General features: G+C 41.6%; 5 protein-coding genes across 8 annotated transcripts; 3 read left to right on the forward strand and 2 right to left on the reverse strand.

The window, feature by feature from the left end:
- Positions 1 to 22,463: 22,463 nt before the first annotated feature.
- On the forward strand, positions 22,464 to 29,646 carry spartb (spartin b). 2 transcript variants are annotated; one of them, XM_047594952.1, is made up of 8 exons: positions 22,464 to 22,712; positions 23,511 to 24,331; positions 25,522 to 25,719; positions 26,980 to 27,121; positions 27,210 to 27,404; positions 27,500 to 27,658; positions 27,742 to 27,832; positions 27,982 to 28,639. In XM_047594952.1, the coding sequence occupies exons 2-8, from the start codon at positions 23,516 to 23,518 to the stop codon at positions 28,040 to 28,042; spliced, it is 1,662 nt and encodes a 553-aa protein (XP_047450908.1). In that variant the 5' UTR covers positions 22,464 to 22,712; positions 23,511 to 23,515; the 3' UTR covers positions 28,043 to 28,639. The 2 variants fall into 2 exon arrangements, with proteins under 2 accessions (XP_047450908.1, XP_047450906.1); XM_047594950.1 differs by having other exon boundaries at positions 22,469 to 22,712; positions 28,487 to 29,646.
- Positions 29,647 to 30,350: 704 nt separating this feature from the next.
- On the reverse strand, positions 30,351 to 32,784 carry LOC125014130. The gene is made up of 5 exons (XM_047595188.1): positions 32,594 to 32,784; positions 31,972 to 32,023; positions 31,758 to 31,862; positions 31,336 to 31,400; positions 30,351 to 31,259 (listed from the first exon to the last, which is right to left on the reverse strand). Exons 1-5 carry the CDS (start codon positions 32,595 to 32,597, stop codon positions 30,457 to 30,459), a joined length of 1,029 nt encoding a protein of 342 aa, XP_047451144.1. The 5' UTR covers positions 32,598 to 32,784; the 3' UTR covers positions 30,351 to 30,456.
- Positions 32,785 to 33,572: 788 nt separating this feature from the next.
- LOC125014128 (serine/threonine-protein kinase DCLK1-like) lies at positions 33,573 to 52,925 on the forward strand. The gene is made up of 16 exons (XM_047595185.1): positions 33,573 to 33,951; positions 34,290 to 34,679; positions 35,613 to 35,959; positions 44,754 to 44,853; positions 45,374 to 45,490; positions 45,904 to 45,998; positions 46,708 to 46,795; positions 46,876 to 47,045; positions 47,269 to 47,388; positions 47,584 to 47,730; positions 47,951 to 48,084; positions 48,233 to 48,310; positions 48,426 to 48,522; positions 48,630 to 48,710; positions 48,801 to 48,914; positions 50,262 to 52,925. Exons 2-16 carry the CDS (start codon positions 34,319 to 34,321, stop codon positions 50,466 to 50,468), a joined length of 2,256 nt encoding a protein of 751 aa, XP_047451141.1. The 5' UTR covers positions 33,573 to 33,951; positions 34,290 to 34,318; the 3' UTR covers positions 50,469 to 52,925.
- Positions 52,804 to 234,206, reverse strand: nbeab (neurobeachin b). Of its 3 annotated transcripts, none has more exons than XM_047595184.1 (56): positions 233,300 to 234,206; positions 189,823 to 190,054; positions 189,047 to 189,147; positions 188,713 to 188,808; positions 187,964 to 188,085; positions 186,331 to 186,457; positions 182,802 to 182,921; positions 181,241 to 181,387; positions 174,565 to 174,762; positions 174,348 to 174,481; positions 172,521 to 172,629; positions 170,961 to 171,113; positions 169,330 to 169,498; positions 162,826 to 162,905; positions 161,753 to 161,815; positions 161,300 to 161,397; positions 160,771 to 160,863; positions 159,119 to 159,227; positions 158,934 to 159,015; positions 158,699 to 158,822; positions 157,316 to 157,508; positions 156,185 to 157,177; positions 155,027 to 155,244; positions 154,681 to 154,834; positions 153,645 to 153,825; positions 152,647 to 152,771; positions 152,220 to 152,285; positions 151,760 to 151,928; positions 149,217 to 149,646; positions 144,857 to 145,020; positions 143,521 to 143,647; positions 141,822 to 141,949; positions 137,432 to 137,493; positions 132,325 to 132,389; positions 130,308 to 130,416; positions 127,712 to 127,878; positions 119,167 to 119,291; positions 110,536 to 110,682; positions 105,562 to 105,698; positions 85,423 to 85,540; positions 85,230 to 85,332; positions 84,474 to 84,589; positions 82,262 to 82,374; positions 73,748 to 73,888; positions 72,635 to 72,754; positions 69,486 to 69,638; positions 66,793 to 66,960; positions 62,257 to 62,346; positions 60,996 to 61,188; positions 60,148 to 60,219; positions 59,845 to 60,000; positions 59,169 to 59,339; positions 56,861 to 56,962; positions 56,453 to 56,649; positions 55,531 to 55,682; positions 52,804 to 54,497 (listed from the first exon to the last, which is right to left on the reverse strand). In XM_047595184.1, the coding sequence occupies exons 1-56, from the start codon at positions 233,588 to 233,590 to the stop codon at positions 54,407 to 54,409; spliced, it is 8,664 nt and encodes a 2,887-aa protein (XP_047451140.1). In that variant the 5' UTR covers positions 233,591 to 234,206; the 3' UTR covers positions 52,804 to 54,406. The 3 variants fall into 3 exon arrangements, with proteins under 3 accessions (XP_047451140.1, XP_047451139.1, XP_047451138.1); XM_047595183.1 differs by having other exon boundaries at positions 60,996 to 61,173; positions 152,220 to 152,327; XM_047595182.1 differs by having other exon boundaries at positions 152,220 to 152,327.
- mab21l1 (mab-21-like 1) lies at positions 102,471 to 104,919 on the forward strand. Its single transcript, XM_047595187.1, has one exon. The coding sequence runs from the start codon at positions 102,939 to 102,941 to the stop codon at positions 104,016 to 104,018; it is 1,080 nt and encodes a 359-aa protein (XP_047451143.1). The 5' UTR covers positions 102,471 to 102,938; the 3' UTR covers positions 104,019 to 104,919.
- Positions 234,207 to 234,650: the final 444 nt, after the last annotated feature.

The raw sequence follows: 234,650 nt of genomic DNA on the forward strand, positions 1-234,650 counted from the left end.
GATAATGAGAAAACCTACCAATGGCTAGACAATGCTGAACTGACATCACAGAGGCACTGATCATGGCAGCACAAGAACAGGCCCTAAATACAAGAGCCACAGAGGCCGAGATCTACCAGACTAGGTCAGACCCAAGGTGCAGACTGTGCAAAGACGCCTCTGAGACGGTCCAGCACATAGTAGCAGGGTGTATAATATGCTAGCCGGGTCAGCGTACATGGAGAGGCATTATCAAATGGCTGGGATAGTGTACAGGCCCAATGGGCCACACCACAGAAGGTGGTTAAGAACAACAGAGCCAAGGTTCTGTTGGGCTGCAGCTTTCAGACTGACAAACAGTTCCTGACTAACCAACTAGACATATTGGTGATGGACAAAGAGCAGAAGAGGGTGGTGGTGATAGATGTGGCGACACACAAAAAGGCTGAGAAGGCAGCTGGAACAGATGTGAAAGGTTAAGGCGAGCATGTTTCCCTTTGGTAGTAGGAGCACTTGGGGCAGTGACCCCTAAACTGGGAGAATGGCTCCAACAGATGCCAGGAACAACACCTGAAGCTTCAGTCCAGAAGAGTGCAGTCCTACTGCGCAGAACCCTCAAACTCCCAGACCTCTGGTAAAGGACCCAAGTATTAGTAAAATCTCATCTCATCTTCCATACCGCTTAATCCTCCACTAGGGTTGCGGGGGGCATCAGACGGTAGACTCTGGACAGGTCGCCAGCCTATCACAGGGCTAAAACATAGACAAACGACCATTCGCACTTACACTCACACCTAAGGTCAATTTAGAGTCACCAACTAGCCTAACAAGCATGTCTTTGGAGGTGGGAGGAAGCCGGAGTACCCGCAGAGAACCCACGCGGACACAGGATAAAACATACAAACCTGGACCTTCTCGCTGGGAAGCATCCGCGCTAACCACCGAGCTACTGTGTGCCACTATAAGTAAAATATTTAAATAAAAGACCACAATAATATACCCTTTATGGAACAAGGAACTCTATCAGTTAACTTCCACGCACATCTTAAATCATTTCACCAGGGTTGAGATGAGGTGGAGAAGCATATGGTTTTCACTCAGCCAATCAGCCAAGATGAAGGCAACATTCTCAGGTCAAATGTGGTCTGCAAGGTACCTCTGCATGAATGCTGAGCGTAGCCACTTTATTACGTAGTATGAAGTGGCCTAATGTTGTCTAATGTGGTAATGTGTATGTTGACAAGTGCCTGAATCAGCAGATATGATCTAATAACCTAAAATGCATGTTTGCATTTGTTTACTTCTTACGGGTAAGGAAGTATTTATGGTAACATCATTGACCTTGATTTTCTATTTTGCTATTCTATTTCGAAAAATGGCACAAAAGTTAAAAAAAAAAAAAAAAATTCTTATGTCCTCAATAACACTAGGTTTGATTTTCCAAGTATTTCAATGAAATTAAAGTTAAGTAACTACAACTTTATTTAATTAAATGGGCCAAAACGAATGTTTTGTTACATGTAATTTGTTAAAAACAAAAAAACAACAATAAAAAAAAACAAATGTGTAAATCTTCTTTAAACTGGTGTCTGTATCCATTCAACCAGATGAGTTACTGATCCCCAGGGATATTATGAGAGCTCTTGTGCAGACGTTTGGGTCAGGCCCAGCTTCTGTGTTATTTGGTTCATGTGAAAAAAATTTTAGTACAGTTTATGACTTGTTGGACAGACTAAATTGGGTACGAACATGAGCAGTTGCCAAGGTGCAAACATGAACTCTTGCAACATGCAAAGCGTGAAACATCTTTTTCTTTGTTTCTTTTTGGTTCATTTGTAATTTCACATTCAAAATAGTTCTTGGGCTCTGAAAACACAATGATGTCCTTATACATTTCCATTTACATGCTTAAGTAAATATATCTTTTCAAGTCAAATAATAACTTGTTGACACATTGTTGACACATTGTATAATGTTTGTGCCCAGCAAAACCAACTAATGCACAGCTATGCGTAACAAAATATGCACGACAGCCCTAAGACCCTGCACCTTGCGGCAAAGGCATGTTCGCATCTGCACTCTGTTGTTGGAACAGTCCACAGCTTACTCACTTTACAACATTTCAGTCAAGTTAACTTGCAAATCTCCAATTTAAATATGGCGAGCTGACCGGCTTCATTACTGGTTGCTTGATGTAACAAAAAACACAGCAAGCTGCTCAACTTTTACATAATTCATCTTGCCTTTTTTATTTTTTCACATAAACACACTAAAAAAAGAAAATTGTTGGTCCATATTAAAAAAAGTACTCCAGTTGGTAACACGCATTTAAAATTAATAATCAATTAAATCAATTGATTTAAGTCAGATACAGTTTATAACTTGAGTGCTTTTCAGTCACAAATTTACATTAATACAACTTAAATTTAAGATGTTTTTAATTTTTTAAGTTATTTGCAAAATACTGTTGCTTAACAACCCAATAGTGTGATTTCAGGAAAGAAGAAAGAAGTTTAATTTATATGCTCCATATGCTTACATAACATGGCACATTGCCATTTGCCATTGCCAATCGCCCAAAGGAGCAATCGTAGTGTGTGTGAAGTGTATTTGAAGATAATGTTCAGTATATTAATCTAATGTGGGAGACATTTCTTCAAACCAACTAAATTTATTTACAAAAAAAGACAACTAGGGGACAAATATCTTTCTGAAAAAATCTGTCATGACATGAGACGCACAAAAAGTGAAACCTTAACTCACACAGTTTGACTTAAAAAAGAAAAGTAAGTTAATCAAACAAAATGTAATTTCAAGTTGATGTAATCCTCAAAAGTATACTGCCATGACTTAAGCAGAAAACTAAACATTAGATTATCTCAACTACTACCTAAATACACTTTTTAGAGTGCATTTTTTAAACCCAGATTTTGTTTCTAATTAAACTTTTGAGTGATCATTACTTATTCTTTTATGTTTTGTAAAAACCTGCTATCATTACTAGAACAACATTAGTTGATTGTACTATTTAGTTGAAAGATTCATTGAACGAATAAGAAAGAGGAGGGGCCTAATTCAAAAATCTGCTTGGTCACGTGACAAGGCCAGCGTAACGGTGCGTCTTCCGCACTCGGCGGAACGAACGCGGGAACCGGCAGTAGACTTCTGTTGGACTCGGTACCCTCACCAGGAAGCAGTTTTACTCCAAGTGTAACGGTTAGTATGTCAAATAAGTAGTCTAGTTATCTTTGTGAGAACTTTTAATACCCAAAAGCTTGGAGATAATTTGTTAACGCAGTTTTTTCTGTCTAGCTAATGTCCACTCAAAACAGTGTCAGCTGAATGTTTAGGTTAGCTTACTGTTAACGTTCTGAGGACGGCATACCGTCGAGTTTGCGCGACTATTATTTTTTATTTCCGTAATTTCACGCGGTAGAAACGCGGTTCCACAGCTGTCGGGGCAAAATGGTGTAGCAGGCGCTGCCACTGTCGAGTTGTTGATGTTGTATACACATAAGCAACTGTGAGCTGAGCCCCACGCACTTGACCGCTCTTTAGCCGCCCTCTTTTTCCCGCTCACTCTCTCACACTCTGCTTGTTTACATGCCGGTTTTATTCTAAGGAGACTCTAAATGATTTGAATGAATGAAATCCTGTTTAATCCCCAAACGACCACAGGGATCCAGACACAGGTGCTGAGAGGGCTTCCCATCATCCTTGGGAACAGTCCCACAAACTTCTTCAAAGCAGGCATTGTAAGTAAGCTTTTCTTTTTTTTCACCATTATTTATTTTTCACCATGACATTCTTACAGTATATTGATGAAAGTTTTTTTTTTTTTTTTCAAATTAGAAATCTAATGTAATGGTTGTGCTCTTCTGTTATTCTTAATCAATCAATCAATCAATCAATCAATCAGTCAATCAAATTTATTTATAAGGCACATTTAAAAACAGCAGAGGTTGACCAAAGTGCTGTACAAAGATTAAGTGAATAAACAAAAACACCAACCAGCAACAAATCCAGCAATATCAGATTAAGGAATCTGTTGATGATGATTCTTTTCGTGACCTTGACATTGGGATACTTCTCACTGAGCGTGGAGGTGCTGTGCCCACATCTGCCCAGCATCTCAGTCCAGCCTCATTGAAAATCATCACTGAGGGAGAAGTTGTGATGGAAAACATTCAAGATCTGCCAAAAGCAACGTGCATTCTGTTTGGACTCACATATGCACTCCATCTTAACTACCCCGAGACTATGAAGCTCACATTTCAGTTCATCCAACAAGTATTGCTCCCTTTAGGCCACACTGACCTCAAGCCGAAGTTGCAGACTTTGAACAACAGACACATTCAACACCCACACACATAATTGTTTCAATGATTTGAAATGGCCTTTATAAGATTAATCATTTTAATTTGGATGTGTTGATGTTGACCGGTTGTGTTTTGACATTTTTCTTAAAAATAAAATGCATTAGAGCATTTAGAGTTGTTTCTTTTTTCCATCCAATGTTTTATACACTATCTAAAAAAATACAGTAATTGTAATAAATAATGAATAGCAATAACAAGTCATAATAGCCAGTTTTCTTTAATGATTTTGAGTACACACTACTAATAAATATAAATACTAAACATAAGGTTCTATGTTAATACAACTGAACATATTTAGTTTCAGCTTGTGTAAAAAGTTAACGTTCCATGCTAATACAACTCAACATGTTAAGTTTCAGCTTGTGTAAAAACTAAAGTGGTATAGGGCAACGGGTTTCCGCGCGATTTGCGAGTAAAGTCATCTAATTCGGGTTAAGAGTGCAGTTTCACTGATGTTTAGTAGTCAAATCATATTCTAGAGGTGTAGCTCATTAATGTTCTTCCAGACTCATATTTAGCGAGTTGTCTGGTGACTAGATAAAGCTAGGCTAGCAGCGTTCAGTTACCTATTATCTCTGAGAGATAACTTATTTTATTTAAAATTATTAAGTGTCAGCTGAGTGTGCTGAGAGTTCTTTTCTTGTGGGGGGAGGGGAGGCCTTTAGGGAACTGAAATTTTTCCATGGCTGTAGTCTAAAGTTGTCAGATCTTGGGTGCCCCCTACTGGCCTGGAGTCCCTAGCAGTTGCCCGCCTTCCTTATGAACAAACTTCGCCGCTGTGTGCAGCTATTTCCTAAAGTGGAACAAAGACAGAGGAAAACCTCCAGCATCAGTAGCATCAGTGCAATGTCCCCGTATCTGTAGATTTAAAGCAGAATTTAAAAAAAAATGTATGTATTGTATTTGTGTTTTTAAAATTCAGTTTCAAAAGTTAAATCCTTGTGGAGTTTTTATAAATGTGCCAGTCTCTGTTATGTGAGCTCAGTTTATCGCCGAAGGTCGAGCACTTAGTAAACCATAGCAGGAAACATTTTATACATTTACAACACTGTCTGAGGATCGAGAAAACATCTGCTGTTGTATCCTGTTGCTTTTCCATTTGGCTTGAGCTTTTCCATGAGGCAGTCATCACCGATATATTAGTCATTTATTAAGAAATTTAAAAGACTTCTGATATCACCAGCTACACTCAAATTTCTCTTGACCTGGAAATTTCCACATCTCATCCCCAAAAGGCAGGTGTCTGCTCACCCGTAAACGAAACCATACACAGGCAGAAAACTTCTTGTTCATGTACAGCCAGGTTTGTGTTGTTTGTCATTTGGTGCACAAACAATTAAATAATTTTTTTTGCATAACATTCACACAGATGTGTTGACTAACACAATGCTCCTGATGAACTTTACCTTATCTGACCTACAAAGACTTGAGGGAAGGTTTCGTCTGTTTTTAATTGGCTCACATCAATCACATTCACATACCAGGAGAACTTTCTGATCCAAGAAATGTGCGTATGGGAGATTGCCTTGGATGCAGCTGTATGTGACTCGTCATCTGAACGCATCACTGGCTCCAAAGAGCTGACATGTTTCTGGCACTGTGGCCGTGTGCTCGCTCTTTGATGAGTTTCCGATGTCGTGCCATCATGTATAGGCACGGCCATAATATAATACAATAAATTGTGAATTCTGAGCTCACATGGCATGCGGAGTACAGGTGAACATCATGTACTCCAGCAGAGCGAAGGTTCCAAGTGCGAGAATCGGTCCTATTCCTGTTATGCCTACAAAACCACCACAGTTCACTAGAATTTACAGGATGACTTTCAAAGCTAATGTGCTCCAGATACTCATTATTTATCAGACACTTTTACTGTTCTATAACATCGAGTGACTGGAGCGCATCTGCAGAGACTTGAGAACGCTTACAAAATTACAAGTGTGTCTCGTGGGAAAAAAAAAGAAAAAATGTTTAGCTTTGCTGTTGCTGTAACTTCGGGCAGCACAGTGGTGGAGAGGTTACCACTGTCGCCTCCTGGCAAGAAGTGTCTGAGTCTGAACCTGTCAGCCAGCTGGGTCCTCTTCGTGCAGAGGTTGGATGTTCTCTCTGTGCCTGCGTGGTTTCTCTCCAGGCTTCGTTCCACATTTCAGAGACACGCACGTTCTGTGTTAATTGGTGATTCGGAATTAGCTGAATGTGTGTGGCAATGGTTGTTTATCGCTCTGTGTTAGCCCTCTTATGGGTTGGCCACCCGTCCAGTTTATTCGGCACATTACATGCCTCTTGGCCAATGACGGCTGTGATGGACTCCAACCTGCAACCTTGTTGTCTGAATTTGCAAATAACCATATTTATCCCTGTATTATTAGCATTATGTTTTGTGAAAACTCAATGAGATCATCAGATTCAGTATATTTCCACGCATTATAATATGAAACCACTATTCCAAATGAGACAATGCTCCATATTTGATACGTGTCACGCATACAGCACATCCCACATGGAAACTCCAAATTAGTCAACTTTTTTGCGAAATTTTCCAAGTATGACTTACGGGATATGTCAATGTTATTTAGGTTTGAGGCCTTCATTTGTAACAGTTTTATCAAGTGAATTCCAAGTTTGTGTCTCAAGTGGGATTTTAAGTGCATTTTGCAACACCGTGCGTCTCGCTTGTTTACAGTTAGGCCAGTGCACTGTGTTGCTAAGCTGGAGTAAAAAAGAAGCATGCATAATAGACAAGATCACATTTCTGGTAGAAGAACCACAGCTGCTGTTGAACATCGTAAAAGGTTTGGATATCCAAAGGCGTTTGGATATGCGCAGACATCACAATGCCAACTTTTTCTAGTGTTTCAACTCTGAAAACGTCCTGCCCGGTGTAAACAGGAAGAAACGCAGCTCTTTTTTCGAAACAAGGGCAAAAACCAGAATATTTTGTGCGTGTAAACGTGGTCAGTGTTAAATAGGTGCAGTTTAGTGAAACAGGTTCCAGATAACGTACCTCTCCAACCTGTAAACCTGCTCCTGTTTCCACTCTCAAATCCACAGTGATGAAGTATCCTATTTAATAGTCATAACTGACACTAGCAAACCTAATAGCAGTTGATATCTGACATAGTTCATAGGGATCTCTAGGGTGCATTGACTTCGTTTTTCCATCCTTGTGGTATGTGTCATGAAGAAAAACAGATTCAAGCGTTACATAATAAAGCTCTTGCTCTGACAGGCGTCCAGGAATAATAGTCAAAGTGACAAGGAGGCCAATAAATAATCTTCTCTGTATTCAAATCAGGCTATTTTACTTTTGCCAGTGGCCATATTTACGGCAACATGGATGAAAGCCTGTCTGTCTGTCTAGAGCGTGTAATTATCTTCTCATGCACTTCCAGGCCCAAATGTCTTTTGTAGGTGCTTTATTTTCCTTTTCATCAAATGTAAATACAACGAGCAAATATACGCAACAGCACAATTAATAATATCAGCTATATCCTAGCCAGGTCTAGTTTTGTGGCTGCGTCCAATTACAAAGGATATTACCTAATATTTGGGCTGCTCCAAAGATGCATGAGAAGAAGAAGATGGATGAATGTGATACAAACAAGCCTTCATGTAGAGATTCTGATAGGCATTCGTAAACTTTTGCCCTCGGTATGGCTGTCAACAATCTGACAATATAAAATCGTTTGTATCGATAAACCTGGAATTAAAACCCATTTGCTCATCACTAAATACAAGTTAGACATGTGTTTATGCTGGTATAGTACATATTTTATAGTTTCTTCTATAGAAGGAGTCAGATAATTAAATCAGGACTGGTAAAGACTAAACGGTCATAAATGCTAAGAAATGACCTCATAAGGTTCAGGTTCCCAATGATTCCAGATGATTGATAGCTCTTTAAATGTATAAAAATGCAGCTGCTTGCTGACAACTATAAAATAATTAGTAATTCTGTATACTGTTATACTTTTATTTCTTGGTGCTCGTTTCCTCGTCCGCAACACTTCATTGCACTGTTAGCCGTGCACATGGCAAATAAACCCGAATCTGCAAATTCGCAACTGAATTACTCAAAATTTAAATGATTTCGACATTTGTGAATGGTCTGACAGACTGAACCTTGGCAGATGATCAGAGAAACAACATTTATAGCACATAAAATCACAGATCACAGTCACAGATCCTGCATAATGTCTCCTCTTTTCATGTCTCCTCTTTTGCACCAAGACATTGTCAAGACTAACCTAGTTAGCTTTTTCCAGGAGAGGCACAGAGACACATAACCCATGACAGAGTGTTTACAACATGCACTACATCAAATCACCAGGACTATTTAATTATTCCTCAAACTTAATTTACTTTTCTTTCCTGTGTTCAGCTCTACCAAAGTATTGATTCTTCACTTTTGTTCAGTGCTTGAGCAAATAACTTTTACCAGCTTTCAGTTAACAGCAACAAGTTAGCTTAGTTGGATTTGTGGAGTTTCTTAAAGACGTTTCACCATCCCAGTAGCTTCTTCAGCTGTAAGGGACTGGTGGGGAGTTGGGATTTAAACGTGGGTGTAGCCCATCAGAAATTTGACTGGAAATTTCACTGGTGCCTGTTACGTGCATTTGAGGTGGGACTGTTTGAATGGTGCTCTAATGACCTGTAATCAGTCAGAGGCTCCAGTCTCAAGGTGTAAATGTTGGTGAAACTTGTTGGACGGAAGTTAAGACTGTATTGTTTAGCATCTTCTTCTTTTAGTCTGCTTTCAAACCATCTGTCTTCTCTGTAAAATGTGAATGTTGTTGTCTTCAGAGGGTGTCCTTTCTCCTTCAGGTGCAGGTGGACCTCTGAGTTGTTCCCTGATGAACTGACTCTCCTGTGTTGGTACATGCATTTGTGGATGTGTTGTTTTGTTCTCACTGCACTGGACAGCATCAACAACACTGCCTTGTTTTTGCCTATTATTTTTGGATATTAATGTTGTGTAATACAGTTTTCATATTTACTATATCAAAAAAATCCATCTATCCTGGAAGCCAGCCTGACTCCTCCTGCCCTCAATTTTATTTTTTGCGCAGAGGGATGGGATGGTGGACATCTCTTTCAAAGATTTGCGGGGCTAATAAAATTGTTTGGGCGGACTGTATGCAATGAAGGACAGAAGAGTAACAACATGTTGCCATTCATTCCTGAGCGTATTACGCACGTCTTTCCATCTCCATCTTGGGGCAAAGTGCAGCGCGTATACTCAGTGGACAGCAGGTGCAGTTCTGCAGGAGTTGAATTTGTTCAGTGTTTCTCATTAACTGTAGGACTATTCAGTTGCTTGCTGAGGGATTATTTTTCTGTTTATCAGTTGAAACCCTAATAATCTGCATATTTCATAATTAATGTTGAATATTCAGTCCATACACCTAAAAGTTGAATTTGAAAATTGCATTTAAGTCTAAGATAAGTAGACTGATAAATATTCAAACCCAGGTTAAACCCAGCTTTATTGTTAACAATAAAACAAACAAACAAAAAAAAAGAAACAGTCTTCTCTGGGCCTTAAACCAAATAAATGATTAGCATGTTATGCTATGCACATAGTTGTTCTTTAAAAAGATCCATATCTCTTTGATTTAAACATGCCTTCAATATTCTTCTCCTGTAATACATTATGTGTTAAATTACTTCATGAAAGTCCAAGATAACAGTTGTCTGGCTCCAGTGTAGATGGTTGCACAAGAACAGAAAAAAATAAATAAAACACAGTTAAAAGCACATGTGGATTACATAATATCTTAGGCTGGCTAATAAATATTATCACTTTGTCCACAAATCTCTCCATATTCCTGTTTAAGGACAACCACCTGCCAAAGCCGGCTTTGAAAAAAATATGGCACAACACAAAACGGGCTACTCTGAGTTGTTTTACCCAACAATCCTCAAATATTCAATGGGGATTCAGTGACGTAATGTTCGTAAGACATTTGCTGGATTCCCACATGGATGCAACAACTCAGCAACAAGTTACTGCAAGCCTTTTTTTTTTGTTTGTTTTTAGTAAAGAATTAAAGTTTTGTCTAAATTCCTTAAGAATGGCGTGCAGGGCTGCTTGACGAAATCTGAGATGTTGTCAGCAGAGGCCTGTTAACATGTATTAGCTGCTTTGATGCTATCAAACTGTGTCAACGTGGCATGGTCTGCTATAAGTTAGATGATGATTGCTGATTTTATGCACTTTATATTTTATGTGCTTTCCTGTTTTATGTGCTTTCATTGTAGCTCACATAACTTCATGGGTGTGATTTAGTGCTGTTGTCGTTCTGAGTATATTTTTTCATTGGCTCTGCTAGTACTACTCATGCCAACCCTTAAGTACCTATTTATTGCACTGATGCATTTATTGTATGGTGACTAACACAACGTGTTGATATGAAAGTATTTGTAATGTTAGTGCACTTTCAGTTCTAAACCCCCAATGGTTTCCCAACGCTTTTGGACGTGTCCTTATGCGCTATTGAAAAAAATAAAAAGATTTGTTTTCCAAAAACTATGCCTTCGATCTTTCTAAATAATTCACTTTTCCCCAAATGAACTTTCAAATGTTTCTTGAAGATTTCACTCTCAGTCAGACATGAATACATTCTCTCAGCGTTGAGTTAGCATGTAGGATCTTAACATAAAAAAAGTTATAGGCAGCTTGACCGCCACCAGCTGCAGACTCATATTTTTTCCCCAAATTCCATAGCTGGCTCGCATCGCATGAGGGATCAGCCGCATGCAACAACTTCCCAGGCAGCATGTCCAACACAGGCAGGTGGATAGAAAGGATTTAGTAATTTTTACGGAAAATACATAAAGCTCTCTGACAGAGAGAAATCCAAGATCCAGTATTTGGATTATTTTCTCTTTGCACATCACCAATACAACAACATAACTGACAGGACATTCATTTTATTTTCTGAACGCTTCTGATGCAGCTGTACATTTGACCTGGTGACTTGTTTTGATTTATAACCTGACAACAGTCAACTCTTGTGAGCTGACAAAAGGACACCTGAGGATATGATATTCACAGACTTCAACACCTTTCATTACCTGGGCCAACCCAAAAACTATGGGATGCCTTACGTGCCATGAGCTGCTGGCTTGGTTGACACACAATGAGGGTTTTGAGAAACCTACTGACAGAGTTATAGCCCACAGCCAATCAATAGTTGTGCGTTTTTATTGTGTTTTTCGGAGTAGAAACAAGTTTGCAGCTGTGAAGTGTTATTCAGAACAACCAAGAATACTGTGGTCACTTCTTCTAAATGAGAGTTCAGAAAGTCCAGCGTGACGTTTGAATGAGCATTCTGCTTTTCTCTGGAGCACCATCCTCTTTATATTGCACATGTATGCTGGTGGATTGTTATAACACACTTTATTTTTACAAGGTATTTCCTTCAGTGCTCTTGGCTTGAGTGACACCTAAGAGAATATTTTATATTATTGGGCGAGTTCAAATTAGGTTTGTATAACAAACAGACCATGCAGAGTTCATAAATGTGCATATACTACCTCAGTATCTTCATGAGTCAGAAACCATAGCAATAACAAGCAATATCCAACCATGTCCAGGCATGGGTTTCACTTTTTAGCGTTTCCTGGAAACAGTGGCTTTCGGTGTGCGACTTTTCCAAACTAATGGGAGGCAAGAACATTAATACTGGGTGTATCTGGAAAAAACCCAGACAGTTTGCAATGGCAATGCTTTCTTTCTGGAACGCTTTCATTCTAAGAATAAAAAAAATAAGCATGACGGTAAAAATGAATCGCTCCATGCAAATAATTTATGATCACAGCACGATTACAAAAGGTTTATGCTCTGGCTTAAGTGCATCTGTGAGATCTGTAGTCGAGCTATCTAACACTGAATAGTTTGTATTGGTCATGTCTGACTAGGGGTTGAGTTATGATCTTGATAACCCAGGACCTAGTTCTTAAAGGACTTGTAGGATTTGTCTTTTGCGCTGTGCCTAATCATATGCTGCCATGGCATGGTTATGTTAATATGTTATTCTTTAAATAGTGTATAATGACAAATGGGTTTCCGTTAGCCTAGAATCAGCTCTTTATATCTGGATAGGGAGCTCTTTAAAATGAGCCTGCCATGTTGAAAACCTACCATGTATCTTCTACAAAGCAAATTGGAAAATGAGTTGAGCAAATAAGTGTGAAAAAGCTAGATTTCTGGAGTTTATTTTTTTAAGTCTGAGTACAATTTATCTTCTGGGTTACTCCCTGACTGAGTTATGCTTTGGAGTTTATTCACTGCTGTTCAGGAACCAGTCTCTTAATAATGTGCACAAGGGTGTGGAAAGAGCAGCACAAGTACTTTAGTACTTTAATGCTCGGTATGCTCTGTATTTTATAGTTGTTGTTACATTGTCTACATATATAGCATTGGTAATAGTTACTGTGGAACATTACCCCTTGTGTTTTCCCCTTTACATGTCCAGAAAGAACAAACCAAACACATGCTCTACGCAGAAGCTTTTTGGGTTTTGATGTGTGAGCCACCTTGTGCACACATGGAAAGGAAGGTTGGAAACAGCTGAGTTGGTGGCAATCTACAACCTCGCTGCTTGACTCTGCTAAGACCACAATGTGGCGGAACAGCCGGGAGGGGGATGGAAGAGGAAAATTCAGAGCGAGAAGGGGACTGTTTTTTAAATTATCTCTCCAGGAGAAGCGTTAATGTTGCTGGATTGGGATAAACACTCTAAAAGTTCCACGAAAGGTTAAGTAACTAATTAACAAGAGCAATAACACTCCTCTTGCTACGTCTTCGTTTCCAGGGGTCACCATTCACAGTGTGAAGTTGGTTTGAATGTTGGATCTTTGACTTTTTGACAAGTTTACTTTCTGCGACCAACAATGCAGTGAGTGTAAAAGTAAATGCCAGATACGTTTGGAACTGGGCCCGACTCTTTCTATAAACATACGTTTATTGTGTTTTGTGGCTTTGCAGGAAGAATTGTGTTTTTTTTTTGTCTGACATAATAACCTGAGTAATGACACCGTGACTGCAATTAAGGGAGGTTCCCAAGATTCAAGATTCAGTTTATATGATGGAAAATGTAGCATGTGTGGAGCTTTCACATGGTTCACAGAATCATCAGTGTTCATTATAGGTAGCATAAACAGTGGGAGCTTTGCTTTTTCTGCAGGACACAGGAGTGGAGAGAGGCAATATTTTACTCTTTGCTTCCATCAGGAGAAGTTAGCTGGTGGCCAAAAACACTCCCCTCTCCCCCTTACCAGCAGTCTCTGGGAGTCAAGAGCCACGTAGATGGGATTCCCTGTGCTTTTCTGGTCCAGATTTCCAGAGTGCTATTTCCCCTCGCAGTGGTAGAGCAATGGTCTGGTTCTTAGCTTTGTGTGTTACCTCACCAGTGCAGGGATTCAAAGTCCACAGTTACATGCGAACAGGATCATATTTTGATCAGCCAACCAAGTGAATCACTAATTATATATTATAAGAAAAACTAAGATGCTTTACGTAAGTTGTTTGCTCTGGATGGAAACTCTTTAGTGACACATGAAATTATTAGTCAAGTTTTTGGTTCAAACCCACAAAGCTGTATTTATTCTAGTTTCCCAAGAACTGGATTCTGTAAGTCAAGCTGGAATTCCAAAAAAAATAAAAAATGTGTCAATAATGTACACACTAGCATATTCCAAAGTTTCCGTAACGTCCCCAATAGCAAAGTCTGTAAAAAGAAAAATGTAGAGCATGCAAGTGGAATCAAATACTGTGATGGATGGGTCCATGCAGAATCAAACATGTTCTGCATACTGCTTATGAAAATACTCCATGAATGATCTTGTGTAGAATTACATTACATAAGTTTTTGGTTGTGGATGTCAAACTGGTTGCGATGTCTTAAAATCATTCTTGTCTTTACATGCATCAATGTAGCAAAACCTCCCTCCTTAAACAGATAAATGCCGAAACAACCTTAAACTTTGCAAAAAAGGTCAAACGCCAAAAGTAAAGTTAACTACGGACAAATTACTTTTTTGACTTGAGGGGGTGACTTGTATGAACTGTTGAAGCTGTCAAGAGTTTAAAAAAGATTAATGGCAAGGTCGGAGATGTTCACAAGAAACTATTATATTCTTCGCACTGGCAAGAGAAAGTGCATTAAAACTTTTGTTATGGGTTTATGAGATAGGTTGTGAATTTAAGGCTGAGGTAACAGCCAGTTGGAGAGAGGAAAAAGACCTGCATTCACTGTCTTGCTTAGTAAAAGTACAAAAGTATTACATTGTAATTTCATACTTCACATTGTATATTTTGCAGTACACCATGTTTTTAAATCCACTGCCTGTGCTGACATATCCACTCTGGCGCACTGTTAGCAATGGGTTTATGTCACTGAGCCTATGGCAGCTACAAGTATGGTGGAGCATACAGGCCGAGGAAAAATGTGGATCCTCTATAGACCCCTTCATGGCCTACGTCACTGTGACATCATAATGTTAGCTGGAGGCAAAACAGAGGAATGCTTGAGGCGAACGCTGTCACTTTCAACCATGAAAATGTTGTCTTGTTGTATTTTTTGGTGCCAAAACCAACATTCAAAAACACTAACTTGAAGTTTTATCACATACCACCGACTACTAGTCATGGACAACTTTGGTTTGGCTTTGGCGATTAAAAGGAAGGATTGGAGTGATACAGTCAACAATGCGCACACTTTATATCAGATAAGACTAATATGTAATGCTTCATTCGTTTCAGCCTGGATAACATTACGAATAAGAATAAATCGTGGATGGATATTCCCCTCTTGTGGCATTCACTTCCAAAGAAGTGGAAATTTTCAGTAATGTTCAATTTCACAAGTTGTGACCAGTGGGTTGTGACGTGTAAAGGCTGGTAAAGGTTGATAAGAGAAACATTTTGTACCAACAGTTGCCTAGCAGGGTTTTCCTCTTATAACCACCAAGCCTTTTATAGTCTATACATGACTTTCCAGGTAAGAACCAAGACCTCTTGAGTTTGAAAGCAGCGGAAAATGGAAAAGTACCTTAAAAGATGCTGAACAGCAGCTGGTAGGCCATAGGTTTGTGGAGTACATAGTGCATTACAGTGCCTTAACATCACACCCAAACATGTTATCGATAGACAATAACACAAAATTTATGACAGTTTTTAATAGCTTGTTTTCAATGCCATGTATAGAAAATGAGTGGTCTAACCTGTCGCCTTGAGAAAAAGACAATATAGCAGAGCCCCACCCTAATGTACCAAATAAATTCCTCTATCTGTGCTGGCATGCAGGACACATCTATGTTTTTCCACACTTGGAAATGTAGCCAAAAGGGCCGTGAGTCATGATGTGTCAAGGCAAGTCTGTGGTTCCGTTACACAAGCAAATAAAATATTTTACTTTGTGTGTTTAAATTTATATCCATGTAATGTTAAAAAAAAAAAGATTCAACCATAATGCAGGTTTATCGTTTTTCTGCCAGCTTTATGCTCACATTTTAGTGTAGTGTGCATCATTATGTAACAAATTACCAAATAATAAATAATTGCATCTAAATATAGTTTATAAATCAAGATGCCTCCATACGTTCCTCATTTTTTTTAGCGCTCACATCAGTTGCTGGCTGTGTGGATGTTTATGTAGCAGGCCTAATATGTTTGGCCTTCCTTCCACTCCTTGCTGCCAGTGATATTTTACCGTCCTGGGAATCAGCCTCACTGATGTTTGCATGTGTTTGTGAATCTTCCATCACTGGCTTTGTCATTAGTATGGCTCATCCACTCAAATACTCTTCCAATATGGTCTGTGTGTTTAGGTTCCCACATGCATGATATTCAACATGCAAATCTCATCCTGTGGGAGCAGAACCTCTGCCATGACGGTAGAAAATGATGCATGTGGAGGAAATTGTAATGACTTCAGACTGGCTGGAAGCAGCACCATTACATGTGTCTATGTTTGTAGACTTCTGTCAAAAACTGTTTATATTATGGACATTTGTGAAGGAGGAAGACAACTTAGTGACTGGCAAGTAAAAGAGTGGACTTGCCTCCGTGGGCTAAAAGTATAAACAGAGTAATACAGCTTTCGTAAATATAATGTAGCTGCAGTTTTGCTTCTGTAAAGACATACTTTGGCCTGGGAATATTTCCTAACCGCATGAATACAGTTCAGTAGTTTAGCCATGTACAGCCAAAACTCAACCTGCCACTCCCTTCAATCTTCTTAATTGGATAATTAAAAAATGGAAGAACACAAGCAAGAAGGAACAGGTTGAGAAATTAAGTTTAATTTACATTTCAAGGATTTTTACAAAGGGTCACAAGTGTTAATCCTGAACTACAATATGACCAGGCTCAACTACGTCCCTGCGCTGACATTTAAATGGCTGCATTCCTCAGTTTTGTGCAAATTACCTCACTTTTTCTACTGCACTTGTTTTTTTACCTCACTCATTTCTCCTGAGGTACTGTGCTCGAGCATGCAGGGCTGGCATTAACTTTTGAAGGGGCTCACTAGCCCCTGGTAAAGCTAATAAATTTTAACAGCTGGGCGATTTATTTATTAACATTTTTCCCACTGTGAGGGAGCTCTTAAAAGGTCACCTTCATGTTATACTCAGTCACTTCTATCATTGCGCTGTTTCAGATTAGCCGGGCGCTATTTAGCACACGTTCAAATCAGTCACAGCGGTTAAACTGGGGCACAGAGTGTCTTTTTCCTTGTTTCACCTCAAAGATGATAGCTCCGCTCTCGCTCTGCAGTTCACTGGAGTCAGAAAAGAACAGGATCTCACTGCTCATAAATCACCGGCTGAGGCAGATTTACTGTGAACAGTGATCCAGTCCCATTTGCTTAAAAAACACACCGGCATCCATGTGGATATCAACTAGGAACACTAAGCGTTTGTTAAAATAGAATGGGCATGGTTCGCGTTAGTGAACCTTCTCCAGACTATTTCAGTGTCCTCGAATTAAATGGATGTGAGGTCAAGATTTGCTGACAGGATTCAAAGCTCATCTGTTGCCGTCTGTGTGTCATGATTAATGCGGACTCTTCAGATTTCAAAGTGGTGTTTTAAAATGAAGTTGTGTCATGAGACTTAAGGATGTTTACTTTGTTCAAGTTCTTGTTCCAAACGCCGGATACTCTCCTTGAGCATTTTCAGTTTTATGACACCAAGAATTATTACATCCCATTCACTGTCCTGACATGTTAGGTGCTAATTATCCAAACAAACCGAAAACTAAAAATGTTCTTTTCATTTAGAACAGGGTTTTTGACAGATTAGGCGTTTCCTGCGACCGGAACATATTTCTGTGACTTATTGCAGCCGGTGTATCCTTCCACTTTGAGGTCTGGTATTTATGGGCCTCTATGGAGGAGTGAGGGGAAAATGTGACTTAAAGTTCTGATGTCTGGTAGAAACATGCATTAATTCATATGGGCATCATTAGTTGTGCACAGGAGGTAAACATTTATTGAAAAATATTAAAATGTGGGACAGCTGTTTTTTCCATCAGCTTTGGGTTGTTGCTTTTTTTTTTTTTTTTGTAGAGATTCAAAAAGGCAACATGTGCTTTGACACCGGTGTTAAATGGAGTCATGTGTTGTCCATCTCCCCCACATTTTTTTTTTTTTTTTTTCCTGGGTGCACACTTTCCATCTGGTGTCATCTGTAGTATTGACGGAGTTCATTTATGGACACTGGGCTGTTTACCGTGATACATTCATGTTATTTTATGGCATATCAGCATCTCTATATGTTTTAAACTAAATAGTTCAGCATGTCTAGGTAACTTAGGCTGAGTCGACAAGTTTCGGCTTGTGGCCCTCTTTGATTTGATGGACGTGATAGGGGCCACGTCGGTCTAATAAAGTTGTTCCATACAATATAAGTGCTGCTAGAGTCTTAAAATTTCTACAGTTACTTTTCCTTCTCCACGCGCCTTGGTTGCAGCTGACAACGCACCAGTAATACAGTCATAGCTGCTTTTTTTATGTTGCCAGCTCATTTAAGGGGTTTGCCCGAGGAGCTATAAATCAGTTTATTCAAATATTAACCTCCTTGGACATGGAGCAGGTCGCGCAAATACTGTAAGAAAACATCAGTAACACTAATACTGATTGCCAGGATTCTTTATCTGTGGTATATAATATTAAAGTTACTTTTAAGTAATTTGAATCCCATCAACAAAACTGATTAGGAAGGCTGGTTCTCTCATTGGCTCAAGCGGAGGTGGAGAGGAGGTGGGGAGGACCGCTAACTGCTATTGCTAACCCTGGATAACCCCGACCATCTCTCAACCGTAACCATAACAGGCAGACGACGCAGCACATTCTCCAAAAGGCTCAGACAACTTTGTCGTCTCACGCTAAAGGGCATTTTTCCTGCCACAAGCCATCAATCTCTACAACTCCTCGTCTGTGTGTGACAGAAAACACTGGATTTATTGTGGCACATTTTGCACACGGTCATTGTTTTCTCTAGGTTAATGTAATTATTTTCACTTCATTGCAATTTAAGTAAATTTTAAACAATTAATACTTTTATTATTTCCTATTATATAGAAAATGCAGTATATAGATTTTCTATTGTTACGTAAGTTATCTATCTATCTATCTATCTATCTATCTATCTATCTATCTATCTTGGTCAATTGGTGCCACCCATGCTATGTTTCACAGATTAAGAAATAAATAAAAGCTGTTACTTTGGTCAAACAAGTAGTCACTGGTTTGCACAGGTGAAATAAATACCTGAGAAAATTGCAGACCCACAGCTTTCTCGCTTCACTCCTCATTTTTTCCTCTGACCCACATCCTACACAAGTTTTAAAGAAATACCAAACACAGAGCCGTATCATTAGCCGCTGCGATCGTAAGTCACTTTTGACCATATAATAATTATTTCCAGATTCAAACACCACAGAAGAAGTTATGGAACAAATTTTAACTACGTCTGAAGTGCAGTATAGAGCGATATATAAAATACAGCAATAAATCCTAAACAGGAATTTATCCATAGCTTGAAATGGTAAAAATAAAAAGCCACGTGGAAAAAGTAGCGCACGAAGACCAAGGAAATTAACAAGAACACGAGTAAAAGTAATGGCATGTTTTGATCTGCAGAGTGATTAAGCTCAAGACCAGCAGTCTTGCAAAACACGAGGTCAGGCAAAGGGAAACTGGAACAAACTGTTTTTTTTTTTTCAAGGAGCAAAATGAACATTATAAAAGCTAATAGTGGTAGAGTAGAAGAGATCCACAGCCTGTAAAAATAAGCAGAGCTGTACATTAATTACAGTTTTCATGTGCCAAATACTTCCATTACAAACATTTCTGGAGGTCTAACTGCATGTTTATCTACAATTTATGCACCAAAACTAGGAGAGAATCCAAATTGAAAAAGTCCATAAAAATACAGCTTACTGAGTTCAAATGACTAGAATAGCTGAGGAGCAGGAAAACCACGTGCATATCATTTGGATGTTGGCTGGGTCTTTCCTGGTCTATCACGGCGTTATCGTCTCTTTTAGTAGCACATGAGTTTTGAAACGTCTCCTCGTACAAAGAATGCAAACAGCCTGTTTCAGGTTAAATTCTGTTTGATGCTGCTTCTTTGCATTTGGATGACTGTTCACGGAGAACAAAAACTGAACAGTAAGAAAAACAAGCGGTTAAAAGTTCATCCTGTGGCATTTATTCTGTGCGGCTAAAGTAATAATTAGTGGTTGTCGGCTCGGCCTACCAAAGTATACATCTCTTCCATTGTTGAGGCTTTTTCGATGTTTTCTGGCGAAGAAAATAAAATAAAATGAACGAAAAAGAAACAACGTTGCTGTGACCAAACCTCATGAATGATTCTATAGGCTAAAACCACCTTCCAAAATCAGTCCTCCAAAACGGTGAAGGGCACATGTGTTCCTCATGTGTTGGACCCGCATGAAAGACAGAAGACATGTATTACCAGCCTGTTTCACGACAGACATTAGCTGTAGTTAAGCTCACCAGGAGTAAATTTACAACTTCCTTATGGAGAATTGTCTAGTAAAATAATCAACAATGTGCAGACACGCAATGTATTTGCTGTATTACAACTCATACGCTGTACTTGACAAGTGGTACAAGTAGATGAAACATTCATTCATCCATTCATTCATTCATTTTCTGTGGCAGCTTGTCCTCTGGGGGGGTCGTGGGGCCTGTACCGGCTGTCATTGGGCAGGGGGACGGGGTAACGCCCCGGACAGATTGCCAGTCTATCAACAACCCAACGAACCCAGACCTTTCTCGCTGTGAGGCATTAGTGCTAATCATCACACCACTGTGCCACCCCACACATGATACAATAACCTGCGAAATAAATCACAACTTGTGCATGCGCTCGCTACATAATGGAGAACAGAAAACTGTCAATTTATTCAAAGGAAAATGATACAATGTTTTATTCACTTTGACTGTTATTGCCAAAACAGAGAACATGAAATCGACTAAAAATATACACGTGTCAGTAATTCCTAAAGTTTGAATTCTTTCATAATCAACGTGTTATGCTTGTGATGAAAACATATAATTGAACATGACAGAGCCAAAAACCGTACGAAAGCCTTTGTGTACTGAATCCACATGTGTGAAGACTGTGTCCAGTCTTGTCCCAGTGCTGTGGTGTCTGTGCACAAAGGAGGCTGGAAATCTGTCAAGCTTGAGTGACAGCGATGTCAATCACAGGTCCTTCAAGCCCACAGCGACCATCACAGAAGAAGCTGGTGGCAGCCAGGCCATAAAACTGGGACATGAAAGAATATGAGCAAACAACTTCTGCGTTAATTATGCATGCTGACTTGCACCGGTGGCTTTTAAGGTCTGCTGCCTTTTCTGTTTGATGGCTTTAAAATAGCCAATTTAATGGTCATTAGTGGCACAATTATATGTAGCTGTAGGCCTAATCATTCCCGGGCTTGAGCGAAATGGTTAAATTATGAGGGCTGTGAAAGGTTTTGATTAACTCAGTAGTATTTTTTTCTTAAAAAAAAGGCTGATTTTTAGTTTAATTGGCTTTGAAATAGGGTTTGGCGCCCTCTGCAGGTTTTAGCCCTTGGTGCAATTTCAAGGTGATTCACATGCAGAATAATAGTAATCAGATGTAAAAATGCATGTCTAGCATGGCATGTTATGATTCCCAGATAATTTTAACATTAATTACCCTTCATGGGGAGATGTCTGTGTGATCCTCAAGCTCGGGTCCTTTACCACAGGTATGGGATCTTAGTGCACGGTATCTTAGTTGTTCCTAGGACTGCACTCCTATGGACTGGCTGATTGATTTGGTGGTGTGTTCATAGCTTTGAGACTTACCAAGAGTTTGCTTCAATGAATCTGAACAAGGATGGTAAGCTTTTTTCTTTTTTTGTTTTATTTGCAAGCGCATCTTGCTAGAACTAGCTTGCTAGCTAGCAGGGAAATGTCATATTCATTGTCCAGAATTTGCTAACCAATGACCAAATAGGAATGTTTTTAAAGCTATATATATATGTCCTATTTAGAAAATATTGAAAAGAGTTTAAACTCCAAACCGACCAACACAAGAAGTTTGTGTGAAAAATATAATATTGCCTGAAATTTACTCAACGTCAAGCCCTTTTATTTTGTTTTTGGTTATTTGTTGTATTTTTGTTTTATTTGTATTATTTTTGTAACTGCATTTTCTCTTGAACATTTTTACATTGTTTTACTTCCTATGTATGTTTTGTCAAAAATAAAACAAAAAATATATTTTTTTATCATGTTGGTTGCAGTTTCTCATCTTGACCAATTGATACAACTAATACCACAGACATAATAAATGCCTGATTCTCGTAAACCTTTATCCTTTATCCTGAAGTCGTTTAAAAAAGGTAAAAGGGTAACTGAAGTCCTGGATCGTCCATGACTGGATGACTTAGAACCTCCACAGACTTTATCCTCAACATTTTAGGATGGGTGTTTACTGACCTCTAGTGGTCGTGGTGGTGAACTGCAAGTGCGGTCAAGCGTAACCATGTCACCGCACTTTCACTTCCGGTCCATTCTTTCGAAATAAAACCGAATACGTAGATATTCGGGAGGCTGAATCCTGATTGTGGCGGACACGTCCTGTCACGATACGTAATGAAGAGTTAGCGTAACATCACAAGATACCGACCGCTGACCATTGAGGGAGTTGTCCAACTAACAGCGGGATCCTATACACCCAGGAAGCCGGGTTCTGGTTTCTACAGCTAACGGGGGACGTTAGCTACAAGTTAGCGAAGTTGCTGATTAAGTTGTTGCTGCTAATCTTTCTTTCGCAGGGGTAAGTGTTGACACATCTAGCTAAGACGGGAGCTAATGCTAACTCACCACTGTCTTCCGTGACATCAGTTATGTTAATGTCACTGTTGGTACAATGGCATCAGTTCATAGTTATATGAACAGTGATGTTAGCCTTTGTTTACTTGTGCTAGCTTCTTTATCCATAAGGTTTGCTTGTTTTAGCTTCTCTTTAGGGACCTGCGTTGCACTAGATAAACCAAGGCAGAGAATGTAATCAATTAGCTGACTTATCGTTGAGTATATGTGTGTCTAGCCCCTAAACTTTGTCCCAGCAACCCTATAACTAAGATTTTGTTTTGTTTTGTTTTGTTTAAATGTTTGTCTACGATAAGATGGCAAAAATAGATCAGCACAATAGTAAAAAGAATGTGGTTTAAACATACTGACCTTCATATCTTTAAGTTTGTTTTGCACATGTTGCTCCTACCTCATGTTCTCATTTAAATGAAATTTCTTTTCTTTATTTTTTAAAACCAAATAATAGCTTTGGGACACAGTAGTTTGACATTAAAACGCCCTTAAAGCTCTGTCCCTAGAATCACCCATTGCTGTTATCAAGAGTGATAACAGCAATTATTTCTGTTTGTAAATAAGATGAGCTTCTGGGCAAAGTTGAGAAGTGTATGTAGAGTAACCTGTGGCTTCAGTGAAATAGGAGGTGTAGCAACTTCTACTTAAGATGACAATGTGCCCACTTGTTCGCTAGTGTTGTTATATACAAATCTGTTATGTAGCATAGCTGTAGTTTCATTAAAACTAATTGTACATCTTGTTTCAGAGGTGATGGAGAAAGCTAAACAAGATGCATTTGATAATGCCAGACTCCAAGTGATCAAAGATGGCTATGAGAGGGCCTTTGAGTGCATCAATAAAGGACTGACAGTGGATGAAGCTGGAGACAAGGCACAGGCCCTGGAGCTCTACAAGCGAGGACGACAGCACCTTCTCAGGGCCATCAGTGTGCCTTCACGGGGAGATGAGTGTGTTGGCAGCTCCTGGGAATCAGCCAGACAGATGCAGCAGAAGATGCAGGAGACGCTGAACAACATAACCACTCGCATGGCCATACTCGAGACCAGCTCAGACCTCCCATCTGCACCCCCTCTGAGCTCCAGCAGTGAGGCTGCGGCTACAGAAGGTCTTTACCCCAAACTGGTTACCAAAGAGAAGCCGGCGCCACAAAACGTGCTCTCTGCTAAAGGCCCAGTGGCTGGGGCTGTGGGAGGCATGCCTGCAAGCTGCGGTGTCAATCTACCTCTCGCACCCACTGGACAGCCTGCGGTCCAAATCGAACAGCCCCCTGCCTACTCTCCTCAGGCGGCCGATGGCCACTTATCCATCTCATACGGGACCGATTCAGGGGAGAGGTCACTGGTTGGGGATGAGTTCTACAGTCGTACGTCGAACTCAACGCCATCTCCCCAGAGCATGGGTGAAGACGGACAGGAGCTGCTGTACATTCCTCACGGTGTACAGATATTTTTTGTCACACCCGAGGGGCAAGTGAGCGCCCCGTCGTACCCGGGCTACCTGCGGCTGGTGAAGTTCACCAGTGATCAGTCTGACAGCATGCCCAATCGACCACCAGCATTTCTGCAGGTGAGAGAAGACAAAATCGCCAATAAGCAGCATGTGTTTATGGTACAGATGTGAAATGTTTTCACTGCAGTGTCGCTGGTTCTCTTCGGTCTGTCTCATGCCCTTTAACCTGATTTTGTAAGATGTTTACTCAGCTCATCAAGATCTTTTAGACAGTGAGTCATCGGGGTGGGAAGATAGGCTTGTTAATGATCAATATCCGTCAGCCTATGGACTTGATCATGTGAGTTGTTTATCTAGTGCCCTAAGCCCAGTGGCTATGAGGTCATCCTCTGGGAAATCAGACATCAAAATAACATCGGGATGAAAGCTAGGGAAAGACGGTGCCTCAGTTAAATAAGTACTAGTTAAAGACTAGTAAAAAAGTATTCATTGCAGGAAATAGAATTTATTATTATTATTTTAGAAATTCTGCATGAAAAATTACATTTTTGTGTCATGTAAATGTTTGATACTATACTCAAAAAATAATTGCACAGATATGGGTCTGTTTTATTGTTAATGGAAAGTTATAACAAACACTAGTTAAAACTCAAGAACATGTTGACCCACATAATCCAGTTATTTTCCCCGTGGTGGTTCTTAGGATTTGTACCACTGAATAAATCTGTAAATGTGTAAGTCATATGCAAACACTACAACCACTGATAAGAAAATAATTGAATTGTGCAAAGTTATCAGCTTAGGTCCACGATAAGAGACTGAATCAATACTTTGTTATATTTCTCCCACATATAAAGTTTTGAGTGCTGCTTTCTCCCTGTATTCTCTGACTCCAGTGGGTCAAGAGGCAGAAATCTGACTCTTCATTGGGGAATTTCCCAGGTGTTGGTGCCAGTGTGTGACATCACAGGGAGTCACATGAGTGCGAATAATTATATAAACCCTGCTTAGACTGTTCAGCCCTGTAATCCTGTTAGACATGCAGCAGTCAGAGGACGACAGTGTCCTCTGGTTTATCTTGGATTGTTTACTGTGTCTGAGTCACCGTTAGACACCTGAGGCTTGTCATGTTGAGGTTACGTTTGAGAATGTATAATTTTGAAAACGGTCTTTCCCCATGTCACCTTTGACTTCCTTGTAAATCCACTGTTGCTTGTATACACTGTACACACTACAAAGAAACCATACATTGACATGTCCCTGATGTTATTTCTTGGTTTTTGTAACTTTGTTTTGCTCCCTGGCAGGTGTGTGACTGGCTGTATCCTCTCATGGCCACGGACTCTCCGGTGTTGCTGTGTAACACTGGGGTGTTTATGTTTCCGGACATGATGGCGCCAGCTCCAGGGTATTATGTCGGGGTGGTGTTGTCCTCTGAGCTTCCTAATGCAGAGAGAGCACTGTTTCAGGACCTGCTGTCCCAGATGACAGATCTCAGGGTTCAGGTCTGTATTTCTAGGTATTCAAAGCAGCAGGCCAGTACATATGAATACTGCTCATCTCTAGCTTAATGTCACATGTGTTTACTCATTTCTTTTCCCGAATGCTTCAAGAAAATGTTCTGTGAAATATATGTCCACAGTGGAGTCACCAAAGAATTGTTACACAATGCTTTTTGGAAAATCCTGTTGTGCCAGTGGGGAGCACAAAGAGCTATTTTGAGTCAATGACACAGCAAAATTACAGAGCTCTGCCAGTGATGGCAGTTACAAGCATGTGAAAGTGGCATCATCATATACATTTTCAAGTATTTAAAATCTTAGATCCTCCTCCATGAGTCAGATTCTTCCAAAATAATTTATGCCTGAGTTTCATTTGCTGAATAAAATAATTTACCAAGACAAAATGTCACCATTTCTGTCTTTACAAGTTCTGTGTCGAAATCCAGAGGAAAGTGCAAAACTGATGTAAATACATGTTCCAAGGTGGTGCAGCTGTTAGTTGGCTTGTGGTTTCACTTCTGTTTTACAGTCCTTCAACCCCCCCCCCCACCCTTCTCCAAGTTGATTATGAAAAAAGGGAATTCAGCAAGTGAGGGAAATACTGCAAAAATTAAATCCGTGCCTCCCGGGTAACACATGGCATGCTCCAAAACTTGGTCCTTTTAAGTGGTTTGGCATGAAAGTGTTGCTGCTGCTTACTTCTGATCTGGCACCTTTCCCCATGTTACCCCTGCCTCAGCACTGTGGAGATTTGACACAGGCAGGTGAGGGGCATTAATCAGATTTAACGCTCTTATCCGCTGCAGTAGAACAACCTCAGGGCTTCAGCTGAAAGACGAGCGCCAGTTCATCCATGATGGAGTTAGAGGCGCTGATGCCAAACGAGGTCGACTTTGATTAATGCAATAAGGCTAGATATCTTCTCTGACGGACGTGATGCCCTGTCGAATTGTAAGCACTTCTGTTTCTCGCAAGTGGAAGATTTGAGTTTGTCAGTCCAAAGCTTTCTGTCCGCTCTGTGACCTTTTAAAATGGCAGTGTGTTCGGGGACAGACAAATGGAGCACTGTGATGACAGGACCAGAATGACAGGAGGTATTGTGTGCGTTGTAGGCTTACTTGGAGACGAGCATCTGAACGGAGATCTGTGCAGCTTGCACAAAGTGACAGGCTGACTTTTAGTGACGAGAAGGTTTTTATTTCAGCCCAGATATTCTGCCTTCCTACTTCCAGTAGACAATAATCAATGTGTCTGTTTAACCAGGCTCCAGATGAGGCAGAAGAAACCGTTAATCTCAGTCAGAAGGTCCCCATTGTTTCACCTGAGGAGGCGGCACCAGCAGAAACCGAGGATGATAAAACTCTGCCCGAATGGAGTGAAAAGGTGGCAAATGGGATCCTGACAGGTGAGGTCATATGTTTCGATTTCTTAGTGATTAGTTTGTTGAACAGATAAAGATCCAGAGTGACTAACCCTGTGTGCGATCCTCTCAGGTGCGTCTTGGTTAAGCTGGGGTCTGGTGAAAGGAGCCGAGTTTACGGGCAAAGCCATTCACAAAGGCGCGACTAAACTCAGGGAACACATCACTCCGGAGGACAAACCGGCCCAGGTCAGCCCCACAGTCACCAAAGGCCTCCACGTCGCAAAGCAGGCGACGGGGGGAGCTGTCAAAGTCAGCCAGTTTCTCGGTGAGTCATCTTTTGTCAGCGTGTTCCCGCCGACCTTGTGCGGTTGTCTGGCCGGGGGACCTCTATCTAATTGAGTTAATGCTGTGATGCCGCAGTGGATGGCGTGTGTACCGTCGCCGGCTGTGTGGGTCGAGAGCTGGCGCCACACGTGAAAAAACACGGCGGGAAGCTGATCCCGGAGTCTATGAAGAAAGACAAGGATGGGCGTTCCAACATAGATGGGGCCATGGTGGTGGCTGCCAGCGGAGTGCAAGGTACAGTGACCCTGACACTTTGCGTTCTCTAAGAGAGCTAAAAATTTTAATGTACTATAAGAGAGTTTTGTGTATTTGCTCAGGATTTGCTACCATGTGGACTGGTTTGGAAACTGCAGCAAAGGACATTACTAAAAGTGTAGCATCAGAGACGGTCACCACCATAAAACATAAGTAAGTCTTCCTTTTGCTCCTCGTGTGAGCGCTGTCGCTTTTTTTTTTTTTTTTTTTGAAAATACACTGTTCAAATTGTTGCTCGACACTGCTTGCTATACCGGTCTTTGATGTGAACTATATGTATTCCTCTTCAATTTGCTTTGCAGATTTAGGGGTCTACAAAACATCTTTGACACACCTAATGAGGAGATGTGTAATTTTTCCTAATTATACATAGCTGTTTACCTCTTTACCCCCACTAATCACAAACACGAGTCTGTCTTCTTTGTAGTGACGTGACTCTTGCACAAAACACTACCGGGTTCTCTGCTGCATCAATTCACTTCCCTTCCCACTTACCGTTACGGTGCTGTTTTCTAAAGGAAATTTCACTTTTGATCCCGACTCTATCCTGCCTGGCCTTAACACACTTCCCATTTTCCATTTATGATCAAATATTTACACAATAGAGTTGATTACAGATTCCTGTTGGGTTGTAAATCATCACAATGACAGAAGTCTGCTGTGCACTGCTCCCTCTAATAAAACAGCATGCCTTCTTTTTTTTTTTTTTTCCTTCGCAATCCTAGTTCTGTATATTAATTTATTCTCCCCAAATCCCCTGTCTTCCAACTCTTGCTGTGACCTCTCACCCAATCTGACTGATCCAAGGTACGGTGCAGCCGCCGGACAAGCCACAGACCACGCAGTCAATTCTGCCATTAACGTCGGTATCACTGCCTTCAACATCGACAACCTGGGGATCAAAGCTGTGGCCAAAAGGACTGGCAAGCAAACGGCGCAGGCCATTTTGGAAGACTACAAGCTCCAGGAGAGACCAGAGAAGGGGAAGCAGGTGGAGAAATTGAATAAGTAGACGCTAGTGTACTGCCTCATTCTCTCAGCAGCGCCTTAAAACAAATCTAGTATTTCCTATTGAATTAATCTATTTTTTATTAACATCTTCTATACTTACAACTGTGACAGCTACAATTAAATGCATATCATATAGTTTGATAATGTTTGTATGCACTCTGATTTTTATGTCATATAAGGTGTAGAATATATATATATATAAATATATATATATATAAAATTAATTTATGCAGTATGCTGCTCATACATTCACATTCAGATATTCTCACTGAGCTTGGAAAGTAACAGTTTGCCACTGCCGTTTATATGAAGCATCTAATGGTAACTAGACAGGATTCTTTCATAATCTCCATAAACGAATATGTGTGTGGGAAAAAAGAAAATATGATTATCTATATTTAATATCTCCATATATAATGTGTTTCAGACACAACGTTGTCAGCTGCAGTTTTTTTTTCTGTGGCGTTTAAAACATAAATTAATTTCTGCTGCTAACTGTGCCTACAGATATAAAACGTTAACCCAAAAATCTCATATTTTGTAAAACTTGTCTATACTCTGTATTTTTGTAAGAGCTTCAAAACATAGCTAAAACTGTAAAATATCTAATTTACGTTCCGCTACAATCTGCAGCGCTGTCTCCCGTATTCCAGGACAGGTGTAGCCATGGTTTCAGTGTTTATAGTGTTTCCTAAAAAGTAAAGCTATATTTCTCCCTTGTAATGTGTGAACATTTAACATTTAATGAAATTTTGAAGTGCGATGTTAACTTTGCAAACCAGCTTTATTTTTTGAGTGATCTGGTTTTGTCTGTTTTTGAAGTCTACTGTAGCTTTAAGCACTCAGCAGGTGATTGTCATTTCCAGATGGCGTTTATGTTACGTCTAGTTGCACATTCAGATTCTTTGCTGCCTGAAATAATTCTCTTAAATAAAGAGAAAGTGAAATTAAGTGTATTGAAATTTGAGTTTTTTTTGTGGCATATGAAGTGCACTTGGCAAACATCAATTTTGCATTTTCATTTCATGGCATTTGATTGAAATAGTTGCGACACTGAACTCTCTAGTCAGCTTATTATCGCCACCTAGTGGCTGATTAAGTAACAGTAAATTTGGACGTTCCTGTCTGCTCAATAGGGAACGATGGAGAAAATAGATTTTAATGCACAAATAATTCAAACACACTTCAAGATGTCTAGCAGGATTCAGTTTGAACCCTCCTGTCGCTATGTGTCCAAGCCACTGAAATCTAATTTACGCCTGGCCAGGCCAGGGCAGCTTTATCTCCATCTTCAGTGTACATGGAAAGAGAGGTGAATTGTAAATGAGTAAAATATTCTCAGCTACATGAAATAAAAGAACACATTTAAATTCAGCTGTAGAATGGAACAAAAATGTCAGTCCTGCAAATGATTCCCATTTATGGAACATAAATAGTCTACTCTTAAATGGTCTAGCAGGAAAAATATGAATTGATCATAATTTTTTATTCACCTTAAAGAGTCAGAAAAACAAAGTTTGTCTTTAATGCAACTTGAAAGCATCTGTAACATTCTGTCAGGAAACTAAACGTCACATTGTTAATCTATAGTAAATAGATTTCCATCACATGTCAAGTAATTGCGTGCAACACATCAATACTGTTAAAGCCTGAGGTGAAAAAAAAAAAAAAAATGCATTGTAGACCATATCCACATGTTCTTCAATTGTTGGCCATTCAAAACTACAAATGTGTTGTATTTGTCATTAAAACGTAAAAACGCGTGATTAGTCGGACCTCGTTTCAGATGACAGAACAAGGTCGACAAGATTGGCGTCAGGAAAGCACAAGTTACTGCTGCTGCTATCTAACAGCAAATCAAGCCAAAAGGGACTCGTCATATCACACTGGCTGTGTGTTAGAGGGCTGCTACTACAGAGGTCACTCTCTTGGGCAAGGCTCAAAGCACATGGAGCCTCAGACACTGAACAAACTCCATTTTCTGGAGTGAGGTCGTTGGAACTTGAAGTTGCACTTTGAAATGTGGACGGAGAAAAGAACAGGTGGTTTGTAAAATCTTCTGCCGAAGCCCTGTCAGACGGGCCGATGAGCGGTGAGCCGATTTGACTTTGTTCTACTGATGAGAGGATGAAATTCGTTACAGTGCTCTGTCCAGGTGAGCTGAAAGCTTGGCCAAAATTAACCGATGGGAAAGCAACAGGATCCATATGGCTAGAAGTGACCTCCATATGGCTGGTAGATGGGTCCGGTCGCATCTGTGGCGCCGAAGCGTGGCTGCTCTTTGGGCGTGTGAAAGCACACGAGGCGGGGTTGAGAAACTCGGAGGCTGGGCTTATCCAGTTATTTTCCACAAAGTGAGATGAGTCAGGGAGAAATTGATCCTGGCACACTGGCAGCATCTGTCCCCGGGGAACAGTTGATTTGTCCAGCAATATTGGTGTGGCATGCACTGTGGTCAAGCTGTCAGTTTGAGGAAGCATTTGATCCATCGTCACGTGGGTTATTGCGATAGAAGGTTGATTTACGCTGTTACATCTCTTCTGCTGAGGGCCTTTTAAAGGAACACGATCTGAAAATAAATTTTATGTTAATGAACTGCATGCATCAACGGACACAACTACAAAAAAATAAATAAATAAAATTACCCTTGTTTGACTTCTTGGCAGCTAGCTTTGCTCTCTTGGCCGTATTCCTCTTCATGCCTGTTTGTCTGTGATAGGAAAATAAATATTTTCCATTCAAGTCTTAAAACCCTGATTTAAAAAGCTAAAATGAACTCCCTAGAAATGGGAGTCTAGTTGCTGTATTCAGCTAAGCATCCACAAAAAAATAAAAAGCTCACACAAGCATTGGCAACATGATTTGATTTGAAGCCTGGGACCACATGCGAATTACGTTAAGTTAATATGTACAATAAATGAGCCGCCAGTTATTGGTGACATCGTCTCACCACTCAACTAATTCATTCCCAATTTTAAGATTACTGTAAAACGCACCCCTTTGTGCTTAGAAGTGCTTACAAGATAACCAGTTTTAGTTAATCTAATGCACAGTTTAGAAGTCCAACCTCTGTTTTGGTTTCTTGCGAGAACGAAGACAGGTCTTGTTCTCACTTTTCTGCAGAGAAGGGCACTTTCCATGAGCAGGTTCATTTGCAAGTTCGTTCTTTAACCTGAAAATAGACACACGTCCTCAAAACACAATGGTATCTCATTTGAAATCAAAACATTTTATTTGCATATTAGGCTATGTTTTAAAAATTAATGTAGCTCTTCTCTTACTGCTCAGGTGCTGAAGTGTCATATGCGTGCAGTGAGCTGTTCCCAGATTTGTCTAAAAAGAAAGAAAGAAAGAGAAGTGCAGTCAAAGCAGTTGATATCCTGTTGTCACCCATCTGATGAGCTTTACTGCTCTAAAGGTTGGTGTTATAGCTTCACTCACGATACTCAATGAAAAACTGCATGAAAGAATCCTGTATCTGTAAACTATACAAGGAAATATAGATCTTCATAATCTCCAGGGCAACCATCAAAAACACAATGAAAGCAGAATGATAATGATGCCATGCCCTAAGAGAAAAAAACTTTAAGGGACCAACACAAGTTTAATCTTAGTCCATTATTTTAGGACATTTTAGTTGTAAAGCTTGATCAGCAAACTAACTTCCTTGCAATTTTCTTAAAGGCTACGTTTGCTGGTTAACAAGGTTATGGCTTCAGTAAGCCAGTTGGACAAAAGCCTGACAATAATGCAACTGTTGGCATGAGGTTCAACAAACTCAAAAATGCTGATAGCCATAAAAGTGAGGCCTGTGTCCTTCTGTCATCCTATGAAGTCACTGGTGAATTAATGACAATCTGCAGTGAAGAACTGATATATATATATATAAAAATTGCAAATTACCCATTAGGTGGTCTTCAGATTTAACTGGTACTTATTAATTTCCACGTGGAACCAGCTGTCCTCCAGGCTCCCCACGCGCTTTTCACGCACAGGAAGTTCGACTGAAGTAATTAATTAAGCTCATCACCTTCACCTGAGCAAGCAGCTCTGAAAACAGGCCCTAAAGTTCCATTATTGGCTCCATCTGTAACCCCTACATGTCTCTACATCTCTTTCTTTAGGTTAGGTTTTTTATTTATTTTTTTAATAGTTTTTCAACAATAATAACAGTTGAACCCGGAAATAAGCACCAATATGGGATGTTAGTTAGCCGTTACATCAGTGAAAATGGTAAGTTAATTGCATTAGCAACGAAAACAACTTGTAAGCGGCTGTTTCTGTGAGTTTCTTTTTTAAAAAAAGTTGGTAATTAATTCACTCTAATCTGTACGTTTTTTTTTTTCCTTTAGCTTCCTAGCTACCTGGTAACGTTTCCATCTTGTTGCCATGGTGAAATATACCTGCCATATAATTGATAACCCCGAGTTAATTCGGCGTTTTTTCCCCCTCCGGATGTAAACTAATTAGTGGGGCAATTACCAAACGGTGTTGTAATTGTTTACCTTTTAGTAGTTTAATACACAGATGTGGGATAACTGAAATAGGTCATAAAAGCGAACGTGCTTAATATGAAAAAGGGGTCCCTTTAAGTGCGCGCTCACACAGCGGCGTGCGCGAGCATAGCTGATGGTGTTGTGTGAGAATCGGTTTCCTTGTTTGGATAAGTTGCCCCACCCCGTATTGTTAAATTGCACGAAAAATAGAAAAAAATATATTATCTCTTCACTAGCTTTAGATATATATTACAGCTGTTATTTTTTTAAATTAATGGTTGGTTGAAATCCGCATAATCCTGCGTCAGTTATGGTTAAAGGTGACGATTCTGACTAAATTCCACATCAACAGAAACTGTCTTCAAAATGATACCACTCCACAGAAATATCGCTGTTTTTGGCTTCGCGTCGGGCTCTCCTTTCTTTTCGTGCACGCGCTTTGCCTCGTTCAGAGGGGGCTGGAACTAGGAACGGGGAACATATCCCGACGAGAAACAGATTTCGACACAAGACCGGTAAATCACCGCAATGGAAGAGGAGTAAGGGAGGGTGGAGGATACCGGCCACACAGCTCTGTCTGCAATCAATCTGCATGTGAGCACCGCACGGCGGAGGAGACACACGGCAGGAAGCCAGGAGGCACCACCATCAGAGGGGCAACAAAGGGACGTATGGTTCATCCAAGGCATCACATAAATAAAAGATAATCTGAGACACACTGCGTTTCTAGACACGCTTTTCACTGCGCCTGTCCTCACCTCAAAGGTAAGCGAGACTGCAACCAAACAAGAAAGGATCCGTTTTCACGTTGTTTGTGTTTTTAATGTTTATCTTGCAATAAGCTTCATGGTAAAGACTCCAATCGGGCTTATACTGCTAATGCTTTATGAGATTAATTTATTTACCTTATTTATGAGATTAATTTGAGATACATCAGAGATCTTAAAATGGGTGTGACATGTTACTTCATGGTGTGTTTATGAGCAGCAGATGCAGCATCAAAGCTTGTATCAGGTGTTTATTAGCAACTAGACACATGTGAATTATATCTATATCTAAAAAAAATAAATAAATAAAATCTCATTCAAGCATTCTCCCTTTAGGATTTAGAGTGTACTAGTACTAAGCAGTCATGGAGCTGGAGCACTTTGATGAACGGGACAAGGCTCAGAGATACACCCGAAGGGGATCAAGAGGCAACGGGCTCCCCAGTCCCACTCATAGCGCTCACTGCAGTCTGTACAGAACCAGGACACTGCAGGCACTCAGCTCAGAAAAGAAGGCCAAGAAGATTCGTTTCTACCGCAATGGGGACCGCTACTTCAAAGGGATTGTGTATGCCATTTCTCAGGAGAGATTTAGGTCTCTTGAAGCACTCCTGGCCGACCTCACAAGGTGTCTGTCAGACAATGTCAACTTGCCCCAAGGTGTGCGGACCATATATACCATCGATGGGTCAACAAGGATCACCAGCATGGACCAGCTGGTGGAAGGTGAGCAGTGTTCTGAATAGAGATCAAAACAAAATACTTTATTTCTCCCAAGGGAAATTCAGTGCCAGTAACTTCACCACATAGGATATAATCATAATAGAACCATTATAGTCCAGTTGGTTATTCACAAGGTGGCACTGTATAGTCTTATGGCCTGAGGGACAAACCACCTCATTAACCTGTCCATGGAGGAGGACAGAGACAGCAGTGTGTCACTGAACAAGCTTCTCTGTTGACTATGGAGTTGGGTAGAGGTTGGTGGGCATTGTTCACGATGAACCGGAGTTTGTTCAAGCTGCTTGCATCTGCCACTGATGTCAGGGACGGCCCCTACCCCAGAGCCTGTCTTCTGTGCCACTTTGTCCAGCTGCAAGGTGTCCTCCTTCTTAGTGCTGCCTCCCCAGCTCACCACACCGTAAAAGAGGGCAGTGGCAATGATAGTCTGGTAGAACATGTCCAGCAATGTCTGGCACATATTAAACTATCTTCGACTCTTAAGGAAATGGAGGCGGCTCTGACCTTTTTCTAAACTGAGTCTATGTTGGGCGACCAGTCCAGTTTGTGATCCCCTTATAGACCCATGTACTTATAGGTCTGAACCATCTCTATCCCTGTTGATGGTTACAGGGTGCAGGTGGGGCCTGCATCTCCAGAAATCCACCACCATCTCTTTGATTTTAGCAATATTGAGCCGAAAGTGGTTCACTTCGCACCATGAGACTAAGTTGTTCACTAGACTCTTGTACTAATGCTCTTGTCCATCCCTGATACACCCCACAATAACGGTGTCATCTGAGAACTTATACATATGACATAACTCTGTGTTGTAGTTGTAGTTGAAGTCTGAGATGTACTATACTGTGTAGTCTTTGCCTTGTATATTTCATGTTTATGAACTGAGAAAAACTGTAAATGTGTTTTGATTATCTGCAGGAGAGAGCTATGTTTGTGCCTCAATAGAGCCCTACAAGAAGGTGGACTACACAAAGAATGTAAATCCCAACTGGTCTGTTGGTGCTAGGACTCCTGTGTCCGTCCGTGATCCCTTTTCCCTTGGTAGCGCCAAGGGTGGATCCCCAGAAGCGAGGGAGAGCAAGGACTTCATTAGGCCCAAACTGGTAACAATTGTCCGCAGTGGAGTAAAGCCTCGCAAGGCCGTACGGATCTTACTCAACAAGAAGACTGCCCACTCCTTTGAGCAAGTCATGACTGACATCACTGATGCCATTAAGCTGGACTCCGGAGTCGTCAAAAGGCTGTATACTGTTGACGGCAAGATGGTAGGTAATCCTCACATATTTTTGCTTCTAATATTATCTCCAAATGGGGAATAAGCAGAAAAAAAATTAAAGTTAGCCAGTGGATTTAGAGTTCCAGACAAAATCTAAAAGCTGTAAATGTAAGAGGATTTCTTCTATGGGAAAAGGGCAACTTTACCTAAACATTTGGCAATTAAAGTTTAAACATGATTCCATATGTTTCTATAAAAAGATGTGATCCCATCGCATAATTGTAAAAATAAGAGAGGAAAGCAAAATGGTGAGGATGAATGTAAGTGCTTTATAGCTGAGAGTGCAGTTACCCTCTCTTCTGCCATTTTTATCCACCACTTGCATGTTGATTGCTCGCAGTGCAGAAGAGGTAATGATGCTTTTAAATAGTTAAAAGAAGACCGGTATCAGAAAGCTCTGATGTGTTTAAAAACACAAAACAGCACATATGTTTGAATGTAGGGGGGAAAAAAAATGTATTTTAATTTTTTTCTTTTTTAAATGGTCTGTCAGTGTTCCCCATTAGCGACATGGTCTTCCAAATCTTTGGTTTTATTCAGCACATTGGGCAGACTTTATACTCATTGGCAGAATTTTTTAAAAGAAATGGAAATCTTCATCTAATATTGGTGGTGGTTTTAACTGTTCTTCATTCATGTCTCTGGGAATTGCTTCTTTACCCAAAGAGGGAGACAACCCAATAGGTTTAAATCATCTGGGGACATTTGCTAAATGTATTACAAGAAATAGGTTTCTAGGACTCCATCTCATATTACCCCCAACTGTAGCACACTATTAAATAGATATTCACTAAATGAGTTAGTGGCAGACAGGCACACTTATTGGTGCCTTGGCAGTCACATAAGAAGTCGATTGGGTTCTTGTTTTCAATATGTATTCATTAAATTAATGAAAAATAGTCAAAATGTACACATGTACTACATTAATGAGGTGATCATGGTCGATGTGGACCTTGTTTTGTGGAATGTTATGAATGAAGATTACTTACTTTAGTTGTAGGTGGCATCTGCTCACATAGAATATCCCTTTGAGAAAAATAGAACTAAACTAAAGCAAAAAAGTTTAAAAACTCTCATCAGGTGCACTTTTTATTAGTGTACCCTTTTTTTTCTTTACTGATATGGTTTCTATGGTGAACTGGTTGCTAAGGAACAGCCTCTGCGACAGAGCAGTGCAGAAGTGATGTCAGAAATGTGAGCGTGCTGCCTTATTACACACATGGCGGCAAGATGGAGCACATGGCTCAAGTATAATCCGCGGATAGGACTCATTGTGCAAACAAATCTGCCTTCATAAATCCTATGAATTATTTTTGGAATCGAGATTGTTTTGCAAACGCAAATAGTCATGAAATTCCCACAGATAAGAGTAAGATGCATACCTTAAACATGTGTCTGTGGTTCTGCTAACGGTCATCATTTCGGTGATTTTAATATCATCCGTGCCTGCCTCATAATTGGCTATTGTTTCATGTGTTCGGCAGCCTAGTTCTGTTCCATTATTTCTCTGCTTTTCATGCTTTTTGCCGTGTTGTGCTTCCAGATGGTCACATAAGCACCCGTTGGCACCAAATGGCCTATTTTCATGGCTGTTTAACCTTTAGTAAATAACCTGCTTATGCCTTTGGTCCATAGAGAGTGTGAGAGATACAGTTATAATTGAAATAATTAATCATTTCTCATTCTGTGAAATCCAGCATCCTTAATTTTCTGCAAAACTAAGAAGGTTTTTGGGGCATTTTTTGTCTCGTGATTCACGATCCTGATGTGCTGTAGCAAGAGGCAGTTTGACGGCTCTGACCCCTCCATGTTGCTGATTCATTGTAATGGTGTTCTGACAGGAAAGCCAGGTTTAACTGGCTTAATGGACACGGCCAAATAAATGTTCTTAGGATGCTCTTTATGAACCACCATGAGTGATTTATCGATTCATCCATTCACAAAGATGGCTATAGACACTCTGACACACCTCACGTGTTTGAATGACTGACTAGGTCAGTGTTGCCTTCATTATAATGGACTTTTTTTATTTTTTATTAATTGTTCCTGTTAAACTGTATTTCAACAGTCAGTCGAGGACAACTCATTCATGTCTTTAAAAATTAGACACATAGCTGGGGGGTTTGAAATAGTTTCAAACTGTAGTTTGAATTTTTATATAAATATATAAAGATAAGATAAGGCAACATATACAAAAAATATACAAACAGGAAAAAGAAGAAAATGTCCTTGTAGGGGTCATTGTCTACCTTTATGTAACCCAAAACCTGTCCCAAGGAGTCACCCCCTCCCCCCGTCATCATTTAATCTACCAAGCATACATTCATAAGATGCTGTTTCAATCATCACACAGACCCATTCTTTCACCTGTGAAATTTCTAATGTCTTAGTTTCTTTATATTGACCTTGGCTCCTTTTCTGGTTTGACCTGCATGCACCCGCAACCATCATTTGGTTTCTGCTCATACCACATGTCTGCAAAATGCATAGTGCTGTTAGTGTGATGACAGTGTAGGGCACCGCACCCCAATTAGCAGCCTGTAGCCCACACCCATCCCGCAGAAGCCAAATGTCTGGCCTGTGTGTTGTGATGTGAAATGATAACCACGACAATGCTGAGCTGACCAGTTTTAATGCCAGCTTCTTCAGGAGGATTGCTTCTTCCTATCGCTATTATTTTCTCACTGATTACTGTGACTCTCACTGCAAAAATACAGATTTCTTTTGCATATAACCCATTTAATGCTTAAGAACAAATAGCTGCAAAGAGAGAATAGAAATGGTGTGGCAGGCGGCACTAAACTTTTAATAAGTGCCTATTCCAGAGGGGAATGTGGTTGTAGAGATGCTGCAGATGGCTGTCTCTGTGGAGTAGCTGTCTCTTAGGACAATTTGCTGATGGGTACATTGTTTAATAATCAGCATTTGTTTTTGATATTAGTGTCACACAGACGTGTTATCTTTGCCTTAGGGTTCTCCTTTTCTGCTGTGTGCCACTTGATGTTGGGCTGTTGTTTGTCGCTGGTCCAGAGCATGATTCACACTGATATTTACATCACGAAAACAGTGGTTATGAACTTGAATATTATATTTTCCTAGTTTGATGCTTAAACAGGTTTTAAACACTAGGCCTAAATTATTGTTGTTTTTGTATTATTATTACAAATAACTTTAGCTGTATACTACTGCTACTGCTGATGATGATAATAATAATGTTAGTAGTAGCAGCAAAAACAGCATTTCCATATAAAACAACTGTTATTTGCACAATGGGGAAAAATACAGACTGCTTTGACCCTTGGCCTGGCATGCCTCACAATATTTGGCCCTTGGGTGAAATTAATTGGGGAACCCTGGTCGAGGGTGATAACAGCAAGACTGATCTCATCGGTTGGCTTTAGCAGAAGATGGACGAGTGCATGAGCCAATCTCCTGCCAACTAAAGGGCAGGATCTTTTTCAAACTCTTTTACTGGATGTTTGATTGGATGGCAAAATATCTAGTGGGTCAAGTTGGCAATATCTGTGTAATGAAAGGATTTTATTATTCCAGCTCAAAGTCCTTTTGTAAAACGCTATTGTGTTTTTTATCTGCTGCTGAAAGGCATTGTTCTTCCTCTGAAGAGCTAAGTATAGAAACTCATGACTGGAAGGTTTCACAAGAAGTGCTGGAAATGTGCGGGTTGGTATGTATTTTAATGAGTAGCTGAGTGGTGGATGCAGTGCTCTGGATGTTCTCATGATGCTGACTTTAACTTAGAAAGGCAGCTATTGCTTATCTGTTATGTCACAAGTTGCTGCAGTAAACATGATCTGATTCTGCTGCAAGAAACTGTACATAACTGGGGCGGGCAGCTCATCAAAATGGTAAAAAAAAAAATTCATTTGAAAGTTACATGACTATGAGTCATCCCTCTTCCTGGCATGCTCAGTGGCTGACTGCTGGGTCCAGTCTTCCTCCTCAAAGGGAGCTTCAGAAACCTGGAGAGCTCCACCTGTCCACAGGTTTATTAGACATTCATGTTCTTCTTAAATAAACTACACTATTTTCCATGGTTTAGATCGATCAGCTTCTATAGCTTGCATACCTTCCACTGCGATTTTTCTGGACTGAATGTCAAAAGCAGCACTTGTGCTTGCAGAAATCATAGATAAAACACCGGGGATCAATATTTGCACAGGATGCTCTAGTACCGCAAGAAGTATTTGTGTGTTAGGCGGATGGTGCACTTAATGGAGCTGCTGTGTCACAAGTAATCAATACGAAGCATCACCACCTTCACAACTGGTGTTCAGTCATCTGTTGAAGGTTTATCATTTCTTAGTGTTTTGGTCAAACGAAATAAGTCGATATTTATTATATATGCGAAGAAATCAGTGAGCAGTTTTCCTTATCCATATTTTTTTTTATCATTATTGTTGATGCTTTTAGTTGTGAACATCCATCTAAATTCTAGTCTGTGAACCTTGATGGTACATTTATATGTTGCATTATTTTAACTTAAAACTTTTGGATGTTTTAGACAATTTTAAGAGTGACCTTGGTTACAGGAGGTGGCAAAGTCAGATATGAGGGTAAAGCATCATGGTGAAGCAGGTGCTCGTATTCCATCTAGACCTAGACTGGCAGCAACGTTGTTTTATTTTCTGCAGTTTAGCTCACTGCCCAGAGGACCAGATAGGATCTGACAGTGGCTCTTAAAGTAGCCGTGTCCCTCTCATTGTCTCAAAATAAGCAGTGATTCTGTCTAGTCTCCTTGGCAACGCCTGAGCAGCTCCTCCCTTTGGGATCACACAGTCGAGAGGAGGAGGAGGAGGAGGAGAAATTGGGGGCAGGGGATGTCAGAGTGGGACATCTGCAGAGAAAAGGACCATATTAAGCCCCCCTCTGTGCTCGATGTTTATTTTAAGATTTCATGGTGGAATGACCTTTATCTGTCTGGAGATGATTTTGTGTTGATTACTGATAAACCAATATATTTGTGCAAATTTATATGATAGAAACTAGAATACTGGTACAGCATAAAAAGATTGATAATAACTAGGACTGTCAAAATGAACACGTTAATGCAGATTAATTCATTAAACATTTCAACCCAATAATCCGTCTGCAGTGCAGCTGACTTTGAGCGTCTCTGACAACACATTTTGGGGAGTTTTTACTGCGCATGCAGATATGGGCAGTTGATCTGGTAGTGACAGGCAGCAGAACTAACCGATAAAGATGAAAGATGCTAAACAGCACGTTGGCCCTCTCCATGGGAAACTGGTGTACAAAAAAACCAAGACGGAACAGTTGACCAACATAAAGTATTATGCTCTCTCTGCAGGAAGAGGTTTTCTTTTAACTGAAGCTCTTCAGGCTTAAAATATCACATTAATGTGAAGCATACGTGTTTCAGAGCCAAACCAAAGCAAATCAAGACAGAGACAAGCTGGCAATCTGGCCACTCTTGCAACCATAGTTCCATGTGAGAGACTATTCTCACTTGCAACATTGTAAATAAGAAGTGGTCAGCTCTTCTCCTGGAAAATATCAACATGTTAGTCACAGTAGCTGCTGAAAGAGAAGGAACAATGCCACGTGTCGATAAATGTTTTTTTTTCTTTTTTTCTTTTTAAAGACAAAGTTGTTTCTTGTTTTATTGAAACGGTATGTGTATTCCCTTCTTTCTTGAGTTTGTTTTCTCACACAAAATTAAACTGGATTAATATAAATTTAAAAATGAATGATCTTTACTTGTGATTAATCAAAATGAATCCACAGCAACCCACTAATAATATGACATATAATACGGTTAGTGCGCAGTACGGTCCACTGGCTCTGCTGCCTTTCTTGTCTGGTTTTCTTTGCTCTACAGGTGCTGGCCAGTAAATTAGAATATCATCAAAAAGTTGAATTATTTCAGTAATTCCATTCAAAAGGTGAAACTTGTATACTGTATACTTTCCTTCCACACATAGTGATATATTTCAAGTGTTTATTCATTTTCATTTTTATTATTACAACTGACAGCTAATGAAAACACCAAATTCAGTATCTCAGAAAATTAGAATATTCTGAAAAGGCCAATGAAAAAAATGTTTTTTTTAGAAATGTTGGCCAACTGAAAAGAATGAACATGAAAAGCATGCGCATGTATAGCACTCAATACTTAGTCGGGGGTCCTTTTGCCTCAATCACTGCATTAATGCGGCGTGGCATGGACTCGATCAGTCTGTGGCACTGCTCAGGTGTTATGAGAGCCCAGGTTGCTCTGATAGTCGTCTTCAGCTCCTCTGCATTGTTGGGTCTAGCGCATTGCATCTTCCGCTTCACAATACCCCATAGATTTTCTATGGGGTTAAGGTCAGGCGAGTTTGCTGGCCAATCAAGGACAGGGATACCATGGTCCTTGAACCAGGTACTGGTGGTTTTGGCACTGTGTGCAGGTGCCAAGTCCTGTTGAAAAGTGAAATCTGCATCTCCATAAAGTTGGTCAGCAGCAGGAAGCATGAAGTGCTCTAAAACTTCCTGGTAGACAGCTGCATCGACCTTGGACCTCAGGAAACAGAGTGGGCCAACACCGGCAGATGACATGGCACCCCACACCATCACTGACGGTGGAAACTTTACACTGGACCTCATGCAACGTGGATTCTGTGCTTCTCCGCTCTTCCTCCAGACTCTGGGTCCTTGATTTCCAAAGGAAATGCAAAATTTGCTTTCATCAGAAAACATAACTTTGGACCACTCAGCAGCAGTCCAGTCCTTGGCCCAGGCGAGACGCTTCTTACGCTGTTTCTTGTTCAAGAGTGGCTTGACACACGGAATGCGACAGCTGAATCCCATGTCTTTCATGCGTCTCTTCGTGGTGGTTCTTGAAGCGCTGACTCCAGCTGCAGTCCACTCTTTGTGGATCTCCCCCACATTTTTGAATGGGTTTGTCGTCACAATTCTCTGCAGGGTGCGGTTATCCCTAGAGCTTGTACACTTTTTTCTACCACATTTTTTCCGTCCCTTCGCCTGTCTGTTAATGTGCTTGGACACAGAGCTCTGCGAACAGCCAGCTTCTTTAGCAATCAACTTTTGTGTCTTGCCCTCCTTGTACAAGGTGTCAATGGTCGTCTTTTGGACAACTGTTAAGTCAGAAGTCTTCCCCATGATTGTGGAGCCTTCAGAACAAGACTGAGGAACCTTTTAAAGGCCTTTGCAGGCGTTTTGAGTTAATCAGCTGATTAGTGTGGCACCAGGTGTCTTCTATATTGAGCCTTTTCAGAATATTCTAATTTTCTGAGATACTGAATTTGGTGTTTTCATTAGCTGTCAGTTGTAATAATAAAAATGAAAATGAATAAACACTTGAAATATATCACTATGTGTGGAAGGAAAGTATACAGTATACAAGTTTCACCTTTTGAATGGAATTACTGAAATAATTCAACTTTTTGATGATATTCTAATTTACTGGCCAGCACCTGTATGTCTCAGCACTTAAGTAATCTAAGTGAGACTCCTGCTGACCTCAGCACAGTTTCCTAATGATGAGTCAATTAATAATGAATAAATACCAACATTCAGCACTTTGTATTATTTATCATGATGAAAAATGATCTAAATCCTCCAGTTAGTGCTCTGTCAGGGTACCACTACTATGGAGAGTCCTCAAGGAGAATCTTCACAAAATGTACTGCAATCTGTTATAGTGTCTGATTTTTTTATTTTTTAAAATACTTTTTAATGATGCAGTACTCCGGAAATATATGGGTGTAATTTGGCACACAGCCACGTTGACACTCCACAGCCTGGCAGAGAAGACCCACTAGAAGCAAACACATTTTGCAGCATCACTTCTTCCACCTGTTAGTCATCACTGTAGGTGTGGCAGCGTGCAGTTACTTACTCATTTGGAGACATTGTGTTAATAAGTAGCTGGCACTTTCAAACAGAAGCTCTGCATTGTTTTGCGAAACTGCAGCCACTGAAATGCACTTTTGTATTAATTAAAGCAGAAGATGCATCTGCCCTCTATATAGTGGGGGGAAAAACTATTCTAGCTTACATTTCTCTATTCTTTTGGATTAAAATGATTAAAATGTAGTACATGGTGAAAACCGCTTCCATCTGAAGAAATGCATGGTCATTGTGTGTTGACACTGCTGGTGTTAAACATTTAGTAATGTGGTTTTATATTGAATAATCCCTGACAATAGAGGGCCATTAAGTACCACCAGGGATGAAACTATTTAATAAGTGGCACTGACTTTGTCACAGACTGCTCTGAATGAAATCCAACAGGATCATAAGGAGCTTTTCTTGCCATTAACAGTTACCCTAAGGACACATTTATCTGCAGACTGTAACAAGCATAGAAAAAAGGTTAATCCTTTTTTTTTCTTTCATTATTAATTTTCTGTACACACTGTAGCATCACCCTTATGATATCTGTGCATGCTTGTGAACTGGCACATTTCATTTAATATATTATGTAGGTGCTCTTGTTGCCTTGGCAATATTGCTATACACTCACACATTGAAATACTGAATTTCTGACTGCTCCATTAAAGTTTGAAAGCCATCCAAGACCAGCTAGAATGTGCTGCAGCAGACTGCATCAGTTTGCAGCTCTGCAATGATTGAAATTTAATACCTACACTGGCAGGCACATCTTTTTTTTTTTTTTTTTTACCCTTTTTTGTTTTTTTTGCGTGGGTTATTTCAAGCTTTGTACCTTTTTTGAAAGTGACACAAACACATCACACTTGTTGGAGTGTAACTAACAACAACATCATTATCTTCACCAGGTCAGCTGCCTTCAGGACTTTTTTGGGGAAGATGATATATTTATTGCTTGTGGCCCAGAAAAGTTCCGCTATCAAGATGACTTCAATATCGATGAAAGTGGTAAGTGTACTTACCCTGGCTTGGATTGCTCAGTGGGGACAGCAACTGGGCCAGATCCCAGGATTTTATGGTGCTTGCTTACTATCCCTGTGCATGACAGTGACTCGTAGTATTATACATTATTATTTTTTTGTTTTATTTAGCCATCTTCCTATGTGGTCCTAATAAATGCTAACACAGAATTGTAATAGCTGCACTTCTTACAAATTAGTATTTATGCACTTAGTATTTTCTACTTCTGTTCAGATTAAATTAAAAGCACTTTTATTATACTGTATAAGTAGTTGCATTTCATTCACTGATCCAGGTTGGTACTTGTGGTGTTTGTAGTGTGTGGTTGTGCTTTGAGTGTGCAGGTTAGGATGCCATTACTCACAGTCTGTGGCCCTGTGGTTTTAGGTTTATGTTCCCAAGAGAAAGAGGTCCCCATCAGTGATATTGTATAGACACGTACTAATGCAGACTTAGTCTATTGCGGGCTCAAAGCCAAACCTTTATTTCTTCATTTCTTTCTTTACAGAATGCAGGGTGTCAAAGTCTGCATCGTATGGACGTCTCCCCTCAATACATGGTCGCTGTTCTCCAAGAGGTGGTGGGATGTCCCGCAGGAGCAAATCGCCCTCTTCTCCTGGTTCAGGTAAATGTGAGCATGTGTGCAATATGTATGTGTTCTGTCTTAATGTAAAGAACCAAATGCATGTTTTTCAAGTTATTTTATTTATACAGATATTTATTTACAACAGAAGTTGACCCAAATTGCTTTCCAGTCAGAGCATACAATACAAGTAAAACCCCAATAATACAGAAAAACACAGTATGTACAGTATAAAACAATAACAATGAAACCAATAAAACCGAACCAACACCACTAAAATAATAAAAGTATAATAAGAGAGTGGGTAAAATACAACCAGAGAATAATAAAAATCAGTTTAAAATGAAAAAATACAGAACAGAACTGTTGTTATATTCTAAAAGTACACTTTGATCCAATGTGCTGAATTTACCAATCAGCCATGCTGATTGTCTCCATTTCTGCTGTACTAACAGCTAATGGCACGGCAGGCAGCCAGCTGTCCACACCTCGTTCTGGAAAGTCTCCAAGTCCCTCTCCAACCAGTCCGGCCAGCCTCCGAAGACGACAGGTAATAAAAACTGACGTGCAGCACACGCTGTGCCTCTACACTCGTTCACTTTCCCTCTCTTTTTTTGCATAAACATTATAAATATCTAACATACAGTCAGATGTAAACTGTCAGTTTCAAATGTGAAGCCTTAACTAACCCTTACACCTTACAGCCACAGCAACAAGAGAAATGAAAACATAACAATGCACTAAATATAGCAATCTACATTTAGTTATCAGCTGAAAACAGTTTATAGGATAATGTATGATGAAAACTTGCAACATCTGTCATAATAAATTAACTAGAGCCGTCTTGAATGAAATTTTGTGTTTATTGCATCAGCTTAATTGTGTTTTTATTAACACAAATCCGTGTAAGAGTGTTGGGTACAGTCGTCTCTGGATTTAAATCCAATTATCACTCATAAAATCTTTAATCATAAATCTGTCTGGGTAGATATTGTCACTGTGTTGGAGGATATTACTTTCTCTCAGTCCCTTTTACTGCCACATGCCAGACTATACGCTGGTGAGAAGGTTAGTAAAATGTTTCACCATGCTCGATTTACTTCTATCTGATCTCAAACCACATGCTCAAGGCTAGCAGAGTGGAACAAATAGGCTTTGTGTAAGCTGGCTGTAATCACATTTTTACAAGCTTTTTCTTTTTTGAAGTTTTGTATTACAAGTGTGTCAGTGTGTCTTTCATACCCGTCTCTTCTTTCTAGGGATCTCAGTACAGCGGTTCTTCACTCTCATTGGCTTCTACTAAGGTATGCAGCTCAATGGATGAAGGAGACGGGCCAGGTAGTGAAGGTAAGATATTGCATAAGACAAAGGATAAAGGCTACAAAAAAAGTGCACCTTGTACATGATTATTTTATTTTGGTCCCCAGTCGAGCTAATGGACGAGCATTCCTCGGTTCCAGCCTCCATATCGGAGCGGTACAAAGTGGGGAGGACTTTAGGGGATGGAAACTTTGCCGTGGTCCGTGAGTGTGTGGAGAGATCCACTGGGAGACAGTATGCTCTCAAGATCATCAGCAAAGACAAATGCAGGGGAAAGGTGAGCCTGTCTATGCATCACATTTTAAAATTAATTAATTATCTGCGCTCATCTATAATATGGATGTTTTTATCTGTTGCAACGTTAGTTTTATTTTCCTCATTGATCAGCAGAGGGTGCTATTTTTTCTAAAATGCTAAATGTTAGGATTCATTGTTTTCTGTCTAAACTATCTTTCATATAATTATCATGGTTGTAAAGTGTAGTGTTTGTTTTTATCCAGGAGCACATGATACAGAGTGAGGTGGCAATCCTTCGCCGTGTGAAACATCCCAACATCGTACTTTTAATTGAAGAAATGGACACCCATAATGAGCTCTACCTTGTAATGGAATTGGTCAAGGTACAATACATTTATACATTTTTTAAGTTTAAGTGTCAAAAAGTCCTTTCTTGTCAAAAACCCTGAAATGGTATAACAATAAACCACAGTTCTATTTCAGTGTAATTCAGACTAATTTAGACTTGATGCTAAAACTGTTCATTTTATCAGCTCGTGCATCAGTTCCCTTTTACATCTCATGTATTCTTTCTGCAGGGAGGAGATCTCTTTGATGCCATTACCTCTTCCAACAAATACACGGAGCGAGATGCCAGCAGTATGCTGTTCAACCTGGCCAGCGCTATCAAGTACTTGCACAGCCTCAATATCGTGCACAGAGACATAAAACCAGAAAATCTGCTGGTAAGTATAACCACGAAGTGTCTGTCCTTGCAGTGAGTGGTTTTACATTGTAAAATATGCTGTCCTCATAGACCTATGTTTCCTACTTTCCTACTTGAATTTAAAAGTAACGCTTATATCAACATAACCATCTGAGATAGATCTAAATATATCTTTATATTTATGCACAAACCTGACGTTCTCACCCTCCATTTCTCACTTTCACTTACATGTTATGCAGGTGTATGAGCACAATGATGGTACTAAATCTCTGAAGTTGGGTGACTTTGGCTTGGCTACCATCGTCAACGGGCCCCTCTATAATGTATGTGGCACGCCCACCTATGTAGCACCAGAGATTGTTGCTGAGACTGGGTGAGTCAGAGCAGTTACATCATCTGAGCCATCTGCGACATGATTACTCAAAGACAAAAGAAGCTGCAAGAATCTTTGTGAATTTCCATTTGGATGTGTTTTGTCCCTCTTATCCCTGATCTGTATTATTTTTTTTTTTTTCATACAGATATGGCCTCAAGGTTGACATTTGGGCAGCGGGGGTCATCACTTACATTCTGCTGTGTGGTTTTCCTCCTTTTCGTGGGTGAGTGTCGCTCTATCAGACGTATGTTTTCACCACGTCATTCTTATTTAATTTGAAAGCTTTAAATGACATGTAGCTTGAGCTTCATGAAGTACGTGCTGTTTAATTTCTACAGAAGCGGTGATGACCAGGAGGCTCTCTTTGAACAGATTTTGAAGGGCCAGTTTGATTTCCCTGCACCGTACTGGGACAATGTGTCTGACACTGCTAAGGTTTGTGTCTGGGCGTTCTCCACTCATCTCCCATGTGAAACAAAACAACCTGTCAGATCTGTTGGAGCTGTTTCAGGCTATGTTATCATACATATGTCCCTCTCCAGGCTCTGATAACAGGGATGCTGCAGGTACAGGTGGATCAAAGATACACAGCTGTACAAGTGCTTGATCACCCTTGGGTCAATGTGAGTTCAATATTTTGAAATAAATCTTTTATATGTATATATGCCACTAAGTAAGAATATGATTGAAGCATTGCTATTTGTATTCTTCAGGACGACGGTTTGTCGGAGAATGATCACCAACTCACTGTGGCTGGAAAAATCAAGAAGCACTTCAATCCTGGACCCAAGGCCAACAACACTACAGCAGGAGTGTCAGTAATTACAGTAAGCACAGATCCACACACTTCCTGCATGTAACTCTACATCAGTACATTACATTTGTGCTCTTTTCTTTATGAACATGCTTTGGCGATGGCGCTTCGACTGTCACTGAAAAGTTTGGATATAGTGAACCACTTCATGCTCCTGCTGCTCTGGTCCTACGTTGGGCAAAAGCTTCTTTAAGATTTGGATGCTGTTTCCTTTTGAAAAATTAAAATGGAAGCTCTTGCCCCTCTTATCTGCAATATCCATCAGCATCCATCGGCCTCATTCATTCATCAGCATCATACACTTCCCATTCTCTTCTCTTAGTTGGACTGTCAGCACTGTTGTTAGAACTTGCAAATAATGTAGTTGACCTACAACGGCCAGTAAGCTTGATTCAATCATTTCAAATATGAGCTTGATTTGTAGTAAAAGATAAATCCTTCATTCTGGAAGTCAGACGCTGCCTATATTTCACCGTCCTCCATCAACCAAGCAGCTGAGAAGGCTATAGTGGGGTTGTGGGGATCAGTTGCTTTCTTTTATTCATTTATAGGTTTTTATAAACAAAGCACCCAGTCATCAGATGTGTCAAAAATGTCAGCCGAGAGCAATATGACATTTTTCTGCAGTTTTCTCCTCCTCATAGCAGTGTAGAGTTATAACGTAATGCTAATCGGATCAGTAATGCTTGGAGTTCAAGGTGTGCGCTCCTCTCTCTGCTCAGCTGAACAAGGACTTTGCCCTCCAGAAGTCAGGGTCTTTGGACCATCAGCATCAAGGACTGTGCTGGATAAGGTATGGCTCAGCATAGTACTCAAGTGCAGCAAGTTCTTCCATGGCAAAGTGCTGGCAGCGTCCATTTATCCATCTCCCAAGGGTTTGACCCATTGCTCAACAATGGAGTCCTTCCCATGCCTCATCAGATCCTCTGCTTTATCATGATACTTAATCTCACTAGTGCTGTGGCTGTTCGTCCTCAGCTGGTTGTGCAGCTTACTGTGCTGTTTGCATACACTGAAACGTCAGTTCTGTATGATAACTGCATCTGTGGCTTCACAGCACAAATGCATTCAGTTTAGTGCTGTCACAGACGCAGATATCACCCAGCACTGATTCTTGTTGCTTTCCTGGTTTTGTTAAGCGCTGTGTGTGCGTACGTGTGCGTGACAATGTGAAGCTACACCTTCTCTGTCATGAAAAAGTTAAACTGAGGAGAAGAGTCAAACGCAGCTTTTCTCATTTAACTGCATGCACACACCGGCTCATCCAGAGTTTGGCCCATGCCTCAGTGAGTGGTGCCGCTCCTCACATCTGTGGTCTTGTGGAGAACCTAACAGTTGCTGCTGTGTCGCCCTCTCTCAGACCACGGCACTTGATAAAGAGAAGCAAGTTCTCAGACGAAGACGCCACCAGGATGTAAAGCCTGCTCCCCACTTCCCACACAGTTTTGGTGCCAGCGCTTCCCACGGTGCCAACCCTGGCCTCTCCCCCTCTGAGTTCACCTCTGAGTCTGAAGACCTTTCCCCGTGTTCGGCCGGCACAGTCCGTTCACCCACTTCTCCGTTCTAACAGCCTTCCCGAGGTCATCGCCCATTATTCTGTGGAGAAAGTGAGATGGTGAAGTGCAAAAAGGAAAACACCCAGTCTGCTGACTTGAACTTTGATGGACTGTATAATTACGATTTTATTTTCTCTTCCAGTCCAACATTTAAGTGTCAAATCCGCTGATCTGATTAAGAGACACATTTGTCTCTAGATGAGGTGCAGTGAAGTTTGAAGGAGCTTATCATGCATTTGCAGATATGTCTCTTTGTTTTGTGCCTATAATGGCACATCTTTGCATGATACTCAAGTTTAGATCTCCTTATTTATTTTGTACCAGCCTCTTATGCAGCCCCTCAGTTCATCTTCTATCCTTTTTACTGCTGTGCTCATTCTTCCCTAGACGGCCCACCTGAAAAGGCTTTTGTTGGTTCCAAAGTACTCAAGTTTTACTAGTTTTCCTCTTCTCTCTAAATGTCACTTAGTAAAATAACATGATAATGTGAGTGGACAAGACCACAACCCACTAAACAACCTTAGCAACAAACACAACAACAGACGTCTGTTTGCAGGCTGTGTGCAAATGAAATCAAAAGAGGGGCTGTAACCACATAAAATATTGAAATGACACAACACAGACCGGATGATAAGTCACATTTTTAACATGGTTTCCTTCCATAAAAGTCTCCAAACTGTTAACACCTCATTTCTAGTCACTGAGTCATTGTAGTACTCTAGAGCCCTCTGCTGGTTTATATTGTACACTGCAGGAAAGACAGCCTGCCTCTCTTTAATGGAATAATACATGCAAAAAAACAAAACAGAAAATTACAGGATGTTATGATGTGATGTGTTAAGCACATATAATGTACTGATTCAAACTCAAATGATTAATGACTCATTACAATAGTAACAGTATCAACTTTGTATTGCCTGAAATCTAGATCACTCTGTGCTGCTACTGGAGGATTCAATTGAGAGGACATGAACAAACATGCTGCTAAATATTATCTGGACTTAAAAGAATGTTTTAATGAGAATGATTGTGATGATGTCCGGCCACGTAGTAGCTTGAGAATATAGGGAACATAATTTTTGATTGTTGATGGTCTAGCTTGAGAATGAAACGGTTGTCACATGTTTGTGAGAGTGGTTGTAACTCGGTGGTGGTGCAGAAGAATGTCAGTGCTGTGTAGTTGAAGTGAGTGCATGTTTCAGACCTCACCTTGGCACATATGGATTTAAGTGCAATCAGGTGTACTGCCCAATGAGCACAGTATCAAATATGTCCGTTGTAATTGCTCGCTCGAATGGGAGTGTATGCCCGTCTTATTGGCAGCCACTGACACACTCCTCTGTCAGATGGGAGTCAACATGGATTCTTTTTTACACGCTGGAAGAAGAAACATGTTAATGTTGGTAAAGACAACAGTGCTTCCAGTCACATTCATTATTTAAATATGCTCATTCAGCCAGTGCTTTTCTTTTTAATGATTGGATCCAACAACATGAATAGGAAGTCTGCCTCTCTAGGCTGTGTGTACTGGGTGTGTCTTCTAAACACTTTGTACTTTGGTTCATCAGAGGCCAAATATCATGAACGTGAAGGTCCTCTTCCCTTCATCAGAGACTTTAATATGCATGTGTACTAATAAGCATCCCAAATTAGTTATTAGTTTAGGTCTCTTACTGTTTGTTTTTCGCCTGTCAGATATGAAACCATTGCTGTTGTCATAGTCTGTGCTGTCCTGATGAATGAATTTCATTTAAAGCTTAAAGGCAGACTGTAGTCAAACCACAACAAACTCCTGTATATACATATTTAAACAGCAATGTAACTCTGATGTAAAAGGGCTTTTATGTTTTCGATTAGAAGGAAGTGAACCAAAAAGCACAAGGGAAGCAAGTTGTGGCTGTTTCTGTTGTCATCTTCTGAAAAACATGCAATGTATACACACACACACCCGTTGACAAAATGCTATTGAGATGGTGTGCTGGGATTCTGTGGAAGCAGATGGAGAACTTTGAATGCTGTATTATAGTCACCCCATATTCCATTAATGTAAGGATGTTAAACAATCTGAATGAGAAGAAAAACTGAAAAAAAGAAAAAAAAGAAAAATCAGTTGTCTTGGTTAATAAGCAAACTTCCAACAATGTACTCTGCAAATAAACCAAACCTGGGAATAAAACAATTTCATTTACGAGTCCATGGGTAACTCTTTTTGGTACGCTCTAGCAAATTCAGACAGCAGATGGCAGTATGACCAAACAACACGAGCTTATGTTTTAAACATCCACCTTCAGTTTCTCATAGCATTTACTACACTATAGTCATACATGAGTAAACTCTCAACAAGAATTCCTCTTTCTTTAGTTTTATTAAAAACAAGGTTTTAATGAAAGAATGGAAGTCACATTGTACTGTCATGTTGCTACCTGTGAAATTGCTTCCAATAAAGTCATTAAAAAAACATGTTTTCACATAGCCTCCAAACACGTCCTTCATCCAAAACAAAAATATGTAAATTAAAACATTCAAGCATATCATTTCCAAAATGTGTTTTTCCCCACTTAAATTTAAAATTACAATGATTTCAAAGGATGGAAATGTAAAGCTACTGCCTTCAGAATCTCTTAGCATGCAAAATTTCCACTTTCAGTAGAGTGGATTCATGTAGTGCCTGTAAAAAAACAAAACAAAAAGAACCATTTATTTGCATATTTTTGTTCATTTAAACGACTCACTGACTTCTCATCTCTGCGATTCAATGCAGACATAATAGCTTTCATATCATACTAAAAATAGTTCATTAAATATATTTTTTTTACCCTCATTGCTGAAAACCTTTCTTAGATCTGTTTAGCAACTGAGTCATAATATTGCTTACCAATGCATGGAGTTAAAGCGTGACCTGGTGTTCACAAATTCACGTATTTTAAAAGGGACAAGCAAACATTTGTTCCAACTCAAGAAAACGATGAGATGCACAAGAAACAGTATTGTTTGCAAAAAAGACTACAAAACATCTGAACCGCTTTACCACAAACTTGTTAATCTTTGCAAATCTGGTTTTAATTCCTCTGTTTTGGGACTAAATCAAAATGGCAAAGCAAAATACCTTTAAATATAAACTGATGTTCCAGATGTTTACAGTCTTATAGTAACTTTTCATTAATAAAGTCTTCAACTTAAATATGGAAATATCACAATTTATTTTTCTTTTTGATGGAAAACATTTTTCACAAGGGACAGAGCTCACACTGAATTAGACTTTTGTTCCATCGAGACACTCAAACACAACAAATCAACTTTGAACATCGCCTTTTCACGTACACACACATGTGACCACTGTAACAATGATGAGCAAACAATGGTCTTATACATGGAACTAACCAACTAATATCTGAAGTGCAGTGAAGACACCTTCAACATTTAGACATGGCTTGCGTGATGGAAATGTTAACATGGCGGCTAGTCTAACAGCATTTAGATCTTTTCCAGCCTTCAGACTCTCCGTATTTACAGTTTGTTTTTTTATTTTCTTAGAAAAGTGTTCCAAGTATCTGCCATACAAATGTTGTATAAATGCTCCCAACAGAGGTTTCATTATGTTTTGCATTTTCACAGTTTCAGGACGGGAACATTATGTATGTTTTATGTATAATTGTTGTCAATTTTAAGTTGATCTCAGTCTCTCCTTATCCAGAACAACAGAGCTGCTCAACTCAGCTGGGGAAATTCTTCAGCTGATGCTCAGGTAAGACATGGAAGAAAAAAAACAGTCCAGATTGTTCAGCAGCAGACAAATAGCTGCACGTTTGGCCCAGACGCAAGGGCATCTAGTCCTGTACCACACGGACGTTCTCTCTCTCTCTAGATCTCCTCCATGCTCTTCGGATCTCCTCCAGCACAGCTCATCACTGGTCGGTAGGCGTTCCTTTTAAACCTCCACACCAGCGTCTCAGTACCTGTTTTGATGCTCGTAGTGCCAGCGGTTGAAATCTATGTTAAATGCCACGATGCTGCCAGAAGCCATGCCTGTGATCAACGTCCTAAAGAGCCACAAAACAGAAGGGGACAAGATTATTTCTCTGCATATGAAAAATTTGTTAAAACGTCCACAGTAGTGAATGAAACCAGCACAGGAGGCCATAAATTACTGGCCTCCTCTGACTGTTAAAGTAGACAATTGAGCCTAAGTATCCTCCTGTAACCGCTGTGTCCACATCCGGCTGGTATGTAGGAAAAGCAGCTGATTTCACAGGGTCATCTTATACTACTACACCCCAAGGGCTTAAATGCTCGAGCACAATGAACAGAGCTGCAGCAGAATGGTCCTCTGTAGATGGAGTTAAGGAGTCCAGCTCACTTGTGTTACCTAAAGTCAACATACGTGAGGCAGGACATCGTAACTGAATGAACGGGTCCTTTAAAATATTTAAGAGATTTGTTAAGTATACATGTTAAATATAACAGGGTGCAGCACATAATGTCGGCATTTCGTGACAAAAATTAATATGATGACTAACTACTAAATTAAAACGTTTTCCTATCCATCAGTCCTTTGTGTGCATAAACAGCTTGAGCAGAGTGTGTTTGCCTAAGAAGCAGGTCTCTGTTGTTGGACAGGACTAAATGTGTGCTGGCTTGTGGCTGTGAAGTGCAGCCTGAATATCTCCCTAACCTCTCTTGACTGCCAGGGTCACATGATGACATCAGGCTTATTGCCCCAAAGCGAACACTGTCGCCTTTGAGCTGCCATCCAAGCACCCACTGTGACTCCTGACCAGTCTTAAAAGATGTTAACTCAGAGAGAGAGTGAGCGGCTGACCTGCCCAAAGACGTTCACGCAGTTTACACATGACCTTAACGTTATCCAAAATGGGGGCATTTAAATATTTAAGCTGCACCTAACTAAAATATGTACTGACACTCGGCAACAAGATAAGATGAAGTAACCAGTATCTTTTGTTATTAACATAGATTAATTACAGGAAGTCAATATGTTTCTCACCTAGATTCACCTGATCACACAGTAAATGTGTATATGGTTCATTGAAGTGTCTCTAAACAGCCATTACTGACCTTTGATCGTGTGATAAGTCCATGGCTCGGACGCCTGCATCACAGCCGGGGTAGATGTAGAGCTGTTTGAAGTCACAAGCCTGCCACACCTCCACCACACCGTTGTCTCCACCCGTCACCAGGTTGTGACCGTCGCTGCTCAGGAGAATTGCCTTTAGGAAGGATAGAGGAGAGCTCAACAAGTCAGCTTAATGTTTAACGACCCTCCTAGGGAAACACTGTTTGCAGCAGCATGTAAAAGGTGTCTTTAAATGAAGAGGATATGTACACAGATCAGTGAGGAACATTTGTGACTTTTCAGAGATGGTAAGGGTATGATAATAACAGATAATATTGCTTTTACATCATTCATAATATTGTGTTTACTGTGGTTCATATACACGTGTTCCCCTATTCACAGTCATGTTCTCAGCTCATAAGCTTCATTCGACGGCAACAGGGAAGTGGTTTGTCACCCTGTTTTAACGGTACCTTTACATTTCTGTCCAACTAGACATCGAAACCGTTCTACGTAGCTTGTGGAGAGCCAAAGTTCAAATGATAACACACACACACACACACACACACATATATACTGATTTGCATCAGTATCTATTGAACTGACAAATGCATAATTTTCAAATTATAACAAAATTGATTTCTTGATGACTATCAATTGTTTAATATTTACAAAATAAGGTGACATAGTGGAATATGTGGAACTGTGCTTCACAAATACTGTTCATTCAAACCCTCACTGTTTCTTTTTATACTACATCATCTGAGCAACTTTCAAACTTCTTACATCATGATAATTTAATCCAAACTTATACCAAGTGTGTGCTGAGTATTTAAATCAAAGCTGGTGTACTTGAAGTTGTGGAGCTATTTAATTCAAGTGTTGAAGGCGTAGATGTACACTGATGTCTCAATGTCAGCTCACCCTGGTGGAATCGTTGACCTCCATCTGTGCCAGCAGTTTTCCATTAATGCTGAAGTTGCAGAAGCGGCCCCTCTCGTAGTAGATGATGCAGTGACCCTCGCTGGACACTGTGATGAGCCGCGGGCTCTGATAGTGGTCTGGTCCTTCCAGAGCCCGCAGCAGGTCCCCTGTGATGGTGTGAACCAGACACGGACCTTCTGCCAAACCAAAACACTCATTTAAGTGTCAGCAAACCAGTGATAGTGCTACACTTTCTGTGACGCGTCTGCACGTTGTTCTGGGTAAACATGCAGATGTCCACGTGGGTCAGTAATAGACTGGTAACCTGCTGTACGTATATTCGAGAGTCCCTGATCCCCCTTTTTTTTCTGATGACACTGACATGGTAACACAAAGTGCAGCACTGACCTTTGGCTCCACTGATCACAAGGCCGAGCTCTGCACAGACTGACACGCACACGACTTCCTGGTCATGACCGGTCAGAATAGCTCGTGGTGCAGGGTAGTCGCCTAAAAGATGACAGATACACAATATCACTTGGTTTCAGTGATTCAAACTATTAGTTGAAAATATCAGACAAATCCAAACCTTCATCTCCCAATAATAATATTAAGCACCATGACTGTGACATACATCTGCTAGTAGGGAGGTCCCTTTGAATTGTTATGTAAATGCTATGATGCCCGGAGATGGCGACCAAGCCACTTGATTTTATCCCATGTGTCACATGATTGATGACGGTGGGGGGAGAGGTTAGTGAGGGGTGTTTCATGGCACCTGGAGCCGACCTCCAGTGTTGTATATAGATCACTGCCTTAATTATGAAAGCTGCAGTCGTTCATAAATACACTGATCACCAATTTAGAAAGTCCTCGTCCTTCTTAAATTCATTATGTTCAACTTGTAATCATCACATTCCAGCCCACTATTAATGACTCTTAAACCTCATGTCAAGCTAACACCACCGGTGTCCACACGACTTAAAGTTCAGCAAATTCACTGAAAGTTTCTCCTCTCACTTAGATGACAGCGACATCCTGATAGATGATGTGGACATGCGTTAGACCCCATCACACCACCACCACCATCTCTTCCTCCAGCTCGACATATTGCCTCCATAGCTACAGCAGTCCAGGCAGTGAGCTGGACTGTGATCGATGCAACGCGGCCCCTTTGAGACTAGGACCTGAGCAGCGCTGTCAGTCCCAGCGCCCGCTGCTGAGGGGGGCTGAATAGGACAAGTGTCAGAAAAAGCCTCAGGGGGGAAAAGGAGCTCACCTACCCGACAAAAGATTCAATCACCCTGCACTGCAAATACCCCCCACCCTGTCTGAGCCCTTGGGACGAGCCGGATTCAGCCACCACAATTAACCTGGTGCAAATATCTGCTCACACTCGCGTGATGGGCTGAGCCTGAGATGCAAGGCCATGATTGAGCTGGAAGTTATTTTAATTATTACACATTTAAAGGACACAAGCAGCCTTTTGGGGCGCGGGTGAAATCAATTTCTTGCGCACGCCACATCTGCAGGATGATGGAGTAGTGATCCGGCACCGCTGCTACATATTCACGCAACCTTCAACCTGCATTATAGAAAATATAATAGGCATGAAATCACTAGAGAACGTTGTTCACTGGAAGAGAGAAGAAGAGGACTCGGATACTTGAGGTGCTTTATGACATTCATTTAAAGGCTCCAGCTGTGAAGATATTAAAATATGGTTTATCCTGTGTGGTAAAAGTCAGCCATCTATCTGTGAACATGTCCATGATTGGCTGATTGCATAGATTTATTATATAAAGCCATGTCAAACACACATTATGTTACTAAGTTTTCAGCTGACTCCAAATCATTTTCCACTCCACTGTCCCTGTTCTCCAGCCATGGAGCTTCCCTTTCTCCTTCCCTTTGTCGTTGAAGATGCATTGTAAGCAGTGGTAAGCTGTGTGAATATCAGGGGAATACTGTTTCCCTGCTGCAGTAACACCGGTACCACTGCCCCTTGCTAATTGGAGGCATCCAAGCTGAAATTCTTAATTAACTGTCGGAGCCTCAGTGAAGTTAATTAGAGAACACTCGCAACTAATCCAGAGCTCCTAGAATATTTGACAATTGGAAACACAAGACCTTCGAACGCACACACACAGACGACGTATTGTTATCGAGAAATAAAATTAAACAACATTTTTATCTTATCGTTTTTTTTTTTTTATTATTATTCCCATTCCACACCATATTGTTTGTGGTGCTCCTCGCTTGTAGTATTGAAACAGTTGCTTCCCCTACCCTGATGGATTGTCTTTAATATAGACACTCAGTGAGAATGAGTAACTAAATGAAGTGAGCAGCAGAAATCACACACTGGGGTCTAGCATTTTGAATGCCAGGACATCTGGAGTCCTCTACTTGAAAGCAGCGCAGCTCAATGCGATGAATCACACTAATATATTACAGCTACAGCGCAGATAAATTATCCTCCCCCTGTCTGTCTGCATTATATGACACACATTATAGGACAGAAAGCCTGTTTTTTCCAGCACTGATCAAAGATTTGTTTCCTATATAACTTTCTTTTTTTTTTTTTATATATAATAATAATAACAGTCTCATGTACCTTTATAATCTTTCACTTCACAGCAATAGGTCGTAAAGTTAAAATACTAAACCGTTCCTAAATAAATTTTGTGCGCTGGGCTCGCACACTTCTACTCACTGTTATTGGGGTTGTCACCAATGATGTGGTGTCGACCACTCCAGTACCACAGCAGCAACGTAGCATCCCTGGACCCGGAGACGATGTAGCAGTCTCCACCGATGTACGACTCCGACCTGGCCAGACATGTCACCACGTCCCAGTGGCCAAAAACTATCTGGGTCAGCTTGCCTAAACAGGATGCAGATAAAAGAAAAAGAAAAGAAAAGAAAAAATGATTAAAGCGTTGCCAATTTCTGAAACCAGCAGTGATTTTCAAATTCAATACAGGAAGAAGAATATTATATCGATTAATTATGCTTTCCAGTTATTTTGTGTTGTTGCCTTATTACATTAAACCCTTTTTAGTTGTGATTACGTCTTATCAAAGATTATATAACAATCATGTGGCACAATTTGTTTGATATTTGAGCCCTCAGATTTATCCTGACATTAAATGTTTAAACAGATGCAGCCATTATCATTTTATTCCTACTAAAACATATCAACATAAATAAAAAAAAGGGTTATTATTAGTAACATATACGAGTGCATTATCGTACATTCATACATTTGTTTCCTACAACGCTTGTCAGGAGACAGCGGCAACAATATTGTATCATTAGCGTCATATCTCTCCGTCCTCCACACATCAGTGCACACCTCTGCAGGAAATGGAGTTTACACTCTAACCTACCTGTCTCAGAGGAGTACACACGGAAGCTCTTGTCCCAGAAGCCACACACCAGGATGTAGCGGTTGTCAGCTGTCACCACAAAACAGTGTGTGGTGATTTGGATGCTTTGGTCCACTAGGTCTGTGATCTGACGCTTGTTGCTTCCAGTATTGTTTGCTGAGGAGAGGAAGAAAAAACGGGAAACAGAACGGATGTAACTACCTGAGACATTACAATGATTTTAAAGTTATGAATCAAGAGCTGTACAGCTTAATCAGATACAGAAAAAGAATTATGCTTTATTTGCCATTCAGGTTTACTCACCAACCAGAGAATCCATCTCTATTGGCAGGTGATGGGCCTGTTCCAGAGAGTAGCCCGGTGCTCCTCGGAGACCTGCATTCAGGTGGGCATATATGAGGCCATTTGTGACCACTGCACACTCTTAAATACACACACACCTGTTCCCCTTTCAGAGCCAAGTTAATTCATAATCTCTTCCAGGCGATGGAAATACTGGAGGTCCATCTGCCTTTGTGGGCATTTTCCTTCTAGTGTGTTAAACTAAATGGAGACATTTCATCCCGTGTGAAAGATTCTGAAACATTAAAATGCCTGGAAATATGGAGGCATTATTATCATCATTATCCTGAGAAGCCAGAGCACATTTCCCTCCTCTCCAGCATGATGGCGACTGTGCTGCAGCTGGGTTCATTAGTGTGGGAGCAGCCAGAGCAGCCACACAGTGCGGCGGACTCTTTGGTGCCGGGCTCCGCGTGTTTCTCCTGTGACAGATGGAGATGTGTGAGGAGAATGTGGTGCAGTTTGAGGCCTAATTTCCTAGTAACCATTGCTTTGGCCCTTTGACCCTGAGGTGAGGCTGATTCTCAGGGAGGGGCTCCGTGGGTAATGTTGTTCACACATGTCTGAAAAGGAACATGTGGAAACACTCACGGTCAGCTTACCTGGGAGGTGCTAGCCTCTCACATAGCCAGCTGGCTACAGCTCTATTATGAGCAGTGTGGAGGTTTTTGTCAGGCGGGGATGAAGTGATTTTACAGGGCGTGCTGTGGTAGGTAAGTATCACATGTGGTGGCACTTTTTTTTTCTTTTTTTTTCCCAAGGACGTATGAGTATGTTTGTCCTGCCAACTTGAGTTGAGCTCCACTCACCGACAGTGTTGTGCCATCGGTTGACGGCAAACACGCGGCTGCAGGTGACGGTGACCACAGCAGGTATGGTCAGATGGGGCAGAGTGTTGGCAGCCACGTGCGTAACGGGCGAATTGGACGGAAACTTCAGCACCATGATGACATCCTGCTGCATCTGGTCCTTGAACATTAGAGGACTCTGTGGAAGGAAACACTATTGAGTAGAAGAGAGAAAAGATGAAGTGTGGAAAAAAAAAAAGGATGATGGGGTTTGATGGTGGGAAAGGAGGAGGAGGAGGAAAGAAGAGCAAGAAAGGAGAGGATGAAGAAGATGAAAAATGAGAGAAGAAGAATGTAAGAGGTAATTAGTGTGAAGGTTGGAGGAAAAACTAGGTTCAGACACAGAGGAGAGAGCTTCATGCACTGTGCCCTCTGGGTAGTAGTCAGACCAGAGACTGGTAAGACCGGGGTAGACGTGGAAAGCAGGGATGAAGTAGACTGTACGTATGAGATGGTGCGTGCATGATACATGTGTATTAGAAAGATCTACAAAGAAGAAGCAATGAAAGAGACTGCATGAGTGTTTCGCTTTTAGATATGTCTTCACTGCACGATTCAACCCAACATTTACAGCCCTGAGTTAATGCAATGAAGGAGATAGTGATACCAGCAATATTCTGATTTCTGAACCAGTTTTAGCCCTGATCTAATCCTTAATGCTGGAGGAAGTGGACAGAAGCAGATGAAAACATTCTCATCTGTTGCAAAAGTAAAAAAGAGAACCGGGCGTCTCAGTTTCTTGTAGGGGCAGAGAAACAGAGAGAGCAGAGTGTGGATAATGAGGGCAGAGCTGGTTATTACATGGGTTGGACAGAGCTTCAAGCAGAAAGAGTGTAGCTGCTACACCAGTAGGGAGCACTCTTCCCTTTAAACTACACCGCTGGTAGGCAGTACCCGCTACGAAACAGTGCAGACTACTGGTACTGAAATTTGTAACATTGAGGGTCTGTGACCTACATGAGGCAAATGTTTATCTGATGTTAGAAAGAGTGGATGGAAGGAAATTTATGAAGCGAGAAAGCAGTGACATCCTTCTCAATCTTATGTCCACCGACGTCAAAACGCGTTCACACTGACTCGGTGTCTAGGATCTGCCAGGTCCACACATCCTTCCTCACACACACACGCACACACACACACACACACACACAGACACGCGCACACACACACGCACACAACCAGAGGTGCAGGGAATTTTTCCCAGCATGCTCGCTGTTCTCACCAGGTGCATGGCGGAGCTGCGTGGAGGATGTGGCTCAATAAGCAACTGAGATGGCGTCTGTCCAAAGCTCTGGATCTGTGCCTCCGTGGCCTGCAGGGGAGAGAGAGAGAGAGCGAGAGGGGAGAAGGAGAGAGAGCGGCTGTCACAATCAATATGCATCAAAGTGATGGGTCAATGCGTTACTTGACAATGCAAGCAAATCCTAACTCAGCCGTGCCTCTGAGGAAGAGGGGGGAGGTAAAGGCAAAGGGGTGCACTCCCAATCCGCCTGGGTGCTCCCCCTTCCCCCCTCAGCCTGCAGAGTCATCCAAGTGTTAGTATGGAAGAGACAAGCCTTTTCCTATTAACATGCTTCAGTTAACCATTCCCATTTCCAGGAGCAGGGGCCCCGACTGCACAAACGTTAACCTGGAGTGACATCCAGCTAGGACCGCAGCAGGCCGGCATGCTTTTAGATGTTATTGTGCTTGAAACAAAGGGGGAAAGCATGTGTGTGCACACATACCTATGAAACAGAAGCACAAAATCACACAAGCGGGTCATGGTGATTTGGGTAAAGGTAGCTCATTGAAGGATGATTTATGTGAGGGGGGGGGCGCAAACTATGAGTCTGGATGCTTGTGACAGAACAGCCAGTGAAAGTGTAGAAGAAAAAAAACAAAACACCAATAGGAGAAGAAATCGTTTCCCGTTATCAGAAAATAACATCCATTTAAATAGACACAAAAAATCTCCTTTGTCTGCAGTGAAAGAGGAAAAAACAAGCAGTAAGAGCTGCTGAGCTTGACTGAAAGTGGGGCACTCCACAGTGGGAGTGATTGATGTGACTGGAGCCACTTCCACCATCAGAGGGGAGCTTGTAGACGTCCGTCAATGCCACTGTGCACAATGGAACATACATCGCTCAGCCTTTCACTCGCCCTTCTGACTGCCTGGGCGACTAGCCCTCATTTTCCTCCGCCTGTACACACCACTCACTATCAAAAGGACCCATTGGGTAGCACATGCCACAGTGGGAGATGTGGCACGGGAAGTTTGGAGGTGATACTGAATTAAGACAGGCCACCTGCAAGGCAAACAGTCACCTCCCCCCCACCCACCCACATCACCCCCTGATCACTTCCCATCTTCCACAGCACCAAAAAAAGGCTCTGTCCACACGGCTGAGTGGTGTCACATAGCAGGGAAAGTTTTAATGCGAGTCGGCGCGCACATTTGGCAACCATTACGTGTTAGGCGGCGTTTCTTTACAACGCAGTCCGTCAAGTAATAAGCCACTGACATTATGGCTATTTAAGGTTAGGTTTGGGGTGAGGGTCACGATGTCGGTTCAAATAAAGAAATTTGATACAAAGATCAGAAAGGCTGAGAGGGCCATGTGGAAAACATCACCATATTTCTTATGATGATTCTATTACCAGGGAAACGGGGCTGCTGCATGTCCCTTTTCAAAAATCGTCTTTATTGCCATTATGAGAACATAATGAAGTTTTGCAGAGACTCCAGACTTAAAAGGCACACACATAATACACACATATTTAAATGAAACACTTGAAAATATGTACAGAGAAATGTAAATACTGTAATAATGTACATTTACAAGTGCATCTTGCAGCAAATCCCAGAGTATAAATCCCAGTCTATGAAATGTTGTGATCACCTTTTTTGTAATCTTGACTGCCACTGAGAATGAATGCAGACTGGGGAACTTGGCTGTGTTTGTGCATGTGTTTGTTTGCGCTGGGGGAAGGATGTTTGACTTGCTGAAGGTTAACTGAAGAACACGTTCCCCCACTCATGACATGATCAAAACATGTCAATATCTCTCAGGTGCTTAAACTCTAATCCTCACTGATTTATGTCAGAAACTTATCTCAATCTCCGTCTGAGATGGAGAGCACTTAACAGGCAGTTCATTAGTTTAAGTCACTTCAGACTCAGCTTTTTGGCTGATAAGTGACACTTATTGCCGGTGCCATCTGGATGATCTCCCCTTCCAGCAAAAGCTGCCTTGCTTGGGCGAACACCAAACATCCATCATAACACACCGTGTCTCTCAGTCTGTCTGTCTGACTTTGTTCACATCCTACTTTGGCAGGAGCTAAAGTCTTCGGTGGCGTGTGTCTCCCGCTCCCCGTTTCTCCCTCTATCTATCTGCTGCACGGCTCCCAGACTGGTGACACCATGGAGCATGATCACCCCAGCAGCGTCCTGCAGTGCACTCATGCAATGCGGCGACGCCCCGGCTCTGTCACACGTCTCGCAGACGTGGCCTTGCGTCGACCCGTTAAGCAGCGTGGGACCATGCTGAGTCACGCCACCTGAGATCATCGGTGGCCACTACAAACATGAAGCTGCTCCACCTTCGTAGATGCCGTAGATTAGAGAGATCATTTTTGCTTTCAAGTGACGCTGACCTTTTCAGATGAAAAATAAAACAAGAAGCATTTATGTAAGTTTTGTGTATCTGTGCAGGTGGTCATTCTTTACATGCCACTGGAAATTTGTCTGAGAGAAGATTATCTGGATTTAAGTCCTTAAGTACTAACAAAGAATTGCCTTGAGGATGTTTCCTGAGTGACAGCTTGGGAACTGACATGAGAAATAGTGTATGTAGAGACAGAAATGTGTCTCTAATGCAGCTATCACTGCACATAATGTACATTAAATCATATAGGCTATGTTAACATGCTTGACATGTTAAGGTCAAGCATTTTAACTCTTGTGTTCCATCTCCATCAGAATAACTAGGTGAGATCAACTTAAACTACATCAGCTGCTTCAAAGTCCCTCATTGACAACTAAGCACACTTTGTTGTTGATTCACTGCAGGGACAGGAGGGGAAGTGGCAGGAGGAGGAATTGAGTTCCACTGATGAATAATTTGTCTTTTTACTTCTGAGTGACACAGTGGGGCCTGAATCCAGGGGTTGCTGTCATGTTTTTCCATAAGAGAAGGCTGTCAGGAGAGGCATCACCGCGGAGGGACCGTTGTTCCGGCAGTGTGCCCAGTAGAGCTGTCACCGCGCCCTCATCCAGAGACCAGAGGTGTCATCATTTTCAACTGACAAGCGGTTGAAAATTATCTCTCAAAACCTCTAATTTCTTGACGTTGCAAACGGCTTAATTGTTGCAACTAACGCCAGATCTGCAGGTTCACCTGTCAGGCTCCCAATGCATCAATACCCAGGAGTCAATCGTCACATTTTCATTTTATAGACATTCACTGGGCGCTGGTCCACGTTCCACCTCACTGACTAATCCAGCCAGATCGTAGAGCCGTGTGGCAATTGAGGAGTTGATAAAAGCCAACAAATCCAGAAGGTATGTAACATTAAGATAGATCATGTCAGATTGGTCATCTTAAATCACCTGTTTTGGAAACACAAAAAGTTAAAGTCTGCGTAGTGTTAATACTGCGTATAAGGTGATACTTTATGTTCCCAGGACAAAAAGAATCCATCTGGAATGAGATTTGTAACTGAGGGTATGATGGCTCATCTTAATTAGTGCTCATCATATCAACATTACATCAAGTGCAATTAGCTGAGCCAATTTTCTTTCTCCAGCACAAATACATTCACATGTCACAATGGCATCTACATCAACCGGGTACAATTAGAGAGTGGATTGCAGGCGTCCTAATGGGCAACTAACTAATGGTTACTGTCATCTCTCGGGGTAACAACAGTCAGGGTGGAAGACAGCTAAAAAAAAAAAAAAACCCTCAATCTGACGCAAAATAAACAAGGCACATCTAAAATCCTCCTCGAAAAATGATGAAAACCAAACCTTTCACAATCCGGTTTCAGTAATTAGATGAGCCAAATCTTCTGCAGGTGATTTGCATAGTGGTCACTTGATAAATAAAGGCGCCCCTGGAAGTGACAGTATATAAATGACTTGTTTTGCAGACAGCAGATGGTGGATATCACAGGGAGAGACGAGCTCACACTGGAAAGTACCACAATGCATGCCAGCTGCTGCTGCAGTCTCTGCTCCCCTTACCCCTCGCAATTATGCTTTTCATGAGACGCGCGGCCGAGGTGATAGTGATTCAATTAATTTGTTAAGAACAAGAGGATTCGCTGCCTCATCTATTGACCGGGTGACCTCTGGGTGATTGATCAAAAAGGCGAAGTCAGATTCATTGATCTGATTACAGGCAGGGACATACAGTAAACTGAACAAAAATACACAAAGAGGCAGAATTGTGACATTAAGAGGACGTTCTGTCCATCTGCGGAGGAGGAAATTAATAACTTAAGTCATTACAAAATGACAGTAATCTGGATGAGTCAGCAGCTCTGCTCGATTCTCTCACGCGTTGCATCTGCATGACACAATAATTGATTGACAGATGCGTGATACGAATGCTCTTGGCACTCCGGCACATGCCAGGACAAATAGAGACAGGAAGTCGTGCCTGTGGTGAATAAGACAGAGAAGGGGGCTTGGTCTCCATGGCAATATGTATGTGTGTGTGTGTGTGTGTGTGTGTGTGTGTGTGTGTGTGTGTGTCTCTATGTGCTTTACCTCTCTGAGCAAAGGGTCAGTGATACTGTCCAGGCTGACGGAGCCCTCGTAAGTCAGGTAGTGAAAGACGTTGAGGGCGCGCACCGCCTCCGGGCCTCGCTGCTTGTAGCCGAAAATAAGGTCAATCCACTGATGCAGCTGACATGACACAAACTCGCTTTCCAAGGCCTGTCAGAGGAGTACAGGGCAATTAGAGGTGAGAGGCATACCAGCAAGCACACGCACGGCACATGGGCCAGAAAGACACCAAAACACAAATCGAACTTCCACAACAAAGCACGGCCTGCGTAAAGTACACAGACGGCCCACTAGAACGGTGCACCACTAAACTGTACGTTACATTCAAATTTAAAAAACTGAACTAGTTAACCTTTATTTAAAGGGCGCGGCAATTAACGTAGAAATACAAGAAGCCAAACGTCTGCCTTTTAATCTAATCGGCTACCTCAGGATTAGCTTCCCATATCACATTGCTGCCCACTTAAAATACAACCCATGCATGGAGACAAAGAACTTGGTTCAATACTAACAGGGTTTAATTTACTATAAACCAATCTACTGGTTTACACTGAGAAATCACCTATTAGAGCGAAAAATAACGTATTTTACTTTATTTAACTGATAATTGACTGAAAATTGTTATAAATACACCTATGGACACGGTGCAGAGGTGGGGGTTGATGCATTGTTCCACAATATGCTACAATATAATTCCCATGCATGCCAGGGGAAGGCTTTTCTGGAGAAATTTACACTCCTCCCCTCGCGTCAGGAATAACAGCCATTACCAACAAAGCCTGCTCAAGCACACAGAGGCAGAGTTTGCCACAGGGCATATCACTACAATTGAAAGTGGCACATGCAAAGATGGGAAGTGGGAGGAAGAGCGAGAGAGAGCGAGAGAGAGAGAGAGAAAGAGGGAGGGAGGGAAGAAAAAAAGAGAGAATGAGAGAGGGGGGAGGCAGACAGAGAGAGTCAGTGACAGAAATGAAATAATAGAGGAAGCAAGAGTGTGGGCTAGCTAGGGAACAGAACAAAAGAAAAAAAAATGGAGGCAGAGGACTATGATTTTCTGGGCGTGTGAATACACTGGTCTGTGAATCTAACAATGCAAGGCAAAATCACACATGTATCCTTCAACACTGAGAAAATATCCACTGTAATCTTTTTTTTTCGCCTCCTTGTTTTGGAGATGCAGACATACCCATAACAACTCCAAGTCTTTCTCTGTTTCTGTCTCCTTTCTCTTTCCCACCTCTGCCTCCCACACTGCCGGTATACAAGCCTGATAGAGCTCAACCTGGCAGTGGTGCGGGCAGAGCACGGGGAAAGGTCACCTGCATAAGACCAGCCAAGCTCTGTCACTCCAGCTGAAAAGGTCAAGAGTGTTCCCACAGCCTCCCTCTACCTCAGGTCCAACCTCAGGATACATAACATGCATGAAACTGTATGTCCTCCTTCATGTTGCTCTGGCTTGAATACTCATTAAATCCAAATTAGATCACAGACACTCCTCTTCTTTCAACGTTTAACGAGCTGGCTTTTATTTTGAAACTTACGCAGCATCTAATTCCGGATGAAACGAGTTTATCTGAAGGTGTCTGTGCCGTCCCTGTTTATGTTCTTAAGGCGTCTATATCGAGGCCCCGGCGCTGCCTCAGTGACGAGGCCTGGCTTTACAGAGGGCAACATGCTACGGGACAAAGTTGCCCTCGGCCTCGTCTTCTGGTGACATTGCTGGGGTCAGGATGTACAGTGTTAGTATTGAGCGATGCGCTTTATTAGACGGTTCATGAATAAGACAAGGAGACACAGACAAAAAGGCAAGGTTAGAGAGGAGATCTGTTTGCTGCTGAGAAGAGTCAAAATATTAAATAATTTACATACCAGCATGTATTTCTGATTAGGAGATAAATACTTAAAGTACTGGAGTAATTTTAGATATCTAGAACTGGCTAGAGGAACTAAACCCTGACATCATGAAAGGAGTAGTCATGAAAATCAAGTGCAAGCTTTCTGATGACTGCCTTTAATTTATATTATTTCATGACTTCGTTGTAGCTACTTTCCCTATTAGCTGTTAGCTAAAGCTAAAGCCGATCCACCTGCATAGATAAATGGTATGACTACTTCTGAACATAAAATAGGCAAACACTCGATATAGTTTTAGGTCCTTATGCTGCTAGTACTTACAGGAGGGAAGCCCTAAGCAGCCATGCGTTCACATATTATTCTGTTCACCATGATAATGAGTTAATTTCCTCCGTTTTCTCGAAATCTTGAGGTATTCATTTTATTTTATCTTGGGAAAACAAGCTATGTTTTCTCAAGATAACGAGTCATTTATCTCTTTATCTTGGGAAAATTGTTACATTTTCATGACATATTTAATTCGAAAGAGTTCTGTCATGCTGAGTCATGGATGCCCTTAACACTACTTTACGCTTTAATGTTTGCTAGATAACGATTAAGTCTCTCGACATCTAGAGACAACAAAGCTTTGTTTTCCCGAGATAATAAGATGAATAACTTGAGAAAACAGAGGAAATAATATGTATGAATGCATGGCTGCTTAGGGTTTCTGTAAGTACTCAGTCTTATTTTGGGATTATTTATTTTCTGGAAAATATTTCAGATTTTTCAACATAATAATAATTGATAATAATCATAAGATTTTAAATCTGAAACCTTACCATCCTGTTTATCCTCACAAGATCTTCAGGCTTCTTGGCCCAGGCTGGCAAGTCCACGTCACAAACCATGTTCCTGTCCTCCCTCATGCCCAAATGGTAGCCGTTGCTGTTGACAAACATCTCCGGGAGGTAGTAGAACTCAGGAATCAGCTCCTGAGGAAGAGAGTCGTTCAAGTGTTTTACAGCCGACTGACAAGAGGCCACGGCGCTTAATAGCACAGAATCTTCAACATATAATCGCCCAACAATTCAGCCAAGTGCAAGAAATAACACATGTGAGGAGAGCCACCAAAAAAAAAAAAAAGAAGAAAACTTGAGAAAAAGGTTCCCTGTATCCCGCCGAGATGGAGTGAGAATTCAAGGGGAAAGGTAACACAAACAAACTAAACAGCGGGCCATGAGAAGGCGGTGAGAGGTGCTAGTCCAGTTATTCCAGGCAGAGGTGTTAGATGTGTTAAATGAAACTAGAACTGAGTTGGGTTTTTCTCCCTGGTCTCTGGGTTCTTGTGATGGGGTCAGGACCTCGCAGTGGAGGGGAAGTCAGCATGGTAAAGGAGCCCCCTGTGTAAAGCCTGGTGTGATTCCATACATGGAAGAAGAGGGCAAATATTTACCCAAGGCCTATGAGACGAGACTCTTTCTAAAAGATTTTCTCTTGTGCTGAAAGACATTGATGATGTTTCTGCATTTATCTTAATTAACTTTGTATCTTGCTGACTATCGTCTACAGGGTGTCGCATGTGTTAATTGGACTTCTTACGTTCCAGATGACCATTTGTTGAAATAAACTATATTTAACAAAGGAAGGTTTATATGTTGGCTGTTGGATTTATTTTAAAAAAGAGAAATGTTTATAATGCAAGTTACTTTCATTTAAAGGACAGCTTCCTGGACTGGATGTCACTCCAGAACATATTGCATTCTCTGCTGTTGTGCAATGCCTGAAAAATTAAAAATAATATTTTTATTTGCAGTCTCCACTAGGATCCCTCGTCCTCCAGATCATGCCAATCAGAACAAGTGAGTCAAGCTTTTGCACAATGAGACAGATGCACACGAGGAATGTAGAACCTCCGCCTAATTAGAAAAAACACACAAGACACCTCTTAGCCTGAGATTAGAAGGATAGGTGCTAGTAGTGGGCTTGTTTTATAAATGCAGTGCTAGATCGAGCGGTATCATGGATTTTTATGCCACCTATGGGATACATAACGTGTGCGAGCTTTTAGGCGCTCGTAAATCACTGTAGGTTTAGAGAGAGCGAGTTAGCATGACACGGTACAGGCCTATAACACCGATGGCCTGCTGTTGGTCACATTTCACCCTCTGCACACGACATGTTAGAGAGAAAAGTAGCCGCTCGCCTTTGTCTCTTGCACACACACACGCATGCACAAGCGCACTTTCCCTCCGCTTTTTTTGGTCTGTAAACTTCCTGCCGTAACTCACCGCCAAGCCGTTAAAACTGCCAGCTCCGTTTTCAAGCCGCCCTCCCATGGCAGCCATTAATTCCGCAACAGCATCGTAATGGGCTAACAAGTCAATCACGCGAGCCTCCACTGCTTTACACTGTGTCACCTTAATGACATGTTCGTCAAAGTCTGTCACCAGAGGAGTGCTGCTGGATTCCTTCAGACAACATGGTGGCAGTTTGTGCGTGTGGCTGTATGAATGAGTTTGTGTGATTTCGCGCCCGCTGCATGCAAGAAAAAGCTGCTTCTGTTTGCCCATAGGCGGCTTAACGGGACTGCACTGCAGGAATAAAGGAGAGGTATGGATGCGCGTTAACATTAATAATGATGGGGTGGCCGAGGAGGCGAGGGCTTTTTTTTTTCCAGTGCAGGGTTGTTTCCATTTGACTCGCTCTTTTAGGAGGTCATCCCCATCAGGGGTTCAGGCTCCCTTGGTCTTGTCGTCATTACTGCTGGAGGAGGCCGGGGTTAATGAAGGAAAGACCCTGGTAAAAAAAAAAAAAAACACTCCCTTAACATCAGAGGCCCTATGGCCTGCTCAGTGTACTGGGCTGAAACTGACCTTAACCCCTGGTATTTGGTGTCTGTCTTTCGGCTGGTGTGCACGGACACCTATGCTTATTATATTTCATTTTGGAAAATGTTATGATGAGAAAAGTCCCTTTAAGGAATTAAAATGTTCAAGATCACAAAAAAACACATCAATAACAAAGACATCAATAATAATAATCATCTCATACTTTACCCTTGTTGCACTATGATATAACCAAAACAAGCTCTTATATCATTTTTTAGAATATTTTCCTTTCTTCTAATGCATTATGAAATATGTGTTATTATTCCTGCTTTGTCCTGCACAGAGCAACACTAATATATCAGTAGCCATCCTATGTATGTAAAAACAAATGCATGCAGACATACAAGTAGTTGAAAGTAGAGCGTGTTTGTTAACAGGGTGGCGTTTGACTATTCAGCTGTTCACTGGCTTGCAGCTCTCTACCTCTGCCTCACACGGGTTGTTGGCTGCTCTCCCCCCTGATCCTGGCAAGTAAAAGCCCTGTCTGTACATAAAAGACTACATTTTAAATAGCTTTTGTCATTAATGCTTTATTAATTGCCTGGGGCAACACTACCCGATGCAGGGTGTGCTAGAAATATATGACACTTTGAGGTCAGCGCATATCCCCGCTGCGTGTTACGCAGTGGGCAAAATGGAGGCAAATCAGCAGGATTCAGCGTTTTCGTTGTGACTGCTCTGTGCATTTGCAGAGAGACCGCTTTGTCTTTCTCTCAGATGCAGGGCTTTATTCCAATCAAGATCAGTCCACCTCGGAGATGGTTTGCTTTCTGCATGTAATAAATCTACATGAGATAAATCATATGTGCAGAGGGCGTCGCTGTCTTTGTGAATCGCTGTTTGGATGAGGCATTTATAATTAATGGTATATATTTTTTGCAGTGGTGTTGAGGCACACTGAGGCGGGGGAGCATAGGAAGAAAAATGTCTGCTAGTGTTGCGTTGCAGATTACTCATGCCTCCAGTATCATTGTTCTCACAATTGGATTTCTGAAAGGTTATCAACTATAACGCAAGCTTGGAACGCATAAGAACTCTACTTATTTAAGGACACTATGTAAAATACTGGTTATACTATTTGCTTTTGTTGTAATTCTCACCTTTACATCAGACGTGTCCCTCTGACAGTTCCTCCAGGAGCGGGTGATGGCTGAAAATGTGCGGTCCGGGTGGTCGAATTTGTTATTATTGGCACTGAGGAAGAAGGTGGTGAAGGGCTCCTATAGAAAGAAAAAACGACAGTCACGTATTTTGATTACATCCATCATAACCAACCGATTATAATTTAAAGTATTTTTTTTTTAAAACCTACAGGATTACAGACTTACTCTAAATACATATAATAGTGTTATTTTTCTCTGGACTCTCCGTCGGGAGCCATTGTTCAGTGTATTCAAGCCTGAGGGAGAATTAATTAGTGCTCTTCCTGAGTACAGTAAGCCATAATGATAATTGGCTCAAATTTGGTTTTCTCAGACTGAAGCACCAACCATTGCCGGTTGGAGCGGATGGATCACTCACCAGAGGAAGAAAGGGATTGTGGGAACAAACCCACTGAGGCCAATCTAACTGCTGTCAAGGGAGCTCCCTCAGTTCATCAGCCCCTTTCTACTAATGATGCTGGAGGAGGAGGAGAAATACAGTACGAACTCCCCATAAAGCTCTTTCAAATTTCTTCAAAATCATATATATGCCAGCTCAAAGGAGCTGCGCAGGTTATAAGGGCCTGTTTTGTAGGGAACAGATTGGAAGTGCGTGTGCCTCCGCGTTCCCCTCCACAGTAAATGAGGACAGTGCTCAGTAACCTTGATGGACATGTCTCCAGCGCTCACTGGGTTGCCTGAAACACATAAACCTGTCACTGCAGCCTCTGTAAATCATTACCCAGCCACTCTTTATTTAGTTCACATATGCTGGTTTACTGGCCTGTGAAATGTGTTTTCTGAGCGCCATTGGTCTAACTTGGGCCTAATCAAATTGAGATGTCGAGCTGCTTCCTGTGCAGAAGCCGACAGACCTCAAAGTAACAGCATCATCAAGTCTGACAAGTGACAATCAACTAATACAGACAAAAAAAAAAATAAAAAAATGAAAAGCTATCTCAAGATCTGGGTTCACACTCATTCCTATTCGCATACTCGACTAATTCTCAACGCGGTGCAATAATAGGAACGCTTGGTTTGAAGGAGGGTTTTCATTTTTTTTTTACTTACTATTCTGACAAGCCAGTGCAGGGTGTTGGCAGCGGTGGAGTAGTGGGAGTTGTAATGACAAGGTGGCATCTGGTCATCCTCCCCTGTCTCGTAGCGTTCAGCATAAAAAGCCGCACGCTTTGGGTTCAGAGCACCGACAGGCTGGAAAAAAAATATGGAAATAAAAGGTTTAGCGTCTTAATGTCCGTGTACAGTAAAAAAAAAGACTCGCAGCAAGTAAATTCTACATGCTTCCCACTGTACGTGTTTGTAACACTTTTTGTCCACTGTGTGTTGATGCTTTCCTTTTAAATAACATTATCTCTTAATAAATAGACACCTATTTGTTAGGGTTAGTAATAATATCCAAAGAAAAGCTCTCATAAAAAAAGACAAACAGATGATAAAGCATGTTTCAATTTTTCAAAGAATAAGCAGGTTAACTAAATTTTAAAGTCTACGTTTGTTTTTTCTGAGACGCGTCCTTGTTACATGTCTTAAGAAAACGCCACAAATACTGAAGCACGCTGGAGCATAATTAATTGCAGGGTATTAGTATTTCTGCATTAGGCCTCGTGTGGTGAGTTCAGGGCAGACACCGAGTTTACTCTGGGATTTGTCTGTCAGCCTCCATTATTCTCCAGATCCCCTAAAAGTTCCTGTTGCACTGTCCTCTGTTTGAAACTTAAAGGCATATGGTGGCAGGGGTGAGCAGCCTGGCGCGCTGGAGGAAGGAGGGAGGAGATACGAGCGTCTCCTGCTAAATGTTGTAGGTAATCCATGTGGATTAACCCCGGCTGACCTGATTTACACCCAACGCACCCAGCGAGCCGAGGGCTGCTACTCCTGTCAGGATATTTCTGTGCTGCTACGGGGGAAGCGCTGATGGAAGTTACCGAGGACTAATATACGATGTAGTGCAATTTAATAGCGTAGATGAACATCACACAACTGAAAAACAACATATTAATTGGCTCGTTTTTATGTGACAACATTATGAAGAGCTGTTAACCCAGAATCAGTTAATGCTGTCCAACATAGATGAACCACTTTTTTTTTTTTTTTTTTTGGTAAATACCAGACTCTGAAATACTCCTAAATGCCAAAGGTGGAGATGAGGGACCAGGGAAAAATGGCAGACACCATAAAAAAAACTTTCACATTCATCCGAAGAACTGATCACGGCGAGGATATGAAAACATTACATTTATTACATTGTTATATTTATTTGACGTCCATCCAGTGACTTCGTAGTTAGGCCAAGCCTTGGGTGGCTCATTATTTAACCGCAGCGTCAGTAATAACTTCAACATCGTACTGACACCATCGCTGGGTTTTTGCCCTCTGGCAGCCGTTTCATTTCCATGCGTTCTTAAGGCAACACAATTACCCCCATTAAACATACGTTTAGTGGGGAATAAATTGCCTTCTCTGCCTTTTCAATCACCCCATTCAATATAAGAGCCTCAGAGGCATATTGGTAGTCAATATTAATATACTCAGTACCACTGAATCAGTTACACAGGAGGAGGGGGGAGGGGCTGGTAATGTAATCAATGGCAGCTTTTCTACCTGGAAGCTACAGCTAAGAGGTCATAAGAAATAAAATGAGAAGCCTCTATAAAGTGAAGCCGTTTATTCTGACGTTAAAACTATTATTTCTGCGCTGTATTATTTCTGTTTTCCATCATAACTGGGCGTGGCACATTCTTGAAGGTCTAAGCTGAAATTAAATGGATTTTTCTTTTTCTATTTTTCCTTGAAATTTTAATGGCAGTCCACATCAGCGTTAGCACAATTGGATAGACTGAAAGAGAAGTTTATTGAGATCTGCATAGATTTATGGGGTGATAATAGCCTTGCTTGTGACGTCTCGGTCCAGCTGGAGCGGGGTGCAAGCCGCAAGACGTCTCACACTCCGTAAAAAAAAAAAAAAAAAAAAAGTACTGCTAGGGTGACTAACGCAGGTTAGAGCTGCACCAAACATCCAGGTAACACAAGCAACAGAGGGAGAAAACTGATGCAGGTAACACTAAAAAAAAGAAAGAAAGAAGAAAGAAAACAAAAGCTGATAAAACAACAAACTTCCAAAATGGCTGACTGGTAAGTTTTGGTTTTACTTGGAAAATGAACTAAAACATGTCATTACAGTCAGTCACATAATTGGACTACGATGTGTTTATATAAGAATCTGTGCTCACTCCAACCAGCATCTCCAACAAACAAAAAAATAAATAAATACTCGCCAGCTGACAAGGTACTTCCTGTTAATTCTTCTATTCGCCTCAGTAACAAAACAAAACACAGTGTTCCTAAGTTGTTCAGCTGTGTAAGCATAAATATAAGAAGGCATTTTCTATGTGACTTGTAATGCAGGGTCTACTAGTAATAATAATGCCTTTATTTTGTTTTCCAGAGAAGTTGAGCGGTCGTCGAGATGGGTAATTATACCGACTGCCTGGTAAAACTCAAGTGCGTTCGCACACATCACTGAAGAAGTTATTCTGTCTCCTTTAAAAGGGAATTTGCACCTGGCAGTGTTCACAACCGCACACGTATAGCACATATATACACCAGAGCCACTTAAATGTACCAGGAGCAGAAGAATAAACTAAAGAAAAAGAAAGAGCTCTTGGCTGCATTGATGCAAATAATAAAGAAAATTCAGTGTATACACTGATCAGCCATAACATTAAAACCGCTGACAGGAGAAGTGAATAACACTGACCATCCTTGTTTTGTTTTGTTTTCTAAATTTGAAATATTTAATAAAGATATTGTTATAAAAACACTGACCACCTTGTGACAATTCAATGTTCTGCTGGGAATCTTTTGGACTTGGCATTCGAGTGGATGTTACTTAGTTAGTAGCCTGATGCAGCCTGACATAGGCACACACACAAGATAATGGTTAAAGAAGAAATCACAAACAAACAACAAACAAACAAATACAAAAACTTGAAAAACAGCACAAGATGTTGACCTGGTCCCCAAATTCACTAGATCCCAAAGTATCCCCTCAACTCATAGGAACCAAAGGTCTCCACTAACAACATCCTGTTACCAGACACCACAGGACACCCTCAGACAATATCAGGAAGGTGGTCATAATGTTATGCCTGGTCAGTGTAGTTATAGAGGAGAGATGCATTTGGAGACAGATGACTGACAAAAATGAAAAGAAATCAAACTCTGTTTTTGTAGTCGTTTGACAAATCCTGATCAATGTCTGCCTGTATTGACTCCCGTCTCTTCCAATATGACTTTGTCCCCTTATGCCGTCACAATGCTACTGACTGCAGCTGTTATTGGAACAGACCAACGGTTATTAACACACAGTCTCAGCTCAATAATTCTTTGCAAAGCTCCAGTTTTGTGTTTTGAGAGAAACGTCCGTCCCAACCGCAACAAATGTGTCACAGTATGAAGGCAGTGAACCACAGTGCACAAAATAAAAGAAACCAGCTAGAACTGTGATGAGATTATTATAGTAGCCCGTAAAGAGACACTACTTTCACTGGATGTTTTGAGAAGACAGTGCACTCAGCTACAGGAACATGGAAGCTCGGCATAATGACGCATCCACACTGTTGTTTCTGGGAGAGTTCAAGCATAAAATAAAAGGCTACCTCCGGGTTTTGTACATCGCTACGTACCCAAGACAGACAATATATATATGTGGTGCATTATGCATGAATATACAGTAAAATAGGATTTTCTGGGCAAACAACTCAAATAACTAATGGCTTTTGATTGATAAGCAGCTAAATGAGAAATAAAAAGCCACTTATGATAAGCCAGCCGAAGCTCTTCAGTGGTCTTTTAGTGCTCCTGTCACACTCACCATCTGTTGATAAGCTTAAATGAGCCCTTGCGTACCTCTGTTGTACAAAGAATAATCGCCTCTTCCCTTTTCCCTACAGTGCATATGATGGCGATCACAGATAGAAGACAATGAACACAACTGCTTCAGACAGCTCCACACTTTCTCCTATGTCAAGTTCATTCTTTGTATAAAACCTGCCCCGGTGAAGAACATCAACACCACCACACAATGCACGATCAAAGTTGGATTTGGCTTCGGATTCAATCAGGATCATCTTTCGGTGTTGCGCTGCAAAGATGCAGCCGATGAACGTGGCTACTAGTGAATGCACAGAACGTCTCGGTTTGTTTGGTTACGTCTGAGCTACCTCCCAAAGAGACGCACATTGCATTTTATATTTCAAAAGAAATCAAATTACTGTATGTCACTATGGTGCTCCGTCAGGAGGAGTCGTTTTTTTGCTTGCCTTGTCAGAGGCAGCAGCTTCGGTCTAATGCAATCACGTTGCTCCAGCTCAAGATAAAGCAGATGTGCTCACAAACATCCTGACTTGAGTGGAAGTGAGAGTGAAGAAGGATCCATTTTGGGAAGTAAAGTACGGAGGGGGGGCGTTTTGTAGCAGCAGAAGCAAAGTTTTCCTCTTAGTTCAAGAGAGCCACATCCAAGGATTACAATAGGTTTTGATTTTAAAAAAATATGCTTACAAGGATAAATCTACAAATATTAAACATAGAAAAAGGCACCTTTGTCAATTAGTTTAGTTTTTACTAAAGAAAAGATAAATTATAGTCTATATACTATACTATAATAAATTATAGTGCATGGAGAAGTTGAATCGCATATACTCCTTTTTGTTTCCTCACGCACTAAAATCAGTTTCCACCACATCATTTAACAACTATGAGGAAGATTAGCTTCCATCTATCTATCAACCACTTGTCAACCCATCAAGAAATAATCATTAAAATCTAATGAAACACTTCACCGCATGAATGTGTCTGACATTCAAATATGCAGAAGTCTGGCCTGGAGGCAAAGTGTTGCAGCGTTCAATGGGACCGTTTACAGCTGACTGAACGCCCAACCAGCAGGTAATTGTAGGTGTGTACAGGTTCAGGAGGAGGATGTTTTTTGGCAGATCGGCACAGACCTTGAGCGGTTTAAAACAATGCCGTCCATCAAGTCACAGTATAATCTGCAAACAGCTCTCAGGTATGACTCTGGTTTGTGGGAAAGAAAACCGTCCGCATTGTGCAATGTCAGCTTGAGATCATTTGAGAATAATCTTGGGGTATTAACGATGCGTTGGTCTATAATTTTAAAAAGTATCCAGTCATGATATGTCAGTTTATCTTCAGAAATGATTTTACATGAGGGGATTTGAGGGTTTATATCACCATAAAAATGTAGCGAATAAATAGACAAAATGAAGCGAGGCAGTAAACACTTGGGCTGGGTAAAGGAATAGTTTTATTGGTAATATGATACTTTTAATGAAACACTTTTAAAGGTGTCTGTTGTGGTAGAACTGGCTAAAATGCTTGTTTAGATTTGTAACTGAAGCTTGGTTTATACTCTTGTTTATACTTGTGCCTGGTATGTTGGCATGGCTTTTGTAATTCACCGCTAAAGCATAGTTTGTGTTCTTTGCGTATTTCAAATAGTGGTTATTAGGAACCTTGCAGTTCAAGTTGGAATCAAATAAACGTTGAACAACAGCTGATTTTTTTTTTTTTAACTGATTTCTGGAGAAGATATGGTTTAGGTATCGGTGTAGATGTGAAAAGGGAAGATAATTATGGTTTTAGCATTTCTTTTTCTGCAGTTTTGCCCATTTAAAACTGTTTGAGATTGTGTATTTTGTATTTTTTTTTATTTGCATCTTAGATATAGATATCAGTTATAAGCCGTTGGTGCCACACCAAAACAAATACAAAACAAACTCAGCCTTAGTTAGCACCCACATTCACACTGACTTTATGATACACATCCTCTAGACGTGCACCTAAGAAAGACACGCTCAGGCCTAATATACGATGAACAAGTCTCCAGAGACAGTGCTACTACCACTGATCCATAATTGAACAAAAGGGCAGACCAAGCAGAGAGGAGAAGTGTAGGGGCCTCTGTCCCTCCCTGCTACACTAGCTGTGAACTTTTGGAGGTAAGAGCCCTGGGGTTCCAAGGACAACTGTCAGGAGACATGGGCTGTGAACTCATGCTAATGAAGGCAGCTCAACCCTGTAAACAGCATGGGAGGATGTCACTGGAATACATTACAATACATAACTGTCTCCCCAGGGCAGGAGGGTTGCACATGGCACATGGCCTTGATCACTCCCCCGCCCCTCCTCAACACACACATGCACCCCGTGGCTTCCTCAGTCCACCTGGATACCCCACAGGTAAACCGGACAAATGCTGAGAGAACAGTGACAGAAGCCTGTGCTATTAGTCCAAAACGTTCTGGGTTTAGTGAAGTGGGATGAGGGAGCTCGTTTTTCAGAATCGCAACACTCGTCCACACGTCTTTTGATTGTTTCATGATACTAAACCGTTTTTATTCCCCCCTCCCCTCATTTCAAGGTTCTCTCCGGCTACAAAGCGAAGCATGCAGATGCCCCCGAAAAGTCGACAATTGGTACAAACGGTTGAGAACTGAGATGGCAAAGTGAGGCTGTTAGTCAGGAGGTTGGTGCTTTGAGGGAAACGAGGCAGCGATAAAGTGAGTGAGAGAGAGCTCAGACAGGAATGCGACCGTTTTCAGGTCAGTGAGCTGCAGTATGCAAAGGCAAGAGAGGGAGACAGAGAGAGGGGAGGGGGGGTGGTAAACCAGTAAACCAGGCCACAGTTTGTGGTCGAATTATCTGCTGCCTTTTCCCCTTCATTCAAAGACAGAGCAAACATAATGCTCAACTTTATCCATCAGGGTTGTAGGGCATTAAGGACATTGTGTCTGAGCTCTTGTGATTTGGCAGCGTTACAGAGGCTCTTGTTATTGCACAGCTTGTCATTTTTTTTTTCCATGAATGGCCACGTTTAGAACGTCTTTCACTGCAGCGCTCATGACCGCTTTGATCACTTCATCAACCTTGAAACAAGCGAATCCAAAATATGTGAACGCTGCATTTTATCCTTGAAATTCTACTCTCTCTTTTGTTTTAGTTTAATGATATCGAGAAACATACTGAAATGAAAATGTGAAGAGTCTCTTAAAGACATTTCGCCTTGTGTTCAAGTAGTTTATAAACCCCAGCTCCACACCAGCACTTTAGAACTGAAGAAGCTGCTACTTGGACAAGCGGCGAATGTCTTCAAGAAAGTCTACAAGTCCAGCTGCCCTTGTTTGAGCTTGGTTTTTGGATACACTGTGACCTGGATGACTGAGCACCTTCAGGAAGTTTGTATATAAACACGGGTTGTACGATAACGCCGTAAAAATAAATCCATCACAACCACTTCCCCAGACTTTAAAGGGGCAGCGGAGCTCATTCTCCAACTCCCAGAATGAACATAACAGGACTTAGTCTATAAGTCTATAGCGCATATTTACTCCTATTTCTACAAATGCAAGTTGTTTTTTGTTGCATATACTCTTATATCCTCTTGTATTTCACTGCATTTATTCCATTACTATTATTTTTATTTTATTTAAATTTTATTTTTACACCATGCACCTATTTCTATCAAGCAATTTTCCTTGTGGATGAATAAATCTAATAAGTCCATTTAACTCACTGTTGCTTAGTGCGGTTCAAGAAAAAAATATTAACTCCACATGTTTTGTTGCCTAAACTGTTAATTCTAATTAAACTATGTATTGCTTTGGTTAGTTTGCTAATTTTATATGAGTTGTATATATGAATTATACGCTATGTAGTAATTTAAGGTAACATACATTACAAGATTCTACGATGCGATATGAAACGGTACGATGTGGTACGATACGCTGCATTATCTCAAAACTAAAACAAAAAAAAACAACGACATATAAACAAACACAGCATACACTATATTAATCCACAACTACAACTTACACATATCTAACCTCTAGTGAAATTGTGGCACCATGAAACTATCACACAACCCCTGCAGCTTCAAACAACCTTATTTCAAATTTTAAATGAAGTAGCCACAAATGAGTTTTTAAAATGGTTGAATTTACACTGGAGGACTCTGAGGAAGGCCGGCATCCTAAGGGGCTGTCCCAGACAATCCAGATTAGATTTTAATGGTGCATTCAAATCGCTGGTATCCCATCCCTGGCTATGGTCTCTGATAATGAGTTCAACCACATGGCCCCAACCTTTGTTGAGATCAGAAACTGTTGGGTTAATTTGAGGCCGCTTTGCCGAAATCATAGGATTATATCATTGTAATAAAATAAACGTGTAAGCTGCTCTAGAGCAGAGACCTCAAACTCGTTAAAAAAGTCAAAGTAGACCGTGCAAACTATGTGCTACAACAATACAGCACCAAATAAATCGGGAACAAACTTACATAATGCATTAGACTTCATGGGGTTACGATCCACTTTTTCCACTCACTGCATTCCACTTCAGTCTGCACACGAGTCCTTTGCCAGTAATTATTACTATATTATTTTACTGACTCTTAATAATGAATTCCCAGGCCATTACATCCAGCTGCTTCTACTTGCCCCTCCTCTCCCCGTCATACTGAGGTGCACGGCCAAGAGACCTTTGTACCTTCGAGAGATCTCTGAAGTTCCCTGGCAAGGTCAAGTCCAGCTCCTCTGAGTCATAGTTGGTGAGGACCCAGGGAAAGACCGGGTACTGGTTCAGGTCATTGTATGTCCTCCCTAGACACATAGAGCAGACAGAAATCTGTGAGTGATGAAAGTCTGGAAGGGAACAGAGGGGTTGAGAGCAGGGCAGGGTACATTTGAGGCTTCAGTTACTTTGGGGGATCAACATGCAACATTCCAACAAGCCCCCGATCTCAGAGCCCTCAATCAGACCAACTTCCTCCCATGCTTCCACACGGACTCTGGCAAACGCATACACACACCAGTGGCAGAGAATGTGAGAATGTTTTCCGAGCTTCCCATGACTTTGCCTGCTGAGTGTACTGTGGGGGTTACAGGAGGGCTGTCTTTAAGTTTATAGAGAACATAAATATCTCTAAGTAGTGAGGAGTGGATGTTATTACAGAGATATAGATTCTTCTGGGGGCCATGACTCCAGACGCCTGAAATGTCACTGAGAGTCTGATGCCCTGATTGGCCAGATGTGAACTTCCTGCGCGTTCGGGAAGTGGAAATATGATTTTCAGATGTAAAAACGTGTCGTAGGAAATCCATGGGAAAAGCCAAGAGCATGTACCATGTTGTCAATAACACTTTACCTTTCCTTTGAAGATGACACTGATACAGCTGTGAGGTCAGACGGTGGACAGTTGTAATCCAGGACTGGAATAGGGGAGCTGTATATACGATTTTGTTGGAATTTTTATGGCTGGTAATAAATCATGTTGAAGAAACTGTCTCAGTGGAAACTGACAGTGAAAAAAAAAAAACAGTAAAATTTCTTTGTCAGAAATAAAATTGAAACACTAATTCTTAGGTGTCAGACCTTAAATAATATTTGATATAAAACACTAAAAAAAATGTTTAGTTTCTTGCCTACAGATTCTTTCCAGAGCCAACGTTGACGACTAGCATATACCATGCCAACCTTAGTCACCTTGGAAGAATGAATTTGTAGGTGCAGTGAATTTCAAATAAAAGTAGCATCAAGAGCTAACCGCACATGGGTCAGAGCAATAAATGATGTTTTAATATACGTAAAGCTCATGTACTGGTAAGGAATCTTACTCATACAGACTGTTCCCCAAAAAATGTTCCCAAATTTTAATGATTGTCTCCAAATATCAGCAACTTGAACCCATCCAGCAGGTGTGTTTCTGGAGCAGGATGACATTAGAGAATCTAAAACAAGCCGAGCGTCTGACAGGCTCGTCAGTGACGAGGCGTCTGCAGAGTAGCCGGGGTCTGGGGGAAGCTAGAGAGCATAATTATCCAGGTTAATGCCACACACTCAAGACGAAGCGGTGGGCTGAGCGTGGATGATGAGTCGGGGCGTTGGTGTGGATAGACCTGCTGGTGCTGAGGCCTGAGTTGGGGTGGCAAGATGTTAATAACAGTGGAATAGTGTTTAATTAGAAGACCACTTCCCGTTCACACCTCTTCCCAGCACTTCACCCCCCCGCCTGTCTGCTGCTCCACACTATTCTGACATCTCTGGCAGCCCGGGTCATTACCAGGGATTTTTAATGAATTTTAGGCATGTTTTTCTGTCTGCCTTACATCTAATTAGCTGACAATAATGTATCGAACTCAAGCACAAGCTAAATATAAATATGCATGAATTTGCAGCGAGAGGGAGGATGACACCTCTCCTGAGCGGAGTAGCGTGCAGTCGCTCTTGCCTTCCCTGTTAGCTGCAGTTCAGATCAGAGAGTCGACAACAGAACCTTTCAACTCCACAGACACACATGTGTACAGTCTCACAAAGCCAGGCACTAATTATCTGGCAAAATCTGCTGCGCCTGCTCTTCGCTTCAAACAGCACACTCCCACGAACAGTGGAGTGTACCACGCCGAGCGGCGCTTTAAGGCCGCCGAGATTCTTAAGCAAATGCGAAGCACCTGAGGCCACTTATCGAATGTTTGCAGTAACGCTGACACATAAAGTTTATTGATCGTGATAGCTAACCTTAAAGTCATGAGACTAATGGTGTAAAGGTTCACATGGATAATAGATTAAAACACAACTGTTTCGCTGGTTGCAAACTTAGCCAGAATAAGGAAGAAAACAAATCAGAACCTATCTATTTAACTGATAGTTGAGGAGAAAAACAGAAAATACATTATTTATGTGCCCTGAGCTACACCCTTACCTGCTATAGTGTTGAGAAACATGAGGTACTCAAAGTTGGATATTTCCCTCCTCTGCCAGCGCTGGGTCATGTTGGAGGATTTGAAAAGCTGCCGTGGGGTGGCAAGGGAGATACGCCTGGAAAAAAAAATATATCTAATATATTATAAATAGAGATTCACAAGTTTTTATGGATATTTTGAAAGTTCTCACAAATTCTCACAAATTCAAAAGCACAAAACAACTTGATGCTCTGCTCATAATACCAGCTCTCTGTATCCAAAGCTGCAAACAAAGGAAAATTGGAGTTAAACAGTTTTGATTGGAGCAGATTAAGTGAAAGCTGGGGGTTAATTAAGAGTCCTTGAACAACACAGGTAATTTTCTAAGTGTTAATTTGGGGTAGCTTGTTTTATATCCACTCAATTAATGCGCGAGTGCCTATTTTGCAGGGGTATACAAACAAGCCTGTTAGCACTATGAGAGTCTAAAGGGAATCTGTAATTTAGTTTTTTTTTTTTCTCCCCCCGTGGTCACTGGCCTGGCTGCAGTCCTGCTGTATAGAGTCTTCTGTCAGAGAATTAGGCCAGTTCAGTCAGGGTCAGCGCACATCCACTTCAATGACTGGAGCAATGGGACTACAAATGACTCTGCTGCAGGCCAGTCTCCACAAGACTTCCCACCACACAACACAGAAATGGAGGAAACAGCTATACAGGAAATCAGATATTACACATTTTTAATAACGCTCACTTTCCTTTGATATCTTTTGACCCACCTGGCTTGTGGAAGTCCATAGCTGGTGCCCACTCCTACTCGAGGGAGACTGTGGACCACTTTCTTCACTGTGGCCTGGTCAGGGAAGTTGAACATGACTGATGCTGCCGAACAGTGAAAGACAAACCTTAATGATGGAGAAAGGCATGGAAAAAAAAGTTGAATTTCAAAGCTCTAATTGGTACTTCACTTACTCCTGTTGGCCATGAAAACCTCCATGGCTGTGTTCTGCAGGAGGTAGCGTCTGGAGAAGACCGCCCGGATCTCACTGAACATCCACTTGCCATGTAACCCCTCGGTGTATGCTAAGACCTAGCAGGGGACAAAGAGAAGAGAGAAAACATCCTCTGGTTATCAAAGCTGTTATTAGAGCTGTGTCTGCTTACAGGAGATACAGATTCCAGCGGTGCATATAACAAGACGACGTCACCAATACAGTGGGCTTTTTAGACTTCAGCTTTAGATTTCAGTACATTTCCGCTGGTACAGGCGTATTCTGTCTTGACAAATTTTGTTGCTTTACTATTGGGCAACGCAACTATGGCTGGTGAGAAGCACTGACTGTACATGAAGATGGACAACTGGGTCTCCATGGGGTCAAGCACTGATTTACTGTGGTGGCTCTGCTCTTCACTACCTTGGTAGTAGTTGGATAACTTAAAAAATGGGTAAAGATGTGAAGTGTGAGTGCAGTTGAGGCAGATAGCTAGAGGCCTGAGATAGCAGCCACCTGTCACTCAAAGCCTTTAAACTGGCGAGTTATGTAAAAAATCACAAACCTGCAGTTGTCGTCATCTCCAGAGACCAAACTGCTTTTTGAACCAGGCTGTCAACATGTTTACTCCTGCTGTGCATTTTTTTTTTTTTTTTTTTTTTACAGGGAGGTCAAAAGGGATTGAGGCAGGCATGAAACTACAATTTGTGGCATTCTGGGCTAGTGCAAGTTGGCAATTGGTGAGATGTTGAATCCAAATGTGCTAACTGAATGATAATTTTCCCACCTTATAGGCTGCTAAGAGCAATTCTTATCTAGATGTTCAGACAGTTAAAACAGGGTCAACCTGAAGTCATTTGGACCTGGAGCATAATCACCAAATTGAATCACCGAGCCTCAATATCACGCTACTATCAGTCCATTCAGAATTGAGAATTAGTAAGACATTGTAAGATGTCTCAGGGAAAGTTCTTACAAAAGGTGAAGGTGTCTACAGATCCTCTTTGAACGGCTCACACTTTTCCAGTCGGTTTAAAAACACCTACTGCAGCGAAAGCGGGCGGTCAAAAGAAACCACACTCTGCGCCGTTCACACGTAAATAATCAATAAAAACCATCTAGCCAAGAAAAGGAAGGAGCAGACAAAGAATCATTAGTGTATGCAGCACCGCTGGGACTGCAGGTCCACACACAGGAAACCAAGACAGCTGTTCTGACAGGTGAGAATGCCCCCCCCCCCCCTCCACCTTCCATCTCACTTCCGTCTGACTGAACAATTTTGTCCAACAGAAAAAGCCAGGGTGCAAGGCTCATCAACTCCCCAGGTTATAATCACACATAGGTTCGGTTCAGAGAGAGTGTGCGAGAGAGAATAAAGATATAACAGGGCAGTGAGGGGGTGAGGCCCTACAGCACATTAGTATGTGTGTGTGGGTGTCTGTGTATGGCAGGGGGGGGGGGGGGGGGGGGGGGTGGGGATCGAGGTGGAGGAGGCAGGGAGAGCAGCAGAGTGAGATGTTGAGCTGGGTTAGGCCTGATGCTAATGCTCATTTAAAATAGTGACAGGCTGGAAGAGTGCAGCCCGAGCCGCGCTGCCTTAATTTCTCCCTGGAATAGCTCACGCCCGACCTCTGTGCCACATCCAAAATCTCTGGAGCTCAATTAAAATTGGATTAGGTGGAGATGCTGGATGTGCAGCACAGCATCTCTGGTGCTCTCCTACCAGTAATGCCCCTGCTTGACACCTCTGCAACCCCCAACTCAAACAGTTGTCATAGAGACAGCACGGCCCCAAGGAGGCAGCGTGCTGACTGGAGGAAGGTGGAGGGGGGGTGGGGGGTCTGCAGGCGCACTGCCGAGGGCCTGCAGCGGCTCACTAGGAAGCGGGGTAAGTTTTAATGCCCTCCTACTCTGTAGCCAGATGTTCTGCAAGTAGCCATGCAAAAATGCATCATGGGAAGGCTACAACAGTTTGACTCCATCAAGGGACGAGTGAGTTATTGTGATGGCATTTTATGTCTATTTTATGGATTTATGCCGTGAATTTAACAGTGCCTCCTCAAGTTTTCATTTGTTTTATAAAAATACTGTGACCATCCAACACAGGAAGTAATAAAAAAATTCTGTTTTTACAGCTTTGTCACCCATGCAATGCACTCGAGATTCTTAAGAGTTTAAAATAGTATGAAAACAGCTGTACTTCTGCCGCTCTAAATTGATTATCGATATATTTTAGCACTGGCTGTTTCTTGTTTTCCAAGCTAGCGTGAACTTCTTGCTGTCATGACAAAGTACAGGCCAAAGGGCTGGCTGTCAACAAAAGAGAGGCTAAAGAGGAGGGGGAAAAAAAAGAGCTGATTTCAAACCGCCCAGATCAAAAAATTTGTCATAACAACAAAGCTTTGGTCTAAACCAACATACAGAGGCCCCTGTAGACTTGGGGATTTGACAAAGCCCAGCCCTCATTTTTGGAGGCCCAGCTGTAAAAAATGCCATTTAATGAACCTGTCTGCTGAAGCTGTCCCCTGCCTGTCAGAGGTGTCAGCTAGTGACAAGCGCTGGGGACGGCCGCCTCCAGTCACAGACAGGCCTGCCAGCTGGAGACTTCGGCCCCAATCTAATCACGCCACCAGGAAGGGACCGGCGCTCTGCTCTTGGTCTGTCACGCTCAGGGCTGGGGGAGCAGCGAGCGGGTGGGTGAAGGGGTCTGGTATGGCCGACAAGCACAGCCTTTTGTTTCCACACAGGTCCCTCCATGCAGCCTCATTAGGAGCCACAGGCGCATGCGCTGCTTCGCCAGCTGCAGGGACATATACACCTCTCCAGTATAATAGCCTTAATGCAATTTAGCGTCTCTGCACTGTCTTCCCTTTACTCTTTTTTTTTTCTTCTCTGATATGACAGAGGGTAGTCTGAATTCCGCCTGTAGAACATCACAGGAGAAGAATGGAGAAATATTGTGACAAACGAGACAAGGAGAGGCACAGGTGACACCGGTGTTTAGGCTGAAATTCATATGTAATAACGTGCAGAGGCTCACGTGGAGCACATCCTGCATATCGGAGATAGGAATCTGCTTCATGCATGAAAACAGATACTAATCATATTTGACTTCCCAATAGCTTTCTCCCCATATTGACTGGGACACAGTGACAGGTGTTATTAATAAATCTAACGAAGCATTTTCTCTAAAACCTGACGCATTTTCTCCCATGTGGAACGATGCAATCTCCCCACCGCTGCATCCGCACCAAAACAGGAAAATAACGTAATTCAGTGAGACCTCCAAGCCAGCATGACTGATATATTTATATGAGACTGTGGAGCACACTGACAACCTGGTATCACCGCACCTCCGCTGCATTCTTCTCAGATTTGTCTAATAGGCTTCCACCATAAAGCCTCACAACTGCACGGTCCCAGGCGGCCACAGAGAACCACAAGGTGGAAGAATAAGGGGAGGATACGAGAGGCAGTTTCATTTTGAGTGATATGACTACTCCCCGAGGAGCAAGTGGGATGGATTTCACACATGGCAATTTGGAGGATCAGCACACACTGCGTATACTGTATTCAATGGCTGACCCCAGGCAATATGGGCCAATACTGTGAAGAGGTTGAGCAGCCAGAGGAGGAAAAGAGAAGGTGTAAAGCCTGGTAATGTGAGAGCAGAGAGCGAGTCTCGGCTAAGTGGGATAAGCCAAAGACAACGAGGCAGACGGGGTCTTAAAAAACGGATCTGTGTGTGGATATTTTGCTTATACCAAAAAAGGGTTAATTCATTCAAATTCCAAAATAATTAGCCTAAATTAAAACTATCTAACAGCTAAATAGGAAGGTGATGGGTACGCACACTGCGATTTACAAACCCACGCATTAAAGTATTTTTCTCATCTGCATTTCTCCCTCCTTAATGTGACGACCGTTCTGAAGTCTAGAAAAAAAAAATGCAAAAGATTCTCCCAGATTATATATTTAAACAAATAAATAAATAAATACAAAATCTGCATTCCACTTGATTCCTCTTTGAGAGGCCCGTATCTCAACTTCAATAAAGTAGCAGGCTCCTAATGCAGGTATTGGGGGGAAAACAAGATACAGATTTGCATAATCAGTGTCACTATACATTTGGGTGGTAGCTGGAGTGTGGCAAGATGACACAGCTCGGGTGCTCTGGCAAGACCAGTGGGATAAAGGAGATGAATATGCATTAAATATGTTGGCAGTTCACTGCCCCAAATGTCCAGCCAAGTTTGTCAATAACATTCATGTCAGGGATAGTATTTCACGCACATTAGCGGGCCCCGCGGTGCTGTCTTCAACGCTGCCATGGTAGGACAGGTGGGAGGAGTCGTTCTCCTAGTGTGCAATCTCTTCTTAAAGAGTCAAGGCTCTGTCTACGTTAAAATATAAAGCCCCCAAGAAATGCTATGAAGAAAAAAAAACAGTAACTTAGACCTGAGGTTCCCTGCAGCAGCGATATAAAGTGTGGTAGCAAACCACACGATGCGTGCAGAAGGTTCCTAAATGTTGGAAGAAACTAAACTAAAATACTTCCCAGATGATCTTTTTTAAAATTCTGTTTATATATAAGTGCAGTGAGAAATATTTACTAATGTAATATTTTTAAACAATCTGTAACTATAAAATCATTTTGCAGGCAGTTCATGCTCATATATTTAGTTGTACATTTGTCTTTTTCAGAGTCCACATGCAGCTGGATGCCTGTGCTGATACAGGTGCATTTCCAACCATAAAGTAGAGCACTAAAGAAATACTGGGTGCTAAAAAAATAGTGTTAAAACATAAAAAAACACACTTAAGTCTAAGAGGTCACCATTTCATCCTTGATATTGTCTGATTTCAGGATTTATTATAGCAAAGCTGCAAATTAGCATTCAGGCTAACATGATTCATCTTTCAAGCAGTAATAAAGATACTTAAGGGCTAATTCACATTTGTATGAAATGTGGAGTATTTTGGATTGTATAATAATTCTAATTAGCAAACGAGGGGACATATGAACATGCTAAAGTGGTGACCCGACGACCGCCACGTCCCCAAACATACATACACGAACATACTTAGTCAGCACATCATCCAGATAAACAGCTTGAGGATTCTTTCACTAAGGAGCTTGAAAGAGGGGATGCAGTCATTTGGCGTTGGGTCTTTTCAGGAAGCTTTTCCTAATGGGACATTTTCAGGGACTTGTCAGCTTTAAGATGACTGAAATCTTCCTGGCCTGGGTACGAGCTTCCTCTCTTCGTCTGGCTGCCTCTGACACTGCCAAGCTGATCGCTTTAAATCCCACTTTCTTTTCTTTTGCTTTTTTTTTTTATATATATATTTTTTTTTTGGTCGTGTGTGGGAGGAATAGGGGCTCAGAACAAGACAGAGGAGAGGAGAAAGGATGAGACAAGGATGGAGAGGCGGAGAGACAGAGGAGAAGAGGGACAGAAAGAGCAAGTGGTTAGACGAGAGGGCCTGATGAGCAATGAGCGCCTCACTCGTCCTCAATTAATCTTGTCTCTCTACCTTTGCTTTGGCGCTTCCCTTGGTACCAAGGTAATAATGACACCCTCATCCATTATCCTTTTATCCCCGTTATTCACAGGGAATTGCTTAATAATATGTTACAGATTCGTCCTCCTTCATATAATTCTTTCTGTCATTCGCAGTATATCATCTGGAAAACACACAGCCCCCTTTCGGCTGGACGCCGTTTGAGGATTATCGCGGGTGACACCTTCGGGATGCAGCCAGAATCTGGAGCATCATTTTTTCAGGCATAAAGTGGAATTACCCTGACTTATCTGTCATTGCCAAAAGCACAACAAGCCATTTATGGCCAAAGCAAAGGTGGAACAGGTTCTTATCGGCTCCTCCGAACGAGGGGGCTTGTAAATTTATGCTAATGAGGCCCTTTTTGTCATCCAGGCTCACCCCTTGGGGCTGAGTGGGGCTTGGAGGGGATGATAATCTGGCTGTTGAGTGCACTAGATAATTTGTACTTTATCCTCATGTAATTATATAGTTTAAATCTTTTTACCAATGCTAATCCTTCGACACGAGGAAGTGTCTTAACCGCGTCCATGGTTCTTAGCAGCACTAGTTAGCGTGCAGCTGACTCTCATAAAATCACGTAGGAGGAGAGCAGCCCTGATATAATTACTCTGACTTTCTGTAGCCTGCGCTGCGAATCCTCCTATCATTTTGATCCACCTTAGCAGGCAGGCAGGAAGCCAAGCTAGCAGCCCGCGGGTACGGGAGACAACACAAGAAAAGGTGAAAACACTGTAGCGAGACTGAAAGAGCCCTTCCCAGTTTTTGTCAAGAGAAAAAAGCACGGGGGAGAAAAAGGGAAATGTACTGAAAAGGACTATAAGTAAGTGCAGTAGGGTGGCTTTGCAGAGCTTTTGAGGTCTCCCTGCTGTCCAGTGGGACTCCAGGCCATCTTGTGTGCCTGCCAAAGCCGACAGCCCCTGACAAGCTGCTTGGCGTGCTGTAATTTGACTAATTACACTGGATTAAACCATATTAATGCAAGCTGTTTTCTCCAGGGTCACTGACCCAACCCATTGTGCCTCTTGCTAGTTTCCCTCAGTCCTGTGCAAACAAAAGATGCGCAAGAAAAGGCAGATTATTTTTCTTTATTGAAATTATAAATATCAGATCCTTATATCTGTAAACTGATGTTATTTTTATCATTACGACTGGTGCCTCCACTTTCCCGAGGCATCACAGGATTCTTTGAAACCAAATCTTTCCTCTGTGTTATCGCTCTGCAAGACTTATATGAACCTCAAAGAGGTAACAGAGCTCATAAACTATTTTTTTAACACAGGAATATAAGGATAGGAGATGTAATGAGAGTCTCTGTGTGCGGCCAACAAAATTAAATTTTAAATTTACTTGTATTTAAGCTAAATATCAGGATGAAATCTGAGCAATATTTTTGGTTCCACTTCTTCTTTTGTTTTTTTTGTTTTGTGTTCTTGAGGAGATGGTGTGTTGAAACCTATGATTAATATAAGTACTGAAAGATCTGCTTTAAATTGAGGAAATAAACCAGAAAGAATACTTATTTGTAAAAAGAAGAAAGGAACCCCACCCTGATTTGCATTTGTAAAAATCCAAAATGAAAGAGGGGAAATGAGCCATAGAATGTGTGTGTTTTAATACAAGTGCCCCCTCAATTGTACTAAATCAATTTGAATTTTGGACAATGGAGAGGCAGCTTCAATGTTTGTATGTGTTGCTCTGCCTTGAACACGCTGTAATAATAGTCTTAAACCAGGCGTTGTAAAGACAGAATACCAAAGAGGCTTACAGCCTCAGTTTCATGAAACATTTAGGCAAAAGTTCCAAAGGCTGAGGATGATGAAAGAAGGTAAGCTTGAAAATGGGCTTCTGGGATCCACAGGCCTTATTGTACAGAAGTCACATCAAATTAATACTGAGGGCCATTTGCAGCCTTTCTTCTCCTGAGCTTTTCAGAACGGATTAAGCTATGAAAACTCAGAAATTACTAAAGCACCTATTAGGCATTATGCTTACCCTTTCTTCTTTTTTCCCTTTGAAAGTCACTGAATGTGCTTTACTTCACTCGTAGCACAATTCGCTGGTTGTTTGCATAACTTGAAAGAGTGACAGTTTTATGAAATGCATCCTGCAAAATGTAAACAGAGGAAAATCTTCACTTTTGAATAATTTTCCATCCTCTTAGCGAATCATTTGTCGGACTGAGGATCTTCAAATCTATAGAAATCTATGCGGTAGCTTGGTTGTGGCGGCGGCACAGTCTCACAGTGTTTTCACACCAGAGAAGGGAGACTATTGCCGGGTTCTCTCAGGCTCTCTGCACCCCTCTTTGCTCTCTCAATGCCTCTTCAAAGAAGCGCATGGTGCATGAATTGTAATTATGGTTCCTAACAGGATTCAAGAGCGCCCAAACGATGGCACTTGAGAACCAGGTCGTGTGGAGTTAAACGGCTGTCAGACACTCAAAGCACACCAGCATGTGAACAAACCCACAAAGGATGGACAAGTCCACTTCTAGGGCCCTCCTACCCACTTTCCCTCTCGTAGGGAGAGATTAAAGATCAGCTAAGGCCCCTTTAAAGACCCATATAGCCTTTTCTGCGTCTTCACTCACATTCCAGATTTCAAGCAGGGTCACAGCTTTCCAGGTGAGAATTAAGCCTGAAGATGAGGATTAAAGAAAGAGCAACAAAAAGGTGCACAGTTCTGACATGAATAAAGTATTTAATCATACAAATAGATATTGTTAGGTTGCAAAGGAGAAATTCGCAGAGACAATGCCCGTGCAGCAGAGGAGAGAGGGTGGGTGGTGAGGGGGGGCAGACACATGTGAGAGATCAGGTAATTGGTACCACCTGAGATACCAACGAAACCACAGTGTCAGATTATCCCCTGACCCGGCCTTCACAATTACGGATTGCTTCTAAAACAGTTTCAATGACTCACCAGGGCACAAGACCCCTCAGCACACATTAGAGAGGCCAGCCCCTCAGTCAGGACCTTCAGGAAACTTCAGCTCCATCCTACTCCCCCTCCACAAAAAAAAAAAAAAAACGCCTTAAAGAACTCAACCTGCAGCGTGAAGTTCCTATGCATGACCCTATTAAACTCCTAATTGGATTTAAAATAAAATAGAAAAAAAAAATAGCTCTTTCAGTTGAGATTTTCTCAACATTCCTTCCAGTAGTTTGCCTCTTCAACAATATCATTCAAACTCACGTCACTGAAAACTTTTTTCTTCTCCTTTTCAAAACACAACCAAGATTTTCTTAAAAAAAAAAAATGTGAGTATATGCAAAACCTTTTTCACCTTTTCTTTTAAGGCAAAGCACTATTTGATTTTCGCAAGGAAGAAAGTGACAGGCTGAAACAAAGCCCAGCGCTGCACATTGTAAAGCCTTTCACTGCGGTAATGGTCTTAAAATGGCTACAAGCAGGGGCTCTATTCACCGGTGACCAGGCTGCTCAGCTCTTTCTCCTCTTCAAAATCCAAGACAACTGAGCGGGAACGCCGGGGGTCAGCTGATGAGTGGATGAGTTCACTCGTAATACCGAGTCCCAGGCTATCAGTGGCTGTGGACGTTGCCAACACATTTACACTAATTATAGAGAATAAATAGTTCCATAACAACAACATCAATCAAGTTCATTATGAAAAACAGCGTAATGACAATAATTACAATAATATCTCATTAGGAGTAAGAATAAGAGACAGGGGAGAATTAATAGCAGACAGGTGTACAACACACAGCAATTATGGAACCTGAAATTAGTTCATCGCCTCAAGGCAAACAGAAGAGAAAGGAAAGGTTGAGGGTGTGTGTTTTTGTGTGTGTGTGGTGGTGGTGGTGGGGGGCGGTGGTGTTTTCAGGGCTGCGAGTCGGACTGATAGAGAGAGGCTCACTGACAAAAAAGGGAATTGCAAATAAGCAAACAAAAATGTCTTAAATGTGTAAATTAGAGAGAAAAATAAGAGGGAAAAGCAGCTTTTCCCCGCAGACTGGTGCCTTAGATGAGAAGGGAGCAGCGAGACGTGATCAAGGGGAGCCATGGAGCGGTGCGGCAGGCGTCAAGATGAGCACTCAGCCAGCGAGTGGCAGCTTCTCCTTTTCCAGTCAATCATTCATTACAGAGCCAAGTGCTGCGGAGGAGTGCCTCCTCTTTTTGACCTATCATATTACTGCCTCTGTAAACTCCTAATCCTCCCTTCGTTAGATGGTGTCAACAGCCGACATGCTCTCACCCTGCCGCCGCACTCCCCTGCTCAGACACCTCCCGAGCCCTGCCAAGACCACAGAACTGACACTCTAATAAAATCATTTGAAATTTAACAAGGTAGAACGGCATGACTTCATCCATATCTCTGTCGGCACCCTTTTTGACTTGTTGTTATCATTAGAATGATATTCACTTACTAATTGTTTGACTTTTCTTTCTTTTCTTTTTCTTTTTTTTTTTTTTTTTTTGCTTTACCATTAAGTCTCAGTAACCAGCACTAAGAAAGTCTTAACTTCTGCTCTTCAATCTTTTATTGGCTGTTCGGCGAGGCCTGCTTTTTTTTTTTTTTTTTTTTTTTTTTCTTTATGCCTTGGGGCTGTTCCTAAGCAGGTGAAAGCCTGGAGGCAGGAACCTGCACATCAGCACTTCTTCGTCCATCATGACTCTTTCATGGAGACCCCATCTCACCGAGCTTCTCCTAATAAAGCCCGGTGAGATGGCTACCGTAATGAGTCCAACAGATGAAAGCCCAGCAGGACAAAGCAACATTCAGATACGTCTCCACACACACGCAAACACACACACGCTGTGGGGCACTAACCTGGGACTCGCTGCATGGATGTTGTTATTTAGATAAACAAAAGAATCTGATGCAGGGTGGAGAAGGAAACTACACGAAGCATCTGTGTGCTGGCACAACTCCAAATGAGAGTTTTGGTGTGGTGGAAAATGGCATGCAGTTCACAACCAACAGAAAATAATTAAGTTTGCTGTGTGGGCCTGTGCAAACATATCGCACACCCAACTGTCACTGCACCGATGCTTCAGAGTTTAATTAAACGTGACACTGTCCCAACAAAGCTGCTACACTCTGAGTGAAGACCAGAAAAGTTAATATACCTCATTTCCTAATGACGTATAGCGCATAAGCCTTTGTAGTCAGTGAGAATCTTTAAATATCTTACCTTATTGGGAATATATATGTAAATTGGTGAGATAAACCTCGTCACACCTACCAAATAACACGGTTTGCGAGATGTTAATTACCGTGTAAAATAAGCAATTGGCATCTTGCCCCATATGTCCCACTTTTCCGGTGAGGAAGATGGAAATGAGGTGGGGTAGATTTGATTGTGACATGCTCTCCGTCTGTGCTCCACAATGTGTGGCTTTGCCAGTAACAGGCTAATATTCAGCACGGCTCACCACCACCAGAACTAATGAAAGTAGACAAAATGTCTCTGCTGCCATCTTTGTCTCGCATCCGCTCAGGGTTGAGCCTCCCTTCTTTCCCTCCTCTCCTTTTCACCTCCCCTCTTTTTCCCTCTCGCTGTTGAGGGGAGGGTGACAGCAGCATAAAATGGTGGCGAGCAAATGTGCCTTCCATGTGGCAGCAGCGGTGGGGGTGACAGGCCAGGCTGAGGCCAACGCTATCAGCAGTGTGTGGCTGTTGCTTTGAACAAACTGGATGGTCGCCATGGAGGATCATGGCCGAGCGCATGAGACACCAGCGGTTCCAAACAAAAGCGGCTCAATATCAAATCAAGAAAAAGCCCCCCCCCCACCCACCAACACGGAGCTGCTGCTCTGTGATAAATGTAAACTCCGTAGTTCACGGGGACACGTCCAATAGCATGAAACATGAAAAAATAAAATAACAGAGTCTAACAAGAGGAGGAGGATTCTATATGTTGCACAAACTGACATAAACCTTCACTTGATAAAACGCTGAAACATAAATTCAGCCAAAGCTACGGAACAAAGCAAACTCTCTGCATCAGTAAGTGCTCCAGTCATTCAGGGGGTTGTTAGTTAACCCTGAGCACGGAGAATGATGAAGCAAGGGCATAAATCACAGAGTGAAACAAGGCAGACTCCTCCGATTCATTAATGGAAATGATCTGTCAATATGCTGGAGTCAATTCACACGTGTCAGCTGGGCTCAGCACACAATGGGCCGGCCAACTTATGAACTCCCTGCACCACTCCAACGAGTCCATAAAACAACTGGCAACGCCGCTGGGGAGCACCCCGAGACACCACCCTCTTGCACAGACCACCAGATGACACAGATGGGGCGAAACCAAACAAAGACGAGACTCCTTTTATACAAAGAGGGACCCCTTTCAAAAGCCATTCATGCAACAAATTGGGGAAATCTGGCCATGCAGCACTCCGGGTTTGCTCTTTTATTAGCGTGAGCCCTACGTCACAGTAAGTGAAATCAGATTTATGGCCCTCTGCTACAAAGGTGGTTAAAATCAGGGACACTTTTCAGAAAATAAATAAATAAATCCATGCTAACCAACAACAGTTTAGCTATGTTAACCAGGAACAGCCTGTTCTACATGAGCCACAGAGAAACAAGCCCTCGCGTTTTTTTTATTTTTTATTACACAATAATGACCGAAGCATCAGCGAGAGAAAATCTAATGAGGAGAGCTACATGCTGATCCTTGCTTTCATGTCCTCCCTTCTGGAGCTGATGAACTGTTTGGCTAAATATAGAAGTTCTCCAACGTGACACATTTTTATATTCAAATCACCTCGATAAGTTTGCAAAGCTAAATTTCTGTTAACCTGTGTGTGCTGCTAACTGTTAAAGAGGAAGCTGATAGCAATGTTTCCCCACAGCCACGTAAACTATTAATATCAGTCACAGGTAGGTTACCTTTAAACAGCATCAAGCCTTAGCAGTACCAAAGGTAGCTCATCAGTTTAGGGGGTTCATTTCGATCTAGGTCATTAAATATGTGCACACAAGCTTTCTCTAGTTAGGCCCTCTGCATTTTTCTTTTCTTGTTCCTTCTCAGCTGCACACTCGTGCTGCTGCAGCAATCTGCATAGAGAGACATTTGTCATCATTAGCCCTGCTCTGACAGTTGGCACCCGGCACTTCAGATCTCCAAGACTGGCAATTATGAACCCTTCATCCCTTATTTAGGCAACTTCACCTAATTTCAACACAGCATTTGATTACCAAACAGCCCCAAACCTAGAATGTGCCCTCCATTCTTCAATTTCCGTTGTTTTGCGCTCCGGTGAACTCCTACATCCAGACCACATGACATGTGGGAGAGAGTTAATTTTGAAAATACTTATCAGACACAAGGGCTGCAGAGAGGGCTGTGTATGAGCATCATGGGGTCAGCGGGCAGATGATTACAGCGCCCACCTTTGGATGGTCGGCATCTTGCAGACATTAAGATTAATCGCACTGCTGTTGCTGAACGGTCGTCTTTCAGGATGAACAAGGTTGAAAGAATTAATAATAATAAAGCTATAAATAAAACAAAAGACAAGAAATAAAAATATTAACTTGCGAATACTTTGAGAAAATTTAAACCAATGCAGCTTAGAGAAATCAACAAAAAGGAGCAGCACTTTTCCACCGTGCCAGCTGCATAACTGGTGCAGGAAAATAAAATGCACTGAACTCTACGACGCCCGTATTGTCATTTTTTTGTAACGCAAACCAGATATTTTCCAGACTGTTACTTTAGCAAACCAAACAACATCGTATTCACGCTAAATTCATGCAAATACATGCATGTAATTTATCACCAGGGCTGACAAGCGTACCATATTGCAAAGGGGAGGGGTGATGGGGCCAAATGAAGCCGAGACAATCAATTAAGTTTCATAATTTACACTGCTCCTCACCTCTCTTTTTTAAAAATAAAAATCTCTTCATCGAAGCCAACACTTTTGGACACTGGTGTGGTGTGGATATGTTTTTGCAGTGAAACAGAGCCAGTGAATATGTGGTCCAACTTCCTGACTTATCCAAATGAGGCTGCTAATACACACTAGAGAAAAAAAACAAAACAAAAAACAAATGAATGGACACAATCCAAAGGGGGTCCAGAGTGAGGCTCCAGGCCCAAAAATTAACTGGCCACCTACGGAGACGCCATATTGCGTGGAATAATAATGTTCCATTATTTAAAAAAAATCCCAATGACAATTTCATTTTGTGACAAACAAAATTACTGAAAATGTGTCAAAGTGAGCGGTCATCCCATGAGTATATTATTTCTCACAGTTTGAAAGCTGGTGATGTCACATCTCAGCGAGTGTCGATGCTTTTAATCTGATTTATACAGACATATGTCATCCTATTAAGTCCACATTGACTAATCTGCACATTAACTTGGGAGCTAGCTGGTAAATTCCCTTTGTGTGAGGGGGGGTGACTTGAAAGTCCAAAAAAAAAAAAAAAAAAAACTAAATAACCTCAGAAATGTAATGAAAAAGCATGTGGCAGAGATTATTTGTTCTTGTGTAACAGGATTATTGAAATAATGAAGTATCATCCGTAATTATAATGCCAGTTAGAAGGTCCTGATCCAGCTTAAAAATCCAACATACTTCCATAACGGCATAGAGTATTTAGAGTTAATACAAAAAAAAAAGAAGTTTAAAGACAAATTAATAAATATTACAGCACAATTGTGTTTATACACTGTATTTAAACTCAGAGCTACAGAGGACTGTGTTGGTCAAATGAGCCAATCAGCATTCAGATTTTAGAGCATCATTTCCCGCTCGGAAAGTTCTATTTATTTATTTATTTTTTATGCATGATGCTACGTACCGTTAACAAAAAAATAGTTAAGTTTTGCTCATTTACATAATAACGTGTGAACTAAATACATTTAAAATGCAGCATAAAGCCTCGAAGATAAAACATCAAATAAAGCGACATAACAGTAAACATTTGATGACTTCGGCTAAAGTTTGAAGAATATGACTTCAAGTCACTCAAAGCACAGGCGGCACAATCAAAGGGCAATTATGCCATCACACAAGTACCACTGAAGTGATGCCTGTCCGTGTTAACAGGGCCGTCAGTCTTGCCAGAAGAAAGGAAAAAGAAAAATGGAGGAGGACAAATGAATAAGTGCAGAGGCATGCTGTGGAAACAAAGAGGCCTTCAAAACAGGGTCACATGCTCGTGCAAAATTAGGGGAAGTAGGAGTCATTGTATTGATTTACAGAATCATGCATGCGTATTGTGGGGTCAGAAATAGGCCTGTGCAGGAATCACAACTCCATATATCACACTGGAGGGCCTCCAATAGCCTGGCGGGATGGTGAATGAAGCAACAAAGATTGCAATGTTGTCATGGTAAAGATATGGGTAAGAAGATTGGATTGTCTTAGGCTAGACCTGACAACTGCTGGAGTCATGGGACTGCAGAGCAGGTTGAGTTACTGTGAGATCTGTGCAGCCACATGCTTTAGATTAAGAGGTGATAATCTCGATGAAAATCCCCCCTTCTATCACGCACGGGACGGCCAAAGGCTGGAGCGGCGAAAGAGCGAGAGGTGCAACTGGATTCGGAGGTATCTGACTTGGAGCTGAAAAGTGAGGCCAGTCTGGTTTCAATAAAATGCAAGTACCTGCTGGGCCAGACAGTGGGAGAGGGTGAGAGAAAAGACTATCAAAGCCTGAGATGGAAGAGGCTTTTAGCTACCTCTCACCACATGAAAACCTTCCATAATGTCCTCCATATCCTCCAGAATATGTCAATAAGAATAAAAACGTTAAGTTGTGAAATTTAACCAGGCCTAAACGTGATAAGAACCAGAATACTGGAGCAGAATGGTATTATTTATTTTTAAAATAAACCTTCTTATTAATCTCTTATAGTGTTCCACAATTAGATAATAATAATAATAATTAAAAAAAAAAAAACTGATGCTACTCCATACGTGTAATTTCTGCCTGGTAACAGTGGGAAATTATCATTGGGGCCCTGCCAAGCAGCTACTGCCAGTGTGTACGTGACAGCCTGTGATGATAATGGGAGTCACCTATCTATCAAGGTCCTATAGTCCCGTACACGCCACCTCCTGCTCAGCCGCATCCATGTATAAGGAGAGTGGCGGAGCTGACGAGCAGCGGTTTGCCCTCATAATGTCTGGTCGTATGCAGCTCTGACTAGAGCACAGACGAGTGTAAATGCCTTTGTGTTGCTTATCTGATCCGGGCAGCATCATCTTTTTTGAAGTCCTCTTCAAAGCGTGCAGTGTACCTTGTGAGATGGAGTGCCAGTGCAATGAGGAGAGCCAGAGAGGAGGTTTGGTGCAGATGCAGATGCAGGGTATTATTTATTTTGAATTATGAAATATAAAATACATGACAGTCTTAATTGTCTTTATTGTTTTTATTAAATATTCACATTTCTTCCAAAAACATCCAAATTATACAGTATATATATAATATATATATATTTATGTTGGCGGTACTATCTTGCTGTTATTATAATTGCCAATGATACATTACAGAGTATCAGTGTGTGTTATCTTCTTTATAGAAATAATTAATTTGGAATATTTTTGAAAATGAAATATAATTTTCAAAGGTCCAAACATTTTTAAATTAAAATTAAATTAACTCTCATATATGCTTCTTTCGTTTGGCACTAAAAAAATTAAACCTATTCAACATAGATTAAGAAAAAATATAATACACTTTTAATTTTAGATAAATACAAAAAGGAAGGTCACAGCTACTACATGTATATATTTTTTGTGTTGTTAAAATATGAACTAATTAAATGGCGTAAACACACTGACATGGACTGTTGCTGATTGAACACAATGCAGACAAACTGTTTCACTATCACGCCTTCACTTCGCGCAGTTAACACACGCTCGAAATCTAAAGTTGAAATATGAACTCCTGCTACTCACAGCCCCGACGTGATAACGTGTCGAATTAAATCATAATTCAAATTCTATCGCGCCACGACGGTTTTAATCCATCAGAGATAAACACTGCGTCTCGGGAACATAGTTAAAAAAATGCATGTAAGACTTAAAATGAAATAAACTACATGGAGGCTATTTTATTCACACATGCATTCAAAACAAACCGTGCAAAACATATGCGGGAGAAACAGATTTAGTCAAAGCAAAAAGTGCCCATTTACGATATTAATTTACCTGATGTAACGTATGTGGAACAACTAGATAATTACAGCAATAAATAAATAATAATAAAGTTAATTTCTATGTTTTATCGTCCTGATAAATTAACACTAAACAACTCTAAACCCACCTACTGTTCCACATATGACTCAATAAAGCGGACTTAAAAAGCTGAAGATCCAAGTCCAAGAAAAAAAAAATAAAAGTGGAGATTTTTTTTTTCTTCTCTTCAAACGCGTAGGTGTACTTCCGCTCCTCGATATACTACTAGTACCTGTACTTTTTACTTGTATATAACACCCGGGGATGAATTTGTTTTCGATAAACTGCGGTGACGCATTGGACAGCGATTGGACATCTTGGTTTCAACTCCTCCCTATAATAAAGAGTGTGTGTGTGTCTCTCCGTTGTAAAACACAGCAACACCGGGCGCCTGCGTCAGGAGGGCACACTCCACTCTGCGCAATTACGCGGACTCCTAACTAGCACGGTGATCATTTTACCGGCTACAGAGCGAGGCTGAAATGGACTTTTAATCACGCCACCCTGGTCATTTCGAGGACTTGCTTCGAGCACTTCAATGCAGTTTACGGCTCAACAGCTTTGAATGTTATGATATGATTATAACGCATGTGCTCTGAGCACAGCTTTGAGTGGTAGTTTTTTAAATCCAGACTTTTTTTCTTTTTAGATAGCTTTCTTTCTTCTCTAAAATTGGCTCCCGTACAAACAGCCGCGTTGGATCCCTCGGCTTATTGCGAGACTCCGGTGTACAACCCGGATCTCTGCCCTAATATGATAGCCGCCCAGGCAAAGTTGGTGTATCACCTCAACAAATACTACAACGAGAAATGTCAGTCTCGAAAGGCGGCTATCTCCAAGACCATCCGAGAGGTGTGCAAGGTGGTTTCGGATGTCCTGAAGGAGGTCGAGGTGCAGGAGCCGCGCTTCATCAGCTCTCTCAGCGAGATGGATAATCGTTTCGAGGGACTGGAGGTCATTTCGCCCACCGAGTTCGAGGTTGTGCTCTATCTGAATCAGATGGGAGTATTCAACTTTGTGGATGACGGCTCCCTCCCGGGCTGCGCCGTCCTCAAGCTCAGCGACGGCCGCAAGAGAAGCATGTCTCTCTGGGTTGAATTCATCACAGCCTCCGGTTACCTCTCGGCGCGCAAGATCCGGTCGAGATTTCAGACACTGGTGGCGCAGGCAGTAGATAAATGCAGCTACAGAGATGTTGTCAAAATGGTCGCTGACACGAGTGAAGTGAAGCTGCGCATTAGAGACAGATATGTGGTCCAAATCACGCCGGCTTTCAAGTGCACTGGCATCTGGCCACGAAGCGCAGCGCACTGGCCTCTGCCTCACATCCCCTGGCCGGGACCTAACAGAGTAGCAGAAGTCAAAGCGGAGGGTTTCAATCTTTTATCCAAAGAGTGCTACTCCCTGAACGGCAAGCAGAGCTCAGCAGAGAGCGACGCCTGGGTTTTGCAGTTCGCCGAGGCCGAGAACCGGCTGCTCCTCGGTGGATGCAGGAAGAAATGCTTGTCAGTCCTCAAAGCGCTACGAGACCGTCACCTCGAGCTTCCCGGACAACCTCTGAACAACTACCACATGAAAACTTTGGTTTCCTACGAGTGCGAGAAGCATCCCAGGGAGTCGGACTGGGACGAGAACTGTCTCGGAGACCGCCTGAACGGGATACTATTGCAGCTTATTTCGTGTTTGCAGTGCAGAAGGTGCCCTCATTATTTCCTGCCCAATTTAGACCTGTTTCAAGGAAAACCTCACTCTGCTCTAGAGAACGCAGCCAAACAGACTTGGCGACTGGCAAGAGAAATACTGACCAACCCCAAAAGCTTGGAGAAACTCTGAGGTAAAATATATATTTGGTTCACCTCGTCTTAAAAAAAAATGTGTTAAAGAGGCCTAACGAGCTCATAAACGGACAGAGAAAATATTGCCAACAAACCTACAAAGTCTTGTGAAATGTGACTGTCCTCTGGTGTTGAATACCTTTTGGCCTAGCCTGTTTTGAGAAGATTTTTTTTTTATAACAGTTTAGTTTGCCACAACGCTCCTCGCACCTTTTAGCGGTGTCAAAATGAGGAGTATGAAATTAATGGCTACAATTAATGGAAGAGGCCACGTCAACTGTGACTTCTTCTCCCCCTCCTACGCCACACGGTTGTCTAAATCCCACAATTAAATGCTTTAAAATAAAGCCCCGTGACAAACTCTAGAAAAAACACACACACGCATCTGTACATTTTCTACTGTAAATACATTCATAGATTGTGATTCAAGTGGTCTGGAATTGTGAATGTTGTTCTGTGACACGTAAATAGGATCCACCTGTTTAAAACTGAACTTTTTTTTTCCTTTATCCGGTAGAAACGTTATTAATTTATACTTGCATCAGTGGTAGTCTGGTTCACCTGTTTCAATGGACATTTTCTAATTTTTTAAAGTTTACATTTTGATGATAGGCGTATACGACATTTGTTACATTGAAAACATTCCATCGATTTACTTGAATTATTATTTAAAATACTCGGAACATTTTTGAGTTGTTTTTCTCTACCATGCTTAGGCCTACATGATAAAAAAAGAAAAGAAAATGATAACATATATATAGTATATATATATATTATATTACAGTTTTAATTGGGAAAAAAATGCACTTGAAATACACTGGATTATAACATCTGTGATCTGATTTTTTATTTCTGTCTTTGATCTAATTTAAAGAGCTAATAAAACGAGCTGTTTTATATTTGTGTCCCATTATGGTTTTATTAAATGTGTACAAGTAGGTCTAACGCCATGCATTCATAATATAGTGGAACATTTAATTTTGGATTTTTACATTTGACGCCTTGGAAATGAAAATACAGAAATACCATATTTTATTCTAAGCGCAGCTGCAAACCTGCAGAGCTGTAGAGCTTTTATTTGTTTTACTATCGTTATTTTTTATTATTTCACAAAACCACAATTCCAGTTGCAACAACGTCGCGCTATTTGTTGGATTATCAATTAACTTGGGGGTAATTTGGTGGATTCCCATGTTTAATGGCTGAACCTCCAGGTAGAGCAGGCCTCAGAAGGAAGCGCTTGAGGTTTTTTACGCATGATAATTGACCCACAGAAAATAGGATTTGGAGGAAAACATTTGTGTACACAAACTTCCTGAAATAAACTGTAATTGTAAAATAAATAAATAAAATAAAATATAGAAAGGACTCCGAAAACATGTGCCACTGACACCTTTTCGTTGTCAATACTACTAGAAAACCAGCCCATATATAGTTTCATTGTGGAGTGGGAAGACAAACACAACTGTGAGACGTGTCGTAAACATAGCTACCTGCGCGCCTTTAAACCTGAGCTACACACTTGCTTGCAGGTTACTTACCTTTGGGTCGACCCTTTTGAAGGCAGGGTCATCCTCGTCCACCTCAAAGTAGATTTCAGTGGTGGTGATAGACAGAGTCCCCCGGGCCACCAGGACAGGGGCAACGAGCTGAGCCGGGCTGCTCAGGACCACTGGGCCTGCAAGAGCGTATCCACATGGCGAATCAGCAACGTAGTGGGGGAAAAAAGTAAAAAGAAAACACAGTGGATTGTGTTAAATAACGCGGGGTGAGGTTATTTCTGCAAAACTGATCATTGCAACTGGAGGGAATATTATCACGTCCGCGGCCTTGTTTGTGCCAAGATATATACTTCGTGCTTATCCACACTGTGGTTAGGGTTCATTCAGAAAAATTTCGCACACCGATAACTGCGTCAAACTATTTATTTTTAGTCTTCGCCGCGGCATAAAACAAATGTGTTTCAATAGTTTTTGTTGTTGTTTGTTGCTGTACAAATCCATGAGCGCAAAATATAATGGATCCATCGAGGTAATCCAAACACTGTGCCTATTCGTAAATGAGCGATACGCTCATCAGAAACAAATCATGCATTATTTAAAAAAATTAAAGGTTTCCATGGCGTTTAATAATTTAGAATATATTCCCATTTACATATCATGCTAATATTATGTTATGTTTGCTAAATATTTCTAACACATTCATTTGCAACATTTATTATTCGCAAAAATGACACTTGAATAGAGGGATGATTCGAAAATAATCAAACGTATACTAATAGTAATGAAGCTTGTTTTCAAGTGCCAATAATTGTCCTGGACGTTAAGGTGGGTTTGTGACCCTGGTCAGCTGATAGTGATCACATCTTTATTCCAGTCTCCTCCCTCCTCCTCCTCCTCCTCCTCCTCCTTCATCCTCCATGTTCTCAGATCAGTGTCGCTGTGGAGCACCGTTACAGTGATTTGTCTGCTCCCAAACGAAAAGCTCTGGAAATCGGGATATTTATCGATCCCTTAAACTCCAAAGAGCCACTTTAATGTCTCATCAATCTTAATCAGCGTTCCTCAGCCAATTATGGCCGATAGTGTTACAGGAATACAAGTGGATTTCGGTCTCAACTCCCAGAGCGCCCCTTCATCGCTCTTGCAGGCTGCACAGTTAAACCGCCCTCTCTGTTTTTTTTTCTCCCCTTTCTTTTCTCTCTCCTCAGCGTTGCTGGGCTCCATTAACGGTGATCCTATCTGCTGATGCTATCTGCGCAGACGATACACGTTGCTTACAAGCTCCGTATAAGTAACCAGTTGCCTCAGCATGCGTTTCTGCATGTCTGATAGCGGTTAGTGAAAACAGCATAAAAAAATAAATAAAATAAAATAAATAAATAAATAACAACAACTCAACAGCAGCTACAATATTAATGCAAAATGATAACAGTCAAAATTATAATTCTACTAGTTTTATTAAGGTTGACCTTTTTATTGCTGCAATAAAAGTATCTAAATTATAAACTAAACCACCTCTTACTGAAAATAACACTCTTCCAGTTGAAGCATTGTGTTTGGCCCCTCACACAGGGAGAAAGACACTATGGCCAGAAGCATTAAGCATCCATTGCTCATGGACAGGAAGAGGATTAGGCAGTAATCCCCTGAGGGATTCTCCTCCTTCCATAATTAGGCTATATGGCATTAAAATGTTTACAGGAGAATAATGAAATTAAGAGCAAGTTACACAGGGTGAGTGGTGTGTACGGGATAAAGCTCAGGAAGCTGGGGCCTGTTGCCTCCTCCCTTTAATGCCAATATTTCCAAAAACGACGGGCCGATTTAATGAAGTGACGAAAAGTCTCATTTCATTGAGGTGGGAGTTTGGGAGAGCTGCAGAGGAGATATTATTACCCACAATCCATCTACTGGACTGCAGTGTTTGATTAGAGCCTTTTATATTTTACCTTAAGGAATAAATACGAGTGGAAGTGGGTTACGTGCATCATTTACACAGAAATATGCATATATGCAGACATGTGTGCTTTTATTAAGAAAAGATTTGTAGACTTTTGAAGAGGAGAAAAAAAAACATGGGGGAGAAACCAAGAAGCAGAATAAGAGCTCTTGTCTTCCTCTCACTTCTTCTGAGATTGCACATTCAGAAACCTTGTGTTGGTTTTTACTCTTTTATAAACATGTCACCACTCAAGGGATAAGGACTCTGAATGGGACTTAAAATGGATACAGAAAGGCTAAATTAAGGCAAAGCAAAAATGGTTGTGGCGGCGTAACCACACTTGGGAATACACTAATGCCAGTAAAACAGGCTCCTCCTTCGCTTTAAGAAATGCCCAGTGGAGATCAGACTCCTCTTCTCAGTCCTCTCGCATGCATTTCTATTTTACCCGGCTTCGGTTACAATGTGTGCACACGGAAAGGATCGTTTAATGCCAGACAGCATTTCCAGTGTTTGTGGGGGAGCAAAGCTAATCATAGGTTCAGCAAACCACAAGCCTGTGAGTGCAGGCGCCGCCCCTTTGGCAGCGGCAGCGGCAGACACTGACCCAGCGACTGGCAGGAGGAGCAGTGTTGTTGACAAGGATCGAGTCCCAGATCTCTCATTAAGGCTGTTCATGCCTGGGATTAGATACAGGACAAACGCAGACGGTGCATCCTGGTAAAAACATTAACTGAATGGAGCTCCCCTACTGGTAAAAACGTGAACTTTGATTCAACATAAAAAAAATAAATAAATAATAAAACAATAAATCGCACCACTTATTCTTTAAAGTCACAATAATCAAAGTTCGGTTCATAATTTCAACTCACACGCCATAAATGCATCAAATATATTCAATCTCAGCACTGCAGTTGTGAGTCATTAGTGGGTCTCTCAGGAGAAAACGTGCTGATTGTGTTTTAGCGTTGCTCTTTAGATTGGCCAGTGCAGCGTTCGTCTGACGGACATGGAGTGTTTGCTGTGCCTGCTGGCCCTGGGACAAAAAGGAGGGGTTAGTCTCCTCCTCTGAGATTCATCTGTGGGATCTTAGAGGGGATTTCGCTGCTCAGCACTGCCCCGCTTCAGACCGAGCTTCACATATGAGCCACGATAATGTATGGACATGCAGTGTTTAATTACGTGCCTGGCTGTCTACATTTGTGTACAATTTCTCACACATTTGGTACCGAGGAATCCGTTACGTACATGCGGTAATATTTGTTAACTGTCATGCATTCCCGTTGCCTGCAGGTTTAGAGGAATTTAACTCATTTTGGCAGCAGGAACTGGACAGATTATGCAATCAAACATGTGACAATTCAGTTAAACCCAGTTAAAAGCACCAAATGTAATTTTGGACTGTGAATAATTCAACTAGTCAAAGAAAATCTGTTACACTCAATTACGTAATGAGAACACATTTTCTTATTTTTGTTTTTTTGGTTTTGAGAAGAATCCGGTCTGTGAGCTACACACACACTTGCCATTTCATTAGGTACATATTTGAAAATACATTAATTCTAATGTACTTAGTCGCTGTTGATTCAACCGTGTTTTAGACAGAATAACAAAGAGATTAATACAACACAGTTTAACAGAACCACAAACTACATCCTCTAAAATAAACATACAGTTGAACATAAACTTGATAACGGCCATGAAGCAGGTTTTAGTGCCCTTATGTTTTATTAGGATGTACCTAATGAACTGCAAAACGAGTGTACATGTAAATGAGATTGAAGTAGGGAGTGCCACGTGATGTGACGGAGCCAAAACAGCATCCACTGAAAACTACTGATAACAATGAACAAAGGTTCTCACGACTAGTGGAAGAATTCACACTTCCACCTCTTTGCGGCTTCGTTTTCGCTCTCACTGGGCTGAAGGAAACATATTTGGAGTTGGCAAAGGCTTCAAGTGATAAATATGACTTTTTATTTTTTTATAAACAAAAGCTTTCCTGACAAATGCAGCATTTTTGACGCGCGCTCTGAACTCAAGTAAGTTCTGGATAACTTACCTTTTAAAGCCACGACAGCTACTTGAAAAGCAGCTCAAGGTTGGCTCGATAATTTAGCTCCAACACGAGAGGGTGATGATTAAATGACGTGATGTTGGAGCAGTAATAGCTGCAATATTGACTGAACTGTGTCAAATTATTAAAGTTGCGTTAAAGCTGCAGCCTTTTTGGCAATGTGCTTTAGGGTTCGGCTAAAACAAAACAGAGGATTTTAATTGAAATGAGAGAAGGTGATTACTATACATACAGGATTTATTTAGAGGAAAATGAAATGCACACAGATTTATAATAATTATAATAATTTATAGTGATCTATAAATGATGCTGATTATGCAACATTAGAGGAAATACATGTGTGCAAAGATTTTAATTTTTAGTGGTAAATCAGTACCATCTAAGATTGTATTAGATTACAATAAATTACACTTTATTCAGGCTTTATTGTTGTGTAATAAATTATATAGTTGCTAAATTGTGTCGTCCAATACTGAGGTTGAATTACAGGTTAAATGAGGCTACTGTAAAGTTAGAAGAGGTTCACATCAACTTGAATTACTGATTGCTCTCTTGATTGTAAATTTGAATCATGACACATCTGGACTGATCATCTTTCCGGTGTTAGTTTAACTTTGGAAGACTTGCCTCTGGGGATAAACACTCGAGGAAGGAACCGAGCTAAAGACACTGAAAATAAAACAGAGGAGTATAATTATCAGATCAAAACAGTGTGTTGCTGTCAAACTTAAGCGCAGCGGTCCGGATCACGTCTTAGACTCTAGATCTTCATTTAAGATAGACGGCACAAGCCCAGATTAGATTATACGAATCTAAACCTGCGTCAGACAAACACGATTAAAAGCTTCTACGCGCCGACCCAAACGCTCTCCTCGATGCACACGTATGAATCATGCACACCGCCCATGCCAGCCACTTCGATGAGGCCGGCTAAAAGGCAAGCGGTGGTGCATGCAGAGGCGAGGTTAATAGAAGTACTGCTGCGCTGACTTACCACCCAGGTTGTCCATTTCCTTCTCCTGCAGCAGGCTGCCGGCATCGTCGTCCCCATCCAGCACCAGCTCTGTCTCAACGTTCTGGCCGGCCACAGTCGGGCTGCGGAAGACCATCTTGGACTTGACCACCTCGGCTTCCTCCGAGCCTGGAAAGACAAACAGAGGAAGAAAAAAAAACTAAATGTTGTAATTTTTTCCCCTAAAGCTCAGGCTGGTATAAATAACCAGGCATGAATGGGATAAATTACATGGCAACGTTCTAGGAGCAAACTTTTTTTATTTAATACCGTTCAATATAAAATACTGTAATCACACTGTTTTTTCAGGCAGGGATTCATTTTAATTTCTATTAATTTTATTCTTGTTAAGTTTTAAGACTTCAAATCTGGGGAATATCTCCAGCAGTTTATCTAACTGTATGGGTCATTTACGTGAATGCATTTTTTTTGTGTGTGTGTGTGTGTGAAAAATGTATGGTTGAAAAACACAGACCTCAATACATTAGTGAATAAAATAAGACAAACAAAATATATCAACTATTAAGTAGAATTTGCGAAAATATTTTTGTTGGTCTGTTCTTTGGCAAAATCCACCAGTATACTAGTATATCATCCCATCTCTCTGGTTGGAATAAAGCACAGGAAATGTTAAGCTGTTACACTCGCCGACCGTGGCAACATGAATAAAAAAAATAAAATTATATATATATATATATATATATATGGCATGTTTCAGAGAAGAAGAAAATGTAGATGAAGAAGAAGAAAATGCAAAAACATTGAAGGGAGAAAAACACCCACACCCACACCAGTTGATAATCATTACTCCTGCATGCGTGATACAAATCCTTTTACACACTAATTAGACATCGTGAAAATATAGAAATGTTTATGTAGATGCAAAAGATTTTTTTTAAACTGCTCTTTACACTATAAAAAAAAAAACACAGAGAATCTCAGCATGAATAACAAAACGATGTGCAGCATGAACCTGAGACACACACACACTCCACAGCATATGAAAGAATGTCAGAGTACACATTCGTTCAGTGAATACATTTCGAGTGGTTGAACATCAGAGGTGTTTCGCGCTTTTATTTTCAGACAAGGTCAACGATGAAACATCGTCGGTGTCTTAAAAGACCAACAGCTGAGTCGGGTGATACATCTCGAGCTCGTAGTAGATTAGAGATATCATTTTCTGCTTTTGGAGGCTTGACAAGAGTGAGACTGAACAGACAGCACAATTAGGAGGCTGCTTACGCAGGGGCTTCATCATATGGCTATAGTGGAGGCACGCTCATTGAAAACGATGTGCTCATACATCCAGGAGAAACAAAGAGCGCTCGCTGCACATTTATCAGCTTAAAGCAGCCCATCTCCAGCATGTGCCTGCCACACACGCAACGTTCATGTGAATTTGTCTTTCTGAGGTCCAATGTAGGGAATAACCAGAGGAGAAATTTGCGTGCGCGAGAGGAAGAACACATATCAAGAAGCGGGGAGGTGGCTGACACCCGTCTGACATGCTTCCTCTCAGCACAGTTCTTAATTCGCCTTTCCCTCCCTTGAGGAGCATGTACCTTGTCTTGAAGAGGTCACATTTGACTGTTGTCAACACTGCTACTGAGAAAAAAGTCTGCTTCCTGCTCTGTCTCATATCTGGAGCGCTTTCATCAGACAGAGGGAAGAAGTCTGAACGTTTCGGAAATGAATTCTGTGTAATGTTAAAGCCAAGAGCCAGCCAGCGGTCAGAAATCAAAGCAGAGCGAGTGAAACTTAAAACTCTAATTCTGTAAACCATCATTACGCTCCAAGTAAATGAGGAAAAAACTCAGTGGACAGGGCTGATTCTCTGATTGGCAAGTCTGGACAGGGCTGAGTAGACCAAATAAACTACACTGATTTCTACACACTAATGACCAGCATCAACTGCTGCAGGGGGGCAACGATGCAAGGTAGAGGAGGACTCAACTCAGCTTTTCCCACAATGCAATTTAATCCTCACAGAAAAAAAAAAACCCCAACAACTAATAAATAAGAAATGAAGAGCTATGACACGAAGGGGAAAATGTGCTGACGTGAAAAGCGATCTTCTCATGAGTGATGGTGCTTTGACTTGGGGACACTGTTAAAAGTGCAGCTGTGAAAGGAGCCGCCATTTGTCACGATTACAGGGCTGGCTGCAGTGTCGAGGCAGACTCATTAGGAAGCTTTTCATGTGTTCACCCTTGACCACTGTATGGCAAAGCAAAGAGAAGAGTCATTTCAATGTGTGATACAACTCATATGAGAGAACTTAAATTAAAAAAAAAAAAAAAAAAGGAGAAGAAGAAAAGAGTCCAGGCTGGAGAAGATACTCTTTATTTAAATAAACTGAATGAAACTGTGGTTATCCACCACAAATTACATGATCAATAGGATACTGAACTAATATTTAGATATTGGATTAATCATACAAAGATTTATTAAAACATATCCAACTGCAGATGCACACTTTAGTCTTAAATAGTTAAGTGAACCAAGCTGAATCTCTGTCATCTTTAACCACGATTCACAAGACAAAATGTTTCCTATGCGGAGTCATGGTATAATAATGCTCCACCAGCGTGCATCTCTTTATCTGAGCTCACAAACTGCAGCCATGTATGAAATGCCACAGCAGTTTTGTTTCACGCTTGCTTTCGAGTTCTTCAGGATCTGTGCCAGGAGAAGGCACCAATCACCAGTCTCCAGGGTGCTCTTGTTCAATCACTGGGTTGAAACTGCCTCAGAGTGCACTAATTACACCCAGCAAAGTGCATAGCAAAGCTTTCGTGACCTCATCGGAGGCTGATGAAGACCTGCCGGCTGTCACCACCGGAGGCCCGGACCCGCAGCTCTCGTCGCTGCGAGTCAACCCGCCCGAGTTCCTTCTAGGGCATCTGTGCTGAGGTGCATTTTTCTTAAAAAGAATTCACTCAAGACAGTGATAGTAGTTCAAAATAAATCTTTCAGATTTTGAGTTTGATCCTGGAGTCAGAGAGAACGTATGCAGAGAGTGTAAACTGACTTCAGTTGTTCAGTAGGAGCTGAAGATCTGTGTTGCTATGACGATTTAAAAATATATTATACTGAACTTTTGAGATCATTTGAGGTGTGACCTCTCATTAAATCACATTACTTATAGCGTTATTACTTAAAAACAAAACTCATTAATAAAATATTTGGAGTTTTGCTGGAAGCAAAGTCAGTGGTTAAGGTGGAAACATGCAACTTTGCACAGGCAAAGGCAAACGTTTTCCAAAAATGTGTCATTTCCTTCTTGTCGTTACCAAGGAAGAAAGTGAGCTGCATAAACAAAGAACATGCAGAATTAATATTATGAGTGAAAGGCAAAGAAAAGAAATAATGTTACAAGTTATTTTGTGCACGGTCTCGAGTAATCTTAGATAAAGGCTCCCACTAGCTTTATGAAAATATGAAATATGTCAGTGTTCACAAGTGTTATTATAGGATGTGGAATAGAAAGGTCTCCAAAAGACCAGCGAATCAACTGTAAGAGTATTGCCAAGGGTCCTCGTTTCACATACTGCAACATGAAGTGTTCTATGGCACTGGCCTTTTATTTTTATGGCTCAGTAGAGTCGGTGAGAGTGTGTTTTTGTAAGTCTCCGATGCGTCACACGCCATCGCTTGAGCGAAAAGAGATCCACAACATCCTGCTTTACTTAGGGTTCGCCAAAGTCATCAGCTAAGGTTATCGTGCAGATAAAAAAAACTGTTGGTAAGTCAGTGAATGTGCTAAAAATGAAATAAAATCGGACGTTTTGCACGGCACTGCTCATTTTGCAAGGTTTTCTGGAAATTAAATTTTGGCAACCGAGGGCCTCTGAATGTTTGCCAGTTGATAGAAACTACAAACTGACATTTTGGACGACGCGCAGTTATCTTGAACTCTTTCCAGGCGAGGAATGAGAAAATAGGAAAATTATTCTGTTATATGTCTCATGCTGTCAGCTCAGCGTAGATAACCTCTGTTCCTCTTAGTCATAGTCATAGAAGTCATAGAAGAAATAAGCTACGGAACAAAGCAAGCTGTAATGAAATCTTTTTTTTTCAGCATCCACATAACGTGCAGCCTATAGAATGTTTTAAATATATGTCTTCCGTTTCCCAGACTCGGTGCGTTTCAGACCCTGCCCTCCTACGCTCCCTCTCCACAGGCTCCACAGGCTCCACATTCCACACGCAGAGACTTAGTCCTGTTCGGGGGATTGCGTTACGGCTAGGGCGATGCAATTCTGCCCTCTTCACTTTTATTTACTCTGCTCTGAAAGATGAAATGAGGGGGAGAAATGGAAGCCTCGTACTTCCTGTGATGCAAGCCATCCCGCGTGTGTTTTGAGCCCGTGAAAGTAAACATTATAACTTTGATGTAGGGGGAGTTTACACAGTGCAGACGCTTCCTCCTGGGGTGATCTTTATCCAATATCCTGAGATGTGCAGTGCGTGTCCACTGTGCCGCCAGAGGTTGCAAACAGTCTCCATCAAAACGGCAACAAAAATGTCTATTAACGTCCACATCTGGGCTTTAGGTGCTCCACATGGTATCTGCAGAGAGGTTGCATTTAAATGTCCAAACACCCTGATGTCACAGATTAATATCTTTGATTGTAAAGCTGGAGAAGGTTAATACAGCATCACGACTACGCCTCTGCTGCAGTAAAGAGCTATAAAGATCTCCGCCTGGGGCAATCAGCTCCGAGAGAAGCCGCTCACCTGAAATGAGACAGCAAGGACACCCGGAGGTAAAACACCCCGTTAAACATTTGGATCAATATTAACGTGACTTCCATTTCATGCTTGCCCAATTCCAATCACCTAACAATATACTCTGATACAGGGCGGAGGCTGGCGGTAACAGGGAAGGTTATTACAAGCAGAGGGCAGAGACAGAATGTGCTGGCTAAGCTGTCAATGCTGCTAATAGACAACGAGGCAGAGTTTAAGGCAGAGTTTAACCCCCTCCGTCACACACGTCCGACCGTGCGCACACTCCCTCACACAAACATTGTGCAATAGTGAAAGCAAAAGGTTGCACCGCAGATATGTCGACTTGATTTCTATAAAAGTTCACTTTTGACATTTGCGTGTACAATTTAAATGTTTTGAGGTTGGAACAAAAAGGTGCAAATGGAAAATGTGTGTTTAAAAGTATTTCCACGTGTAACTTTAGTCTAAAAATATCAATACCGGCTTTCAAAAATTCTACAGGTAGTATAAAAAATAAACAGTCACGTAATCCCTCAAACCTATACATTGAGATTAGAGCTCCCTCATTCATATGATCCCACCATTTCTCTATAGTGATGCATTGAGTTGCTGGCCCGTTTGAGTTTTGCCAGTCCACAACATGCTGGAAATAACATCAAATAAAGGTATTCAGATTACTTCACCGATATGGAATTGTTTGACGTGGAACAGACCGCCGTGATGAGTAAGTATGTAAAATGTTTATTAGAACTAAACCTTGCAGCTCCTGAAACAAAAGCATGCTAGCTCCTGACCCCGGCCCCAAAACCACAACTAAAAAGCAGCAAACGTTCGCGGCCACATTTTCCATTGTCGCCCCATTCGACAAGATGGGGCAAGCAAAGGAATTCAATTACAGAATCGCTGGTATCTTGTATCGGGAAAGATGTGGTACTCATTTAAACAGTCAACAAGGCCTTAGTTTGTAAAGATGTGGAAAACGATTGATCGATGTTGTTCTCACCAGCGGAACTTTTTAATACAAGAAGAATGTTGCAATGCTATATAATCACACATTTCGGTGAAAGAGAGGGTACTGGAGACGTTTAATGAAATGCACATTTTCAAAATGTGCATTTCATTCGGGGGCATTTGAAAAAATGTTACAAAATTAGCCTTGGTTATTAACCTGGTTAATTCAGTACCTGAGCTACAAAAGGCATAAACAAAAGGAAACCACATTATAAACCAACGCGCATAAACATCGAATTAATAGCTCATGTCATTCGACCCCAGCAACATTTTCAAATACAAAGATTTAGATGCACTGATGAACTTAATCAGCTTTGTGCAAACTCTCTTGGCAAAAGACTGAAGGTAACAGACGTGTGTTTATGTTCAACAGTCCTGCGCTACAGCTTTAATTCAGCTAAAATGGTGGGGGGGAAAAAAAAGTCTGTTTCTTAATATCAAAGAGAAAAAGTCAGACAAACAATGCAAGCCACTTGCTGAAATGTTCTTTTCAGTCCATTTTCATTTTTACCAGTGATTTTGTAAGACTGGCATTTGCTCAGAACACAAAAACAATGGAGGTCTGCCCTCTTCAAACTAGAAATTGTGCCTGAGTGTATTTTGTCATATCCTGCTGTCAAACTATAAACTGTTCAGTTTGGACAACCTGCTGGTTCTCCAAAAGTCCCACATTTCAAAGCCTTAATAATGACTCTCTCAAAGGCCAACTCAAACAAGCCTCTTTGTTTTTCTACTCTGGTGCCTATGTAGCTGGAAACCCACAAGAAAAGTTCCACAGCATCCTTGTCACAACCCAGAAACAAAGTCTGGAAGTTATGACAAATGGATATCCAACCTTTGAGCTTCTGCACCTGGGTTATCGCCAAACAAAAATGGGCTCTACTTTTAATACCAGGCTAATTAGAAGTGTATAATCATAAAAATCCCCACAAAGTGTCATCATGCATTTAAAACAAAAAAAAACTGCCAACTGTCAGTGCCAACTGAAGCTCTAACAAAGAACAAAAAGATCTTTCTCGTTTTAACTCGTAACGAAACCTGGCCTCCGTCGCGCAACCACATCAAAGCCTGAAAGTGCAGCTCACCTCTCACGGAGAGCAAGAAGGCTATCCGACTGCAGGCGATCCCTTTCACTTGACAACTTTATACATTATTCTGCTCATTAAAACCGCCGCACGCCAGCAGGCCTTCAACAAGTCTTCAGTCAACAACGCTGAGGCTCTAATGCTGAAGAGCAGAAAGAAAACTGATAGCTCAGAAACATATTCCAGCGAATGCGGGAACTAAGTGACACAATGAATATTTGCAGCACTTGAGGACATGTGTCAGTACGTCTGTAAGCCTTAAAGGGAGATATTATGCAGCGGGTAAAGAGACCCATGGGCGGGATGCTAAGGACAAAAAATTGGAAGGAATAGATATTTTATTGGTCTTATTAAATTATTCTCCTAGACATTTATAAGCTTTGACGTAATGTTATAAAAAACATGTTTTTGAGTGTTTTTAGGTGAAAAATAAAAGTTTAGGACGGCAGATGTTAAGGACAGTCATAGTGCTGCAACAAACAAAGGAGTTACTTATAAGTCGCTGTTGTTATCTTCATTTTTAGTTTCACTAAACAGAAATAAACAAATACAAAATAGCGGGTAAATGTCTAGGACATATTACAATAGGGAACACAAGTGTGTGTACGCTAAAGCAGAAGCACATTATTAGATATAAAACATACTCACAGTGTGTGTCAGTAGCGTGGCATTCAATGCTGCGGGAGCAGTTGGAGCCTTTAACGTTAATGTTTTGATCTATTTTTTTTAGGTTTTCTGGTATCTATTTACTGGTAAGCTATGATAATACTCTGCTCTGGAATGTCTTTGTCAGTTCACTTTAAATTAGCATTTGTTGACTTGAGTCCTTCCTACTATGGAATCAACACACTGTTCAAATTGGCTTGTACCTAATAAAAAAGAACAAAAAAAAAAAAACTAATGGAACCACCACGAAATCGAAAGCAGAAGGTGAAATTATTGCCTGTGTGTCTTATGTGTGGACCACCTGCCGCCGAGGCAGCAGCTGGCATGCGTTTGTCTTGAGGCCAGCCGTAATGTACATATAGCAGCCATGGCACAGAGAGGGCTGAGAGTAGCCAGATGACATCCAGAACCCAGTCAACGGTTTGCTTCGGTAGCTCGACGCGGAGACACACCGGGGCCTGTGACCGTGCGCGGCCATTACAAAACGCCGACCCTGACCTACCCCGAATCAGCTGCTTTCTATTTGAAAGTTATAAAGGCGTTTATTAATTTCAGAATCGGTGCATTCATTTCTTGCGCTGTTCAACATTTGCTGTGCCATGCTATTACAGACAGGAAATACATGCCGAGGGGTTTTAATAGCACTGAGCTGGTCTCTTTTAGAAGTTTCATGATTATAAGGCGAAATTGACACAAGGTGGTGGGCAACACTACAAGAGGGCCTGGGTCAATGAGAAAAGTTTCAGGAATAAAGGAAAAAAAAAAAAGCAAAGACAGAGGAGAGAGAGTGAGAGAGAGAGGGAGCCAATTTGTTCGTGAGTGAGTGTTGTGATGGAAATAAAAAGTGCAATAAAATGGAGGTGTCATGTTCAATTTGCAGGACTCATAAATAACGTTACCTATAAAACGTCTCCTATGTAACATGCTAAACTGTACGGACAAGCCGGGCTACTTGACAAACGCTTTCACAAAAATGCTTTTCAAAAAAAAGAACATTTAATAAAGGGTAATGATGTATGCAAGTTCTCAGTGACCCAATTCTGACAGGGTTTTAAAAAAAAAATAAAAAAAATAATAATAATTCACAGATTCCACGAAGAAAGGATCAACTCACCATACTCCTGCAGTGACTTGCATGTGACATCTAAGTGGGTGGAGCCGAAAGGATTTCTGACAAATCTCCGCCTCCGCCGCAGGTCATCTTCCCAGTAATCGAGACGCCAGAAGTCGTGCAGCTGACTATAATAGAGACAAGAGGACATGTAGGTTAGACAGACCAAACACTCCTCGGCAACGGTCGGATTACAACAGCCACTTTCTTATCGGGGGAAAACATCTTGAGGAAGAAAATCAGGCCACAGATAGCAGGCTTATTAGTTTGAGTAGTGGCATGCTCGGCACAGGCCCTGTAATGTTAGCTCTGCTAAAGCCTATAGCATCAGAACAGCAGGGAGCTGCAGCAGCCGGCACACGCATAAATCACAAGCACTCCCATTAACAAATACAGCATCAAATTACAAGTATAAATGGCACAGCTTGCCTCCTTTTTTACAATGTTTTTTAACAAGTCTTGTAAATCAAAGGTAGGAACCTCAACGCAGACAGCGTGGGGTTTAATGATCGGGGTCTTGGGGCGGTTGAGGCATGAGCCTATAAAACAAGCCCCCTCCCTGCATGTGTGGAGCCATGATTAAAATAATGTGCTGAAATATTCATTGAAATGATTCCCAGAGCCCTGGAGCAACCCAACAGAAAATTGCATTTTTATTCATTATTAATAACAAGGAATTAGGGTCATAAAAAAAAAGAGAAGAAGAAGAAAACAGCTCCAGCATGTGGTAACCATCTTTGTAAATGATTATTTCAACATTAGTGAGGACCTGGGATAATTTTATTGCTTGCAGCTAATGCAAACCATTAAGCAGCAGAGCTAGCGTTAGGTTTCTAAGTGCTGCTTGTTCCAGTTGTGCACTAGCTGGAGATATTAAAGAGCCTTTATGTTTCCTTTGGAGGAAAATACAGCACGAGAAGTGTCTTGTTTTAATTTACCTTCATCGAGAAGAAGGGACACACAGACAAATAGTGAATATACGAATAAGAGGTGTGTAGATTACGTAGATTACATCAGCCTGAATGTGGTTTATTTCCATTTTTAGACCAATGTGAAGGAATAGTAGCAATTATTTAACTCCTAACAATAGTTTATTCCTGTTTATTATAAAAAAACATCTTATTTTTTATGTCATTATCTAAATGCCACCTTTAAATTCAGATTATACCAAAATATATACCCGTAGCTCGAACCTTGGATTCAGAGATTTTCGCTGTGCGCTGGATGCAGTCAGACCTTGGCAGGCAGCCGTCTGTTTCATTGTATAGTTTCTGCCCCCTTGCCTGCCACAGCACCGGAGCAGTCTAAACAGATTAAAGTGTTACAGCGGATCACATCACAAAATACAGCCTCCTTGCTCCGTGAATATAATATCTACCAATGTCAGAAATCAAGAGGCTCAGGAGACTTAGCCGGGCTCTGACAGCAACAAGAGCTCAGTTTCAGTTAAGTATCAATCAAAATTGAGCGTGTGCGTGCGTGCGTGTGTGTCTGCGTGAGTGTTGGCGCGTTGTATGCACACAGCATCACGGGGCCGCCGTATGCAAAGCAAGACTTGAACGCCTTGAGCTTGTCCCCTGTCAATCTCGCTCACGGCTTAACTGAGGAAAAGAGCGAGACGTCAGTGGGTGGAAAGGAGACACCCACGTAAATGATATTGTAAATGCGAGATTACACAGTGTGAGAAACGTAAATCCACTGTAGGCAACCGGGGCGATTACTGCTGGAGATTATGCCAGCTAATTCTTAGTGCAAACAGACAGGAGATGCCAGTGGGGGATAAATCCGTCACTTTGAAGATTTCCTTTTAAAAGTATTAGCTCTGTTTGCTCCGTTTTAAATGGTGTTTCTTTACGGATAAAGTTGCTCAATGGAGTCCACCGTGAAGCCAAAATAACTTCATTTGTCTTCTACGGCAATCAAGCTCACTACAACCCCAAACCCTCGAGTTACAATGGCTGATTAATGGGTTGGACACCAACATTTTGAAGTCTCTTCCCCTTGTTTAGGCCTGTGCAGATGGTTTCAGTTTGAATGTGGCGTTCTGCTGTTTGAGTAGAACCTGTGATATTCTAGACTATGTGGTCAGTGTTGGACCGGATCTGTACCGTGTCAAAGTGCCGTGCTGAAGGAACCTCCTCTTTGAGGGAGGTCCAGAAACTGTTCAGGAGGAATGCGCTTCTGATGGAGATCTACGGCTCAGTGATGCTGGAGCCCCGGCTGCAGACCTCCGCATGAGATCTCCATCATCGTGGTAAATACGGAATAAGCAGGAAATGTAAAGCTTTACCAAAATAGGTTACTCACATAGGAGCGCGCCCCTGAACCCGGGGTTAAACCTCCATTAAGGTCAGTTAGCTAATGGCAGTTTTTAGATGAAATTACTGAATCAAATAGCTTGTTATGTAAAGACGGTTTGGTGCACAAACTGTAATACAGATGCGTGGGTGTATGTGTGATGAGGGTTTTTTTGGGGGATGGGGGAGGTTGGGAACCATTCCTACATCATGTTTGGCAAAATGTGGCAGATACTAACATTTTAATGACTAATTACAAAGCACAAGTGTTATTTGTTTTTCTAGTGCTACTGTTTTTTTTATTTTTTTTTTATTTGACTCAAAAACATATTAAAACTGTATTGAGCAAGAAAATGCACAACTTTATTAACAATAACATAGTTCCACGTTTTTTTTTTGTTTTTTTCTCTGTGTAACAAATTGACCATCCGGTACCATTCATTAGGCAGAGTTGGCTTGAGACTTTCTTATTTCACACATCAAATGTGTCTGGCTGCATGACAACCATAAAGAATTGCCATGAGCCGGCCCTCTAGAAACTGGCAAAATTTATTGGTCCTATCACCCATCAATCACCCAAATGGATTTCAAACCGCATTTTAAAAGCTAATTTTCCAGCACTGATAACCTACAGGAAACAGGAGCACCATTATTTATGGAGGCTTTCAGACTTGCTAAGTGCAGCAGGATAAATGTGTATGAGGACTATCGTCTATTCTCTGCTCTTTCAAATGGGTATTTAAAAGCGGGTTCGTCCTCGAGGAGCCGGCGCGGAGGTTTTTTGAGGTGCCACATCTAACACCCCAGAATGCGGGGAAGGTGTTTTGTTTGCAAAGGGAAAAGGGAAAGCTGACAAGCATAATTCACAAATAAGATCAGGCGGGGGGGTAAAAGGACTGATAACAGTTTTATAGGAAACTATAACATCATTCTGGAAAGGAGAGACAGCTGACAGCGCCTCATATTGGATTAGAGGGGTGATGTATCCTCAGTGTGATTCTACTTCCTCTTATTTTGTCTGATTATGTGAGAACAGCGCTGGCGCTCTCTCTAATAATATATAAAAATCACGTATATACATCAAAGATATGATTCATTTTTCTTCATATCTGCAAAAGAAATAAAATAATTGAAATAACAACATCTCTCAGATAAATGTAATGTATTGTTAAAGTAAAGCAGCATGTTTCAGAAAACGTAAAACATGAACAGGGGCTGGATTTCAGACCAATGTGTTTATCGTGGTTGAAGAGTTCCTCTCTTTTTTTTTTTTTTTTCTTTTTCTTTCCTATTTCTTCTCAGAGGGGATTTGTGTGAGGCGGTCAGGAGGAAGGACAGGGACATGCTGATTCAATAAAACACCATTATACTCCTTTTAAAAGCTTCCATTGGTGACATGAGTAGAGGGTAATTATAATAAATACCAGTAATCAGCGACAATTCCATTCAAAGGAGCAGCGACTGGTTTCTGTCACACACACACACACACACACACACACACACACACACACACACACACACACACACACACACACACACACACACACACACACACACACACACACACTGGCACAGTGAACACACTTCGGGTTTCGGAGTCACTCTGAGCACAAGAGGTCTTTTCTTTCGTTTTCAGCTGTCCTCCGATGAGGAATGTGTTTGAGATGTGTCACTGCATCTGAAAGTATTTCTACAAATGTTTTAAACACAAACTTTAAGCTAAAGGGTGCACTGGTACCTGCACAAACACATTCATTAAGGAGTTTTCTATTCAAGTAACAATAACTCATTGGACCGGTTCTTTGCTGCCATTAAAATGACAACCAGATACGCGGCCCCTGTAATGACGGGAATATCAAACATCATTCATGAAAACCATCGGGACAGAGTTAGAACCCAAAAGTGAAGAAATGTGAAAACATTTTCTCTCAACCAGAGCATTTTTCTTTGGATCTTTATGCCACACTCGTCTACACACTGCTGTTAAATCAACAAATACCAACGCACCAAAAAAAAAAAAAAAAGAGAGACATCAAAAGTGGTGACTGGCAGCCATATGGTGATGAGCACACTGCTGCGTTTCAAAGTAACCTATAAAATAAAATAAAAAAAAAATATATAGAGTAATGTCCCCTATAAAACATATCAAGTTTGATCATGTGCCTGTCGGATGCCAAGTGTTAAGCGGCTGTAGGGCCAACATCATGATTAGATTATCACAGAGGGCTGCAAACGGTACACAGGGCTTTGATCTCTTTAATTTAACCATTCCTTATCATCACTATAGTCAAGACTGTAGCAGATTGAGGGTTAAGAGCTAAATGCTTCTGTTACGGGATATGACTTTTCCGTTTGTAGATTGAGAACTAGAGAGGAGGTACACTTTACGGTGGGTATTGGACAAAGACGAAAGGGAAACAACACAGCAGCAACAAGATTAACTCCAGGTCATGTGGCCTAATGAAGACAGACATGCGTGATCAGATGAGGGATGCAGAGCCGCACTGTACTGTCGGTGAACTCCCCTGAATCGCCAGCTTTGCAGGAGCCATCTTTCACTGGGAATGTGTGGCACAGTCAGGCAATGCCCAGCTCAATTTCAACGCCCGCTGAAAATTGATGATTGCATGAATGGGCCTCTTTCCAGAGATAATTAGCACAGTGTACAAGGTTAAGAGCGCCCCAAGGGAATAGAGCCTGGTGTAGGTCAAGAACAAATGCGATGTGGAGGGAACATCAGCGTGCGAGAACAAAGGAGCGGCGTGCTTTAAATAAGATCTACCTAATGAAAAATTTAAAAAAACATTCTCATTTGGAGGTTGTTTTAAATGGAGCTGCAGTTTATTGAACCCATTCCTAGACTGGAATATGAAAGAGGGTGTGCAGAGGACAAGTTTAAAGAGAGACTGGTTTAATACGAACCTCTAAAACCAGCAAAAAAAAAAAAAAAAGAAAAAATCAAATAAATCCCATTTCTTACTAATCTAATTCAAACTAACCTGTTTAACAGATCACTCACAAGAACATTAACGTTCACGCAGAGGGCGTAGAAGAAGAAGACGCACATTTTGCTGCTGTAGCTGTCAAAGAAAGACACGCATTCATAAATTATATCCGATATATTACCAGGCTAAATGTTGTTTATATTGTCAGGCTCAACCAGAGACCTTGACCTTTGTTTTTCTGCCCCTGAGGGGTCATCAGACCTCCAACCCTCCGAGGCCGTAAAGCCCTCTAAAGGTGCCCACCCCCCATCGCGGTATAGTGGACCTCTATTAGAATTGATAACCCTTTCAGTCAAGACCAAATACGCCGGGCATGCTGTGAGCAAAAAGGTTCATTCCATCACAAAGTTATTATCCGCGGGTAGATTGTTACCATTCATCACGTGCAAGAGATGAAACTCGCTGTTAGTCAAGGGAAACGGCTGTTTCACTGCTAGATCAATATGTGCCGCCATCTTCCTTTCTCGCCTCTGCTACAAAAAAGTAATTATACAGAAGAAATGTTGACAATCAATAGACTAGTCAGGTAAGGTTAAGGTCTGCCATGGAGGCCAGCAGAGGCTCCTCCGTCAGCTGTCAGTGATGCTACTGAACTCGGACACCTGCACGGGAACAAAGAGACGTTTGCATGCTTCAGCCCCTCTTACATTTATGTCAGGCTGGCTGTGTCGAAGCAGTTAGCAAATGAATTGCAGAGAAAGAGGTCGCCGAAGTTCAAAATGCGAGCGCCGAAGCTGAAGAATGCGCCAGTGTTTCCATGACACTAAATTTAACAATGGCATTAAAAATAACTCATCAATAAAAGCTGGTATGTAAACTTGTTATTCTCTGCGACCGGCGTGTTTGATGAGATGCAGATTTCTGTTGCAAGATATAAAGTTGGAGCTCAATTTTCTCTTCAGCGGCTTTATAGCGCGGGGGAGAATTTATGTTACCGACGCGGCGAGGTGGTCCTACGCTGCAAAAAGGGTATACGTTAGCCTCCTATGAATTCATCAGCCTCGCCTTGACATCTACTTTCTCTTTAGACGAGCCTGAACTTTATAATCCACTGGCAGGGTTCAGAGGTCAACAGCAGAGGGGACCAGAGGGCAGGGAAAATCACTCTCTCCCTGGAAGAAACTCTGACATCCAATTTTCAACTTGATTTATCAGTGTAAAGCTAAAATTGATAGCGTGTCATTACTGAGCAGGGAGCTGTCTCGGAGAGATGTATCAAAGCCTCCTCATTTTGATTTAGCGCGGCGGATCAATACGACCCTATACTGTTTCAATTTGAGGACTATTGATTTTTCTATGCTGACTCTATACAGGGGGACATTCATCATCAAGCAAGCATGTAGTATGATCTAACAGTCCAGCACACGGCCTGATCTGCTTATGCTTCGGTCAAAATCACACGAGGAGCCGTTTTAAAAGCCAACGCGCTGATTATTTCCTTTGTTGTCGGCTGTTGTCGTATGTGTTGCGACACAATTTCCTTACGCTGTTTCCGGAGATAAAGAAAAAAATGGAAAGGAATACGAACACTAGTTTCAGGTCTATTACCTTCCTGAGAATAATTTTGTTTATAATATATAATATTTATATTAGTGCACTGTATATATTATGTATACTAATGATAAATATCCCTTGGAATATCTCCAGGCAGAACTTAGGAGTTAAAGGCAAAGCAATTTCTGTGCATGAGAGTGAAAACAAACATTACAGAGTAAAGGCTCTTTTTCTCTACCCCCCCCACACACACATATATAACAGACAGCCACCTCAAAATGCTTGAGGGCTTTATATTTTACAAGAGCAGCATAAATGGGAAAGTTAATGTAGCATTGAATAAGACTAAGCTGCTGAACTGCAACACCGCCTTGAGCTTGGGAGCATATTGCATCATTTTTCTTCGCCAGCAGGTTACCATTAAATTTGAATTTGTTGGAAGTTTCGCGGTATCATTTACAATGCACCCACGCTCAATAACCTTTTGTTTCAATGCAAATGCTGTGCCTCTGAGAGGGGGCTCCATAAATATTTGAACAAGAGCCCAGAATTCAATCCGATGGATTTTCATGGGTTGCCAGGGTTCAGTTCAGTTTTATGAAAATCTGTGCTTTAACACTGTCAGTCAGGGTCAAGATATGAGTATAATACTAAACATGTTGTGTGTTTTTTTTACAGATTGGCTATAATTCTGAAATTAGCTGCAAAACATTACAAAGAAAAAATAAAATGAAAGCAGACACGGATTCCGTAAACAATGACAAACGTGGATTTGAAATTAGGAAGCAACGCTGTCCATTACGGCCGTGAAAAAAGGATAAAAATATAGCTGCTGATGACATCTGCTGTTTAGGGTGGACATTTCTGCGTCAAAGAGACATAAAATAAGGGCCATAAAAAGTAATTACCAGAGCTTTTAGCAACTGTAAACAGGGTCTAAGATATGAAACAAACCCGATTTCAGCAAAGACGGCCGAACATCTGCGTTTTATTTTTAAAAAAAATGTAATAATAAAACCAGGGGCTACCGTTTGGGCAAAGGGGCCAAATTTTGGCAAATCAACAGGGTGGGTTGTGTAAAAGAGGCAAACGTTGGCTTATATGCATGGTCAAGACATCGCCAAATCAAACCAGTCTCAAAATATGGCTTTACCTGTAGAAAACTTTCATTTTATAACAACTGCGTGCACATGGTTGCATCTGTGACAAAAGATAAATGGTGAAATGCTCGGCTCTTAGCTCTGCAGATAACACAAACAGTATGTTGTAACACCTCCGTTCGTCTAATCTAACAAGCTCTTGATCCATCCACACCACCCTGCGTCTGTGGGACCATGTGGACGGAGGCGATCGGCGGGCGGCGGCGGCGGCCGAGCAGGAGGGCTGGTGGTTATTTTAACAGGGCCCATGGGGAAGGCTGCAACTACCACCAGGTGCTGGGCTGTGTTTCTGAAAGGGTCAATGACTGCCCGGACAACACGGCAGAAACACACCCAACCCCCTTCCTCTACTCCGGGATGTTGGATGACTGGCCAATCAGCTGTCCCCGGGGGATTGAGCAGCTCCGCACTGTAATTGCGTTTGCTGACCTGATTGCTGACCCTATTGGATCCTGGGAAAATGACATTAACTGGTGGTCCTATCCCGTGACTGCAGAGTACTGTGAACAGGTAACTTTAGGTCCTGGAGGTTGGACCGAACACTGAGCAGCTATGGTTATGTTGGTCTGAAGTTGAACTTGTAAGGCCCTACCTCTGGGCCAGGGTCCCCCAGGCTCCGTGCTTGTTGGTGAGGATGTTGACAATTTTCTGCTTTAGCTGGTTGGCTGTCACATGGTCTCTGTGTTTAGCAGCGCTGATCAGGTGGTCACACATCTTCTCTTCGTCTTTTCTGTCAGCAGCGTATTGGGCACAGTTGGACTAATTGGAGAGGAAAAAAAAAAAGAAAGAAGAAGAAACGAGAGTAAACCTCGGTGTATATTTATGGAGGCGAGCGCAGCGTCCACTGGCTTTGTGCTAATAGGATTTTTAGAATGTTTTACTTGAATAAAGTCAGAATAAAATATACCCTCTAATGGAGCATTTGTCACGCTGAAGAATGTTATGGCTTCATTCAACACACTTGAGTGCATAAAGATATTAGAGGACAGCTGAGAGATATATTTCTGCTCCCCAGGAGGGGTGTAGTAAATCAAGGCAAGCACGTGAAGGCAGTCCATTCCCTAACTGTGGACAGATGAGGCTCCCTGCTACGTAGCCGTGGACGGCGCTATTAGAGGAGAAGGGAATAATAGTCTAATAGATCCACGAACAATAGTCTGTCAAGGTTTACAAAGCTATATATCGCCTCTATATCAAGAAGTGTTAGTTTGTCCCTGGGTGTAGGAATGGTGCAGCTGTACAGCCGTTTTCTACTTATACCATGAGAATATGTGATGCTATGTTTACATGGACGATATTGAATGTGATTAAAAAAATAATGAGAATCTGATTTTCATCATCGCTATATAAAATCATCTGATAAGATATTTATGCCTTAATGTGCCACAAAGTAGAACAGTAGAATACAACCCAGCTGTGGAGTAAATAATCTGATCGGGAACATGACATAACAGAATAAATTTTAGTCCCCAACTTTATTGACAACATTGCAGCTATTCAATAGAAGAAGACGACTGATATGGGTCTCATCTTTTCTGAAACTTGAAGAACTTGAGGTTTTGCTGCAGCCCTGTTGTTGTTGCATCACTTGTTTACATGGTTATTGGAAGCTAATTTCTTTCCTGTTGAACATAAGGTTTCCATCACCAAATCTGATTGATTATTCCTTCTGATCAGGACAGTCTGTTCTGATTGAGGTCCCACGAGGTATTTTTAGCCTGATTATTTTGATTATTAGCAGAACACTACATAAACGCAGCAGCCGTCTTCTGTAACCCGATGCGGTTGCCCAGATAATGTCTGAGTAAATCCAGAGGAACGCATAACTTTCCGGAGAATTTAATTAAAGTAACCTATTTTAAAATACACTGTCCAAATTGTGAAAGTTTGCAATATTAGTTTCCATGCAACAGAATTGTTCCAGGTGGCTGGAAGTAAACCAGAGGAACACATGTGACTCTATCTTTGCAGCTAAAACAAGATTGCCTTACGAGGCCACCCTGAGGGAACTCTTGCTAATATTCACAATCTAATTTGCTAACAGAAGCTGCGAGTTAATTGAATTCTCCGCTTTAAATTTGAATTCTGTCAGATATTATACCTCAACGTATTCCTCATAAGGCGGATAACTCAATCTCTGCTTGTCACCTCGCATTACCACATGATGCCGTGACAAATATCAAACATTATTTATCACTTTAAAGCATATGACGCCTCCGCCTGACACCAACTTAATTGTAAAAATGTCTCATCTCCGTCCTGAATCTTCAATCTCGGAGAGTGGGTAATAAAGTAACGTCAGACCTAGATGAAAAGTGTAGGCTGTCTGGAGTTGGCAGACAGAACGGATGGGGCCAGGTACACTCCCCCCCCCCACCCCCTTTCGCCTGACATTGCATATCTAGCCGTCTCTTCCAGTTTATCTAGCAGGTCAAGGATCCTCAAGAACTGTATATCAAGCAGCTGTTTGAGGATGGCTGCTTCCTCCAGATAAGAAACTCATCACTCCTCACATGTACAAGCTGTTAACAGAGGTGGCAGAACTGTATGTGTGTGTGTGTGTATGTGTGTGTGTTGAGGTTTGTATGATTACAAACACATTCTTGTTGTACGATCAGCAATCAATCAATTTTAATAATTTATTTGCTCCACTTACTAGTACTAGTACTAATACTAGTAGTAGTAGTATTAGTAGTAGTAGTAGTAGTAGTTCACAGGCTATATTTTCCATTTATTTTCTACAATTAAAAAAAAATAAAAGCATAATACGCGTGCTTAAATCTTTCCTTCAATAAGTGGTGTGACGGACTCCCGAGGTTACCCCGCTTCAGCTGGTTGGCGAAAGCTAATATCAAAATCCTAATTTAATATTGCTGGTATATCCCTTTGCCACCAGTAATTAAATTCCTTTCTAAGCATTGTACGGGTGAGGAGTTAATCCTCAATAGGACACAGAGGGACACAGAGATTACTGCAGCATATAAACTTGAAATGGCTGTTTTATACTAATAGGATTCGTTTAGAGCTCATTAGAAGATTGACAAATTCTATTTTCACAGCAGATGGGGACATTAAAACTTTGGGGAAGCGGTAGTTTATAATACCGCTGTTAGCTGTTTATAATTTGTGAGCAGTAATCTTTGAGCATTTAATTATTAAATGCAAGCAAGGATCGGCACAGTTTATACCTCAAACTCCGCATGTTTGTGGACGTCCTCCGCTCGCTGCCGGTTCAGGATGAATTCAGCCTCGTTGGCGACCCGAACTATGTGATCCTTCATGGCATGGCAGAGCAACCTTAGGAGAGGAAGTTGAAAGCATCAGACTCCGCATAATTACACAGAGATTTTATTTGTTTAAATCTGCTGTAATCTTGCAGAAGAAGCAGGGTTAAGGCAAATATTAGCCCATCGGGATCGTGTAACATCCTGCTTGTTGAAAGAGAAGGCTAGTAAACAGCATCATCTGTCTGTGTTACGTTGCAAGGCTGCAGGTCAGTGACAGATCCCTCTGTAGCATTAAGGAGGGAATAGAGTGTCATTAGAGCACTGAAGCCTGTCTGGCATACCCTGATTGAGTGTGCATCCCTTCCCACTGACCAGAGCATCAACCCGCATTGCTGACGAGTCTGCCCGTGAACAACTTCTCACATGGCTGGCTCGGGAGGCCTCGGCGGTCGGTCTCCACCCACATTCACGTTTAAATTCCAGGCTCTTTAATAACTGAAAACACCCTGGATATTGTGTGTAGATTACATGCCATTTTACACACCATTAGGCCAGCTTTGTTTTAATTAAAACAGCCCCTTGTTCCTCTCCAGCGCTTGATACAGACTGTAATTTTCCCTCCTGTCCCAACGAGAGGCAGTAATCCCGAGGCTGCATTCATCAGCTGCTGTTGCCTCTTTAACTGTTGACAAGCACTCATTAATAGACAGAAGTTCACTGTTCAAAGACGGGAGGCTGACAACGCCGAGCTTTGTTTCGAAACCAAGAATAGATGAGAGAGCGAGTTGACAAGTGATGTTCGGAGATGGAAAAAAAAGACGTGCACCTTCTACCTTGCTGTTCTGTTAGGATTTTAAGTATAAAAATTAACCAGTGATCGAACTGAACATCAGGAGATCAGAAGAAAAAGACCTGTGCTCCTATAGAAGGAACATTTAGAGTATCTATTATTGCAAATACTGAATGTTTAAAGTTTTTATTATTAATAATGTCATGTATGCTTCTAGGGGTAGTTTTGAGTACAAATATGCACATTTTTTTTGTGGCTGGATTTAGTCTAAGATTACTACAGTTTTAAAGATTTTTTCATGTTGAGAAATAATTTTGAACAGAGCAGAATCTAAATATATATGTAGGTATCAACCAGAGGCAGAAGTAACATAATAAAGTACCCGTCTCCCGTCCTATTCATGAGATGGGTCGCCTCCAAACTGTTGTGATTATGGAACAAGCCTAAATAAAATGCAATATCACTAATTTTTCATATTAGGGGCTTGACATTGAAATGGTACTTAATGCATGTTGCACATACAACAGCTACAATGTCAGTGTCAGCGAAGCTTTGTGAAGCAAACAGCTTCACCAGACTCCAGCTACACCTCTAGATCTGTCTGGTGAAGCAGAACAGGTGAACAGAAACTAAAACTGAAAAATTATCTGTCTGTCAGCAGCACCCTGGACAGCGCCGTGTGGCCTCACTGACCAAAGCTCTTTGTTCCCGGGCCAGCGGGAGATTCACAGAAGCCTGGCTGGGCTGGAGGAAGAGCCTGGGCATAGAGGAGGCAAGGCCAGATGGGTCAGCAGATGGGCAAGGAGGCTGAGCCACCCCTGATCTGCTCTACGGAAAAAAAAAAAACCTCAGAGTCTGGCCACACCCAGCAAGAAAGAGGGAGGGAGAAGGAAAGAGAAACACAATAAAACACAAAGAGGCACACGATCTGAGTGGCTGTCTGTACTCTAGTGTTAATATTCTTACTCCATCCAGCCACAAGAGCCTTATTTACTTTTACCCCCAACAGAGCAGTCAAGAGGGGGGCAAGAGGTTTAGAGTTAATCTACACCGGACCACTTTTTTTTTTTTTTTTTATAGCTGGCAGGGGTGAAACAATAATAAAATACACAAGTGGTACAAAGGAGGGAAGAATAAACTGCTGTTCAACCATGTGATTCAAGCTTCTATGTCACAGTGGATACATACCTTCCTTCGTTGATTAGCTCAATGAATGCCAGGCCCGCATTCTTCTGAATGGAGTTCTGCCACTCCTGAAATGAAAAAGCTCATTTATTCACACAAGCCTTCATCTGTTAATGGTTTGTCAAATGTTCTGAAGACACAACACATCCTTTTAATAAGTATTAGATGTGCCATGTGGGTTTAAAATAAATTAAGTCAACATGGCCACTTTTCTCCTCTAAAGAAGAGCAATAGTGATGAAAATGGCACAATCTTATGGAGCTTTGCAATGAAAACCAAGAGGTTAAAATAGAGTATGCATCTCTTTTCAACATGCAAATTGCACATTTCTGCTATAATTTAGATTAGGTTTCATAGCTTGTAATTCAAGTAGGTAAAGAAAGCATTTAGTTGATATATCCTCGGAGGAAATAAAGTGATGTCTATAAAAAGCTGAAATTCTGCACCACATGTGAGACATCCTCTCTTCCTCTGCAAAAAGATCTGTAAACACAGGAGAGATGTAATTGTGGGATGAAACTGTATCCTCTCGCTTAAATACAGCCATTTCCTCTGTCCCTTACAGTGACAGATTACTGAGCAGGCTCACTGAGCCCTGCAGTGTGCGCCTGGAAGGGATCCGAGCCCTGGGCCAGAGTGCCAGCACTTGCTGTCTCACAACATGCTCTGGAAATGATTAAAAAGCAGTTTGAGAGCGCGCCTTTCACTGTGGGAAATTCAGCTCTCCTGTAACCTCGCTGAGGTGCAAATCGAAGGGAAAACAGAGAAGGGCACAGTTCAAAAGACGAGGGAAAAATAGAAGAAAATGAGAGCAAAAAGGGGTTTTCGTTCTAGGGGCTACTAATGCATATGCAGCTCAAGGTTATTCGCATATAAGCACATACAACACAGTTTACATTGAATACAGTGATCCGTGTTGCTTATTTCCCGTCAGTGTCTGGACAAGGTAAGCAGCATTTGTTTTGTGTAGTACCAGAATAACTGACATTGACATTATTATGTATGGGCACATGTTTTTGTACACAGTTGTCGTGACTGACACATACTGGCTCGCGCAAGAGTACACAGTCTGACCCTGCGATGCGTTAAGTCAGGGAGATGGTGCTGACAAACTGCTGAGCATCTGGTCTCCAAATGTTCCCCATGACCCCTCTCCTCCGCTACAGTATCTGCCTGGAATAGGCTGTTGTTGATTTGGACAGGGATCACGCACAGGCAGTCTTCTAAGGTTCCACACGAGCCGCGCTCACGTGACAAAAATAAATACGGAAATCGAGGCAGATGTGACACCAGGGGCACGGCTAGGTAAGTGGCAGCAGGGCAGCGGGAAGTATAGCGCGAAACTTCGCTATCTTGTCTGAGGTTTGCTTGTTGACAGCCGAGATAGCACTTCACAGGCTCTCTTTTTCGTCTTTTTTCCTTTCTCTCTTTCTTTTTTTTTTACTGGAGAGCAGCAAAAACCCAGACGAGGCTGCCTTTGATTGCAAAGATTAAAAAAAAAGAAAAAGAAAGTCCTCTGCCGCCCATTTGAAGGGAATTAGGCTTGACGTGCAACTCCTTAAAAGAGAGATGTGATCCTTGATGTAAATGCAGACCATGACCAGAGTGCAGCACCTCTGGCTATTGGAAGTTTATTTAGTAGCACAGATATGAAATGCTTTGTCTGTAACTTTCTTCGAGCAACAGAGTGCGACAATAAACAACAGCAGCCCTGACATATTGTTGTCCTTTATTTTTGTTATAACCAAGCTAATAATTGCCTACTTGCGTATCCAGAAGGCATTCTCCTGGTTATGTTTTAGCAGACCTGACAAATGTAGTAGTCACTTGCTTTTTGGGTTAGTTTAGTTTCGACACACATACACACACACACTGCGGTTGCCGTTGTATACACTTAATCCTCCTTTGTTGCTGAAAACAGTTGCCGCCTGCTACTGGAAACAATGAAAGTGATGAAACTGAAGAATAGATTTGCGCTTAAAGCCAAAATAGCTCCACGGTGTCAGAGAGCAGGTGAATTCTTTGGAACACACATGTGATACTGATCACTGTTTGACAGTCACTGATAGTGCTGTAGGCTCACTTGGAGCAACGGTGCCACGCTTCGTTCTGTCTTTGAAAGAAAAATCTAAAATCCCACAACTCCCATCCCAGCAAACAGCTTGCTGGCCTTGAAAAGAATCTCTCCTCCCACTTTCATCTTCCTGAAATTCAGCAGGGCACTAAGTATTTGTGGTGTTTCAATCCAACCTGTCAGTGCGCGGGAGCCTTTGCTTTTATCTGCTCTGCTTTGCTCTGTTGTACTCTCCCACATCTGGAGGCCTTCCATCACTAAATCTCTGTGGCTCCACTCTAGATCCCCCCTCTCCCTCCCTGTATGTTTAAGCTGTTACAAGAAACAGAGCTGCTTGACCTTTTCATTCAGCTGCCCGGGCTGAGGAGAGACACACAGTGTCTGCAGCCGTGGCCAGCCACACGATGATTGCCGTGATTAGTATGCATAAATAAGAAAAGGCAGATCATTAGCGCTAATTTATTCATAAAAGTGACAGGTCACAAAACAGAGAGGGACTAAAGGTCAACTAAGTGCCCTCCTTGCTGTCTTAAAACATTAAAGTTGAAATATGTGAGGGACATGTCAAAGTTGGCATTTTATAGTGATGTCAGCCAAAGCTCGTCCTGCATTTGAGAAGACTTTTTAAAAATCACCTGAGGTGCAGCGTTTGCTACCGGAGACATTAAAGGGATCGTACGGTTTCTTTGAAGTGGGGCTCTGAGAGGTATTTATCCATAGTCAGTGCATTACCTACGGTAGATGTAAGTGTGGAGGAGCAGTACTGAAGCAAAGCAATGGATGGCTGTGGATGGAGTCAGAAACAAAACATACATCGATCAGGCATAACATTATGACCACCTTCCTAACATTGTCTAGGTCTCTACTGTGCATCCGGAAGAGTTGTGACTCATCAGAGAATGGACATGGGCCTTCTGGGGGTGTCCTGTTGTTAGTGGGAGCCTTTGGGTCCTATGGGTTGAGGGGAGGAGCCTCTGTAGATCATCCTGCAGATACTTGTATCAGTTTGGGATCTAGTGAATTTATACACCAGGACAACACCTTCTGTTTCTTATTTATTTATTTCTTTGTTGTTCCTAAACCATTTTTGTGTGGGGTTTGCCTGCATCCTTCTGGAGATGGCTGCTGCCATCAAGGAGTGTCACTGCTATGGGGTGGGGGTGTCTGGTCTCAGTTTGTCAGCAAGTGTCCAAAAGTTTCCCAGCAAAACAATGAATTGTCACAAGATTGACGTCAGTGGTTTAAATGCTGATTGGTGTATTTTAGCCAACTGAAAATAGAAACACTTAAAAAAAAACTTAAATAAGCATAAATGATTGTGAAATATATATATGTATATGTTATATTTAGAGTATTATCACCACTACTTTGCTGTGTGACTTATGTTTCATCTTATGATCTGATGCACTAACACATCAACGTCACATAACTGCACAAACAAACCAATCAAGGCAGCGGTCAGGTGGCTTTGACGTGAGCATAGATCAATATAACGGCTTCAGTAAAACAAATATTCTAAATATAACGCACACTTAAACTAATATGGATTACTTCTCTGCTGACATCCCAGCCACCATCTACTGCAGAGAATAAACGGAGCATGGATAAGTATTTCATACACCAAACTTTAGAAGAAACTAAGCTATCTCTTTAACTACGAGTATATGAAAATCAGTCAAAATAAACAATCATTTCTATAAAACAGCTCCGCATGTATGAGTTTTACCACCTGAAAGAAGTAATGAAGAAGAAATCTATTATTAGATCAGGATTTTTTAAAATCGTATTAGCCGGTAACATAACCGTATTGATTACAAATTGTAGATGCAAAGCAATGGCTAATCTCTGTTTGAAAGGTTGTAGAAAGACACCAGGCTACATAGTCCAGCTCCGAGGCCTTGCTGTCTGATCGATATCTCAGCCTGGGTTTCATCCCCAGAGCCTCTAATGGCAGGAACCTTTGGAGCCGCAGTAATGCTATCTGTGTAAATGGGGGATGGACTCAGACCCTTAACAGCATGCTGACGCTCTCATCTGCGATAAATCCTAGAGCTGGAAAAGCACAACTTCCCACAGAGACACTACAGGCAGAAAAGCAGCACAAAAAGGAGCCCTTCAAAAAACCATCAAAAGAGCAACAATGATTCAATGCTGGCTGCCGCGTTTATGCACATTTTTTTGAGGAAAGCCCCTGAATAATGGCCTCCACATAACACAGGGCGAGCTCCCCGCTGAAGAGTGCTTTGGACTGGCGGATACCACGGAGCGCACATATAGTGGCAATCCACCTCCTCAAGGCTCTGGCCGTGCAGTCTGGATCCACAAAGAGGCACCAAGTAATGGCTTCCTTATGGGCTCCCGACGCAAGACTGATGGGCTGACAGAAGGTATGTTAAATATCTCCTGTTCTAACTGCTACATCAGGGCTCTGACCTTCTCTAAAACATGGGCTTAACAAGAGATTCAGAGGGTCAGCTCGGAGGTGATCAGTCACAAGCAGGGTTGCATGAGGTGGGGCCGGCTCTCTGAAGGAGGGACTGAGATTAAAGCTCTGGGGCGTAGTGAGAAAGTCAGAGGATTCTCAGAGAGGTGGATGCGTGTAGCATCTGTTTGGACGATTTGCTTAAAGAATATATTTTACATGAGAACGCGCTGATAAAAATCTTCCAGATATTGAATAACTGTGCCAACATTAAGACATATCTCTTCAAATGTATACATTTACAGGGTAACTGCAGTCTGGACTCAATAAAGAATATATATATATATATATACACATTGTGAGAAACTGAATATTTTTCCATCCTTTCAGGAAATATATATATATGTGTATATAATACATTATGTGTGGAAAAATATGCAAAGTGGACATTTGCACAGTCGGTGTCTAATTTCCTGGTGCAATTTGTCAATTCATATTCTACAAGAGTTGAAACAAGGTATTTACAAGTGCAGCAGAGAAGAGGCATGAAAGAGGAGAGGGGATGGCACCACAGAAGAAGAGACAAAGAGGAGAAGAAAGACAAAAACGCTCACCTGAGAACAAAGCAGCATGACGAGCTCCACCACCGAGGTGCTCGACTTCATACACACAAGACCTTTCAAGACAAAGCAGACGAGCAGAACAGATATTAACTGCACATGTTAGTGGTTATTTTATCGTTAATAACAAGGTAATATTTCAAATATAAATAATGCATACTATCCAACACTGACATATAATGTTCCACACAGAAAAAGCTTCTGCATGTTGCTTTTGGCAAATTTTAGACCTTGAATTGTGCACCCTAATTTGCCCCAAAGTCTGCCATAAAATAGTTAAAAAAAAAAAACAAAAAAAAAACACTGCATCTGCAATACATTTACATGTGAACACTCCTCACACACACGTCTACCTTCACACGTGCCACACACTCACAGAAGACATTCACAGCTTCTTCCCACGTCTCGGCTCTGTAGACGGTGAGCCACTGAAGCAGACAACCCTCTAATGAAACATGGGAAGGTGTGAAATTCTCATTTGTAGAAACAATGGCTGCAACTGGTCTTATATTCGGCACATCCAGCACCTTCTGCCGCACTAGGTGAGAACCATTAAAGGTGCAATTATTAACTCAAAAAAAACCCAAAAAACTCTCTATACAACTCTCTCTAATCATTATGGGCTGGCAGAGAGAGACTCCATAGCACATAGCCGCTATTGTTTCATGGAGGACTGGGTGTCCGTCAGAAGAGAGAGTAAAATATGCAGAATTTCAGAATTCAGCAGAAGTATTTTATTTTATTTTTTTTAGAAATGGTGGAGTTGTGCATCTAAAATATAAAATAGCACATTTTATTGACTGATATTAGAATAAAGTTTAAATACGACGCATTGTATTAATCTCAACTATGCCGTCTACAAAAATATCACTACGAGACGAGCCAGTGAGGAGAAGACTACAAAGATTCTACATTATGTTACTTACAAGCACGCGACAATCATAAAAAATCTCGATTCATCTTTAACTTGAATCAGAATGTCTTGCATATATTAAAGATACAATCTGCTGTCCAAATGTGACAAAACTGCAGTCTCATTCAAAACACAAGAACTACACTGACGCTGGCTGTTTAATACACAGAATAACTGGATAAAAATGACATTGATAAATTGATTAATATCAAGTTATTGATTTGACATATAACTATGATCAGCTGAGATCTTAACACAATTTTATCTGGTAAACACAATTAAGAATTGGGACACAACGGTCAATCAAACATTCAGAGGAAATGGTTTTACTGTACAATGTGGCACAGAATGCTAAATATTCAGAGCCGTGTCTGGAGGGATCTCTCGGTCGCCGCTTCTCCATCCATTTCTATTCATGAGCGGAGACAGTCCGAAGGAACATATTGTAAATACTCCGAGAGGATGTGACCCTTCTCTTGTACACAGAGTACCATGCTCGACCCCTTGTTATAGCAGTGACATGCCGAGCCATAAGTCAGTCCAGCCTGACACAGGAGTCAGGTGGCCAACTGACCCTGGCCTTGTGCTGGTAGACAAACTAAATGCATTCTATTTAAACACGGCCTGCCAGTCCTTTCCTGTAAACAGGGCAGGGTTAAGGCACGGGTGAATGTGGCATTGTGGGGTGATGTGCCGGCAGGCTGGGCCACTCAGGGGACAGCGAGAAGCAGGCGGCAGGCATCACAACAGCAGCAGTGTTCGCGCACGGCGCTAACCCGCCAACTCCAAGTGTAAAGCTCAGGGTGCACTCAACATAATTGCCGCAGTGACCAAATGTCTGCAAAGGGGGTGAAGGGATAGGGTGAGGCAAAGGGGCACAGGGGGCACAGGAGGGCTTGACCCCGGGCAATCTAAGGAGTGATGGATGACTGGTAATTACTGGTAAATGGAGCGCCTTTGCACCGCAGCACAGTATTTCAACTGTGAGCCTGGGAAGGGCCAGGAAGAAAAGTAGAAAGAGAGAGAGAGAGAAGGCACAAACACTGCTACTGGGACATACTGAAGTGGCTCAATAAAGTTAAATATCGTGTAGGTGTATTAAGCGCACGTGATTCTGTCAGTGTGCACATTTCACCGACACCGACGGGGTTAAACACGGAGAGTGCTGAGGCTTGAGCTGTCTATCTCTACGAGCCTGTTTGTGGGCTTACAGTCTGAGATCAGCTCTGGTTTGTCAGCTTGGTCAGTCTGCTGACAGACTTTGAGTGAAAGGGTAACAGACATATTCACACTTGTCAGGGCTATGCTATCTGATTTTTTTCATTCCTTCTTTTTGACATTGAGTGAGTAGCCTCAGCCACACGTCCGTGACATGCCCACGTTTCTATTTACATTTAAGCAGGGCATTATGCATGATGTATAGAGGTGAGCTTAATTGGCTGTAATGGAAACATATTTAAATAGCAGTTAGTAGTGTTTCAAATGTTGTTGTTTTTTTTCCAAAAAACAAGATTTGTTATATCAAATAAGTAAGATCCTGCTGTTGATAAAATGATTACTTTAGAAGCTTAAATTAAAAATCCTGTAACAGGTCCCGATAAAAAATATTTTTCAAATTTCACATACAGCACACATACATTCAGCATTTGTCCCTGAAAACACTGTGCTCACACTGTATGCTAGTATTTAACTGGCAGCGTAACCAGTTCACAAAGTAATTATAATCAGAAGAACGTGGACATGTGTCGAACAACTTTTCTTTTTTCCCGGAAGGTCTTTTAGAAAGTTACAGGAGTGCATACTTTCAGCCTGCTGTCATTCTCTGCATAGACCTCTGAAACTAAAATTGCTTAAGCTTACAGTTTATAAAAAAAAAAAAAAAAAATGTTGGCAATGACAAAAGGCAGAGATACCATTTCGTTTGCATGTCAAGAGACTGCGGGCCACACACGTATCTTGCATTGCACAGTCTGCAGACACACAGTCTCACAGATGCACGTGCTGACTGCGGTGGCAGTGTGTTCTTAGCCAAAACAAGCCTGGGGAATAGAGTGGCAGTACACACACACACACACACACACACACACACACACACACACACACAGCCCCTGAGGTTAGGCACAAGTAGCACTGTGAGGCGCTGCCAACCTGAGGCCTGGGGAAAGCTCTGGGAGTCTTCACACAGCCGGCAGGAAATAGGTCTAGAGACCAGCGTGGAGTGCAGCAGACTTCTGCAAACACTGTGCACAACCAGACCAGTCAGCACGGCTCTTTAGCTGTGTGCATTATGGCTGCTGTTTAAGATGAAAAACTAAACCTGAAGCCCCTGCAATTGTGACGGAGAGTAGCAAGGGCTGAAGCGCTCAATGATTCAGAGTTTCACCTACATCCGCTCACTTTAATAAATAAAAATTTAACAAGGCCTCCATAAGCAGCTACAACGATCAGGCATAACATTATGACTACCTTCCTAATATCATGTAGGTCTCTCTTGTGCCTCCAAAACAGCTGTGACTCATCAGATAATGGACATGGACCTTCTGAGGGTGTCCTGCCGTGTCTGGAAACACAATGTTGTTAGTGGGGGGCCTTTGGGTCCTATGGGTTGAGGGGCGGGGCCTCTGTGGATCGTCCCACAGACACTTCATAAGTTTGGGATTTGGTGAATGTGGAGGCCAGGTCAACACCTTGTGCTATTTTTCATGTTTTTTTTTTAGTTGTTCCTAAAGTGTTTTGTGCGTTTGTCTGTGTCAGGCTGCATCCTGCTGGGGATGGCTCCATCAAAGAGTGTCATCGCTGTGGGGTGGGTGTGTCTGGTCTGGTCTGGTCTAGATGGGTGGTACATGTCTAAGTAACATCCACATTAATGAATGCCAAGTTCAAAGGTTTTCCAGCAGAACAGAGCATTGTCACAAGATGATCGATGTTATTGAGATCGCCTGTCAGTGATTATAATGTTACGCCTGATCAGTGTGAACTTCAATTCACTTTGCATGTGATTTTAATGTGCGTTCTTACAATAGAGCTACTGCACATCACCTCACTCGACATTTGACCAAAAAAAGATAAAGAAAAAAAACTCTCTAGCACAAAACAACAGGGCAAGTTGAAAAAATGCAATCGTAGTTTAGCACTAAAAATATCACCAGGAGGAAGCGAAGGCCACCGATTGTTTAAACATTCATTTCAAAATGACATTTGTTGTGACTGTGAAACACTGATGTTTAAAAATACTCCATCTAGGAATAATCCTCAATTTGTGGAGTGAATGCCACAAGATGAATGAAACGGAGAGCAGGCTTAATCAGACAGTGACAGACCCCCAGCTTGAGTGCAAAATAGTGACTCTCCTGTCAGCACCCACTACTGCGCATGCATCCATCAGGGAGGCAGCCAACGAGTAACGTGATGTAAGGGACAGGACTGCGCACAGAGAACAGAGAATAAAATGTCCCGTTTCAGCTTCTGCACCTTCTATGAGTAGCTCTTGTCCGTGGCTGCCCAGCAGGGTGCGCGACAGGAAAGGTGCAAAGTCCACAAAGATTTCTCTCAGCAGGGGTGCCACTTTCTCCAAGGCCCGCTCCAGCTTGGTAGTAATGCTGTCAACGAGAGCAGATAAAAGCAGAAGTCACGAAGGGAAATTAAAATTCGAGCAAAAATGTAAGAGGCAAAGGTGTAACCTCCTAACAAGTGTGAGATGGAAAAAACCTGGCGCACACAGCTAACGGCGGCAAGTGCAGGCAGGTGCAAAGGGTAACTTGCACATTTCAGAGGTTGCAGATGCTAGATATCCACGAAATGTCAATGAAAGGGAAGATTTACTCTTGTGAATGCACATCTCACCAGCTGTTTGCAATCTTTGCTATGATATGCCACCAGGTTTTCACACAAGATCACAGTTGTTCAGCACGACAGAGGTGCTTCCATATCTTCTCGGCGCTCACGCCTCAGCCTGACATTATCTGAGCACCTCAAAAAAAAAGAAAACTACGAGCTGGAGTCATGCAGCCATACAACTCCAACAGTATACGAGGCAGTGATTCGGTTCAAGCTGCAACATAATGTATCTTAGAACTGTATGTGTACACACAGATAAAAAAAAATAAAAAAACAGAGGCACCGTGAGGAGAGCAAAAGCATGTTTTCCCAACTAAGATGGACACAACACAGCAGGATAGAAAGAGACACGGAGAGAAGAGAGGACTGTTTGATTCGGGACTTGTGCGAATGTGTAGTATAATCTGCCTTCGAGCAACCTGGGAAAACACAGCTGAGGCATGACAGACTAGCATAAAATGCGAGATGCAGGGGGTCTGGGAGGCTAACATAGATGTCCTTGCCTAAGACACTGGCTTGAACCTCTGGAGGCTGCCTGTAATCCTGTCAGGGAGCTAAAGGGTCTGAGCTCGGGAGGTGTCAGTCTCTCACGCAGTGGATTCTGGTCCACTTCACAAAAGGCACTGAAATAAAGAGGGGAAAAAATAAACCACAGAGATGCAGTTTTATGATGTAAGGCTTGGGTTTGTGAAAAATATATTATTCTAATCATATTTGTTTGTTGTTTTTCAACCGGAGCAGGCGATTCAGCTTTTTTTTTTTCCTCATCTAAAATATAAGTTAGGCATCAGCAAGCTCTGCACCAAGATAGTACTATCATTGACTCCACAGTTACGCTAAGTGATGTCGGTTACTGCTGCCATGGCAACTGAATCTCTATTCCTAAAGCAGAACACACCGAGGCAAAGAAAGAGAGAGTCTGGAGAAAGACCTGGGCTCTCAGCAGTCAGTGGGAGAGTAGATCTAAGGATGTCTGTCACAAACTATTACAGCACGGGGAGATGATGAGTCAAGGTTGCGACATGCAGACGCACACACGCGCACACACATGCATAAAGAGCCAAACTTTGTTACAGAGCACCCTGTACAAACCACCACTTTTTATTGGTGGCATTTTGTTTTGACAATGTGGGGAAAAGAAAAGTGTCTGAATTTACCAAATCAAAAGAAGCATTGTTCAGCGCAGGCACTGCAGTAGTTATCCATCAAACAAACCAGAAGAAAATATAAATATCACAAAACCCAGGATGAAATTCTCACAGACGCACACACACAACTTAACGTACGGGTAGATTTTTTTCACAAAGACAAAAGAGAGGAGCCCTGGCTGTACCTCATGTTCTCTACTGTGTCCTCAGGCATGGGGGCCACTGTCTGCACGGCCGGAAGATTTTTACTGGTGGCTCCGTTGACAAAACTGGAGGAAGAGGAGGAGGAAGACGCTGCCGCATCAGTGGCACCTGCAGACAGACCAACGGAAACATGCGGCATTACTGCATATAACTATAGTTTTACATATTACATGGTTTTAATAAACGTAATTTTACAGATGGGGGAGGATTTAGGTAAGAATATCACACTTAATGTTAAATATATTTAAAATACAATGCTAAAACTAAATATCCTAATATATGTTAAGAGATGGTTTATTATTTGAAAGGACTGAAAAAAGTCCAAGAAAGATTGAGAAATTATAAAACCAAGAATACGGTTTCTGACTTAAGCACAAATTTCATGTCAAACTCTTAAACATTAATTATTGAAGCATTTTATTCCCTTAAAGAAGATGAAAAATTATCCAACATATCAGGAAAAAAAATGCATCTCTTTTTAACATTATTATTACACCTTTCGTTCTTTATATAGAAGACAAAATTTGGATATTGTGACAGAAATTCAAAGGTGAGCGCAAGGTTGCGTCTTCTTGGTAGAGATTAAAAAACAGTGAGAATGAGATCACGAGGTCTGGGTGAGAGCCTGTGGCTTTAGCTGAAGGCACACTTTCACTTGGATAAATTTCTCACATTCCTGCACAGAGGCTCTGTGCGGAGAGGGAGAGTTGTTTTTTTTTTTTTAATAGAGCGTATTAAAAATGTGTTGGAGATCCTAATGGTCCTTGGTGTTAAGTGCGTCCTTTTCAGAGGCCCAGACTACACGAGCCCCGAGGTGAAACGGACTCAATGCAGCAAAACCCCAAAGGAGAAGCAGTGCGATTTCAGGAGGAAGGAGAGGACATGCAGTCAATCAGACAGGAGCACACAGTGAACTGCAAATGCATCTTCACTATTAAAAGGGTATTTGTTTTACTGCATAATGCAGGCAGATTAAAACTGGAAGAATCCCAGAGGCTGACGGACACTCGTTTCTATTTGGCAGTCCACAGGGCTGCTGCAGACAGTGAAAGGAAGGGAAAGAGGGCCATCTAGTGTTGAGAACAGCCCCCTGCAAGGCCAAACACGATCACATGACCAAGCAGAGGAAAAATGCTTTGTTTCTATTTTTGGGAGTCGGTGAAAGAAAACCCAGCCAGAGTCATTAAGATAAATGATAATTACTCAGAAAAATGCTCCCCAGCCTTTTTTTTTTAATTTGAAAATTAACAACTGGTGGGACTTAATGTTGTATTTCAGACATGGAAGTCCACTCCAGTTACCTTGCACGCGACCTACCCGTGGTGTTGATCATGCTTTTGGGGGTCGTGGAGGCAGCAGCAAAGATGTTGGGGGAGCTGCCACTTGTCAGGCCGGGAGAGGTGCTGGTGCTGCTGCTGCTTCCAACTGTGTTAACTGCTAAGCTGCCAGGGGAGGTTTTCTTCACAGGCACCACCACACTCCTGCAGGGAGCACACACAGAATATTCATCACTCGCGCATGCAAGAAAAAAGGGAAATTGTATATTAAAAGCAGAGTAAACAACAAAGGTGTCAGAGTGGCACAGTGAGGAAAACAAGCTGGAGTAAGACACCACACATCTAAGAGCTCCAAAGGGCTGCGACTACAGGTGGTGATCGAGACTCAAACTGTAATAACTTCACACAATTATTCATATATTCGGACTCATGACCTTCATATAATACTGCTGGAAAAACTAGACCAGAACTGTGGGAGAAATACAATTTTCTAGTTTTGTGAAAAGGTTATTGTTGAGCCCCATTATCTGACAGAATATGAAAACTGGGACCAGGGAGTAAAGAACAAATTAACCAAATGTGTAGCAGGTCAGTTTTAGACTTGTCTTAATAAAAGCCGACAGTTAAGAAAGTACCTAGCTGAGATGAAAAAAAAAAAAGAAAAAACAGAAAAAACTTCATTCACGTGTTATGGGGGAAAGAGTAGGAGGACGGTAATCATCGTTATTATGCCTTCGTGAGTCCTTGCCAGCATGCCCTCACATGAGCCAAACCATCTGAAAGTTAAACATTCTGGCCTGCAACTCCATCTTTCAGCGTACATGCATGCAAGGAAAACAGACCTGCACATGTACACAAGAGACTAAAATAAATAAATAAAACCGAGATCCGGCCAACTAAGCTACTAGATTTTCCTTTACATCTGCCCCTGCCACCACTGGTCTTTTTCCTGCACTCGGCTCCACTGGGAGGAGATGAAAAACATCCCCAAACCCCAACCACAAACTCCACAGGAGCAACGTGGCCGTCGTCAGTGACACATACTTAACAAAGCTCCTGTGTACAAACTGACAAAATGACAACTCATTGAGCCTGAGATTTAAGACCTTCCCTTCCTATCTGGCATGTGGTGTGTGATGACATACAGAGCAGCATCTGGTTTAGTCGGAAAGTGCATCATCATAAAAACTCTGGTATTTTATTTATTTTTTTTGTTAAGCTGATGATGGAAATTTAAACTTTGAAGGATGAAAGAATTGGCACCAAATGCATGAATAACAACACACGTACATAAGTCAAGAATGAACCTAAATATAACGGTGGTTTCCCTTTTATTTCCGGAAGCTACTGCACAAAACATGACATTGTGCTGGACATAAAAGGGACCGAGTTCTTTATTGAAACATGTACAGAAAAGCTGGGGGAAGTCTTGAGATGAAAATTAGACTTGTGACCCCCGTCTAACGGCGCAGGGAAAGCACCAGGCCTCTGCTCACATGCAATCTGCTTGGCCAGGGATTAAAGACGATGCAGTGAACTTGGGCCTGCAGAAGCTCTCCGGCAGGAAAGAGAAGGACAAACTTGTCCTTATCGGGTCTGCAGTTGGCCCTCGGGTTTGCGGAGGTGCCAGATAATGTCTCTTCCAATCTCCTGCAGTTACTCCGGGTGACACAGGCCAGGCCTCCGCTCTGTCACGAGCTAAGCCTGTTGTCATCTGAAGCAAATCCCCAGAAATCCTCCCTCAACAAAACAACACACTTTTTACTGTCTTATGTTGCTGTTTTATATCCGCGGTCCATCTCATGGATCATGTTAAGCACGCTGAGGGGAAACAAACCTAATTTGGCCAGGATGTTTTTTTTTTTTTTTTTTTTCCATCTGTTTAACATTTAATCCTTCGTTCTGGTTTTCTTTTTACTGATTTCTCTCAAAATTATCACAGCTCTGATGTTTTATTTAAGATCCCTATGAATAAACTATAAAGGAAGTAGATTACGTTACACATAAACTGCCACAGTGTTGCCTCATTGGAAAGCACCTGAAAGGAACACAACACCAGAAATACCAGTAACAATATTTGAAACTTAGCGCATCAAATCACAGAGAGAGTCAAGAAATGCTTGAAAGCTTCCTGAAATATTAATATCTCCAGGGATACAGCCGTGCTCTGAAGAACACTGATGACAAGTATCATTTATTTAGTAGATCTTCGTGCGGCTCTCCTCTGTGAAATCTCATTGACAGATTTTCGGGACATCAGTGGCGTGTTTTCGATTGTAGGAACGGGGCGTGAATTCAATTTCCAAATTCATCCCCACGCTCGGGTTGCGCCAGCAGAAGCGTGCCGTGCTCTGGGCAGCCGGGACGTTGCATTATATCTACAAGGAAGCTGATAAAACACGAACCTCTTTTAATGAATAATTCATTAGCCGAGCGCTCATGAATCATGTATAGATTATCTAGAGCATATTTTATTAACAGGATTGTCTTAATTGAGTTGCGGAGAATAAAGCAAGGATTAATCTCGGGATGAATATTAATGAGGTGTGAGGCTGCGGGAGACGACTCCAATGCAAAGTATAACCAAAGAAATGTTTCCCTTTATAAGCCCAAAAATCTAATCTAATCATGCTTTATTCAGAGATACAAAGAGAGATACAGAGGAAATGTGCTGCGCTTACATTCCACATACAAATTCAATAAAAACACTGCTCTCATCATGTGAAAATGTGAGAATATTTCACAGAACGTTGAGGAAGAGGAAGGAAGTTGGGGATTTCTTCACTGTATCCTCATCAGGTCTAATGGAAATCTGATTTTCAGCATGTTATACTGCTCCTCTATGAAAGTAGTGTGGCCGCAGTGACGACTGGCCCGCTGCACTGCACTTTGGGCCATTTTTTCCTTCTTCTTCTTCTTCTTTTTCTTTTTTTGATGTTGTCACTCCCAATCTATTTCTGCCCTGACGGACAAATGAAAGGGCCTGTCCGTGGCTGGCAGCTCATTTCGCTGGCAGGTGGCAAACAATTAGACACAGCAAATAGAGGCCGGAGGGGAGGGAGCGGGGAGGTGGAGATGGAGGGAGGGGGGAGGGGGGGGGTGGCGACATGAAAAGCATGAGACAAAGTTGTAAATGTGGTCAGGAGGTTTTGTGTGAAAGCATTTCAAAAATAATACACTTTGCCGCTGCGACTCATTTCAGGCTGCCACTTCCCATTACGGACGTGAGCGCTGAGGATGATGGCTGGCTGCGGTGCGGTGCGCGGCCACTTCTGTTCAATCTGTCATCAACGCCCCTGAGACCCCCACCCTCTCAGCTGTCCTCTCTCCACATACTCCTCCATCTTTCCCCTCTATTCATCAGACTCACCTCAGCAGCAGCGGCAGAATGTATTAAAGAGAAGGGGAGCCCCTATTGTTGCTCCACACTCAGTGTGTCCTCTGTCTTTTACTACACAGGCTGAGCTGAAATCTCTAGTGGTGTCCACAGAACTCAAATTACTTGAAGAAAGAAGAAAAATTGCAATTTTTTTAAGGAAAAAAAAAAAAGGAAACGAGGGATCAGGGGGAGCTGAGGCTTGAAATCCCTCCAGGAGCAGGTTTGTAAACACCCAAAGCCAGACAGATTACTGTGTGGTTTTATCTAATCCAGAAATGTAAATAAACGGCAGCAGTACCGCAGCACTTCAGAAACTCTTTCAAACACAGAGAGAATTCTTCGCTCTGGGGAACGGCTACAATACAAGTGGTCGGAAATGAATAATGTGCTGCATGCTACTTAGGAACCATTAGTGAGGTACTGGATAACGGAGATAAACCCGAAGGATTAACTACACCGGTGACTGGAGAGATCGCTCATAACCACCCACGTTTTATAGCTTTAGGGGAGATGTTCTTGAAAGTTTCAGCTTCTGAATATCTATAACCTTTTATATTTTATATTTCTGAGCTTGTCAAATCCACATTTTATTAAGGCATTTTTAGAACCTTTTCAGAAAACAGTTGGTTTAAAGTATAAAAAAAATCTCTGCTACAGCTTTTATTTTTATTGCTGCCAAACTGTATTTTTCTTACTGGACAAACACAATAAAACCTTCAATTATAAACTCCTATTCTATTCTGATTCATACTTTAAGCTTGTATTACTTTTTGTGTTCATTGTGTTTTAATGCCACAGTACCGTAGGAAGATGGGGATGAAGAAAGCTCACTCTGTTATATCTGACAGCTAAAAGTAGCATGTTAGCTGATTATTACACTTTATTAAAGCCATGAACCAATGAATGCTTAGAAAATGCATCAGTAAGTGTTTCACTGGTTGGAACGGGCAGGAAAAAAGATGCGGAATCATGAATTCAAAACTGATTTACAGAAGCAACAGATGAGCAATGAGTTCCTCACCTGTCAAAGGAGTGAAACTGCATGGGAAGCATGGCCTGGGCCTGGGCCTTGGCCGCGAGGTCGGGGTACGGCACAGGCTCCAGGCCAGGCTCCGTCCCCTCCACCGGAGCTGCTACCAGGCTCTTTAAAATCTCCTTGACATTGATGCCCTTATTGGTCTGACTCATGCTGATGATGGAGGAGGAGGAGGATGACGATTTGAGCGCCTCCACAGTGGACAGGCTCTCCTGGGACTTCTTCACCTCCGAGGACAGCGTGGATATCAGCTCGCTCATGGCGCCCAGCCCTCTCATGCTGAGATCCAGGTCGGACCCGTTGAAGACGCTGGCTACCTGCTCCTCTCCAATCCCAGAGTCAGTGTGGGGGAGAGAGTGCTCTATGCGAAGGTCTTCTGGCGGCACGTGGTTGTTTTCAAATGTAGGGGGTGTTTCTGGAGAACACAAACCCGATAGAGACCAGGGTTAGACACATAAATAAATATATGCATGAATCACGGAAAATCGGTGTATTGTGTAGGTCTCCCTTGTGCCTCCAAAACAGTTATGACTCATCAGAAAATGGACATGGACCTTCTGAGGGTCTGTGGGTTGAAGGGAAGGGGCTCTGTGGATCAGATTTGTTCCACTGGATCTGAATCATCTCACAGATACTCGATCAGTTGGGGATCTAGTGAATTTGGAGGCCTGGCCCACACCTTGTACTGTGTTTTGGTGTGTGTTCGCTGTGTCAGGCTGCATCCTGCTGGGGATCTCTGCTGCCAAAAAGCAATGCCATTGCTATGGGTTGTAGGTGCTTGGTCTGGTCTAGATGGGGGGTTACATGTTCAAGTAACATCTACATGAATGCCAGGTCCAAAAGTGTCCCAGCAGAACATTGAATCATCACAGGATGGTCAATGTTATTGATTTCTCCCGTCAGTGGTCGTGTTGTTGTGGCTGATCTGTGTGTATGTAGTGCGTATATCGCTTAGCATTGTATGAAATCAGTTCATTTCTGTTTTTCATTTTAATTTAGGATTTGCTGAGTAGACATTTGGCGAAAAAAAGAATGAAATGTCCAGTATATTAAATCAATCTTTAAACGTTTTTACTTGTGAACAGTCTCTTGAACAGAAAACGTGATGACAATATATATTTATATATACATATATAAATCGACTTAACATTGGCATAGTATTTGCCAGGAGAAGTCAAAAATTGGGATTTAAAACTAAATAATTCAACCCCAATGCCAGTGACTACTGACTGCATTCCAGAGCTAGTTTTACATTCCTAGCCAACGAGTAAATTTAGCATGTGCAGAGAGAGCCACATGCCAGGGCAGCTTCTTAGATCTCTCTCCAGAAGCTCTGATTCTCTGGTGAGATTATCTCTCTGTTATTCCCCTTCCACGCTAATAAAACATAAATCCTTTTCTCCAGCTTCCTCTTGCCTAAAGTTATATCTGAGTTACTCCTTTGACAGAGAGGCAGTGAAACAGATATGCTGCTCTATTATTCTGGGACAATGTATCTTAGGACAATCTGCAACATTTGTCCCGTACATATAGGATCTATATAGGGATTGACTTGACCCAACAAAATGTTTTCCCCAGAAACCTGCAGAGGTGCCTTTCTAGTCAGATTCAGGTTCATCCTGACCCAGTGGTTACCTAGATGCAAAGGCGGCCATATTAATATTCATCACATGGCCCCTAACGAGGTCAGCAGGGCCTGATTTAGCTTGAGAGTTGTCTGGCTTCCTGGTCCGTCAGACAATCGTCTGCCACATGCCGTCTGGAAAATTCCCCTATTTTCTGGTGAAATTTATGAAGGCGGCAGTGTGCCTCTCTCCTCCCAGCAACCTCTATGATCCCATTCTCCTCTGGTGGATTGCTTGCCTAATGGGCACTGACAGATGGGGCTGAAAATAGCAAGACTGGCTCCACTGCCCCAAAAACCAACAGCAGTTGGCCAGCATGCGGCTGCTTTCTCATCCTTCAACTCCTCACTGCTCATCTTCTCTGTCTTCCTGCTCTCTGCGTTCCTACACTTCCATATTTCCTTTGGCCTCCTTCCTGTTTTTCCTCGTCTTCACTTTCCTTTTTGTCTTAATGGAAGCTGATAAAGTATGCTCACTTGAGCATTTCATAATAGCACGCTGGCACCGAAGCAGACGTTGTGTTAAACCTTCGTAGGCAGGCACTGATTTCCTTTCATGTGACTTGATGTATGATTTATGACTGTAGGCATTTACTACCTTTTATTTCAGAGAGAACGTTGATGCCTTTTCAAGTTCACAACCACCATCTCCAGCACCGGTGTGTTTGCTTCCAGATTTAATTCTGTGCGGTGCAATTAGCAGAGCTCATGAATAAATCATAGGTGAGCTGGTGGAGCGCAGGCAGGGTATCCCTGTTATTCTACAGAATGAGCCCTCAGCTGCCACAAGCTGGCACCACAGCAAGCACAGCACACGCTACATTGGTGTATATCGGGCACAGTCACTTGAAACAAAGATTAGGTGAGCAGAAGAATGACTGTGAGAAAGGCGGCTTGTCAGCACCTGTGCTGGTTGGCGAGTTGATCTCGTGACGCATGCTGCGGCCCGACTGGCCACTTATCCTGGCAGTCTCACGCTGGGGCTCCAGGATGTCGCGGTATTTGGAGACCATGAGGACAGAGATGAAATACACCACAGCTAAAGCCAGGAACTGGGCTTGCTTACTGTCATCCTGTGGAGAACAATAACAAAACAGTTATGCCACTTTCTATTCAGTAGAATGCCATTTTTCTGCCGCTGCTACCTGGAATGGTCCTCTCAAAATAAATGCACCTTGCATAAAGCATGAAAACATGTGTAAAGTGCTTCCACGGTTCTCTTCAAAAAACAGTCGCTTTGGACACCTGTTCGTCTGCCAGGAGAAAAATATCTAATCCTATTTTCATCCTCGCTACCTGCGGCCAAGTCTTTGTGACAAACACGTCTCCCACAAAACACACGCATCGGACCTGGATCGGCTTACCACATCACGAAACACCACAGCGCGAAGACGATTGATATCCACGTCCTGCAGAAGGCGATCAGGGTCCTTGATGGGAGACAGGTTACTAGGGACAGTCTCTATGGCTGTCTAAAGCAGAGAGATAACAGCGCATGACATGCTACTCTGTTCAGTCGGACCTCAATTCAATGTGATGTTGCTGTTACTTTTATCTTTCTGCATAATTTTAAGGATTAGAAAACGGATGAGGTTAGCCAAAGATGTGCATTCAAAGAAAAATTTGGTATCACAAGGTTTGCAGATGACACCCACAATATGAAGAAATGCGTTTGAGCATCATGAGCATGGACTTAAGTCTTTTTACAATACCTTGCTTTGTATACTGTAGATGAAATGTTCAAGCAGGGGTTCAGAAACTTAAACTGAGGCATGTGACATCACATCCTACCTTGCTGGAGGTCACAGCATTTTGCATGATTTCCTGAGTCTTGTTGTTGGGAATGGAAGACGTATTTCCCCTTTCTCTGTGTCTGTGCCTGCACTCCAGGCAGTTCCTAACAGCCACACAACACACTGCACACAAACAGAGGCCGGCACGCACACGCACACACACACACACACACACAGCATTCAAATAGGCTCTCATCTCAGAGTTAAATGGAAATTAAATGTCGATAACATGCATGACCTCCTTAAAACGAATCAGTTATCTCTGATGACTATTTGTTCCAGGCTGTCGGGAAAGAGAGCAGGAGTAAAATCAGCAGTCAGACCAATTTCACACGGAAGCCAGTGATGAGAAATTGTATGTTTGCAATGAGGACACTGTGAAGTCTGAAGGCTATTTCCCATCCCCCAGAGCACAACTCTGAGTCAACAATCAAGAAAACAGAGGCTCACAAACACACAGGCCCAGAGGCGCAAACAGATATAGACACAGATACAGACTCACGCGCAGCCAAAAACTGAAAAAGAGACACACAGTTCGTACGATCCCACGATTCGTTAATTCTGAATTTAGCTGTTCATTGCTTTCTATTCAAATGTAATTCATTAAATCTCTTTTATACACAAGGTCACATTTAAACACATGCGCAGGGAAGAAGTCATTAAGTCTAAAAGACACAGTAATGAAAGACACAAAAGGCTACAATTTGCAAAGAGGACCTGATTGCACTGCAAATGCTCCTCTCTGCTGGTTGTGAAATATGGACTGTGTCCCCCTTTTTTTTTTTCACTGATGGAAACTGCAGCAAAACCCTGCGCGTTGACAAATTCAGTGTATAATTAACGAAGGATTCTTAAATTAATTAGCTTAGCTGATCAAACAGAGGATTTCTGGGGGATTAGAGGAATTATTAGAATGTGTGAAGAGACTTCTGTTGTGGCATTTTGTACAAACATCGATTTCGGTTCACATCTGCTGAAGCAGACCCGTGATCTTACCAAGTCTGAGGCACTGACGCATCAGGCCACCGGAGGACATGTTCTTCTCAGCCTCGATCTCACTGAAGTTGAGGGAGCTCGAGAACACCAAGACGTCTACCATAACCATGAGGCGGGACAGGAATGTGATGGCGGTCTCTGAGGACATGCCCTGCGTCGCCTCGATGTTCTCCAGCTCCGTCTTGCACATGCAACAAGGAGGACATGATTTATCAAACAAAACTGCAGATGTAAGCTTTGACATATTTTCACCAGCTGCTATTGACCTGTAACAGGAGCACTCAATAAATATGGAAATGTATCACACAAATAAACACAGTGTTGAATTTAGGCCGAAGGCACGCAGTCAGGTCAGTAAGAGGGCAGCAGCTTCTGTCATTAATATGATATGAGAGTGGGCGGGGTTTCTGAGAAAGCAGAGATATTATTCAAAGTGACAGAAACTGGTGTATGACCTGAGTTCAGTTGAAACTTCACCCTAAGATGAAACGAAGCAAATTGATTTTGTTCAGGTTTTCTTCCATTGTGGAAACATACAAAGACTAAATAAGAAAAATATGTACACAGATCCATCCACAAGGAGCAAAATTTCAGATCTATGTAATGAGTTTTAAGGACAAATCAGCTGTTAATAAAAAAAATTAAAAAAAAGAAGAAAAAATAATTTTAAAAAAGGCATCAGTGGTAACCTTGGAGCTCTAGACAAGCACAGAATAAAAAAATATCAACAAAGGAAGATGATTAAAATCAAAATTCAATTCATGACTGCAAATTAAATCTTATGATTGCAGCAGATTGATTCAAGTACGAATGGAGCACAATTAAGTTAATTACAAGCATGCACCAATACCTCAGTTTTAACTGTAGCAGTGCAAAGCTGAGCAAATGAAGGCAGCCCCAATCAATAAAACACAAAGGAGTCTTATTAACCCACATTTAATATTGTGTCGTGCAAATGCCTGGCAACCACAGACCATGCCGTTATAACAAACTACCACTAGATGGCATTATTCCCCTGCATTGAAGTCCCACTTACAGAAGGAGAGGTGGCCGCTGAGAGGAGAGGCAAAATCCCTCCGCAGGCGATAATGATGTTGTCCACCATTTGAGAGATGAGATGGATGGTGTTGTGGACGAAAATGATGTTCTCATTACTATTAACGAAGTCCATGACAGATTTGGTGGAGTGGCTGCAGAGAAAGGTGAGGGGAGAAAAAGATTTTTATGGGTTATTGTCTTTTTCACGTTAGTTAAACGATAGTGAAATGTATATTAAGTGTAATCTAAGAACACCAGCTTCAATAAATATGTAATAAAGAAGCAGAAGATTAATAGGAGCACCGATCTGTGCCTCAAAGGTGCAGGTAAATGATTTCGCACACCTCCTCCAGACATGGACGTCACTCTCGAGTGCGAACAGCAGATCGGTGAGCAGTCTCTGGTGCATGCCCGACCATTTGAACTCTGGGATGCGAAACATTGTGGTTCGTGGGCCGGGGCTGAACTGTCGACGCTGTTCCTCTGTCATGGGCGCTCCCCTAAAGCCGAGGTCCACGCGTATGTCCCTTTCCATCTGAGTGATGAGGCGGCCATGCAGACTCTGTGGGGGGAGACCAATTAATCATTAAAACTGCAAAATTTGGCATCGCATATAGAATCCCGATCCATTGTGAGACACAGAGACTAGCTGGTAATCCTGTTTATCTGATCCAACCATAAACAAATGATGGATTGCCGGATCACAGCGAGTCCTCGGATAACCTTTTACAGCTTTGGGGCAAAAGAAGCAAAAAATCACTCTTAAAAAAGCAACAGAATTCAACATGAGCAACGAAAGGTTTAAAAATAAACCTGCACCGCCACCAGCCCTCTGTCGGTGACCCAGTCTAGGCAAAAGGAGCATGACCTCTGTGGAAGAGCACAGCTCAACAGAGAGAAGAAGAGCAATGAGCAAACCTCAGGCGATTGCTACTGAATAATGTGTTTTTTTCTATTTCTGCCCTCCTGTTGGCTCGCAACTATTCCAGAAGCCCCAGTTTGCTGGGTCTCGGAGGGACGATGCCTCATGTGCACCCGGCCTTTCTGTTCCCATTACAAGAGCAGGTGAGGAAGAGGATGATCTCAGTGGCTCTGTTAATAAAGATCTGGACCTCAGACTCTGCTCACATTCCTCTCTTTGACTTATTACTTTTTAATATTCATCATCATCTACTGTTAAACTTCCCTCTGGCGAAGAGCTGTTAAGTTGTTTTTACTGTGGTGAAATCAGTGAACTTCTAATATGTCTTTCATGTGTCTGAAGATTATTACAGTACTGTAGCGGATGGAGCTCAGTAGGTGGAGCAGGTTGTGCAAGAAGAAGAGGTTTAGTGGCTCGATCCCCGGAATGTGCCTTATGCCAAAGTGTCCTTGAGCGAATGTGTGGATGTGTCTGTGACTGTAAAAGCGCTTTAAGTACCAATAGGTAGAAAGGTGCAGTATAAAAACAACACCATTTACCATTAATTAATAGTTTTACATGACGACAGTTTCGGACTAACCTGTGTAGTGGCTGTTGTCTGGATCTTCCTCGCCTCCTTGTCTTTGCCATCGTCTGATCTCTCGGTGTCCGACGTGTTGCCTGTTGGGTCGACTGCACTGCTGGTCGTACCGGCCAAGAGGTTTGCTTCAGATTCTGCAGCAGCTGTGCCCTCGGCGACCTCTGGGCTTTTGTGGGTCTCAGTCTCGCTACCAGCCACGGAGCTGATACCCTCCAGGGCCGTCTGTAGTTCAAACTCATCCTTCTCCAGGATGCTGGGTAAGGAGCTGCCAGTCATGTGAGCTAGAAGGCCAAGTTCATCACTGGCACTGCTGCTGACTGGCAGCTCTGGGCTGGGCAGGACTAGAGGCTCAGCTGGACTGAGATCAGTCAGTAGCTTGCCCTCGACGCTTCCTGATGCTTTCCCAAACAGGAAGTTGTTGCTGTGAGGGATGCTGTCTTTGTCATCATCTAGCGTAATGAGAGGAGCTGCATTTTGGTCATCGATACTTCCCTTTGGCAATAACACGCTGCTGACGTTACTGCTGAGCTTTTCCACAGCTGCACAGTAAACGTTATCCAGCAGAGAATCCACCTCCACCAGCGCTCCGTTCTCAGATACTCCTAAAGTTTCAGAGGATAAGTCCATATCATCCAGCTTAACCTCCGTTGCCTCCACCTTCTCCGCCTTAATGTCCACCAGGAGGTCATGGACTTCAACTCTGACCCCATCTACAGTACCCTCCGTTCCTTTCATTCCCTCTACAGACGTCTTCCCCTCAGCCAGCAGGTTGCGTGGGTCGGCACTCTCATAGTCTGTCTCACTCTCTGGTGTCTGGGAGTTATCGTCCATTTCTCTGATCTCTATCACACCAGTGATGCCAGAGGCTTGAGCAGACAGACCAGAGATAGTGCTGACCAAACCCTTCTTCCCTTTCTTAATATTTTCCTCCTCCTGACGCTGGTACTCTTCATACATCTTAGCCAGGTACTCTTTATGAGCCTCGTATGTCACCTATAAAAAAAAGTCAATGCAATAAACAATATTAGGGAAATCAGTTTAGACGAGGTTTAACTTAAGACAAGAGATAAAAACGTCTCCCCCAACAGCAGAGGTCAGTGTTTCCTCTATGTTGGACAGTATAGCACTCGCCTTAGAGTGGGCTATAGAGAGTGTGTCCACCCACACGCGCCATCCTCCCCACTCGTACTTGATGGCGTGGTACAGGAGAATACGAAAGATGTTGTACACCATCTCAGTGATCTTCTGCTCCTCAGAGTTTTTGGGGTTGATGTAGCCCAGAGAGAACATCCAGTCCTGCCACACGGAGCACTGAAGCAGACACCTGCAGACCAACAGCACCAGTCAACTGACAAAATATGCTTTTAGTAATTTAAGTGACACAGTTAGGCTACCAAAGAGGAATATTAAAATATTGTACATTAGGCTATTGCATGCCAAATAACAAACAGAGAATTGCAAGCTGTTCATACTTTTAAGTGCTGCAACAGCTGAAGGTACCAAGCTTTTAGTAACGCAAATCCATCTGCATCTCTTTGCAGCAACATTGGCGTTGCAAAAAAAGAGTAATAAAGCAAGATCGGTCAAGTCTGATCCCCTTATAGACCGATCAGCCACAACATTAAAACTACCAACAGGAGAAGTAAATGACTTTGACCATCTTGAGACAATGTTCTGCTGGGAAACATTTGATGATGGCGTTTGTGTGGATGACAGGTGGGTGCCTCTCGCCTCTTTGACCATTTTCTTTTTTATTAGGCAGTAGTCAAGCATCGCCAAGATGGCAACGACCAGTGACAAGTCAATGAGCTTCCAAGGATTCTGTGCGATGCCACGGAGGATTCATCTATGTTTAAATACAGACGTTGTTTTCATCCTTGGATCCACTGTTCTGGAGGCACAACGGAGAACTACACAATACTAGGAGGGTGATCATAATGTTATGACTGATCGGTATATTTAGCTTTAGTAATTAGCATTGGAGGTAAAATGAGCTTTCCCATCAAAATCAAAAATGACTGCTTCTGCTCCACATCTTTCATTGTGTCTAAATAACATAACAGTGCTATTTTGCATTTGATTGTTTGGCGTTAAGCTGAGTGTTTTGATCATATATTAATTTGTTCATTTGGAAAAAGTATCTCCCAAACAAAATCAGTCAAGATAAATAAAAAAAAAAAAGACCCAGCCAGTAAAAAGCAATTAGGTGTTTTTTTGAATTCAACAGTTCACCATGACAAAATACATGTGCTTATTAATTTCAGACTAATTGCATATGTGGGTCAGTAGTTTCCCAAGACCTATAATGTAATTGCTATAATGCATGCACATCAGAAGGAAATATTTGAGCGTGTGGAGTTGAAAGAGCAGAAACATCTGGTGGGAGAACAAATGCATGTCCAAAGCCAAAGATTTACCATCAATATGAGCCTGTTAAAGGAGTGGTGTGTGTGCAGTCATTCCCTTTTATTTGATATATCAATGAGCAGGATAATGAACAGAGGTTGCACTCACCGCCTGTTCTCTCGGCTGTTGCTGAAAAGTTTGATCATATCTGAAAGGAAGAGGCGCCGGACCTCCATCAGCTCCGTGCTGGGGGCGGAGTTCTTCAATAAAGTTGCTACCACCTTGAGAATCACTGAAATGACAGTCATGCGAACACAGACATGTGCACAGTTCAACGGTTTGTAAAAAGACAACCAAACACTTTAGAAGGGAAACAAGTCTCCGTGACACAGAGGAGGCTTACTCGGGTTCTGAATCTTGACGGTGGAGTCGGGCTCGGGATGAGGTTTGTGAACAACCTGTGTGCACACCTGCTCTGTCAGAATCTGGTGCAGAAAGTGGCGAGAAGATATGGCAGTCACGCACCGTGCACACAGAGGCCAGTGTCACAGTAATGCCAGGACATTTAAGAGGAAAATGTTTTGTTACCTCGTAAAGAGTGTTGTAGGTCGTCACAGTCACTGTGTTGGTGTGCAGCATGAGCCTCTCTCCCAGGAGAGTGAAGAGGCTGTGTGTGTGCATGATCTCCACCTTCCTCCTGTGGATAAACACACACACACACACACACACACAAGGACATAATGGTAAAGTGGCTTGTTTAGAGCTCGCTAAGCCACTGAAAGGATCAGTGAGTGCCGTCAGCTTGGTTCCCAATTCTCACCCACAGGGAGCCGGGCTCTGGAGACGACTGTCAGAAACTGCCTGCTGTCATAAATTGGGGGAATTCTGTAGGAGGTGTGTAGGATAACGAAGTTAGACTGTCACCAGGAATGGCTCCGAGATACAACAGAGGATTACCACAGGTGAACAGGTTCAACAGTGACAAACTGCATCTGCAAACAGCATAAGGTTTCTCCTGTCACAAACCCAAAGCTGCAGCAAAACCGCGCTGCCACCGCCTAAAGACAAGCTGGCACTTTCTTAATAACTCAACAGTTTTTTGGTATTTTGCAGAGGCAGGCAAATTGGACACTTAGGAGAAGAGTGGCGTTTCTATCAGCTGAATAAATATGGAAATTTTCGGAGAAAGGGACAGCCTGACGACGCATGGTAAGCGGAACTGTATGAGTCTCTTCATCTAAAGACGATCCTTGTTGTAAATGCTCTCATGAGTGTAAATCCAGACTACGTCTCCCACTTTCTCTCTCTGAATATACTTTAAACTATGTTAAAATGAAGGCACACTGTTTGAAATATAGAAATTGAATGTGTGCTATTAAGAACAAACATTAGAAAGAAGGGGTAACCACACAGCGGGAACCACTATCAATTTATGAAGTCACTATGCTTTTTCAAATGATCTAATTGTATGATTGCCGTGTGAGTAAACAGCTTTCCAGGAAAAAGGGGACATTTGAATTCATTTTCAGTTATAAATTACTGCATGAATTTCAATTTGTTCATGATATTTAATTATTAACCCAGGCAGAGTTACTAATATCTAACATCACCGTGTTAATGAATATAAAATGACAAATCAACCACTGGTGAAACATGTTTAATTGTTTATGAGCTGCACTAGAGCTGATAGTTAACTTAATGAAGGCTATTAAACCTTGATCATACACTGTACTGTAGGCTTTTCATGTTCCTGAGTCCAGGAAGGGCTTATGTTTGCCCCATGTTTCCATCCTGCAGGCATCACACTGCCGGCTGTCCCACCAGTGTGAGCACAGCTCCACCCCCACGTCTCCATCCGCCCCTGCTTCTTGCACTTTGAACTATAGGCTCTCCACCCACTGGAATTCTCTCTCCTCTCTGATGTGCAGCATACAGGTAACATGCTGACATCCTGCTGAGTAGTTTATTAGTTATAAGAACAGCAACCTGGACCTCTTCCACTTTTCTCTAATTAAAGGTTTTAGATCCCAACGCTTTTACAAAGAAGCCCATCAAGTCAAGAGTTTGTGCCTCTTCTACGAGGCAGGGACAGATGAGTTTCCTCTCTGAATGAAAAGCCTTGATTTATGATTATTCAGTTTTTATCTGGCTAATGTCATTAAAGTGGACATTGATTAGAGTGCACAATTAAGACGTCTATTAGAGGGCCATCGACACAGCTACTGGATGGCGTTACTTACTTGTGGCCCAAATGCTTAAGGAAGTACCCAAGAACTTTGAGAGACTGCACACGGATGCTTTCACTCTTAGAGGCCATGAGCTTGTAGATTACCCTGGAAACAGAGACAAACAGTGAAAGCTGGCAACAGCACATCGTCTTGACAGAATAAAGCATAGTCCTGTTGATGAAAAGGCTGAACGTTGAGTTAGCTGACAACCACTGTCTTTTAGAACAAATTTACATTAGCATTAAATGAGCATCCTAATGCAAACAGCAGTCTTTTCCTTAGAACTCACAAGCAGCGCTGCGCTGTGAGCATTTATATTTTATAGGATCACATGGGGTAAGTTTGATCGTCCGATACTGTGAAATCTATATGTTAATGCTGTTACATCGCTATGCATAGTTTTCTCATATAAATTATTCATTCCTTACAAAGGCTCGCCGCAACTGCATAAGTATTAGGCGCTTAGGTTTATTTTGTGAAATCACCTCTTCATTTCGTTCCTGAGCAGGGAGGAGATTATATCTGTCCCGGAGGATCTTACCGTATTCCATTCCTCTGGTCAAACGCAGGGATCATGGAGGCTGGATGTTCAGACATGAGGGCTACCACTAACTGCAACACATCATGTAGATTTTCATCCTGCAGTAAAAGCCAGGGGAAAACGACAATTACAGATGGAAGGAAAGACAGGAAAGAAAGCACAGAATTCACTTCTTGTTCTTTATTAAGAACTGTCTCCGCATGAGAGGCATAATTTATGAGTCTTGAAATTGTATCACCTGCAGAATACACCTGGGCTCTTGATTTACACATGTACAAGGGTCTTTGGTTTTTGAGCAATGAAAAACTGTGCACTAGCAGCCAAAAATATTAATTTATTTCGTTTAAATGCAACTCTGCCGGAAAAAGGAACCCTGAAGAAGGTGATTTGTGACCTTGAAGCTTAGGGGCAGCATCATAGCATGTTAAGACACTGAGCAGCGATAGACTCTACCTCATGCATTGTTAACAAATAGTTCAGGATGCTCTGCAGTTCATCCTCCTTCACACCTTGGTCCTAAAAGGAAGCAAAAAAAAAAAAGAAGAAGAATAATATCAGGAAAACAAACATTACGAGTCCGATCTCCACTAATTAGAATACAGGTCTTTATTGTCGTGCTTGTGCTGGGTTTGCGATTACAATTGGTGTATCTGCAGGAAAACCGATTGAACTGCCAGATAAGTCTAGTTTGTCTAAGAAATGTGGCCGGGTGATAACATAACAGACTCCGGGCCATTTTCTGGCTAGTGCTAAAATTCCCATTACTTGAGCCCTGCCCTGAAAGCCCTGTTACAGAACATGGCAGGAAAATTATCTGCAGAGATGTACCAGCAATACTAACTGAAAAACCTCCTCAGATATTCCATATGTAGTCTGGCCCTGCAAGATTTTTCAAATAATGCAATAAAGTCTGATAGCAATCAGTAACTCATGTCTTTTACATGCATATTATTTCACCCTATTTATCCTTCCTATGTATATGATGCATATTTACTTCTATTTCTGTTTCTTGTAGATTGGTACATTGGCAAATCTTGTACATTCTGCTAACAATACTGTTATTTTTGCATTTAATTCTGATTTTTTAAATGTAAAATGTATTTTATTTTTAATTTAATTATCTTGCACCTATTTTTCTTCTTACTAGTGTTTTTTTAATAGTGCTTACTTATGTGCAACTGAGCTACTGTGAAAAAACAGAAATGTGTCCTAGTCTGACTGAGTTAAACATGCATTAAATGGAGTAACTGTCATACAATTGACTAAAGCAAAGGAAAACCCACAGATGTTTGGAACATTTACATAATTGATAAAATAATTATCATTTATTAATGTTTTTGCTTGACTTATATGATGAATTAATTAAACTTTTGAAGCCCAGCTGTGTCTCTGAATGTACAAAGCAGCAGGACCAGTAGAACGTTTTTTAAGGATAACAACGGAACAATCTCCATGTTTTTTCTTTTTCTTTTTTTTAAGCGCAGCTGTGCGAGGGGCTGTGAGGCATGAAGACAGGTGGGCTATACCTTCAGGATGAGCTGTTTGAGGAAGAGAAGCATGAACGCCCGCAGAGAAATGATTTCTTTCTGGGTTGGCCTTGGACCATCTGTAGTTTGAGAGAGAATAAAAGAAGACAAGAGAGTAAGCACGGGAACCGAATAGAAAAGCTTTTTTTCAGTGTTGTCTCTATTTTTAATGTTTTGTTGGATTTTTCTTTGTTTGTTTCCACAAGTACACTTTTCATGTTTATTTGATGGATATTGAAATATTTCTATTTTTTTCCCCTTTAAGTTTTTCTTAAAAAGGAAGACCTTCATCTGTTTTTTTTTTATTTATTTATTTATTTATTTATTTTTTAAATTTCCTGGAGTATCAGCTTCGTTGAGTCAATGGATTCACATCGATCATCTGCATTTAAAGTTTCACCACGAACCTTCACAGTAAGTATGGCACTTACAGCCAATCTCTGGCGTAAACTTGCACATTAACAATAAGCTCAGGGGGAATTCTTTTGGAGTTTATTCATCATCCGCTCTGCATCCAAACCAGTGTGCATCCCAGGCAGTACTGGCCCAGGCAGCCAGCCCAAGGTCACTTTAGTCATACCTGCCCATCGCACTGACCAACATCTCATTAAACCTACCCACAATGCTTCTGCCAACTTAAGGTCACTCCGTCACTCTGAAGCTTAGGCTCACACTGCAATCCATCCCTGTCATGAACCTCATTCAACATCTGACAAGCTGAGCTCTGCCAGCAGGTGTATATAGGCAGCACAAAGAGGGAAAAAAAAAGAAGAAGGAATGCCAGAATATGACAGAAAACATTGATTAACCGTCACATCAAAGAGCTGCTCTGCTTCTTTGCCTTGTGCAAGAATTAATTTTGACACCATCGGCTCCTATCCAGTGTCCTACTCGTCTTTTTTTAACTAAAAAAGTGTTTTTTTTTTTAAGCAAACTCTCTAATGGGCTGCAGCAACAGGCAGATCAATACAGCGAAACACATCAGAAAACACAGGGTATGGCAGACAGTGCCACTTCAAACAATACGAAACAATCTCCTTAGGATTAGCAACACACGCTGTAGAACAAGGCTTCGTTCTGGCAGTGAAACCTGGGATATCGTCACTCATTTCTTATTCATCCTTTGCAGCCAGACAGGTACAAACACGCTGTCAAACTCTTTTGCATTTGCAGATGACAGAAAGTAGGTCACTTCTTCCTTCTCCCCTCAGCCCCTGATAAACTCCAACCTCCACCTTGGCTGGACACATGTTCATTTAAACGGGGACGGGGCCACGATGACAGATACAACGGCAGCAGACACCTGACCATGCCGCTCCAGCAGCCAGTCAATGCAATCAATGGCGAGGCTCCCCGAGGTTGCAGGAGGACGGTTAAGTGCCGCTGCATCCCGACACTGATTAATAGAGGGGGAGAGGAAAACCCAGGGCAGGTACGGAGGCCGACACGGAAGGTATGATAAGAACATTATTACCGCAGCCACCGCAGCCGCGTTATTCACAACCAATTATACCCAGACGCTGTGCACGGCTCTTGTTTCTCATTCACAGATTGCTATACTTCCTGCATCCCAAGGGCACGGCGGAGACCGAGTTTATTGAAAAACGATTTATGTCCGTGTGATTAATGCAGGAATCGTATTACAGCTTATGACTGATGATAATAAAATCTCGGCGTACATAATAACATGCCGTCCTGTTTGCTTTGAATAAAAAAAAAGAAAAAAGAATGGTTTTATTTTCACTCCCCGGTGATTTTTAAATATACAGATTGTGATTAAAAAGAAATGCTAATAATTGGTTTTAATTGGAGTAGCAAAGCCCGGTTTGTCACTAATCTGTGCTTTGTGCATTTAACCTGTATCTGGTAGTATGATGAATTCGAAATGCAATCATTTCATAAAATATAGGGTCGACATGAGGGAATAGCCATTCAATTTAAATAGGTAAGGCCACAAAGCAACCATACATTTGCATATCCAAATGTAAATCAGACACAAGACAGCGCTGAAAGCAGAGAACGCCTTCACCATACCGTTACCTGGCTCTTATCAATAATTGGTGCCTTCCTTGAGATTGATTCAGCAACATAAATCAATTCAGTCACAAGCCTTGATCAGATTATTCCTCAGAAGCACCTCTCCACGTCTGTCACCGCTGAGTTCTTCTATAAAAAGGGATAAGGCAGATCTCTGCCTGAAGTGAACACGGTGACTGGCCAAGCGGCTGTGCCGCTCCACGCATTACTCATTATTCAGTAAAATAGAGGCAGGGCAGAGACGGACACAAAAGGAGAGCGATGGAGATTGAGACGGATTATGTGTTGGCCCGTGGGTACATGTCACAAGGCTGAGAGAGGTTGAGCAATGAGCAATGATTCAGCGTATCACCAAATGATAAATAGCTTTAATTTGATATGACTCTCGATTAAGAGTCATGGAGAAATAAAAAAAGAGGAAGCACTTCCACATAAAAAAAAAAAAAAAAAAATAGCTGGAGGAGATCCATCTTAAACGTCCTCTCTGTGTCCTATAATTGAACACTTCATTACCTGCTTGGCTCTCCCCCTTTTCTTCTTTGTATGTGTCTTTGTTTGGCCATTTCTCAGTTTAGAGGGACAGAGAGGGAAAAAACTGACCCGCCAAATCAGGTGTAGATCAATGAGGGCCCGACTCACTTAAAATTACATACAGCGGGAAGGTGATCCATTCTGAGACGTCTTTCCCAGAATCTCAACCATTTTCTCAGCCCATTACAATCTACCGAGGACTCGACAACAACAATCAGTGCTAGAATTACACCTCGGACTGAAAAACCTAGATTTAAGGGAGGATAATCTAAAAAGGAGGAAGGCGGTTAAAAATATCTCGTCCATTACATGCAGCACATTGATTTGGAGACGAAAAAAACAAGTAAGAAATTACGGTTAATGTGTTTTCAGTCATGTTTCTTCTCCAAAAAATGAGTTTTTTCACCGTTTTGTTGAGTAGGAATTGTTGCCTCTATATTTTTTTTGTAAAATTTAAGAGAAGCAATATAATTGACCTCCATGTTAAAATGCCCAACTTTACAGCAGAAATACAGTGGTCAGCCACAACATTAAAACCACTGACAGGAGAAGTAACATTGACCATTGACCTCTTTTCTTATGTTCCGTTCGTACAAACATGCCCCGTCAGATTCAACAAACACTAACTTCAAAAACTGGTGTGAATGACCGGTAGAAACACGATGAATGCCACTTGAGTGCATGTGCACGGGGATAGCATATTTCCTGAACCTCGGTAGCTGGTTACGCTTTCCTTTAATGTTTTATATAAGCGACAGTCAAATTAACCTTGAATGAATAGAGTTTTATGTCATTCTTTCAGATCTTCGGATTAACTTTGTAGTAGTTCTTTTATTAAAAACACTTCAAACTAATTAAATGTACAATCTAATTTCACGTGACTCTTACGACAGGTCTAGATCACTTGTAAATGGTGCTCGTACCTGAAATGAAAAAAATGCTGAATGCGAAGTAGGTCTCCTAAGTCATTTATAGGCAACACTTAGGAACACATTTGAGAACTGTTCTTGCATGAGGCCCAATGTTCTGCTGGGAAACTTTTAGACCTGGCGTTCATTAATGTGGGTGTTACTTAGACATATACCACCCACCTAGACCAGATCAGACCCCCCCCACCCCATAGGAACGACACTAATGACACATACACAGAAAAACAGTTCAGTAACGACTCAAAAAAAATTCACTAGATCCCAAACTGATCAAGTATCTGTGGGATGATCCACAGAAGCCCCTCCCCAAACCAATATGACCCAACAGCCCTCACTAACAGAGATGGTCATAATGTTATGTCTGGTACATAAGGGTCTGGCCACTTTGAGTGACAGGTGGGTGCCCCTTTGACCATTTTCTTTTTTATTAAGCAGTGGCGACAGCCAAATACAAGTCAATGAGCTTCCAACAATCCTGTGGGATGCCACAGAGGATTCCTCCATCTTTAAATACAGATATTTTCTCCAGAGTCATCCTTGAATCCATCCTAATATTACAATGACCTTTGATTGGATTTGGAAATTGACTTTAATAGACTTTCAACTCCTTCTGGATTTCACAAGTCTTCACCTTGTCCCTAAGTTCCACCTCATAAAAAAACTAATCTATTTCAGTCACTATGCAAAGACAGGTGAGAGAGACGGGTGAGTAAAGTCTTGGTCTCCTCTCACACGAGGCAGCCACTCAACACCCAGTCTGTTGTATTCTGGCAGAGGACCCTGGCTTCCGACTTGACAGTGGCTCTCACACAAAGCCACTTCATACTCTCTGTAACCAAATATTGGAAGACATCGATGAAGTCAACAGAAATACATAGTCACCATATCAAAATCCTAATTCCCTCACTAGTCACAGATCTGTGTGAGCGGTAACTCTTCGTGTTCAGGGATCCTTGTTCACATCTCAAGCTTAAAATAAAAAAATCTTGTAGTGTTCCTATACAAAGCAAAATTATGCTGTAGCGCCTGAGGCTACACAAAAACTCAAGTGAATTCAACATCACAATCTATTATTTAGTAGAGGTGAGAGCAACACCAAAAAAAAAGAAAAAAGAAAAACAACTACCCAGGGCGTTCGATATGGAGCTCAAGATAGAAAAGAGCATAGGAAAGAATAAGAGTAATCACCCTGCGTAAGTATGCACATCAGCCACAACATTAAAACCCCTGACAGGAGAAATAAATTACATTGACATGCACCACCCACCTAGACCAGACCAGACCAGACCAGACCAGACCAGACACCCCCCACTCTGGCCTCCAAATTCTCTAGAAACTGATCAAGTTTCTAATGATCACTTTTAACCTATTCTGCCGGTTTAGGTCTCACTGTAAAAAATAATAATGTACTCGGTGATATAGTGATGATGTGTGGGGTTAAATTTACCTGCAATTTTGAAGAGCTCTCTGTTATGTACAGAGTTAGAGCAACCAGGAAAGAACAAACCATCCAAACTATCCCCCTGGTCCCACTATACAGGCTTCTGCCGCCTGGTAGCCGGTAGATGGAACCCAGACTTAGAACAACAACAACTATTGGCCTCATAAATTATCTGCTGTGATGACCTGTCCCCAAAACACTGCTGCCTGAAGTCCACTGTTGAACTATGTGTTTGAATGTGTACTGTTTCTGTCCGTCTGTATTTTTGTGTTGTTTCCTCTGCTGGCTGCAAAACAAATTGCCCCCCGGGGTAAAATAAGTCTAACTCTGAGACTAAGAGGCCCTTCCCCTCAACTCATAAGACCCCCACTAACAACATCATGTTCCCAGCCACCACAAGACACCCTCAGAAGACCCATGTCCACTTCATGATGAGTCACAAGGAAGACCAACACAATATTAGGTCATAATATTACGCCACATTGGTGTAAACGGAACAAGGAATGAATTAAAATCAGGAGAGGAAGAAGATATAGAGGCCTACGGACAGATGTAACCAACATATACAGTATGTGCACGTATCATCAGAGCTAACCTCCTCCCTGACAGTATTAAAAGGAAATCTATTTGATTCACTCCGACCCCTCACAGACCAAGACTGGAGGCCAAGTGCCTTGATGTGGAATATACAGTTTAAACTGCTGCAATATTCAGTCAGCTCTGAGTCTGCCCGAGAGAATTAGTTCTCATCTTGCAGTGTTAATAAAAGTGAAATTCACTTGCAATAGAAATGATCAGCGCTGCAAAAAAAAAAAAAAAAAGATTCTGGCAGGGCTAAAGACAGATCGTTTTTGCAAGAAATCACCTCTAATTGTACGACAAGTATTACATCAACACCGCCAGAGCAGGAGCCTTTTTAACCTTCAGCAAGTAAATTTCATTGGGCCTTGGTGCAGCATAAAGTGAGCTCTCACAACCAGTATAAAACAATCAACGTACCACAGCACAGATAGTTTCCGAGAAGAATAATGGATGGAAAAAGGGAAATGACACTTCAAGGACAGTTCCACTTCCAGCACAGACCACCTGGTGACGTGCTGTTGTCTCTCAGACTGAGGACGCCAGTCAAGCTCCTGGCCCCGATTTCAGAGAACCTAACACCCACACCACGTACCCAAGTGGGACGACAATATTGATATGGTGTGTCTGCCTCACTGTCATCTCCTGTGATGGCCACGGTCCTAACAGCTGACAGGCATGCGCTTCCATGTGGAGATGAGTCATTTCAAATGTGGGGGAGCTGCTGCCATTTCAGGAAGACACTTTGATAGCAGGCTTGTGACTGCACACAGTGATTGTGATTGGTTCGCTCCCAATGATTTTCCCTTTCCAAAACACTGAGCTTCACTTGGATGAGCCTTCAGATGGATGAGAAACAGTTTACGTAAACAACAACCCAAATCAAATCAGATTCCACGGCAAGAATAAAAAACTAAACGAAAAAAAAAAACCCAGGATATTAAGTTTGCATGAGTCAAAAAAATCCCCCATGTTCAATATGCTCACCGAGACCCTTTGGAGTGATGCTGCTGCCGTCCGCGGGGTTGATGGCCCAGTAGTAGTACTTTAACATATGCATGAGCTGAAGCACTGTGCCCACTCGACGGATCGTGTTGTAGATGGTTGCGGTGCCGATGAACTCAGCAGAGAGGTACGTATAGAGAGAGAGCTGCACCTAGAGAGGGATCATACACACATGGTACATGCATTGATGCTGCTGCACAGTCTAAGACGCTTTTTTGAGTGTGCTACATAACGACGGCTCAATGCAAAATTCAGATTAACAAGGACGGTTTAGTGTGGTGGTGTGCACTAACTGAGCCAATTATCTTTGCAGATGTATGTTAGGGACGGCCAGTGACCCTGTATTACTCAATTTCAGAATTGCAACAGCTCTACTCTGTTCAGCGATGATTAGCATGTCCTCTATAATTAGCCGCAGACCTGACGAGAATCCTTAATCCCGCCACAGACGCTCCAGCACTAAATACCAAGGCCCCCCCCCCACCCCCAACCCCAAGCCCATGTGCCATAAATTATATGATACTAACAAGTGAAATGCGAGACACGATGAGAGGTGGCAGCGTGATAAGAACATGATGTGATCCGAGTTTACTGCATACCGCATTTTTGGTGAAGTGAACACGAGAACAGAAAAGTGAAATGAACTTCATAAAATTTTATCTGTCTGCTAGGACAAGGTCAGAAGTCCCATGTAATTAATGCATCCCATGCTCATTCACACAGCTGGCTCTCTCTGTATCCTGCAGCTAGAGGGTAGGAACTGAAGAAATGTGGACTTGGTGGCATGTCCTCAGGGAGGGAGCCGACGTAGCTCTGCCCCGATGAAGCTAAAAGTGCTCTAACCCACTTCATTACCTAGCTGCTTCTCTCCCTTTTTCTTTTTTTTCCTCTCTTTTTCTCTACGCTCTATTTTGGAGGAGTGTCGCAGGCAAGCCTCCAGACACTTTGGTATTTATTTCCTCCTTTTATTTATTCATAGCTTGGCCCCACCAGCAGCATTCCTGAGGCTAATGTATTTGCCACACAAACTCTTTGCTTCTTTGATATACCTCATCCCATTTTTTATGGGTCATTATTTAAAAAGAAGAAAAAAAAAGAAAAATCTGGGCCACTAAAACACTGTGTTAATTTCAGGAGAGGAAAGTGGAAGCAACCTTTTAATGTCTCATACTTTGTGAATATATCGACGGGCTCGACTCCACTCAATATTCTTTAGGTGGTGGTTTGGTGAATGTCAATTGGCCACTGAACACAGCTGAGGAGTGAAAAATCATAACATAATATTCTTTTATTTGACAACTCAGCTGACACACTTTGGCGCATATTAATACGAGCTGCAGCATCCGAAAAGAAAATATGATATATTTTTTTTGTTTTTTTGTTCATTTGCAATCATATTTCACCACCAGTTTGTCTTATTACCGCCTACACAAACACTTGCCGTCACGGTGAAATTGACACCTGTTCTGACACGTATATGACAGCCCGCTTCCGCTGGAACACTGGCACATTTCTCACAATTTCCATTCTCATTTCTGGTGAAGCAATAATGATGCAAAGTATCACTGAAGCCCTTAAGTCCACGGCAGCCAGAGCCACCTGCAGGAACTCACCTTAGCAGGGGTGTGGATCCAGATGGCAGCATTGAACAGGATGTGGTCACACAGCTGCTTCAGCAGTGGTGCCCCGTGTGTCAGACCATCCAGGTACTTTGCAAAGGAGAGGAATTGCTCCAACACAGCCCTGGTGATGTGAGCACGTGAGGACTGAAAACAGAAGCAAAAAATAAATAAATAAATAAATAAAAGTCACATTAGACAATTATTGTAAAGCCAAGTCTATTCTGTGTGTGTTTATATTTCCTCATACTGGCAGCATTATTAGAGCAGTGTGTGCTAGTGAAATGGCTTTGCAATACCCAGAAGAAACAAAATACATTCACAAAGTGAGGAAACAAATGTGTAACTCTGTCACCAAGTTGGGTCACTTTGGGCTGAATAACAAGTAGAAGCATTAAGCTTTAAAAGTTGTCAACAAATAAGTGCTAAATCCTAAAAGTTTCTAATTTAATATTAAAAATATTAATGTACTTTGGATGGATTTAATGAATGTTGGTAATATTGAAGAATTTGACAATATTGGAAAGGTGGTCATAATGTTATGACTGATCAATGTATATATATATATATATAGATTAATGTATTTATTGTACATTATTTACTATATATAGATGTTTTTATTGTGTTGGTTTGGTGGTTTTGTTTCTGCATGTATTTCAGTCAATACATTTAAGTGAATTTTGTCATTTTGCCAACATGTAAATTCACTTAAAGGAGTTTTGTTGCTCTATTTAAGAAGTGTAGCACCAGGTGAGCATTTGGGCATGAGTGATGAATGGATTCCTTGCTGAACCTAAACAACGGGGCAAGTTGTCTTGACATTGCGAGGAATTCCACTTAGACAATCACTGTTACTGCTCCAGTTTGGCACCTGTTCTGCGTCCAGGTGGGAAACTTGGTGAGGGCAGAGGAGAGGAGAAAAATGAAGGCAAAGGCAGTAGGGAAGGTGTGGCATAAACAGATCGTGAACAGATGGTGCAATACGTGGAAGTGTGAAACCTGACAGCAGGAAAGAAGCAAAGGGAGGGGAAAAAAAAAGAGAAGAAACAGCGGCTCTCAGGTGCAGACTCTGCCTGGCTGTTAGTTAACGGCAGCTGAAGCCAGCAGGCAGGCGAGTCACTGAGTGACAAAGTGGAGTCATTTCTCAGTGCTCCAAAAGAGCCGGGCCTCTGGAGACGCAGTCTGCTAGATCTGCATCACAGAATTGGTAAATAAAGACTGATGTAAGTTCTTCCTCGGGTGCCGTTTAGTTCAAGACACAATCGTGTTTCTGCTACAGGCGACGGAAGATCAGACTGTTAACAGGGCTTTCAAAGAGAAGACAACATACTGTAGGGACTGTAAAGGAAGTGCATTTCCTACCATTTTATTTAGGGAGGAGAGAGCGAGGTATTTTTGTATTACTGTAGTGAGAAAAATGATCTGTGAAATCTGAGTCCTAGATTTTTTTTCATTTATTTATTTATTTTTTTAGAAAGACTGAAATGACTGATTAACATGGAGCTCCTGAGGCGTGATGCATCATTCTTGTCTCTTATAAAGGTCCCACCATACCTTCTCCAGCAGGTATCCAATCACCAAGAAGCCCTTTCCTCCCAGCATCTGCTCCTGCATGGCCACGGAGCTCTTGAGCAGCTCAACCAGAAAAGCCAGAAGAGTGGCACTGCAGGAAGAAAAAAAAATAAAAGATATAATGTCTCACACAGGAACACTCATCTACTCACACACTCACAAGGTGGTGAATGAGTTATTCTATAAACTACAGCAGCATGAGGAGACAGTGTGGCAGAGAAGGATAAAAAAAAAAAAAAAAAACAAGGTCATTTTCAGAGGATGTCAGCTGGGAACTCCAGCTCACCACTTTCATCCCTCTTCAGTTCAGAAGAAAAGCTTGGTTTGCCGAGTCCTCTGGGGACATATAGTGTGTGTGTGTGTGTATTTGTGTGGCAGGTAGGGGGAAGAAGTTCAAGGGGGCAAGGCAGTACAGTGAAGGCAATATATTTCTTTGTTGCAGGGCTTTTCAGTTGAAGACTTTTGGCTGAGTGACAGTGGCGCTTGATGACACTTCTTAATCGGATTTCCCTCACATCCTCTAGTGGTTTCCACTCCACCACAACAATCACAAGGACACTGTTCAGTCCTGTAGATGTACAGTGCACATATATTATATGCATATAAAGTCATAAACCTAATTCTAACACAAACTCCTCCAACTTAGCTTTAACTGAGTCGGAGAGAAAACACAGAAGAGCAGAGCTCTGTGTGCTCCTGGTTTATTCTCTGATCTTTTACTGCAAGTACAGGTCTTCGCAATTTGGTAGAGCAGTACCGACAGGTGTTATATCACCACAGCCTGGAATAAAACGGTGGTGCAGACTAACACATCATAAACCACTTATTAAAAGACATTTCTAAACTTGCGGCTTTGCAGGCGTTGTGGGGAGTTAATTGTTGCAGAAGCTTTGAACTCCTCGGCCCAGCGGGCTTTAGAAGAACTCCGTCTAAAAGCTTCGGCAAGGACAAAGCAAAGCGTTTGGGAAAGTTGCATGTTGTGAGTCAAAGACCCTCACATGAAGAGAGAGAGAGAGAGAGACAGGGAGACAGGGAGCTGAGATGAGAGGAATCTACAGAGGCAGTAAGCTTCGGGCATCAGGGATTTGTGCTGCTTTGCGGCCACTCCTGCGTCCATCCATGTCGTTGAACTAACGCAGGATTAGAGCAGGGCTCAGACTCCATCCTGGACACAGTTGGAAAGCTTTGGGCAGAGCAGCTCAGGATGACGGGAATGAGGGGAGTCTGGACCAGGGAGTGGAGATAATAATGAAGAGTGGCCGGAGGCTGTACCGAGGCTGGGATATATGACAGAACAGGCTCCTGTCCACATTATCAGACCAACACCTGCTCGAGATCTTCAGACCTGAGACTTCGTCACCTGTTTTCTGCTGCTGAGGGAAGGTTTGTGTTGATTTCCCCCTCGCATACAGACACTAAAATTAAGTGTCTGTAACCATAACAACACCGAAATAGTGATAACAACTCTATGACATCCTAATTAGCAGCAATGAGATGGTTGTATGTTGCAGCTCTAATTTAATTTAGCCTGATGATACAGATGTACACACGTATTTACAGAAAAAAAAGCTCCTCATGTGCAAACTCATTATTAGTTATTCCAGATTTGAAAACTTATTAAGCCTCAAATAGTAACTCCACACAATTAATACTGCTCTCCAAAAGGTTAAATTGAGCATAGCGGTCCCAGAACAGAAACATACCAAAACACACACCAAAGATAACTTGTGCAAATATATAACTTGTGCAAACAAAGTTTCATTTTGACAAAGTGATCTTGACTGAACTAGTATTAACCATATTTCTTACCAGACAGTAGTTTCCACCTGGTTGTCATTCAGCTGATGATAGTCCAGCTGAGCAAAGAGGGGGAAAAGCACCTGGATCCCACCAATGGAGTGAATAGCACTGTGGATGGAGTGAGTCACTGTGGCTTTCACGTCCTGAGAGGATAATACGAGACCCGTGAACACACCGTCACACGGCCTGAATTTTAATTTGAGGTGATGCGGCGATGCAGGCTGACCTGTAACATGAGGGCGTGGGGTGAGTGCACAAAGATGGAGGCGTTTTCTCTGGGCGAGGAGTCCAGGCAGAGCTGGGCGTCGGTGGCCTTGGCGTTATAGGTGAAGGCGATGGAGCTGGCCAGTTTGCCGTCGTACAACACCTGCTTGTGGTGCTCTGCCAAGTGGATGTCGCTCTCTGATTTGAATTTAAAGGTGCTCTGTGAAATTAAAACATAATAAATAAATAAATAATAGAGCAAATAAAATAAAGAGGAGAGATAAAGGGAGAGTTCACAGTGATAAATTGAGCAGCTCCTCCCTGCACATCCATCCTTGCAGCGTCTCTTGGGTGTTATCTTTTAATTATAACTTGATGAAAAAAATATCCATTTAAGAATGAAAAATGTCTGACAGTAAGTGTATTAAAGTATAACACCAATCTGAAAATGAATTTTCCCTATTGATTAAAGCTGTCTGTTTCATTTCCATCATTCTGCGTTGCCGCAATCATCAACAAAAGGCAACACTATTCGCTTTTTAGTGATGCAAACCGCTCTTGACACAATTAAGAACGAAGCACACACACGCAATGGTGAAATTAAGCTGCAGTATGGTGTTTCATTTAATAGGAGAAGCCACACTTAAAATTAGAAAGCTGACGAACAGGGACTGTAATTTCATTTCCAATTAGTGAGATACAAAATTAAACAATACATTTTTTTCCCCCACATTAAAAAAATAAAACATTTTAATAATCTTTAAGTCCCCTTATATGGTGATGTTATGCAGATGTTAGTTGCATATCTTCTCTCATTTGGGTTCATTTTGTTTTTCCTTTCAATATTTGAGCAAAAGCCCATTTTCCTTTTTCCCTCAGAGGAAACACTGTTTGATGACAATCTTCAAGGTCTACTGCAGAGTAGGCCACAATGATTAGGAAGAACAGGGGCTGATGAGAAGGATCAAAGTTGCTTTGATACCACAGATGATTGTTTACCTGCATTCATTTAACAAAGTCATTCACTTCAGCCGGATCTGGAGCAATTTCAAGCCAAGCACAGTCAGTACTGAAGTCTCACAGTGGAATGGAAAACAGGCTGTAGAGTCTACCATGAGAGCAGCCTTTTACTTATCGCATAGTATGCTTTTTTATCATTTCTTCTTTTTTTCCCCTGTTTAAGTACATTATTGAAAATTAGACAAGAATGTATCAAACTTGGCTGAATACTTTTAACCTATAGGCTGACATCTGCAATTTGGGTTTGAATTACTGTGGAACTCCACACCCACCGCAATTATAAAGAGACATTTTTAAAACCGCTGAGACCCATAGATAAGCCAACCATACATTATGCTGTTGTGCAGACATTCCCATAAATACCTAGTGAAACACGCTTATCAGCCACAACATTATGACCACCGACAGGAGAATTAAATAATATTGACCATCTTGTGACAAATCAATGTTCAGCTTGGAAACCTTGGATTTCGTGTGGATGTTACATATACTACCCACCTAGACCAGACCAGGCACCCCTGGTCTGGTCTAGGTGCTTTAGGACAGTACAAGGTGTTGACCTGCCCTCCAAATTTACTAGATCATGGTTCTTCAAAGTTTTTTTCAGGCCAAGCATGGAGGGACCCCCTACCTACTATATGTGTTCTATATTAAACTTGACCCACTGCTATTTATAAATATACATTATTATTAGCATTTTGTATTCACTATTAAGCTATTCAAATAATACACAGGTTCAAATATTCAATTTTCTATTCAGTAATTCTTTGATGGGAGCAAGCTGCAAGCCGTTAGCTTCTCTTCTGCTAATATTGCAGCGTGCTTCTGGGATTTCACCCTGGGACAGAATAGGCTCTCGGCTAATTGCGGGGGAACTTGACCGAGTCACCGTGTAATATGTGGGTTAGGGTTATGACTCAGCAGCGATAGGGGCGGGGAGTATTGTGCACAGGAAGCTTAGATTGACAGGTCTCAGCTAGCATGGTGCGCTGTTGAGACTGTATCACTAAGTGCTAACTGAAAGATAATGTCTTCTGCTTCCATTAAAATAAATGTTGGATTCAGATATTTATCTTCATGTTAATGTGTATTGAAAGAAATTTACATTTGCGGGACAAAATTTAAAATATATATATATAAAAAATGTTTAATCAACCAAAGATTTTGCGACCCCCCTTGCAGTTGAAGACCTATGCACTAACTGGAACAAGAATGACCCAAAGACTCCCTCTAACGACCACAGGACACCCTTAGAACTGTTTTGGAGGTCGGTGTATGCTTAAATATTATGATGGTTTGTCTTATATGTGTTCAATGTGATTCCATGATGGCTACATAAAAGTTTCAGTAAGTCAGTGCATCTGCAACACATCAATTACTGCAAACATAACAAATTACTGGTCGATCACAGGCTGGTCTTCATTTACTCAATCACTAAGCTGTTGACAGATGAGCTGAATTAATCTCGCAATGTCGTGTGAATGGAATATGCTTAATGCAGAGATCAATTCCTCTAATCAGGAGGGTTGAATTATTAATGGGCGAGAGAAACGTTTTTTTTTTTCACGCGCAGCAAGTGGCCGGCGATAAGATACAGAGAAAGAGCTGAAGTAACAGTGGGGGAAACGTCCAGCTGGGCCTAGAGGAATACTGCAGATAAATACAGTAGGTTACAGAATGGTTCGTAGCTCGAAGTTTTGAGTGAGGGACTAAATGTATGAAAAAGTGAGGTGTTAATTGTAGAGCAATTGTGCTTTTAGAATCTCTCTGAAGTGGAGAGAGTAGCAACCTTTAGCAGAAGCTACAAGATAAAGTGTTTAATAGCTTTTTCTATGTGAAATACCTTAAATAACTAGAGAAGCTTTGTCTTCTCTGTCTTAAACTCCAAATTGTATGAATAAATATTCTTGTGTATTCACTGATGCTACACCAGCTTCCTTGCAGAATTATTCTAGCTAGAGTTTTACAGACTACGTCGAGAAACTAAGATGGATGAGGCACTTTTAATGGTACATTTCCTTCCAGTCAGATGATAAAAAAAAAAAAAAAGCATACGATATTCCGTTCATTTGCTATGATCAAGTCCGCACCGCAGCCATCGCGCATCTCATCATGTAGTCTCTAACATCCTTCAGAAAGTTCCTACTCATGGAGCCCAAGTGACAAGAAATAACAAGCTCCAGTGCCCTGCAATTTTGTGAGAGCCCTGCCGCAGTGTGAAAATAATGATCTCATGGGTTTTGGCTATCAAACCCTGTAGCATGACAGCATCATTCCACAGACCAGCCAGTCATATAAAAGACTTGGAGCACAGTTCCTGCCTCTGCTGCCGGTGCCAAGGGCTGTCAATGGCCAGGGGAAGCCCTGCATCTTTCATGTAAGAAGCAGGCACACACTGGAAGAGCTTGGATGCTCCCCTTTTTTTTAAAAAAAAAAAAGAAATCTGTTGTCTATGTATGAATGCAGACTGAAACAATAATGCCAATGATGCAGTAGTTTCCAATTAAACAAAGCTTTCTTAGTATTGATTCAATGATCACAGATTAATTTCGGTGCGCTGTTTGAAATTAGCCATGTGTTTATTGTTTAATTATCACTGTGAATGGTTTTAGGCTATCTGTGCTGCTAATGTTGGTTATATTATTGCGAGATGGAGAATTTATCGAATTTCTCATTACTGTGCTCGGCTGGACGAAAGACTCCTTCCTCATGTATCTCACGGCTGTCTGTTTTTAATCAGATGAAAACAATTCGATTACATTAAATAACATTTAACATTTGCTGGTGTCAGGCAATGCTGGTATTATACATTTTTTTTTATTCACGAATGAGAAAACAGATGCTGAATTGACCTCGTGGAGGCAAAATGGGTAGTTTGCTATAAATAATAGTGGCACGCATGTACAGTAAAATATTTAGGCTTGTGCAGCCAGACACAATTATCCCCTGATAGATGGTGCAGAGCATTATGGAGTGATTTCAGTTTTTCTATTTACTACTTTTTAGTTAACTGATAAATCAAAGCTATTACTTTTGAAAGCATCCTTCAACTTTAAACCTAAATGTTTTTAAGGATTACTGTGTTCTAATGCAATTGTCTACAGCAAACATTGTGGTTTCTACGCAGAGGTAGCATTTTTCTTCCCTGACAAAAGAGCACCAGGACTGTGCAACTCCCTCAGCCTCTTCCAGGCCAATCTGCGGTGCACGCTGCAGAACTGTGCTGGCACAAATTCAATGGGCTAAGCTGCCTCACGTAGAAAACATATGGTAGCGATGATAGAGGGCAAAGACGGAAATAACTCTCGAGTGCATCCTATGAAAAGATGTAGAGTCATGGCTTAATTGTTTTGACTAGTCAAATCAGTGACTAATAGTTTGCGAGCGGTGAAGCTGTCACTGGGTATTGCTGTGACGGATGTGACTTTATGACTCCAGACCAGGCTATTCCCCCACAGTCAGAAAGAGATAAGTAATTACAGAGAGCATGAAAAGAGAGACTTTTTAAACGCTTACGCTCCCGGTCAAAAGTTTAGAATAATATTTCTTTTGTTTTTTATTGAAACGTATGCAGTTTAATGTCTCATTTTACCCTGAAATCAAAGCATAGACCAAATAAACAAGTGTTAAAAAAAATAATGAAATCAATATAAAACCCAAAATATATTCTAAACTTTCAACATCAAAGCAACCATCTTTGTCTGACTTAACATGTGAACACACTTGTGACATTTTTTCTTTCTAAAATGGAAATCAAATATTTTTCATCGAGTTTTTCCAATATTTTTGCAGAAGTTCGCAGATATGTGTGGCACTTGAAGGATGCTTCGCTTTCACTCCTCTGTCCAGTTGATCACAAACCAGCTCCATGGGGTTAAAGTCTAGAGACTGGGCCATGATTCACTGGATGTTTCTAAGATTTCCATCTTGTTTTTTAAGTTGAAGTAGCTCTGGTTTAGCTTGGACTAATGTTTTGGGTCATTATCTTGCTGCAGGTTGAAGCCATGACCAACTATACCAGCAGATACTGTGTGTGCTGTTCTAACACTTGTGACCGGTGGTGTATTTCCAAGAATAATTTATGAGCTGTATTCTTCATACGTTGTAAATTTCACAAAATTTTGCAACTATTCTTTTGTGTGAATTCTGTAGTCGAGCATTTATGAGACACCAAAGATTATTAATGCTGCTGAAACAGCAGAGATGAATGACAGGGAAATATTACAGTCAGATATTATCAGTGTCTGTGTTCACCCTCTATCTCTGAATGTCTCCGTGATAAAGTTGCTAATAAACAGTAAAAGTTGCCCGTTGGTACTTTAGATGAAATAAGTCCATTTAAGGTCACAACAGAGTTTCGAATACAGCAATATGAAAAGAGCCTGGGGATGAGATCCTGCTAACGGCTCTGTCAGATCTAAAGCCATAAATCATAACACACAGAGGAAATAGTAACCGTAGGCAGCAATAATCTCTGCATTTAAACTAACTGCAGAAGTTACAGTTGCATTCAAAAGGGAAAGCGTGTCAAACATCAAACATGAATGAGAGGATCATGGATCAGAAAATAAATCATGCATCACTGCAGATGGTTTTCCTCCAGCTGAGCTCAGCTGAAACCGATATACAGTCCAGTGTGCACAGTGTAAGAGATCATCAACTGCACTCAGTCCTCCTGGCGATTCACAATTAAGACGGACAGGCCTCCTGTCACTTGAAGAGCGCTCCCATTACAACAACCTATCAGTGAGCCTGACAACTCTCTGACCTTTCTCCTCGACTCACCCGGCAAGTTCTATCATTCTCACCGCTGTAAACACAGTCCGCAGCTTCGTCATTTGCAGGTAATTGTCTCCCGGGGAAACGCTTCTTCATTGTTTCAAGAATTCATAACAATTGCTCCACTGTGTGTCACGGCGTGCTAATAGGAGGTCCGCAACTGCAGGGGAACGGCAGCTCTTCAAAGAATTCCCCGGAGGGACGGCTTGGATGGGTTGCCGATTCAAAGACAAGATTGGAATCATCTTCAACAGTTTACTACTTAATATATTCTTTGTTGCAACAAGAATCATTTCCAGATATTTTGTCTAAAAACAAAGCTAGAGAGGAAGAGATAATGTAAACTGCCTGACGTGTTGACGTGTTCCTCCCTTTATGACAGAGTTTAATTCTTCAAATACGCTGGTGAGACAACGAGAGAAAATGAACTGAGAATAAACAGGCACATCGTGTTTCTTAATAAAGAAAGGTGGTCTATATTGTGAAAGGGTGCAATAAAGCTTATTAAAATAAATTACCAAGACACCAGAAAAGTAAGATTTTGTCTCTATAAGAAAAACATATCCTTTTAAATCCCCTCCTGGGTAGGTCAGCGCCTTCCAATAGCCACATTCATCCTTAGATTTTTGTCGAGAAGCTGCACCTGCTGCAGCTGATATAAGTTGGCTGAGGACTCTATCCTCTCCGAGTGCCTGCTGCTGCTGCTTCCTCCTGTGTACTGTGCTATTATTCCCCAGAAGTAGGTAATTTATGCAGCCGTTTATCAGCAAGGAAAAGGAGGACGGAGGCACAAGGCAAAGGAACTACAGCAGGGCTGCCCTGCTCATTGATTTCACAGATGGATAGGTGATGCAGACTGCTTCCATGTAATCTAATTTAGGTCACCCTGGAGCACATACCTTATAGCCTGGTCCTAGCTGATGAATTGCAAATATTTGTGCAGGATTGAGGGCTTCACTGAACACGTAGACGGCACCTAGCTGCCCGCAGAACACTCTGTTAGCATCAGCTGTCTCCGAGGACCCGAGGAAGCACTTATCATAACTCTACAAGAAGGACAGAGAAAATGAGGATGCATCATTTGTTACTTTGGGACTAAAGAAAAACAGCTGCGTTAGGTAGAGGTCAAGATGTGAAATGTGCAATATACACACATATTCTGGCCTCGACATTTGGTGTAGCCAAAACCAAAACAACATCCTTTCGTGTTGCGTCAGTGTCTGCTTTTTCCCCTTTACAACTCCCTGATGGAATTTATAAAGATGTTCTCTCTACCGCCAAGGTTATGTTGTGGTTTCTTATGTGCTCTAGTTAGATTCAGGTTACAAAAAAAATAAAAATATCATAAAATAGTGTAATTTAAATAAGGCAGCAGCAGATTATCAAACAGCCAAAGACTGTGAATGAAAGCAAGGATTTCAGTGATCAGATTTATTTTTTAAAGAATTCAAAATCTTGAACAAGCTTTTCTTACAGAAGAGAAAAAACTTGATTCGTGTGTGATGAGACAACATCTATACATTTGAACTTTTAAAGTTAGGCTTAAGGCTTCTTGATAAAGCTTATAGTGAGGGCTAGACTGAACCATCCCTCAGGTATTTCTGCTATAATATAGGCCTAGGCTGCTAGAGGACGATGCACTAAGTTACTCTACTCTAATTTCTTCTGTACTTGCTACCCATGCAATAGTGTGCTACTGCTGTACAGTGTGTACACTCTATACTATAGTGGGTTCCCTCCCACGACACATGAAGGCTTGTCTCATTCCTCCTGCTGCTCTGTTTTTCTGTCTCTACCTGACCAGAGCTTTTCTTTGCCAAAGTCTCTTTCACGCTCTGGGGGTTTTAGACGGCACATAAATAAAATTTAATTAACCTGAAGAGCAAATAGTTTATGCTAAAACAGGTTAAGGTGGTATTTATGCTTCCTTTGCTTTGACTGGCCCCATCCTAGTTGTGAACTTGTGATATTTTCTATAATATTTTCTTAACTTTTACACTAAAAAATGAAGACTTCTTCAGGTAATTTGTCATAGTGTTTCAGGAACCATACTTATAACGTTAATACACAATTCTTAGTAGAAAGCAGACTTTGGAAATGTGTCACCTCTCTGAAAGTGCAAATGCAGAACGCACCGTTTGCATCGGTCTCAAATAGCTCTGTGTGACAACGGGTTTCATTTTGGCTCATTCAAGCATGCGAAAATATTTTCACACTGTCACAATGTTGTCATACATTTTGAACAAGAAATAGTCAGCCTACTGACATTTAGAATAAGTGTTTACACAAATAAAGGAGCTGGATCAATTTAAGACAATATGTCTAGATCAAAAAGAAAACTAATTAGTTAAAAACACTCTCACAGTTCTCAGGAATCACTCATGTGCCAATAAAGAACAGAAAAAGAAATACAGACAAATGTGACAACAGTAAGGAGGCGTAAAAAGGAGAAGTGCTCACATCGTTTGTGTTGACGTGCCACGCCATGTCTCCATAAGAAACGAGCTGCCCATTAACGTAGCATCTGATCTCACTGTTCCTCCAGCGGCTGTAGATGTGAACGATGCTGATCATGTACCACTAAGGGGAAAGAAGGGATGAGCAGCAAAACATGTCTTTTACTTAACACGCCATTTTCTTTCTTTTGTAGATTTACACAAAAATAAATATATATATATATAGAATAGAATGGCATCGCAGTCAAATCTCCACTTATTAATTTAGATCAAGAAATTGAGATGAATTTCAAAGTTACAAGGAAGTCACTGCAGCGAGGTTTGCTGCTAATGTTTGGAAATTCACAATAGAAGACAGTGAATAATAGAACAGAGGAAAGGCAAAGACAATTCATTTTTCACTCCACATAAAAGCCCCGTTAGTCACCCAGGCTTATTCAGGGATCAAACACAAACTACAGCCAAAAAAGGGACTTTAAAAGGCATTACATCAAGTTGGTACAAGAATCACGTTGTCTTCAAACAAGTGTGTGTGGAGACGGAAATATGATTGGAGTTTCATTACTTAAAAGTTGTAAACCTTCACTAAACACATAATTGTTGACATACACTGATCAGTCATAACATTATGACCACCTTCCTAATATTGTTTGGTCTCCCTTTTGCCTCCAAAACAGCTGTGACTCATCAGAGAATGGACATGGGTCCTCTGAGGGTGTCCTGTGGTGTCTGGCAACACAATGCTGCTAGTGTGGGGGGGGGGGGCTCCAGGTCCTATGGGTTGAGGGGAGGGGCCTCTGTGGATCATCCCGCAGAGTAAGGATCAGTTTAGGATCTAGAGAATTTGGAGGTCAGGTCACCTTGTGATGTTTTTTAAACATTTGTGTGTGTGTGTGTCTCTGCTGGGGATGTCTGCTGCCATCAAGGAGTGCCATTGCTATGGGGAGTGGGTGATTGGTGATACATGTCTAAATAACATCCACATAAAGGCCAGATCCAAATGTTCCCCAGCAGAACATTGTATTGTCACAACATGGTCAGTGCTATTTACTTTTGCTGCCAGTGGTCATAATGTTGTGGTTGATCAATGTATTGTTCCTCCACTAGACCATTTTGGGAAGAAAACCATTATAATGATTTAACCTTAAGATATCTTTATAAATTTACATATGGCTCTGAACATTAGTGAATATTAAGTAATAGTGTAGGGTACTAAATAAAGCGTGGTGTTCACGGTATAAAGAAAAGTAAATATACTGTAAATCGGGAAAATAACATCTGTGGCTGCTACTTATTTCGGGGGTATGCAATTAAAGGTCAGTCGCTGCACAGAAAAATTATAATTGGTGTTTAAACTGCTCTTAGCTGGGAGGCAATTATGTGTGGGTAACCCCCACGCTCCCACTGTCGCCGGGATTCGATGAGGGAAAACAACAACAAGCATATGAAATACCGTGTGCGTTTTATTCTTTATTCAGAGGGGATGGTATAGAACAGGCTTTTCGGGATCTCACTCACCTTTCTGAAGGGATTACCAAAGATGAAACAGCAAAACTCGTGTATCACAACACAATAAATCTGGGCTGCTTCAGCAAAGATAGACCAACAACTCATACGAATGGGTTTGAACAGCAACAGTAACGATATTAATTTTTATTAGTTCATTAAGGCAACTTGGTTTTGCAGCTGCCCTGAGTAACCGTTGTTGCCTCATCATGTTCTCCAACTAAAAATACCTCATAGTGTAGTAAATTACTTTTAAACCTAAAAGGCTTTGCTCATATTTGCTAATGATTATATTGATTTTTTTTTTTTACATCAAAAAGCGATTGCAGCTTATAATTTCTTTTTCATGTTTTTTGGATTTATCACTTACTCTTTATTTTTATTTTACACTTAAAGGCAAAAAAACACTTATAGATTCAACGTTTGGTCAAATCCTGACTTAACAGTAGAGAATAAACTCCCCAGTTTAGTCATGATGTCAGGTTTCTGCCTTGAATGAAGGAATATTGTAGAGGGACGTTGATCCAATGAGCTCAATGCTTAAGCCAGGAGCTGTGTCTTATGCAACTTCAGGTTTGATATAAAGAGAACGAAGTATTATTGGCCCGTGTGCAGCAGGCTCAAATTCACTCATTCACCCAAGGGATTATTCACCTTTCAAATCACTTAAAGAGATGATTCCTGCTCCACTGTCTTTGCCTCAGCATTAGAAGTCATCAATCAGACATGCCAAGTACGGGAATATCCTAAAGCAGTCAGGAAATCACAGCCAAAATATGTTCAGCCAGGAACTGGTCCAATGCAAAAGAACTGAATCGGCTTCATTTCTCAGGATAATGTTTGCTACCAGAGTGATCTGGTCTTATTTAGAATACTCAGAAAGTATGCATTGTTTTAATTTCCAATCAGCGGCCTGCAATTCATGCTACATGTGCCAACTCTGCTCTCAAGTATGAACACCGGGGAAGCAGTAAGGAAGAGGCTGTCCATTTCATATGTGACTGTGTGCTTCTAGCCATTTATTGGTTTGACCCATGAAATGCACTGTGGGCAGTCTAATGGAATTACAGCTGTCTACACACAAAGGTAAGGACACTTAAAAGAGGATTCATGGAGGAGGGGGGGTTGCAATAGTGCAAGCTGCCCGGAGATAATTTAGAACTGCACTTATCCACAGATGTCTGGACCGAAAATCAATTAAAAAACTTAATTCAATGTGCTTTATCTTCAAAGAGCTTATACATGTCAATACCTGCCGCCGTGCTGCTTGGAGTAAGACGAATAGTTTTTTCTCAGGTGTTACATGGGGGCTCTTAATTGTTTGACACGTGCTTTGTGGCATTTTCTCTGCAGGGACAGCAGGCACTCCACGCTACATTACATTTCATTTTCTCATCTGCATTTACACCCAATTACACCTGTAAGACTCCTTGGGGGTTTTTTTTAACAGCACTTCAGGTTTATATGTAGACACGTAACATACACACATACATAAACCATTACCAGTAAAAGAACAGGTGGTGTGGTAGAGAGTCAGGGGAAATTGTAGGCTGATTTAAAAACAGAAGCATACAAAGATGAAACCTTCACGTCATCCTTCTCGTGTGAGGCTTTTGTGGTTTTCAATTGATAAAATTTGAGGCTTATCTTTGTTTAAACCATAGACTGTGCCCACTTCCTTGCATTGCCCAAGCTGATGCTATTTTCTCTGTGATAGAGGCGGCTCCAGATTCTGCAGAGTATGGTCCAATAGAGGAGCCATGTGGGCAGCTGGAATCGGCTGCAGCTCCACCTCACAACCCTCTAGTGGACAAACGGTTATAGAACATGAGAAATATCAAATTTTATTTGACGTATGTTTTAGTGTTTATGACCTATACTGCAGCCAGTCACCAGGGGGAGCTCTACTTGCTTTGGCTTAACTTTTGCGGAGCTGTTCCTTGACCAAACTTTATACAGTCTATGGTTTAAAATAGCTGCTCTGTGTGTTTTAGGGGTATTTTTTTGTAGAATGGTGCAGTTCTCACCTTCCTGGGCTGAAAGTCATACTTCACGCAGTGCTGGAAACCTTTTCCTTTAGACTTGAGTGATGTCACGATCAAGCAGTTACCAACAAAATGTGCAGAGTAGCCGATGCCCTTGCTGGTGCGAAAGCTGTAAATGGAAACATGAGATGAGAGCTGAAAACTTGACAGGGTAGATCCAATTAATTTAACTACAACAACAAAAAAAAGAAATAATAATTTGGGAGGTTTTAACTATAAAGTTTGCACTTTTGACAATGATAACCCCCTTATCTTTTTGCATCCCTCCTGATAATGAGGGAATGCAACCTGCATACAGTATGAGCAGACCACATCCAGCCCACACTCTGTGTGCCACAAAATAACCTTGCAACTCTCCTGCAACTCTATTCTTTCCGTGCTTGGGCTGAACATCTTTTTTCACCACTGACACATACTCAATACACTCCTACAGTCTTAAGGTATATAGCAGCGTTCCCTCTTCAAAGACGCTCTCCATCACCACACACTGAGATCATCTAAAACAAAGCAACCACTTTGTCAAGGCAGATAAGAGAGTATGGGCTTTCACATTGCTTTCACGTTGCTGCAGCACCAGAGAGATCTGGTGCCACACTACGGTGGACAAGCTTGGTCCCCTTCTGAAGACACAATTCTTTTTCTATTCTTTTTTTTTTTATCATTGTTGTTGTCTACATGCCCCGCCACTGAGCTGTGAACCACTCGGAGCAGTACATAAACAGGATTAGCTTGGCATATCTCACCCTTTCTGGTGACTTGGAATAGCTGCCACATGAATACCGACGGTTTAGCTTAGCCACTGTTTCCCTTTCCCCCCCCATTTCTGATGTTTCACATCAGAGAAACACAGTCGTTTTAAGGTGAAAATATTCTTTCATTCAAACTGTTAGATCCAGGAAAACTAATAGCAGGCAGCAGACACCAAACACTGAACCGTTATCTCCCCGTCAGCCGGCTCTACCTTTTCATCTCCATCATCCGCTCTCTCTTTCATTCCCTTCCACGGTACTTTTATATGTCCCATTATGTTCTGTGATTTTCTCTCATAAACACAAAGTACGGCAGCCAAGCATCACTGCACTTTCGGGTTATTGATTTTATCACTAATTACCCACAAGATCCTGCAAGAGCTGGTATGCGTGTGGCAGATACTCAAATCTAAATTAATACCTCCACAGTGTCTCCCACAGCAGCTATCCACCTCTGCAGCAGACACTTCCTGCCGCTGCAGGTCACGCCTGCAGGAGTTTTTATCTAAATAATCTCACCTAATAATTCCCTCATTCGCCGTTATAATTCATAAACATTGTCAGGAAGAAACTGAAGCCCCTTCCACAAACCACATTACATAAGTGTGTGGAAAAACTAGTTTAACCTTGAAAAACAAGCTGCAGTCATAATCTGCTTAGACGAGAAAAGCACTGTAGGTCACGGAGTATGCTGCTTTATCAATAGCCTTATAGGTCTCTGCAGAGTGGAGAGGATTTCTAATACAAAGCTGAAGCAATTAGATTGATGAAAACAGGAGAGTGTAATTTTCTTCTTCTTTTTTTTTTGTGGGTGTCATGCAGACACTGGAAACGTTGAGCACAAATACATGTTATTGAGTTCTCACCAGTAGAGATATGGCTTGTCCTTGCCCACATTGATGTTATTCAAGGGGTCCATTCTGAACCAGGTGTTGAATGTAAAGCCATTCTGATAAGGCCACTTAGCAATAGGAGGCAAAGCAATCGCCTAGGGAAACAAAGACATAATCATCATTCAGACTCGCTTCTAAAACAATCTTAAGAATATTACACTCCTAATTTCATTGAACCATTCTGAAATATGTGCTGCAGACCTCCACAATATCCCCAATGTCCAGCATCTCTGACACAAATCTGGCCATGATTCCAGTTCATCGCTACGTTTTTGGAGACAGTGGTTTAAACCAACTCTTTAACCGTCAGTGACAAATTACATTTAATAGCAGTAGCGTGATGCCTCATTTACGAGCTTTAATCAACATCCTGCGGCATGTTGATTAAAAATGCAGCAAGCCAGGAAAAAGATGCGGCAAGGCTTTCTGACCTTGCAAAACGTAGCATGTTAATAAGGAAGTGGTACTGCACCGTATGTCCTACCTTATGGTAAATGGATTAAATTGTTATTGGCATCAGTTACACAGATTTCAGAAGTTATTCATTTTTTATTTTTTTTTCTTTATATGTGGATCAGGCTTTTGGTGGTTAAACACAACATGTGTTATCCCTGACAGATTAACAGTTCTGTTCATTTGCTAATCTCCAGTTATTTTATCTCTGTCATGCGTCAAGCTCTATTCTATAAGAGAGTGTTCAGCTGAAGAATATGAAAGCTTACTGCTGCACTGCGACCGGGAAAGTTGAAGAAGGCATCTGGACCGTGTCTCTGGGGCATCTGATTCAGCACCGACAACATTTTGACTGCATGCTTGGGCTGGCGGAGATAAAGAGAGCATTAACACGCCAGTCAAGACTGTCTCTGTGACGGGCCGGAGCGCAGATGCTCAATACCTTGTCAGTTACCTCATTCACTCAGTCGGCAGTTAGTCAATTACAGAACAAGCCCCAAACTGATCTGCGTTAATGGGTCTCTGGGGGCGACTCGAGTGACAGTGTCAAACCCTCACACACTAAGTCCCAACTCTCTCCATCCTGGTCCTGGTATCACTTACCCACAGGCCTCCTTCGCCTCTGAGCGTGCTGAAGAGCAACTTCAGTTCCTTCACTGTGATGCTGTAGCTGGCCAGCACTCCCAACATATCCACCAGCAAGTCTGCAAAGACGGGATGCGCACATAAACAAGAGAAGAGGGGAAATGAGAACCTGTTTGACTGCAGTTTACTGTTCATCTTCTATGAAATCCCATTATTTTTAACACAGAAACACTTTTAGCAATTACACGGTGAATGACTAAACCAAAGGGATATCTCTAAAGTAAGTTTAATGAGAGTTTGCTACAACTCCTCGGGCATTAAACTACCACACTGCCAGCTACAATACATATATATATAAAAAATTAAATAAAGATATGGATTATATTTGTAAATATGCCATCATTTTACTCTCAAGTGCTACAATCAAATGGTCCAAAAAAATCATTAAAAATGCGACTGCAAACACTTCTTCCCTGATTTACTTCTCGTTCACTGATTCCATATATTTGAAAATGTAGAGATGAGAATGCTGTCTCTGCCTCGGTGGAATTTTCCTGAGACTATTAGAAACAAAGAAAGTTTTTAGTTTGTATGTACTATTTGATCCTGACTTTGTGGGGGATAGTTGTGGAAAAGTCACCTTGAGTGGGAGTTGCAAATGGAAAGAAGGTTTTTCAAAACGCAAAGATACAAAGAGGTGGGTTTGGATTACTAAAAGAATAACTCATCCATGTTAACATGCCAGGCATGTACCTAGAATGAATATACATATGCCCACATCATTATCATCATACCTGCGATCATGTCGTCCACGGAGCTCATTTTGAGCAGCACTTGCTGGATGAGGCCCACTTCGGTGCTGGTTTGCAGGTTTCGGACGCTTTTCCGGAGGATGGCGGTGAACATGCTCCAGATTTCGGCCTGGCAGGTCGCGTCACAGTGCTCCAACAGCTCCACCATGCAGCCGATGCTTTCCGCATCTTGGATAATGAAATGAGTCTCCAAATCAAACTCGCCACCCACCAACTGCAAAATGAGGTTGAACAAATGGTGAGAAAAGATTACTTTCACATGCCGGCTAAGTATTTCCATTTTACGTTTTTAGGTAGTGAGGTAAACATCTTTTCACAAATGTTCAGGGTCACTACTCTGACGGTAAAATGGCTGCACCAGCCAGCACAGGAAGAAGCAAAGACCGTTTTCCTTCAGGAGGATTTTGGTCAGAATTTAAGTGCCCGTGAAAATAAAACTGTCTGGCCTTTAATGAAAAGCGGAGGGAAATGGAGCCACTATAGCCCCGCTGCCCCGTTTAAATCAGAAATGATAATTGCCATTAAGAAAGCAGAAAACAACAATCAATAACACAGCTCTTCAAGTCCAAAAAGCGTGAAATTAGCCATCTATAGAAGTGCATGGTATATGTGGAGCGTGCTGACAACAACTTGCTGGTGGGCAGCAAAGCAAGCAGGTGGAAAATGGGCCTAGATACCCACTGCACATTACTGTGATTGACAGGTAATAGCTTGGTGAGAGCAAAAGCAACTTAAAGTAGTAGAAAGAGACTAGTCCATGGAGGTATAAAACGAGCCTCACCTCAGTTATCATCAGATCTTGGAGCAATTACGTTACAATCATGTGTTTCACTGGGCAGATAAAGTAAAACTGCACAAAGGCTAGTCGTTTCATTCTCTTGAAGGTGGACCACACACCATTGTGTATTTTAACAAAAGAAATTCTTCACTAATCATGAATCCTACTATACACTATTTTTCCACGTTAAGAGTCCTTGAATCCAGATTGATTGTTAAAGGCGTGTAGATCCCAGCAATGTAAGTGATGGAATGAATCTTAATCAAAACTACTCAAGTTACAAAGGCAAAAAAATGAAAAAGCTATTGCCTGCCTCTTTTTAAAATCCTTCCTTATGCTGAAATTCAGACTGAAATCCATCTTCATCACTGGCACAGGGAGCAGAGGCATTGTTCAGTGAGGCACTAACAATAACGTGAATTCACAGCGTGAAAAGTCACAGTTAGGGGTGGTACAATATGCTGTCTGAGTCAGCTCCGTGGCTAAAATGTGCAGACGACTTCTGTCCAAATATACTCACTATGTTAACTGGTATGGAAAAGCAACAGATGGTTGGAAAGCTCGTTATACAGACCTCCCTCAAAGCTGAACCGCTTTCTCGTCCTACCAACTGCCTAATGCCGCCGTGCCTGTCTTGCAGCAGAACGCTATACTAATTATCCAGTCAGCCTGGGTAACGAGTATTACATCTCGCATTACAACAGCAGTTTGCTAACCAAAAACCCAGGTCAAGTCAAACACATCTGCAAAGTTATATTAAACTGAATGGACACCTGTTGGTCACTATACACAAATCGAATCAAGTACAATCAAATATTTTATCACAATTGCAAACCATTGATACTTTATATTAAATGACACATGTAGACTCCTCAAAAGTGTTTTGATGCTCAATGTGGGTCACTCTGGCCATCGCCATCTTGGCAGCCTCTGACTCCACCCACAGTGTAATAAGGCAAAGTGGTGGAGTGTGAGTGGAGCTAAGACAAGCTGGTGACGCCCAGGCATTCAGCTAGCAACCTGATACGACACCTGGCTGTCGCTCAAAGCCGTCAGTCAGTTATTTTCTGTAACCGCTTGTCTTCAGGAGGGTTACGGTGGGAGATCATGGACAGATCGCAAGTCTATCGCAAGGCTAACACAGAAAGTCTTGCTCAAAGCAGTCACAATCTTGATGGAACTTAAACTAGTGAGCAATGCAATTATTAACACCATAGAGTCACGCTGTAAAGCTGAGCATTTATACATGGGACTTGGTAGGGATCGTCTTACTTTTGGAGCATGCCTCAAGTGGCAATTTGCCATATTGGTGTCATTTTTCAGTCATTTTTTAGGTTGGTCTGCAGTCAACATCTCATGAGTTTGTTGCACTGCATTGCATTTTTTTTTACGAATGATCTGTGACAGGACTGTTTACTCACTACCGATACGTGGTTGAAACTTAGTTGTATCTAGTATAAGGAAAAACAATATATCAACAGATTCGTGAAAAGGCATTTTGCAGATACAGAGGCTCTCCCGCTGCAGCCGCCATGACATTTATCACCCTAAAGCACCTACAAGAAGCCATGAAGTCTCGACCAAACCTCATCATTCTTCCATGCTGTTGCCATTAATCACCCCATTCACAGGCAAGTCACAGTCCCGAGAAGTGGCGTAATTGCAGATTCAGTTTCAGCGGAATAATTTTCACCCATTATGGTACAAGAGGTAAATAAAGACATTAAATCACTGATTACACACTTAATGTGTGGAGAGCGGAGCTTTTCTGAACTAGACAAAAATACAACAGAGCAAATCAATGCACTCTTTGAATACCACTTAATTTCTGTTCTGTAAACCCCATAATCAATGTAAATGATCAAATTTAGGGGCAAGGTTCTGCAATCAACATAGCTGCCATGAAGTTAAACCTATAAATTAATATTCATTCCACAAGCAGTCACATTTATTCTCACAATGTGGAGTTGTTTCAGAAAGTACTTTAGCTGCATTGTAAGCTTACAAAGTATGTGGGCATAGTGGTTAAAGCGGCTGCATTATGCTCATCTAGAGGTTCATTATTTTATGTAAAGGTCTACATGCTTCAATGTTCAAACAACACATTATATTTCTGAGACTGTGAGACTGTACACTGCAGCAGCACCTCTTTTCATCCTCTATCTAATAGGCAGTTTATGCTTCTGCCTCAATTTGATGGTGTAGCTACGGCCACAGCCCTGACTCTGTTCAGACCCCAACGCCGTAGCCTGGTGTACACATCTCCAAAAATGTAACCAAGCGTCACGGCGACGCAGACCACAAGAGCTGTGCTTGGTACTTGGTAGCAGCGTATTTCCAGCTGGTTCTCCACAGTTTTCGAACTGATTGTTTTGGATCAATTTAAAATGGAACACACAAAAGAAAGATTGGCTGAGAAGGTTCAAGCGTACGAGTATTTGTGCGACTCGTACGAAACGAAAGTTTCAGTCGCCAGCATTGAATGCGAAGCAGGACGTAGAATTAGAAATTAACCTGACTGGCTGAAAAAGTGTTTGAGTGGTGTTTTTACAGCTAGACTGATGAGCACCAAAGTATAAATGTCTCACACTGGTGTAGGATACGTACATAGGTTACAGGGTCCTGCAGAGACATAGACTGCATGTAACATTCGCTTTCTCTTCAAGCAGATGTCAAACAGTGACGCGGATAAATAACAGAATAAAAAGACTGGACTGCAAGCTCAGGCAATTCAGGTGCCGTGGCTTTGGATGGATAGATTGAATCACACTGGCTTGAGCAGGTATAATCGTCAGGGGATTATTTGTAAGGGCAGAAAGTTAAGAGAAACAGAGTTAACAGCAGAAAGATAAAAAGTCAGCGTCTCAGTGACTGAACTTAAACTTTGATTGATATTGGTATTTGCTACTTGGGAGATTGATTGCTGTTGCCAGGCTTCCTTTAAGGAAAACTTTTCTTAAATCGAATAGATCTGGTCCAAACAATTTGTCAGATTAGGAGCAAAAGACCACTGGAAATGACCACTTTGCTGGAAAGTTGGAGAACCTGCCAAAAAAAAAAACTCAGTAACACTCCATTTATTAGGATTTCTGGAGAGAATAGTGTGATACATTTCACTAAATTAAAAAGTAACATGGCATTCTGCCTGGAGTTCACTTAATGACAGCTTGAGAGGAAAATATGCTGTTGTCTGCTCAGAAATAAATAAATAAAAATAAAAAGCCCGCCCTCAATAGCATGAGGCAAACCAAGAAGAAGCCGTCAACACAACTTATCATTGCTTCTTCTTCATTTGGAGATGGTTGCAGCATAACCAGTATGACTGAGGGAACCTTAAACGAAGCTAATAGATGAGAGGCGGTTTCTAGGAAGCCTACAGATGACCTTAGCAGGAGGATCCCCCTTTCAGCATGACAATGACCTCTCAGCACCTCGGGGGCTTCGTGACAAGAGTCTGAATCTGTCCAGTGACCGAGGCCCTGACCAAGGTCAGGAGATGAGCCCCTGTGAAAGTTTTTAGAGATACCTAAAGATTGCATGGATACAGTCGGTGGAACTGCACTCTGTCAGGAGCTGAAGGGGACACCCATAAAACAATGTCGCATATAGAACAAATAATGTGCTGGATGGTAAGTACAGAGCTGTAGCTGCTGCAAAGCTGCAGAGAGTTTGAAAGTCTAAGTAAGATTTACTGAATTATCAGTAACTTTTCAGGTTTCTTTTGGTGTAGAACTTCAAATAGTTTTTTAACCAAGCTGAAGCTTAAGGCAGTTAAGAGGTGTTACATGTACCTACCTCTTACATACCCCCTCATGCTAAGATGTAATGAGTACATCAGTGTTGCACGGTTCCCGGCTGGTGTGCTGCCTGTCATTCCACTGCTCTGTCCCTCTTATTTCTTTTCTCTCTTCTCCCAATCCAATAAATCCAAATAAATCTTGCTATCTGAAATCACAGCTGTTGCTGAATGACCTTAAGAGGCACAAATAAAATATGCCAGGTGATTTTTTTTCCCGCCGTCTCCCCACGAAACCCCGCTGGAATATTCAAATGTTTTATATTCTTTCTGATTTAGTGCTGGCTCACTGGGACTCATCTACATTAGTTCAACAGCAGGAAACACGGACAGTGGAAGAATAAGACTGCACACTAATTTATTTTGCGTCCGTCTCTATACCGCTGATAATGTCTGATGATAGAAGACCGCTGGTCTTGGTCTGTTTGCCACAGTAAAGTTCGATGGCTGCTCAGTGTGCTGGTGAGACCGAGCTCCTCTGCAACATCCTTTCTCTTTGTCAGTGAGAGACGAGAGCATTGTCAGTAATCTGCACAATAAAACTACTGCATTGTGGACGACACAAGTGTCACAAATTCAGATGCAAATGAGTGATGCAATTTACTTCAGTTTCTACCAGGCTACTGCATAGACAATAATATCAATTAAAGTGCCACTATTGTTTGTTTAATTCTGTACATCCTCACATGGGACTTGAATCTACGTAGTAAAATACACAACTAAAATGACAAATCAAATGGATCAGTATGGACAAATCACATCGCATTCATTGAAGGCTTTATCTTGCATGTGATCACCATGTTTAAGGTTACTTCATTTATGTGGTCATAAATCTGTGTCGCATGTCCATAGGAACATGCTTTGCAAATAAAAATCATTATATAAGATAAAAATCCAAAATTTTGTCTTTGGAGACTCCATCTAACCTAGTTAATAATTCCACATGCATGATGCTTTTCTTTTTATCCGTGTCTCCCTCAAAGAAACAAATTGAAAAATGATGGGCTCTGACTGAAGTCTTTCAGATGCTACAAGTGTTTGAGGTCTGCGTTGCGGTCCTGGGAAAAAGACAACTTGTCAGTCAGCGTCAAGTGTCAGCTCAAGCATTTATCACAGTCTCCCAGCCAATCTGCATTCAAGTAGTTTCCACTCACACTCAAATGGAATTAAATCTTTTGACATTTCTTTGAAAGCAGCATAATTCAACATCAAAGAGGCACGGACGTCCTCGCGTGAATGCACAGAGACGCACTGAGATGCACAAACACACACGTACACGTTCACCTTTACAACAGATCTAAGCCATGTGGAAGCCCAGTGTCATTCAAATTCAGAAGACAACAGTCCATACTCTCTGATGCATGTGCAGGTTTAAATCTGTTTTTTTTTAAACAGGCAGTAGTGAAGCTAACCCATTTTCCCTATTCCCAGGAGGAGGCCCCACAGGAGGAGGAAACCTGCTTCCTGCAGTGATGCCTAATCATATAATTTCAATTAAGAATATCTGCTGCAGATTATGAAGACCCCCAGAAGCTCAGTGGCGCTGCGGGTCGATGATTTGCAAAAAAGAAAAGCAAGGTTATACAAAACAGCACCACAATGTAAGGCAAGAGAGTTCCACCAATTAAATTAGGCTCCAACTGGTTGATATGCAGCTAAAGCTGGCAGATGTGGAGTTGAGTGACAGCTAGCACCTTTCACTGTAATAGCATAGCCACTCAGCGTCTAAGCCTCAACACCTCACCATTGGTGAGAATCTAGTTTCAGTCACTCTTGCAGACTGAAGGATAACCATTCTATATACTGGAGGTTAGCCGCGTTCACCTGGCTGACCCGAAAAGGATGAAATCCTGTGATATTACAGATAAACCAGCTGAGGTCGTTGTCTCTGAGGAAATGAAAGAGGCCATTTTAGTTTAACTGCGCCGACAACACAGCAGCAGGTATTTGTTTTACAGTGGAGCAAAACCAAATATTTGTTTTCCGTGCGCTTACGTCAATTACTTAGCCCTGAGGACGCCGTCTTTCAGTCCAACAGGCTTATGAGCCCGAATTAATAATGTTTACTTTTTCTTTTATTTCCCATAGAAAAAATCTCTCATCACCACAAGGACTAGAATTAAAAGAGTTACACCTGAGCCTTCAAGAATCCATCCCTCCACTTTCAACCGCGCCTGATTAGGCCAGGGCTGGAGGCTTCCGGTCGCCATGGTGACCGGCAGCAAAGATTGAACTTGAGATAGTTTCCAAGGGAAAGCCAACTGTGGCCACTAAATTGGGTGAAAATAAATAGAAGTGATGTCCTATTTACAAAGAGTGCTGAATTAGTGCTGTGAAGGAGCCTCGTGGTGTGCAGAGCAGGAACGGCCTCCCTCACGCTGTAGTAAGGAATAAAATTAGACGAGTACCTGGTGCAAAGATTCATTCATCTAGTCTGTCTAACCTGTAGCAGGTGTACACAGGAGTCATGCCCATTTAAATCTTTTTCAAAAGTCTGTTATACCCCCTAAAACCACAAGAACTACTGAAAGGAAGAAGGAAGAATCGACTCAATACAAATCCAGATGCACTCGTCTACACATTCCCCATCAAGATTGATTTGAACTCAAATAAAATACTAGAGGCAAGTGTTTATGAAGTGCTTGGCATATGAAGACAATTTATATTAAGTGTTGCTAACAAACAGCAGCGCATTCACAAGAATAACATCGTGGATGCCATCAAAGGGAAAATATAACTGGTTAGGAGAGAGACTCTGGAAAGGTCCGGCTACAGACTCAGAAAAGCATGAAGCTCACGTCGACTTTGAAAAGCAGAGCAGTCAAAGGGATGAAGTATGATGCAAAAATGTTGTATGCAGAAGGAAAAGAAGGAGGAACAATGAACTGACCACTGCGCAGCACCAGGGGGAGTTAAACACAAAACACAACATTCATACAGAATACCTTATCTTTCCAACAACTCTGCTCACTTCTTCAAAGTCAACTCCAAAAAAAACAAAAAAAAAGTACTTTAAAGCAGCAATGAGGCAGATGAATGTGTTTGATCTGTTTGAGAGTAAAAGACATAAAAGAGAATTATGTTGCCTGGCCAAAATAAAAAGTCACCATCAAAATTTTCCATTGGACCGGCTTTAGCTTTGATTACAGCACCATTCGCTGCAGCATTGTTTCAATATGAACCTTCTGCACGTCACAAAGATTTATTTATATCCAGTGTTGCATTAATTTTTCAACAAGGTCTTGTACTGGTGATGGGAGAGTCTGACCACTATGCAAAACCTTCTCCAGAACATAAAGATCCTCAATGGGTTTAAGTCTGGACTCTGTGGTGGCCGTCCCTGAACCACTCTTTCACAGTTTCCACATTTCATCCGACCACGACCACGGGATGTGTCTCTGGACAGGGTTGTTTAAGAAATGAGAAGCTACTCATTCCACCAGTTGGAGCTGTAATACTTGTTGCCAGCTGAAAGATAATCGACCATACAGTAATTATCTAATAGGAGACTGGTACCTGTTTGCTTAGTCAAATCCTTTTTTCTTTTTTTGGCGGTGTATGTAATGACAGCAAACTCAAAAATCAGAAACATAAAAGCATTCCTTACTTCTACAAGCTAACCATTCATATATCCAATATTTAAAACATAAATGAAAATCAATTTAAGCACAAAACTGAAATTAGGATTCTTAGGATTAGAAATTGACAAAAGCAAATTCTACATGGTAACTATCTAACTGATAATCTATCCTGCATGGTAAGCAGTCATAGCATTTAGTTCCAGGCTTTCCTGAATGTGCAAATGCCAAAATGAATGACTTTTATAAAAACCGTTATGAAGATGTGATGCAAACAATAGCATGCACTGGAACAAAATGGTGCTGTCACTGCAGGGAATGAGTCTAAAGAGTTGAGCTGGAAGCCTACTCAGGGTCGTTCTTTCTTTAGTTTGAAAATGTCACCAAAATAAAGGTCAAGCCATTTGAGGTTGGAGGGGGGAGTGTCAAATATGTAAGAAATCAGTTTATTGCTTCTGTGGTTCCATTGAGTTTGATGAATGGCCTTCACATCAAGGCTGAACTATGCTAATGACCACACTAATGCCCCATCTACCCACTCGGCTTCACTGATGAGTTAAGCACACGGCTGCAGACTGGCTGCAAGTGAGAAAATAATTATTCCATCTCCCTTTAAACGTCAGTAATTGTCTAAAGAATACAGAGAGATGTCTGTATGTCTGCTTGTTTAGTCCGATGCTGTTTTAATAAATACTTCAGGCAGTAATTGGCCTTTCTCCATCGTTCTGTGAGCAGTGATCTCAGCAGTTACCTTGCCGAGGTTGGAGGTGTGCAACCTGTCGTATATAGCTCTTCATCTAATAGATCACTGTGGCTGCTCCTTCTTGTTCTATTACTCATCTGTCAAAAAAGGACCATTGCATTTTCTCTGCATCTTGTCACAATAAAAATTCAACTCGTGTTTAAATGCTTTTATAGTGAAGCTGCAGCAGAATGAAATGCTCAGTTTGCATGGGCAGCAATCTCTGATTTAGCGCCATCCACTCAATTCTGGACAGAGATTAAAGTAGCAGTATACACGGCATGGTTCGTTGCCACAGACACCAGGTTCATAATAATGCTATATATATGTAACTTATCAGAGAATGGACATGGGCCTTATGAGGGTGTCCTAAGGTGTCTGGAAACAGGATGTTTGGGTTCTAGTGAATCTGGAGGCCAGGTCAACACCTTGTGCTGTTTTTCATGTTTTGTTTTCAAGTTGTCCTTAAACCATTTTTGTGTGTGTGTGTGTGTGTGTGTGTGTGTGTGTGTGTGTGTGTGTGTCAGGCTGCATCGTGCTGCCATTGAGAAGTATTATCTCAATCATCTCTAGGTGAGTGATAAATCTCTAAGTAACATCCACACCAATGCCAGGCTCAAAAACTTCCTATGTTCAATGTTATTCACATCCATCAGTGGTCATAATATTGTGGCTGATCGGTGTATCTTTACATACTGTACACTCTAAGATTTCCTTTCTCTTCAGACTTACTACTACTTTTTCAGACAATGCTGTTTTGTTTTTTGTGTAGTAGTACTTATTTGGCTACAGGCTCAGTCAACATTTTCCAATGTGTTACCATGTCAGGTTTTCAGCATAATACGCAGCAACACAAATGTAAACAACGATGGAGAGAGGAAAGAGATGAGCGTTTTCAAGACACCACTGCAGTAATGGTTAGAGGTGCAGCTTGGACTTAAGAATCTCTAAGCCAAGAGTTTGAGAGTTGTGGAGAGTTGAAGAAGTTGGTCAGGCAGTGTGTTGTAGAGGAAATGCTGCATTTTTAATGCAGGGGCAGCAGTTGGTGAATGTAAGTAATAAAGTAACTTGTAATCTAACTTAGTTACTTTTAAAATCAAGTAATCAGTAAAGTAACTAAGTTAATTTTTAAAGGAGTAATTAGTAATCACTAATCGGATTAGTTTGGCAACACTGTCATTATGTGACTTATATAATGTAATATAATTAGATTTCTGAAAAATGCTGCTTGAAACTTTTCAAAATACTTTACAACTCACACTGCAAGACTTTTTTTTTTCTGCCAGATGATTGAAATGCACAATCTTCACAACTTATCTCAGACAAGGTGTACTGATTACAAGAATTATCTGTGACTGTTGCAAATTACTCCGCTATTGTCCGCTTCCTCCCTTATTTCTCACTAAATACTGCTTCAGTAAAGACAGGAACTACAAGCGAAATTTAAAAAACTATTCAGCAGTGCCTGGGACAACTCACAAGGTCAAGGTGCTCACAGGAACTCGGTACCAGTGAAGCACAAGTGTGAAGAAAAATGAGCTCTCCGCCAACATGCCGACAGGAAGACAAGGGAGAGAGAAAGCTCTCTGCTAACTGTGCACTTAATTATTATTATGCAAATTAAGGTTGCTTGTGTGTACACACACACACACACACACACACACACACACACACACACACACACACACACACACACACACACACACAGACACATGCACACAGTGACCAAACATCATTATTACCATTGTATTGTTATTGTTGGTATTGTGGAAATATGTTCAAACTGTTCAAAAAATACTTATACACACACTAAAATCATTTAGCTAAATTTCATTAAAAAAAAAAATTATAATAATAAAAAAAAAAAAACAGCACAATGAACTTGAGGATGTAGTCATAGTATCACTGGGTTTGCCTGCTGCACGCCCACTCTGTAAATAATGGAAAATATTATTAATTTTATTATTGTTATTACCTGACTGAGACACACACACACACATTAGGGTTCTATGTCGGACTTCCTGTTTGTTTATTGTTTATTTTAAGGATCTCCATTCAAAACATATTTGAATATTCATATTCGAAGCGGAGCAGAGCTAGTGCAGCGCCGGAGCGGAAACAGACCAAACATGCATAATTAAGTGGCAGCGTTCGTACACAACAGAAACACATGTCGCTCTGCTGCTGTACATGTCTTTTCAATAACATGTATTTTTACATGAGTAAAACTTCAGTTTCCTTTATTGACGAATTACGGGAAAGTTTGACAGACAAACCATGACATTCTGTCCCCACACCACACATTCAGCTGCTAGTTAGCTTAGCTTGCACTCGCTGTATAGTTGTGGGTGGTGTTCATGGAGATGGCTCATCAGATTAGAAGTGTTACCTGGTGCTTTCCGCCATGTTTTCAAAGTTCTCTGAATTTTCAGAGCAAACTGTGCATGTGAAACCTGCGTCTGAGGGAGTGACTGCTGCCGCCTCTACAGAAATTAGCTGCGTAACTGAATTATTTCAAGCGGTAATCACACATTGTTTTTTATTTTTTATTAAATGATAATAAAAAATTCAAACGGTAATACTAACCATCTGGAATTTTAATGCAGCTTATTATGAAACCAATAATCGTTACATCCTTATTATATTACTTTTGTGTTTAATTCACATTTAATTTCCCCTAAAAATAAAAGCTGAGTGGAGAGAAAAACAGAGAGTAGAGCAGGACTTGGAATAGATGTGACAGTCTCTGAAGTCTGACAGCAGCACAGGACCGTGTCTTCCTCCTGACATGCTCGAGAGAGTGGAACACGTCCTCATTTTCCACTTAATCATGATTCATATTTGCATTGCCGGCATCACGCAACTATGTGAAAACTGCATCCCTTTAACAGAGGCCAAATTTTTTAGCGCAGGCCTTGTGGCTTTGTGAACGATCACGACGTGTGGATCTAACCCACACACTTGTCTCTGATTTCACGCCGCTGCTGAACCAAACGCAGCCAGAGTCTGCTGCAAATCAGTCACATCAGCATATAAATGGGCACAAGCAAAGATTTGGAAGTAATCATTTCTCATCTCGCCGCTGACTATAAAGCAGATGTGTACATCGTTATTGAGAGGATGGAACATGACTGAGTGGCATCGCTGAGACAGGTGAGAGGACACAAACACAAACGCGATGCCGGAGAGTCTCCTCACCTTCACTAAAAATTAGGCTCAGTCCAGCAGCCACCAGACAGCAGCCACCTGGCGTGTCTGAATTTCCAAGTACATCCCGTGCCATGTACAGTTGGTGTGTGGATAAACAATAAGGCTACATTTGGCATCCATATGTCTGACAGGCCCGGACACGTTTGCCAACACTTGTTTTATTCCACCAGTGAGAAAATTTCATAGCTAATGTAAAATAAAAATAAATTAAACGCAATTAAATTGTCCAGTAGCCTATTTAAATGCCAATCTCTCATGCTATTTCATAATTACATGTTTTTATAGAGAAATTATAGAAGCATTTACTCACAGAGCCTGAACAAGAGTGTTCACTGTCTGACTGCATTTAAACAGAGATTAGTGTAAACCTACCAGTTAGCACTGGGAGGCTTGAAGAGGAATGTGACCTGAATTAATGCCTGACTCCCTGCATGTGATCAGACTGTGATTGAGACGTCAGGAGGTGCTAGTGTATTGTTTGTGGAAACACTGCTAAAGATTACAGTGGTTACGCTTTACTGGGCCCGGATGCCTGCAGCATACAGATGTGGCTAACAAGCCCACAGGAAGCCCAGGATGAGAGGTATTTCATAATCATTCAGTCTCAGGAGGGAGTCCATGGGCAAGGCTTTTATGAAGTCTTTACAGTTATTAGAGTCATGTTGTGTTTCTACCCTTCACCTAATTTCATTAAGAATCAGTTGTCTGGCAGCTCAGCAACAATTCTGTCTTCCTACCTTGGGACTTACACGGCACACACCGATCAGCCATAACATTATGACCACTGTTGCATGGACACGATCACAGGAGAAGTGAATAACACTGATCATCTTGTAACAATGTTCAATGTTTTGCCTGGACCTGACACTCGGGTGGATGTGACTAAGACATGTACCACCACCTAGACCAGGTCAGGAACCCGCACCTCACAGCAATGACACTCCTTGATGGCAACAGCCATCCCCAGCAGGATGCAGCCTGACACACACACACACACACACACAAAATGGTTTAGGAACAACTCAAAAACAAACAAACGAGAAAAAAAAAACATGAGGAACGGCAGAAGGTGTTGAACTGGCCTCCAAATTTACTAGATCCCAAACTGATCGAGGTAACTGGGGTGATCACAAGGCCCTCCCTCACCATAGGACCCAAGCACTACAAACTTCACACACACCCTCCTCAACCCATCCACCACTCTCTACGATGAGTCAAGCTCACACTCTCTGAGGAGAGACACAAGGGAGACCTGCACAATATTAGGAAGGTGTTCATGTTTTAGATTTCTATCGATCTACACTCTTCACATTTCAGGCTACTTCCTAAAAAACCTCTTCAGACTTTCAGACAATGCTGTTTTGTTTAAAATAGTGTGCTTTGGAAACTGCAATTAAAACATGAATTGTTTACTGTAGGGTGTTGGAAGTGGAACATCCCTAACCTCTACCCACTTCAACAATGAATTATTCCTGACAGTTAATTTAACACACTGCACTTCACAGTGCTAATTGCTGGTAAATTGAGTTTGCGAGTCTCGGTTTTCATTTAAAACCTGCAGCAATTTCAGTGTTTTTTTTGTACTTTATTTTTATAATAAGGAAGATCAATTAAATTCTAATTGTTGGAAAGATAAACGACACTGGCAGATCATGATCAGCAGAAATAAAAACAGAACATATTTAACCTTGATCTGCCTTTTCTTTCTTTTTGTTTTTAACCAGCTGATATTGACTGATTACAGTGTTCAAGTGTATAATAAAATGTTTGACTTGTAAAATATTGTATGGAAAGCCGAGCTGAAGCCTTCCTGCGTCAGTCTCACAGTGAGCACTTGACCGAACCGGTTTCTAGTGTAAAGTCAAGGACACGGAAGAGAATATTTTCTACTGACTATATTTCATTCCAAACAACAGATTTCACTGGAGCACAGCGGGGGCACTTGAAGACAGGACCTGATGCGAAGGCTGTCTTGACGGCCAAATTACACTTTCTCAAATGTGCCCGACTTCTTTGGGAACGATGCAGGTGGTTTTAAAGACTGTGCTGCAGGTGAATCTGAACAGATGTTAGAATCAATAAGAGCTCAGCTCATTGTGAAAGGAAATGAGAATAAGTCAGTACAAACTACGCAAAAATGTCTCGAGGAGAAGCTAATGGTCCCGCTTCTTTTGTCACTTCTAAAGGAAAGGCACACATGCAACACTTTTAATCAGTACAGGCGATGGTCTTTTCAAACTATGTAAAATAAGGCCAAAGGCAAACGGACTTGTCTGCGGTTTCCCAACTCATGTAAGTGGTTTCTTAAGTTTTACCTTTTCAGACTGGCTTACTGTGGAAGTATGATGGAGGAAAGAAAATACAATTTTTGGTCGACACACTGAGACTAGTATGAGTACTAGTTGATGTTATCCACCAGCAATGAAGACACGACTTTACACCGATCAGGCATAACATTTGGGTCCTATTGGCTGTGTCTCCCACAGATGCTTGATCAGTTTGGGATCTAGAGAATATGACCAAGTCAACACCTTGTGCTGTTCTTCATGTTTTCATTTATTTATTTATTTATTTTGAGCAGTTCTTAAACTGGTTTTGCATGTCTGTGTCAGACTGCATCCTCCTAAGGGATGGCTGTTGCCATCAAGGAGTGTCATTGTTATGGGGTGGGGGTACCTGGTCTGGTCTAGGTGGGTGCTGCATGTCTTAGTAAGATCCACATGGTGCTGGTTTCCCAGCAGAACATTGGATTTTCACAAGACGGTCGATGTCATTAACCTGTCAGTGGTTTTAATGTTGTGGCTGATCGGTGTAAACTGAACTGTTCTGAAGTCTGACTGAAGATTACAAGGGGGGTATGGGGAGACCACTGCACTGTGGTATTTGTGAGTGAAGTGGAAATGAGGCTGACAGAGTGTAACATGAGCCAATATGTTTACTGAGTGGCTGTCATTAGACGTGCAGCTGACAGCAGCGCTGTCTGTTACAGGGCGCTGCAACTCTTCTGTCTACCAAAGATTGAAGAAAAAAAACAGGAGAAATGAGACTTGCAAGCTACAAATAAGACGGGAGACAATACCACATACTATAGTCACTGATCCAATTTAGTTTATAGTTCTAAAAGCAGGAGACCAGATGTGATAAAACGCATAAAAAGAACTGATAAGTTTTAATCCAGGAGCTTTCACTGAAGGGTAAACGTCTACGTTTTTACTACTACAGATTCATGGTGGAACTTTGTGGTGGACCTGACTTTATATTGAGAGAAAGCAATGATAAATCATGCGTGTAAGGACACAATTGAGAGAGAGGGGTGCATCTCCTCATCTGATCTTCCACTCATCTTCGGTGCACAGCAGAATGATGGTGTCCGACCATGAATCACAGCCACCTCATATCTCTCATCGCATCTTAATCCTGGCAGTGTACAGATGTATCAGCTGTATTAAATGTTAAAATGGTCTCACTCTCCTCCGCCACAACATCAGCAATATATGTCATTTCCTTTCCAAGATGGAAGAACATGGTTCTCCAGTGATAGCCAATTTATCCTGTGGAGGAAAAAAATAAATAACCTATCACACCGAAAGAAAATAGTAGCCAAACAGAGATATGTTGTATTTTCACCTTCTACCCTCGCTCTCTTACAAACACAAATATGTATTAATCATATTCTTGAATGAAATCTTTTTGCCTCCTTTGTTTTTTCCCCCGCAGGCTCGAAAATGCTTTGCTTAACTGACACAAGTGCAATTATTTCAATCACAGCGAAAATGATATCAAACCAGCAGCCCCCTCGGCAAAAGTTATTTGTGATCTGATCTAAGAGGAGGCGAGGATGTGATCGCACAAAAAGACCACGGAGGTGCGGAAACGTGACCTGAATATTAAAAGCTTGTTCAGCTGACAAGTTCCATTGAGAAAGGTGTAAGCTCACTCGCAGCTTTTATCCTTCCTGACAATAAATTAAGAGGAAAAATGAAATACAGCAAATATCAAAAAGCAAAAAACGGCCTTGACTTAAGGTAAAAATTGTTCTTTGCTCGTGCTTCTACCTATTCTGAAGCCATAGCTCCGACTCCACTACTGTGTTAATGAAAATTTAAAAAATAGAAATGCATGTGAGGGATGGTAAAACTCTTTAGTCCTGTGTCCACATTCATTCTACAAACGTTTATCTAATTTAAAGGCCAATTAATTTGCGTTCATAGTCAGAGATCATGTCATAAACCTACTCTACAACTAGACCTTAAATTCTTTTGTGTGAATGAGAGAAGTGGTTCCAGGAGGTTTTAAATTTTTGAGATTTATTTTAAAAAGGTAAAACCTCTGCATGCTATAGCATCTGGATATTATTCAGCTATGAATTAAAAATTTAACATGACACAACCACGTCGTGTCGAGTGTTATCTCTTTTTATGGCTATGGCATGTTATCTCACACCTCAGCGCTACCTAGCGCTCCTCATTTCACGTGTTGTTATTTAAACGCGTTGCTGTGACACGTGAAATGTGCCTGAAGTGGTTTTGCTATTTATACACGTTTCTTTCGCATAGAGACGGGTGAATAAATTGACAGGTCTGGAGGTGTAATTATGGAACAGTTTAACATATTATTTTCAGAATGCAATGTCAAATTCTGCAACACAAAGTAAAAAAAAAAAATATGCTTTGTTTTCTCTTCCTCACCCCATGAACACGAGTTGATGAGGAAATGCTTACACAAAACAGCAAACTTTTGGCTCCAAAAGGTCCTGAAAGTTTCCTTCCATGTGGAGGCATAAAGTGACTGATTACTGCAATGATAAAGAGGCAGCTGAACAGCAGGAGTTCCTCAGTTCCTACCCACCCCCCGACACCAGCTGCCTGTCTTGATTTCAGCACGAAGGACAGCTCCCTTCTTGTGGATCCCAGCGGAGAAACCGCACCAGACTTCTGAGGTGCCATAGTGGTAGATCCACATTAAGTGAAGCTGACAGGTTTAGCTTTGTAACATGGAGTTCTCACTTTCTATGGATTCGTGAATGTGTAAAATGAATTAATGCGGTGTCTACCCTCAGCTTCTCAGCTCCATGCCAAAGCCTGTCATGTGCGTCAGCCATTGAACACAGAAGTGAGGCCTTTCATCTGCGGCCAGTCTTAAAGCAGCCGGGGTGATACAAACTAAAACGGGGATCAAAGCCCAATAAAGCTGGTCCGTTTGCTTGTGAATGGCACTTAAGGAGAGAGTATTAGAGCATTTTTCCACTTTGCTAATTAATCACACCTTTTAGCTGGCAGCACTCAGTGGGGCGGTTACTCTAAAGGGGAAAGAAGTTCCTGAAGCCACACTGGTTTTCCTATCTCATATTCACAGCTTACTGTGTGGCAACACATGCCTGTTTACTATTCTGGTGGGTTGTATCATGTGGTCGCTCCTCTAATCCCTTGAAATGTTTGGAATTGTCAAACAGGAGAAGTGCTCACCTCTCCAGAGGGAAGAGGAAGAAAATTAAAAGGCAATCTTGCGGGCAATGTATCTCACAGAGGAAAAAAAGCCGGTGCTGTGTGAAGTGTGAACAAAGCTGAATGATAGCGCTAGTCACAGAACAGACATCGTGTTGTCTGCCAAACTAAGAGCCCCACGGACCAATGACACAAAAATATATACAGACTAACTTCGAAAAAATCCCTTGTCAATAAAGGATTCTAGGTCAAATTTGATGAACACCACAGGCATCAAATAATGAAGAACATTTTGTGCATCACCTAAATAAGAACAACCTGTTAATCCAAGAGAAGGCAGCAGAGACGTGGTGCGACTCTCCAAACGCAATAATGTGTAAATTGGGACCTATAACAATAACTTATTATAGACGGTCACCTTGACTGTACTCTGCAGTGCAGCACGCTCCTTTTTTTTTTTTTTTTTTTACCTGTCCTGATGCAGTCAAACATTGTTTTATAATCCCAGAATACAGGGAAGTGAAAGAAAAACATCTTCCTCTACGTCTCCCTCTGAATGAGAATCAACAAAAGCTCCTCTAACTCACAGTTAATTAGGCACATTAGATTCGGAGCGACACTTATGATCATTAACCCTGCCGCTGACCTTGAGATAGAATTTGGTTTAAATCAAACTCACACTTGAAATGCATCAACTTACTTCAACGCTGATTGAAGCCGACAGCTTTTCAATTTTTTTTTTTTTTATTTACGATTAGTCTGCATAGTTTCCTCCTGCTGAATAGTGCTGTCAAAAAACATATGCTTTCCTTATGCTCGCATATATTGCGAGGCGCATCCATCCAGCTCGCTTCCATCTGGAGAGGAGAGGAGAGGAGGAGTTTAAAGGTCCACTGCTGATATAAACATCTCCTGCTTGATAGAGGGAATAAAAGTACACTGCAATGCAGACGCCAGAGGAAGACAGAAAGGGTTGAGATGGACTCTTAGAAGGCAGCAATGCCAAAAGATGAAAAGGGTATGACAGCTGAGAGCTCTTGACTTGGTCCTCTCCAGATCATCAAAGTGTCACTTTTGCAACCAGACTAGGACTGGGGACAAAATGTCCTCCAGGTTAAAAACAGGGATCAGTATGCAGGTCACAGAAACTGAAGAGGGGAGTGGAAGAAAGTGGTGGAGACCGTCCACAGTGTTTACTGCAGTGATTCCCCACTTCCTCTGTCAGACCACAACGGTAACGATGCCGTTCCCTCGCAGACGATTGATCACCCTCTGACAGAAAATCATAGCGGTTTCTTTCACAAACTCATTAATATTGTGCCAAACAAGCTATTTCATCCAGTTAGGAAAAGCGTTAAACACACACCAATCTGCCATCATGACTGACTAACAGGGTGTCGATCCCTCTCGTGCTGGAAACAGCTCTGGGTTTGGCACACAGGAGCGTCCTGTGGTGTCTGGCACTGGGACGTTAGCAGCAGATCATTGGGTTGCAGGGCTGTCGCCGCAACGGATCAGGCTTGTTCCGAGCGTCCCGCTGATGCTCAATCAGATTGAGATCCGGGAGGGGGGTCAGTACCACTGCCAGCCAGGAGTGGCTTTATAATCCATAATCCATCCATAGCAATGCCAGGAAACAAAGGTTTCCCAGCAGATCTGTAACGGCTTCAACGGTTTTAATGTTGTGGCAGATCAGTGGGCAGTAATTACTTCAACTTGTTCATTAGTGTCTTTTTCTAAGTTTCTCTTTTGGTCAGGAGGAGGGCTGATGCTCTGCAGTTATGCTGAGACTAAATAAATTAAGGTTATTGTGGGGGAGTGATGACAACATTAAGCTGACAACACACAGTATTAACACTCTGCTGCCAACACGCCGGTCTCCTTTTGAACCGTGATGAGCAACTAATAAAATGTATTGTGAGGTTAGAGCTGCCTTATTTTCTTTCTTAAAATGAAAAACAAGAATAAATTTGTATGTATGCTGAGGAATATTCACTCGGGCTTCTCTGGCACCCTTTCCCACTGGGTTTACGCACAATTAGCCAGATAAATAAACATATATTTTGCTTATTAAAATTCATAAGGGACACAATTTACATTTCTGAGCCCAAAAATAAGAATAGAGACGTGTCGCACACACCTCGAGCACGTAACACATGTACAAGAATCATGTCCTTGTTTTTTTTTTTTTTCCCTTTTCTGGACTCAATCGTTTCAGTTCCCACGTTCGGAGATCCTCGCCTCGAGGGTGTACATATAAATCCTCCTAATCTTTCTCCCCTTTAGTGTAATATGTACTTAAATGTACAGACATCCAACCCTGCGCTTGCTGTTCATCTCATTTCACCTGACATGCCCAGTGAAAAGACTTGAGATAAAACCTTTTCTGGACATTTAATTCAAACATTGACAAGGAAGCTTTTAATAACGGATTAAATAATTACTTAAAGAATAAGGCACTTAGCCATAGAGTAAATGTGAAAGTTGTAATTACAGGGGAAAACTGCAATTTGCTTAAGAGTGTGTGGGCTTTCTATTGAGTGTACACTGGGTCTCGCAGCAGTGGCAACAGAAAAAAAAAAATAATAAAAAAAAAAGGCCTGGGGTCAGCAGGTGAGAATTAAATGAATCAGGACTCTGGGTAGTTCGCACATCATTATGTACTAGATTCTGGCGTGCAATAACAGACAGTGGATGGGGACAATTAGTGAGAGCTTCAAGCTCATTATAAGTGACTTTAGAAGCAGAGAGCACGGAGTTTTGCATATTCAACATCGGGATGAGAGACGGGGTCAAGCAGGATTCCCTGTTGTCTCTCGGTGCAGGTGCATTAACAGCTTCATGAGAACTTCAAAGGGGAACAAGGCGCTGGAGGAGTGAGAGGGAGGGCTCTGCTGTCCTTTAACTCGGCTGTTAATTGCTGCCCAATAACCATAACATACCAACCAGTTGCATCAATGGAATTAGTTGGAGCTTAGACTATGCAGTGACATGAGTAAATGATAAGAGCATTGGTGTGGCAGAGTTGGATCAGAAGTTGCAGTCCTGCTCACACCACTATGTTAAGTACGTAAGGGCAGGTCCGGGTCCTTCAGTCGATGTGGGCCCCTTCGAGTTCCTGCAGTCCTGCTTTTCTTCCCTCTGGTCTTGCAATGTAATTACTTGGCTATTTACTGCCTGTCCCACCCCGCCTTGCCTGTCCTGGAAAATTCACGGTCATTACCCAGAGACAAAAGTACAAATTTCATCCCATGCTGTACCCCATACGCTCCACTTGACACCGCGGTGGCTCTAGTAAATTAAACAAAGCCCACATCAAAAAAATTTTTTGCACAGCAACGTTTAGCACTCAGAGTCATTTTCCCATGACAGGAAAATGCCAATATAAAGTGATTCATGTTTCTACTTTCTGATGTTTAAAAGAAAATGAAGAAATATCTGCTCCTTTTGTAAGGATTTACCACGGCCGCTGGTATCATTACCGCAGTTCTCCACTCAGACTAGACCTTAACATTCCTAAATCAAAGATAATGCTGCTGTGGCGTCAGTATAAACCCTCACACCGTACATGCAGGTGAAAAAAGGCTTCGAGTGCAACAGCGAAAATATAATTAAACAAATCCAGCGTGAAATAGAGAAGACACTAAAGTGTTCAGAGGTTCTCCCACATGTTGATTTCATCTCATGTGTCGATTTGTTACAGAGGCAATATTTGCCTCATTTCCCATCGGCTACGATAGAGAAGTAAGAGCCAACCAGAAGAGTCTATAACAACTTATTGTCGTGTTTCTAGCCACATATATCAGATATTCAAAAGGGTTTTTTTTGGTTTTTTTCTGTTAAATGGCTAAAGTGGATTTTCCACTGCAAACGTCTGAGCTGAATCAAAGCTGTAAAGCTATAGAGGTCAAACAGCTACAAAAGGAAGTGGAGTTTAAAGGAGCTGCAGATTCTGACGATAATTCTCTGAAGAGAAAACCCTCCTTGACACCGTCAGTGTTGACACGATGACATTTCATAAATTGCTACATTAAAAATACTGAGCATTTTAGCTTGAATCGGTTTTTCCACAATAACTACATGTTTTGTTTGACTATTACATAGCTGTGAAAAATGTCAAAATAACACACATATGCTTCCCGTCAAGGCTCCAGAACGACCCTTCTGACAGCTTTCATTTAGGAATGATACTTCAAAAGTGAATGTCATCTGACAAAAAGGACATTTTGACTAAAGAAGTATTTCTGCATTCAGTGAATCACCTTCATGACCTGTCCCAGTGCTTTTTGTACCTTAATATAGGGGGAAGACAGAAGAAAAGCGTCTGCAGATATTTAATTGCTGATGTGGTGAAAACGTTTTCTAGTTCAAGGCGACAGTCCGCACCTTAACATCAGTCACCGTGTCATCATCTCCCCAGTAATAACAGTGTGGACCAAAGCAGTTTATTCATTCAGTGAGGCTGCATAAAACGAAAAGGATAGCAAAAAAAAGTAAATCTCCCTTTCTGAATCTTGGCCTCAGCCGCTACCTAAACCCTGAGTGTCATGTTCATGCTGTGAGAAAATGAAAAGAGGATGAATAATTCAAGCTCTGTCCAAGTTCTCAATGAAAAAAAAAAACAACAAGATATGGATATGCATGCTGTGAACGTGTAAGATTCAAACACAAAAATCTTATCTTGGTAGGCCGCTGCAGGACTTCACCGTGTCATATTTAGAGGCACCGCACACACTGGTATTAGTGGAGTGAGTTGCAGAAGGACACAATCCTCTGCAGCAGAGAGATTTTTTACAAGCTCTGAAAGCTCCTCTGAACCAAGCCACAGCAACATAAAACAACACAGCCCAGCGCCACGCTCAGTTTATACTAGACAAAGTGCTTTTTACTTTTCTCTTCAGCTGAATGTCAAATATGTTATCAAACGGCAGAAATGAAAGACGGCAAGAACAAGCTGGAGTCATCTGCAAGGAGCGCTTCTATCAAACAGTCTCACGGCACTGAAGCAATGAAGGAACAACTGGTAAAAATCAACAAAAAAAAACAAAAAAACAATCAGGCAGTGAGCAAACACATGCTTGAGTAAATATTATAACCACAAAGGTTTAAAACAGAATGTGCGTACTATTTCTTAAAAATGTCGTCAAAGAAGAAGCTATTTTATTTCCTGGTGTGTGTTTATGTGGAGACGCAAGTGTGAGCTGCATGAGCGCGCTATGTTTGCAGCACAGTGATTGATGGCTCTATTATGGTCTTATTTGATCTACTGTGTAATTACTTGCATCAACACAATCTGTCAGCTTCAATCTGCTTAACATCATGAGGCTGCCGAGCAGGATGCTGCTCACTGAAAGTGGGAGTCAACAATGCATCATTCACATACACTGATCAATCCCGGGAAGAATCTTCTGCAGGATACGTACTGTACATATTTAAAAAAAGCACAAAAAAAACACATGAAACCATTCAGATGGTCAAAATATGAAGGTTTGTTTACCGTGTGTGTGTGTGTGTGGATTAGTAACCCACTAAAATGAAACAGAAATGAGTTTGGCATAGTAATTACAGCGTGCATGGTGGCATTCTCTTTCATCATGTTGCTTTAGCTTAAGGGATTTCTACCCTGCAGGACTTGAAAAAGCACCGCAAGGCAAAAAATATAATCCAAAAGCAGAAGAAAACAAAAACAACTCATCAGTGTCACATTTAAATGTGGTCTGGAGTCATGTGAGACGCAGTTTTGGAGTCTATACAAGATGCCTCGTGTCCATGGACAGTATAAAGATGGAGGTGAAACATCTCTTACATCTCTTCAAAAGTGAAGCCAAGGCAAGTAGAGCTCCCCCTGGTGTCTGGCTGCAGATTAGGCCATAAGCTCCACTCCGTCTGTGTTACTGAATGGGACAAATTAAAACACGAAAGTACACACAAAAAATTTTTTTTTTTTTTCAAGGGTGGTCTCTTTTAGGTAATTTTAGGTAATCAAATACTGTTGATGCACAGTCAAGTATCTATGTTGTGTTTCCTTTTAGCTGATTATTAAACACTACCAGGTTTTGATATCAAGACCACTACAAGTTGCCATGGCAGCCACTCTAAAGCTCAACACTGCTGAGCATTCCCCATAGGACCATGAGAGTAGGGGGAAAAAAATAAATAAATAAATAAGGACAGTGTATAATCCAAAATTCCCATGTTAATGGTGGAGATAGAAGCTTAATTAAATAAAACCGAGTGTGGTGGAAGTGTGGTCGTACTGCTCAGACTAAAGTGGCAAGATGCCAGCACCCGAATATCCGCAAAACAGCATCAGTCAAGCCAATACAAGGAAATGGGGGCGCATTGTTCATATTTATATACAGTCTGCTAAACTCAAATTATTTCCCATCCGGTTTTGTGACATGAAGGAACAAAACTGACCTATTTGTTTTCGTTTATGTGTGAATGACAGAAACTACTACGTGAGCCTTGCTATGCTGTGGGATCTTGTGTGAAAGGGGCTTTATAAAAATATTCAGGAGGAAAAACACTCTCAGACCACTGTGAACACAGATATTTCAGTTTAAGTGCGTCGGTGTTGGTGCGGAAAGTCGGTGCCATAGACTGTAGAATATAATGAAATTAATTACATGCGCTGCAAATGTAGGATGCAGTTGTGTAAATTATAAGACCCTCTACGTCTCAGAATTTATGGACATAAGCACATTTATTAATCATAGGTAGCCTGGGGTGAGGTGGAACAACCTGAGTCTAGACAGACAGAAGAGCCAGATGGCTCTGAGAACAGCAGAGTCTCATTACAGTGCCAACATGGAGTTTCCCCACAGCGTGAAGCCCTTCACTTCATCCTCAAAAAAATCACAGCAATTACCTCCAAAACAGACGAGTAAAGGAAAATAAATGCTTAACTAAAACCTAGCTTATCTCCAGTTACATGGCCACCAGCTGAGAGCGTTTAGACAAATATTGCAACAGGTGTGTAACTGTAATTTCTTTTAACACTGAGCCGCAAACAGAACATTTAATCTTTAAGAAGCTCTGGTGCTAAAACACTGAAGGGTCTGAAGCTGATGCTTTTTCCACGTCATTAATTTACACTCATTAGTTTTCCTAATTTTCTCAATGTCTCCGTCTTTCTCTCTGCTTTGTGTGTATAAAGATCTGCAGGTCCGTGCGTCTGAGTGACCAAAATACAAGTACACAGAGCGGAGAGACCAGAGGAAACATGCCCTTCGGCTGCATTCACACAAAATCCAGCAATGCGGCACCTTCCTGCAGGGTTGTGTGAAGGTGTGAGTGTGTTTGAGGTTTACCATGTATAACCACTGTGGAAACAAACACAAAATGATGTTTGATTTATTGATTTGTTCTCACCAACAACTGACAGGAACCAGTTCGTCAACTAGTATTTTTTTGTACGTTCTATCTTATGCGGTGTGATCCTGGAAGTTCAAAATTTGTTTGCTATCCAAAGTATAAAAGCCTGATAATTAAAATGATGGATTCTAAACAGCACTACTTAAATAACCAAGTGTTTAAAACTAAAACATGTTATTTCTGTGTGTTAAATACCAGCCAGTATGTTAAGGCTCAGAGGAAAGGAAATATGAGGAGAGGATTGGACGGCCAAGAAACATGATCACTCAGGCAGCGCACACACACTAATCTGCAGATGCCCTGGGTGAAACCTGGCCATGCTCTCCGACACATGGCAATCACACGGCCCAGTGCAGAAACACAGGAGCGTCGTCGGTAACACCGGTGACTCAGTGACGGAGCCGGACTTGCCAGCTGCCCTCTGACAAGAGCCGACTGCCTCGGCCCTGAAAGGGTCATCCTGCAGCCTTCACAGGCAGAGAGTTCAGAGGAGCTGGACTGAGGGTGTTAAAGCCAGGGTTTGATTCAATCAGTGGTCAAGCTCATGGGCATGGAAACTCATCTATATTCTGGTAATCCAGTTTTCTGTGCTTGGTACAAATGTCAAGTTGTTTTGAATGAGCCCTGACTGCCGTTGAGAGGATGAAGCTGCAGTGCTATGCATCTCTTTTCGTTTCCATTTTCCCCACCATGATGAGATACCGATGTTAAGGATGGACCATAATATTAACTGACGTTAGGTTAGTTTAATCACACCCAACAGATTTATTTTATTTTTTAATAATACATTAAACAGGAAAAACCCCACAGTAACTCCTCTCGGTAAAAGTCTAAAGAGTTCAACTTGTCTAAAGGAATCAAATACAAGCAAGAGCTGGTTACTACCTCACACGGAGTCCTGAAGACGTTTAAGAGAAAGATCCTTCATACTGTTCTCCAAGTCAAATTTACAAGCAGAACTGATAATGTGCTATCGTATTTGTTTTGTTGAAAACCAAACATGCTCAAAAAACTTTCAACTCTTGTGAATATATATCAATACGTATTCACATAGAACTGCAACCGAGCATGTACGTAACATACTTTCTCCTCGTCTTCTTACTTTGCTGCTTACCTCCTTCTGCTTCCTTTGCCGTGCTTACGATGACCCATAGAACAGGTCATACCCTGAGTCTTAAACATGAACTCGCCATAAAACAATGGTCCAGACTTAAAAACATGGTTGACTGCTGGAGGCACGGAGAGGTCGTTCCTGCTCGCAGACTGAAATGACAGCTGTCAGAAGGATCTCACTGAGCACACTGACAAAACACAGCAGCTGAAAAGTCTAACACCGAATACGCTGCGTGGCTCTGAGAGTAGGATGTAAACAAGCAGTACAGTACACTGAAAGATTAATATTTTAGTTTGGTGACTGTGACAAACTGTATTTGTAGCATCTAGTGCAAAGCAAAACATTCAACTGACACTAATTGATAACGATTTCATGAGACGAGCAATTTGATGACCGGCCAAAAATGAAACTTGGCTGTTGTCAGGTTTGTGTGCCCTCTGTAGCCGGTGTCTCGAGCCAATATTGGTTTGTGGAAAAAGAAATCATGTGACCTTGTTTTTGTTGTTCCGACAACTCCAGAATAAAAATGAGGATAAAAAATCTGAAACACAATTAAAATGAAGCCAAGATGAAGGCAAGTGTGTAAGTGCCCGGTCAGTTGGGATCAGGACAAAAAACTTTCACATCAACATCATTTTTTTACTGTATCTTTCATCTCCTGTGTATTTCTTTCAATTGTTCCGGGATATAACACAGATAAGTGGATTTGCCTGTTGTTTATCTTTGTCCTCGATTATGGTGGCTTGTCCTGCCAGACTTGCTCAAAACGACCAATAAAGCCCAAACCCAATCATCTTGAAGGCAGGATTTCTTTCAATAGAGACCAAATAAGATGCACTCTTTGTGAAATGAAACCATCACAAACACCTCAACGGAGAAGACGCGCCGGATTTCCAAACTGGGGTCACTGGGTCAATATTTGGACCATTACTGTGAGTTTTGTCTGATTCGTGTTTGGTGCTCAGTGCCTGGGAGTCATTGTTGTGTCCTTGTCTGCTGTATTTCAGACCTGGAATCAACAAAGGCTCTCTAGATCAGATATCATGGCTCGTACTGCAATGCTGCTTTCTGGTGCATTTGCAAGTTGCAAGCGGTTTGTTTATCCGCACAAACGCAGATCAATAAAATTTACAATGCAAATATGTGCAACCTTTTGTAGATAAATAATACAGATCAATTTCCAATTGCGAACAGGACAAATTAAATCATATTCAATGTGATCTCTGCAAATGAAAGGCGAGCAAACAAGGACAGTTTGAGCACAATATTTCCACCAAACGTAGGACATCAAATGCATCAAAATTAAACTTCATACAAAGTAAACCTAAATAATCGTAAGAGCTACATGAAAGCTGACAACCAATAAGCTCCTTTTGGCAAGAAGAGCACATGATGTTGTTGTCTGGCCTGGCTGCTTGGGTTAAGGACAGGTTTCCGAGGGTGTCGGGGCCAAATAGTCTTTGGAGCTTAGTGCATTCTCCAAATCAGGTTCAGAGTGGTCGGTGTGCACGTTGCCAAAAGAGCAGATGTCAGGGTGATTCACATTTACATTTACGCTCAATGGCCGAAAATTAATATCTTGGCTCAGCAGACAAGTCAGTAAATTGAAAACAACATTTTAGAAAATATTACATTCCCACAGCGAGAAGGGAAACGTTTGATACGCCCAAATGGATGGATAGATGGATAAATGGTCAAAGATGAAGGAGATGACTGTCCGAACCCCAGGACCGCTATTGTCCTGGAGTCATTAGTTCACATGTGCCTCACAAAAGAAAAAAACTTTTAATGGAACAATCTACTTAATAAAGTAGTTCATGCTTTGGTTTCTGGTGAGGTGTAACATAACAAGGAAACAACTGCTACTCAAGGTGTCTCCGAACTATTCAGCTCCACCTTTATTTTGCATTTTTAAGCCTCTATAAAGAGGCTTAATGTTAAAAGCACTCGGGATCTACCAGTGGTTCTGAGAGTGAAAGTACAGACTGGTAGGAAGCAACATGACATCACTGGGGATTTGGGAAGTTTGGGGCTGTTAGAGGTTTGATGTACAACTTTGTTAGACTTGGCAGTGCACATTTCCTCCTAAACCTCAAGGACATTTCTGGGCCAGTAGTGGCTCACTAATTTGCACCACACTGTTAATAAACTGTGAGGCAGATTAAACTGCTCCAGAGAAGCAGCTCCGACTCCAGCGCCCTCACAAAGACCAGACCTACTTTGACTTATGGAGATCATTCACATAAACAGTTTTTGTTAAACTCAATCGCGCCGACACTCTTTGAGACTGTCAGAAACAGATCAAGTGTAAACAGAGTGGAGTTTATATGGGAAGGATAGATAGGGCTGAGAGTCCTTCTTCAGTCAATGAAAATATCAGAACCGCTGGCTATGTGGACACAGTGCTGCACGGCTTATTGGAAATGTTAACAATGGCCACTGCAGTATGGCAGCCACGGGGACAGCTTCCCATTGTTAGCAGTGAAGATCAAGTTGGATGTATCTAATCACTGTTAAAGCCCACATTGTGCACACATTGTTGTTATAAAGTGCAAGCGCAGCTGCTGCAGGGATTTAGCTCAGCTGTCCTTCTGTACCCTGGAGTGGCGTCAAGGCAGTCCTGAACTTATCCTCACCCCACCCCTCTATCTATTGCGCCCATGTGGTGAAACAGAGGTACTTCCAAGGTTAACAGAGTCCTATAGCAGCTGCAAAAAATAAAAAAAAAAATAAAAAATATGCTTCCACTGCAGTGAAAAATCTGTGAGAATCTGTCAAAAAGAGCTTAGCAGAATTACTACCAAGCCAAAATAGAATTAAATGCATCTAATTCATGGCCAGTTATAATGCTCAATTTATCTGTCATGCTGTGCTAGTGTCGGACCAACGGAAATATTGGTTTTCTTTCCATTCATCCACTTCCTATGACGCCAAGTAGAAGCAATTCTGGCCTTGGTGCGTCTGAGAAGCAGCAGTAATGCTTAAAGTTTGTGATGACACTTCGACAGGCATCCACATACCTCCTCTGTGATACCAGTAAAATAAATAGCACATCCTGATTCTCTCCAGGAACGTGGAGTCCCATATTTAAACTGCACAGACAAGGTTGTCAGCACAATAACGACAACAGTGTGCTTTCTAGGAAAAAATATGCCGGGAATAGAGAGCTACTCTCCTCAGTAAGGATTTTTTTTTTTTATTCTATTTTGAAGAGGCGTAGCAGCTCTAGCTTCACTACTCGTGTGACTATGGCTTGATCCACTTGAAATATCAATTTAAATGAGAGTTCTCCAAACTTAATGGTGGTAACAAGAGAAATGTGTTTTGCATCCACTTGTATTTAAGCACCAGTGGCCTTAACAGTGTTCTTTATTTCTTAGAAGCCAACTGTTATGATTTACTTCGTTTTGTTTTGTTTTATTTTTCTATCAAATGTAAAATTGTATGGTTTTCTGTGAAGCAACGCCTCCGGGAAGAGATGGGACTGGCAGGTGGGATACAAATACTATGGATAGATAAAAATCAGAAAACAGCCCGCAGCTTTGAGGAAAACGCTCCATTTGACCGTCCTGCTGAGCAGAAGAAAAAAAAACAAAAAAATAAATAAATAAAAACCTACGGTCAACAAAGTTTATATCAACAAGCAAACGTAAGCTGTGTCCAGAGTGAGGATTTGTTCCCCAGAGCCACCGGGGAACATGAGATAAACAACTTAAACATTAATCAGAGCATGTGTTATCAGTCAGAAGCATGACGCTTGGATTCAGCAATCTCCAGCGCCTTTCACCGCTCCCAGCGCCCTCTATTCATACTAACAAGAGGAGTAAGACTGCCACACAGTCCCGAGCTGTGTTCCATATAGGGCATCTAATTCCATGCTGAATCATCTTCAACCAAATGCCACGGCAGTAATCCGTCTCTGCTTGAGACTCTGGAGTAACAGTGAAGCTCTCCAGCCAGATGTTCCTTTCAAACCAGTCCAGCTCTCACAAGTAATAGCATTAGCCCGAGACACACATTCAGCATCTAGCCTTTGCTTGAAATCGGGCTTCAGTACGCCTATGGTTACAACAAACTAAGACTGAACTGAATCTCCAGAGCTACATAAAGGTATAAGCAGAGTAGTGCGGAGCAGGACTGAATAAACTCAAAGTGGCCAGTGTACATGCATTACAATGAAAATGGAATCAAAACAAGCTCAGAAAACCCATCTACGGGGTGCCATGCATCATTATTAAATTCACATTTAAAGAGTTACAACCAAATACGAGAGGACAAACACACTGATTTGCCTGCAAGTGGAAAATAAACACACTCTGAATTGATCGACTGTACAGACGAAGCAATGCTGCCATTTCCACTTCATTTAATTAAACAAGGGAATTTTCCCATTAGTCCCTCATGAATATATGCATGAGGAACACTTTTGTGCAGAGGAAATCTGACGTTAAATGGCATTTCAATCGGAAGCTACGCACCGCCGATGCTTCATTAAATGTATACATAAATATTCGGTGGAAAGCGATGAGAGAAAATCAAAATCTGGAAGTGAGTGCACTGAACCAGATGGAAGAAAAAAAAATCAAGCAGACAGCAGACAATGTCCAAATGACTAATCATAAAAATATCCAGTTAGAATGTGGCAAGAAGGATAATGAGCCATAAAAATGGATGGTGTCGTCGTTCATTACGCTGATCCCTTAGTATTAATTGTAATCCAAACCCCTAACTCCAACTAAGCCCTCCATTATTTCCCCCTTTACTTCAGCCACATTAAATCAGTGTGTGATCTCACTTTTACAGAGTTTTTCATGCTTCAATATCAGCAGGAAATGGAAACATCCCAGCTGTACTGGAGCAATAGATATAAACATCTAGGAGATTGATTACACTAACCTTTATCAAAAGCAAAGCCGTCGCGGGAACGGACGAAAGAACAGGATGGAGCACAGCATCCTGAGGCCTCAGACAGTTAATGGTAAAACACTGCAGGCTGCAGAGCTATGGCACTTCAAATCCAAAGGGAATGAAGTGTAAATGAAAACATAACATATTCAAAACACAACCATCCCATCAACAATGCCAGTTTTGTCAGGCCTAATGTGGAAATCTGCATTCACAGCACACATCATTAACTACCTAGTGGCTCATGTGCAGCTGAGAATTATAAATCTGTCACTTCCTGTAATACGGACATCATGCCTTCTGCTACAGCAATAAAGTGGGTTACCCTCTCATGTTCTGTCACGGCAGAGACGGAAAGAGAAATTCGTCTGCCTTTTCCCACTCGGAAGCTGCTGCAGTTGTATGACAGTGAACATGTGTTGAACTACCTGTATTCTTTATTTATATATATACATTTTTTTTTTTTTTTGATGCACAGCACAGCAATAGGACTTTATGCTGCAACACACAAATACAATTCCTTTCAAGCAAGCACAAGTGTATGGACCATTTCATGAGATTTTGGTGGCAGACAAACTATGCTATACAGAAGATCAGGATATCACATTAAACTAAAAGTCGCCTCAAGCATGTAAAATCTACACAACATGTTCTTTAAATCCCATAAAATATGAACAAACTACAACAATTCCAAGACTACGCAACTTCCACTTGTTATCAACCTACACGTACAAACAATTTCTTTAAATACAGTTGGAGGAATTTGTTCTTCTACAGATTCGTTCATTCATATAGTTCGACACAGATTAGACGGATTTATAATTGAGCGCAGCAACTACTGGGATATCGCCAGTAACGGGGCAAAAGATTTCATTTGCACATTCGCTATGTAGTTATCAAACTGTCTTTGCTATTTGCTGCATCTGCACGCGATATACGCGCTTTTTTTTTTTTCCTACAGTGCTGTCACAGCAGTGCAGAGAGCAATATGACTTTGCATGTTTCCCTGATCAGAGATGCAGCTCATCTCCATAGAAATGAGCATGCGTGTGAAGGGCCTTGTTCCTGTGGGGGGAGACAACGCATTAACACCTAGGCTGGGATTTGGCTGACTGCCAGCAACAGCTCCACCCGAGAGTAAGCCTGAGCATCCACATTGTTGCTACTGATGATGTTCCAACCCACTTGTTTCCGACTGTAAATAGGTTTTAGTAACAACCATTGACTGAATGGAGAATAAAGACGGACGGACCCCGAGCGTTCTCAGCGATGAGATTCTTAAAAAGTGGTTCTGAAGCTGAGTGCAGTGGCTCCGGCTGCCGCCATCTTGGCAAAGCCTTAGAGCCAACTGGTTAAAAAATGAGCAAAGAGGTAGAGTGCCAGACGGATACCTACACAGATCTTTATAAATCTGGGACGCAATCCACCTTTAACACAGAGCAGCTATATCTTATCTTTAAATATCTTTTGTCAGCATTAATGTAGTAACTAAACCCACTCATATTCAGGCCCAAATATTCCCAGAATATGTGCTCAATGGGAGACTCTTGCATATTGCTGTTAGAGTGGCTATTGATTTCTTGAACTGGTTTGGTTACAGTTCACTGGGTCCCAATCCAATTCAACTTAATTCAATATAAAATTATTCAGAAATGTTTCAATTTCAAGGCAATTATACTTAGATATGAAAGATATTTTTTTAACAAAAACTAATGCCATTGGTTTTGGAGATAGTTTTCCTCTAGTTGGCACATCTTGCACATGGCTTTACCATTGTCAAACATTGTGCAGCTCTTCTGTGGCATCCTACTTTTAAAAACCAAAATACAGCCACACATCATCGTTCAGGCCTGATGGTTCTCTAGAGTTGTAGCTTCTGACATGCTTTCGACCTCCTTAACACAGGGACTAATGCCATTGCACTCAATTCATTGATTCATTTTCTGTAACCGCTTGTCCTCTGGAGGGTCACGGGGGGACTGGAGCCTATCCCAGCTGTCATTGGGCGAGAGCCGGGGTCCATCCATGGACAGGTCACCAGTCTATCAGGGCTAACACAGAGAGACAGACACACAACATTCACTCACACCTACGGCCAATTTAGAGGCAGCGGTTAATCTATCGAACATGTCTTTGGACGGTGGGAGGAAACCGGAGTACGTGAAGAGAACCCATGCAGACGCAGGGAGAACATGCAAATTCCACACAGAAGGGCCCCGTTCGGTCGATGGTTTCAAGCATCAGTGCTAACCACCACACCACTATGCAACAGTAATCTATTCAAAGGTTTTCTGAATCAATATCGGACCTTTCAGAAATCATTCAGACTTTTTACTACCACCTACTGTTAACGATGATGTGTTTGTACATGAGCCTGATACTGGTGAGTATTGGGACATCTCTATTAAATACAATTGTGTGAAGTGTAAAACCCATTTCACTATGCTACGAAAGGCTTTTTTTAACATAAAACTCTTTGAGGATTGATTTGCTTTTGGTGCCAGGCTCAAGTGGCCCTTAAAGGAAACGAACATTTTTGGCAGCAGTTGTTCAATAACTGACCATACTTGAGAAATGCCAACGATGTAGCGGTCTGTGTTTGTCTGGAGGACAAATTCATACAAATTTGGCATTTAACGTCCATATGCCAAACAAACAACATCCAATGGTCACTTAAAGAGAGATAAATGCACTTTACATTTATCCACTGGCTATGTCACGTGGTTTTGAAAAGGCTTTCTTGTAATTTGCCCTTCAGAGCTTGGAGTAGGATGAGTGATGCCAAATTGGATCAAGCATCAATCGAGTGTCATCTCAGTGTAACATAAAATTATCATCAGAGTAAAACCACAATCAGACATCAGGCTTTTATTAGAAACAGACTGATGAGCTCTTGCTATATGCCAGAAAAGAAATAAGATTTGAAATCTTGCAAGGGCTTTATCTCGACTAAAAATGTCTAAATAAACAGAACCAATAATATTTCTAACAATATAAACTATATAACAAGTGAGGAAATATCTAATTTAGCTTTCAGCTAAGTTTACTGAATATGTGTGTCGTAACACTACGTTTTAAAGCACTTAGCATCCAGAAGGCATCGGGTTTTCTCTATCAACGAGACTTTGCACACTTTTCTACATCACATGTCGCACAATAACATGAGCCCTTCAAGTACCCACAACCAGGAGCCACTTATGCCCCTTATAAACTTTACCCCGCTAGGGCTGCGAGATACGATCCCAGAATGCACCCTGACACTAATGTAGGCAGCAGCCAAATAATAGACCATCAGCATCTCTCTGGAGTAACACTGCAGAGCGAGTAAGACGGATGAGCATAGCAAGAGAAGAGTAAGTCCAAGGGGAGAGCAGAGAGAAAATAGAACCACGGCCTTTACAAAGTCATTTGACCCACGTTGTTCGCATCTCCTCAAGGCACTGACTCTTACCAATGAAACCACAAAGGGCCTGCGCCCAGCAGGAACCGTGTTGCTTTTGTTTAAACAGGTAACCTAAAATCCTATTTTAGTAAGATTATAAATAGAGAACGATAAATATAACATGGCTTTGCTTGGATTTACCAATTAACTGCCGGGTAGCAGCAAAATAAGTTGTTAATAAGACTGCTGATCAACAAGAACGTTTCACAGGACACACAGAGACCTCATGAAATTTGAAAACTGAAGAAAGCACGAAGAATGCTCCGGCTGAATATTGAGGAGACTAAAATGAAGGCCTTTAAAAAAAAAACATTTGCAGACCAGGCAGAAAACAGAAAAATACACAATACAGATAAACGCAGTCCTTTACTTTGCCCTTGGTTCGGGACAAGAAAAATGCATGCTTCGAGTTAATCAACTGTTCAGGTAAATCATTTTTAAACAAACAAATTTGTACAGAATCAGAATTTCAATTTATCCTCGAATCCTAAGAAGATTATCATGAAGTAGATCAGAGGAAACGGCTGTTGGCAGAAATTGGATGGCTTAGCGGGAAATAAACTTTACTGAGGAAGCACAATTTTAACATACTGTAGTCCCTTTACAATGCATGTGGATCAAACCAGAAAATACAAAAAGGCTTAGCATATATAAAATATAAGAGGATTCATGAAGGTGAATACTGCTTTTCCTTGTGAATGTCGAAGCATTGACTCCAACAATGTGATATTTACATGATCCACATATCTTTTTTAAACCTACACGCATATGAGAACTGAATGAATAAAGCTACAGAAGAACAGCAGCAGGACACAATGCAAATTTTGGATCAATAATAGATATAACTGTTTACAAAATCATGAAGCAGATAGCAATCTCGGCAGGGTAGTATTCTTCGGTTCATTGTAAACCTGTGGATAAGCCGTTTTTCAAAAAAGAATCTTTTGAACATGGCATAATGGAAAATAAAGTGTAAATCAATTGTATTGAACGTCCCATGCTAATGCCATGCAGTGAGTCTGCAGTAAAAGCAAAAAAGAAAAAAGAAAAAGTCAAGAACTCACAAGTTAATTTTTCAAGAGTGACATGCACAAAACAATTGCAGTGTGGTATTTGTAACAAAACTGTACCAGTGCCCAGAGGTCATATTGATCCAAGATTGATCAAAGCGTGCAACTGACTCAACAGCAGCAGAGGGACACTTCCTGTGGAGCCCAAACATAACCAAAAGCAGCTGAGGCCACACACACACACACACACCACTCTCAGCCCTGGTCTTTCATCTATTATGCATTTCCAGATTATCGTGAGTCTCCCTGGATGGCAATGATGGAAGGATAGCTGTAAACCTAAACATGTTTTCACTCTCGGGTTATCTGATTGTTGTTTGATGAAGCTATATGCAACAAAAGGAATTTCATTTAGGAAAAGTGATTTTTAATAAATCCTCTATGAAATACCAAATGAATGCTGATTTGAAAATATGCAAATATATGTATATATACGCACACAACCATTTTATTCAACCATGGTTGAATGTGCACATGAAATTCCAATATTTAAAAAGTAGGAATAACGCCCACACATTAAAACTTTTTTAAGTTTAACACATCCGATAAAAAGAACCAATAACAGAGATAAAGAGAACATCAAACGATTATCAACGTTTGCCACAGAACTAGGATCTTCCAGTATCTTAATGGGAGGATGATGTATCAAAAAGCAAACATACATGTATTGTATTTCGAAACAAATAACTGAATCATCATTATATTGCATGTAATGGTTGCGATCATACATCTATAAAAGTTTAATCAAGGCTGTTGTAATCAACAGCATTAAATGAACGCCTCAAAGAGGATTAGCGAATTAGCAGCGTAACACGTTTGAGCAGTTTTGGGAAGCTCTTAACAACTTCGTGTCGCGGGGCGGAGGCAACGTGACATTATGTATAAGCATGATCAAAGGAGATCACGTCTGTCTATCAGATGCACAAAGCCGCCAGTAAAATCACTGTTATTGTTGAGCACAAACATATTTACCATGCCACTCTAAATAAAAGTACTATTCATATCTCATCTGTAACAGGCTCACCAACCGGACACAGTGGATGAATAGGAGAAGGGGGCGGTGGTGACAGATGTCAACATCAGAAACCAGGAAAGTGAAAAAAGCTGAGACGTACCAAGGATTGAAAGAGCAGCTGAAACAAACGGGGGGATGGGTAAGACTAGTGTGGTCCCCGTGGTAGCAGGACAGGGCAGTGACCCCCAAACTGGTCAGATCCCAGACACAACACCTGAAACCTTAGTTCTACCTAGGAACAGCTCAGATACTACACAGAACCCTCAAACTCTCCAGGCTTTCTGTTTTATTTGAGACATACAGCTACCTATTGCCTAGGGATGGAAAAAAAAAATATATATATATCAATCGTCAAGGACTTCCACACCTCCACCATCACCTTTTCTGTGCAAATGCAATAAATTAGAAATGGATAATATTACATTTGAAATTCCCCAGTGAACTACGTAGAATATTGCAATAAATAGCAATATCATAATATCGCAATAATATATTGTATGACTACGTGATTTAAGTATCGTGATACGTATGGTATCGTGAAATATTTGCCAATACCCAACCCCCCTACTATTACCTACAAAACTCTCCCCGTTTGACTGAACTCTTCTTTCCTCACGTACACTCGGATCACATGCTACTCATTATTCCAACAATTATTAAGCAATTCATTTTCTTTGAACTTCCTGCGCTGCTAAATACATTACTTCACTCGGTCAGAGAGGCAAAACACCATAAAGATTTTTCAATCAAGAGACACTGATGCATATCTAATACACGGTGACATGGGGGGATAAAAAAACAAGCTCCACAGACACTAGTTGGATAATGTCTCAAGGTAAAAACTGCTGAGCTCAAACTTCTGTTACTGCATTTAATCCTTGAGGAATTACATCAACCTTGACAGTGGGACTCCTCAGTCTGTGTCTTATAACATATTATCTTAATTGCAGCTTTCATTTTAGGCTGCCTGTACATGAAAGATTAATGACATCCCCCTGTAATTAGCTCTGATAAGGGATGGTGGCACAAAACTGTAACATCTTGGCGTACGGCTCATTCAATTACTCCTCAGCTCAAACAAGATTTTTTAAGGTCACGTGGGGCAATGATGTTCAGTCCTGATTTAATTAACTTGTTAATGTTTACAGTGAAACCGTGTTTGCTGATGTGCCAAACTGATGATCACCCAAGCGGTTCAATCAATCATTTAAATCCGTTTACATATATATATATATACACACAGACACACACAACACAACACTCTCTTTAGGTTAATTTTTACTAGCAGAGAGCTGGGCCTTGCTTTAGAAGTAGTTTAGTTTGGTTGGCAGACGGCAGTCTGGATGGATCAGTCAGACCATCACTGCGATGATACGACACAGAACATCCATCACCCCCACACTACAATTTAAGGCTTTTAATACAACTAAATGTTTGGAGGGCAGAACAAATACATGCCACACAGACGCTTCACCTCTCGCCAAGTTCTGAGGGGACGGCTCAACATCAAGCCTCTTTTGATTAAAAAAAGAAAAGAAAAAAAAGGCTGCTGCCATCAAGGGGTGTCATTGCTATGGGGTAGGGGTGCCTGCTCTGGTGTACGTGGGTGGTACATGTCTATGTAACATCCACATGAAGGGCAGGTCCAAACTTTCCCCCAGCAATGTTATTCACTTCTCCTGTCAGTGGTTTTAATGTTGCGGCTGATTGGTGTATGCATACTACTGAGTCGAGCTGACTGCCTGTGGAATAAATTAGATCCTTTTGCAGCAAGTTACACTTCACATACCTCCTACCAGAAAATAGGTTCTCCAATATGAAGATGTCAAGATGTGAAGGTTCATCTGTGATGCACAGTTTTCTCATGGTCATTATTTGTTCCCAAAGAATGTCAGCGCCAAGTAGACACTGTGCTGTAGTCGTCTGATTCATTTACTGGCCACATTTATGACCGTCACTAGCTTGTCCCTACAGGTTGCTGCTCAGGTTCTAACAGCCCTCCATCACAGACTACTGTTGAGGGACAGCCTGTCAAATGTGTTGACTTAAGCCAAAACTATTAAGCAACTGAGCAGATTAACACATTGTTTACATTTCTATAAACTACAATCAACATTTACAGAAATATTAAGTGTACCATTACTATTTATACTCACGTTACAAAACCAAATTGGGCTTCAACAAAGATCACAACATCCATATTACTTTTCAATAAAAGCCAAAGGAAATGTTGATCTTGAACATTTCAGGAAATTATTTAAACATCCAATCCCTTGTTACGAGCATAATATTAATTGAACTTGGTTATGGATTTATACATGTAGTGGTAAAACATTTAAGCACAACATGTCTCTAAATTTGATTGAAGTGCATGTGTGTCCTAAACATAATCACAGCCGGAACACAGGCTGCAAACCCCAGTTTATGTTATCAAAGTCCTGGAAGCCGTTCTCTCAACATGGATTAACAGTTCACCATTACACCCATACATGGATTAACAGATGAAAGGGCTGGCAGGAACATCAACACATCCCTAAGGTCAAATGTATTCCCGAGCAGGTTTACTCTGTGTTAACTGTAGATGTCAGACTCAACAGCATTATTTAAAGACATCCGCCCAACCTTAGCTGTGCAATTCTTGCTGAAGGGACTGGCTTTAGTCGACGCATTGATTGTAAGAAATTATGAGAATATTGCATGGAAAGCATATTGAATAATCGTTAAGATCATTACATGACTCACAGCTTCTACAGAGCTATAGTTAAGTTAGAAACGATTAATCAAATCGAATAAAGTTTATTTGCATTTTGCAATATCTTTCTATGGAGGAAACAAAGAAAGAAAGTGAGAGTTTTGCAGGTGGCAGGATTCTTTTGTGCTGGAGAGAACTTGTGTCTTGGATTATACATGAGAAATACTAGGCCCTGAAAAAGAATTGTGTTCCTGTTTATAGGTTTTGCCAGGCCCTTGATTATGCACAGTCATCATTTCTTCTTTCATTTCAGCATATTATAACAGATTGCTAAATGGTGAAGAAATGGTGCCACCCAATAAATGATCATTAACGCAGTGGACTCACAAAGCTTATGACAGTGAACAAATAAAAAGGACATTTGTCATTGCCTTTTGCTTTTGGAATTTGATTCCCTCCTCAGTTTTCTAAAGGCTCATTTGAGGTACTGTGCACATAGTCTTCCCCAGTGTGAGTCATTTATACTCCGTAACAACGCCACCAAAACGCTAGCCGGTGCTGTGTCTTTTCTGCCAGTCAGGTTAATTGTTGTTCAGACTTCCTCCTTCACTTTCGACTTCCTGCTTCACCCTCAACTACGGTGACTGAAACTTTTGCCAAAAATTTGTTGAAGACGAGTCGTACAGATGTTATCTCCACACAGTTAACCTTTCCTTGATGTGTTCCATCTTTATCGATCCAAAACAATCAATTTGAAAGTTGCAGACAAAGAGAAGAAGTCAGAAATACTAGGGGAAATATACTACTACAGAGTGGACCAATCACAGCTCTCATGGTTTGTGTCGCCACTGTGCATAGCTACATTTCTGAGGAGGTGCATATCAGGCTACAGTGTTCAGGTCTGCAAAGGGTCTGGGCTGTAGCTATGGTGTAAAATTGGCGCAAAAGCATAAATCGCCTATTAGTCTTACTCTTTTACTCTCTCGTCATTTAGATGTTTCTGGTTGACTTTTTTATAATTTGTATCAGACTCAAAAACATTTGAGTTGCTGTGATATGGTACGAGTCCCTAAACCCCAACCATCCACCACAACGACAATGTGAATTTCTCACTGAGATGAGTAAAGTATCTATCTACCTACCTACTTTGGTCAGAACACTGTAGTTCAACACATTTCCAGGTAGTGATTGCATTAGCTGGAAAACCCATTTGGTAATATATAAACAGGATATCTACCAGTGAATTTCTAGGTATTCACTGGTACTTACAAGTTAAATTGTTGTACCTGGTTGACCATTACCAGCAGCGTAGCAAAGTCCCGTTAAGCTCAGACCTCAGAGGATTGTGCTGACATGTCTGGAGAGCACTGACATAGCTGTGACCATATGCCAACTCTCTCCAGTTGTTTCAACCTTAATGAAAAGCCTGGCATTGACTAATTTGGCTCTGAATACAACAATAGATCTAAATTAAAAAAAAAAAAAAAAAACCTTTCACCTTAAGAGAGTTTCCCATCACTGGTTCCCACCTTTCAATAAATTTGCTCCACAAAGCCTCTTGAAGTCGGAAAAGGCATGGATTAGTGATTACTAATCACAGTCGAATGAGCATCGTTGCACCTGCCATGAGCATAATTGTAGTAGCATGTGTAATGCCATTAGGCTAATGAAAATAATTGAATTGGCAGCTATTGTTGAATACATTCAACAAAGCAGAAAGGATACATCAAACAACATCTGTATCTGTCAAGTCCTCATTCTAAGTATAATCTGGCAATATAAATCCATTTCAGATATGCAATAAGTAAGCTTCTCTGCAGCAAGGGTAATCTATTTGTGTGAGTAGAAAAGTTTTCTGGAAATGTTTTTGGCAATTCTTACAGGATCTTACCGGAAAGGATTCTGCCTTTACAGCACACTGGGCAGCCAGGTGCACAATGTTATTAAGGTGAAAATTTACATCTTTTTAGTATCCACCACCACCTGTGGGCCTGAAGGATCATATTTGCAGTCTTGTTTTCCATAGGAAATTGCAGGGCTGGTCAACTTGAATTCATACCTCTGCTTATCAACCTAAACACCAATACTATAGAATCATATCAAACCAGCTCAGTAACATTTCAAACAAAAATGCATACTAAGATATCTCTGACAAGATTAGAAAACCAACCATGCTTTGTGTTAACATCAACCAGCTGTTGACAGCACATGAGAGCCTTGTTACTCCCAAATGTCATGAGCAAGATGAACATGTGCTGTAAAAGCCTTTTTCTCCGATTGTATATGTCATCTTTTAGTATCCATCTCCAACTAATTACCAGTCAGGCTTGACTTTGATCATGAAGACGCAGGATGAGTAATGTGACTCTTTTATGCTTTTTTGCCCCACAGCCATTCATTGAATGATTCATTTTAGGTGACAATTATCGACTTCTATTTTTCTCATCTTGGAGAAAGGAGCAAGTAAGCTGATGGGCTGCAAAAGGGAGGTGACTACTGTAAAATGGACATCTAGGGAATGATTTAAATAAAAAAAAAGAATAAGAAACGTTTTTATGACAGATGTTTAAGCTAGGATCCTCATCCTACGATTCTTTTATCCAAGACGTTTCTTGGAGATGGGGAAAAAACTGCCATTATTATTTTATTACTTCACAAATTGGACCCCATGAGGCACAGTTAAGTAGCCTACAAAAACTTCAAACACGTGAAAAGTGACATGAACATGTAAAAGATAAAAAAAAATAATAATAATCACGCCTGAGTGGGGTTGTTTGCATGACTGTTTTCTCATTCCTTTTCATTGGCTGATGATAGTCATGCACATTTTGTGTTATATATGATTTAGATTTAGAAGAGGCAGAAACAATAACAATCAGAGCAATTTAATCCCTAGATTGTTTGCATACGTGGTTATTTGTATGAGCAAAATTTGGATTGTAGTTCTGTTTCCAGATAGGTCTAATCAAATCCGACAAGCACAGCAAAGCACTATAAAACTCTACTAAATGTTACATATAAAGACGTGCTGAAAAAAAAAACATCCTCCCGGGGGCAGAATGCAGCTCTGACATCGACGCTCTGTATTCAGTAGGTCAACAGAATAAAGCAAAACGGAGAAACTACGAAAAGATCAGCGTCTGGTGCAAATAAATGTGCAATTTTGTCGAGCTATGTAGAAAACAAAAAGTCATTACAGGCAACAGTGAGTTGTTAATTCCCTATAATTTGGGCACATTTGCCAAGAAAATAGCACCGCAAAGTGTGAGGGGGCAAGGTGTCAGAGAGTCCAGTTATTGCTTCCCTCTTGTCTGAACATGCCAAGAGCTGCAATTTGTCCTGCTCCACAAAGTGGATCTCTGTTGTGCCAGAACAGGTCGTAATTAATCTCGAGTGTGTTAACAAGGAGAGGCCAACTAACACAAACACGCTCTCTTCAAGCAGATGGTGAAACAGGAAAAAAAAGGCATCAGCTGGTTTTGCAAACTCTTTATGTCACGTTAGCTTGTAGCGAAAAGGAGGAAACTGGATTAATTTGCTCACCCCGGTCATATTATGGATTCAAATCCTCAAACACCTTGATCTGAAATCATTATGTCTCAAGTCTTCAGACCCGTTTGGAAAGAGGAACCTTTTCTGTGGGTCAATATGAGCGTGGGTAGTTGGTGATGACCATCGTGCTCCCACAGGTGCTCACTCATGCTCTATAAGAATATTCATCCTGTTTTCTCCACACTGCTGAGAAGCAGCACTAATCTAATTATCAGGAGCTGGTATCACAGCAAATCTGTGCTTCCTGAAAACAGTTTATCATCAGCTATGATGTGAGGCATGTTCAGGGGACCTGCAGGTCTAGGCCCCTTGGATTTCTCCCACAGACTACGTTCCTGTTTCTGCTCGTTTTGCTCTCTGAACACCAATTGAAGCATTGCACCAGATATAAAGGCACTCAGCACTTGTGCATTTGCTTAACCTTCAACGGTGTGCTTCATCTTCAGGAAAACAGCAGAAAGTTGTGACTTTGTTGAACTTGAAAACTTGAGGACTGTCTAAGTCTGAGTCTCCCATCATTCATCAGTGCACCTTGTGTGGGCAGGTGTGACTTTTGAAGCTGTTTGCTCTCACATACATACCCAGTGGCGTTTGCAAATTTAGGATTTACATTATTTGCAACGCAAAAATGCTATGCTTTGTTCATCGGTATCATGTTGTCTAATTTCTCCCGCTGAACATCATTTTTAGGTTCAGATTTTAGGCAATAACGAAAAGGTAAAAAAGGGTAAAGCGTTTACTCACCAGATTCAGCACCGTTTCCACAATATCCCGGTTGCTAACCTCTCCAACCTGGATCAGCCCGATGAGAACAGCGAATTTCATCTTGATATTCCGGATGGGTACCGACGGATTGATAATCCCAGCCGGGAGGAGAACTGAACCTGAGCCGGACATCATCACTGTCTCACCGGCAGCAGCAGCAGCAGCAGCAGCGGCGGAGGCAGCAGCCGCGCTCCGCCCGTGACCTGGAGCAGGTTGTCGGTTCGAGAGCGACAGCGAGCCCGGCATGGTCACCGGTCTCTCGCTTGTCATGTCCACCCAAACCGGGAGGCTTCAGGAGCTACTACACGCTTTCTCTCCTTCTCTCTGTTATGTGTTTAATCACTGCTCTGGAGCATCAAGAAGAGGGGGGGAAAAAAGAAAGAAAGAAAGAAAGAAAAGACAAAAACACTCGCGGAAAACAAAACAAAAACAAGAAATCACTCTCTTGACAGGTTAAATCCACTCTGGAGAGTTGCGTTGAGTGAGCCCGGTGTGTTGTCGGTGCCAGCCGGTTAACCGAGCACACTGACCTGCGCTGCGTACACAAAGCTGTGCATGTGTGTGACTGTGTGTGTGCAGTGTGTGTGTGTCGCTCTCTCGGTTCCGTTGCGCGTCTCCGAGCCTTTTGCTGCTGTCACCGCCATGTTGCCGCCCCCTGCCTGCGGCCGGTTCCACTCACCACCACCACCAGCACCAGCACGCCTGCGCTGTCTGCGTTGATTGAGGTCTGTGGCGACTTTGTAGCATACGGGGGAAAAAAACAATAAGAATAAATAAAGACACAAATTAACAATCTGGCTATTATATTGCCGCTTCCAGCCATTTTTATGAAGTTTCTCCTTTGGTTGGTCAGTTCGGCAAAGCGGTTAGGTTGAGAAAAACATTCAGGGCTCTCAAGCCTCACGCATTTCTCACGTTGAAAAGTGATCAAACCCGCCGCCGCGAATTAGCAACCTGTGTTTGAATGAGCGACGTATCAGCCAATCACAAAATTCAATTTGTTGTTGCCAGGTGAAATAGAAGCACCGTAACCCTCCCGCAAATGCGCACTTATATTTTTTGTCGCGAAAGTCGTAAATAAAGCAATTTATTTGTTTAAAGGGAATTTGTCCTCTATTAGATTAATATACCAATATATTATCTTCAAACACACTTCGCCCTCGCCCCGCTCAATAAATAAATACATCTCACTCCAGGCTAAGTTCAAAACTTGAGTGCTAATAATGCTAACGTTGCTAGCTTGAGTCGGGGAAAACTTAGCCGGAAATAACCTAGCTTAAAATTCAGGAAATTAAAAATATTTAACAATTAAAAGAATTTTGATGCTGAG

The sequence above is a fragment of the Mugil cephalus genome, chromosome 9, assembly GCF_022458985.1.
Source record: "Mugil cephalus isolate CIBA_MC_2020 chromosome 9, CIBA_Mcephalus_1.1, whole genome shotgun sequence".
In the NCBI taxonomy this organism is placed as follows: Eukaryota; Metazoa; Chordata; class Actinopteri; order Mugiliformes; family Mugilidae; genus Mugil; species Mugil cephalus.

Coding starts and splice junctions, on each gene's coding strand:
- LOC125014130 (XM_047595188.1), bottom strand. Junction 31,401..31,757: donor CGCAAGAAACCAAAACAGAG/GTTGGACTTCTA, acceptor TTCCTATCACAG/ACAAACAGGCATGAAGAGGA. Junction 31,260..31,335: donor TGCCAAGAAGTCAAACAAGG/GTAATTTTATTT, acceptor ATTTATTTTCAG/ATCGTGTTCCTTTAAAAGGC.
- mab21l1 (XM_047595187.1), top strand. CDS start 102,939: ATGATAGCCGCCCAGGCAAAGTTGGTGTATCACCTCAACAAATACTAC.
- spartb (XM_047594950.1), top strand. CDS start 23,516: ATGGAGAAAGCTAAACAAGATGCATTTGATAATGCCAGACTCCAAGTG. Junction 27,659..27,741: donor GGCTGCCAGCGGAGTGCAAG/GTACAGTGACCC, acceptor GTATTTGCTCAG/GATTTGCTACCATGTGGACT. Junction 27,833..28,486: donor GTCACCACCATAAAACATAA/GTAAGTCTTCCT, acceptor GACTGATCCAAG/GTACGGTGCAGCCGCCGGAC.
- nbeab (XM_047595182.1), bottom strand. CDS start 233,590: ATGACAAGCGAGAGACCGGTGACCATGCCGGGCTCGCTGTCGCTCTCG. Junction 172,630..174,347: donor CAGGTGGAAACTACTGTCTG/GTAAGAAATATG, acceptor TTCTTCCTGCAG/TGCCACTCTTCTGGCTTTTC. Junction 69,639..72,634: donor GGGACACGTCTGATGTAAAG/GTGAGAATTACA, acceptor TCTCTTCCTCAG/GAGCTGATTCCTGAGTTCTA.
- LOC125014128 (XM_047595185.1), top strand. CDS start 34,319: ATGGAGCTGGAGCACTTTGATGAACGGGACAAGGCTCAGAGATACACC. Junction 47,046..47,268: donor AAGACAAATGCAGGGGAAAG/GTGAGCCTGTCT, acceptor GTTTTTATCCAG/GAGCACATGATACAGAGTGA. Junction 48,523..48,629: donor ATGTGTCTGACACTGCTAAG/GTTTGTGTCTGG, acceptor GTCCCTCTCCAG/GCTCTGATAACAGGGATGCT.